At 42.6% G+C, this 288,358-nt stretch overlaps 3 protein-coding genes across 12 annotated transcripts; all 3 read left to right on the top strand.

Annotated features, from left to right (window-relative positions):
• The first annotated feature begins 160,681 nt into the window (after positions 1 to 160,681).
• Positions 160,682 to 223,434, top strand: TUT7 (terminal uridylyl transferase 7). 9 transcript variants are annotated; one of them, XR_006776733.2, is made up of 30 exons: positions 160,682 to 160,819; positions 161,996 to 162,546; positions 167,805 to 167,986; positions 168,296 to 168,412; positions 168,923 to 169,100; positions 170,682 to 170,770; positions 172,663 to 172,714; positions 173,452 to 173,521; positions 174,316 to 174,442; positions 175,929 to 176,048; positions 185,283 to 185,435; positions 188,285 to 188,465; positions 189,893 to 190,977; positions 191,773 to 191,923; positions 193,754 to 193,840; positions 194,474 to 194,574; positions 196,259 to 196,316; positions 200,755 to 200,858; positions 201,462 to 201,551; positions 201,957 to 202,070; positions 202,245 to 202,322; positions 202,944 to 203,121; positions 205,627 to 205,674; positions 205,758 to 205,849; positions 207,431 to 207,546; positions 208,668 to 208,993; positions 211,046 to 211,122; positions 211,498 to 211,561; positions 219,343 to 219,487; positions 222,395 to 223,434. XR_006776733.2 is itself a non-coding variant. In XM_045780931.2 (29 exons), the coding sequence occupies exons 2-29, from the start codon at positions 162,027 to 162,029 to the stop codon at positions 222,460 to 222,462; spliced, it is 4,626 nt and encodes a 1,541-aa protein (XP_045636887.2). In that variant the 5' UTR covers positions 160,682 to 160,819; positions 161,996 to 162,026; the 3' UTR covers positions 222,463 to 223,434. The 9 variants fall into 9 exon arrangements, 6 of the variants coding, with proteins under 6 accessions (XP_045636887.2, XP_045636892.2, XP_045636891.2 ...); XR_015722867.1 differs by lacking the exon at positions 211,046 to 211,122; XM_045780931.2 differs by lacking the exon at positions 219,343 to 219,487.
• Positions 223,435 to 227,470: 4,036 nt separating this feature from the next.
• Positions 227,471 to 239,712, top strand: ISCA1 (iron-sulfur cluster assembly 1). 2 transcript variants are annotated; one of them, XM_087858747.1, is made up of 4 exons: positions 227,471 to 227,672; positions 233,765 to 233,818; positions 236,558 to 236,663; positions 238,699 to 239,712. In XM_087858747.1, exons 1-4 carry the CDS (start codon positions 227,592 to 227,594, stop codon positions 238,881 to 238,883), a joined length of 426 nt encoding a protein of 141 aa, XP_087714873.1. In that variant the 5' UTR covers positions 227,471 to 227,591; the 3' UTR covers positions 238,884 to 239,712. The 2 variants fall into 2 exon arrangements, with proteins under 2 accessions (XP_087714873.1, XP_045636897.1); XM_045780941.2 differs by lacking the exon at positions 238,699 to 239,712 and adding an exon at positions 237,996 to 238,282 and having other exon boundaries at positions 227,484 to 227,672.
• C34H9orf153 (chromosome 34 C9orf153 homolog) lies at positions 238,699 to 271,296 on the top strand. The gene is made up of 4 exons (XM_045780937.2): positions 238,699 to 238,782; positions 265,806 to 265,897; positions 266,914 to 267,421; positions 269,835 to 271,296. Exons 2-4 carry the CDS (start codon positions 265,832 to 265,834, stop codon positions 270,071 to 270,073), a joined length of 813 nt encoding a protein of 270 aa, XP_045636893.2. The 5' UTR covers positions 238,699 to 238,782; positions 265,806 to 265,831; the 3' UTR covers positions 270,074 to 271,296.
• The last annotated feature ends 17,062 nt before the right edge of the window (positions 271,297 to 288,358 follow it).

The raw sequence follows: 288,358 nt of genomic DNA, 5'->3' as shown, positions 1-288,358 counted from the left end.
GATATAGGTACAAATTTCCAGCCCCCAGTTTGCAGCCCCTAGGGATCAGAATCCATTTCTAGTGTTAGTGCCATATCTCATATCTTTTAACATCCTGACTGCCACTCAACCCACCGCACCTGCAGTAGGGTTAGCCCGTCTTCTAAGAAGTCAAAAGGTTGACCAACGTCTTCCAAAGAACAAAGCAAATTCATGACCCGAGCTCTACTGATATTTTCTTAATGATTCCATCCATGTCTGTAAATGTTACAGACGTAGGGCAGGAATTCCATCTGCGTATAATTTGGAGTGTTTTGCCTGTTCCCTATGGTTACGCACGGAACATTGTGCGTGGTACGTAATCGACAAATGCATGGTGAATGCACGAACAAGGGACTGTTCGGGAGACATTCTCCAGTTAATTATGTTCATGGAAAAATTGAAGGAAATCATTGAAGAAAAATTTCTCTGACCTATTCTTTGGGTAATGTCTTTGACCAAGAGCTTTTCACCCAGCGACACCTGATGAGAGCAAGAGAAAGACGGGGGGAGGAGGACGTTGTCACCGCATATCTCTGCCCAGATGAATGACTAGAATTCCCCTACCCTGGCGCACCCCTCGTGTGGCAGGGGTACAGACCGCCATGGCCAGCACATGGGCCAAAGTGCTGTGATCAGGCTTCAGAGTTTGAGGGGATGAAATAAAGTGCAGTATCCACGCCAGCAGGGACATCGCAGACACGGAAGGGCCAGCCTACACCAGAGGCCACAGCACAGCCCTTCGAGAATTGCTGAGAGCACCTCAAGAAGGTTGGAAAGCATTTATAGATAAATGCTCAGGAAAAAATGTGGATTGTGCACACTCTGATAAGAAAGAGATGAGGAAAACAGCTTTAAAAAAAAAATGCAAACCAGGGCACCTGGGTGGTTCAGTCGTTAAGCGTCTGCCTTTGGCTCAAGGCCTGATCCTGGGATCGAGCCCCGTGTAGGGCTCCCTGCTCTGCTGGGAGCCTGCTTCTTCCTCTCCTACTCCCCCAGCTTGTGTTCCCTCTCTCTCTAGCTCTCTCTCTGTCAAATAAATAAATAAAATCTTTAAAAAAAAAATGCAGGGGCGCCTGGGTGGCACAGCGGCCTTCGGCTCAGGGCATGATTCCAGCGTTATGGGATCGAGCCCCACATCAGGCTCCTCCACTAGGAGCCTGCTTCTTCCTCTCCCACTCCCCCTGCTTGTGTTCCCTCTCTTGCTGGCTGTCTCTATCTCTGTCGAATAAATAAATAAAATCTTTTAAAAAAAATGCAAACCACTTAAAAATTGGACAAAGAACTCTCAGATCAGGTTCACTTGGAGAAGGTCATGTGCCAAGAGAAAAGAAGATGAATGAATGAGTGGCACCCGCCTCCAGGAGTAATGCCAGCAGAGCAAAAGCTCAAAATGAGGTTAGGACTGAGGGAAAGAAATGCTCAAAAATTATAAAAAGGGTATTTATTCATTTCCTATTGCTGGTATAACAAATTGCCGCAAACTGTCATTGCCAGTTATAATAAATTCCCATTTATTATCTTACAGTTCTGGGGGTCAGAACTCCAAAACCGGTTTGACTGGGCTAAACTCAAGGTGTGAGAGGACCTGCCTTCCCTCGGGAGGCTCTACGGGACGTTCCATTTCCTTGTCTGCTCCAGTTTCTAGAAGGGTCCTGCCCTCCTTGGCTCGTGGCCCCAAGTGGCTCTGTCCTCAGCTTGCATGGTTGCATCGCATTCTCCCCCTCTGATCATCTCATCTCCCTGTTATAAGAACACTTATGATGACATTGGGCCCATCCAGATCCGCCGAGAGAATCTCCCCTTCTCAGGATCCTTAACCTGAATCACATCTGCAAAGTCCTCTTTACCAGATTTCCAGGGATTGATGCGTGGACATCTTTGGGAACCATTATCCAGCCTAGCACAAGGATACTGCGAAACGAATATTTTGTGGAGGCAATGCCACGATGCTGAGCAGTGACAGAGGGAAGTGAACCACCTTGATTCCCTTACGGCCTCCAACTTCTCTGACAGGAGGATTGATCCCTGGGCGGATAAGTATGGGATTCGTGTTCCTTCTCTGACCCTCAGAAGCTAATACACCCTATTTCCCCCAAGTCTCCATGGCTCATTGAGCTTTCCTCTTTTAGAGCATTTAATCCCTCCACAAATATTTATCGAGCACTTACTATGTAGAAGCAATGTTCTAATCACCCAGGATATATTGGTGAGCAAAACAACTGAAGGTTCTTATCCTCAAAAAATTAGCACAGCAGTGGGGGAAGACACACAATAGCAGGAGGAGGAGAAGGAGAAGGAGAAGGAGAAGGAGAAGAAGAAGAAGAAGAAGAAGAAGAAGAAGAGGAAGAAGAAGAAGGAGAAGAAGAAGAAAAGGAAGAAGAAGAAGGAGAAGAAGAAGAAGAAAAGGAAGAAGAAGGAGGAGGAGGAGAAAGAGGAGAAGAAGGAGGGAGAAGAAGAAGGGGGGAAGGAAGGAAATGATATGGCATATTTGAAAGTGATTAAATCCTATTTTTAAAAAATGAAGCTGGGGAGGGGGTGGGGCGTGCTTATCAGGAGGTAGTTGGGTGCTAGGAGGCAAATCCGTGGTTAGGAGACGCTTAGCTGGGAATAGGGCATTTGAACAAAGGCTTGAAGGGTGACGGAGGGAAGCCACACCTCTCCTTAGATTCCGTAGGAACAGAAAGAGCAAATAAGGCAAAGGCCCAGCAGAGGAACTGCCCGAGGACTGGAGCAGGTGGGGGCTAGCTGGACTGCAGGACAATCAGCAAGGGCACAGCTGCAGGAGCCGAGGACAGATCCTGATGCGAGGGCCAGCCAAAGACACGTTGGCTTGTACAGGACTGTGAGCTCCGGAGAGCAGGGACCTTGTCCCATGGTCTCTGGTGTCCCTGGCACCCGCAGAGCATGAGCCTGCAGAGTTAGCGCTTGGGAACTGGGGCGTGCTCTTCTCTCTGCGACTAGTGGCCGGCTTCTCCTTCCCTTCTGCATCTAGGACAGAGGCCTGATGTCTGTCGCTATGTAGTGTGCAAACCACCCCGAGACCAAGAAGTAGGAGTTGCAGGTGCCTGGGCCGGAATCCTGTGTGCTCTGCTCCCACCGTCTGCCTACCTACCCGCTCAGCAGCTAACAGACTGCCCCCAGTTCGCTCCTAGCGTCCCCGGCCAACGCCATCCCACCTCTCCGTGCAAGGCCCTGGCAACCTTTTGTCCTTTCATCACCTGCTGGGAGCCCGAGCTCACCCGAAACGGGGAGAGACCCGCAGAATGTGGGGTGGGGCAGGAGGTGCGGGCCGGTCGGCGCGGTCTGGGCCGGGGAGCCGGAGGGGAGCCGGCGGGCAGGGGGAACAAAGGGTTAAGCGATTTGCATTACTGTATGCGTGCGGCTGGGCTCGGCGGCCCCGCGAGCTGCGCTTGGGTGGTCCCGTACAGTCGCGGGCAGCAACCTATTAGTGGTATCTCGGCGTGATTTATGCAGCTGTCAAGCTGCCTTCACCGCGACAAGTGAACTGCGGCCCCGCGCCGCGCTCCTTCCGCGACCATCAGTAAATGGGGCCAAAGAGAAAGGAAAACAGCCCAAGGTGCCACCCCTCGTCCTCTGGGTCCTCTAATGACGAGTCCCCTCTATAGAAAAACATCCAGCTGCCCCCAGGAGGGCGACTCACAGAGCCCCACTGTCTGGGGCGCCAGGCCGGCGGGGGGCAGGGGGACTTGGCAGGGAGCCACCCGCCACTAGCAGCGTGGCGCGGACAAGGGCCCCAGGGGCCACGGTGACCGTGCCAGGGGTGGACGTCGTCCTGCGGCCCGGGGATCACGGGCACGCCAGCATGCCCCCCACGAGGTCTTGCAGCCTCCCCACTCCTCCAGCCACCGCCACACCTCCTTTAACCTGCGGGCACAGGGGACGCCATCCATTCCCCCGTGAGCCCGCTCAGCCTCTGCCCTCCTCACCCCGCCCGCCAGCACAGGTGACCCTGGGTATGACCCTGGCTGTGCCCCGGCTACCAGACGCCAGCAACCCCCCCACGCCCACACCCACACCTATGCACACACCCCTTACACACACTCCTGCAAGCACACCCCCACCACACACACCTCTACATACACACACCCCTACACACACACTGCTACATACACACACCCCTGCATACACACCCCTACATACACACACCCCTGCATACACACCCCTACATACACACACACTTACATACGCACACCCCCACATACACACACCCCTACATACACACATATACACACACACTCTTACATACGCACACCCCTACATACACACACCCTTGCATACACACCCCTACATACACACACACTTACATACACCCACTAGATACACACACCACTACCACACACGCTCCTACTTACGCGCATATACACACACACCCCTACATACATGCATGTACACACATCCCTACATACACACACTCCTACACACACACCTACACTCACACACACAAACGCTTACATGCACACACACTCCTACGCACACACCTGTTATCCACAGAGGCCCTGGCCCCAAGGAGAGGGCTCTCTCTCTTATTCAGTGTTTGATTGACAGCGAGGTAGCCAAGGGCATGTGCAAAGCTTTAGAGGCCTGGGGAGTGTGTGTGTGTGTGTCTGTATGTGTGAGAGAGAGCACACAACAGCCGGACCGCACTTCTTAATAATGTCAGGGACTTTAATAGGCCTCTTTTCTCTCTGCTGCCAACTGGCATGTGGTGTATTGTGTTTGCGGGACAGCAGTGGAGGGCAGGTGCTCCGCACTGGATTTGATTCCCGGCCAGAACGTTTCAGAGGTGGGGGGTGGCGGGCGGGGATGAATTCCTGATCGCTGGTGACACACAGGGAGCGCGGAAGGAGCTGCGCGCTTGCCCTCCTGTCGGCCGGGAGCTGCTCTTCCTTCCCTCCCGTCTCCTTCAACACCTCGGCCTTCCCTTGACTCCGTAGGACCCGTGGCTGCAACAATGCGGGTCCCTGAAAAGGAAACTCTTAGCTGGACTCAGAAGGACACAGGTGGCATCGGCAGCTGCCTGTTCCCTGGGTCTCTGAACTTGGCAGAGCTCCTTGGACTTGGTCATTTAACAGTCCTGTCAACACAGGCGGGAAGGGACAATGGCATTTTTAATAGGCTTCCTGTTTGTTCAGAGAGGAAGCGGCTAATGCCTCACTTCAAAATGGTGTCTGGAGGTAAATGTGCCAACTGGCCCTCCAAGCACCTGATCCGCCCCCTCTTGCCCATTCAGCCGGAAGTGGGAAAGGTTGACAGTTAGCTCAGGGCATGGCAGCTCTCGTATTCCCCACTGCCAGGGGCCTCTCTCAAGCACCCTTGTGCCCTTCTGTGTTCCAGGACACCATTCTTCTGCTCTGGTCTGGGCATAAAAGGGAACAGCTGCGCTGGAAGTTGAGACTGGACCCGGCTTGGCCAACATTCCTTGGAGAATTCTTGGCCCTCTCCTCTGCGCCCCCACGTCCGGTTATTACAGGCAGTCCGTTGGTCCTTGTTACGACTTTCAAATCTAAAATCTGGAACTTCTGAGCCTTGTAATCGCCTCCCTCACGGAATCCCTCACACCACACTGCACGTTAAAGGGTTCACACAACACAAGGGGCCTTTCTGGGATTTTTGTTCTGGTTGGCTACCCAGAGACCCTAGACAGAGAAAGTCACAAAGAGGTGGAAATCATCCTTTTTCTTTCCAGGTGCTCTCAAGAAAGGAGGAGGCTGGTGATAGAAGTATAAACCATGACTGTTTGTCGGGTGCTTTTCCGACATATTCTGTCGGGAGGTGATGTCTGGAAATGACAGTGGATCAGGCCCACATTGATTTTTTTCTGCTAATGCTTTATATGTAGGGTCTTTTCAAACAAATTTATGTAAGAGTTGCTTTCTTTTCTAGAAAGTTGAAAGAAAGTGAAATTTCACACCAGGGTCACATGCTTTCTTCTGTGGGAGCTGTGAAGTCGGGTCACCATCTCCGTTGTTGCCACATGGCCTCAGCCCCACCTCGTTCCATCCGGGCCATTGCAATGATCCACTCTTTCTTCTTTCACCATGACTACCTTCCTTTAAATACAAGCAAGATCTCACTTTTTCCTCTTCTAAAATCTTCATTAGCAAACCCTCTGCCTAAGTCCCAAACTTGAAAGTGCCATTAAAAGCCCTTGACAACATGGATCTATCCAGTGTCTATTTCTGTACCCTCCCTGCAGAAAATACTGTGACACATGTTAATCTGTGTCTGCCGAGAAGTAGACATCATGATGGGATTAAAAATGCATAGATTCACATGGAACTTTACATCAAAAACTAGGGATGTACTGTATGGTGACTAACATAATAAAAATTATTATTAAAAAAACTTTGAAAATCTTAATAAAAAATGCATAGATTCAATTAGGGCTAACACCTGTGGAAGAGAAAATGAGGGAGTAGCTGGAGAAAGCTGGAAGGACTGTCAGAATATAATGAAAGTTTCACACACACACACACACACGATGAAGGAAATGTCAAGAATAGAATAGAATCTAAGAAAGTTGCACCAAGGCCATCGGAGAGTGATGTCAGCCCACACTGAGGCAAATTTAACCAACAAAGGAGTTCCATGGCTTCTAGGAATGGGCCGGTCTTTGCATCCTTGCCTCACTCAGCTACTGGCTCAGAACAGCCTATGGGAAATGCATTTGGCCTTGATGAAACCCAGCGTGGACTGGTTTGTGGACTGCTCAGAGAGCAGCAGCTGAGGTCCTTGGTCAACCCCTGAAACTGGAGGTCTTCAAGGGGCACTCCCATAGCTGCCACAAGATATGTCAGCCAAAGAAGGTAACCTATAGTTTCCAGAGCAAGCCATTTAATTCCATTCACCCATGCATTTTTCGTTCATGCCTTCCTCCTTGCCTGCCATGCTTTCTCTTCCATTCTACTGCCAAATGAAATTCTACTCATCCATCAAGGCTCGACTCAAGTGCCATCTTCTCCAAGAAGCCTTTATCTACACTGATGATACTTTGCCTGCCCTTCGATGATAGCACGCCTTTGGATTAGAACTAGTTGTCCGAACATCTCGTCCCTGGCCTTGAGGGTGGGAGCTGTTTCATTTCTCTTCATATGAGGTAGTCTGGCATCACAGCTCACATAGATTCATGCACTTATCCATTCACCAGGATTGATTGTTTCTTATTATGTGCTAGGCCCTGCTGGTCAGGCATTGTGCAAGACAGGGAAGGAACTTACTTTCCAGTCTGGGTGAGGGAAAAGCAGAATGACAATGTTGGGAGTCAAGCAATGAGCAAGAGTTGATACTACAAGACCCACAAAAGAAAGGGGACGAGAGGGCAGAGAGCTGGGGCAAGGTATCATGGAGGAGGTAATGTGTTTTTAAAAATGTACAGCAACAACATATGAGGCCTTGGGTTGCTGAAGTTGGGGAGCTGAAGTTGAGAACCCTACAAAAGTTAGAACCCTCAATGGGCTACAACCCCAAGTTGGGGATTAATAAATTTCAGTGGCCCCCATTGGTCCAGCAAAATTACCAGGAAGCTTCTATCTACAATGGTCCTGGATGGGCAAAAAAATTCTCTGTGCCTGTGTCTTATACGACTTTACAATTCTTATTTTAGCTATGCACGTGGTTTCTGAAATCCCAAGCCAAAGCCAAGAAATTAACAAAGAAATATAAAGCAAAAGCTCTTCTGAAACTAATTCTCCATTAATAATTACAAAATGCTTAAGAAAACAATCCGCCGTGAGTAAAAGTCAGTGGCTACAACAGATGATTAATTCATCAAGGGCTTGAGATAATAGAAAAACAATGTAATAGAAACTATAAAGTAAGTATGTTTAAAGTATAAAAGCATTTTCTTAAGTATTAGAAGTATAAGGAAAGAATTAGACTCCATGAAAAATGAACCGGCAGATTCGAAAAAGAATGAATCAAAACTTCTACAAATGGAAAACGTTTGCATTAAAATTAAGATGTGAATGGGCAGGTCGAACAAGAGATCACCCAAGATAGATTTGAACAAATGATCAATTATAGCCAGAAAAGTAATGAGGTAGAAAATATGAAACAGATTATGAAAACAAGGATGATAGAACGAAATGGTTCAACGTATGTCTAGTTGGAGTAGAAGCAATATTCAAAGAAGTAATGTCTGAGAATTTGGTCAAAGAGATGAAAGACATGAATGTTTGGATTTAATAAGTATGAATCCCATGCAGAATAAATAAAAATCAACTCACAACTAGACTAGCAACTTGAAACTGCAAAATAGGAATGTTAAGGAGAAATCCCTTAACGTAACCAGGGAGAAAGGAGAAATTACCTACAAAGAAACAAAATGTGACTAACGTAACTCAGTAGTTACAGTGGAAGCCAGAAGACAGTAGAACATTGTGAAAATCCAGAAGGGCAAAACATTCCACCTAAAATTCTATACTCAGATAAAATTCTATACTTCCTTCTGTAATCAACAGCACACAAATTAAAGACATTTCAGGCAAAAGAATGCTGACATAATTTGTAATTCACAGATTCCCACTCAAAAAGATTCGAAGGGATGTACTTCAATGAGGAGGATAGTTGCAGAACCAGAGGAAGAGTGCCAATACAAGACGTGAAGATCAGCTCATCAGCTGTTTAAAATTTAGGTAAATCTAGGGGCAAGTGGGTGGCTCAATCAGTTAAGTGTCCAACTCTTGATTTTGGCTCATGTCATGATCTCAGGGATCAGATGGGATTGAGCCCCATGTGGGGCTCCACACTGAGCGTGGAACCTGCTTGAGATTCTCTCTCTTCCTCTGCCCCTCCTCCCCCACACCCCCCCCAGACCCCAACCCCTGCATGCACACATGCGCTTTCCTCTCTCTCTCTGTCTCTCTCTCTCTCTCTCTCTCTATATATATATATATATATAATTTTAGGTAAATCTAAATAAACATTGGATATGAAATTAATAGTAATAATAATGAATAATTTAGGATAGCTTGAACCCAAATGGATTGAAAGTACTGGACAAAAATCGCATGCAAGCCATGGGACGATGTCCGGGAACAGAATTGTTCAAAAAGAGGATGAACACACTAGATCTTCTCAAGATCTTGTGAGGTCGAAGATGTATATTAAAAACCTAAGGGTGCTAAATGCAATATGATATTCTGGATTAGATATTGGAACAGAAACAGGACATGAGTGGAAATATTGGTAAAATTCAGATAAAATCTAGAGTTTAATTAACAGTAATGCCTCCCTGCTGCTTTGTTCTTTTAATTTTAACTAATGTACCATGGTTTATAAGATGTCAACAGGGAACCTGGGTACGAAGTATAAAAAAACTCTCTATTCTATACTTGTAACTTCTATGTGAATCTAAAATTATTCCAGAATAAAAATTTTATTAAAAAATTACAGACAAGGGGCGCCTGGGTGGCACAGTGGTTAAGCGCCTGCCTTCGGCTCAGGGCGTGATCCCGGCGTTATGGGATCGAGCCCCACATCAGGCTTTTCAGCTATGAGCCTGCTTCTTCCTCTCCCACTCCCCCTGCTTGTGTTCCCTCTCTCGCTGGCTGTCTCTATCTCTGTCAAATAAATAAATAAAATCTTAAAAAAAAAAATTACAGACAAAAAATGTTAAGGGTTAAGTTACCCACTAAAGACCAGAATGAGAAACTATAACCTCCCATCAGTAGAAGGTAGAGAGAAATATAAAGAAAACTTGGTAAATAGAAATAGGAGGTAGGCAAGAAGAAACAAGTAAGTATAAGAAAAGCATTATACATAGAAAGCAAAAAAAAAAAAAAAAAGGAAGAAAAGAACTGGAGGCTCCTGGGTGGCTCAGCCGTTAAGCGTCTGCCTTCGGCTCAGGACATGATCCCAGGGTCCTGGGATCGAGCCCCGCATCGGGCTCCCTGCTTAGCAGGAAGCCTGCTTCTCCCCCTCCCACTCCCCTCGCTTGTGTTCCCTCTTGCTATCTCTCTCTCTGTCAAATAAATAAATAAAATCTTTAAAAAAAATGAACTGGTAAAAATAAATTTAAATATCAGGTTGGGGACTAAATAAGATAAAAGCAGAAATTAATAAATTACAAAATAGAAAAGATAAGCTAATTAACAACATGAAGATCTAGTTCTTTAATCAGGAAGGAAGGAAGGAGAGAAGGAAGGGAGGAAGGGAGGTAGGAAGAAAGGAAGGAAATTGTTAGGTAAACAAGTATTTTTTTGAAGAGGTGAAAACAATTAGACAAAACTGGAAAATAACCACAGATGGAGAAGAAATCTGGAAAGTTGTGAGGGCATCGACTCAGTTCTACATAAATCAACTTTCTTTGAACACCTGGGTGATAGAGGCTTTCTCTGTCTTCCTCATTCTCTCTCTGGCCCTTCTCCCTGTGTGCCAAGGTCGACCTGAATGGACCACATCAAGCTCTCTGGCTTGCAGTCAGTTTTAGGTCCAACCAATGGAAACGCACAAGAGAAGACTTTTCCCCCCATTCCCTTCCTCCACCAAAGGACACAGCACATTGGTTTTACTCTAAGTTTTGGCAAAGGCAAATTGAAAAACCAAGAGGCGGGTCTGTGCATGGGATCACCAAGAGTCCCTGCAGGATAACAGGACAGACCTGGGGCCGGTGAAACCCACCTCGGTATGTTCTGGCTGTGTGGCCTTGGTCTAGTGAGTCCCTTCTATGTACCGAATCGGGTTGCTATAAGAGGAAGAGACACGCAAAGCAAGAGGGGTAATGTATGTGACTCATAGAGAGAATGTTTATAAAGGCTTGAGAGATAATGTGAGTAATGAGTACATATGATAATTTGGAACTTTCATGGGAATTCATTCTTACCACCTCGGTCATGTTGCTCTTATACCCTATCCTTTCTCCTTCCCGAGGGATTAAAGTGTGGAAAATGAAAAGGCATCAAAAATTGACAAGATCGGGGCGCCTGGGTGGCTCAGTCGATTAAGTGTCTGCCCTCGGCTCAGGTCATGATCCCAGGACCCCGGGATGGAGCCCCACATCGGGCTCCCTGCTTATCAGGGAGTCGGCTTCTCCCTCTCTACTCCCCCCCGCCCCCGCCCCGGTCTCATTCTCTGTTCTGTCTCTCACTCTCTCTCTCAAATAAATAAATATAATCTTTAAAAAAAAATTGACAAGACCATAAATAAGAGAAAAAAACAGGTGCCAGATTCTCTGGAAATTTCACTGTCACCATGATTGTGAGGCACCCATAGAAAGGCTATGAGCCATTGGTCCATTTGAAGCCAGCAAGGAGAGCCTAGAGCCCTGGTCCTCCATCTGTGTATCCATGGTTACACTCAAAAACTGAATGAAAATATGTTCAAGATCGGGGGATCAGCCTTGGTGCAAATTGATCCTTTCGCCACTTTGACATGGAGAATGAGGAATGAACAAACAGGTGAATGAATGAACACATAGGTGGATGTTTGGATGGATGAATGAATGAATGAATGAGTCAGTAAACAGTTGATACAGGACACTGGTAAAAGTCTCTGGAGAACAAACCCCCAAGGGCTCTGGGGGTGCTTTGTCAAGTAGGAAAGATGGCCGTCTGTAGGCCATCGTTTCCCTGTAGCTCTGGCACAGACCAGGAACGAGGGAGTTCTACTCATCATTCCTCTTCTCATTATTTTTGACTTTTTTCACATCATTTTTGCCATTTCTGGCAAAGTCCAGTATTTCCAACATGCCCCGGTTTGGTCAGCGGGTCCCTCACAAACAGAAATACAGAACGCAACAGGCAGAGGCCCCTCTACGTGGAACGAGCATTTGATTCTCCTGTTCTCTTACACAGTTGTTGGTTTTTTTGTGTTGTTGTTTTTCTGTTTAGGCTTTTAGGCGATTTCAGGCCTCACTCGAATCTTCACCAAGAAGAGGAAAAGTCAGGCACATGGGGAAGCTCAGCCTGTGTGCAGCTCTGGGGAAGGGACTGCCGTGACCTTGTTCGTCAATGCGGATGCCACGTCATGAGCCCGGCTCTTTCGCGTCACCCAACATTGCAGGCAGCACCCCGCACACCCAATCCTGCCTTGGGCCACCCATGGAGCACTGCGGAATCTCTTTTCTTGTCTAAGTCACAGACCCTAAAGATCTGAGGACACCAGGACCGTCCAGCTCCGAGGGATGGAGCTCAAAACTCACTTTCTCCTCTGAGGTGAACTTTCCTCGTAAAACCAAATGAAACCTCATAAAATAATTTCTTTCCATGACTCAAAAGTAGCATCGCCATAACACACACATAAATCTGGCAAACCCCCTTTGAATCACACCCCACGATATAAAAGGCAGTTATTTCTTTAAACCACCTCGTGTCTCTCCAATGTGTTTACAATGTGAGTCACTTCGTCCAGTGATATACGCAGTCATAAAATATCTGAGAAGGAAAAATAGAAGCTTCCTCCCATCTCCTGGGTGTTTCGCTCTGAAAAGCTTGCTTCCACCGAGCCGCCTCCTGTGTCCAGCGTGTGAGTGAGTTGGGGACACAGAGTCTAGATGCGAGGAGCATTTAACAGTTTAAACTATATTTAAAATGTTTTCCTCCTTGCCAGACCCTGATTTTCATCCTTTTTCTCTTAATTATGCCAGTCTACAAGTTAGTAAGAGAGAGAAATGACGCAGGGATCCTGTCATCTTTTAGGTATAAAACAAAAGAGTTTTGCTTATTTGTTTATTTTCACTTTTTTTTTTTTTTTGTTCTTCCATATTCTCCTGCAACATTTGGACCTGCCCAGGAGGGGCCTCATCTCTCACTAAGCAAAATGCTTTCCTACTTTACTATAGTCCTATATATATCCACATTATTTTTTAAGATTTTATTTACTTATTTGAGAGAGACAGAGAGAAAGCATGAGCAGGATAGGGGCAGAGGGAGAAGCAGGATCTCTGCTGAGCAGGGAGCCCAACGTGGGGCTTGAACCCAGGACCCCAGGATCATGATCCCAGCCAGAGGCAGACGCCCAGCGGACTGAGTTACCCAGGCGCCCGTATATATGGATTTTTAAAGGTAAGTTTTGAGGTGTATCTGGGTGGCTCAGTCAGTTAGGCTTCTGACTCTTGACCTCAGCTCAGGTCTTGATCTCAGGGTCATGAGTTCGGACCCTTTGTTGGGCTCCATGATAGGTGTGGAGCCTACTTAAAAACATAAAAAATTAAAAGATGAGCTTTGCAAAAAGTGAGCTGAAAGAACTTACAACTTTTGAGCTCACTGCTGCTTTAACAATGAAATGTAAACCACGGGGTAATGAAATGACTACAGTCCAGAAGAAGGAAGGCCTGACATGGCTGGGTCCATCCTTCTCCAGTCACACCTCCCTTTGTGCTCAGGAGACACCATTTGAGTCTGTGTTGACAGTATGAACCATAACCCCCAAAGAGCGAGACTTACCCACGTTCTGGAGCCTGAATTCTGTGTCACACACCTTCCCACAACTCGTGCAGTGATCTTTCCTTCCTCTGAGCATTGCTCTGGAACATTCGGCTGCCCAGCTCTGTAGCTCCCAAGTGTTTAAAAAAAAGACACCCACTAATCCCATTATTAATATTAGCATTAATCCCATTGGCATGGTGGAATCTTCTGAAGAATGGAAGATTCTGAAGGGTAGTTTTCTGCATGGGAGCTGTGATCAGGCGTGCTGGGGGCAAGAGGAGAAATCAGAGAGGCGTCCTCAATGGGGCGATTATCCTTCTAAGTTTACTTATTTATTTTTTTCCTCCTAAATTTAGAGAGGTGAGGGGAATGTTTCCCATTTGGGAAAGGCATAAGTTTTGGAGTTGGCCAGACCAGGATAAGAATCCTGGCTCTGACACTTATTAACTATCATCCCGTGCAAGTTACAAGCTTCTCTGAACATCACCTTCCTCCTCTGTGAAATGGAAATAATAGAACTAGTCCCCTTAGGGGGCTGAATGAAACAACTCACCTGTCTCACCTGTACTTCCGCAGGTCACGCTGTCTAGTACGTACCAGGTGTTCAATAACAAACATGAGTTTCCTTCCCCTTTCCTGGAACTTGCACCTTTTTTCCATCGGCTGCTTGAGGAGTTAACTTCACATTTGGACACTGCACTTTCTTTCCCACTATCATTCTGAACAAAACATATGTCCAACCTAGCATTAGTGTGTTTAAGGACTGGCGTCACTAACCCAAGGCCTCTTCCCAGGTGTTGGTGATAACAAAAGGCAACGTCATTTTTCTGGTCAAAAAACCCATCTAGGTTTGTTTTCCAGAGTCCATAGTCTCTCGTGGTGTCTCTGGGAAGCAAACTGAGGGCTTCAGAGGGGAGGGGGGTGGCGAGATGGGCTAGCCCGGTGATGGGTATTAAGGAGGGCACGTATTGCATGGGGCACTGGGTGTTAGACGCAAACAATGAATCATGGAACACTACGTCAAAAACTAATGATGTACTGTATGGTGACTAACATAACATAATAAAAAAATTTAAAAAAAAACCATCTTGGATGTCAGTTCAATGCATTGGGCATTTATTGACTCTGTGACGGTGCTGGGCACTGTGCTGGACACTTGGGAGGCAGAAATGCCTTGAAGACATTGTCATGAATGAAGTTCATATTCTGGGATAATATCAAGCATCCTCATTCCTTTCCTCACTGAACAAATCACGGCTGGTGTCTTCAGTACAGCCTTCGGAGAAATGTAAAGTTTTCAGAGAATTTGCCACCATAAAAGAAAAGAAAATCCTGTACTGGGCTGTTGGTTGGCAAGTGACGGGAGCAGGTGGGGAGAAACTGCAATGGATCCAACTCGCTTTTTATTCCCATCGACAACCTAAGTCTCTTGATGTGTTTAGGAAGATAAAATATATCCCATGCAGCTGGGCAAAAGTTATTAGCATAGAATTTTCCACCCTTTCCCCCCCTTCCTCTTGCAGAACCAAGGAAGGGAGAAGGGGAGGTGGAGGCAATAACGTGCATCGTACGTAAGGGAGAAAAGCCAATGAGAGAAGAGAAGGAAGGAAGGTGCTTTAAGTGGATTGCTTGTAAAAGGACCCCGTTCTGTGTGTTAACTTCTAAGGCAGATATGTCCAAATTTCATATATGTTTACATAGAATTGTATATTGAAGGGCTTTAAGAAATCTAACAGAACACGTGCTGAGGTTTGCCAGTTGACGATAAGTTGGCAAAAGTATGAGAACCCAGGAAAACGCCAACACTAGGGTTGAAAGGAGCGCTGTGGGGCTATCATCCACGGTACGGAGCAGAGAGGAAACACTTTATTTCTCCTTCGTTTGAGGCGGTGCTGATACAAACCAATCTCTGAAGAAGCAAGAAGGAAGAAAAGTGGGAGACTGGCTGCTGCCCGTCATATAATGGGTGCACCCCAGAGAGCTTGCCCTCAAATAGGACTCTTCCATACCAAGGCCTGGAGCTCCTGCTTGCTTTGAATTATGGAGAAGTAACAGTAAGAGTCTCTTGTGATCACCGGCTTTCTCTGCCCTGTACTCCCAGGGGCTTCTGCCTTAGATTTAGAGTCGAGAAGATTCTGGGGAGCACAACCAATTTGCTAAAATTCTTCCAGGGCCTCAGTAGGCCCTTTTCTTTCTTCTGCCCTTCAACAGAAGTCCTCTGAGATTTTCACTGAAGCCAGCGCCCTCCGAGAGGGAGTTTGACTAGAATGAACTGGCTGATTCAGATGCGTGATGACCAAGGGAGCTGACATTCTAAGGAAGCACTATGGTTGGATGCAGAGACCATCCTACGCACCAAGGCATTCCAGAACGTTCCTTGGGTGTTTTCAGACTTTTTAACTGCTACTCTTTCTTGTAGTTTTCTTGACTTTTACTCAAAAGACTGCATCAAGCTTTGTCCTTCCTTGCTTCTTTTGGGGGGAAAAAAAAGACTTAAGACTATTGACTATAACAAGACGATAGACTATAGACCCAAACAAGAGGGCGTGGTTTTTTGGCCTCTACAGACAGGGCAAGCATTCAGTCTTGTGTTGTCCCCATGATGTAGGGCTGGGCTATGGCAAGTTCACAGCTCTGCACTTACACTGATGGACACGAAAACATACTTTTCTTCTTCCTGTTTTTGATGTATTCCACCATTGATATACTCCGTGGGTCTGGCGTTATTTCACTTCTTCTTGCTAGGTGCCTTATTCTCCCTTACACAGACCTTGTCATCTATTCACATTGCTATGAACTGAATTTTGTGTCCCCATAAAATTCATATGTTGAAATCTAACCCCCAATGTGATGATATTAGGAGGTATGGTCTTTGGGAGGTGATTAGGTCATGAGGGTGGAGCCCTCAAAAATGAGATTAGTGCCCTTACAAAAGAGGCCTCGGCGAGCTCCCTAACCTCTTTCACTATGCTGGGCACGGTGAGAAGACACGTCTATCAACCACGAAGTGATCCTCGCCACACATGGAATCTGCTGGTGCTTTGATCGTGGACTTCCACCCCCCAGAACTATACGAAATAAGTTTCTGTCATTTAGAAATCATCCAGTCTGGGCTGTTCTGACAGAACAGCCCAAATGGACTAAGACATACATATGCATTATTGTCCCATGGGTGACACTGATGTGACACAGGCAAAGGACACAGCTTAGGACAGCCCCAGAACCACAGAGCAGGGACCTTCCACCAGGTTCCCCATCATCAGGGGAAGCTCCCAGATTTCGAGTCCCTAAGACACCATGCTATTGCCAAAACATCACTGGATACAGGTACGGACCCCCTGGGGCCATTGAAGAGACTTGCCTTCCCTGTTCTCAAGGGAAGGATTATGTTCTTCGGGCCGATACTGTATTGACATTGTTTTATTGGATGCTTACAACATCTGACAATCAGCAAAATTGACTTGACTGTCCAGACAGAAGGATGTTTGAGGGATGACTCATGCTTGAAGTGGCCAATTCATCCATGAATGTTTTTTATCTTCTGGTGATTTTCTATATAACTTCATATCTGTAGAAAATTGAATAGAAAGGACAATAGATTGAGGATGCCCTTAATCTAGAAAAGTGATTGATTGATAGGCAGGCATTAATAGGTCATAAAGTGTCTTAATACCTTCCATCCCCAGAAGCCACTGCCAACGTTAAAAAGTGTCCCCTCAGTGCAAAGTGTGTCTCATGGCTCGACTGGAATGTCGTAACGGTGCTGTTTATCATTATGGTGGCTTATAATGAACGGAAACATGTTTCTAAGTAAGTCTTCCTCTTGCACAATTTTTAAAAATTAATTTTGGGAATTCAGTGCCAGGTAAACAACTTGTCTTAAACATGTTTTTCATCCATCAAAATTATTTCACAATTCTACATTTTTCTAATGTTCCCTGTGAGAGGCAAGGAGGGGGCAATGTCTTCAAAAGGAGAAAAATAACCATTTTTCCCACACACTGGCCTCTTCTCCCAAACAGCAGGAGACCATCAGTTTCTGCTCGGGCTGTCGTGGTTCCACTCCTGCTCTCCACAGACCATTGTGACACGGCAAAAATGGCCACGATGACGCCTTGGAAAACAATCCCGTCTTTGTCACACCGTCCGTGTCAGTTCGCCTTCGATTGTCTAGGCAACTCACATACTGCTCATCGATTCTGTAAGGTTTATAATGTCCCTTTTCCTTTAGAAAACTATGTCTTGTCGAAAAAAAAAAAAAAAGCAAATCCAAAGACGTGCAAGATCCATGTCAGACACCTCATGACATTTAAGTGGAAGCGAAACTTGGCTGGATCCGTGCTTCTACCAACTTTTCACACTGTGGACCACTGAGACCATGAAGGCTCTGAGCCCCAGAGAGGATGTCAGAGGAGCCGGAGACTGGAATCCACGTCAGAGCTTTGTGGTTCCTCGGCAGCGGGCATTTACACAAACTCATGTGCGCACGTGGGATGAGCACGTGCGTGCTTGTGGGCACTCACGCGGTGAAGGCCGAAGGTTTCCAAAATTTTTAATTGATCCTACTTTAGCCTAAAGAAGTCTAATGTTCTCTTTGTATGACTATTTCGTAGACACTGACTGCTAATAAATGAATTCTTTCTCTTCATTCCAGGATAGGAGCTCTGGTTCAGTTATGGTGAGCGTTAGTATGATTAAACACGTACACACACATACGCACGCATCTAGATAATATTTAGAGCAAAACCAAATATTTACGTAATAAATCATTACCTGTCTGTGGCAAACAACTATTTTTCCATGACCGGAAGTAATAGGGCCAATTTGTCTTTCTGACTTTTGCTGACCCACTCCACGGAGGATTTCTTTTTCCTGAGCAAGGGCTTCCTCCATGACCTTGCTCTTGAAGGTGAAGCAGTTTGCAGCCAGCTCAAGAGAGAAGCAGCCCCCTGTTCCCTGCGTGCCTGCGCAAACCCCTCCTCCTGAGTCCCTAGAGCTTCCTTGCCGGTGTCTTGCTCTGCAATCACCTGTCCGTGGCCACCTGGCCTGGCTTCATGGAGAAGACAAGCAAGGCTGATGAATTGCGTGGTTATCACGGCTGTGGCCCAGGCCGGGGCAGCTCAGCACGCCTGCATATTGCAAAACATATGACAAACAGCCCTTTGAGTCAGCAGCAGTGGGCGTGGCCCAGGCCAGGCTGAGGGTCCCTCATGCGGGGCTGATCCTAATGTCCCAGGGCTGACCAGCTGTCAGTTACAGCACTGGTTTGACCCACTAAGGCCCAGGCAGGGGCCTCTTCCTTTTCTCCCACCATTGCCCGATCCTTTGCCTGACTCACGTGGTGTGTTCCCACCTCCCCGGAAAAGACCAGCAGAGGACCTGAACCCTTCTGGTCTCGCTGCAGGCACCTCCCCTTCCCTTAGCTTCCTCTTGCGGGTCTTCCTTTCCACCACCGTATTTTTGCTTTTGTCCCCGGGGCATGACTGCCATTGCCAGCAAAATGGGAACATGGAGATTCATGGATATCCAGTTTATATGAAAATAGTGAGCACAGGTCAGAAAGCATCTGAGAGGTTATCTCAATTGTCCACCAATTGTTAGCTAAATGCCTGCCTGAGGCAGCTTACAAGGCTACTTATTTCATGAATATGCATGTTTCCAGAGTGCGATTGAATGATTTCTCCAGATTCCTATAAAGAGAAAGTGGCAGAGCCGAGTCACAAACCCAAGTCCGATTCCAAATCCACTGTCTCTTTCATTAGACCGTGCTCTACTTTTCTTCTTTACTTTCTCGTTAAGGTGAAATTCATGTTAACGTAAAATTTGCCATTTTAAAGTGTAACATTCAGTGGCATTTAGTGTACGCACAGTGTTACGCAACCACGACATTTGTCAAGTTCCAAACATTTTCATCACCCCAAACCACTAGTGGCAACCACTAGCCTGTTTCCTGTCTCACTGGGTTACTTACGCTGGGTATTTTGCACAAACAGTATCAGAGCATAAGTGACTTTTGTGTACGGCTTCTTTCACTCAGCTTCGTTTGCCGAGGTGCACCTGTGACTTAGAAAGTATCAGTGCTTCCTGTATGTGATTCCTTCGTATGGTTGAAATATTCCACGGTGTGTCTAGACCACATCTTGTTTATCCATTCTTCCACTGATAGATGTGGACGCTTGGATTGTCTCCACCTTTTGGCTTTTGTGAATAATGCCGCAGACACGTATGTATGTGTTTGAGTCGCTATTTTCAATGCTTTGGGTACATACCTAGAAGTGGAATCACTGGGTTGTATGGTAATTCTATGTTTAATTTTCTGGGGAACCACCAAACTGTTTTCCACAGTGGCTGAACCATTTTACATTCCCATCAGCAATGAATGGGGGTTCCAATTTCTCCACATCCTCTCCAACAACTGTTATTTTCCTGTCTTTAAATTTTTTTGTTATTATAGTTATCCTAGTGGGTGTGAAGTGGTATCTGCTATGGTTTTAATGTGCATTTCCCTAGTAACTACTGACGTCGAGCATCTTTTTGTGCTTATTGGCCATATATGTATATTTATGCCATATGTGTATACCTCTCCCTTAAAGAAGTCTATACAAGGCCTTTACCTCTTTTAATTGGATTATTTGTCTTTTTTTCATTGAGTTGTAGGAGTTCTTCATATTCTGAATACTAGGCCCTTATCAAATGTACAATGTGGAAATGTTTTCTCTCATTCTCTAGTCTGTCTTTTCACTTTCTTGAGAATTCCTTTGATGTGCACGTTTTTAATTTTGAAGCACTCCGATTATCTATTTTTTCTTTTGTTGCTCATGCTTTTGGTGTCGTTGTACTTCTTTTTTTACCCAAAGTACCTAGATTACCACCAGACACTGAGTAGGACGTCAATAAACGTTTGTCACGGGGTTTCCTGTATCTATTTGGCATAACTGACTTCCCATCCAACTCAAACATTCTAGAGTTCTAAGGCTGCCTGCAATCATATTTCAGATATATCATAATTTCCCAAAACCAACAGATTGTGTCTCATTGCACTCTTAGAAAAGTCATAAAAATATACATTAGTCTTGGCATATGTCTTTTTTACATGTTTACAAGATACGTGTTTTTAATGGTATATACATGTTTTTTACATGTTTCATATGATATACATGTTTTCCTTTCTAAGAAAGAAATGGCAAGTTGCTGGTCCCTTGCTTAAGAATCTTCGATGTCTTTTTTGTTGTTCTTGGCTACTCAACAGCTCTGACCTTTCAGTACACTTTTCTCAGGCATAAATCATGAGAGGGGAGGGAGGAACCTGAACATTTAATTGTGTTATAACTGCTCTTGGACTGCTATGCCACCTCCAGCTTGTTATTCCCAAGGAAATGATACCATTTCAATCTTTCTGTGGTGATTTATGGCTATGCATTGCAGGAAAGCAATTTATGTGGCTAATAAATCCAAGATGAATTTCCCAAGTATACAATGGCGAGGACGGTCAGCCTTTGCTTTGTCCTTTGTTATTCTCCGTCTTCAAGAGGATGGCATGGGCAATTATCACTGCGGAGACCAAGCTCTCCCCTCCTTGGCACCTACTACTTCCCACCTTCGCCAGCCCCTAATCAAAGCTTCACAAGACTTTCTAGCACAATTCTTATGCTAATCACAGTGAAAGATCCTGTGGCTTCTCATCTAATGCCCAGGTTGGAATGGTCACATTCACATGGGCTCGTTCTTTAAAAAGGGATTTCTCAGTTATTTGTGCAAACTAATTCAAATAATATATTGATCCCTCTTCAGGGCAGGGAGATATACACATTGTGTACCTGCCAGCCCCTTTGCAAATAATGAGGGGAAAAAACTAGTCAGCCAGATCTGGAGAAAATATACAAAATAATTATAATGTAAAGCATTATACTTGAGATATGCAAAGCTGGATATAGAGAAAGATTTCACAAAATCCTTATTATTATTTCTTCAGGAAGTAGAGTCCCTCATATAAATACGGAATGTATTCTTAGACCTATATGAATCACATTTTAGTGACAGCAGAGGGACTTCTAATCTAAAACAACATACAAAAACTTAAAACATAGAAGAAGAAGAAGAAGAAGAAGAGGAAGAAAGAAAAGAAAACAAAAAACCCTTTGTACCTAAGTTTCCTCATCTATAAAATGGGGTTAATGCTAATATCTATTGCAGAGTTGTTGACAGGATTAAATAAGAGAATGTGTGTAACACATTTTTAAAAAATGACTAGCACATAACAAGTACTTCATAGATTTCAGCTACTTTTTTAAAAAGATATATTTATTTATTTATTTATTTTAGAGAGAAAGAGAGCATGAGTAGGGAGAAGGGGAAGGGTAGAGGGAGGGAGAGGCAGAGAAGCAGACTCCCCACTGAATGTGGTACCCAGTGTGGGGCTCTATGCAGGGCTCCATGTGGAGCTCAATGCGGAGCTCAGTCCCAGGACCCTGAGATCATGACCCGAGCTGAAACCAAGAGTTGGAGGCTTAACTGACTAAGCCAGCCCGGCACCCCAGATTTTGGTTACCATTTTTAATCCCTTATCTTAGTAATATGATAGAGGAGACAAAATGAAGACAAAAGGGGGCCCTTTTGAACTGTAGCTTGTTTTTCTTTCTTCTGCACCCATGTTTTTGTTGGGTGTTTTTTGTTCCTTCTCTAGACCGGCTTCATTCGTGTGTACGTGTGTGTGCGCACCAGCTCACGTGTGCGTGCACGCCATAACCATGGGAACGAGTAACATGATTCTGACAACTACATCCGATCGGAATGGCCAAATACTGGAGATACTAGAATTTATAGCCAATTCAATCAGCAACAACTAGGAAAACAATCTCCTTAAAATCAATCACATATGTTGTATTTCGTAATACTTCACCGTTGTCTCCAGCCCGGCACTTACCGCATGGTGCTGACCCACTTGCTGTGTCTTTCTCCATACCCAGATGGAGACAGAAAACCTGTCTTAGACTTCCTGGTATCTCAAACCCACACCACTATGCAAAATGGCTGAATGAACAACTGCTCCTGAAATAGGCCGCTGTTACTGACGTGGTAGAACTGTGAGCCATATTCCTTGGAGAAATCCCTTTATGCCTGGCAAGTACTTTTCCCTAGCTTCTCCCAGAATCGGACTCTCCAAATTAGAAATGGGATGGCACTGGAGTATTGGAAAAATTACTAATTTTTAGTAGAATAAGAGAGTCAGAATGAGCTTTAGAAGTCATCTAAACTGGTCAGCTCATTTTATAAGAGGAGAAAATAAGGCCCAGAGAAGTGAAGTGCTTTGCTTAAGGCCACACAGCTAGTTAGCCTCAGAGATGGAAACAGGAACCTATACTCTCACCGCACATTTGACTGAATGCTCTCAGTCCATTATAGGCTCTAATACACTTCCTTTATTTTTATAACTGGCTTTCTCATGACACAATCCCAATGTTTTTTTCCTCATCTGTAAAACTCTTCAAAGAACCAACTTAGCAAGTCACATTTACCAACTTGGCCTTTACATTGTGCATTCAACTAAGAAAAATTGAATGGTAACTCACAAGTGGGAGAGCATACTGGCCAATTATGCATTTTTTTAAAAAAAGCAGAAATAATCAAATCTGCTTCCATTTCAATGAAGGAATAGGAGCTGTAAGAATCCAGGCATCCTTGTGAATTTAGTGAAGTCAAAAAGAGAAATGATAGCAACAACCAAAATCTGAGACTTCAGGAAGTGTCTGGCCAACTATCAATCAGAGGGAAGAATTGCCCCTCGGAGGTAGGGGTGTCTGATTCAACCATTGAAAATACAGGACACCCAGATAACCTTGAACTCCAGATAAAAGACAGATAATTTTTCGTCCTAAATATTGCATGGAACATACCTGTACCAAAGAAATTATCCATTACTTACCTGGAATTCAAACTTAACCAGGCACCATGCATGTTACCTGGCAGTGTCATTTGAAGGGAAATCGGCACTTCACACAGTTGGGCTATGGTCCTGTCCTAATTCCCTGTGCCTAGAGACATGTTACTCTACTGAGAGAGTTCCAGGGAACAAACACATTGTCTCAGAAGGGAAAATCCCAGAGCAGTTAGGGAAGAATAGGATACCTGCTTGTCGACCCGATCAGTTCTCCCATCCCAGGTGGCCAATGGAGTGAGAGACGAGTCCTCCCATCCCTCCTCCTTTCCATTGTGGAAGCTCACTACAGATGAGGATCTGAATGGACTACAAATGAAATCCCATTTTAACCGGGATAGAACGTTTTCATTTAAATCAACCCTTGAAATAAACACACACACAAATACACACACACAAAGGCGCACGAACAGAATCCCACCCTCCCTTACCGCAAAAGGCCACTCTTATATTACAACTGGAGTGCTTTTCCATCAGTTTCCTGAAACTGGGATTTATACATGTGATTAAGGTACATCTATGTATATATATCTTAATCACAGCCTGGCACAAAAGACCACAAGTATTTTTAACCGTTTTCAATGACAGAAATCTGCATCCCCGCCTCACAGCTCACTTCCACGGAGCATTCCAGCACCACCTGCTTCTCTTTAAGCAGAGTTGCCCAAATTTCCCCCCTCCCCGAACTGAGTTCAATTTAATTATAGTCTTTGTTTTAACCCTCACTACTTGGTGATTAAGGCAACAACAATAACCAAAAGAACAACAACAAAAAAGCTGGCATAAAGTTTTGTTTCAAATAATTTGAGAAGTATCTTCATATAGTCTTTGTCCCTGTCATATTCCAACTGTAATGTTAAAGCCTCTCGAGAGAAAATATCCCTGTTATGACCACTTAGAAATAAGTTAATATTGTGCCTTCCCTTTGGAAACTTGAAAGGACCCTCAAAGGTCTCTAGATATTTTGTCAGAGTCTGACTCTTCTAGATTATGCATGAATTACATAAGAACCATCTAAAATTCCATGGCAAAGACAGTGGACAGGCCCGTATGTGTACGGCTGGTTAATGCTCATGGATTATTCATGAAGCGCCACCATTCCAAATGGGTCTAAAGGAAACAACAGGACAAAGGCCTCCGCAACCAGCTTGACTTGCTGGAAATCTGATCAAATGAAGTTAGTGGAGTCATCAGAACTAAGGCCCTCACGGATCTGATTTCTGATGTATTTCAGCTGAATCTCAGCAGCAAATAAGAAGCAGCAGTAATTGCTGATGCTATGGTGGTAGCAACTAAGGGAGATTCACTTCTTCCCAATCTACAGGTCTTGGGTAGTAAAGAACACTCAGTGACATGCCCTCAAAAATTCATGGATATGATCTTGACCACAGGGCCCTTAATGGGTAGCCAGCTCATTCTGTAGAAAAGACAAAGACTGGGAACAATGCAGTATACACACATCTGAGGATGGGTCCCAACAGAACCTTGAGGGTCTTCGTCAAGGGAAATGGCAAAGCGAACTGTCGAAGACAGTACACGGCCTCTGAGTCATTGCCTTATTTCCAATCCAAGCTGGGTTTTAGGGTTCTCTTTTTGTAAAATGGGGCTGAGATACACAGAAAGGGTGATGGCTTTTGTCAGGGGAAGGCATGGGTGTGGCACAGATCCTGGAGGCCATGAAGAATACAGAGGTTTGGATCAGTCCTTGAAAACCAACTCTCAAACTGGGGTCCAGTGTGGATGGAGCTAACACAGATGGTAATGGTTCTGCCTTCTCCTGGCTAGGAGCTAGGTAGAAAGTTGTCTTGAAAGGCAGGAGAGAGAATAAGACAAGATCAAGAGGGAAAGAGGGAGATCCTCACTGCAAAGTGGGAAGTGGTACAAAATCACAATGACCTATTTGTCACCAAGGGGTTACTGGCACATGGACGGAGCACCATGAATGACGGATGAGCTCAAGGGGGAGGTCCAAGATGGTGACAAAGCTGTTCCGTCCAAAATCATGCCCCTTCCTGGGGAAGCCCAGATCCAATCTCTGATCCATTCTAGCCCAAGTTGGGACCAGTCTGAAGGGGTACTCTAGGTTCTGGAGCTCCCATGGAGTCACCTGAGACTGCCACGTGTCTGTACTCTATCCACTTCTTTTTTTCTTTTTTTCTATGTAATTTCTTTTTTAATGATTTTTTATTATATTATGTTAGTCACCATACAGTACATCCCCGGTTGTACTCTATCCACTCCTGATTGCTTCTCCTCCCTTTTGGCATTCCCCTTCCCAAGGGCGCTCCTGAATATATACCCCATGAACGAAATTCCCTCACAGAATCTGCCTCCTGACCTGCGACACCATCTACATCTGGGACTTCCTTGACAACTTTCTACGGTAAACTTGCTAAATCTCCAGCTAAACCATTGGATTATGCTTGAACAATTCATTTCTCATGCCTGAAAAAGAATCCATAAGAAACTTGGATCAGCAATTTGTTGAGGCATTTGACTCAAGAATGTGTATTTCTTGGATACGAGAATTATTAACATTAGGGCAAACTGTTATCAAATAAAAAGAAGCAGCATAGAAAACCAGAGTAGGTCCATTTGGTAGGGCGAGGGGGAGCTCTACTCATCGTTTTCTGCTTTTTGTTTTTTCAGTTGTATGACTCATTGTGGCCATGGAGACCTGACTAATGGTGATCATTCTCAGACTTTTAAAATTAAAAGCCAGGATGAAGAATACTGTCCAAATACAGTTTGCTATAAATCACCCTTTATCTCCACTCGGAAAGGTCAGAGAAGGAGGAACCTATATTCTAAGAAAAGGGCAGAACCTCTTCCTCCTTTGCCCCCCACCTTTGTACTCTTTTGGAAGTACAAACCTGAGTGCTAACATCAGAGATGCCCTGAGTGCTGAGGAGCTCAGCCCCTCATTTGCTTGACTCCCTTACAGCAAGTTCCAGGCGGACCTTCCTCCACGGCTGACCACCAGCATAGCCATGGAAGAGGCAACGTTCTGTCTCTGAGCTTGAACCTTCTCTCAACCTATTAGCTGTTGGGCAGCACTTAGGCACAGGAGCCTGATTCTGAAGCAACAGGGACTCCTGAAGACCATCGCCCAGCAAGCCAAGCACCCCTGAAATGAGAACACATCTAGAAACTGAGGTGCTCCCTGTATTCTGACGCTGAAGTTGGCGTTGGTAGAAAACAGAGAGGCTAGGAGGGACTGAAACTTGGCACTTGTTCTTGGAATATTCGGGCATCTCTGGGCTGAGCCCGGTCACCACCTGTCACTTTTTGGAAGCAGCCCTTAGGACATGCTGTACTTCTGCGTTTGGTTTTAGGGATCATGTTTCTTAGATGGCTTGTCAACAAAGGTGGTCTTCTCGGCCAGCGCTCCCAGCAGGACCACTGTCAACTTGAGATGATGCCACCGAACAGTTGTGCGCACATCATGGCCCTCACTGCCAGGAGAGAGCGGGTGGAGGAGGACCATGGAAGAAGGTGATGGAACCCAGAAGGCAGAGCAGGAAATGCTAGATCAAATTTATTTTCCTCTCCAGCTGAAACAATGGTGTCCCCTAAACATCTAAGAGCCAGGCGTGGTGAAGCAAAGGTCAGTGGGGCCAGAGTGACCAAGAAGACCATCTACCAGGAAGGTTGCTGAGGAATAAGAGGGTCTTTGGCACAGACGCTCACATGTCCGATGCCAAGTCTGGGGTCTCCTTGGAAGGAGGTCATTCTGATCGAGAAAATCCTTTCTCTCTGCTTCCCCACTTTCGGCTATATAAGAATCACTAAGAATATTTGTTTAAAATGCTGATCATGGATCTTGTCCTAGAGTTTCTGATTTGATGAGTATGGAATGAGAGCCAAGATCATCTAGTTTATTGATATAATTATTTTTAAAACAAGCCCCAGGTGACTCAGAAGCATGGACCACAACTTGAGAAACAAAGCTCAGATCTAGAGGGAGATGTTTCCTTTATTAGTTTTGACACATGCTTCCCTGCCTGCAAGCCAGTCTGGATTATTTGCATAAAGGACTATCGTCAACTCTGGAAAAGTCAGTAGGATTTCAACATAGTCTTTCTAAAGGGAGTAGAATGGGAGGTAACAGTTATTAAGCTCTAACTACACATTAGAAACTGTGCTGACACTTTTGCCTACTATTAGTTTATTTCACTTTATAAGACGCATAACTAAAGAAGCACCTCGGTTTTATGAAGGGAGAAACTGAGGCTTGGAGAAGTTAAGCAAGTAGTTTTCCCCAAATCACCAAGCTAAGAGAGCAAGGATTTAAACTCAAGTATATCTGGCTCTGAAAACAAACTTGCCTGAGCACAAGAATCTTCCATGGCATTTGTTCAAAATCTGATTCTCAGTCCACTCCCCTTGAGATTCTGATTTCCCATCTTTGCAGCAGAACCCTGGGATCTGTATCTGCAGCAGTTACCCCTAGAAGGTTCTTTCTGTGAGAATTAGGAAAAGACTGTTGCTGCCCCCTCCCAAAGTGACATGTTTGTGGATCCCTTCTAGTGGAGGTAGGTGGCTCAAAAGAGCCACGTTCTCAGCCCCTGCCTTCAGGGCAAAAGTGTTGCTTTTGAAAACACCTAACAATTTCCTTCAAAACTCGTCTTGAAAAATAAATGTGTACTGTTCTTCAGATGTTTTCCTTCACCACATTGTTTCTTTTCTTAGAGAAAAACACTGGATGGGGATGAAGGGATTTCCAAAGCTATGCAATAACATTTGAGGGTGGGCAACATTTTTTGCATGACTCCCAGTAATAAAAAACAGCAAGCGGTTGAAGAAATAGCCACAGAATTAGAAGAGCCGCTGTGCTCCATACAGAGATTAATTAACTTGCTTGGGGAATGGGATTTCCACACTGTAAAGTCCCAACATTCTCTAGTTGTTCACAAACTTTAAAGTGCCTCAGAATCACGTGGGGCGGGGTGCCCAGGCGCCACCAAGCAGGTGCCCAGGCTCCACCCACTAGACAGTCCGGGGTTCGTGGATTCGTGATGGGGCTCAAGAATCTACATTTTTTTTTTGAAAGAGCACCTGCAGTTACTCTAATGTAAATGCCTACAAACCACAATTCAAAAAACTGCAATGATATATCAAGACCATCTTCAGTTACTTCTAGAAGTAGAGGATGGATGGATGGGAGGATGGATGGATGGACGGAAGATGGATGGATGGATGGGAGGATGGATGGGAGGATGGGAGGATGGATGGATGGATGGATGGATGGATGGATGGATGGATGGGAGGATGGGAGGATGGATGGATGGATGGATGGATGGGAGGATGGATGGATGGATGGATGGATGGATGGATGGATGGATGGAAGGATGGATGGATAGGAGGATGGATGGATGGATGGATGGATGGATGGATGGATGGATGGGAGGATGGATGGATGGATGGATGGATGGATGGATGGATGGAAGGATGGATGGATGGATGGATGGATAATAGATGAGTATCAGCCAACAAAAGCAGACCATAAGATTTAGTGGTAACACTGCTGTTTTATCATTACTTATTAGTAATCCTACAGATTAATATAAATAATTTAATAGTGTACTTAGGAACAGTGTTGAATATATAATAGCTATGACCGCATTCATCCAAATTTCTTACCAAGTGTGTCACACCATTAAGGTAATGGTGTCTCTCCCATTGGTTCCTTACAGAATAGTACTCCAAGAAACTGTCCTGAGATAGTAAACTGAAGTAAATCCTATTTTACTCTCAGTGTCCATGATAAAATTGGGCTGTGCTCCAACAGGAATAATAGAATCCTTGGAATATAATAAAATAAAAGGAGATAATACAACAAACTTTAATAATTTGAAACTTCTGGCATTTGGATGAAACAATAATATTTATCAATTTAACAGTAACCTTGTTTTCTGTTATTACATACTAAAAGTGAAAGTGGGGCCATTTTCTCCATAAAACATATGATGAAATAGGCATCACAAATCAAATCAGGAATGAAGGAAGCATTTAATCAATTTGATAACAATTGCTTAGCAATTGGGGGGGAAATCAATTTGGCTTGTGTTCTCAGACCATATACATAAATAATTCTAGATAGATAAGTGTTTGATGCTAGAGAAAATGCAAATAAAAACGGATTTGAGGTTTATCAAAGTAGCTATTCTAGTTATTCCACTAAAAGATGAGCTTCTTGAAAGTGGGGAATTTTTTGTGAACAGTGAATAATTTTGTTCACAGTTTATCCACAGTGCCTACAATGTGTCCAGCATCATGTTGGTGTCCAACAAATAATAGCTGAGGGGCGCCTGGGTGGCTCAGTCGGTTAAGCACCCGACTCCTGGTTTCGACTCAGGTCATGATCTCAGGGTTATAGGATCAGCCCTGCATCAGGCTCCACACTCAGCACGGAGTCTGCTTGAGATTCTCTCTCTCCTTTTCCCTCTGCCTCTTCTCCCTCTCACTCTCTCTCAAATACATAAACAAATAAATCTTAAAAAAAAAGAATTTTGTAAAAAACCTATCTGAATGAATCAATAAATCATTGGATTAAATGTCTGGAGGGGAGAAAGATTTTTATAATTTTAAAACAATAGAAAAATCAATACAATAGAAAACAACACAAAAAATTTTTTTAATCTACAGGTTTGACAGAGTGGAAATCTATAAAAGCCAGAAGACAAGTTAGTGGTATATTTGTAGTACATTTATAGGAAAGATAATGGTTTAATAACTTTTACTCCATAAAAAAATTCACCCACAAAAAAGTATACATGTATCAATTAAATATTGTCCCACACTATCTCATTCACTACTGGTAGGAGTGTAATTAGTATGACATTTCTAGAAGATAATCTGATAATATGTATAAAATGCATTATAAATGTGAATACTGTTCATTCCAGCCATTCGCCCTCTAGGGATTCATCTGAAAGTAAGTAGGTCTGCAAATATGTACAAGTAATGACACGAGAATGTATGTCACAATATGGTTTTTAACAGCTAAAATCGTTGGAGACAACCAAATGTTCATCAGTGGGGACACCAGGGCCAGACCTACAGTGGAACCCCATGGAACTTTTAAGGAATCATGCCTGCATTTTTCACTTGAGAAGCTATCAGTGTAAGTCAAACAATTCAGAGTAAACACAGCATGTTTGCATCACATGTGAATGTATGTAATGCCCCTGGATTGTACAGTCCAAAATGGCTAAAATGATAAATTTAATGTTATGCATATTTTACCACAATAAAAAAGCAACATGCTTGATTAAAACTAATTTTCATAAATGTTAAGAAAAATATTGATGTAAAACAATAATAATGTAATTATTATTATTAAGGAAAATATTTACTCTCTGAGTGGTAGAATTATGAGTGATTTTCGCTGCTCTATCCTTTGATGAAAGTCCGAATTTTTATAGGGCACGGGTATAATTTTGAATTATTTCATTTATTATTGGCAAAGATGATAAAGCAACCTCCATTTTGAAAATAGGTATGTCCAGTCTGCTGGACTGAAAATAAGCAGAGAAAAATTGTAGATAGTTCATAAAAAATAAATTCTAAGGAAGTTCACGGGGAAATGTTCAACAATAATCAGATTTATGCAAAGTTAAATAAACAGTCATTTTCAGGGCACTTGGGTGGCTCAGTTGGTTAAGCATCCAATCTTGATTTTGGCTCAGGTCATGATCTCCACGCCGGGCGTGGAGCCTGCTTGGGAGTCTCTCTCTCTCTCTCTTTCTAAAAATAAAATAAAATAAAATCTTTTTAAAAAAATAAAATAAATGTCATTTTCAACTGCCAATTAGGTTCTTTTTAAAAGACATACCCAATGCTGGTCACCTATGCCTTGAATTACTGGTGCCTTTATTATCATGCGTTTGAAAAATAATTGTCACTAAACATCTATCTGGTCCTTCCCATTTCCTTTACAGCATCAAGACCTAGGCTGTGCTCTCCTGCTGATGTCACTTAACTGCCTTCTCTTTCTTCTACCTCAACCCAGCATCCTGTGGCACCTTTGTTCCTGAGCCATGTCCCTTGCCTGAACTACCTCCCATTCCAGCACCAGTTTTCCTCTCTTTTGCTTCAAGCTTCCTGATGAAGGTGTGGACTATAGGTGAGGTTCGGTGGGGTGGCGTCTGGAGCCGACGACCAAGAAGAATTCTTGAGACGTCTTTGGTGCAAAATGGTGGTTTATTAAAGCAGGGGGACAGGATCCTGGTCAGAAAGAGCTGCTGCACTGGGTTGTGAGGGGTGGCTGATTATATACTATGGGGTTGGGGGAGGTAAGGAAAAAAGGAGGTTGAGAAAATACTTTCATATGTTAAAGAAGACTCACAGGATACCCGAGGCCTTGCCATTGTCAAGTTAAGGTGGTTTTTCCCTCCAGCAAGGCATTAACATTAAGGTGGTTGGGAACTTCCTGGAGGCTGCAGATTATAAGGACATTTAATTGTATCTACATTCCCTTCTGGAAGCTAGGTTGATAGAAATGCTTTGTTCTTGTAGACTGCTAAAACATTTGTAACCTGAGGGAGACTCAAGTCTTGCAGGATTGTGGTCTCTTAGGTTAACTCTTTCTTTTTCCTTTAGGGCAGCCAGGAGTGCCTGAGGAATGTCACATACATCCCATGGGGGGGGGGGGGTGCAAGGTGTCAGTTTCTGCTTTGTCCTCAACTTGCCTTCTGTTCTCTCACCACTTCCTTTTTCTATTTCCATCTTCTCCTCATTCCTCAACCTGGATGAACTATCCCTTCTATCACCCCTTTTGCTTCCCATGAAGCAAGACCGAATTAGCACATTCCAGGGGAAAGATCATGGTCATTCTGTATTTTCTTTTAGTGTATTGTTTTCTCCTAAATCAGAGTTTGCAACTCACGCATACTTCAGAACTAAGTTTGATATAAAAGCCCGAAACATAAGAATGTCTCAAGACCATCAGTCCTGTGACATAGGTCATTCTTCGATACCAGACGGACTTCATATGGTATCTCTTATCTTCAAGCTACTATTTTGTTTTGATTTCCGAATTAGCCTTCTTCACATGAATCCTTATGCATCTCAAGCTGTGATTGCTCCTTCGTCAGCACAGAAACATGCAAATTGCTCCTAACATCCCCAGACAGGTCACCTGGGGATGGAATTGAGGAAGGAAGCAAACTCATGTCCACGTCCTGTCTGAGGTCTGGCAGAGCCCAACAGGGCCCCATGGCCAACAGAGACCCTTGAGCCACTCTATCCCAACATGTCTAGTTTTTCTTGGCTGTACATATACCAGACACACAGGGAAATACAAGGACAATTAGTCAGTTAAGCAAGAGTGTGCCTTATTAATGTGTTCAAATTTTTAGTGCACTTGACACACACACAAATAGAAAATAATCTGGCTTATTCCTTTAATGCAAAAACCTCAAAAAACCCTTTTTTCTCAGTCCATTTTCTATCCTGGAAGCAAAAGCTTTAAGTGGAAAGAGATACCATGGTGAAACTCAGAGATCTGGGAGGCTTATTCGTACTCACGCATGTCTGAAAAGGAAACTGCCCCAGCCTCAGCTCTGCCTGTAATAACCCTCATGATCTGTAAAATGTGTTTTACAGAACCGTATTTTTGAGGACTGAAAACATTTCAATATGTGGTGTTATATTTTTGGCAGACGTTGAGAGCTGCAGGGCCAGATCAAAGAGCTGTATACACAATCCTCGCATCCGGCCAACAGGTTGACCTTAGCTCTCTAACAAACCCAAATTCTGTGGGGCAGCCAGGAGCTCTAAGGAAAACTGGTCAGACCAGTTTGGCTTTCTCAGAGGTATTAGAATCATTTGTTTTCAGTAAACCAATTCATCCACAAATACTTAGAGTCACTGCTTTGGGCCAATCCATGGCGTATAATAAATGGGCTATCCTTTCAGCCATGTTGGCAACCAATGACTCCAATTTTCCTTTTCCATGTTGAAAAATTTGGAGGCTGGTTTATAGTCAAAATCTTACAGATTATGAAAAAAATGAAGTCTGATGTCTTTTAAACCTATAATCTTTCAATCTTACTCTCAACAGCATTCGATACAAGCACTCTGGCTCTTGAAACCCTTGTTTCCCGGCCTTTATCCTACCGCACTGCTGGCTCCACCCCCATATCCTTGGCTGGCTCAATCTCCTGACCAGATTTCTAAACATGGGAGTTCCTGTGGGCTGCTCAGTCCCTTACTCCTCTTTCTTCATCACTCTCTCCCAAAAGGACCACCTCTATCCCTATGGCTTTAAATACCTTCCATGTGGGGACAACGGCCCATGTCTATCTTCGGCTCAAACCTCTCCTCTGACCTCCAGACTCAGACCCAGCAGCCTCTCACAGGCCATCTGGAGGCCTCGTAAACATCTAAAATGACATATCCCACATGAATTCCTGATTCTTTCACCTCCCCACCAAATCTGTTCTTCCCCAGGGCTCTCCAGCTCACAAAATGATACCACCACTTGCCAAGTTGTTCAAGCCAAACCTAAAAGTCATTGTTGATTTCTTCCCTTGACTCACTTCCTATATTCAAGCAATAACCTGTTGCTCCTACCTCAAAAATATGTCTTAACACCAGGGGTGGTGTTCAAAATATTGAACAACTGGTAGTAATGAGCATTCTGCTGACATTGCCATGGGTACTGGCTTCCCACTGGGTCCCCTGAGGGTGGCAGGTGGCACATTGCAGCCTCAGTGAGCTGGTGAAGCGGCCAGTGGATGCTAGAGTGGTCCTCATCGGAGTCCACCCAAGCCTTGCTGAATCAACTGTCAGGGCCATAAGGGAAGCACAGACAAGTGTGCAAGGGACACGCAGTGCGGATCTAGAGGCCCTCTGCTGGGTCCAGTTTTATCACTCAATTGCCAGATCATGGTCACGGGAGTGAATCTCAAATGCAGGGTGAGGCAGGCTGGAGTGTTGGGAGTAGGGGTTACTCAAGGGGCTGGGAACAGCAGCTTATTACCAATTTTATTAGTCAGTGTTCTCCAGAGAAACAAAACCAATAGGATGTGTGTATGTATAGTAAGAGATTAATTACTGGGAATTGTCTCCCACGGTTATGGAGGTTGGCAAGTCTCATGATCTGCACGGCAAGTCGGCAAGCCAAAGACCCAGAAAAACTGATGGTAAAGTTCCAGTCTGAAGGCCAGCAGACTCAAGATGGAAGAAGAGTTGATATTTCAATTTGAGTCTGAAGGCAGGGGAAAAAAAGCCAATGTCCCAGTTCGAAGGCCATCAGAGAGAAAGAATTCTTACTAAGGGGAGAGTCAGACTTTTTGCTCTATTCAGGTCTTCAACTGATTAGATGAGATCCACCCACATCAGGGTGGGCCATCTGCTTTACTCAGTCTAACAATTTAAATATTCATCTCATTCAAAAACACCCTCACAGACACACCTGGAATCATGTTTGACCAAACATCTGGGCACCACATGACTCAGTCAACTTGACACATAAAATTGGCCATCACACCAATTGAAATGAAAATTGCTCAATACTTAAATACTGGAATCCACCCACTTCTCTTGACCCCATGAGCATCAACAAGCCCAAGCCAACTCATCTCTGGCCTGAATCACTAAGATGCCCTCCTAACGCATCCCCCAATTCCATTCTAATACCCTCTGATCCCGATCTGGGTCTCCAAACTGGCTAAGAATGCATGGTCTGGAGTCACTCTCTCTGAGCACAGTGCCTGTCTTCCCACTCCCTACCAGAGTGCCCACCACAAGTGCTGGCCTCAGATCCCACCCTCACTCCTCCCCCACGTGCTCTGTAGCACGTGTCCTGACCCCAGGATTACATCTAGGGGGAGGAGAGGGAGAAATTTGCTTTGGATGCAGGATTTCTGGGACACCAAGAATCTCAGTCATCAAAAACCAGTATTTTGAAGCAACGTTTTAAAAATTCAAAAGTAATGGGAAAAAATCCGTAGTGAACAAAAGGTCATATTTTAAAAAAAAAGACAGGATGGGACAGAATCAGGATTAGGGTGAGGTGATCGAAATAAGTGCAGGGTCAGATCCTTTCCTAAAATGTGGACATTTTGCTCATCATGGACTTTTGCCCTAACTTTGATTTTGTAAAATATTGCACTAAAATCTTACTTCTCTTGATTATTGAGCTTTTGAGCACCCCTTTAAATTTTGCGTTCAAAATTTGCCTTGCAGGTGCCGTGGTAGAATCAAATCTGCAGTAGCTGGTCTCGCTTGCTTACCTTCCCTGCGGTGGGCAGCCAGCTCCTGTCCATAGAGCTCCATAGTTAATTGTGGCCTCCTCCCTTGGGATGGTAGTGTCTTCCTGCGACTCAAATCTCTGGATTGTCTCACTGTCCCCTAAATGGCTTCTTAGTTTTATTCCTTGGATAAAATCCATCTGGTCAGGACCTGGCCATCCCACTCCTAGGTCTTCACCCAAGAGAAGTGAAATATATTCTATACTAAGACCTGTACACCCAAGTTCCTAGCAGTTTCATTCATAATTGTCCCAAACTAGAAACAATCCAAACATCCATCAACAAGTGGTTAGTGTATACTCGTATAGTGGAATACAACTTGGCAATGCCAAACACGATCAACGTAAGAGCAGGGATGAATCTCAAAGTAATTATGCTTGGCTGAAAAAAAGTCAGACCCCCTCCCCCCCCCAGAAAGAGTATGTATTGTCTATATTGTACTTTTACATTATATATATTGTGTGTGTGTGTGTGTGTGTGTATTCCATTTATATGAAATTCTAGAAAAGATCAATCCCCTAATCTGGAGTGATAGTAGACCAGTTGTTACCTGGACTGGGGCTGGAGGTGGGGGGTTGATTGCAAAGGACTATGCAGGAGCTTCTTGGGGTGTTGGGAATGTTCTAGATCTTGATTGTGGTGACAGCTATCTTACTGTATACATTTGTCAAAAACTCATCAAAGTTACATTTAAAATAAGTTTATTTAAAAAAATAAAATAGGTTGATTTTATTATCTAGACATTATACTTCAATAAAGCTGATTTTCATAAACCTCAGTCCCCTCTTCTTTAAAATGAAGAAAAAATACACTTGTTTGTGATAATAAAGTGAGGCAACAGCTGTAAGAACTTAGAACAGTGCCTGGCATGTAATAGAAGCTCTATAAACGAGAGATAGTATTTTAACAACCATTGTAATCCTTTTACTCTATAAATTAGAAGCCAGTAATTTTTCTCCCTAAAAATCTATCATGTTTCCCATTTGAAGCACTGAAATCATATTTAAATTCTGAAAGAAAGGCCCCCAAAATTCCAGTTGACTTCTTAAATAATCCAGTGAGTAAACCCTACTTATTTCTTGTTTGTACTTTTCGTCTTTTTAACAACAATAATATGCAAATTGAAAGAAAAAGAAACCACTTTATTGAAGTAATTCTACTGTTGAAAAAACTCGTTGAATGTGTTAAAAAAAGAATCTATGGAAAACATACCCCTTCAAGTATCGAGACTGTTCTTAAAAGGGACAACGTATGAACAGGAAAAGACATTCTGGCTTGAAGTGGATGGTTATTACGCCACTTTCCATGAATGGCTTTTGAAATGGATTTCATCCCTTAAGAACTCAATTCTTTGACCTGGGTGTTACTGAATACCCTTCCAGCACGAGAGCAAGTGGAACCATCCATGCGGTGTTGAAGAAGGGATTAAAAGTTGACGACCTCCCACCCTTTTCTGTCAACGGACATTTTGAAAAGTTGTTAACCGAGAGATGCAAATGTAATCCTTAAGCGTGGATAAACAAAGTATGCCACAAAAAATGGTATTGTGTGCTTCAGCAAATCAAATCTGAAAGCAACTCTTAGAGTGTCAACTTTACGCAAACACGTTTTCAATATACTGACTCGTATGTTAATAAATGTTCACTGGACAAAAGAATGAAATAAGTTGGATGTGACCCCTGTCTAAGCTATGTTACAATGTCAATGGAACATAGACTGTAGCCATAAGCAATTTTATAAGCAAATTTTGTGAAACAAGAAACCATTTAGAAGAGTCAAATGAGGGGCGCCTGGGTGGCACAGTGGTTAAGCATCTGCCTTCGGCTCAGGGCGTGATCCTGGCGTTATGGGATCGAGCCCCACATCAGGCTCCTCGGCTATGAGCCTGCTTCTTCCTCTCCCACTCCCCCTGCTTGTGTTCCCTCTCTCGCTGGCTGCCTCTATCTCTGTCGAATAAATAAAAATAAAATCTTTAAAAAAAAAAAAAGAAGAGACAAATGATCAGAAAAGTGTAATTAAAGAAAGTATGTACTTTAAGTACTCACACTTTATTGCAGATAAACAACAGTTTTTCGTATCAGTATGTCCATGCAATGAACAAATTAATGAAAAATTAATCTCAATGTGCATATGCACAGATGGTTAGAAATAAATGAATTTAGCTTCGTGTCGGTATATTTATGCATTAATCTGGCAACCCTAACCCAGAGCCGATAAAAAAAATAAGATTCTTTCATGAACTTGTGTGACAGGGGCACACTCTCCACTGCAACTGAACCCAGGGGACTCAACATCTGAAGTACCTGACATTTTATCACACAAAGCCAGAAAATGAAGAAACTCAGAAGAATACAGCCAAGAATTAGAGGGAACCTGAATCCTGATGACTTCAAGTGAGGTCTTAATTGCAGCCCTAATCCCAGACTTGTCAATTACATGAATTAATACTTCCCCTTTTTTTTTACAATAAATCATGCATCCTGTCACTAACATCCCAATGGCTCCTCACGATGCAAGGCTCGGTTCCTGCTTCTGTGCTGGAGACGTGGGCACTCAATGTTTAATCCTTCCAGCGAACACTTTGGCTCACCCCGTCCGAGTCTGCTGCCTCTGCAGGTGCTCCTACACAGGACTCTGCCCTTAGTGGGGCTCACCTCCATCTTCCCTTCCCCACGTCCCTGGAGCCACTGTAAACGGTGGGCAACTGCCCCTCTATTGGCCCCAAATCCCCACCCAGACGCCATCTCCCCTTCTCTGGGAACACCTGGGTGGGGTGTGTCACAGGTCAGCAACTTTTGCTTTGAGTCAGGAAACCTAAAAATCATGAACCATTCCAGACACAGAAACCCAGAGCTTCCTGGAAGGGAAGAGGACAAAATTAGCTTTTCAACCCTCTGGAGTTCCCCCTGGCAGGAAGAAGGAGACAACTTGGCAAGTCATGCTGTCACAAATGTAAATGGAGGGAGGTCATACCTCCTGTCATTTCAACCCAGATTCTCTCTAAAACTGAATTGCTTTCCTCTAAACTAGAATAAGAATCAGCCCCATCCTTCCCAGCAAGGAATAGACCCTGATTCTCGGAGAAACTGAAGAGGCAACTACCACCAGTCCCAGAACTGCTTCTTGGCATTCCTAAAGAAACCCACACCTGCTGCTGTGGCCCCAGGAAAATATCAGGCTAAGCTCATCTCAGGCTTCCAGGGCTGGTGGAATTTCTAGAGGAAAGTTTTCAGGGGGCACCTGGGTGTCTTAGTTGGTTAAGCATCCAATTTTTGATTTCGGCTCAGGTCAGGATCTCAGGGTCCTGGGATCCAGCTCTGCTTTGAACTCTGCACTCAGCGGGGACCCTGCTTGAGAATCTCTCTCTCTCTCCCCCTCTGCCCCTCCCCCCGCTCATGCTTGCTCTAAATAAATAAATAAATAAATAAATAAATAAATAAATAAAATCTTTAAGAAAAGAAAAATAAAAGAAGCAAAGGGAGACTTGGGTCCCTCCTGAACCCTCTAGCTCCTTATTCTCCGCAGGTCTGTACTAGCCCCTTAGCCCTAAATCCTATCTCCCTGTCTCATCTCCTGCACATATCTGGGTAAGCAAAGATCCAGGACCTGGGGCCCAAGGCCAGTCACTCAGCCTTTTGTTTTGTCTGGTTTATTTACTTTGTCAAAATTAAACTTTTGGAGATACTTGTAGACTCACATGCAGTTATGAGAAATAAGACAGAGATCCTGTGTGCCCTTCACCCAGTTTCCCCCAATGGTTCCCCCAAAAGCTTACAAAACTATAGTACGATATCACAAGCAGGGTGTTTACATGGTGCGATCTACCCTTCCGAATCAGATTTCCCCAGTTTAGCTGTACGTGTGTGTGTGTGTGTGTGTGTGTGTGTGTGTGTGTGTGTCCAGCACCGCAGTTACAATACAGAACAGCTCCATCACAAGAATCCCTTGGGCTGCTCTTTTATAACCACACCCACCCCTCCCCCACCCCTAAATCTGGCAACCGCTAACCTGGTATCCACGTCTCTAATTTTGTCATATAATTTGTTATAAAAATGGAATCCTGTTGTGTATAGCTTTCGGGGATCAGCTTTTCTTCACTGAGCATAATTCCCTTGCAATTCATCCAAGGTTTTGTGTGGATCAATAGTCCTTTCCTTTTTATTGCTGCGGAGGATCCCATGCTGTGGAAGAGCCACAGTTTAGCCATTTAGCCACTGAAGGACATCCGTGGTGTTTCCACCGTGTACAAGTTTGTATGTGAACGTAAGCTTTCCTCTCTCTGGGATGAACACCCAGGAATGCAACGCTGAATTGCATGGTAGTCGCATGCTTAGCTCTGGAAGAAACTGCCAACTTGCTTTCCAGGGTAGCTGGACCATTTACATTCCCACACTCAGCTTTTGTAAGCCACCCTCTCTCCCTCGGGGCTGAAGTCCTCGAGCTTCAGGTCCAGGAACATATCACTTGCCTGGGAGTTCTATTTCCAGAGTTCTCAATCCTGCCCTTTGTACCTACTTGTTAATGAGGTTTTTAGACTGCTATTAGTGAGAGTCAAATAATATTATGGATTTATAACATTGTCGGATTATTAAGAGTGAACATAATCTTCCCAGGCTGTAGGCGTTGTTTTCTCTATTAGCCTTCCTGACTCTGTAGGAGCTAAAGGTTGCTTTTCTAGGCTCGCCCTCCAGGAGCTAGGAGGGGTAAGCCAGAATGGGGTGTCTGGGGGAATAAGAATGAGCCATGCTGCCCTGAGCTCTCCACTTTTCTATGAAGAGAGACCACTGGTAATGGGATGCCTGGGTAGCTCGGTAGGTTAAGCCTCCGACTTTCGATTTTGGCTCAGGTCATGATCTCATGAGTTCTGACATCAAGCCCCATGTCCAGCTCCGGGCTCAGCAGGGCGTCTGCTTGAGATTCTCTCTCTCCTCCTGCCCCTCCCCCCACTGTGCACACACGCATGCACGCGCGAGCACTCTCTCTCTCAAATAAATTGTGTATATATATATATATATATATATATATATATATATATATATATATATAAAAGACCACTGGAAATGACATCGGTGGCTTCAGTGGCTTTTTTTCTCTACACCAGTCATGGGGTTCTACATGCCACCGTTGTCTCTTCCTTTGCTGACTCAGATCATTTCAATATCTTCTTTGCAGCTATCCACCCAACTTGGCCCTACAACATGGCTGTATATGAGAATGAGGAACCTCTGGGGTCCTTGAGTTATGTGGAGTTCAGTGGTCAGACTAGGAATCAAAGGTGAGCCTCCAGTTCACTCAACCCTCAGTACAAGGGGGAGGGCCCATTTGTGGCCCATTCCCCATGAGTGTTTCTGGAGAAAATCTAAAGCATGAGGATCACAGGAAGAGCAAACCCTTCACACCAAGAACAAGATCCATCACATTGTGAACAAACATGGCTGGAAGAAGCCATCAAGATTACCTCCTCCAAATAGAGAAATACCTTGTCTAACAATATCCACGCAGATATCAACTTTGTGTTCAAAGATAAACCCATTCCCACTCCTACCAAGGTGGCACCCATGTACTCCACGTTGACTCCATCAGAGGCAAAGCCATGAGAGTGAGACAAGCCGTGTGGGGGCATGAAGAGGAGATCCACGATTAAATATGACAAACACTTCGTACTTTTTCCCACACACTGGTCCTTTCTTGTCATCATCATTCCCCTTTCCTTCTTTCTCAGTCATTCCACCATCCAGCTTGTCCTCACTCTCGCTCTCCTTTTTCCCCAGGCCAATGATGCCCCAGACACAACAGATGCTCTTCCTAGATTTTGCCCCAGCCTCCCTAGAGACCACAAAGCAATACCCCCAACACACCCTCACCCAAGACACACCCTGTTCTGTGTCCCCTGGACAAAGGCTATCTTTTCTAGAATAGGAGGAGGTAACTATTTTCAGAAAAATGTTCTTGTTCCAGAGCCCTTCAGTAGCTGGACTGCATTGTTCTGGGTGGGGGGTGGAGCAAGCTAGCCAGGCCAGGAAGGAATTTTCATATCCCTGTCTTAAAACCAGTTCTCATTCAGTTCCTAAAGAGTGGCCTGAGATCGACTTGGAGGTACTTAAAGATTTCTTGCCCAATCCTGAAAATATAATGTCCCCTTCACTCCAAGCACAGGTAGAATTTTTCCCTTTCCCTCCTCATCTGCTAGCATCCTCCTTTTGGAGGAAACAAGAGGAGAGAAAAGAAACCGCTTCACACACACATACACACACACACACACACACACACACACACACACACACACACACGCAGCCCTTCCTGTACCTTCCTTGATCTACAGTACCCAGCAGGAAAGAGTCAGTGTCACCGCACTCATGTTCACCCTACTGGGCCATTCATTCAGTTGCTTGCAGGCTCCACACATTGAGAGAGAAAGCAAGCCAGATCCCTGATGACCATCTTCATTTGGGGACATGGGGTAAATAAAGCCTAAGCAGCCTCCCTGACCGCTCCCCCCACCTTCACACCCATGCAGCTGAAAGTTCTCAAAATAGCTTGGAGTCACCTGTGGACAAACAAGATACGACTACTGCCCAGCCCTTCAGGAGCAAGGAAGGCAAATGAGAGCAGGTGCACAGGCCATGCAGCCTCACATCCTGCTCCTGAGGGCACAGGTGCAGTAGCCACGGGCCCAGCTCTTCCAGGGCCCTCAGTCTGCACAGCGAGTCCCAGGTGGCAAGTGTCCTCACCTCCAGTAGCTCCTCCCCCCAGACTCTCCCTTTGTCTTATTCAGTTTCTCTCATTCCCTAAAACACTGTGTCTTCTCTCATTTGATTTTGTAACCAAGCTGGGAGGATTTTTTGGCTCATAAATCAAAAGTGTAAACTTTCTTCAAAAAATTTTTTTAACCTTGTATTTTATAGCAGTTTAAGGTTCATAGCAGAATTGAGAGGAAGGTACAGAGATTTCCAATAGCTTCCCGCATGATCGACATCCCCCCACCAGAGTGGGACATTTGTTACAAGCGACAAACCCACACGGACACGTCATAATCACCCAAAGTCCATATTTACATTATGGACTCCCTCTGGTGCTGTACAACTAGGGGTTTGGACACATGTATAGTGACACATATCCACCATTATAAAATCATACAGAGTATTTTCACTGCCCTAAAAATTCTCCCCATTCTCTAGCTATTCATCCTTTCCTCCCCGACCCATAGAAACCACTGTTCCTTTTACTGTCTCCATAGTTCTATCTTTTTTTTTTTTTTAAGATTTTATTTATTTATGTGACAGAGAGACAGCCAGCGAGAGAGGATACACAACAGGGGAGAGGGAGAGGAAGAAGCAGGCTCCCAGCCGAGGAGCCTGATGTGGGACTCGATCCCGGAACACCAGGATCACGCCCTGAGCTGAAGGCAGACGCTTAACGACTGTGCTACCCAGGCGCCCCTCCATAGTTCTATCTTTTCCAGAACAACATAGAGTTGGAATTACAAAGCACATCCGTAGCCTTTCCAGACTAGCTCCTTTCCTTAGTAATATGCATTTAAGTTTCCTCTATGTCTTTTCATGCCTTGATAGTTCTTTTTTTGTTTTAAGTGTGAAATCATATTCCACTGTCTGGACATACCACAGTGTTTCTATCCATCCACCTACTGAAGGACACCTTGGTGGCTTCCAGGGTTTGGGGAATTATGAATAAAGCTGCCATAAATATCTGTGCGCAGGGTTTTTTGTAGACATAAGTTTATTTCAGTAAATGCCACGGAGCACGATTGCTGAATCTTACAGTGAGAATATGTTTGTTTCGTAAGAAACTGCCAAATTGCCTTCCAAAGTGACTGAAGCAATTTGCATTCCTGCCAGCAATGAATGAGAGTTCCTGTTGCTCCACATGCTCGCCAGCATTTGGTGTTGTCAGTGTTCTGAATTTTGGCCATTCTAACAGGTGTGTAGTGCTATCTCATTGTTGTTTTTAATTTGCTTTTCCCCGATGATCTAGGCTATGGAGCGTCTTCTCATATGTTTATTTGCCATCTGTATATCTTCTTGGGTGAGTTTTCTGTTAAGGTCTTTGGCCTATTTTTGAATCAGGTTATTAGTTTTCTTATTGTTGCATTTTAAGAGGATCTTTTTGTGTTCTTATTTGCCATCTGTTTATCTTCTTTGGAAAAATATCTATTCAAGTACTTTGCTCATTTTTTTTTTAATATTTATTTATTTATTTATTCGACAGAGAGGGAGACAGCCAGCGAGAGAGGGAACACAAGCAGGGGGAGTGGGAGAGGAAGAAGCAGGCTCACAGCGGAGGAGCCTGATGTGGGGCTCGATCCCATAACGCCAGGATCACGCCCTGAGCCGAAGGCAGACGCTCAACCACTGTGCCACCCAGGCGCCCCACTTTGCTCATTTTTTAATTGAGTTGTTTTTTGTTGTTGTTGCTGTTATTAAGTTATAGGATTTTTTTATATATGTTCTGGATATTGGGGTGCCTGGGTGGCTCAGTCTGTTAAGTGTCTGCCTTCAGCTCAGGTCACGATCCCAGGATCCTGGGGGTAAGCCCCACATTGGGTTCCCTGCTCAGCAGGGAGTTTGCTTCTCCCTCTCCCTCTGACCCTCCTCCTCGCTCATGCTCTTGCTCACACACACACACACACACACACACACACTGTCTCTCTGTCTCTCTTTCTGTCAAATGAATAAATAAAAAAATTTTATATATTCTGGGTATTAATCCCTCCCTTATCAGATATATAAGTTGCAAATATTTTCTCCCATTCTGTGGGTTGCCTTTTCACTCTGTTAATAATGTCTTTTGGTAAACAAAAGTTTTTAATCTTGATGAAGTCTGCTCTGTCAATTTTTTCTTTTATTAGTTGTTTTTGATTTCGTATCCAAGAAATCACTGCCAGATTCAATACCATGAAGTGTTTCCCCTGCATTTTCCTCCAAGGGTTTTATAGTTTTAGCTCTTACATTCGGGTCTGTGATCCATTTTGAGTTATCTTTTGTATATGGTGTGAGGAAAGGGTCCACCTTTGTTCTTTCACCTGTGGATATCCAGTCTTCCCAGTACTGTCTGTTGAGAAAACTCTCCTTTCCCCATTGAATAGTCTTGGCAATCTTGTCAAAAACCATTTTCCCAAATATGCAAGGGCTTATTTCTGGGCTTTCTATTCCATGGGTCTATATATTTGTCTATACTCCAGCACCACCCTGTTCTGATCACTGTACTTTTGTGGTAAGTTTTGAAATCCGGAAGTGTGGGATCTCCAACTTTGTTCTTCATTTTCAAGATTATTTTGACTATTCCATATGAATTTTAGGATAAGTTTTTTCTATTTTTGCAAAAAATGTCATTAGGATTTAATAGAGGTTACATTGATTCTGTAGATTGCTTTAGGTAGTATGGACATTATAACAATATTAAATCTTCCAATGTGGTGAGCACAGAACATCTCTCCATTTATTTGAGGCTTCTTTAATTTCTTTCAACAGTGTTTTATAGTTTTGTGTGTATTAACTTTCATATGCATGAAATCCTCCAGAAGGAAAAAGAAACTAATGATAATTGTTACCTGGCTAGAAGCAGAGCCTGGGAGCAGTGTGGATGGAAGCTTTTAAATACTTACTGTAACTTTGTATATTTTTCATGCTTCCACTTGTCAATCGGGGCCACAATCAAGGTGAGGTGAATATGGCATATTGGGCACAAAATTTAAAGAGGGGTTCATTCTCAGGTGCCAATGTTGTCCTTGCACAAACCTGAGAGCGAGTGCCTCCTGAAATGTTGTGCTCTAGGCCCCCTCCCTAGCTCCCAAGCTCTCAGGAGCATTTCCTAACTAATGATTTATATACAGTCTTCAACTCCAGCTCTGCTTCTGGAGAACCGGACCTGAGACATCCCCTAGTCTCTGCTAAAATGTCAAATCCTCAAAAGGAGAGACTTCCCTTGACTCTCCCTTTCTGAAGTAGGGGACCCCTAATGCCTCCCGTTCTTCTTTGTCACAAAATGTTGCTTATTTCCCTTATACAATTTACCTCAATATCTAATGCCTTGTTTATTTACGTTTTATTTGTCTAGCCTCAAGTTTGCATCCTGCATAAGGACTGAGACCACTGTCCTCGCCCCGTTTCTGGTATGTAGTCAGCACTCACAATATATCTGTTGAAGATGTGTGGAATTAATGGATTTATTCCCTGAAATGTCAAAATAAAGCTCAAGGAGGATGGGTTTTTTTGTAAAATTGAGACTCTAAATTTGAGTATCATCATGATAGTTTAATAAAGAAGAGGATGCATTTTTCAATATCTTTTTAAAGATACAGTTAAACACAGTACTAGCATGAAAAATATTATTCTTGAAGCTCATTCCTTCTTGTCAAATCCACATATCCCATCTGGCTCTGATTTAGTCAGATCTTTGCTGCTGTTTTTTATTTTCCTTTTCTTCTTCTTTTTTCTCTGAAACATTCATGCATGTTTCCATTATGTCATGTATTTTGCAACTATAGCTTAAATATCTTTTTTTTTTTTAATCTCTGGGCCAGCAAATCTGTTTTGCCTTAGATAAGCCTCAGACTTGTAACACAATGATATGATCAGTGCACCTAGGTACCTCCTTTTTGCTGTCTTACCCTTCATACAAAAAAAAAAATCTTTCTAGAAGTTTCCAGGACATGCAGATTTTTTTTTTCCCCAAAATATTTTGCAAATACTAAAGACGCCTCTTTTCCCTTAAGGGGCTGTGAATGTTTGCAGACATTGGAGAGTTCCACAATATTCCTCAATAGCAAGCAAGAACCAGAAATTTGAGAGAGGAATGAGGTATTGAGATCCCAGGACCCAGGAGACAATTGCACTTACAAAAAGACTCAGAGGATGAAGCTCTCAAGCAAAGCAACTGTTCCCAACACACAAAAATCTTTGTTAGTCTCCCAGCCAAGACGGTGTCCAATGGGACCTTCTGTGTATGAGCATCATTGTATAGATGTGTGCTTTCAGGGATGCAGACTTTGCTCAGATGTTCAAGGGTTTCCTCTAGAAAAGGAGTCAGAAAACTTCTCTTGAAAAGGGCCAGATAATAAATGCTTTAGGCTTTGTGAACCACATATGGTCTCTGTCACATCTTCTTTGGTTGTATATTTGGTTGTTTGTTGGGTTGGTTGGTTGGTTCATTGGTTGGTTGTTTGGTTAGTTGGTTTTATAACCCTTTAAAAATGTAAAAATTATTTCTAGCTCAAGGACTGTATGAAACAGACCACTGGCTGGATTTGACCCACTAGCCATAGTTTGCTGACCCCTGATCTAAAGGATGAGAGGGAAGAGAGGATATTATCAATGCTTCTCATGGATTCCTTTAGGGCTTCTTGTCTAAGCCTTATTATGTGCCTTCTCCCTACTAATCCTACTTACCCATTCACTGGTATGGGCCAGCCCCTGTCAGATACTTTAAATTCATTGCAGAATCTCAATGAACAATCCTCTGGTGTAAGTAGTATGTTATCCCCACTTTATAGATGGAAAAAGTGAGGTTTAAGGAAGTTAGGCAACCCTCCCAAATTCACACTGCTAATAAGTCACAGAGTCAGGAAACAAAATTAAGTCTGATTCCAAATCTCTTATTTACTCTTTCTACTGGAAACTGACAATAGCAGCTCTCCCTATCTATCCACTTCCAATCCATCCCACACATTCTATCCAATCTTCCTAAAATATCAGTTTGATCATGACACTTCCCTGCTCAGAATTCTTCAGTGGCTTCCTGTATTTACGCAATACAGTAAAAGGTCCTCCATCTAGCTCCTGATATGATCCCAACTTAAATTCTCAGCTTTATTCTCATGCCCCTGCGTTTATCCAGTCCTTCAGACCAGCACAATCATCCTACCCAATCTCCCATCAGACGGCATGGAGGCTTTCCATCACCATGTTTTTCCTCATGCTGTCCCCCACCAAGTATATCCTCTCTTCCCACTTCTCACCACTTACCCATCCTCTGCCCTCTCACAGGTTCAGCCCAACTGTACCTCCCTCAGGAAGCCTGCCATGGACATTTTCCTTCCAAGTGGGAGTTAATGGTGCTCCTCCTTGTAGAGCTGTGGCCCTTTGTTTGCACCTCTGTCTAGGAGTTAAATTTGGGGGCATGTGTAGAGGGGATCCATAGCCCTGAGGGTCCTCTTCTTCAAAGTCCCTCATCTGGGCTTGGATAGGCCCTGTCATTTGGGCACCTGTCCCCCACTAGGACCTTCTAGTCATCTTGAGAGCTTAGTGTCTCTAGGAACAGGCTTTTGTTTAAGTCTATTCTTTGTCTCAAGAGCCTAATTCCACTTTAGCTAGAGTTTCAATTAAATAGACTTTCCAATTGTTCACCACACAAGCCCAGTCTTGTCAAATGGAGAGCTGAGTTTGGCCAACTCTGAAACTTCCTACTCAGACCCCATCTTTGTTCGGGTCTTCAACTCTCTTGCTAACTCCGAGACTTGAATGCATGATTCTATCTACCTCTTTAAGGTATCTCATATTTGATGCACTATTTGCAAATATAATATCACATTCAATCTCGATAAAACCCCGGTGAAGCAAGTGGCGTACCTTCCTTTTACAGATGAATAAACTGAGAATGCAGAGAGCTGAAGCACTGGTCCCAGGGTTATAGTGTGTCCTTGTGGAGCACTGCATTGCCCCGGCACCCCTCAGGCATAATAAACAGAGGCTCCAGATTCCCAGCCTTTCCTGTCCAGAGGAATTGTATTCTGGCACATTTATGCAAATGTTAGAGCCAGAATCTCAGGGAGGGGTGGGGAGAGGCAGGGAAGAACGAGGTCAAGAAATATCTGAAGGCATTTCTCCCAGGAACCCCTGGCCAGTGTCTATGAGCCTAGCCCTTCTGTGGTATGAACGAAATTTTCCCTTACCCTAATAGTTTTAACATCACTGTACCCCGATCTCCTGTGGGGATTTGTAACACAAAAACTTCGTTTCTGAATCCGTTATACCAAATGCCTTTAGGGTAAAAAAAAAAAAGTGCATACGTGTGCACATGCGTACACACGCATGCAACAAAAGCACACACGTATTTCATAGCTCGTGGGAAAACCACACCAATTTATCCATCAAGTGCATGTAATTGTCACATGGTATCGATTACACGTATCAAGTAGAAAATTGAAAAAGATATGGCTTTAAAAAAACAAGTTTAGGGGCACCTGGGTAGCGCAGTCGTTAAGCATCTGCCTTCGGCTCAGGGCGTGATCCCGGCGTTCCGGGATCGAGTCCCACATCGGGCTCCTCCGCTGGGAGCCTGCTTCTTCCTCTCCCACTCCCCCTGCTTGTGTTCCCTCTCTCGCTGGCTGTCTCTCTGTCAAATAAATAAAATCTAAAAAAAAAAAAAAACAAGTTTAAACAAAAAAGAAAAAGGCAAGAAAGGTAGAACCTGAAAATGCTTAAATGCTCATTCAGACAGGAGATTAGGTCAGTCTCCAGACCCACCGGCAAGAAGTGAGCCAGGTCTGGGGCGAGGAGGATTGACGGGAATCGCCCAGTTCTCATAGTTTCCAGCTATGAATTTTCCTTCGGGCGATCATAAAGCGGCTTAGAATCTCTGACTGACTTGTTCTTAATCAAATTATCAAGTGGGTAAATTTTGTCTTGGGAAAATTTTCTCAGATCGTTTCTGATGTTCATTCATTCATTCATTCATTCAAGAAGCATGAGTTGGTTTCCGCTATGAGCCAGGCAGTGCGTTAAGGGCTATGAGAGAAAGACTGAGAGAGCTAATCCAGGAGAGAGATGGGACCTTGCCATACGTAACAGAAGCAACAGCAACCATTTGTTAAGTGCTCCCCATGTACCATTAATTATTCCATTAATAAGCACAAATATCCTATGAGTCCAGTTGTTATTATCTCTACCATGGAAGTCAGGAGTTCACCCAGCACCACGCTCGCTTCCCTCTGCCCCCGGGGCCCAGACTTCGCCTGCTAATGCTCGATCCCAGTGCTGTTTTGTACACACACAATGCGAGCCACGAGTGTAATTTAAAATTTTCTAGTAGTCACATTTGGAAAGACATAAGAAGAAACAGATGAAACTAATTTTAATTATGTATTTCATTTAACCGAATATATTGGAAAATACTGTCCTACCGACATGTAATAAGGACAAAAACTACTCATGAGATATTTTACAATTTTTTTCATCTTCAAAGCCCAGGGCATGTTTAACATTTACAGAACATCCCAGTTTGGACAGGTCACATCTCAAGGGCTCCGTGGCCACCTGAGGCTGACGGTGGCCATATTGGATGGTGCAACTCTACCCCTTTCTCGGGCGAGCGCGTTGGTACCCATAGCTGGCAGGGTAAGGCAAGTGTCAGCCTCTCAGTAGGCATAAGGAGCTGAGTACTCCGGCATGGTTGGAGACACCAGGAAACAAAGTCTTCATGGAGAAAGTGACATTTGAGCCAAACCTTGAAGACAAGGAGGGAGTGGATGAGAACAGGAGAGAGGTCATGCCAAGCTGGGTGAGCAACATGAGAGAGACTGGAAGAGGCAGGTGTAGACAGGAAGAACAACACCAGTTCACACTGCCCGGCACATAGGATCCTGGGAAGCAGCATTTTTGCACCTTCTTACCATGCCCTATGGCGAGAGATATTTCATACATATTTATCCACATACGTGTATACACACGTACACAGATATGCACGTACATCTACATATATTCACATATGTATGTACACACTCAGATATCTTCTAGTCTATTAAATTCCCTTCTATTATAATTTTGTGATGCTGGCTGTGATCCACCAGCTTGATTTCATGGCCACTCTGGCCTGGAACTCGCAAAGCCTACAGAGGAGGACATGCCCCACCCACATCTCCAGCGCCTATTTCCCCTCTTCTACTCACTCCTGCATTAGCTCAGTGCAAGTGAGTTGAGGGAACTGACCCACCCCTGGCTCCAGGACTAGGCACACAACTCCAGCGTAGCCCACCAGACCACCAGACCACTGCATCTGGTGGCCTGACTGATTGAGACAATCATATGGCCAAACAGAGCCAATTAGAGCTAATCCCACGATTTTGTCCTGCAATGATCAGGGCAAGGAAGAGCCTGTTATGCTACACTTCGGAGATGACAGGAGACCCTGGTTGCAGAGGGCCTGCTGAGAGGGAATCTAAACAAGAGGAAAAGCAGATGCAAAAGTGGAGAAGCCAAGTATTGTTTGAGTGTCTTGATCACACTGTGCCTGAAACCTCACCCCAAATCTACCATGGGAATTTTAAATTATATGAGCCAATAAATTTCCATTGTTTCCTTAATCCCAGTTAGGTTGAATTTTCTGTCACTTAAAACCTACAGAACCTAATTGATAAAATCCCCATACATGTCACTGCAGACACTCGGTGACTTTTTATTGCCTGCTTTGACAAAGCTCCAGGCATTTTTCTTCTGAGCCATTCCCTGTCCTTTACAATGTTCCTCCCCTCTTGTCTCCAGTTCTGAATCCTTTTCTTTACGGGTTTTTTTATCATAGCACAAGTGTCTTCACCTGGCTATTTCCCCCGGGCACATTTGCATTTTTTTTTTTTAATTTATTCATTTGACAGAAAGAGAGACAGCCAGCGAGACAGGGAACACAAGCAGGGGGAGTGGGAGAGGAAGAAGCAGGCTCCCAGCAGAGCAGGGAGCCCCATGCAGGGCTCCATCCCAGGACCCTGGGATCATGCCCTGAGCCCTGAGCCGAATGGAAGGCACTTAATGACTGAGTCACCCAGGCACCCCTCCCAGACACATTTGCATTTTTAATCTCACTTCTAAGTGTGATCTAAAAGGCTTGGAATTTCAGCAAGTCAGGGAGATATTGAAGAACAAGGATTCACCTGGTATCTGCTCTGAAAGAGTGTAAACCCAATTCCACATACAGGGCCTGGGTAGTTTTGTTTTGTTTTTAATTAATTTAAAAGTCCCACTTTTGGGGTGCCTGGCTGGCTCAGCTGGAAGAGCGTGAGACTCTTGGTCTCAGGGTCATGGGTTCAAGCCCCACTTTGGGGGTAGAGATTACTAAAATAAATAAATAAACTTATTAAAAATTTTTAAATAAATAAACAAAAGTCCCACTTTTGTTGTGGTTATTGTTGTTGCTAAGTGATGAGTTATTTCTTGAAACTCCAAGCTGCCTTCTGGGTCTGTGACTTTCCAGAACTCTGTACCTTAATTGGCAACTAAGCGCCCAAAGAGGTATCCCGTGAATCCTCGGTTACTTATAGGAAAATGTGAACCCTTCAAAAATAAGTGCCCTGCCAACATTTCTGAGCTGCGAAAGGTGGTGCCCAGAACTGTCAAATGTCAAAAATAATTACCAGGCAGAATGTTACTCACACATCTAGCAGTCATGATCAAAACTGATCCTTCCTGCCTTCATCTGTCTGGACAAAGTTACGGAGGAAAGCTGCCCAGCCCAGTGCCTCGAGGCCTCATAGATTTGGAAAGGGTGAGTCCCCAGCCTAATTCTGGAATATTCCCTTTAGCTGTTGGGGTAATTTTACGCACCCACTGCTCAGTTCCTGTTTTCATTTGTTTGTTTTTCTATACACACGTACAATTTTTCATAAGGGCACAGATTGATGGTGTACTTACCGGGATTCTTTAACTTTCCATTGTAAAATAAAATATAATACAGGTGCAGAAAAAGTATTCAAAGCAAATATAAATAGTAATGAATTATTATAACCATGCTAGTCAAGAAATAGAACTCTGCAGCCCCCTTAGAAATCCCTGTCATATGCTCCATCCCAGCCACTCCCCATCTCTGAAAGGTAATCACTATCAGGACTTCCGGCTAATCTTTACCTTGGGTTTCTTTATCGTCTTATCACCCAAGTGTGAAATCCTAGACACTGTAGCTTGGTCTTGCCCATATTTTTAAAAATCTGAAAAGTCTTCATTTCTTCTCCTCAGAGGTTCCCCCTCCATCTTTTTATTTTCCTTACAGATTATCTATCAAAGAACCCAGCTGGCTGTGTTTAAGGGGGAGAGGGGTTCCCAGTATCTACTATGTCCATTGCCCCCCATGCCTTCCTCCATCTGCCTCACGCAGAGCCCATGGCTTCCCTTGTCTGCTCCACACCAGCTAGCTTGAGCTAACAACCACTCCAGTGTTTCCCTCCGTGCCTGGAGATCATACGCAGGTGGTTTCTTTGAAAGGAGAGCCCGGGAAGCAGGAGTGAGGGAGCAGAGAGTGAGACAGGGCAGAGGAAAGATGATGTCATGGAGCTGGTTACCACTATGGGCACTGCAGAGGCACAGAAATCATAGGAAGGCCACAGGGACGTGACTTGAGGCACAAGGAGGCTTCCAGAACCTCTCCCTCTCCTTCCCAAAGATGTCTCCAACTTTCCTGCCTTTATAATGCAACTCTTGGCTTCCCCCCACTACACTTTAATCTGAGCCTAAAATCAGCCTACCATCTTTCAAAGCCCCGCCTTGAATAACACCTTTGGGAGGCAGCATATGGAGGAAGAACATGGACTTTGGGGGCCAACGTGCTGGCGAGACCTGGCTCAGCTCTTCCTGCTGCATCAGACACTCAGACGGCTCCTCCAGGGTCTCCGAGTGGCAAACCCCGTCCCAGAGCACAGACACTGGCAGTCTGGCTTGGCCAGAGCCTCTGCTAAAGACAAGAACTCCCCACCCCATCCCCGACCCCACACCAAAGGGCTTGATGAAGCAAACGGCCAGAATGTTCCAAAGCTCTGCTTCTGTAGAGACAAGAAAACACCTGCAGAAAAGAAAGCAACAGAGGGTCAGAAGTCACAAAACAGGCTTTGCTAAACAGATAAAGCTGGTCTTCTGCACAATCCTTTAGCCATGTCTTCTGTCCCCCAAACCACCCCCCACCCAATCAGTCTTCCCGAAACCCTCTCTGTAGTTGCTGTCACCCAGGTCAGAGGGAGATTGAATCACCCAATCAGAGCACCCACTAGGTCTGCACCAAAGTCAAATTGCTTCCAGAATCGACTAGAAGATGAAACTTTTTCCCTCCAGAGAAAAACAAAGCAGAGAGAAGGCGGGAAGTATTCCCCCACACGCATGAAAAGGGAAACGTCTGGATTTGACAACCTGGAGACAATTCAGGTATGCGCCACTGTGGTCAGCGGAACGTATAAATGTCATTTCCCATCTGCCTCTGAGGCTAAAATATCAAAACTGACACCACCTCATGGCTTGAGAGCCATTCCCTGCAAAATGACAACAAATAATTTTATCATAAACAAGTTAGCGCAAAAGTCCTCCCTTCTTAATTTAATTTCAGGAGAAAGGATGCTAATCCTTTAATTATGCAGCCCGTTGATCTGTCAAACTGACTTTCTCTGCTAAAAAGTATTTTGCTATCACAGAGCCTGCTGATAAGTATCTGCTCAAAGAATTATAGTGTTACAGAAAAATTCCCTTGTTAAAATAAAAGAAAAAAAGCAAAGAGGAGAAAATGTAATCCTTTTAAGAAAGCAAGTACTATACGGACCCGACTGTCAGCTGCCACCCCCCTCGTGCCTGCTGAAGGAGCTGCAGACCGAGGCCAAGGGAACAGGGTCTCCGTGCTAGCCAGCCTGCAGTGTATTTCCAAAAGGTGTAATTCTGAAAGGGTGCTTGAGGACTTGCTTGAACAAGAGCAACAAATAAAATCCCAGATCTAGCTGAGAAATCATCCGCTCAGAGACCTGAAGAAGGAGCGCCTCGGGGCGAGACTAACGTTGGGTGGAAGACCCGATATCAGCCCTGGAGAGGGGCAGCGGTGCTTCGGGGCAAGTGCAGGAAGGAGCTGGGCCAGGAGGCCCAGCTGGGCCAAGTGGGGGCTGTATGATGTTGCCCAAAGCTCAGACAGAACCTGATGAAAGTCATTTTCCCAAAACGGGAATAGCAACTTGTACGTCACAAGATTGCTGTTGGGATTAATGCGATAGGACATAGGAAAGCACTTCAGCAAGCCTAAAGCAAGCGTGTGATCGGAGCGGCATATTAGCTGGTTGCTGCAGTGGGTTGCATTTAGGGGCACGCAGAGACCAGCTGCCCGATTTCAGCCCACTTCCCACACTACCAGGCTGCCCCAAGTCCTATGGGAAATCCAAGCACAGCCAAATAATTTGACTCCAACAGTCTGCTTATAGTCAAATACATTCTAAAACTAAAAAAATAAAAAATAAAAAAAAATAAACTTCCAGTCACTTAATTTACAACAAAAGAGCCAAGACTATATACCATAGGGAAAGGACGGTCTCTTCAGTAAGTAGTGTTGGGAAAACTGGACTGCCACATACAAAAGAATGAAACTGAACCAATCTCTTACACCATACATAGAAATTACTCAAAATGGATTAAATCTTGTATGTAAAACCTAAAATCACAGAACTCCTGGAAGAAAACATAGGCTCCTTGACATAGGTTTCTTGACATTGGTCTTGGCATTGACTCTTTGGATCTGACACCAAAAGCAAAGACGACTAAAGCAAAAATAAAGAAATAGGAGTATATCGACCTAAAAAGCTTCTGCACAGCAAAGGGAATCCTCCACAGAATATAGGCAACCTCCTGAGTGAGAGAAAATGTTTGCAAATCATATATCTGATAAGGGGTCAATATCCAAAATACATAAGGAGCTCATACAACGGAATAGAAAAAACAAACCAAAAAATCTGACTTAAACATGGGCAGAGAATCTGAACAGACATTTTGCCAAAGAAGACGCACAAATGGATAACGGGTACATGAAAAGATGTGCAGCCCCACTCATCATCAGGGAAATGCAGGTCAAAACCACAATGAGATAGCACCTCGCACCTGTTAGCATGACTGTTGTCAAGAAGACAAGACATGGGGCACTTGGGTGGCTCAGTCGGTTAAGCGTCCGATTCTTGGTTTCGGCTCGGGTCATGATCCGAAGGTCATGAGATCGAGCCCCATGTCAGCTTCCATGCTCAGCATGGAGTCTTCTTGTCCCTCTCCCTCTGCTCCTCCCCCCGCTCAGGTGCTCGCACACACTCTCTCTCTCAAATAAATAAATAAAATCTTTAAAAATAAATATGTAAATAATAATAAAAATAATTAAAAGAAGACAAGGGGTGCCTGGGTGGCGCAGTCGTTAAGCATCTGCCTTCGGCTCAGGGCATGATCCTGGTGTTATGGGATCGAGCCCCACATCGGGCTCCTCTGCTATGAGCCTGCTTCTTCCTCTCCCCCTCCCCCTGCTTGTGTTCCCTCTCTCGCTGGCTGTCTGTCTCTGTTAAATAAATAAATAAAATCTTTAAAAAAAAAAAAGAGGACAAGACATAACAAGCATTGGTGAGGGTGTGGAGAAAAGGGAACCCTCGAGCACTGCCAGGTGGGAATGCAAACTGGTGCAGCCACTGTGGAAAGCAATATGGAGGTTCCTCAAAAATTTAAAAATGGAACTCTCATAAGATCCGACAATTCTACTTCTGTATATTTATTTATTATCCTCTCCCACTCCCCACCCCCACAAAAGGAAAACACTAATTTGAAAAAATATATGCAGTCCCATATTCACTGTAACATTATCTACAATAGCCAAGATACGGAAACAACCTAAATGTTCATCAATGGATGAATGAATAAAGAAATATGGCGTCTATACCTATATATGAATATTAGTCAGCCATAAAAAAGAAGGAAATCCTGCCACTTGTGACAACATCAATGGACCTTGAGGTCGTTATGCTAAGTGAAATAACTCAGATAAGGAAAGATAAATCCTGTATGATCTCACTTAGTTGGGGAATCTAAGAAAAACAAAACCCACACATACCCACACACAAAAACAAAAACAAGCTTGTAGATACAGAGAACAGACTGGCGGTTGTCAGAGGTGGAGGTGGGGGGTTGGCAAAATGTGTGAAGGGGCCAAAAGGTACAACCTTCCAGTTATACAATGAACAAGTCCTGGGAATATAATACACAGCATGGCAACTACAGTTCACAATATGCATTGCTATTTGAAAGTTGCTAAGAGAGTAGATCTTAGAAGTTCTCATCACAAGGAAAACGTCTGTAACAATGTTAACTAGACTTATTGTATCATTTTGCAATATACGCAAATATCAGGTCACTAAGTTGTGTACCTGAAACTAATAAAACATATGTGAATTATATCTCAATTTTTAAAAATTTGACAAAGAGCCAACTCCTCCCCCTACAAATTAACCCTTTCTAATACTAGAGCCAAGGAGACAGAAAGAGGCCAATGGGATAGAATAAGGGGTCCAGAAGAAAAGATGAAGTTGGCATTTCAAATCAGTGAGTAAAAGATAGTACTAGGAAACCTGGCTAGGCAGAAAAAAAACAAAAAACACTCAATTAATACATCATTTCTTGAATTAAATTGATTCTAAATGGGTTGAAGACCTAAGTTTAAAAACGAAACCCATAGAATGTACCAGAAAAGCATAACCACATATGCATTGAGGGTATCTAAGCATGATGAAAAAACAGACTCCAAAAAACAAACAAACAAACAAACAAAAACAAACAACAAACCAAACAAACTCCATAAAAGAAATATTGCTAAATTTGACTACCAACAAGAAATTCAGTGTGGCGACAAGGATGCCCACTCTCGCCACTATTATTCAACATAGTACTAGAAGTCCTTGCAACAGCAATCAGACGACAAAAAGGGATCAAAGGTATTCAAATCAGCAAAGAAGAAGTCAAAATGTCTCTCTTTGCAGATGACATGATACTCTATATGGAAAACCCAAAAGAAGCCACTCCCAAACTATTAGAAGTTATAGAGCAATTCAGTAACATGGCGGGATACAAAATCTATGCTCAGAAATCAGTTGCATTTCTGTACACGAATAACGAGACCGAAGAAAGAGAAATTAGGGAATCCATCCCATTTACAATAGCACCAAAAACCATACGTTACCTCGGAATTAACTTAACCAGAGACGTAAAGGACCTATATTCTAGAAACTATAAATCACTCTTGAAAGACATTGAGGAAGACATAAAAAGATGGAAAGATATTCCATGCTCATGGATCGGAAGAATTAACATAGTTAAAATGTCCATGCTACCCAGAGCAATCTACACTTTCAATGCTATCCCGATCAAAATACCGAGGACATTTTTCAAAGAACTGGAACAAATAGTCCTTAAATTTGTATGGAAACAGAAAAGGCCCTGAATCTCCAAGGAACTGTTGAAAAGGAAAAACAAAGCTGGGGGCATCACAATGCCGGATTTCGAGCTGTACTACAAAGCTGTGATCACAAAGACAGCATGGTACTGGCACAAAAACAGACACATAGACCAATGGAACAGAATAGAGAGCCCAGAAATGGACCCTCGGCTCTTTGGGCAACTAATCTTTGATAAAGCAAGAAAAAACATCCGGTGGGAAAAAGACAGTCTCTTCAATAAATGGTGCTGGGAAAATTGGACAGCTACATGCAAAAGAATGAAACTTGACCACTATCTCACACCATACACAAAAATAAACTCCAAATGGATAAAAGACCTCGATGTGAGACAGGAATCCATCAAAATTCTAGAGGAGAACATAGGCAGCAACCTCTACGACATCGGCCAAAGCAACCTTTTTCATGATACATCCCCAAAGGCAAGAGAAACAAAAGATAAAATGAATTTATGGGACTTCATCAAGATTAAAAGTTTCTGCACAGCCAAGGAAGCAGTCAGAAAAACTAAGAGGCAGCCCACGGAATGGGAGAATATGTTTGCAAATGACACTATAGATAAAGGACTGGTATCCAAGATCTACAAAGAACTTCTCAAACTCAATACATGAGAAACAAATAAACAAATCAAAAAATGGGCAGAAGATATGAACAGACACTTTTCCAATGAAGACATACAAATGGCTAACAGACACATGAAAAAATGTTCAAAACCATTAGCCATCAAGGAAATTCAAATCAAAACCACACTGAGATACCACCTTACGCCAGTTAGAATGGCAAAAATAGACAAGGCAAGAAACAACAATTGTTGGAGAGGATGTGGAGAAAGGGGATCCCTCCTACATTGTTGGTGGGAATGCAAGTTGGTACAGCCACTCTGGAAAACCGTGTGGAGGTCCCTTAAAAAGTTAAAAATTGAGCTACCCTATGATCCAGCCATTGCACTACTGGGTGTTTACCCCCAAGATACAGACATAGTAAAGAGAAGGGCCATATGCACCCCAATGTTCATAGCAGCAATGTCCACAATAGCTAAATCGTGGAAGGAGCCGAGATGCCCTGCAACAGATGACTGGATTAAGAAGTTGTGGTCCATATATACAATGGAATATTACTCAGCTATCAGAAAGAACGAGTTCTCAACATTTGCTACAACATGGACGGCACTGGAGGAGATAATGCTAAGTGAAATAAGTCAAGCAGAGAAAGACAATTATCATATGATTTCTCTCATCTATGGAACATAAGAACTAGGAAGATCGGTAGGGGAAGAAAGGGATAAAGAAAGGGGGGTAATCAGAAGGGGGAATGAAACATGAGAGACTATGGACTCTGAGAAACAAACTGAGGGCCACAGAGGGGAGGGGGGTGGGGGAATGGGATAGGCCGGTGGTGGGTGGTGGGGAGGGCACGTGTTGCATGGTGCACTGTGTGTTATACGCAACTAATGAATCATGGAGCTTTACATCGGAAACCGGGGATGTACTGTATGGTGACTAACATAATATAATAAAAAATCATTATAAAAAAAAAAAAAGAAATTCAGTGTGGGGATACAGATCTATTTTATATAGATAGGTATATGTATAGATACATAGACATTCTCCCAAAACAATAGAAACAATCAATGAAGATTTTTTTAAGTTGTAACATACTGTAACAGACAGAAAATTTGAATAAAGAACACTCTTCACAGTAAGAAAAACCTGGATGATCCAATAGGGAAAAAATGTACAAAGAGGCTAAAGATATTGTCCAAAGAAAAAGAAACCCAAAGAGGCAGTTCATACATGAAAGATCTCAAACTCACTCACAGTAATGAAATTCATATGAAAACAGACATACATTGCCACTTTTGCCTTCCTTATAACAAAAGGAAGTTTAATTATATGCGGCCTTTGTAAGGAGGGTGGGATGAGAGACCAAGGATAACCTTTATTGGAGAACATCATTTTGGAGGACCATTTGGGGATATCTATCAAAAATTTCAACGTGGGGCGCCTGGGTGGCACAGCGGTTAAGCATCTGCCTTCGGCTCAGGGCGTGATCCCGGCGTTATGGGATCGAGCCCCACATCAGGCTCCTCCGCTATGAGCCTGCTTCTTCCTCTCCCACTCCCCCTGCTTGTGTTCCCTCTCTCGCTGGCTGTCTCTGTCTGTGTCGAATAAATAAAATAAAATAAAATCTTTAAAAAAAAAATTTCAACGTGCATACCCAGCAATTATGTTTCCAGAAAAGTATCTTTCCCTCAGGTGTGTACAAATTACAAGCACAAAAACGCTGCAACCAGTGCAATGTTTGCTTGCAAGAAAGGGGAGCCCTAAGTGCCCATCATCAGGAGATCAGTCAAATAAGGTATGAAGTATTCATACGATGGAATAATAAAGCTGCTGTAAAAAGAATAACAGACAGCTAATTATACTGCTCTGAAGAAAAAGTCCATATTTTGTCAACCTACCAAAGTCTATTTTGCAGAATAGGATTCATTCAACTAACCCCAAAGTATCCACATGCATACATATTCTTACAGATACAGAGAAAAGTCTATAACGTTACACATAGGGCATGAGATTCAGATATTGCGAAGGGAAAAGCCTTCTAATTTGGTACTTCGTTCCAATGTATACGCCGTGTGAAATTTTTAACATGAGCTTATATTATTTTTATAATATGAAAAGGGAAAAACATACCGTCTTATTCTGCATACACAAACCCCAACAAGAATAAATGTAGAACGTTCTCAAAAACAAATTAGATATCTTTGTGTTCCATCCTGACTATGACACTCTCTTGAACAGCATGGGTTTGAAAGACATAGGTCCACGTATACGTGGATTTTTCTCAATAAATAGAGTACAGTACTGTAAATGTATTTCCTCTTTTTGATGACTTTCTTAATAACGCTGTCTTTTTTTCTAGCTTACTTTATCGTAAGAATACAGTCTATAATAATATCACAAACCAGAACGTGTTAATCGACTGTGTTCTCGGTAAGGCTTCCAGCCAAGAGGGGGCTATTAGTAGTTAAGTTTTTAATGGAGTCAAGAGTTACCCATGGGGGGCACCTGGGTGGCTCAGTTGGTTAAGCATCTGCCTTCGGCTCAGGTCATGATCCTAGGGTCCTGGGATCAAGCCCTGCATCGGGCTCCCTGCTCAGCAGGAAGCCTGCTTCTTCCTCTCCCTCCGCCCTTCCTCCCAGCTTGTGCTCTCTCTCACTCTGCTCTCTCTCTCTCATAAGTAAATGACATCTTAAAAAAAAAAAAAAAGGATTATCCGTGGATTTTGAACTGCACAAGGGGCCAGCTATATATAAATTTTTTACTCAGGGACCTGAAGAACATAAAAACCAGCTAGATACATTCTTGAAACCTCCAGAAATTTTTAAGCATAAATATATGCAGGCAGCCTGTAGTTTTCCTTAGGTATAAGTGCTTCCTAATTTTATTAATGTATTTATGAATACCTACCTCTACCTCACTGCAAGCAGAATTTGAGATTTATTGAAATGTGCGTAAATAATTCTATAAGATTAAAATAAGTGAGAAAACCCAAACAGAAGGAAGATCAGGGCAAGAAAATTAAATGAAGTTAGAAATAGCCTTAGTAGGGGGGAAACATATGGTCCAGCAGGCATCCTGGCATCTAACTAGGGTGGGTGTCCTAACATCTCTGCAAAGAGAGAAATACAAGTTCCTGACTTCACAGCATCCGTAAGACCGAGGCAAACCACTTACTTGTAAGGATTCCAGATATTCAGGCAGGTGAGGCCTGAGAGAAGTTTCTTTCATGAGTCTTTGTAAACATAAATTAATTAATTAATTAATTAATCCATGAGTCTTTGTAATAGATAAATAAATAAATAAACAAACAAATAAATAAATCACAGCTACATTAACGGGGTTCTCAAGAAAACCCTACAGAAACAAGTGTTCAGGGGCGCCTGGGTGGCACAGCGGTTGGGCGTCTGCCTTCGGCTCAGGGCGTGATCCCGGCGTTATGGGATCGAGCCCCACATCAGGTTCCTCCGCTGTGAGCCTGCTTCTTCCTTTCCCACTCCCCCTGCTTGTGTTCCCTCTCTCGCTGGCTGTCTCTGTCTCTGTCGAATAAATAAATAAAATCTTAAAAAAACAAAGAAAAAGAAAGAAAGAAACGAGTGTTCATAGAGCAGTATGTATTTCGGTTATGGAAAACGGCATGGGGGAAAGAAGATACTATCGCTCCTTCCTTTCTAGTATGGGACCTTCTTGGAAACGAGCAAAAAACAAAAACCAGACATTAATGCGCCTCCTTCATAATCCTGATACGCAATTTAGATCACGAAAGTCACAAAGAATGCTAATGACAAAACACTGTTTGCCAGCCCGCTACCCCCTAGCAGAGTGTCCGGTACAGAGCGAGCATTCGACGGAAGCGTCAAGATGTGATAACTCGGCCTTCACGCCGACGTTCTGGAACAACCCGCCCTTCTGCTGTTTTCCATGATGCTTTCATCAACGATACACTGGACGGCAAAACGGGAAAATACACAAGAGAAGCTTGGAATTTCTTTCAAAACATACTCCTTCCTTTCTCTGCTTGCCCTCGGAGTTGGGAGGTGGATACGGAGCCATTAAGAGATAAGTTTTCTGGCACGAGACCAGGAACAGTTCAAAAGGTGCTATTGTACAACTGTCAGCTCGCGGAACTGAGCGACACAACTCCTAAGAATGATATGGGAAACCTGTGATTTAGTCAGCGGCAGCCTCGTTCCCCGCAGTTCCTACACAGAGAGTTCTCCATCCATCAGGGTGTCAGGTGCATATTTCATAAAGCGGGGGTGGGGGGGGGTAACGCTTAGGGGTTAGGGCAAAAGTTGACAGCAGGAGCTGTGGTTTACCACAGCTCCCTGGTTGGAGACTTCGTGCTGGCGGTGGCTACACAGCCTCTCACCCTTAAAAATAAAAAAGTAGGGACTCCTGGGTGGGTCAGTCGGTTAAGCATCTGCCTTCGGCTCCCAGGGTCCTGGGATCGAGTCTGGCTCCCTGCTGAGCGGGGAGTCTGCTTCTCCCTCTGCCCCTCCCCCCCACTCGCGTGCACACGCTCTCTCTCAAATAAATAAATAAATAAAATCTTATTTTAAAAATTAAAAATTAAAAAGGAGATCCACCGGCCTTTTGGTGGAATCCCCAGAGGACTGACATAAACTGACTTGCTTGTCCTCTCTTCACTCTCTGCCACAAAACTCAGTCTATGACAGTCAGGTGTCTGCTGCAAAGAACAAGCTTTGCATTCGCGCATTAGCCCGGCTGCCCTTCCAGAATGCAGTGCGTGTGTTGGAACAGGAGGGGTGGCTGCAGGGGAGACGCAAGGCAAACCAGCAAGTACCCACGACTAACCCAACCTTCCCACCAGCTCTGGGAACACTGAAGTATTCAAGCAGCTCCTGTCTTGTCTTTGTGAAGCCATCCGACCCACAGCCTGGAAGACACACAGCCCCCCGGGGCTGCACGAGTTGAAAGGGGGTGCCACAGGCTCACCTATTCCTCATTTTCCTGCTTCTTTCCTTCCCAGCCAGACCGCACGGCCACGCTTTCTCTTTCCTTTGGATCTCCATCATCGGCCAAGCGTCCCGAATAAGGGGACGGTCACTCATAAAGGCTTACTGACCAAGACGGTCCAGTCTGAGCAGCCGATTGAACACATCAGAGGACGCCAGACAGCCCAACTGAAATAGAAATTGATCCTATTTTTAAAGACATCCGAAGAACAAAATCCCACGTTTGATTCTATCATCCAACCCAAAACCTTGGACTGAAAGGTCAAAGTCCCAAAATTCCATCACCAAATTAGGAAAGTATGCACATGAGGAAACCCAAAGGGGGCTGGAGAACGTAATAAGAATTAGCACCCTTTCTCCAGTAGATTAAAGCCGGCGTGGCTATTCCTTTATGGACAGACAGCGGCCAGTACCAAAGAGGCACTCTGAAAATAATCACACAGAGAATGAGGTGTCAGGGGAGGGGCTGAGACCAGGAGAGTGCAGGGGGCAGTCTCAGGGCTCTTGTACGAAACGGCGCCCTCCTCCCTTCACCAGAGACCTGAGAGAAATTCCCTTGCCAGGCCACCGTGGTGTCCCTGCCACCAAACAAATGACAGATGCCCCAAGAAAGTTCCTTCTGCAAACAGTATCTCTTGCTAGGCATAAACACCTCCTTTCAAAGCTTGAAATTTATTAGCACCCGAATGATGTTTATGACCCTGTGGCTTGTGATCCTGTCATGGATTCTATCAACCAGGGAGACTGGATTAGCTCATGGACCCAGGCATTTATGGCTCTGAATTGAGCCACTGTTCAAAGAACGCTGAGGACAGATGGAATTGATCTACCGGCAGGTGGATGAGTGTGGCTGGAGCGGGAAGGGTCCCGTGCTGGCTGAAAGAAGACCCAGGACCAAGGAGAGAACGCAAAATAATAGAACAGAAATTCCCACCACAGCCAGCCACCAGCCAGAAGCCAGAACTATGAGAAGTGAGCTACCCGGGCAGGAAAAGCAACCAAACGTTAAGGCAATATCACAGCCATCGAGAAAAAAACAGCAAGCTCTTTGCATTGAAATAAAATGCAAAGATGAATAAATATCAGTGGAATTCATTCCTCAAGGAATGTTCTGAGTTATCTATATACAAACACAAGAGGGAGGAATTTCTTACATTGTGGTTTGGTTTGGTTTTGATTTTTTTTAATTTTTAAAAACCTAGAGACGTACGCATTTTGAAAATGCAGTTTCGACATCCGCGGACTTTACCAGAACACTTCAAGAGAAAATCAGACGTTGGATAAACACTGAAGGTTACTCACTCGGTTAGGAGTTCAGGGAGAGAGAAAAAAAAAGCAGAGAACCCACTGAAACTTATTGACATTCTAAACCCCAGAACTATTAGTCACTCTGGTGTTTTGTCATCTTCGATAGTAGTTCCTAATTTTTGTTAACTGTGGTTCACTGTTACAGAACGACACAAGGTGAGAGTGGCAAAGAAGATATTTAAATTATAATCTTTGGTCTTTATCTTTGGGCCCTATCTCTGGATCAGGAGTCATTATTTTGGGGTTTCTAGAAAGCCCTTTCTAAGAGAGACTTCTAGTTTTTTTCCCGGGTGGCAAAACTCTGAAAGGTCAAACCAATCCTGACCAGCATTTCAGAGCATTAAGTCTCCTGAGAAAGTAGACTACACCCTTATTTACATATATTTGGATATTATTCAATAAATGGTAAGCAAAACACTGTGCTGTGTCTCAGGGCAAAAAAGATCAAGGGTCTGGTCCCTCCAGTTTTGGGGGAGCTTACTCCCTTATTAGGAGGCAAGACATTTGTCCAAATAACTAAAACCCACGCAAACACAGAAGGTACAACGGAGTCAATGTACTCACTGTGTATCTATTTCCTTATACACACTTATTGATGAGAAATGTACGCCTTGTGTGCGTGCACGCATGTGTGAGTATGTGTGTCTGTATGTACGTGCACCTTGTCTCAGAGTCTCCGTCAGTGGCATGTGTGCCCCTCAGTTAGCTTGCCCACGGGCTGTCCCCACTGTCGCAGATCGCAGGAAGCCAGTCGGGGGTTGCTCATCAATTCTTGAGCTATAATAATCTTTCCAAAAATTCTCTCGTTGTCTGATTCTTTTTTTTTTAAGATTTTACTTATTTACTTTTGAGAGAGAAAGCAAGGGGGAGGGGCAGAGGGGGACGGAGACGGACAAGTAGACTCCACGCTGAATGTGGAGCTTGATTCAGGGCTCGATCTCATGACCCTGAGATCATGACCTGAGCCGAAATCAAGTTGGGCTGCTCAACCAACCGATGGAGCCACCCAGGCGCCCCTCACTCTCTGATTCTTATCTTTCCCCAAACTTACCCCAGGCCTAACCAATAGGAAACGAATGAATGGTATTTACTAAAAGGTTTCCCTTTACACTTTCCCTTACATATGTTTTCACCTTCAGAATTCCAACGATATTAACAAGTCCTACATCTGAATGTTATAGGATGAGGACAAATATCAAGATAGGCCCAATTACTCATGTCCGGGTTGACTATCTATCACTCTATATCAGCCACACAACTTCTCAAGTCTGTTTTACAATTTTTTAAAGATTTTATTTATTGATTTGACACAGAGAGCACAAGCGGGGGTAGGGGGGGAAAGAGGCAGACTCCCCGCTGAGCAGGGAGCCTGATGTGGGGCTCTATCCCAGGACCCCAAGATCATGACCTGAGCCAAAGGCAGACACTTAACCAACTGAGCCACGCAGGTGCCCCAGCTTTACATTTTAAAACAGCATTCTGGGGGGAAAATCAACCATCATTATGACATGAGATACCCTTTTGAAATCTGGATTCTGTCAAAACTTTGGACAGTAATCTAAATAGTTAAGGAGAGGGATACCTGGTTGATTAAGCGTCCCACTCTTGATTTCCACTCGGTTCATGATCTCAGGGTTATGGGATCGAGCTCCCCCATTGAGCTCTCCTCTGATCAGGGAGTCTGCTTGAGATTCTCTCTCTCTCCCTCTGCCCATCTCCTCCACCCTCACACCCCTCTCTCTCTCTCTCTCTCTCTCTCTCTCTCTCTGGGGAAAAAAAAAAAAAGGTTAAATAGTTAAGGGGAAAGAATGTTGCCTTTATAAACTGGGTAATTGGCCAGATTACCAGCAGGTCCTTGCTGAATGGCCACCGGGTGCATATTCATATCGAAAGACATCCCCAGTCCTTGCCCTTAGACAACTAGTGAGCATATCTATGTGGAGTCACTGAATTACCTCCCTGTGTCCCCAGTTCCCTACCTCTCTGTCCTACTGGAGACCTGGTCTTGGTTTCTCAGGACGGTGCTGGTCTCTGCAGGGCAGGGGTCTTCCCCTGGAAGGACAAGAAGGCCACCCAAGGTAGGGGTGTGAGCAGAGCTGGTGAAGCCAAGGTCCTCTGGGGAGTTGGTTTGCCCACAGCAAAGTACTGAGCCTATTTGTGCCCACATTTCCCATTTGTAAAACAAGGTAGTTATAACCTCCCGACCTTATATGGCTTTTGGGAAGCTTCATTAGTGTTTGTAAATCACTTCAAAGACGGGAGTGATGGCTCATTGCTGCTGGCAGGTGAGAGATCTCTGGCCCAAGCCCTCTGTTGCCAGAGTGTCCCAGTAGCTTGGTTCATCTTAGATGAGGGAGAAAACGTAATGCCCTTCCCTTTCCCTCCTCCTACGAACATGGGATATCCAAATGGAAACCTAGCAGCCCTTTTGCCCTAAATTTCTGTGCTCTCAAGAGCTTTACACGTTTTCATCACAACTCAGAAAACATTAACATTTTTAGATGCAAGAACTTAAAATTAACATCTTTATAAAATTCCACAACTGCTATGGAATTATCATTGATAATTATCTTGTGCAACAACTTCTGCCCATGTTATGTGCAAAAGGGTATTTCTAAGAATTCAAAACCATATGCAGCCTCTCTTCTAATGTGTCTGACATCTAAACCAGTTAATCTTCTTTTAAAAGAGAAAAAATGCATTTAAAAGGAAAAAAAACACATTTTTAAGGTGCAGATAAAACACATACATACACATGTAGAATGAACTTTTCGATATATTCTTATATGTTTAAAAAATGCAGAAGTGGGGGGCAGCTGGCTGGCTCAGTTGGTAGAGCATGTGACTCTTGATCTCAGGCTCATGACTTCGAGCCCCACACTGGGCCTAGAGCCTACCTTCTTAAAAAAGAAATTTTTAGGGGCACCTGGGTGGCTCAGTCGTTAAGCATCTGCCTTCGGCTCAGGGCGTGATCCCGGTGTTCTGGGACCGAGCCCCACATCAGGCTCCTCCACTATGAGCCTGCTTCTTCTTCTCCCACTCCCCCTGCTTGTGCTCCCTCTCTCGCTGGCTGTCTCTATCTCTGTCAAATAAATAATAATAAAAAAAAGAAATTTTTAAAAAAGCAAATAGGTACACTTTTTTTAAAAACTTATTTGAGTATTAAAAATGTCCCACAAGAATCACATTTTAAGAATGGGCATTAATTTACTTTTATTGCTTTTTTCAAAAAAATCGTGAAAGTTTTTTAAATCAACTTTAAAAGTCATTTTGACTTAAATGGTTATCAGTAGGGTCCTCGCTACATAAATTACGGTAAATCCAGTGTATGGGCGTGGCAGGGATGAAATTTTAGATATGTTCCTAATTTTAAAAAAACAAAATATAGGGGCATCTGGGTGACTCAGTCGGTTAAGCCAGGTCTGCCGTCAGCTCAGGTCATGATCCCAGGGTCCTGGAATCGAGCTCCAAGTCGGGCTCTGAGCAGGGAGCCTGCTTCTCCCTCTCCCTCTGCCTGCTGCTCCCCCTGCTGTGCTCTCTCTCTCTGTGTCAAATAAATAAATAAAATCTTTAAATAAATAAATAAACAAACTACAGATTAGACCTTATCACAAGGTATCACTTGTGTTTAAAAACAGATAGATGATAGATAGATGATAGATAGATGATAGATGATAGATAGATAGATAGATAGATAGATAGATAGATAGATGATAGTTGGATGGATGGACAGACAGATGTGGAATGTGTGTGTGTGTGTGTGTGCATGTGCATATGTATACATAATAGGTGCTCTCTAGAAGAATACAGGAAAAATGGTAACAGTAGGTGCTTAAAAACCATTTATCAAAAAATAAATAAATTGACTTCACTCTGATATCTTGTCTATTCTAATTAAATAGGTTTCTTTAATGTGACACTTTTAAAAACCTTTACTAACTGCCCATTACAAATTCAATGAGGTAAGTTAGTGCACAGCATTTCCCAGTCCACTGCCGTCATGTACTTTGACTGAACAGCTATAACTGCCTCGTGATATTACGGCGAACGGGGGAAGAAGACAAATGTTGGGGGACATTAAGGCAGAAGGTAGAGGAGGCTTGTTTGTTCACTGTTCATCCTTTTCAGTGGTGAAAAGTCAGGATAACGAGAGGTTCTCAGTGTCCCACTTCTGAATCCCAAGGATCTCTTTTTTTTTTTTTTTAAAGATTTTATTTATTTATGTGACAGACAGCCAGCGAGAGAGGGAACACAAGCAGGGGGAGTGGGAGAGGAAGAAGCAGGCTCCCAGCGGAGGAGCCTGATGTGGGGCTCGATCCCAGTATGCCGGGATCACACCCTGAGCCGAAGGCAGACGCTTTAACGACTGCGCCCCCCAGGCGTCCCCCAAGGAACTCTTTAAAGCTCAGCAGTGTTTCAACCATCACAGTGATCCGAAAGAGTCTGGAATTCTAACACCGGCTGTCAGACAAACCCCAAGCCGTGGGAACACAAAATCTTTCATTAGTTTTCTGTCCAACGCTCTAAGCAGCTCCATGACTCTGCTTGGCGGAATACCCACTAGCAAATAACACGGCGCTCCTCCCTCCCCCTCCTGCTCTCCTCCCACTGGGCCATAACGTGTTTTTAAAGGATTGTTTTGGAAAGGCTGTTCCCAGGTTTGCCGTGTACTGGCCAGGGTTTAACCTCAAGTTTCTAGAACTCTGGGACTCTTCATGGAAGCCACAATGACAGTCCAACTGGAAGTCCGGAGTTCTGGGCAAGAAAACCACAAACTCTGTCTAGGCATTTGATCAGCCAGGTCCTGCCTTTGAAAGGTGACCCTCCGAGACCCAGGACAGGTTGGCATGTCCAATGCAGCCTAGCTCTTCTGGCTGAAACTCTCAGGAGCTACGACCCGTCTGGCCCAGAGCGAGCTCTGGATACACGCATACCCTCCTACAATTTTCATTTTCAGCTCACCAATAACTTATTCCACACTGAGTTAATGTCCACTGAGGCAGCCAACCAGATTCTCTTCAAACCAGTTCATAAACTGTTCTCAGCCCTTGATAACCCTTAGCTTGCCTCTGTGTTTTTCTTTTCTTCGAAAAAAAACAAAAACAAAATTTATCTAAAAATAACCCTTTTCCTTATTAAATATTTTTTCAAGTCACAAAAATAATAAAGAAATTTTTAAGTAGATATTTCTTTCAAATTTCCACAGGATGCACGAAGAAAAAGCTATCCAACACGTCCACGTGCGTCTTGCGTGACATCGTCCGGGCACATACACGTGTGTACAGCTGGGTGGAGGGATGGGTTCATTGGCAATTGCTGGGAGAGCTTTTGTTTTACAAACTAAGATAATCCTGTTCCCATCACTTCTGATACTTTCTTTTTTTCACTGTATAGCAATTGTCTCTACAAGTCAGTAGAGCAAGTTCTAACCCCTCATTCTTATTTCTTCTTTAGACATATGTGTATTCGCACATTAATCTTGCATAAATGGAATTATGTCATATCTGACAGAGATCTCTTAGCGCAGTCTTTTTTTTTCTTTTTCACTGCCCCCAGCTCCCTAACTTTAATTACTCAGTATCCTTAACGCTATTGTCTTTATTTTCCTCTATGCTCGTATCATCATAGACACACAGACATGTACACACACGTGGAATTTTGTTGGCCCATGTTTATTGTACAAGTGGGGCCATTTTATTCGGACTTCTCTGCATCCCTAATTTTCTTATTCTGCAATACCTCGTCAGCTGTGGTGGCTCTAATATGTTATTTTTTTTTTTAAGATTTTATTTATTTATTCGACAGAGATAGAGACAGCCAGCCAGAGAGGGAACACAAGCAGGGGGAGTGGGAGAGGAAGAAGCAGGCTCCCAGCGGAGGAGCCTGATGTGGGGCTCGATCCCATAACGCCGGGATCACGCCCTGAGCCGAAGGCAGACGCTTAACCGCTGTGCCACCCAGGCGCCCCTCTAATATGTTATTTTTAATACTTAAAAATATAACTTGGTAAAGTGATACCGATTAATTAGCTTTTCCCCTACAGCTCTTTATTTCTAGCTTGTATTTGTTTGTTTGTGATTTTGCTTTTTTCTTTACTAACCATGCTGCAATAAACAACCTTGTAAATATAACTTTCCATGTTGATGCTTTAATTTCCTTTTTTTTTTAGAGTGAGAGAGCGTGTGCACACGAGCAGGAGGAAGGGGCAGAGGGAGAGAAAGAATATTAAGCAGTCTCCACGCTCAGCACAGAGCCTCACTCAGGGCCCAATCTCATGAGCCTGAGATCATGACTTAAGCCAAAATCAAGAGTAGGATGTTAAACCAGTTGAGCCGCCCAAGCACCCCAATGCTTGAATTTCTACGGAATATAGTTACAAGAGCCGACTGCTAGCTTGGAAATTGTGTATTTTTAAATTTTAATACATTGTTTTAATGGCTAAATTCATTAGATGTTCCATGGTCTTTTCCATAAACACGGTGTTGATTCACCTTGCTACTAGCTGTGCATAATTATTCCAGTCTTTTAAATTTTGCCAGTGTTATGTCATTGTTATGTGCATCTGTATTTTCCTAATTATCAGTGGATTGGGGCATCTTTTCATAACTCTTTAATCACGTTGATTCACTCATCTATGAAGTGTCATTATTTGTACTGGGGGGTTGTCGTTTCCTATGTTGCCTCTTAAGTGAGACACATATGAGGTGAACAGGAGACAGGGGGATTTCACAGCCAAGGTCAAGAATAACCGCCAGGGGACGATCACTAATAACACTGTATTGTATATGTCAGAGCTGCCAAGAGAGTAGATCTTAAAAGTTCTCATCACAAGAAAAAATCGTAACTGTGTGTGGTGGTGAATGTTAACTAGTCTTATTGTGGTGATCATTTCACAGTATACATACATGTCGAATAATTATGTTGACCAACTGAAACTAAAATAATTGATACATGTCAATTATAGCTCAATAAAAGAAAAGAAGGAAAGAAAGAATAACTGGGAGGAAACCGTACAAGGAAAAGAGCTAAGAATTGAGAATTGCAGTCAATTTTGCCGAAAGGTCAGTGATAACTAGAAAGGAGCTCTACTTTGCATGTAGATCTGAGGGTAAGCATTAGGACGCTCTCTTTTTTCAGTGGGGGATCAAGCCTACTCTCCCAAGTTCTCAAGGGCTGAGTTGACCTAAACTGTGGAGGCAGTGTGGTGGGAGCAAAGAGGACAGAAAACAAAGTGGGGCGGGAAAGAGCAGTAGCATGTGGTCAGGGCCTGCCTTGGGCCAGTTACTGGAAGAGGCATTTTGTAGACATGTTCTCATTTATTCCTTGCAATGAACCTATGAGATGAGCTAAACCATCATCTCTATGGAGTCTCAGAGATACCAAGTAACTTGTCTTACATCGTTCAGTTGGTGAGGGGCGGACCTAGAAGTCTGGTGCAGGTCTGTCTCACTCCCACATCTGTGCTTTTCCCAAAGGGAAGATGCTAGTGGGAACCTGGACCACGTGTCATGTCGTGCACAGAAAAGTCGGGTAGATGGAAGGTTCCATCACCACCCTCCTGGGAAGCCTTGTTTGTAGCTTTGAGTTCTATAGATTATTAAGAACACCTTCATTCTTCTAGTCAACACCACCCTCATGTGGTCGGCGAACTCTAATTTGGCAATTCAGCTACACACAGAGTTTCTGGTCTTCCGTAATTATTAACTCTCTCTTGTGAGCATTATGCTGAGTGAGATAAATCAGACAGAGAGAGACAAATACCGTATGACACCACTTACACGTGGAATCGAAACTTGTAAAAACAAAGGATGGTGGTTGCTAGGGCCTGGGCGTGGGGTAACTAGGGAGATGTCGTTGAAGGGTATGAACTTATAATTAGTAGATCAATAAGTCCTGGAGATCGAATGTCCAGCAGAGCGATTATACCAACAATACTTTATGATAACCCTCAAAGCTGCTAAGAGACTAGATCTTGGGGTGCCTGGGTGGCGCAGTCGTTAAGCGTCTGCCTTCGGCTCAGGGCGTGATCCCAGCGTTATGGGATCGAGCCCCACATCAGGCTCCTCCGCTATGAGCCTGCTTCTTCCTCTCCCACTCCCCCTGCTTGTGTTCCCTCTCTCGCTGGCTGTCTCTCTCTCTGCCAAATAAATAAATAAAATTAAAAAAAAAAAAGAGAGACTAGATCTTAACTGTTCTCACCACAAAAACAAAACAAACAAAACAACCCTGATAATTATGTGATGGGATAGAGGCTCCAGCGTTTAGTTAACGCTAAGGTGGTAATCATATTGCAAAATATAAATGATCAAATCAACACGTACTCCTCAGATTTGCCTTGAACAATGTCATATGTCAATTATATCTCAACTTAAAAAAAAAAAAAGCTCTTTTGTGAATCAATCTTCTTTAGGGTTGGTGGTTTGAAAATCACCAAGATGAATAAACTAAAAACAAATATTCATAGTGCCACAAACTGACTACCTCAGTCTCTGAATAGCTGATGATTACAGCCAAACTTATCATTTGTCAATTAGCATTACACGATATGTTCTTGTCAGGAAAGAGAGCTATGTAAAAAAACAAACGTCAGGCATCTAGCCAAAGGACTGTCCTTTGGATAGATAGGACATTCAGATAGCAGTTTAGATATACCGTGTCTATTAAGAGGAATTCTAGGGAATTCTGGGAGGGGTTTCTGGGTAGAGATTGTTATTTTCTTCATTTGCTACTTAGCAATTACCCCACCAACCAGGTCCCATTGGTCTTGCCTCCTTGCTAAGTAATTCAGACTTTCCCCATCGCAGAAATCCACAAAAATCTCATTCTGGAATGAAATCAAATGGTGCAAAACTAATTCTCTATTTAGAGCTCCAGAAAATAACTTTAATATATAAATCATCTTGGATTTTTCCATGAAGTAATTGTGCAAAATAGAAAGTATGACTCATATCATGGAAGTTATCAGCAGTGGGCTAGAGACGGCACAAACAGCTCGTCCAGCTGTCTCCAAGGCTCTGAGGGGTGGACATCCAGTTGAAACATGCACATTGACTTCTCATTTTATTGTCAAGCCTTATTACGTAAGGGTGATTTGTGTTCCACACTAATTAACTAAGAGGTTTGGACATTAATCCACTGCCCAATAAGGAGCCCTTTGCAATGAGGTAGTTTTTGAAAAAGACCAGCTCTGGCTTTACTGCCATGGGATCTACCAGGGTCAGGAGATGTGCGTAACACGCTCTCGCAGGCCAGCTGGAGACATTCATACTTCACGCTCTTACCAGGGCTCTCTCTCCTCTGGTTCCATGTGTGTCTCGTGGGCACATCACTTAAGAGCAACCAGCGTCCGTTGAAGAAAGAGGGAAATATACCACGTGGAGAATTTCAGTGGAAAGGAAGCCGTACATATCGGATAAGAGTCCAGTATCCAGAATATATAAGGAGCCCTTCCACTCAATAAGAAGACAACTAACCCAATGACAAAGCCCATGAGATTTCTTTTTGAAATGATGAAAATGGTCTAAAATTGACTGTGATGCTGGTTGCATATATCTGTGAATGTGCTAAAAACTTTATGTTTTAACAAAGCTGTTTTTAAAGGAAATAAAAAGGAGTCTGTGAGTATGAGAAACACTCACTGGCTGCCACAGGCAGAAGTAAATGGCAGCGAGTTGTAGGGAGCATGAGGCCGGACGTGGAGAAGCCACGGTCCCACCCAACGGCAAGTCCATCCGAGGAGTGGCCTGAGATTCACACAGCTGGCGTGAGAGCGTCTGAACCTCTTCCCCCAAGGAGTCACTCAACAAATGTTCCTCGAGCATCTTCTATGTGCCAAGTTATGTTCTCAGAAATTGGGATATAGCCATGAGCAATTGTTTACAAGGAAGAGAGAAAAAGGTTAAGGATATTTACTGCAGCGTCGTCGTGCTCTCGAGAACTGGAAACGATCTGACGATCCATAGGAAAACGGACAAATAACCATGATGGAATTTTGCGCACGCATGCATTTATTTGAAATGATTATAAAAATCTGTCTCAATGGATGTGCTGTTATGTTGAAGCATCTGAGATTGCCAATTTGGAGGTCAAAATGGTCAAACATCGGCAACTTTGTATATTACTGTGTTAAAAATTACATTGCAGGGGCACCTGGGTGGCACAGCGGTTAAGCATCTGCCTTCGGCTCAGGGCGTGATCCCGGCGTTCTGGGATCGAGCCCCACATTAGGCTCCTCCGCTAGGAGCCTGCTTCTTCCTCTCCCACTCCCCCTGCTGTGTTCCCTCTCTCGCTGGCTGCCTCGGTCTCTGTTGAATCAATAAATAAAATCTTTAAAAAAAAAATACATTGCAGCTAGGTTCAATTGTAACAAGTGTGCCGCTCTGGTGGGGGATGTCCCTGAGGGGGGTGCTTATGCATGTGTGGAAGCAGGGAGTATATGGGTAATCTCCACTTTCTACCCAATTTTGTTGTCGACGTAAAACTGCTCTAAAAAACAAAATCTAGTAAATTGTAAAAAATAAAATATGCACGTTAATGTTTATAGTACTATGGGGGTCTATAGTTGCATAGTTTTTTACTAAGATAGGGAAAGTATAGAAGGAGAAATACCTGGCTGTCACTATCAATTACTTTAGGAGAGGAATGTGTGTGCACACCCGTGTGTATGCGAGTGTGTGCACACGTGTGTGTGTGTGTGTGTGTGTGTTGGGGGGGAATAATTATTAACTTTTTCTTTATATATCCTGTTGTTTCATTGGTGACAACAATTACATGTTCCTTTCCTAATTAATAAGCATAATTGAAAATTATAAATAAGAAGGAACACTACGGAGGTGCCTATGGAACTAAATCCATGATCCAGATTCATGAGCCCTTCTCTTCAAGTTTAATTTCACGTACGGCGTGCGGGGCAGACCGTCTAGACGTGAACACCCGCCATATGCTACGGAAGTTTTGTGGAAATGGGCATTAGCTGTGGATCTGGACCTGTCTCCATAGCTGCTCGCAAGGAAACACAATAAAAATAGTTCTGTAGCACTTGTGATAAGACTGCTGTACAAAGATTGATCACCTGACGTCATTAAATCAAGTGCCCTTTGTGTGGGTTTCTGAGGACAAAGAAGTCCCGAGGTATTTTATGTGCAACATGAAATATGAGATAAGAAATCAGCAGAGATAAGATTTCAGTACATGGGTGTGTGAGCTGGATTCCGCTTACCCTCCCTAACTCCTAAACCAAATCCCAAACACTTGTGTCAAGTCTGCAATAGACTTGAAGCAAAGAAACTATCTGTTTTTTGGGTTTTTTTAATGAATTTACTTTATGAATGCTCCTTCTCCTGGGGGCCCAAGAACGTGAGCGGTATCCAAACGTGAAAGGCAGGGTGGGATCGTGATGAAAGGCACGGTCTCCGCCTACGGAACGCCGGGTTCAAACCTCAGCTCTGCCACGTACTGACTTGGGCAACTCGTGTGTGACCAGTTTCCCTGTCTCGAAGCTGGGGGTGACAACGAAAAGCACCTCTGGGGTCTGTTAGGAAGATCGAATGTCCTGATACAAGCAAAATGCTTACAGTTGTGCCTGGCATTAAACCAGAGACATTTGTGCGCCTTACAAACGGCCCACAGCTTTGGCGTGTTGTCCCAGAACTGGGGATAACGTCCTGTCTTTTCTCAGTCACTCACACGCAGGGACTGATTGCCTCCTGCCTGCCAGGCACTGTGCTGGGCATTCAGAATACTAGATAAATGAATGAATGAATCTCACAACCTCGGTGCTGAATGGTTCACCACGCATGTCAAAATGTGCAGACAATAACCTTTTAATCACTCTCTCTTTTCAAAGCAGAGGTCAAACAAGCTGTTACAATTACTGAATTAGCGGTGATAGAAGACACAAACCAGGGCTGGGGCAACACGAGCTGGGTCCCCGAGGAGGAACGCCACTCGCGCGAGTGTGACGACGGGGCCGGACACCCCAACTCAGCACTATTCATGGTGTGGCTGTCATTGATTGAGGCTAGATCCCTAACTGGAACAAACGTTTGATCCTGTGACGTCATGAGTTTGGGGAGTTACCTCAATGCTTGGTCGAATTTAGAGCACTGTGCCTGCGTCCGTGCAAGTGCACACGGGCCCACAGGCCCCGGCCTGACCGAGCAAGAACCAGAAAACGGGTCTAACACAAAATACCGAACCGTGTGCCCCTCCTTCTCCGTCTTTCCCCATGGCTTGCATGAGACAAGAGGAGAATTCTTCAGTGCCTGGGGTGTGTGCTGTCTATGCCTTTGGATAGGTAAACAAAGGAAGAGATGACCACGGAAATGCCCACTGGCCCCTGGAAACGTACGTCATCGGGAGCATTTTTGTGGCTCACAGATTCCCCCAAATCAGTGAGGCCAAACATGCTAGCTTTTGAAGCTGTCTGTGGTTTTGAGGAGACTGGGCGACAGGGCAGCAAGCCCCATACAGCCAGATACTTAAGCGTACTCGAAAGCACTCCCGTTTATCCGCTCATTCATTTATTAACTCTGCTGTTTTAGCTCCTTCTGGGTGCCTGGCGCTAGGCGAAAAGCTGGGATCGCACAGATTCTTTTTTAAATTCAGAGCAAAAAAAAAAGGGGGGGATACGAACCTCAAAAGTTGATAAACTTTCCTTCAGAAAAGAAAACTTCCAGCAAAACAAATATACGATGTGTGTTGCTCTTACGTGGAGAACCTTCGGCCTCCTGCGTCATTATGTCCACTGACCACAGCTCAAGCGCTAATTTCTCAGGAGCCGGTGCAAAGCGGAAGGCTCGAGAAGCTAGTAATTAGGAAGTCATCTTTCCCACCATTGCTCCTGAAGGCACCAGTCAGAGTTATGCTTGGAAAGGTGACTTTGAAGTGAAACAGGAAACAGGATGGCCACTCCAGCTGAAGATAAAGAAACGATTCCTACCTGGAAACATTGCCGTGGCCAAGTGAGTCTTTCTGTAGTTCACAGCAAGGGACGGATTTAAGGAACACAATTCTGAGCAGAGGGCCCCCCCAAGCTGGTCCCTAGCTGCTCCCCTGGCAGCTGCCCCCATGAGTAAATCTCTTCTAAAGACACTTTTGGGGCGCCTGGGTGGCTCAGCCGTTAAGCGTCTGCCTTTGGCCCAGGGCGTGATCCCAGAGTCCTGGGATCGAGCCCCGCATCGGGCTCCCTGCTCCGCTGGGAGCCTGCTTCTTCCTCTCCCACTCCCCCTGCTTGTGTTCCCTCTCTCACTGGCTGTGTGTCTCTCTGTCAAATAAATAAATAAAATCTTTAAATAAATAAAATAAAATAAAGTAAAATAAAATAAAATAAAATAAAATAAAATAAAATAAAAGACACTCTTGTATGCCTCGGCCTCTCTCAGGGCCTCAGCACCATATTGTCACAGGACAAGTATGAAATCTTTCCAGCAGCAGGAATCTATTGACCAATGGACAAATCATACGTGCAGTAAAAATTCTGTGTGTCTGAACTCGGAAGCCACAGCAGAGGGGGTCATGCTCGCCACTCGGCTGCTGGTATAAGGCTTCTTCAGACAATCCTCTTATTAGTGAATTCCCACTCATTCGCTCCCCTCTCCCCCAAAAAGATTAATACGTAAATAACCGAGAGAGGAAAATAATGGCAGCCAGTTTTTAAAAATTCATTCACACGTTAACTCCACTGGAATTCAGTTTTTTTTTTCATTTCATTCAAAACATAGAGATTAAAATGACAGAGAAATCGTGTTTGTGTGAGGACTTAAGAGGATTCAGATCTACTCCTTGAGCTGCCCCAGAAAGATGAAACTGGGGGAATTGGGACCCAAAAGGAAAAGTAATTCACGCAGGTTATAGGATTTTGCCGGAGGCGGCAGGAGGGACTCTCTTTTTCAATGCAGGGTAATTTCATTTTTACAGTTGCCTTGTGAAAACAACTGATAATAAATAAAATGGCCTAAATCTGTCATCTACAAAGAGGAGTTCTCTATGGCTTATCTAGGACCCACCCAGCCCAGGCTCACACGCTTCCCAGACCACACTGGGCATTATCAGCAGCTCTAGGTAGCAGTTAAGAGCCTCGTCTGCCCTGCCCAGCCCAACAAGCTCCACAGGACCCCAGACGCAGGAGCAAGAGAAGACACTGCTCCTCCCCAGAGTTTTCCACTGACTCTAACAAAAATAGGGAAACCCTCCATCTTGATTCTCCCCCCTCCATCTTGATTCTCCCCACTCCATCTTAGGGTGCTAACAGGGTGCTTTTCAAGCCCTTGAACACAAGAGTCCATTTTCTCTAACTCCTTCCATCTCTGTGACCCTGATGGCAGGGAGAGGCGTCCCCCAGACTGGCCCGAGGGCTTCTCATCCGAAGGTCCAGGGCTGTTTGTAGATCTGTCTGTCTGTCTGGTAGGAGCCGCAGATGGCCCTTGTCCACACCCTCTGACCCAAGACTCCAAGGGGCGTGGAAGGAGGAGAGCTGTTGGTTTCCTCTTCCCAGACCTCCATGTCGGGCGCCCACCTATTTATAGGTGTGTGGTCAACCCCAAAGAAATAACAAGTGGTGTTCGTGGTTTTAGTCCTCTTATTCATAAAGGTTGGGAGCAAGCACTTGCAAAGGAATTTAACACGCTTGGGAAGAAGAGGCACACAACTGAGAACTGCACCAACCCCCCACCTCTACCTGTGCCCCGAACATGCCTTTTTAGGGAGCTCCATGGCTAGGGGATGCCATGGTGCAGGGTGACCACGGGATGGGATGCCTGACCTAATCCATTCATTGAACAAACATTTATTCTACATCTGCCATACGGCAGGTCTGCCGTGCTGGCTTTTCGAGTGCTCAGTTTTCTCACCAAATCATGCAAGCGTCTGATTCCCAAGTATGCAGCGATAACGGGGCCAGGGATGACACAAAGTTGTGTGGGTTGTGTACTGCACAAGGGCACCCAACGAAGGAGTTAAGTAGGAACTGAAATGCAGCCCGTGACCCTTTTGCGAAGCCAGGCACCCATGGGGCTGCATCTGCCCAAAGGGTGCCCCTTTCCCTACGGCACAAAAAAAGCATTTTCTAGTCAAACGGGGGTCCTGTGCAGGCGAGATGACGTGTGGTCAGGTATCAACAGGCCAGTGTAACCTACAACTAGCTCTATCAATGACAGATGATGTAAGAATGGATGAATTTCTTAATCTGCCATTGCCTCAGTCTGCCCATCTGTCAAATGGAGACAATAATGCTTCTCCATGTTTATGCCTTGTTTTAGGAGAAGACTCAGCTCGCTAGAAAGAAAGTCCTCAAAGGATGTAATGTTTATATTAAATATTAGACCTCATTTCCTTCCTTTGTCCCAAGGGAGGGGGCTTAGTAGCTATGGATCATTCTCTGACCAGAGAGGAAAATAAATCTACTTTGTAGCCCCTGCCGAGGAAAGTAATGGAAGCTCTTCTTCCACTAGTCCTGCAACGTTCATGAGAAAGACCCTGCTGGGCACCAGCTACAGCTAAACCCCTATTCGGGGCCCAACAGAAACTTCAGATCAATTCTTCCTCAAATGTCCTCCCAAACTTGATATGGAAACAAAGCTCAAAAACAAGGCTACTAACCAATTTTTGCAAAGAGATGGAAAACACCAGACTTTCCTCCCTTCCTTGAGGGCAGACTCTGTGCCTTTCTCATTCTTGAGTTTCTTGGGGCCTGAATTCAACAGTGTGATTGCTCGACCAATATTTGTCGCCCTGTGCCGAGTGGCCCAACATGTGCTTCCAAGTGCTTGATCCTGCCCTTCAGGGGAGAGATGTGGATTTAGATTAGGGTTAGCAGGGCCCTGACTCATGCATACTAAATCATCCCATTCGGTTGGACCTGCAGAAAAGGCTCGTCAATTCCCATCTCCGGGAACTTACTTTATCTAACCTAGATCTTGCATGTTCTTTCTCCAGCGTTAATGAAATCAGAGAACACAAGGATGAAGAAGTTCTTTTTCTTAAGACTTGATTTATTTAGAAAGAGAGCACAAAAGTGGGGGAAGGGGCAGAGGGAGAGAGGGAGGGAGCATCTCAAGCAGACTCCATGCTCAGCGGGGCTCGATCCCATGACCCTGAGATCATGACCTGAGCAGAAATCAAGAGTCGATGCTTAACAACTAAGCACCCCAGGCACCCCAAGAAGTTCTAATTTAACTATTTTAATATGATACTTCTGAGTTACAGATGAGTTTATCTTTCTAGGTTAAAAAAAAAAATCTAAAAATGTCAATGTCATTGGGTCATTCTACGACCTCTTGCACAAAACACGGTGCTTTTGGCCTGAACTTCTTTTTGTCTGATTCACAGTTCAACTGTAGACTTTATTTTCAGCCTTGAAAGCCAAAAAATGGCTTGTTTATTATCTCACTTCAAGGAAAGCTGGAGATTTTAGGAGACAGAAATCAACTTCTGGTCTTCAGCTTGAGATCTCCTTTTGGGGGACAGAAACTCATAATATGAAGTCAAGCTGCACTTCTGTTTTTCTCCTTCATTTCCCTCCAAGAGCTAAGGAAGGGGATTGCAGAGGGAGCTTCTCACAAACAACACTCACCCAGGCTTTAAATGTGTTTACTCTGGTTTCAATAGCATCAATTCCTAGTACACTCCAGAAATAATACTTTGCCACTTAGGGGCTTCACGATTCTCCTGGGCAGATGGTCCTTAGAAATGTCTTTACCGCCACCTTGTGGAATAGAGACAAACTTACAGCTATCCCCTCTTATTCGTGGGCGATAGGTTCCAGTGGAGTGGGGGGGATGACACACGCCTGAAACCACAAATAATCCTGAACCTGATATATGCTATGCTTTATTCCCAATACATACATACTTATGATCAAGTTTAATTTATAAAATAGGCACGGTAAGAGATTAACAATAACCAAGAATAAAGTGGAACGATTATAAAAGTTATGTGCATGTGGTCTTTCTCGCTCTCTCTTTCTCTCTCTCTAAATATCTTATTGTACTGTACTCACCCTTCTGGTGCTGATGTGAGATGATAAAATGCCAGCGCAATGGGATGAAGTAAGATGAATGACGTAGGCCTTGTGACGTAGGATTAGGCTACTTTGACCTTTTGATTATACCTTAGAAGGGGGACCTTCTGCTTCCAGACCCTGGCTGACCATGGGTCACTGAAACCATGCAAGTCGACACTGCAGATAAGGGGCGCCTGGGTGGTTCAGTGGGTTAAGCATCTGCCTTTGACTCAGGTCATGATCTCCAGGGTCCTGGGATTGAGTCCCACGTCAGGTTTCCTGGGCTCCCTGCTCTGCAGGAAGTCTGCTTCTCTCTCTCCTGCCTCTCACCCCTGATCGTGCTCTCTCTCTCAAACAAATAAATAAAATCTCAAAAAAAGAGAGAAGATAAGGGCTGGACTACCGTGTTTGTAAAAGCCCGTTCTGTTCCATTTTTTGTCACACTTGAATTTTTTTTCTCATTTTTGATCACTTTTTCTTTTCTGGGAAGGAGTCTCCGCTGCTCGTGTTCCAGGAGCATCTCGCACCTGGCAGGGAAAAACAACCCTGCTGTCTTCACGTCCTGTCACTCTCGGTCAAACGGAGCTATGACACACAGAGAGCGAAAACTTCCATTCCCTGGAAAGCTTTTAAGCTTCACAGACAGTGCCAGGAATTGAACCATAATCCTAAATAATTATATTTACAAGAAAGGGCCTGCCCATAATCTTCCCCAAAAATAATATTACTCACATATGTTTTGTATAGAAATCCACATACATTGGCTTAGCCATGTTTGCATTCTGATCTTAGACTAGAAAATTAGCCTGACCTAACAGAAGTGTTTAAAATTGCCTGCCCTACAATATATCACATCATTTGCTTTCGGTGCAAAGCGCGGTCTGGTTTATTTTCCATTGCATTTTCCTGTCGCAAAGACACTTCTGTAGCTGTGTAGATCTCTATAGATGGCTCCGAGGGAAGGGCGTAGAAGGAAGGCTAGCCCCGTGTTTGGATAAACACATCTATCTGTTTTACCTCAGACTGAACTCTCTCGTCATGGGAAAAGCTGAAGTCTGCTGAATACACACCAACATTTTTAAAAATCTTGACTAAATGCAATGTCTCTGTTTTTAAAAAATTATGTAACGTTTTCACTTGGAAGAAGCTGGTTTTGTATAATTCCTTTTAACAGCTACTATTTCCAGGACCCGAGTAGGTAATTCACACAACTGTAGCTTTGACTTCAACCACCACAACCATGAACTCTACAACATGGACATTGCCTCTGAACAGACAAAATCTAGGAAGCAGCTAGAACCATCTTGCAGCGAAGCTCCTTCTTTTGTGAAACCTACTTTCGTTTACTGGAAGGAAGACTTGACTGTAGTCAGGGCTGTGACTTTCCACAGCACAATTCCCTTGATGTGGTCTAAGAGAGTCTGGAGTTGAAAGTTCAGGAGAGGAGGGAGGGAAGGATGCGAGGCTCTCTCAGGAATGCTCAGGGATCTGGTAATACTGATACCTGAATATTTGGGAGGGGGGAAAGAAAGGTGTGACACAAGGCAGGGCCAGAAAGGGAGCCAAGCTGAGCCCTTTTGCCAGTGTTGGTCAAGAGCCCTGTTAAGTTCCGATCTCGAGTTTTCAGAGTAATGTCAAAGCTGGAAGGGGACATAACACATCCAAAATCCCAGGAATAGAAGAAAGAACACAAGGAAAATAAGGTTAAAGAGAATAGCAGGTTGAACAATAAAATGCTTTCTTAGTACTATGTGAACGGCTTTATTTTTTTATCTCTTGAAGTCCTCAAGAAGAGAAATGAAAGAGAATCCAAGGGGAAGTGGAAAAAAGATCCAGGAGCTCTTTCTGAGGAAAGAAGTGAAATCAGTCTCCAGATATTGGCTCTGAATGTGTGAGGAGCACTGGTACTGTTCCCCAAAGCAGTCAGCGATCCCAGGCTGGGGGGGTGGGCGGGATTGCACTTCCGGGCTCCCGGCTGGTAGGGTGGGGCCACGTGGCTTGTGTTGGTCAATGAGTAGACAGCAGAAATGACGTGTACCACTTCAGGGACAGAACACTGCACTGCGGATGGAAGACTCAGCGTTCTCTGCTCCCTGTGGCACGGTGGCCTGCAATTCAAGAGGGCCGCTGCTTAGCCATCCTTGGTCTCTGAGACAGTGCCACGAGCACAGCCGCTTGGTCCGACCATGTGATGTCGGTGAGCAGCAAACCTTCATGGTTCTGGCCACTAGAATCATGGGGATGGTTGTTACTGCAGCATATCAGAGGCCATCCTGACTGATACACACCTGCAGTAGGGAGGCAGGACACTTGTTTCTTTGAAGTGGACGGGAGAGCGTGACGTGGTCCTTATGTCCAGACAACGAGCACCTGAAGCTTGTAGAGGAAAGACAAGGAGGGCATTGGCCAGTGTGAGAAAACCTTACCTTTAAAAGAAGTTTTCTGCCTCCTCAAAGGAAGATTGGATTCACCTTCCAGGCAATTGTTACCTTATTTTAAGAAAAACCCCAAAATATGCCCTTTGGTTACATTAATACAAATCAACAACAGTCCCAATGGTCGTTAGGGGAGGACAAAAAAATACCCTCTAATTTAACTCAGCACTTTGAGGAGAGGAAGTTAAGCCTTGATTTGGAAATGTCGATTGCCACACAGAATTGAGTCAGAGTTGTGACTCAGAGGCTTTCTTGCTTTCCTGAGTAAGAGAAACTTAATACTTTCTCTCTGTCTCCCTCCAACATGGCTGGAGGGTGAAGGTGAAATGCAGCAGCTGAGAAAGACCTAAGGAGAGTCGGGGTCCCTGGGCTTGAGGAGAGGCACTGCTGGGAGTGCCACAAGTCACGTATGCTGCTGGTGGTCACGTCAGTTGTTCCTGGGCCTGAGAAGGACCTGACCTCTGTTTTGAAGGAAGTGTGAGGAAAACTCTGCACTTGAGATGCAGTGGTCGGGACATCAGCACCGTCACCCCCCTAACATTAGAGGAGCGGTAGTGACATCAGCCAGAGGAAGGAGGAAGGCCCACTGCCCTTCAGCCAAAGATGGCCATTGAGAGAGACACAGGGAGGGATGCCAAGAAGACTGGAGGAAAGGAGTAAGGAATTTGATCCCAACACACGTTAATACCGGTGTTGGTGCCGATGATCGCAAACACCAAGTAATACCTACTATGTGCAGGTTGCGGTCCTCAGCAAACATACACACACGTGTCACGTGATGACAGCTACACGAGAGACTCTCAGAAAGAAGTTGGGCCCACTGGGGTACGCGGTGCATTCAGATTTCTATATTTCTACAGCAGAGAGGGACCAGGGGAAAAGGGGTTAATGACCACATTTGTTCAGTAAAAGCTGGAAGTATGTAGACGTGCCACATCCAATTGTTTGGAAGGATGCTTCTTCCATAACACAATTAGCTAACACTTCGGAAGCACCTACTGTGTGCCAGACGCCATCGGTCATGCACTTGAATCCCCTACTCAGTGCCAGGCCTGTGAGGAGCACAGCAGACGACAGCGAACATGGCGGGTCGAGTCCTTGTCCTGATGGAGACAGAAAATAAACAGGAAAGCGAGTTAGTTCATTAGTTCGTTACGATGTATTATAACTATTGTAATTATGATATGTTATAACATATATTATGATATGCGTTATCACAGAAACCAACACCAGCAGAGGACGACAGGGGTGCCCTGGAGAGCGAGCTTCAAACCCAGCGTCTCTGAGGCCATGACTCTCCTGCTGACCCACAAGGGAAAAGAAAACCCCAAAGATGCTGGGGGTGCTCCTAGGCTCAGAGCCTTCTCCTGCAGGACAGCACTCAGGCCACGGAGGAATGAAGCCCTTCCAGGGCGGGGCTTAGGGAGGAAGGCCAGAGAGGATGACTTCGACTCTGACTTTAGCACCACCCGCGGGAAGCCTTTGAAGAGATTCAAGTAGGAAAGTAAAATGACCTCATTTACATTTTCAAAATGTAAGGGCCGCTAGAGGGAACTCACATTTCCTGAGCTTGCATTTTGTGCCCAACGATTCTAGGCCCTCTGGCTTGTCTAATTTACTCCTCACAACAAGCCCAGGAAGTAAGCTACCAGTCCCACTTTGCAAATGATGACTTGGTTTGCCCGAGATGATGCAGCCCGAGGGGCCCCTGCACGGTGTAGAGTTCGCTCAGTGAACTGGCCACCAGATTTCCTTCCCAGAGGGAGCTTAGGGCTGTGCTCCCAACAAGGGAGACTCCTGAGGGGCCCCTAGGAGCAAAGCAAGGCACCCGACATCCACAGGTGCACCTGGTATCATCTGCAGACAAAGTAGACAATATGCTGTGCTCGTTTCTTCAATGCTCATTGCTAGTAAAATACACATTCATGCAGGTGTCACTGAATTTACTGTATCCTCGTGCGCTTTGCATCTTCTCAAGCAACAGAGATCCAAAGAACGGGCACAAGCACGTGGGTCCATTAAAATGCCTGATGTTTAAAAGGCGTCCTCGTTCTACAATCACTGAGGAACCACTGGCTTTCTTATTTTTTTTTAAGATTTATTTACTTATTTTAGAGAGAGAGCATGCAGGGCAGGGGGGCAGAGGGAGAGGGAGAGACGGAATCTCCGGCAGATTCCCCGCTGAATGGGGAACCTGATGCAGGGCTCAGTCTTGCACCCCTGAGATCATGACCTGAGCCGAAATCAAGAGTCAGATGCTTAACTGACCGAGCCACCCAGGCGCCCCAGAACCACTGGTTTTAAACAACAGTTTCATGATCCCGTTCTGAGAAAGCTGGAACTCAGGGTGTGGCCAGGGTCCTGGCCACCAGGGTGGGGATGAGAACTCCTTCACAAAGCCACCTGCCACTCCTGTTTCACACATCACTGCAGTTCCATTACCTGGGTACATGCGAGTCACCCCACCTTTGAATATCCTGTCCTCGCACCGCGTAACGTCGACATACACATATATGCACAGTCCTACATACGGGTTCGTCCAAAAGGCAGATCTTGAGATGATCAGAAATGAGAAACTTGAAAGAGCACAGACAAGGTCACCCAGAGACAGACCTGCCCATGATAGGCCCATTTGATCGTTAAGGTACCACTTCAGTCTGATTCTTTTATTTCATGCAATTCAGGAGCAAACGCAAGGCTCTCCGTCCTAGCTCCAGCCAGCCCCGTGCACGTGAACGAAAGCAAGACGTTGGTTCACCACACTGCGTGAGTATGTTTAGAGCTTGGCACCAGCAAACTAAGGTTCTCTTTTCCCAGCCCTGTTTGCAAAATAGGTCAAGCCTCTACTGGACCCGGGGTGGAACGCGACCTCGCTAAAACTGCCAACCAGAGGAAGACGTAAGGATTTCAGACCTGAACAAGCTATTGACTTGCTGGTTTTCTTCAGCTACTGTTTGTTGCATTGAGTACTTCCCCGTAACAGGCACCACACTCCGTGTTCATTGTTATTGTCTTTATCCTACACAACAGCCTCTTTAAAGCATTGAGATGTTACTGTCCCTATTTTATGGATCAAGAAACTGAGGCCCACAGAAGTGAAGTGGACCGCCAAGGTAGCTAGCGAGCATCTTAGCCGAGATTTATGGCCAGGTCTATTTTTGAAGCCTATGTATGATTTTATTTTAATTTTTTTTTAAAGATTTTATGTATTTATTCGACAGAGATAGAGACAGCCAGCCAGAGAGGGAACACAAGCAGGGGGAGTGGGAGAGGAAGAACCAGCTCCTAGCAGAGGAGCCTGATGTGGGGCTCAATCCCAGAACGCCAGGATCACGCCCTGAGCCGAAGGCAGACGCTTAACCGCTGTGCCACCCAGGCGCCCCTATTTTAATTTTTTTAAGATTTTATTGATGTATTTGAGAGAGAAAGAGCATGCAAGAGAGAGCATGAGCAGGAGGGGAAGGGCAGAGGGAGAGGGAGAAGCAGACTCCCCACTGGGCAGGGAGCCCAATGTGGGGCTCAATGAGGGGCTTGAACCCAGAACCCTAAGATCATGACCTAAGTTGAAGGCAGACGCTTAACCGACTGAGCCACCCAGGCGCCCCTGAAGCCTACCTATTACTTTAATCACTCCATTCTACCTGACTCCTTCCCAGAAACGTCAGCCATGTGATTTAGAGCATTGTAGAATATTTTATGACCTTTTATAAAAATTGCTTATCTAGAAATGGTGACTAATAGTGTCATCTTCTAATAAAGGAACATAGTAAACATCACCTAAAGCTGAAATAGCTATCTTCATTTTACCGAATAAGTAGACATCTATAGTAATAAATGCACAATTATATGAATATTTGTCAAGTTTTTTACTTTCTCAAATTTCGCTCTTGAAACTTTCTAAAGTTAAGAAATTTGTGAAAGTATGTTAAAGCATGCTATTTTTCTCTTTTCTTATAAATTGTATTCAGATAATATCATGCATAAAGAAAATCGCATAGACCATAACACCTCAATGAATCTTTTTAAAAGCTATAAATGTATTATTTTTTTTAAGTAGGCTCCAAGCCCAGGGTGGAGCCCAACGAGGGGCTTGAACTCAAGACCGTGAGATCAAGACCTGAGCTGAGATCAAGAGTTGTACGCTTAACCGACGGAGCCACCCAGGCACCCCCTCAACGAATTTTCATAAAACGAAGCACCCAGATCATGAAACAGAACACAGCCAGCACCGCCAGGGCCCCCTCCTGCCCAGCCCGGTCACAGCTTTCCAAGACTAACTACCAGACTGACTTAATCCCATAGTTTCGTTTTGTCTCTCTTTAAATTCCGTATGACACAGTGCGCACTCTGCGACTAGAGCATTCCTTCGATACTGTGTGTCTGAAATTCATCCCTGTTGCTGCAAACAGTTGCAGTTCGGTTATTCTCATTGCTGTCTATCCTTACTGCTCTATTGTAGGAAAACAATTCATTCCTCCACTCCACTGCTGCATGGGACCTGCATTATGCCTTGCTTATCCGAAATTCAAATTTTGCTGTGTTTTCTGGCAGCCCTGATCCCGGCCAATGCTTAACCTTGTTGGTAAAAGTGCCTACTTTATTTAAAAAACAAGAACAGGGCCACCTGCCTGGCTCAGCCAGTATAGCCCGTGACTCCATCTCAGAGTCATGAGTTCAAGCCCCATGTGGGGTGTAGAGCCTACTTAATTTTTTAAAAAATTAAAAATAAACCGACTAAAACCATTTGTTAGTAGAAGTTGCATCTACTTAAATAAAATCTACTTAAATAAAAGATTTAACAGTGTTTCAGTTCATCTGAATAACGAGAACAGGAAACTGGTTTATTCAAGAGTATCTCCTCCGGGAAAGTTAAAAAAAAAAAAAAAAGTCCACTTTATGTAATGAAGTACATCTTTCAGCTATCTACATTTATTAAATCAACTGAAACAAAGCCAAGTCTTCACTTCACTTTGGACACGTACACAGCTTCAATTGTGTTAATAGTTTGCTTCCAAACACAGAAGTTGTTGTCATAGCAAAGCTTATTATTTGTATGAAGCTTTTTTATTCTCCAAAGCATATTACAAATTACAAATTCGTGAAGTTTCACGACAGCCCTCCACCCCACCCCAGGGCAGAAGGGAATTACTATCCTCATTTTAAACTCAGAATCCCAAAGTCTAGATATGAACCGCTGATCACAGAGTACATTTCAAACCCAAAAGCAAAGATCTTGGCTCCATGCTCCAAACACCAAGCTTATGTCAAAAGGGATAATCCATCTACTGAAAACTACTGCCACTCTGTTTTTCCAACTAAAAATGGGAAAGAAAGTGGTATGGGGAGGGGATGGTCAGGGAAGGCTGAACTTCTAACAAGTGCTTATTTTCATTCAATATAAGCTTCACCAGCAAAGTTTCAGCCTCAGTAAAGTTCCGATTTGTTTTTTGACTCTTTCTTTTTTTTTTAAGATTTATTTATTTATTTTAGAGAGAGAGCTTGAGCAGGAGAAGGTGCAGAGGGAGAGGGTGGGCAGAGGGAAAGAATCTCAAGCAAACTCTGAGCCAACTGCAAAGCCCCATCCTGGGCTCCAAACAGGGCTCAATGTGGGGTTCGATCTCACAACTCTGCGATCATGACCTGAGCAAAAACCAAGAGCTGGATGCTTAACCAACTGAATCACCCAGGTGCCCCTTGTTTTTTGATTCTAAAAATGGGTACTTATCAAAAATACAAGGCTCAGACAAGCGATATCCACAGAAAGCCAGAAAAATATAAATTCATGAAAATGTAGTGGGGTCCAGAGGAAATGCTAAGATTAAATTGCAAATGATTATTTGCAAGGATATTCTGAAGCAGAGTTCTGCTGTTATCTTCCAATGCGATTACCGAACAAGTCCCGAAAATTACTGACCAAGCACAATAAAGCTGGTCTAAATTTCTCTCTTGACTTTTCCAGCCACAAAAATCTTGGCATTGGGGAACATTTGTCCTAAAATGACTATTGTTCAATCCAGATCCTGATTGGAAGTGAGACTCTGAGGTTCTGTTGGGAACAGCTGGGATATTTTGGGGGAAAACATTCTGATCTAATTCTATATTTGTCTTCAGATATTAACCAATGATTTATGGAACTTTCCTTGACAACTAATATTTAAAGAAATAGAAATTGGGTATTTTCCAGAGCAATTTTCCCTCTGAATTATTCCTTTAGTTCCTCCAGAAAGATCTCCCTCAACTTGCTTACACTAAAGATCTTTGTCCCCAGTTCTACACTTTTTTTCTGTTGAATAAAGGAAAACGGCCATTTAAAACAGAAAAAAACGTAATTATAACCATGATCGGTGGCTCTGTACTGAAAAATAAAACTGTGGGACCTAGAAGACACACAACTGGTGGTAATAAAAGATCGAGTTTAGTTCACAAGTAGGAAAAGTTAAACAAAACACATTGTTTAAATGGAATGAGCCAAAGATATATCATGAGAGCAGAACTCCTTAATGGGTAAGGAAGAAACATTGGCAGAAAGCCGAAAATTAAAGAGCGAGAGATTTCTTTAATGACTGTCTTTACACAATGGTCAACGGCAATCCTACATGGACACATTAAAATAAATTTATCTTGTTAAGTAGAGTTGTTTAGCTGAAAAAGGGATTCTTAAGAAGTCAATTCATGACATGCCTTCAAGCCCATGAAAAGCTTGAAAGGTTCTTCTTTACCCCACAAAACTGGTCATCCTCCCATGACCCCCCCCCCCCATCTTCCTCCTCTTAGTGTATAACCGCCCATTTCCACATGTCACAAGCCTAGGAATCATTGTTAATTCTGTCTTCATTCCCCTCTTTATTTAATCCATTACCAAACTCTATCCTTTCTCTCTCTAAGTTGTACTATAAATCCATCCACCCTTCCCCATCCTGACCCACACCACCCCTGCTCCAGCCCCTAGGGATGGCCTCAGGGCAGCCCCCAGTGCTCTTTCCGCTTCCATGCCTGCCCAGCAGCTGTCTCTGCTCCGGGCAGCAGACAGGGTACCTTTTAAATTCTTGTTACTGGATCATATTGCTTCCTGACCATTTTTTTAATTAAAAAACAAAACAAAAACTCTTTCATCAAACTTCTTAGTACAGCCCACGAGGAATTGCAACTAGCGTCATCTTGGCACATAGGAAGTGTTCAAGACACATCTGTAGGGGGCGCCTGAGTGGCTCAGTCTGTTAAGAGTCTGACTCTTGGTTTCAGCTCAGGTCAGGGTCTCAGCGTTGTGAGGTCAAACCCCACGTCAGGCTCTGAACTGGGCATGGGGTAGGCTTGAGATTCCCTCTCTCCCTCTCCCTCTGCTTCCTACCCTTGCTCATGTGAGCATTCTCTCTCTCTCTCTGTCTCTCTCAAATAAATAAATAAAATATTTAAATATATATGTACATTTGCTGAATAAATACAATAAAGAAAGATACTTAAGGGAGCCTCCCAAGGAAAGAAGGAGCCCCAGCAAAGTCCTTGCAAAGGAGGGGTGGGGAGGCAGAAAGATGATCTATAAAGGGAATGTTCTAAGCAGGTCAGGGCTCCACAACAAGCCATGTATTGCTAAGTCTTTGTGATCGACTTCCAGAGAGGTTCCTGGATGACGCATCTGCTTGCTCTCCCCCCCACACACACTTCCCAATCCACCTTCTGGTTCCATCTCTTCCAGGCAGCCGCTGAGGAATGCGGAGTCTCCTGTGGGTGTCATCAGTCAGTTCTCCAGGGACAGGGGTCTCCCCCTGCCGACTGGCATCGTACATGGGGGGACAGTGATGGCGGGGCAGTTCAGGCTGCCAACACTGTCGAGGCATGAACCTTCGCTGGGTCGCGAATGACTGAGGTAGGACCAAGTGGGTCTCAAAATTAGCAGAAGCTGGACCCAGAACACTTATAAAGAAGAATCATAGGAGAATGCACCAATGAAGAAGAGAGTCCAGAAACTATCCAGAAGACATTTCCTTGGCTACACACACCTTCCCTAATCCACACCGAGACAGAATTAGACGATAACCTAGGACCATATCACCTACTATTTGCTATCTGTTCTTCAATAACGCACAAATTATCTTACAGACCCCTCAAAACATCCAAATATTCAACAGACGTACATATTCTGGACGTATGGAAACCCTCTACCCAAGGAAAAAGAGAAAGGGAAAAAAAAAAAACCCAAGTACTTAATGAAACATCTTTATCCGTGAAACTATAAGGGCAAATGGTTTAACCCACTGCAAAATTCATTGCCAAACCCAAGACAAACACTCATGTCTGAGGATTTCAATGCAAATACCCTCATTTGATTTTTAGACAGAACCCCATGACGACAGGATCCCTGCACCTTTGGAAAATGCTAACTCTTCCTAATTGATCTCTTTCACTTAAGGTAGAGAATTAGCACGGTTTTAAATCTTCCACTTGGACTGTCACGGTCTTTATTCAAGGATTTAAGCCTAAGCTATTAACTCAGGCTTCAGAACACCAGTCTGAAAGATGGGAAACAGAAACATGCTTTCTATATTAACATATCTCAACTAGAGAAGAGGAAAACATATCAAGTGTGATTCCCACCCTAGTTAGCCTTTTATTACTGAGCCTTACTGCACCTTAAACTATAATCACCTCAAAAAAATGAATGCTAGTGTTATGTTTCTCTGCTTTATTTCCTTCAAATAAATAATTATATGGATCAACTATTTCAGAAGACCTGTAACATCAAGTTACTTTTTCTTTATGCAACGTGTGAATATCATCCAAATTTTAAGTGACCTTATTAATCATATTATTAAATTGGAGGGTTTTGAGGGAGAGGCTTGAATAGGAAATGTTTCGTCCTTTGAAAAAGATGACAGTTTGTTTAATATCAAGCCAGGCTTGATATTAATAAACTCACTTTCCAAACTATTAACAAGGAATAGTATGACTATTTCACATACGCACAGCTCATTAAACCGGTTGATTAAACAGAGCAACTTCATTCCCATCCCACATGAAAGTAGCAAAAGGTTGCCCAAAAGATAAAAATTCATCTCGCTTATTTTTATCTTCCTCATCTTTTCCCTTTGAAGTCTGCACACACCTTCCTGTCACATTGTTCTCCAGTTGCTCCCTAAGGAAGTTCCACTTCTCCCTCACACATGAGAGGAAAAAGTAACTTTTCACTTTATTGTAACTAAAAGTTGCATGTACTTTACAACTTACAAAACCCTGCTTATCTGAGTTTGCCCTCATTTAAGATAGTTGTTGATGAAGGTCAAGAACAATTGAATACTGGCAATTTCCTAATATATTTCACTGGGTCCTTACTAGCACCTGTGAGGAAGATATGATTATTCCTGTTTCACTATTTAACCTGAGGTTCAGAAAAGTTAAGACATTGGCACAAAACATACAGGAAGTACATGCCCCATATTTTAGGACCCAGGTCTACCGATTCCAAATTATTTTTCCCACTAAAATGTGTTAAATGCAACACATAGCTCAGGGCTCTTGAAGTGTCTTGTGCAGAATGTCCAGTTTCTTAAACAATCTCTTTTCCCTGCACCGCCGGAGGTATTCTAAGAAGATTCAAGCCCAAGAACCACTAAGATTCCCTTTTTTTTAAGTTTTGGGAAACAAGAATGAGGGAAGGGGAAAGAGAAGCAAAAGGAACACGAAGGTTCCTATTGTGATCTTGATCGGCTGGGCCGTCAATCCCGCCCTTATGGGTGGAATCAACACGTGGAACTCCGTGCATTCCCTGACGTCTGCTTTCCCTTCAAAGTGTTTCCCTTTTCAAAAATGAATTATTGTAGAACCGATGTAAAGACACGGTCGGTTCTTCAAAGGAAAAACAAACAAACAAACAAACACAGCATCATCTAATTCATAGCCTGGATCAAGCCACTGTGATCTTCATTCAAAACAAATTCTCATCGATCTTGACCCACACACGCCGCTGGTCCCAGCAACACACCAATGGCTTCAGAGCCAGCTCGCTCTCCCAAGAATTGAGACTCACGGAGTAACAAGCACATAAAAATGGAACCTTCAGGAATAGAACATCATAGATCTGAATCAATCTGCCACTCTCCTCAAACGTCATCCAAACCCTCAGCCCCTTCTCCATCCCATCTGCTGTGATGGACATCTCCAGAAAGAGGAGGAAAAGCTCAGATGCGTCTTGTTTATCCTAACAAAAGACATCCTTGACTAACATGTCATTGCATGAATAACATAATGTATTCCATTAAGAGATTCCCTGTTCTGAAGACATTTAAAAAGTAACTTAACCTTTCACATCTGGACAGCACATCTCGGAAATGCAATGTGGGGAGAATGTTCCCCAGGAGATGGAAACAAATTTATGATCCCCCACGTTATAGGTGAATAAGGCACAACAGGGAAGAGGGGAAGAGCTGAATCTCTTTGTAAACTAAATTGGAAAAATATGTTCTATAGCGGGAAGGGGGGAGGAGGAGAATAGTAGAGACACATGTACTCACAAAACCTTGAACTTCCCAGGGTTGTTAAAGTGATAGACTCAATGTACAGAGAGGGCAGATAGGTCTGCAAAGGAATCGTGTGAGCACAACGAGTTTTATTTCCAATTTTCATTTTTAAAGACGTGCTTGGTCTAATTTTCTTTCAGACCTGTCTAAACTTTGCGCCTGGAGCCTGGAGAGGAGTACCCAATGTTTATGGCTGGCTAACGTGACTCGGGTGCTCGTATCCACGGAGGATGTTGTCCTGTTTCTTATTTAAGGCACTTGTAATTAATGTGAACTGTCTCTTCTCAGACATGGAAGAACTGGATTCTAAAATTCTCTCCTTTCCTTCCTGTCCCCTCCCCACCCTTTCAGGAGAAATGGGAAACATTTTTCCTGTCATCATAACCTTCTGGATGTTTGAATTGCGTTTTCTGATGAATCTGTTGTTAAGGTTCACGCAGTTGGAGCTCTGGGGTATCGGCACGGCAGGAAGTGATTTTCTAAGATTCATCCCCAGAGAACAAAGATTGGAACACAATAGTGATTTTGTTAATAATATGAAAAGAGATTTTCTACATATAAATCACATCAGCATATGTTTCTAGGTTCAATGTCCATAAGGTTCCAATTTAGACTAGAAAGAAAAAAAACCACACTCAACAATCTCATAGTGTAGATTTGATATGGAACGAGTGAATTTTGGTCAACAAAACCATTCACCTCTAGGGGAAAAAAACCCAGGGCAATAAGTGGACTAAACCCAAACTATTCTTAGGGCAAATGGTGAAAATATTTTCAAAGAAAACTCTTGAAAAAATAACATAAGAATTCTCCTATAAAACACCAGTCTTAGACTCATGCTAACTTGTAATGAGTTTAACATTTAATAATACAGGGGCGCCTGAGTGGCTCAGTTCTTAAGCGTCTGCCTGTGGCCCAGGGCGTGATCGCCAGGTCCTGGGATCGAGCCCCGCATCAGGCTCCCTGCTCTGCTGGGAGTCTGCTTCTTCCTCTCCCGCTCCCCCTGCTTATGTTCCCTCTCTCACTGGCTGTGTCTCTCTCTGTCAAATAAATAAATAAAACCTTTTTTAAAATGTAATAATACATTTCTAGATAGTTGTTTTACCAAAATTTCCCAGGCCAAATGTCCACAGATAATGCTTTCCTTGCTTTTCAATCAAAGAAGGGAGAAAAGGGGGGGAAAAAAAAGTCTGGTAGCTAGACTTCTTCGAATTGTTTCTGAAAAAAATTTAAGCAGCTCTGAAGTGACGAGAGCTGAACATGCATCGGGAGCCTAGTAAGTGTCCGAGACCAACAGGGCCCCTCCTGCACCTAAGAAATTCACAGTCTAGCAGGAGAAAATGGTACATCAACACTCAGAGTGCAACGTGTTAGTGCTAGCTCCAGGGCCAAACACTCCACCAACAAGTCCGTTCTTACTGTCCTCACTCCCGGGGATAAGGAGATTTGATAATAGCTTCTCTATGCACAAGAAACCCTATCATAGCATTTCATGCACATTCCACTAAGCCTAGCCTCAACAATTCAGATAGATATAATTCTATTTCACTGATAAGAAATACTAAGCCTCACCTTATACACTGTTGGTAGGAATGTAAACTGCTATAGCCACTATAGAGAAGAGTATGGAGTTTCCCCAAAAAATTAAAAATTGAACTACCAGGGCCTCTGGATGGCTCAGTCAGTTAAGCACTCAACTCTTGGTTTTGGCTCAGGTCATGATCTTGGGGTCCTGGGATCAAGCCCTGAGACAGGGTCCCCACTCAGCAGAGCGTCCACTTGTCTCCCTCTCCTTCTGTCCCTCTCTCTCTTAAATAAATACATATTTAATAATAATAATAATAAAACTGAACTACCATATGATCCAGAAATCCCACTTCTGTGTATTTATCCAAAAGAAATGAAATCACTATCTTGAAGCGAAATCTGCACCCCATGTTCATTGCAGCATTGTTCACACAAGCCAAGACTTGGAGACAGCCTAAGTGTCCATCCACAGATGAATGGATAAAAAAGACGTGGTATATACACAATGGAATATTATTCAGTCATTAAAAAGAAGGAAATCTGCCTTTTCTAACATGGATGGGCCTTGAGGGCATTGTTCAAAATAGAATAAGTCAGAGAAAGACAAATACTGTTAGATCCTACTTGTACGTGAAATCTAAAACAGTCAAATTCACAGAAGCAAAGAGTAGAATCAGGGGCTTGAAGGTGGGGGAGATGTTAATCAAAGCTTAAAGTTATAAGACGAAAAAGCTCCAGGGATCTAACGTACAGCCTAGTGACTCCAGTTCACAATACCATGCTATATACTTGAAAGTTACTAAGAAAGTAGACCTTAGGGGCGCCTGGGTGGCGCAGTCCTTAAGCATCTGCCTTCAGCTCAGGGCGTGATCCCGGCGTTCTGGGATCGAGCCCCACATCAGACTCCTCTGCTAGGAGCCTGCTTCTTCCTCTCCCACTCCCCCTGCTTGTGTTCCCTCTCTCGCTGGCTGTCTCTCTCTGTCAAATAAATAAATAAAATCTTAAAAAAAAAAAAAAAAGAAAGTAGACCTTAAATGTTCTCACCATTTAAAAAAAAATGATAATTATGTGAGGTGATAGAGGTGCTAACGAACCTTATTGTGGCAATCATTTCACAATATATACGTGTATCAAATCACCACGTTGTACACCTAAACTTACACAACGTTACATGTCCGCTATATCTCAATAAAGCTGGGGGAAAATAAAAGCTGCTTTGCAGTGCAAAAGCAGCCAGAGATAAAAGTGAATCAACATGTGTCGTTGTGTTCCAAGAAAACTTTATGGATACTGAAAAAAGAACTGAAGTTTAGAATGTCCAGATCTTTCCTGTTCAATAAAACTGTATAAAGTTCCAGTTGCCGGGTGAATAAGATCTGCCATACAACATTGTTCCTGTAATTCACAGTACTGGACTGTGCACTTAAAAATTTATTAAGAGGGTACGTATGATGCTTAGTATTTTTACCACAATAAAAAAATCAAGAAAAAAGATAAAAAGAAAAAGAGAGATCTTTAGGGCGATGGGGGGCAAATACGATGGAAATGGAACACAGTGCCCCACGTCTTGAAGATGGTGAATGGAGACAACAAAAAGCAAACTACAATGTGAATACACAAAAGTCAACACATTTCCTGTATACCAGCATTGAACCACCAGAATGGAAATTTTTTGAAATGCCATTTACAATCGCACCCAAAAATGGAATATTTAGTAATGAATCTGGCAAAATATGTACAAATCTATGTCCAGAAAACTATGAGAGAGTGTAGAAAAAAAATTTTTTTAATCTAAATAAATGGAGAGATATTCTTTTTTAAAAAATGGGGGAGGGCATCCTGGGTGGCTCAGTCAGTTAAGCATCCAACTCTTGATTTGGGCTCAGGTCATGGTCTCAGGGTCGTGAGATCGAGCCCTGCCTTGGGATCTGAGCTCAGTGGACAGTCTGCTTGAGATTCTCCATTTCCCTCTGCCCCTCTCCCCACTCGCAATCTCTCTCTCACACTCTCTCTCTCAAATAAATAAATAAATTTTTTTTAAGTGGGGGAAGCATCTTAAATCAGTTGTCTAAAATCACATAGTCATTAGGCGGGAAAGCCAATACGTGGAGTTCTTTTGCGTCTTCATTCCTGCTGACTTGACTAAGTTTTGTGCTAAAGTCTTTTTGTAGATTTAACCCACCTTCACAAGCCCTTCAGCAAATTAATATTCCTGCGCAAGGGAAACTCCTTACTGCATTCTCAAGATGATTAGCTTTCAGAAAATTGTAACTCTAATTCAACCATGGCATGAGTCATAATACATTATACGGTTCAGGACTCAAGGCTCCATTTTCATGTGAGCGTTAGAAGAAAAGAACTTCCAAATATTTTCAAGCACCTTTTTACCTTATTCTAGAGTAGCTCCTTCATGAATCCCAAGATTCTGAAACTCCATAAAGCCATCTGTACTCCCATAAAACTATCCTTGCAGAGAACCATCGGTGTTTGTAGCAGAAATTTAGTAGTTTTGGTTACGTGTCTAACTAGTTGAATTCGGTGTTCAACTAGTTATACTATTAATTCACAGGTTCTGGTGAGGCAAGGTTTTCCTCAATGGGTTCACCCATTGAAGGTGACTCAATTCCACTCAATTCTACACTAAGCCAAACATTCAGACAAGATGGAGCTGACCACGTCAGCCTTGGCCTCCAGTCACAGAAAACATGGAGTCCATCGGAGTCCATCTGATTAGGAGACCTCATCTCCCCTGCCCAGGACTCCTGGGCACTTGTGATGTCTTGAAGTCTTCCTTCCAACCGATCTCGACAGTGGCTACACATAGATTCAACTTCTATCTTGACTAGTTTCTTAAGGGGCATTCACAGATGGGTCATCCATTGCTTTTAAATCCCATAAAACATTCTGAGTTTGAATGCAGAGGAAAGCCACCATTTTTAAAACAATTACACCAAGTGATATTCTTACCTTGCACTAAAGGGGACAACATACACACCTGCAGCAGATCCCCCAAATATGTGCTCCCCAGCTGTGCTTATTTTTAGGACAATATGTTCCTTTTTCACGTCTTGAATATGGCCAAGTTATAGCCTACCTTATTTTGACTATTAGAGATATTAGTAAACAACAGAAGAAGAATTTTGATGGATTCTCATCCCATAAAATTTGTAAGGGAAACCTTTCCCTCCTATTAGGACAATGAGTATTAATTCAATGTTTCAATGATTAGATATTATCTTCCAGTATATCTTTCCTAAAGAAAAATACATTTCTCAACCCTCACTCTCCTGTCCCTCTCTGCTAATATTAGAACAGTCAGAGGTTTAGTGTTTAATTTTACAATTGAGTTTTTGATTGTGTGGGGATGGGAGGATGTAAGGATGATTCTAGTTCAGAAGCTCGTTTGTCCATTGATGGAAATGGGGATTACAGGAGGAGATTCTGGGAAGATGAGAATCAGAAGCACAAGAGAAAGATCTAGACTAGAGTCATAGATTTGGGAGTTATTGCACAGAAGACGTACTGAAGTGGGCTCTAGAATTTTTACTCCCTACACACACACACACACAAAAAAACAAAGGCCTATCCTCGCCCGTGCAGGCAAAGCAAAGATCACATTCTGATCAGCATGTCGGACACATTTGCAAAACGCCCAACTCTTAGTTCACATATCTCCGCCCCACATGGAATAAAGGCAAATGCACGTAGTTGTGCTCCTTCAGTTGTGTTCACCGAAGACTAAGCCATGGCTGGGCACATCTGAGAACAGAGGCCATGCACGTGAGGGACAAAGCTGCAGGTTAGTCGCTGCTAGGTCCATTCCAGGATAACAAGCCAGGTAAGAGAGGGAGATTGTTCAGGAAGAAGGTGTGTGCCTGTCACTCGGATTCCCTGTCAGTCGTCAGAGACATGTTACCCACACATCCTCAATTCAAATGGGTTTACTGAAAGGAAAGAAACACCCACAGATATCTCCATGGGGCTTTGAGAACACAGACGGAGCAACATTGGGCAATGGCTTCCTCAGAATGACCTCTGTGCAGAGCTGAGTGCCATGAACGAGAGCCATCGGCAGTCTTGGCATGAACTTTGCCAAGCCTCACCGTTGCCAGGCAACTCCATTGACGGTGGTATCTTAACAGGTGAGGACATCAGGATTGATATGCTCAACACAGACCCTAGAGCCTCAGAACCAGGTCTCAGGGTCATCCGAGAAAACAGACAATATGGCGGTCCTCTATGGACCGCATTCGGGAAGGCAGGAAATGGCAGAAGCCACGTAGCACCCAAGAAGCACATGTGAGGTGCCTCCATGTTGACTCCCCGCGCTATGTAGGAAAATTCTGAGAATCTAGAGTTTCCAGAGTTTACAGAGGCAGAGCTTCCTTTGTGACTTATTTTCACCTTCAGAAATACAAGTTATACTGAAAAACAGGGCGAAAGAAAGAAAGAAAGAAAGAAAGAAAGAAAGAAAGAAAGAAAGAAAAAAATAAACAGATTATATAACTCCCACCATCTGCGCATGCATGGAAAAGTATCTATATTCAATCACCCCTCATAATGCAGAAGTTTCTGATTTTTTTTTCTGGGAAAATATAAAAAGTTACATCACCAGTCCCTTTCTACCTAAACCCTGGCATTGAAATGCTACAGCAATTGCTCTTCTCTTAATGTCTCTGTCGTCATACGGGCCTCTTTTGCTTCAAGACACAAAGAAGCTGGTTGGCCCGTGCTGTTATTCACACTGATCAGAGAAGCGAATTTCCTTGGAATTCTCCAAGACACAATGGAAGGCACTGTTCTTACAGCTAATTGGGGGGACCTGGATGGTGCCCAGGTTTGAATCACACAGACGTAATTATTCCTTTCCCTTCGCAGATAACTTTAGAAAAGCAGTCCCTTACATTGGTGAACTTTTCCCTCTGCAGCATAAGAAATGCAGGAATGGGGGCGCCTGGGTGGCACAGCGGTTAAGCGTCTGCCTTCGGCTCAGGGCGTGATCCTGGCGTTATGGGATCGAGCCCCACATCAGGCTCCTCCACTAGGAGCCTGCTTCTTCCTCTCCCACTCCCCCTGCTTGTGTTCCCTCTCTCGCTGGCTGTCTCTATCTCTGTCGAATAAATAAATAAAATCTTTAAAAAAAAAAAAAAAAAAAAGAAATGCAGGAATGTAGCCCAGCCTGCCTTGCCTGGAGAGAGATCTGTTCCCCCAAACGGAGTGCATTTGTTTAAGCCCCCTTCCAGAAAAACAAGTTGAAAGTTTAGCTCAAGATTTGCTTTTGGGGAAGGGAGGGATGGGATTTTATCAGATTACTGGGAAAGTAACGTGAGTATCTGCCAAAGAATCATATTGCCTTCTTTTTCTTTTAACAACAACAAAAAAAGTTTAAACTCATGCTGATTTTGCAGCGGGAAGCCTGCCCATGTGACAAATGAGTCAAGATGAAATGCGGTGGTTTGGCATTCCTGGAAAGTTAATTCTCAGGTTTTGAAAAATCTGGGGAAAACAAGAAATCTTATTGTTAAAGGAGAGTCAGTTAGCATAGAGGCAGCAACTCGATTGCAAGAAAAGCTCATTTGCAAACAGGAGAGGACATTTTCAAATGTAAAGTTTGCCTAGAAAACAGCCATTTATTTTTTTTATTCTCAAAATAATTTTATTTTATTTATTTATTTTTAATAATAATTTTGTATTATGTTATGTTAGTCACCATACAGTACATCCTTAGTTTTTGATGTAGTGTTCCATGATTCATTTAAAACAGTGACAGGGAGATAATCTAAAACACAGAGAGAAAGAGGAAGCACAAAAATGAAGACCTGATGGGCAAGAAGGTGGAAACTATGTCCAAGGAGCTCAAAGTCCTATACAGTTTTTATGGGGTGCCTGGGTGGCGCAGTCGTTAAGCGTCTGCCTTCAGCTCAGGGCATGATCCCAGCATTCTGGGATCAAGCCCCACATCAGGCTTCTCCGCTAGGAGCCTGGCTTCTTCCTCTCCCACTCCCCCTGCTTGTGTTCCCTCTCTCGCTGGCTGTCTCACTCTGTCAAATAAATAAATAAAAATCTTTAAAAAAATAAAACAAAAAACCCAAAGTCCTATACAGTTTTTAGCCTTTGCTTCATTTTACCCAAATGTCGGGAAGAGGAGATCCCGGTGCCTCTGGCTGACATTTCAAACAGAACCCAGACACCAGACCAGAGTTCAAAACCTAAAGATAAGCACCTGAAGCAAGAGAGAATCGGAAAAGAGAAAGCCAGGTCAAGAACACAAAAGGTAAGATCCAGGTCAGCAAACCAAGACCAGGTGCACTCAAAGTCAGAGGGAAGAACTGAAAATTGCCAAGTTCAAGCTCACTGACTAAAGGAGGGCAAGGCTAAAGAGGCCAAGAAGTGCCTTAACACCAGGCTTTTCAGACTTTTCCAAGGAAACTAATGATAGAGTAGATTCATACCCTTAAAGATATTGAAGAAACAGGTGCTAGGACAGCATTTGTAAATATCATGTATCTTAAAAATCAATGAAAAATTTGCATGCTGCCTCATACGATAGCTTTGTTCTTTTCAATATAAAGTTAATATAAGATCACTGCTCAGAAGGACACAGCATAGGCAAAAGCACCTGGAGAACCCTACCCTGTGCACCAGGGAGAACAAAAGCCATGATTGAGAAGCACAGGGCTCAACCATTAACCTTGGCTGCACTTCCCCGTAACACTGGACCCTTACCCTTCCTAGGATCCAGAATTAAGCTCCGTATCACTCCACAGCCATCAAGGTAGCCAGGGACCACAAACTCAAATGGCAAAGGGTGCCAAGTAGCAAACACAATTGTCTGAGCTACTTGTCTCCAAGCCAAGTGTAATGTCTGTCAATTACAAAATCTTTTCAAAATGCCATGAAGTCAAATAAAAAGGTCAAACAAAGGAAGATGTGGAGCCCTATGCGGCCCAAAGGCCACAGTGCACCAATCAGAAGCAGCCCACTCCGCTGTCCCATAGTAAGAACTTAACTAACGGGGGCGCCTGGGTGGCTCAGTCATTGAGCGTCTGCCTTCGGCTCAGGGTGTGATCCCGGCGTTCTGGGATTGAGCCCCACATCAGGCTCTTCCGCTGGGAGCCTGCTTCTTCCTCTCCCACTCCCCCTGCTTCTGCTCCCTCTCTCGCTGCCTGTCTCTCTCTCTCTCTCTGTCAAATAAATAAAATCTTTAAAAAAAAAAAAAAGAACTTAACTAATGTTTGAGCAAAGAAGGATGTAGAATCTAAGAGCTGCATGGCCTATTTTTTTTTTAAAAGAGAAGAAACCAAGCCCAAGAAAGAAGAAAAGCAAACAAGTAATAATTATAACTCACATTGTAGCATAGCAACACTCTGTTTTGCAAATACTTCATTTTAACAAAGGACAGAGGTAGGCTGGATATGGATTGGGCTTTTTGTGTGAGTTACCCAGAAAGCAGTAACCTAGACAAAGGTCAAAGAGCAAAAACTTTATTGGGGGAAGGGGGTGGGAATGGAGAGTTACTGTTTAATGGGTGTAGGGCTCCGACGAACAAAATGAAGTATTCTAGAGATGGACGGCGGTGACGGTAGCCTAACGTGAATGTACCTGATACCACTGAACTGTACACTTAAAAAGGGTTTAAAATGTGGTAAACACATACACACAATGGAATATATTCAGCCATAAAAAAGGATACCCAGGCATTTGTGACCACATGAATGGACATCGAAGGCGTTACGCTAAGTGAAATAAGTCAGACAGAAGAAGACAATGTGATCTCACTTATATGTGGAATCTAAAAAAATACAAGAACAACAACTCATAGATACAGAGAAAAGATACAAACTTCCAGTTATAAAATAAGTACATCCTGGAGATACAATGTACAGCATGGTGACTACAGCCAATAATACTGTTTTACGTATTTGAAAGTTACTAAAACAGTGCGTCTTAAAGAAAAGGGTGACCACGTGCAGTAATGGATATTAACGAGACTTACTGCGCTGATCATTTCACAATATATACAAATGTCGAATCATTAGGTTGAACACCTGAAACTGATAGACTGTTATACGTCAATTATGTCTCAATAGAAAAATGCTCACGATGGTAAATTTTATGTTACACGTATTTTACCACAATTTAAACAACAACAACAACAACAAACCTTATTTGGGAGTACAATTCCAGGCAACAGGAGTGAGGGAAAGGGGGAGCAAAATCAGACAGGAGGGAGAGCCAGAACAGAGGCCTTGAGGACTTGGCCACCGATTACAGGGAACCGGCTGCTGGATCCGCGGGACTGTCCTGGGAATTTTATGGAATGTGGCTCAAGACCATCCATTAGGGAGCAAGGGAAAAGCAATTATCTCTGGGCTCCACCCTGAACTGGACACAGGTTTGCCCCACGGATGTGTCTCTCCACCACGTCTGGGGTCTGCGTCAGTGGGAGCCCAGTGGTTTCACAGTCAGAGGTGAAGCGCTATTGAGTTGTATTGTACCGGTGCCTAGAGTAAGAGACAGATGAGGCCTTGGGAACCTGAAATGGTGTTCAACACACAGATAAACCCTAACAACAAAAGGAGGCAAAAATATTCTAAGTAATGCGCTAAGGCAATACTACATAATGCTCCAATTCTGAGATTATCGTTAAATTCAATATGTCCCTTGGGGCACCTGGCGGCTGAGTCAGTTAAGCATCCAGTTCTTGATTTCGGCTCAGGTCATGATCTCAGGGTTGTGAGATCAAGCCCTGCATTGGGTTTCACGCTCAGCACGGAATCTGCTCGAGATCCTCTCCCTCCACCCCTCCCCCCATTAGCTCACGCTCGAGGGCTCTCTGTCTCTCTTAAATAAATTAAATTAAGTTAATAAAATCTTTAAATTCAATGTGTCCAACTTCTGATCATTTGCTTACCATCTTCTACCATACCTACAGACCATCTCCATAATTGTTCGATAATTGCTTTAAATTCATTCCTTCTTTTGACTTAAATTTTTAGCAGTTCATTAACATATAATCTACATAGAGTAAAATTCATTCTTTTAAGGTGTGCAGTTCAGTAGTTTTGATAAACATACTTGTGTAAACACCACCACAATCAAGAAATATATTTCTTTTTTTTTTAAGATTTTATTTATTTATTTGACAGAGAGAGAGAGACAGCCAGCGAGAGAGGGAACACAAGCAGGGGGAGTGGGAGAGAAAGAAGCAGGCTCCCAGTGTAGGAGCCTGATGTGGGGCTCGATCCCACAACGCCAGGATCACGCCCTGAGCCGAAGGCAGACGCCTAACGACTGAGCCACCCAGGCGCCCCAAGAAATATATTTCTATCATCCAAAAAATTTTCCTTATGCCCCTTTGTACTCCATGTCCACCCCCTGGCAATCATAGATGTCATTACTGTCCCTATAAATCTGCCTCTTCCAGACTATCTTTTTAAAAAAGTATCAGGAGCGCCTGGGTGGCTCAGGCAATTGAGCATCTATCTTCAGCTCAGGTCATGATCTCAGGGTCCTGGGATCGAGCCCCATGTCAAGCTCCCTGCTCAGCAGGGAGTCTGCTTCTCCTTCTCCCTTTGCCCCTCCCCCTGCTTGTGCTCCCTCTCTCTCTCCAATAAATAAATAAAATCCTTAAAAAACTAAAGTAAAAAATAAATTTAAAAAAAGAATCACATAGTATGTGATCTTTTTCGCTTATATTTGTTTTTTAAAAAGGAACCCTAATCTCACTATTATAAAGCATGAACATGATGTGGTAGTCATATCATAATACATATCAAAGCACATATAAAGTTATAAAAATTAAAATATACCACCTCAACTATATCTTCGACCATACTTTGTAAAACACCAAGTAGATTTGGCTGGGCAGGGCTGGAGTGAATGTAAACTCACATGAGACGGGCAGGGGGTGAGAAAAGCATAAGCAAGGCTTCTTGCTGCTGGTGGCAGAGGTGGAATGGAGCCCACTGCACAGACATAGGGTGTTTGAGCAGGTGAGGGGACAATGGAAGCAAAGGACCCATGAAGCATTGACCCCCGGCATTCCAGGCAAGTGTTCCTTGATGGAGAGGCAGGGTTTATGGGCTGTTTACAGTCTCTGGATGGACACTGGCCAAAATAAAGCAGGACTCTGAATTCAGAGCTTCTGGAACACTAGGCTGATGTCCAAGAGAAGGACTCAAACTCAGGGAATTCAAACTAACCTTCTTTACACTGATGGTTTTTCACATTTTTCTTCCTAGCCCCACCATTTGGTTTGCCTAATTCTTCATCCATTGGTAATTGCAGGAGATAGAAAACCGAACAGCCAAAATGACCCAGCCTTGAGGGGCACCTGGGTGGCTCAGTCGGTTAAGTCTCTGCCTCTCAGTTTTGGCTCTGGTCATGATCTCGTGGTCGTGGATCAAGCCCCATGTCGGGCTAAATGCTAGCACTAGTTTGCTTCAGATTCTGTCTCTTCCCCCTTCCCTCCGCCTCTGCACACCCAGCTCGCTCTCATTCTCTCTCTAAAATAAATAAAATCTTTAATAAAAAAAAGAACACAATATAGTTAAAAAGCCATGATAAAGGCAAAATGTGGTATTTTCCTTCTTGTGCTCAATAGAGAAGCATCCACTCTGGCAACTGCGTTCAGCTGATTGTCTTCTGGACCTGCGGAAGGTCTCCCTTCGTGAGGTGGAGAATGTGGACAGAAACCTGAGCAGGAGATAAGGGGGAGTTGCAATTGGACCACTTCTAAATATCACTTCGAAATTCTCATTTTAAGAGCAAATAAATACCAGGTAGAGTAACTGAAATTATTTATTTATAACATACTTAAAATCCGATGCCTGCTGTAAGAAGGCAGCTTGAAGCTGACATGTTCCCGAAGCTCCCTTTCGAGGGTAGTATAACAACTTGAGCCGACATGGCAGATCTGAACTGCCATTCACTCTTTTTTTTTTAAGATTTTATTCATTTATTTATTTGAGAGAGAGAGAGTGAAAGAGAGAGAGAAAGAGAGAGAGATCACAAGCAGAGGGGAAGGGTAGAGGGAGAAGCAGACTCCCTGCTGAGCAGGGAGCCCAATGCGGGACTCAATCCCAGGACCCTGGGTGCCCCTGCCATTAACTCTTAAGAAGAAACTCTGCCATTCTTTATTAAAAAGTGAAATGTGGGGGCACCTGGGGGGCTCAGTCAGTTAAGCGTCTGCCTTTGGCTCAGGTCATGATCCCAGGGTCTTGGGATCCAGCCCCACGTGAGGCTCCCTACTCAGCGGAGAGCCTGCTTCTCCCTCTCCCTCTGCCTGCCACTCTGCCTACTCGTGCTCTCTCTCTATCTCTCTGTCAAATAAATAAATAAAAATCTTAACAAGCAATCTTAGCCATAAGCAGTCTGATGACCATGACTTTGGACCAAAGTACTCCAGACACCTGAGAGGGAGTTTCTGCATCCAACCAGGCCCTAATTCCTTCCTGCTGAGTAGAACATGAAAGATAACGTGAATGTATAACTACATGACTTGACCAAAGGAGCAGCGACAAAGACAGGTCAGCATCCCCAGGAGCTCCCCGGAGCCTGCAGCCTCAAACAACTCCTTTTCGCAAATCGAATTCCTCCCCTTCGTGACCTCCTTCTGCAAAGAACAAATCCTCCCCAACTTCTCCCAAGAACTTCCTTCGAGGTGGGGCTAACTAGACCACATGGGACTCTGCCTTTAATTACTGCTTATGATATTTGCATGTGGTTTCAAAGGCAATTGGGGACAGAAAAAGCACAGACAGATCTTTAACTGGACGAGGTCAGATGTCAGCCAGGTAAATGACAGAGCTCTGCCACTTTCTTTCCTATCTTGCTTATGATTAAATTTTAATAGAATAATGGCATACCCTTTGTTAGAATTCCCTACTCTAATTTATATAAGATGTCAACTGCCCTTATTCCATCTTTGTAAGGTGACGGACATCCTCTTATTCAGACCCAATTGCTGTATCCAGAAGCCCAGTTCTGACTGCAGATGACAATTCAGAGCTAGGTCAAGGTGTCCCGCTGGTCCTAGTGCTCCCCACTTGGTGATGCTTCCACCATCGCCTCACAGAACTGCCTGGATTCATTGTTCAAGAGCACCACACCGACGCCTAGGTGTGGTAGAACTCCCATACCCCCAAAGGGCTCAAATTATAATCACACATCCCTGGTCGCTGGGTTTCATCTTGCCCTAATTCTACCTCAAGACCAAGCCCGGTAAAATGTTCAGTCCCAAACAATTCAGGACATGCCTCAGGGGATCCAGGGAACATCCCAGAGCTCTGTCCCCCTCTCTCCTATGTAGACTGACATTAGTTACCTAAAACGTGCGTGTTGAAAAGCCCCCCTGAACCCCTAGACCTGGGTGATAGAAACCACAGGAAGAGCTAACACCACCCAACACGTAACTATTATGAAAGGGGGCTTGGGATAAATGCAATGGCCCCTCTTAGATTCCATTTACTCATTAAAATGAGCTTTTCCATCAGATAAGCAAGTCCTACGTTCTTTATTTTTTAATTTTTTTAAGATTTTATTATTTATTTGGTTGGGGAGGCAGAGGGAGAGGGCCAAGCAGACCCCCACTGAGCAGAGAGCCCAATGCGGGACTCGATCCCAGGACCCTGAGATCATGACCTGAGCCGAAGTCAGACGCTGTACTGACTGAGCCACCCAGGTGCCCCCCTTCTGTTAAGGTCTGCATTCCTAACTCATTCTACCGCCCTAGCACCACACACTGGAAAGTAGTTGCTAATCTAAGAACAAGACGCTGACTTGAGTTCTTGCTTCAACTTTCCACGGACAGCAAATGTGTGGAGCTGTTTCTACACTGGGAGGGGGGTCATGTTGGCTTTGATTCCTGCCTCGCACTCTGTGCCATTCCCCAAGAGAACGTGTGATTATTCACAACCGACAAACAAATTTGGGCATATATGAAATCCTTGTGTGGTTCATACTTTCCTCTCCTCTGCAAATGGGAGCTGTCAAAAACAAATTAAGTAATTACACAGTGTTGCTGCAGCTGTGTGTACCCTTCATTACACTATATGACTGTGGTTAAGGGATGGCTCTCTCCTGCCTAGTTTTTAAAATATTTATAATGGAAGGTGGCTTGTCAGGGCATGTTCCACTGTTGCCAGAAAAAACAAAAAGTGAAAGAAAATGACGTTGATGGCATGGCACAGCTGTGTGTGTGTGCGTGTGTGTGTGTGTGTGTGTGTGTGTGTACGGTACACACTCTGCTGTGCTGTAAGTTATTCTCTTTACCTGGCTTTTTAACTAATTTTAAAAAAAGAGGCTATAAAAATAGAAAAGAGATTGTCAATCTACGAATGACTCAATAAATAATATCTCCTTAGTTCAAGCAATTGGATTTACTGAGCACAATTTATCATCTCTTTTAAAAATTAGCAATCTCCATTCACTGAAAAACACTATATTAATAAATAACAAGTATCCATCCAAGAAAATAGCATCTTTAAGACCTAATGATCCCGCAAGGTGAGTGTCTGGTTACCTACTGGTGTTTGATACATGTACGGAAGAAAAGAATAAAAAGGAAAAAGGAACAAAAAATGGTTGATCGTTGCAGAATGTGTGCTTGAAAATTCTACATTAGCCTTTGGGTGCTGATATCCTCAGAAACGTTAATTTCGACATTCCTAGTAAGGATGAGGGAAGAAAAATTATTTCGAAGTTTGTGCCTATTTTCTTAGGGAATGTCCTCCAACTTGAAAAGGCTAATTTTCAATGAATTGGGTTCTCATAACTGTAAGAATACACGTTTAATGGAAATACGTATATATGATATCGTATATAATATATTAACATCATGTTAAATTTTTAAGATAATACAGCTTATTTAGAAACATAAACTCAGGATGTCAGAGCTTCAACTGGAAGCAATGAAAAGGACAAAGACTTGAAGGACAACAAAGAAACACAAAGATAAACCAAGAAAAGGGCCAGAACCAAATGAATGTTTAAAAAAAAAAAATCTCCAAGGTAAACAGGACTTTCAAGAGCATGAATTTCTATGCTGTCCTCGAGGAATCACCTTCTCATTAGAAGCATTTAGGAGAAAATGTAGCAGAGCCAGCAACAACAAAATTAACACATAGCCACGCTAGAAAGAAAGAGAAAATCCCCACGTGCCAGATAAACAGAGAAGTCAAAGCCAGAGCAGAGAGGTCACCCAAGAGCAGTTCAAACATCAATCACAGACCCTAGAGGTTCAGGGCTAAGTTCAAATGACTCTTTTTTTGTTTGTTTTTAGTTTTGTTTTGTTTTTATTTTTGAGTAATCTCTACACCCAACATGGGGCTCAAACTTACAACCCCAAGATCAAGAGCCATACGCTCAACTGATGAACCAGCTGGGTGCCCCATCTACTGCTTCTCTGAGGACAGGAGATAGAATGTCTGTGAGGTGGGGTGGGGGCGGGGTGGGGGATGTGTGGCCGGCTGTCCCCCGGTGACGACGCATGGAGCCTCGAGGTACTACTCCTCTATGAAACACTAAAATAACTCCTCCCACGTGACTATGAAAGCAGTGAGAAGGCTTGCCCCCTCTCCAGGGCCTTGGGTTGAAAATAAATCACTTGTGAGAAATCAAAACTCCAGGTACCCCTTATACCTACGTGTAGGGTTCACCTGTGTAACCCCCACACCATTCAGGCACCACGAACCATGCAGTTGATATAAAAATGGTTCTGAAAGACTCTTAGCGTCCTAGAAAACGTGAAACCACTCTCTGGGGGATGCTTTATTAAAAACAGGGGCTTGGGGCTTACTGGGTTAAGCGTCTGCCTTTGGCTCAGGTCATGATCCTGGGGTCCTGGGATCCAGCCCTGCATTGAGCTCATGGCTCAGCTGGGAGTCTGTTTCTCCCTCTCCCTCTGCCTCTCTGCCTGATTGTGCTCTCTCTCTCTTTTATTTTAAATAAAATAAAAATAAATAAAAACAGGGGCTTAAGAAACTCTCATAGGGTCAGAGGTGAGGGTCAGGGAGCCACCATAGCTGAAAATCATTTTAAACCCAATGAGAAATGAAAACACTGTGAGGGAGATTTGGAAAATGCAATCAACAGGAAAATTAGCCCTCCCAAAATGTGGATTATATAGAGTGTGAAGGAGACTACAAACAAGTTTATTTAAAATTAATAGAGAAACAACAAAGGAATGAAAACCATAAGGTAAAGTCAAGAGATAAAGAAAAAGAACAGGCCAATTTGAAAAGAAGACAGCGAGAACCTCTAGAAAAGGACAAAGTCATTAAAGTTAAAAACATATAAAAATATCCACATTCGGATATGTTACAGAAAACCCTCAACAACAAAGGAATGAGAAACTAAAGACAAATTATCCATAAATAAGTGCCAGTTAGATGACAGTAATTTCTCATCATCTCATCAAATGATTCTAGAAGGCAGTGAGATATCCTTAAGAACAAGGGAAAATGGGGGACGCCTAGGTGGTTCAGTCTGTTAAGCATCTGACTTCAGCTCGGGTCATGATCTCAGGGTCCTGGGATTGAGCCCTGCATCGAGTTCCCAGTTCAGTGGGGAGTCTGCTTCTCCCTCAGCCCCTCCGCCCCTACCCCCTGCTTGTGCTCTCTCTCTCTCAAATGAATAAATCAAAATCTTAGAAACAAAAATTGAGGGAAAATGATCATTTGTGTAAAGCATATGTACAGCTAAATTATACAACAGCAATGGCAAAAGGAAAACATTTTAGATAGACGGATTTAAAAAATTATCACCCACAATTCCTCCCTGAAATGACTATTAAGGTGAACCATATGAACTCTATCCTATCTGGCTATTTTTTACCCCCCCCAAAAAATTTATTAGGATTCAAAGTAAATCTAGAAGGTGTATGTGCTTCAGGAAGAAGAAAAGTGAATCGAGAAGGAAGAGAGAAGATGGAAGGGGCAATGATGAGCAATTACTTGTAAATCTCAGTCAATCTTGACTAATAAATAAAAACACTATTCTAAGAATATTAAGGAGCACCTGGTGGCTCAGTCAGTTAAGCGTCTGCCTTCGGCTCAGGTCATGACCTCTGGGTGCTGGGATTGAGCCCCGCATGGGGCTCCCTTCTCAGCGGGGAGTCTGCTTCTCTCTCCCCGCCCCCGTCTGCCCCCCCACTCATTCTCTCTCCCAAATAAATTTTAAAAACCTTAAAAAAAATAAAAATATTAAAATAACCAGGGGAATTTGGAACGGGAGGAAAGAGCTAATATGTATCCGGGGGTATGAGGACAGACCTATTAATTACTATGAAATATTAAGTCATGTATCGATGTTAAAATTTTAAGATTGCCGACTAAAAAAAAAACAGAAATAAAATATAAAACTTCCAAATCAGTGGTTGGAATAGGGGGTGGGAATAAAGAAAACTCAGTCTTTCCAAGAGGAGTTAGGAAAGAAGAAAACGAAAGAAAAAAAAGCATGATAAATGGAAACACGAAATAAGACGATAAAAATAAGCCCAACAAACTCATAATCAAAGTGGCTATAAACGCAACAAATATGCCCGTTTAAGAGCAGATTCTCAGATAGGATTTCAAAGAACAGATGCAAAAAGTACAGCTATATGCTCTTTTCTTTTTTATATATATGCTGTTTTCTATAAAGTGAATCTATAATGGTTCAAAAAGGTCAAAAGTAAACTAATGACAAGGATGAAAGAGGATGTACCAGGCAAATACAAAGAAGGGGTGTGGGGAAGAAGGGCAGGGGGAAAGAAGGGGGGTAGGGAAAGAGGAAGAAGATAAAGGGGAAGGATGGGGGTAGGAGGAAGGCAGGAAGAAGCCAGTATAACAATTAGAGAAAGAGACTTTAAGACCAAAAAAAAAAAAAAATCATCATTACAGATTAAGAGGGTCATTATTTAACGATAAAGGGAACAATACACCAGGAAAATATACTTGCTTTAAATTTGTATGCACCTAACCCTGGAACCACAAAAATATATTAAATAAATAGTTCTGAGGAAATATTGACTGAAATTCAGACTACATTTGATTTCTTCTCTGTTTACTAGAATATCTTCCACTATTAGTTCCGAACTACTAACTTGTCTGTTGAAAAAAATTTGGTAACTATTGTGTCCCAAACTAGGAATTAATGTTGCAGAGAAAAAGTCCCCGTCCTCTTGGAGCTAAGATTCCAGTGGGTAGAACGCATTTATTTCAAAATAAATTTTGAAAACACGTGGCTTGCATGGAAGAAATTACACTGAAATCTAAAATAATGTGCAGGACTCAAATGACTTATTCAGTCAGATTGCTCAATGCCTAAATGGCCCTCTGATAATAAATGAGACAGTTAAGAGATTTGTTCGTGTTTTAAGGCTCTGCTTTGTTCAGTGGGCTTTGTGTATCTTTTCATATACTTGCGTCTCACATTTTTTTAATAAATTGCACTTTTTTCTTTTTTTTTTTTTCTTTTTTATTTTTTTAGAGACAGAGAAGAGGGGGAGAGGGAGAATCTTAAGCAGGCTCCATGCCCAGCACAGAGCCCTGAGATCATGACCCAAGTCGAAACCAAGAGTTGGACACTCAACCGACTAAGCCACCCCAGGGGCCCCTTGTTTCCCACTTTTATTGAACATAATTTTAGAGTTGACACCCCACAGGATACAATAATAAATGACAGTAAGGATTATTTAATTTTAAATATACGAAGTCTTAATAAGATGTTACTGCCAAAGTGCACATGTGGCCAATTAATAGTCGTTATAAAAATAATGATTTCATAACCATTGGCTTGTTCCATGAGAAATATACTGAAAATCCACCACAGTTTCATGATTTGGAACTATAAAGAGCAGCACAGCAATGTACTCACTTTTTCATCATTTGTTTTATTCTTCTAATGTAAAAAGCATAGATTCGCTAACAGTTCTTCTTTGGCATATGTGTCTCTGTTGAGTCATATATTAAAATGACATAAGGGTGCAAATACTTAAATCTTCATGAAGCATATTTCTTTTCATTAACTGCCAAAGTATATGTTTAATATCCCAAAAGAACAGATTACGACAAAATTTTTTTAGATATGGTCAAAATATAGTTGGCACAAGCTAGCGTAAGAAATAGAGCCAAGTGGCAGGTGATATTTAATTCACATCCTGAAATATTTACATAAACTATTCAGTATTGATGATGATAAGACTGTACTTACAATTTCTGATATATATTTCTGCTATAAATGATATTTAGTTTTAGCCAATATAAACATAATTCTAACAATTAGAACGAAAAACGTTCTGAGATGACATCTGGTCCCCCAAAAAAGTCAACTTGATACAAAAAGGTTTCCATATGCTTAAACAGCTTACCTCAAATAGAAATAAAAGTTTCAAATTCACCTGATATTTTGGAGACCATTTTGTGGTATGGGTGATGGTACGTTGTGTCCGGACTAGTACATCTGAACGAATGGTCATTGCTAAAAGTTTATGGTTTCCTCATCAATAGAGAGGGTCAAGTAACTGTGAGGTACACCCACCAATCCTATGTCCCCTGAAGTTCAATATTTGATCGGAAAAGGCTCTCCTCAGGTTTAATTTCCTGATGATCATGGCCTTGAAATGACTCCCATTGCTTTGCTCGTTTCATCTAACCAAATTCTCCCAGAATCTCCATGCATGTGTCGTTCAACTTGCCAACAACTCTGAGGGGGAGCGAAATGCCAACCCTGACCTTACCTGTTTGCTGTGCCTTCCTAGAGCCCTTGAGTTGCCACAGTCTGCAGGGAGTGTCTTGCTGGAGAAACGGGAAGTAGAACCCAGGGTCTGCCAGTGGGAAGAATGTGCCAGAAGATCCCTGCTTAAAGCTGAGGCCCCACAGGGCCCGGAGAGGGTATAACAGAACCAAGTCGCCCCACAGGAAGAGGACCTCATGTAAACTTGCTTCTCCCAGCCTCCCATGCTACAGGAAAGGGAAAGAAGAAATCTCCCCCTGAGGATTCATACCCACTAAGGTGGCCCTTGCTAAGGTTTCCAGACCAATTCCTAGGGCTTAGATAGTCCAAAGGCTACTAAGCAGAGACCTTAGTTTAAAGTACTCGAGTGGAGCCTGGGTGGCTCAGCCGTTAAGCGTCTGCCTTCAGCTCAGGGTGTGACTCCAGAGTGCTGGGATGGAGCCCCACATGGGGCTCCTCCGCTGGGAGCCTGCTTCTTCCTCTCCCACTCCCCCTGCTTGTGTTCCCTCTCTCGCTGGCTGTCTCTCTCTCTGTCAAATAAATAAATAAAATCTTTAAAAAATAAAAAAATATATATAAAGTAGTTGAAGAAGGAATCATTAGAATCAAGAGACAACGTTTAAAGAGATAATGAGTGGGGCACCTGGATGGTTCCGTGGGTTGAGCAGGGGACTCTCGGTTTCAGCGGGGTTGGCGCTCTCGGGATCCTGGGATCAAGCCCCTGCAGAGGGCTCCACGCTCTGCGTGGGGTTGCTTAAGATTCTCTTCTCCCTCTGCCCCTCCCCCCTAAAATAAATAAGTAAAGTCTTTTTTCAAAAATAATACTAATATAGAGATACTGAGAGGTTTTTCCGAATTGCTGAAAGATACCAGTCCTCAGATCATGACGCTTAATGAAACCCGAACATATAGGAGGCACGTCATAGTGAAACTGAAGAACATCAGAGATGAAAAGCATTTTTAACAAAACAGCCAGAGAGAGAAGAGAGACTATCTACAGAGAAATGGCCGTAAGCCCGACAGCCGACGTCTTGATATCCATCCACGGGAGGCCCCACGACGACGCACCGAATGACAAAACCAGCAAGCTGGAGCTCCAGGTCCAGCAAATACTCTTTCCAAGCAACGGCAGAGCCCAGGTGGTGAGCATGTGGGTGTTGACTTTAATTCTTTGAGCTTTGAGAGAAGTGCTCTTGACCTCTACTCCCTTTCTTACTCTTTCCCCCCACACACAAACACAGTGAACCAATGCCGCAGGGGCCCCGGGACCCCGGGTTGCCCGCCGAGCTGCGCGGGACCCCCACCTTCTCTCATGCCAGGGACCGCGAGGTCAAGCCGGGACATCAGTCCCGCGAGGGGGTGCAGGTGGGAAGTGCTGGCTCTGTAGCCACCTTACCACAGTGGCCAGGACCTCTGAGTGCCAGCCGGCCTGCCACCGAGAAGCCCCCCCCCCCCCGGGGAGGCCCCCAGGCCTGCCCGCAGGCACTGCCCGGATCAGGTGAGGCTGTCTGGAAAAATTTCCCGCAGTTGCGTGGCTTCAGGACACTCCCATAGTCATGGGACCGCAGATCCTCCCGGGACTGGTCGAATGCGATGCTTAATACAGTGCACGGGGAGCGCATCAGGCATGTAGGGAGCGCATCAGGGGTGTAGGGAGCGCATCAGGGGTGTAGGGAGCGCATCAGGGGTGTAGGCCGCGACAGGGCCGTGTGTGCGTGGCCGCGTGGCCACTGCGCCCTGGGGCCCTGGTGCACCACCAAGGCCCGGAGAGGTGGCCGCGGGACTACCACAACCTCCCCCACAGGCTCTCTGGGCAAATACAAGATTCAGGCAATTGATGCCACCAGCTCCTGTATCACCAGCGTTGTCTTTGGTCACAGGAGCGCTTACAGCATGTTGGAAAAGTAAGGCTATGAGCGTGTCATTAAATCAAGGCCCAGTGCTTGGAGAGACTTGGTAAACTTGAAAATGTATGAAAAAGCTTGTTGGAAATGGAAACAATTTCATGTGGGAATATCGCAGACAAGGACATCATTGCTTTACATCGCTTAAGAAACCTCAAGTATTTGTTGTTAAGTGATCTTCCTGGAATAAGAGAAAAAGAAAACCTTCTCCAAGCCTTTAAGACAACACTGCCTTCTCTGGAACCAAAATTGGACTTGAAATAAAATAATAATATTCAATAAGTGTCTTGTTTCAATATAGTCATTTGAAAAAAATTCTTTCAGCTTTGCTATATGTTTGGAAATCTTCATAATAAATTACTGGAAGACTGCTTTTCTTTTCTTTTTTTAAGATTTTATTTATTTATTTGAGAAATAGAGAGATTTATTTATTTATTTGAGAGATAGAGAGAGAGATTTATTTATTTATTTGAGAGATAGAGCAAGAGTGCCCAAGCAGGGGGAGCAGCAGGGGGAGAGGGAGAAGCAGGCTCCCCGCTGAGCAGGTAGCCTCACGTGGGGCTCCATCCAAGGACCCTGAGATCATGACCTGAGCACAAGGCAGACGCTTAACCAACTGAGCCACCCAGTTGCCCCTGGAAGACTGCTTTTCAAGAGAGAAGTGCAATAAGGAGATTTTTAGATTAACTAAAACATTGTAAGGACCGTACTGCAGGCAAGGGGATTGTCTAAGATAGAAAGAATTTTCTGTAAAAAAAAAAAAAATGGTGAGCAAAGATACTGGAGTAGTAAATAGGTAAGTAAATCTAAACAAATTCACTGTGTAAAACAATAGTATCTAGTTCGTGACAGAGAACATTCTGGAGATAAAATACAACTGCAATAGTGTTCAAGGGAAGGGAGTGAACAGAGTTTAAGCATCCTAAGGTCCTTCTATTTTATGAGAGAACAGTAAGAGACTTAGAGATAGAACAGCACCTCCAAACAAAAATAGAATCAGAAAAAAATTTAAAGACAAGCAAACCAAACTAAATCCAAAGGATGTCAAGAAAGAAGAAATTTTTATTTATTTATTTTTTTAAAGTTCATCTATTTTTTAGTGATCTCTACGCCCAGCACAGGGCTTGAACTCACAACCCCCAAATCAAGAGTCACACTCTCTTCCAACTGAGCCATCCAGGTGCCCCTAGAAAGAAGAATTTTTTTAAAAGGAAAGGGAGGAGGACAAGGAAAACTGAGACGAAAAGAAAGTCTATAATAAAGCTATATGAACTAAGCAAGATCCATGAAAGCAAAACTCAATTAAAAAAAAAAAAAGCAGAATCCGGGTTATGCAGTTTGTAAGTGATGCATAAGTAAAATCAAAATAAAACTTATAATTAAAAAATGGGAAAATATATACTGAGTATATGCCAACAAAACAAAAGCTAAAGTAGCTATACGAACATCAGACAAAATGGTCACTAAGGCAGTAAAGGTTCTCTTGCTGAGAGTAAACGATGAATTGAACTTCATTCCCCAAACTTTGAAACTCCCAGGTCAACAGTAACAGCTCTTCACACATGGTAACCTCGTTTTCAACGCTCACTCTCCATTACCCCTTAGATTTCTGTCTCCATTTCCCGCCCACGGAAGCCACACCTGGAATCCTCTCAAACTCTGATCCTGCATTCTGAATTCTCTCCGTTTTTCCATCTCTAACCACAATAGCCTTACCCTCTGGCTTCCTCCCTTCCTCCAAACCCTCCAAACTCAACTTTCTCATCTCATCTTGGCGACGGGGTGTCAGAGGGACCTGTTCCCTTCTTGACCTCTGACCCAACTGCAAAATCAGAACAAAGCAGGTGGCAGAGTTTGGTCCTCTATAAAGAACAAAGCGGCCTTTCCCAAATTCTTACATTGAAGATCTGTTCTGAATACAGTGGTCAAAGACATATGACGTGATTTTGTCTCTGTAACTCTTTTACGAATGGCCAACAGTTTGTCTATCTCACAATGCTGTTCACGGGATAGGCAATTACCTGAACATTGGACTGGACTTCTCGCTCCAACCACACTGACCTGAAACAAACAAAGGGCAGATTCTGACCTGTTAGAACAAAGAAAAGAAGAAGAAGCCTAAAGAGATGGTAGGAAAGAGCCAGAGAAAACAAGAAAAAAACAGAACTCACTGACTTTTTAACCCACACTGACCCTGGAGATGTTAACGTATTATTGGAGTGGGACGTTTACTAAAACGTGTCAGAGCAAAGGAGGAAATCCATCGAATCCCAAATAGCACAAATCCCTTTCTGTTTTATTCCAAAGGTGGAGGGCAGAATTACTGATTTATACTGAATTTCTTTTTTATTTTTCTCTAACACACTTTAGCTGAGTGAAAAAGGCCGTGACTCTTACCTAGAAGATCGGGGATCCTAGGTCAAAAGAGCTTTTTTTCAACCACAGGTGTTAATTAGCATTCTAGCTGGAAAGAGAAGGCATAAACAAGAAAAATGCTAAATGAAAAGGAGAGGCTTACTGGCTCAAGAAATACAAGAGACGTCACTAGAGCGAGAGTGAGTGTCAAAGGAATTGTATCCAAGAGAAAGGTCAAACAAGGTGGGGTGATAATATTACTGAAGCCTTCACTTCAGTGCCAAAAGATAAACGAAAGCAAAGAAACCAGCCCCCACTTAAGCCTATCTGAGCTGTTAAGCAGAAACACAAGGAGAATCTGATGAAGAAAGGATGGGCAAAATGTCGCACAAAACCAACAGTGACAGAAGCGGGTGGAGGTGGCCACGAGGAGGCTGCCCGTAACCTTGTTGCTAAGGAGGAATCACGCTGTGGGAGTGAGTCGGGTGAGGTGGGAGAGAACGGGAAGGGTCCTGTCTCCGCTAAGTCAGCTTGGAGATAGCGCAGGGCGGCCACTGGAGACTCCTGGAGGCAAGCTGGCGAGTCAGGGAGGAGGAATGCATCCCGGCTCCCACTCCGCAGCCGCATCAAAGGCTCCAAGGATTAGAAGAACAGCCCAACCCATTGCGCAAGCCGTCCTGGAGACCCAGAATCTAATCCAGTTGATGAGTTTATCCAAGCCAGTTTTTTGTGGAGTTGGTACCAAAAAAATCTTAAATGACTTTTTGCCTGGGAAGCAAAACAGAAGAACTGTCTTTATACAGCACCCTCATCAACAGTAACCAGTGGTAATAAAGCAATTCTATAACTCTGATTCCTTAGCATAAAGTTATGATTGCCAAAAACCCAAATTATAGTCCCAGGCTCCCTTCTCTCTCGATAAAATGAAGTCTTGGTTATCTAGACTATTTGATTTTCCAACCCAGAAATGCAAAGGTAGATACACGGCTCCCTCTACTGGCTTTGTCCCTGCAGTTAAAGATGAACTGAACTTCACAACTCAATCTTCTAGCTAGAATTCCTCTCTCCAAAGACCAAGAAACAGAAGGATGCTGCAAGTGTCTTAGACCTTAACCAAAGGCTTACAGAACCTTTAGCAAACATCTCATTAAAGAGTTAGCAGAAACAGGTTTAAACCCTTAAAAATAATTTCTGTTCATTTATTTTTGCTGATATTTGCTGAAACTATCGAAATTTTCCGATGATTTTCTTAACTCTGCCCTGGAGAGTTAAAGACTAGAAAGGGAATTTAAGAAAGGAAAATAGTAATAAAGCTATTTAAATGTTTTGAAGTAACCTTCCCATGTATTTCCTATTCTCTCCTATCAATACACACAGAGCCTTTTCCATCCCATTGTTCCATCCCTGAAATGTGCAAACACACTTAGGGTCCTTATATTTATTTTCTCTGAACTTCCAGAAAAGAATATTGATGTATAGAGTTTTTTAAAGTGTAAGTGAAAAACCCTGGCATATTCCCTGGATCTTGAAAACTAATGGGAATAATGGCAGTGGTCTATACCAGCAATTGAACACCCCTTACAAGAGCCAACTGTTACTCAGATGGCTTAATGGATCTGTTTCCTTCTCATCGATTACCAAGCAAATGGTCCAAAGTTGACATTCTAGAGTGTATCTTCTCTCTTCCAAGGTCTTGATTGTACACTTAACCTATTTTTTCAACCAAATTCCCACATTAGTTCATCTGATAAATATTTCCTGAGCACCTACAATCTGTCAGGCAGTGTCCTAGGTGCCGTGGATATGCAGTGAACAGATGGTGTCAGCCCATTTCACTGAAAAGGCAGACAGCTTAGTGAGTTACCAGTCATTCTCCTTGCATCTCAATGAGTTTGTTGATGTCCACACACACTAGGTCAAATTCCAACTCCACAAAATCTCCTCTGACCAACTTGGGCCATGGGTCTCACACCAACTCTGATTTTCTGAAATATTCTATCTTTAAGCCACTACATATTTCCCATCTAAACATGTGTTGTTCATGTCTGTTAACTGCCTTGAATTGGTATTTAAAGATTTCACTACCATCTGACTGTTCGCAGATGTCTGTATTTTCTCTTCAACTAAATTAAAAGTTCTTTGAAGAATCAAGTGGCCTGATATAGAATTATAGAAGAAGTCTTAAAAGGTATAAAAGTAAGTCATATTTAACAACTCACCTTTCTTGAAAAGAATATTACACTAAATTCAGTCTATCAGCAAAGTTTTTCATACTGCAGAAATTGAGTTGGTTATTAATCCTAACTAGATTGTTTCATATTAAGATGTTAATTGTAATCCCCAGGGCAACTTCTAAGAAAATAACAAAAAATAGAGTAAAAGAAACAAGATTAAGAGAATTTAAGTGGTATCTATTTAACACAAAAGAAGGCAGTGATGGAGAAATAGAGGAACAAAAAGGACACAAGCATATAGGAAACAAATTATAAAATGACAGGCATAGATTCTACCTTATCAGTAGTTGTATTAAATGTAAATGGATTAAATGTTCTGAACAAAAGGGCAGATCTTGGGCAGAATAGATTTTTAAAATGATCCAACTCTATGATGTCTACATGACATACACTTTCAATTCAAAAACACAAATAGAAATTGACAAGGCAAGAAACAACAATTGCTGGAGAGGGTGTGGAGAAAGGGGATCCCTCCTACATTGTTGGTGGGAATGCAAGTTGGTACAGCCACTCTGGAAAACAGTGTGGAGGTCCCTTAAAAAGTTAAAAATTGAGCTACCCTATGACCCAGCCATTGCACTACTGGGTATTTACCCCAGAGATACAGACGTAGTGAAGAGAAGGGCCATATGCACCCCAATGTTCATAGCAGCATTGTCCACAATAGCCAAATTGTGGAAAGAACCGAGATGCCCTTCAACAGATGACTGGATTAAGAAGTTGTGGTCCATATATACAATGGAATATTACTCAGCTATCAGAAAGAATGAGTTCTCAACATTTGCTGCAACATGGACGACACTAGAGGAGATAATGCTAAGTGAAATAAGTCAAGCAGAGAAAGACAATTATCATGATTTCTCTCATCTATGGAACATAAGAACTAGGAAGATTGGTAGGGGAAGAAAGGGATAAAGAAAGGGGGGTAATCAGAAGGGGAAATGAAGCATGAGAGGCTATGGACTCTGGGAAACAAACTGAGGGCTTCGGGGGGGTGGGGGAATGGGATGGACTGGTGATGGGTAATGAGGAGGGCATGTGTTGCATGGTGCACTGGGTGTTATATGCAACTAATGAAGCATCAAGCTTTACATCGGAAACCAGGGATGTACTGTATGGTGACTAACATAATATAATAAAAAATAAATAAATAAATAAATAAATAAATAAATAAATAAATACACAAATAGGTTAAAAGTTTTAAAAATGTAAAATAATATACCATGCAAACAGTAACCAAAAGAGCTGGAGTCCCATATTAATATCAGATAAAACTGACTATAAGGCAAAGAAGATTTTATGGTTATAAAAGGGTCAATTCATCAGGAAGACATAACAATTATAAACATATATGCTTCTAATAACAGAGTCCCAAAATACATGAAGCAAAAATTTACAGAATTGAGAAAATTGATAATTCAGCAATAATAATTGTAGATTTCAATGACCCCCTTTCAATAATGGATAGAATTATTAGACAAAAGATCAAAAAGGAGATAAAAGACTTGAAAAACACTGTAAATGAATTAGACCTAACAAACATTGATAGACTGCTCCATCCAAGAGCAGCACAGAAAGCTAGGAATAAAAGGGAAGATCTTCATCAACCTGATGAAGGCTATCTACTAAAATCCCACATCTAACATCAGACTTAATGAAGAAAGACTGAATACTTTTCCCCTATGATTGAAAGCAAAACAAGAATGTCTGCTCTAGTGACATCTAGTCATTTTACTGGGGGTTCTAGCCAGAGAGATTAGTGAAGAGAAAAAAAATAATAAAGGCATCCAGATTGGAAAGGACGTAAAACTATCTCTATTCACAGGTGACATGATCTTACATATAGAAAATCCTAAATCATCCTTTAACAAAAATATTGAAATAATAATTGAATCAGCACATTTGCAGAATAAAAGATCAATTTGAAAAAAATCAATTGTATTTCTATACACCATCTATGAACAATGCAAAAATGAAATTTTAAAAAATTCAATGTATAATAACATCAAAAAGAATAAAATACTTGAGAATTAATTTAATAAAAATAAAATTATACAATGAAAGCTACAAAGCATCATTTAAAAAACTTAAAGAAGACCTAAATTAATTGAAACACATCCTATTTTTGTGGATTGGAAGACTTAATATTGTCAAGATGGCAATCCTCCCCAAACAGATCTCCAGACTCAACATAATCTTTTTTTTTACAATCCCAGCTACCTTGTTTTGCAGACATTGACAACTTGATGATACTAAAACTCATAAGGAAATGCAAAGGACCCAGAACAGCCAAAATAATCTTGAGAAAGAATAAAGATGAAGAGCTTACACTTTTCAATTTCAAAACTTCCTACAAAGCCACAGCAATCAAAACACTATGGTATTGGCATAAAGCTAAATATATAGATCAATGGAATAAATAAACCCATACATCTGGTTTATAAATTAGAAATAAACCATATATCTATGGCCAATTGATTTTTTATAAAAGTGCCAAGACCATCCATTGGGGAAAGAATAGTCTCTTTAGCATCCTGGACACCTGGATATTCATGTGCAAAAGGGTAAAATTGGACCCCCTACCACACAACATACAAAAATCAACTAAAAAAATCAATGACCTAAAGAGCTAAACCCATAAAACTCTTAGAAGAAAATCTAAGAGTAACTCTTCATGACCTCAGATTTGGCAACAGATTCTTGGGTATGACACCAAGAACGTGAACAAAAGAAAAGATGTATAAATTGGACTTCACCAAATTAAAATCTTTTGTGCATCAAGAACATTAACAAGAAACTGAAAGACAACCTTTCAGAACAGGATAAAATATTTGTAAATCATATATCAAATAAAAGTCTAGAATGTGGAATAAAGTAACTCCTACGACTCAACAATAAAAGAACAAGCAACCCCAGTTAAAAATGGGCAAAGGGCTTGAACAGGCAATCCCCCAAAGGAGGTATACGAATGGCCAACATGCACATGAGAAGATGCTGACATCATTAGGCAATGAGGAAATGCAAATTGAAACCACAATGAGATACCACTTCACCCCCACTAGGATAGCTATAATCAGAAAGATAGGTAATAACAAGCTTTGGCAATGATGTGGAGAAATTGGGACCGTCATCCATTGCTAGTGGGTAAGTAACATGGTGCAGCCACTTTGAAAAACTGCCAAAGCAGTTCTTCAAAAAGGTAAACATGGAGTTGCCATGTGACCCAGCAATTCCACTTCTAGGTATGTACTTAAGAAAAATCAAAACGTATGTCTACACAAAAACTATATGCGAATGTTTATAGGAGCATATAGAAGTAGAAACAATCCAAAAGTCCATCAACAGATAAATGAATCAACACAAGGTGGTCTATCCATACAATGAAATATGTTTGGGGCCATAAGAAGGAATGAACTATTGATCCATGCCACAACATGGAGGAACCTTGAGAACAGTATGCTAAGTGAAAGAAGCCAGACATGAGAGGTCACACGTTGTATGATGACATTTCTGTCATTTCTTTTCTTTTGGCAGAAACTGACAAAGTTCCAACTTGGTTCTTTTTCAATATTTTTTTTGTGTGGCTGTTTTGGGGTCCTTTGCATTTCCATATGAATTTTAGGATCATCAGCTTGTCCATTCTGCAAACTGAATAGGTTTCATAGAAATGAACTCAGTTTTGCTAATAGGCAAATCTGTAGAGACAGAAAGTAGATTAGTGGTTATCAGGGACTCAGAGAATTGTCAGAGGGGAGTAGAAAATGACTGCTAATGGGCATAAGATTTCCTGTTGGGGTGGTGAAAATATTCTCAAATTAGATATTGGTAATGGTTGTACAACTCTGTGAATGTGCTTAAAACCACTAAATTGTAGACTTTAAATGGGTGAATTTTATGGTATATGAATTATATTTCAATAAAGCTGTCATTTTTAACATCCCATTCTGGAAAATTGGGATGGTATAGTTGTATTTATTTTTTTTTTAGCTCACATGATCTATAGTAATATGCCTTGAATGTAGAGGTACCAAAAATATATATATTTAAATGAGTGCATATAATAATGTGTTGTTCACAAATTGCCGCAAATATTAGTTGAAGTTTTTCAAGTGGGTCAAACTCCTTGAGGCAAAGCCGATGTCTTACACGTCGTGAACATTCAACACAGGTAGACATGGCATCGTGATTACATTGAACCTGGCAGCCATCACATCCACGGTGGGTAGAAATGCTCCGTACATTCATGACCTGTGACATGACATGATTATTCACGAGTTAGCACTCCCTGTGCAGTGGTTAAAAGAAAGAACTCCGAAGTCAGCCTATCTAGGGGTAAATCCAATTCCTGTGACTTAATAATATGATCCTGGAGGAATGACTTAACCTCTGTGAGCCTTGGTTTCCTCATCTGTAAGGACAGGATTAATAATCGTAACCACCTTTGAGGGCTGTGTGAGGCTTAGATGAGGCATGATGCGTAAAGCACCTCCACGGCCTGTAAAAAGTGCTTATTATCCACTCATTGAACTGCTTGACATTCAATACACCCTGATTTTAATTTTCTGCCCGCAAAGGACAGAAGTAGAAGAGAGCCCTGTAAGCAAAGCAATACAATAAAGTGCTCTGTACTCTGAAAGACATCCAAAAAGCCCAAGAGGGATCCCCAAGAGCTGAGAGACACTGCATGTATGTGGGATGGGGCAGGGGTACAGTGTATCAGGAAAAGTTTTATGCAAGAAGTACCACTACAATAGTGTTTATGTAATTTTTTTAAAAAAAGAAATTCATTCCCCAGAGTTGAGGGAAATAAGACATTCCAAGTGGAGGGAGAGATAAGGGGAAAGAAAGCATCATTTGTTCAGGGAGCTGTGATCAGCTCAGCACAATAGGAACCCACCCGAGGTGAGGCATAGAAAAGTCTAGAGAAGCAAGAGCCAAATCACAGAGAGCCTTGTTTTCCCCTTTCACTGAGGCAGACTGAATCACCTGGCACATGGGAATCTTCCTCCCCACTCCAAGAAAAGCATTTTCTTTGTTTGGTTTTGTTTCCAATGGCCATAGGGCAAAACAGATGAAGGACTGAAACTTTGAGACCTCTTGAGTATTTCCAAAGTATCCTAGTAATTTGAATGCTGACAAGGCCAATAATTCATTGATCAGCCATCACTGAGCACCCAGAGGCTACAAGAAAGTTATTAGGAGTGACCAGCGTCCTTAATAAATGCAATTGCACTTTGCATGAGCCCAGTTTCCCTGGCGTGCTCCCAGCATGCACTATTCTCACACTGGGCACCAGAAGGGCTAAAACAAGATGGCAGCTCCCAGAGGAGTGCCCTCAATTACCCACAAGCATCTGGGCATAAGCTCTCATCATAGGTGATTATGGCCATGGGTTAATCTAGTGGTTCCTCCTAATTAATAGCCTGGAGTATTGAAGCAGCCAGAAGTGACCACAACACTCTGAGTTTTTGGAAAAGCCCAGCTGGCTGAGTGTCAGCCTTCCGTTAGACCAAACCTTGGTGTGTTGTTTAACCACATCACCCTTTCCTGGAATCCAGCCCTTTGGCTGACACTCTTCTGTGGAGACAGAGTGTCCCTCTTGCGGCTTAGAAATACCATTTAGGCTTTTCTTCTGCCTCAGCATTCCCATTTCTCATTCTTTCAGCTTCTTCCAATCCATTCTTCTCTTCTCTTGGGCATATGCTCAGTCTTTCCTCACTCATTTCTTCAGATTATTTTCTCCCAAGTTGTTTTATTTTTTTCTTCTCCTTCAAAGACCTGATGTCCATTTCTTTTCCCTGCTCCTTGATTTCTCAATTTCTCTCTCTCCCCCTCTGCCCTCCTCCCTCTTCTCCCACTCCCTGTCTTTTACTTTTTAATTGGCCTCAGATGAAAACAAAAAGATTAATCATATTGTGTGTTTCATGACTTGCTCAGGAGGTTCTTTTGTTTGGTTCATGGTTTTTTTCCAATTACTTGTTTTTATGTACTAAGCACCAATGAATCTACCAATCATTGAAACAAAAAGGGGATCACAACAATATCCTCCAGGGAGCCATCTTGTAGCCTGCTCCCCTACCCGCTGGCTTTCCCACCCCGGGGTAGCTACCATGCAGAATTTCGGGCATCATTCCTTCCTTTCTTTTTACACTGATTAATTGTATCTATGTGTACTGTAAAAAAAATTTTTTTTTACTCTAGTTTTTTAAGTTCATGAAAAGATTTGTGCTTTTTCTTTGTTTTGGCTTTATTTTACAGACTTTATAAAATCTTGAAATAAGTTCAAACTTACAGAAATGTTTCAAGGATGGTATACAAATTTCATATAGCCTTACTGATATATAGATTGTGTGTGTGTGTGTGTGTGTGTGTGTGTGCGTGTATGTGTAATTCTCCATCCCTGTATAGGGAGAGAGTTATAATTTTCCAAATAATTTGAAAATAGGTTTCATATGTCTTGCCTCTTTACCCCCTTAATACATCACTGTATATTTCCTAAGAACAAGGAATTCTCTTACATAACCCAAATGAGGAACGTCAACATTAATACCATACTTGTATCTTATCAACAGTCCATTTTCAAGTTTTGTCCATTGTCCCAATTTTTTCAAGTATGGAGTCTGGTCCAGGATCACATCTTGTGTTCAATTATTGTGTCTCTTTCGTCATCTTGAATCTGAAAATTTCTTCGGCTTTTCTGTGCTCTTCATGACATTAACGTTTCTCTGGGATTTTATTAATGTCCCTCAATTTGGATTCTTCTGATGTTCCCTTTTGATTGTATTCAGGTTATTCATTATTGGCAAAGATGCCACTGAAGTGACACCATGTGTCATGTCCTTCTTAGTAAATCACAGCCAGAGACCCTCATTGATGGTATTTGTAACCCTTGGTTACCTTGCTGCCTGGCATCTCCAGACTGTATGTTTACATATGTTTAGGGGAAATTATTCTTTCACTTAATAGATACAATTGCTAAGATACAATGTTACACTGCTAAGATTTGTCCATATTGTTGCATGTGACTCCACCCTCTCTCTGTCCCCCACCCTCCTACAGGCACATACGCACCCACCTACACACGTGCTCACACGCACACACACACACACACACACATTTTCTTCCCGTCTTTCATTTTGCGGCCACATTCTTACGCAGAATCAGTTTGGAAGTATACAACTCCTAGAGGAACTACGTAACTTTCTTTTGTTCAGTTACTTGTAGACTAAATCTCCAGAGATTGGCATAAGGGGCCCAAAAATATGTGTCATTATGAAAATAGGTGGCTTGGCAAAGATGCAGAAACCAAAGAACCAAAAAAGAATCCTTCGAAGAAAGGGGAGGGGGGATCCTTCACTTTCACTCATTCAACCAACCAAACTATTGACATTTATTAACTGAGTAACTATTACGTCCCCAGCCCCACACCCCACTAGGTGAGGGCATATGAAGTATAAAAGCACAAGGGGCTTAGAAGCCCAGTGCTCCCCTCTATCAGCAGTGCACCTGTGGACACCTCTCTCATGCTTCAAGGCACACCACAGATGTCACCTCCTTAAGCTACCCGTTCCTGCACCTACCCTAAGTACCTAATTGAGTACCCGCTATTTTTCAAGCACAATGTTACGTGCTTTCCTCACAGTAGCTCTGAAAGGTAGGGATTACCCTCCTCCTCATTTCTCCAATGAGTAGACTAAGACTCAGAGTTCTCAATACTTGGAAACAGTCGCACAGCTGTTTCAGGGCAGAGTCAAACTATGTGCCCAAACAGGACTTCGAGGTTGATTTGTCTTCTCACCATTCCACAAGGAGTCCTAAGAGAGTCGGTGTTTTTTCTCTAAGACTCTGAGAACGTCTTGCTTATAGCTCCAGTACCATGGTTATTACTCTGTATCACAGTTACCACCACGTGCCTCCCACGTGATGGATTTTGAGCTGCTCAAGCCTGAGAATAAAGTCGTGCTTATTTTTGAGTCCCCAGAACTCAACAGAGTAACTGCAAATACAGTCTTCATTAGTCACAGAGTCCATATTTGAGAATTCGCTGACATTCGTTTGTCATCCCAATGTCAGTATTAGGGGCACTTTCGTAGTCATGAGCATGCGCAGAGGATGAAAACTTGGAGTGACCGCCCACGCACATTCCAGCTGAGGTCCAAAGGCACTGCCATGTCTTCTGGTTTCAGCTCTCAGATTGTAAACACGTGTCTTTCTCATGGTCTATATAGTGCCTTTTTCTTTCTCTTTCTTTCTTTCTTCCTTTCTTTTTTTACAATTTTGTACTTTTTGTTGGTGATTTCACTGCTTAAAATGGCCGACAAGCATAGAGCTGAAGCACTGTCCAGTATTCCCAAGCGCGAGAAGGCTGGGATGTGTCTTCCAGAGGAAATATGTGTGTTAGCTAAGCTTTCTTCAGGCATGAGTTATAGTGCTGCTGGCTGTGAGTACACTCTTAATAAGTCAACAGTATGTATCAAATAAGGTGTCCTTACACAAAAACATATGTAAAACTAGTTATGTATTGATTGGTTTACAAAAACATTGTGACCAGAGACTGGTAGGAACCTAACCCTGTATTCTCCCCTAGAAGCAATGGTTCAGTACTGCTAATTCACTGTTCGTGGTGACTTTGTAGAACGTAATGACCGTGACTAATAAGAAGCAATTGTAATAGGTCATAAATAACTGTATTTAAAATAAGGAAGGAAAGGGGCGCCTGGGTGGCACAGCGGTTAAGCGTCTGCCTTCTGCTCAGGGCGTGATCCTGGCGTTATGGGATCGAGCCCCACATCAGGCTCCTCCGCTATGAGCCCGCTTCTTCCTCTCCCACTCCCCCTGCTTGTGTTCCCTCTCTCGCTGGCTCTCTCTCTGTCAGATAAATAAAATCTTTAAAAAAATAAAATAAGGAAGGAAAGAAGACATCTGTTGGTGAAATGACATGCTTCATGAACCCACATGAAACCAAAATGATATATAGAGAGATATAGTAAAGAAGTGTCAGCAGTGTAGCATAGGCAGAAAATTGATGATTATTATTATTACTATTATATAATAAGGAGAACACACGAAAGGGAAGGGGAAAAATGTACATTTCCTTCTGAATGGGAAGAAAATGTTCTGCGAAAATTTCTTTCCAAAAGAATGAATATTTATTACACAAATTCAAGCATTTCTGGCTGCCCTGAATTTAACACTCCATAGTTCATAGCTTTTCCCTTGGTATCTCATTGAGCACATGAAAAATCTGTAGGTTTTATGTCTGCAAAAATACAATGGCACCCCATTTTTTAAACATGAAAATTTTCAAGAGCTCACTCTAACTCTTCCAAATTCTTTATAATTAAATGTTGTCTTACTAAATAACACCGCAGGATTGGGTCCACTTTTAAAGAAAAGTGCACTGTAATATTTATCTCCAAGCTCTTCACAAAGCCAGGAAGAGGAATTCGTTTGACCTTTATACTGACTTTATGGATCAGATTCTGTGCTGTGGCATGATGGGAAAGGGCCTGACCTGCCAGTTTCTTATCCATATGGTCGTGGTAAAAGCAGACATAACATTATGGCTCAAACAGAACAAAGATGAGCTTACAAAGTACATGGTATAAATAATTCCAAAGCTTTGGGACACAGATCTCGTTTTTCAAGACACAAATCTCATGTAACCATAATCATGATTGGTGGTGGGGAATTTTAAAAACAGAGTCTTCCCTAAGCCCTCCAGACTTAGTGATACCACAGCTAAATCAGGTGATCCCAACACATGATTCACATCCCACAAAAAATGAAATGTTTACAAAAATAAGACTCCCAAAGGACAAAGTAGCCTTTTCTCAAATCCATTCAAATTTTTAAGCCAATCTTCCTATGTTTTGTTTGACATAACTACCATGTTTCCTATTCCTATTCTAAACTAAGAAGTCCATACACACACGGGGCTCTGACAGTTGCCTTACTACACGTAGGGCGGGAACCAAGTCTATTAGTAGAGTGAGCTATACATACATGTATTTTTTATCATAGAAATTCTAAACCACACACAAAAACGGGGGGGGGGGGGGCGCGCCTGGGTGGCTCAGTCGTTAAGCGTCTGCCTTCGGCCCAGGGCGTGATCCCGGCGTCCTGGGATCGAGCCCCATGTCAGGCTCCTCTGCTGGGAGCCTGCTTCTTCCTCTCCCACTCCCCCTGCTTGTGTTCCCTCTCTCGCTGGCTGTGTCTCTCTCCGTCAAATAAACAAATAAAATCTAAAAAAACAAAACAAAACAAAACGGTAGGAGGAATAGCATAACCAACTCCCGTGTTCATGGGTTGTCCCATGCACCACGCAACTGTATTCTTAAATACGAAGAAAAGATTATAGAACGTTCTACCTTGTTCTGCCTACACCTGCAGCAAACAATAACAGCACCACCAACACTGAACGCTTTGCAGAATATGAGCTGTTTGACTTGCAAACACATTGAATTTCAACCTGAAATGCCCAGTGGAGTGGCTGCATAGAGTCGTTTTCCAAATCCCTTGTATAATAAAAATTGATGAGTATAAAAATCTGATTTCCAAACAGAAATTGTTTATTTTTATAAAATTATGCATTTTCATGTTGTAATATTGGTAAATACAATCACATAAATGAACATGGGGATGTATCGTAAAATTAACATTTTATGATATCGTGAAATAATTCTTCATTTCTTTGGTGTGATAATAGTATTATGATTAAGTAGGAATATTTCTTTATTTTTAGGAAACTCATAATAAGGCGTTTAAGGGAGAAATGTTGTAATGTCTGTAACTTGCTTCCAAATGGTTCAGCTATTGTATCTGGGTGTGGGGGGGGGGGTGTAGATGTGGAGTTGACCAACTTTTTCTGTAAAGGACCAGATAATAAATGTTTTAGGCTTTGCAAACCAAGAAACAAAATCAAGGACATTTTGTAGATAACTATGTAGCCAGTTAAAGTGTTGCTACTTAAAAAAAAAATTTTTTTTATTTATTCATTTGAGAAAGAGAGAGAGAGCACGAAGGTGGGGGGGGGAGGGAGAGAGACAGAGAAAGATGCAGACTCCCCGCTGAGCAGGGAGCCTGAGGACAATGTGGGGCTTGGTCCCAGGACCCTGAGACGCGTAACCAACTAAGCCACCCAGGTGCCCCCAAAATATTGCTACTTAAAAGCATAAAAACCTTTAACTCAGGGCTGTACAAAACAGGTGATGAGTCAGATTTGACCATGGCCATAGCTTGCCGAGTCAATGTAACAGAGAGATACATAGATGAAAGAGGATAGATAGATGATAGATGATAGATGATAGATAGATAGATAGATAGATAGATAGATAGATAGATAGATAGATGATAGATAGATGATAGATAGATAGATGATAGATAGATAGATAGATAGATAGATAGATAGATAGATGATAGATAGATGATAGATAGATAGATAGATAGATAGATAGATAGATAGATGATAGATAGATAGATATTAGGGCAAATGTAGGAAAAGATGAACAGTCGTTGAATCTTAGTAGAGAGTACATGGATGTTCATTGTATTAGTCTTTCGAGTTTCCTTTATGTTTGAGTATTTTCATGATAAAAAGTTGGGGAAAACACAAATACATAAAAATATAATGAAAATGAATACCAGCCATCATGCAAACACCTAGAGATCAACACCATCAGTATCTTCGTCAAACTGCTTTTATTTTTAATTCCTGGAGTGTGTAGAGTATGGGTTTTTCCCAAAGATATTGGGATCCTACCCATATGAAGTTTTATAGCCTGACTTTTTATTCCACATTTTTTCATAAGCATTTTCACATGTCATCATATTAATGGACTCATTAATATCCTATTGAACAAGTTTTTTTTTTTAAGATTTTTTTAATTTATTTATCCGACAGAGAGAGACAGCCAGCGAGAGAGGGAACACAAGCAGGGGGAGTGGGAGAGGAAGAAGCAGGCTCATAGCGGAGGAGCCTGATGTGGGGCTCGATCCCAGAACGCCGGGATCACGCCCTGAGCCGAAGGCAGACGCTTAACCGCTGTGTCACCCAGGTGCCCCCCTACTGAACAAGTTTTTAAATGTCTTAATTATTTTCCAATTTTTGAACATTTAATTCATTCCTAACTCTTCACCCAACAAGTAAGAAATATTTCTTAATGTGGTTTTGATCTATTAATGTATTTCCTCCTTGAGAAAAGACTTTCCGTAATCATGAGCATAAATAAGGCAATGTTACTGTGCATGTGTGTTTCTTTCATGGGGGAGAGCAAGACGAGATGATAAAAACTGATGGTTAACATCGTTGGGAAAAAAATCCATCTCTTCAAAGTCCTTGTAAATTAGTCACCTTAAGAGGATAATTTGGGGGGGGGGGGCGGCGCCTGGCTGGCCCAGTTGGCAGAACACACGACTCTCAATCTCAGAGTCATGAGTTTGAGCCCCACGTTGGGAGTGGAGTCTACTTAAAAAAAAAAAAAAAAAGAATGAGAAAGGATAAATTGAGTAAGATGAATAAGAAAAATAAATTTTTTTTATTTTGGTAAAATATACATAACATGAACTTTACCATTTTAACCATTTTTAAGCACACAATTCAACTGGCGTAAGTCCACTCAGCCTTGTGCAACCATCACCATCACCCATCTCCAGAACTTTCTCATCTTCCCAAACTGAAACTGTCCCCTTTAAGCAATGACCCCCCATACTCCCTCCCTCCAGCCGGGTCAACCTCAATTCTACTCTCTGTCTCTATGTACTTGTCTATTCTAGGTACGTCATTGTGAGCGGAATTATATTTGCCCTTTTGTGTTTTGCTTATTTCATTAGTATAATGTTTTTGAGGTTCATCCACGTTGTAGCCTGTGTCAGAATTTCACACCGTTTTAAGGCTCAGTATCATTCCCCTGTATGTATATACCACACTAAGTTTATCCATTCTCTGTCAGTGAACATTTGAGCTGTTCCATCTACTGTGAATAGTCTTGCTAATGAACATGGGTGTAGAATTATCTGTTTCCATATCTGCTTTCAGTTATTTTGGGTGTGTACCCAGAAGCAGAATGACTGGATCATACAGCAAGTGTATGTTTGTCTAACTTTGTAAGGAACCACCAAACTGCTTTTCAGACAACAATATTTGATAATATGGGGCGCTTGGGTGGCTCAGTCGTTAAGCATCTGCCTTCAGCTCAGGTGATGATCCCAGCATTCTGGGATCGAGCCCCGCATTGGGCTCCCTGTTCAGCAGGAAGCCTGCTTCTCCCTCTCCCTCTCCCTCTGCTTGTGTTCCCTCTCTCACTGTCTCTCTCTGTCAAATAAATAAAATCTTTTTTAAAAAATTTGATAATAGACATTGGGCATTATAGATTATTTTTCTTCTCACGGTTTCTTTGCTGACTTGCTGGTCCACAAGGCCAATCTTGATCTGGCCCTGGTACCTGTCACCCTCATCCCCTACCTAGTCCTTGTCCCTCACTTTATGCAAGACACACTGGCTGCTTGTTGACCTCTGACTCCTCGGGCACACTCCCTCTGCCCGGAACAAGTTCTGCAGTTACACACGGGGTCCATGCCTCACTTCCTCCCGTGTCTCCTCCAGGGTCACCTCCTTGGAGAGGCCAGCCTACCCCGAGCACCCTATCCACAGTAACCGTGCCCTGTCACTCTCTATCCTAACTTCCTACTGCCCATCGGCGCTCAACCCAGAGAATGTTCACTTGCCTTTGCGTCTCTCCAGTTGGATGTAGGGAATCTGTCTGCAATAGTCACTGCTGTCACCCCGTGTTGGACCCTTAGTAGCTGTTCAATAAATGTGTGTTGTTCAGACTGGGGCCCATGAATGAATACTTGAGGCTTGGCCTTGATTTGCCAGACAGAGATCTTATCTAAGACTTCTTAAATCCACATATTTGGTATATTTGCCGGAGTTTTGATTACGCTGCATGGTAATTCCTCCCGCATATCTATCGTGTGAGTTAGGCCATACACTTTGTGATAACTTTTTTTACTTTCTGGTTTTTATTTTGAAAACTTTTAAAGCTGTGCACGAGTTACAAAGAGTAATATAGTGACTACCACATTCCTTCCACGGAGGGTCACCGATTGCCAACAGTTCCACACATTTGCTTTACCACTCCCCCGTATCTTTATTATTTTTATTGTCATTCTGAGAATCTTGGTCACTCCCCCGTATCTTTATTATTTTTATTGTCATTCTGAGAATCTTGGTGACATGACTCTTAAATTTCTTACTCAAACATTTGAAAACCACTACAGAGCTGGCTTCCTTAGGGTTTCCAATTTTCACCTTAAATGTCCTCTGAGGGACGCCTGGGTGGCTCAGTCAGGTAAGCGTCTGCCTTCAGCTCAGGTCATGATCCCAGGGTCTTGGGGTCAATTTCCACATCGGGGTCCCTGCTCAGCGGGGAGCCTGCTTCTCCCTCTGCCTGCCCCTCCCCTGCTCGTGCTCTGTCTTGCTCTCTGACAAATAAATAATTAAGATATTTTTTTAAAAAAATTTAAAAATAAATAAATGTCATCTGAGATCTAACTGATCTTGGGTGACAAGAAAAAGATGCAAGAAGTACATATATACAAACCCAGGACATATTTTTATTTTTATTTTTTTTAAGGTTTTATTTATTTATGTGACAGAGAGACAGCCAGCGAGAGAGGGAACACAAGCAGGGGGAGTAGGAGAGGAAGAAGCAGGCTCCCAGAGGAGGAGCCCGATGTGGGACTCGATCCCAGAACGCCGGGATCACGCCCTGAGCCGAAGGCAGACGCTTAACGACTGCGCTACCCAGGCGCCCCCCAGGACATATTTTTAAAGACAAGTTCTTCACCTTGCCAACCAAAAGTTACATCATGAATTAGGAGCTAGATTTCATCAGTCTCTAATGCTTTACTTACCCCGTGAAGACACAACATGGATTCTGCCCCCAGATACATTTTACCGAAAGGGGCATGTGACACGCTGGAGTGTCACTTCACACCTGGGTCCTGCGGGGCTCTGACAGAGGATGCACGGACTCCAACCTCATCCCAGCGCTGGGAGGAAATAAATTCACGAAGCCCCTTTGGACATCTTTCCCTTTAACTCTACTGCCATCTAGTGGGTAGAAAAGAGAATGCCGGGCTCCGTGAAAAAGAGAAGGTGGATGGATCCTATTTGTTTACTTCTCTGGATTCAAAGCCTGTCTTACTGCAGAATAAACTGTTTTATTGCAAAATAAACTACCGTGGTCTTTTTGCTTTGCTTTGGATTAAGAACAGCTTCTAAGAAAAAAATATACTTTAAAAATTAGACGGTATTTCACACTATCCTGAAAAGAAGCTGAGCAACAAAGGCTTGCTTTTCCTGGTGAAAACCTCTGGCCCAATTGGCCTCGTGAATGATTCCTACATCTTCCCTTCTCACTCCAAGCACATACTCAGGTCTTCAGTATGGCATTTTCCTTCTTTCTGGTGGGATAGGGAGGAGAAAAGAGGCTCACCCGAGCCTGCTCCCCCACCCTTTCTCTAGACTCATGGCCTCCTTCCCCAGGGACCACTGGCTTACTGGTTATGCTTGGTGTCTGGCCCGCTGGGATGGAAGCCTCAGGAGGCTGGAGGTTTTTACTGCCCTGCACCCCTATTCTGTTCACCGATGTATCCCAAGTGTCTGGAGAATGTCTGAGGCACACATGACACACATTTGATAACCGTTCATTGAATAAATGAAGGAATGGCTGAGGTCACTCAAGAAATGGATGTAAAGATGAATTTGCAGCATCTGTGTTGTTCGGTGACTGTGATACCTTTTCTCTGGGCAGACCACATTTCCATTCGCAGGCCACAGCCTGGTTTTGAATATATACTTCTCGCTATAGACCAAACGTTTGTGTCCCCCCAAAATTCATATATTGAAACCTCACGTCCAATGTGGTGAATGGCATTAGGAAGGCAAGGCCCTTGGGAGAGGCTTAGGTCATGAGAGGGGAGCCCCAGGAATGGGATTAGTGCTCCTGGAAAAGAGGCCTGACAGAGCTGCCTCATCCCTTCCTCCATGTGAGGACACAGTAAGAAATCCGTGACCCGGAACAGGGCCCTCACCCCAGCATGCTGTTCCCCCGACCTCAGACTTCCAGCCTCAAGGACTACAAAAAACAAATTTCTCTTGTGTTTCAGCCGCCCAGTCTGTGATATGTTGTTACAGTGGCCCGAAGGAAGAAAACACTTCCCTTCGGAGGAGACAAACACTTCTTACAAGTCACTGACTATTTCCACTTAAATCAACATGGCCGCTGAGAGTTAAATTCTGACATCAAAAACAGGGTTATCGATAGGAGCTGTGTCATGCTGGAATCAAATCACTTTTTTTTTTAAACCATAAAGCATATGTTCACTGTGCTGGAACTTAAAATTTAATTTAATTTAAGAGAAAAGAAAAGAAAAAAGCAAACTAGAGAAGACAGAGATGCTTACTTTAGGCTAAATCTTAGAAAGAATGTCCTGGAAACTCCTCTCCTCTCTCCTCTCTAGGGTAACACTCAGTTACCCTAATTGAAAGCATTACAGAAAGCTCAACTCACTTCTCAAAAATCAACAAGAAAGAACTTTTTCAAGTATCTCATGGACTGGTCTGCTCGCTCTGGACTAAGGCTGATTTAGAAATCTGGCCCCTAGACACACTTGTAAAAGGATGGGGTTCTCCAGGAGCTCACGCAAATCTGTCTCGGCAGCCTGACACGATCATTGCTTTCAGATCGCACAGCACAATCTTGCAAGAGCTCACACCTTCGTTATCGAAATGTGTCCTCCCAGGATGTCAATGGTGTAGATGGGACCAGGTGCTATCTTTGCACTGTTCTGTGGCTTTTTTTTTTTTTAAGATTTTATTTCTTTATTTGACAGAGACAGCCAGCGAGAGAGGGAACACAAGCAGGGGGAGTGGGAGAGGAAGAAGCAGGCTCCCAGCGGAGGAGCCTGATGTGGGGCTCGATCCCAGAACGCCAGGATCACGCCCTGAGCCGAAGGCAGATGTTTTGTGGCTTTTAAGTAGAGAAACTGAATTCATCTTATTTCCCCCCTCCATGTCAGCCTCCCAAGGTCATGGACATGACTGCCACTCCAGCACAGGGCCAGGGGACTCTCCCACTTTCCACCAGACCATTCTGCGTCCTGGAGAGAACTTCATGCCTCTGTAAATCGTAGCGGGTGCATGCAGCAGGAGCCCTAGATCTCAGCTGGGGGCTTCCAAATGCTTTGGTGGAAACAGCTTGTGGCAAGGAACACAGCTGGGTCATCATCTGTGTGACCATGGGCAAGTTAAGTAACCTCTCTGGGCTTTAGATTCCTTGTTGGTAAAGTGATCGTGTAGGTCTGTGTGGTCTTTAACGTAGTGGATTCCAGATGATGAGTCCATGGGTCAGAAGGGAAAAAAATCTTTTTAATTTTAAGGATTAACATGGAATTTAATTTTAATCATTGACGAGGATTAACTCTTTATTATATGAAATAAATTCAAGATACCAACAACTATAACCACCTACCCATCCCTCCTCTCATCCTGGCTCCAACCAGAATTGACACAGAGATTCACATGAAGACCCAAAAAACAACTTTATTAGGGGGTCGGTCAGGTGCCAAATGCCCCACAGAGTAATAGGGAATCTCATAAAACTGAATAAGGGAGCGCCAGCTGGCATCTCCCAATGAGCTGGATTTGACAACCACACCTGATGCCAGTCATACACAGAGCAGCTGATCAGGGTGGTGCCTCTTCTAGCTGGATGAGGCTGGGCCTCTGCTCTCTACCCCCAGCGCTGTGCCTGCTTCAGGGGGCTGTGAAGTGGGCCGCTCAGCTATTGCCCCCGAACGCTCTAAAACAGGTCGGAACAGAATAGTAAGATACTGCAAGGCCATGCACACTGTCGGCCACGATTCATTGCCGTCTCTAGTTCCCATCTCAAATGGTGTTCCACTCGCTGTTCAACATCACTCACCAGAGATCTTACAATGAATGCCAGTCAAAAGTCTAAGTACCCCAAATAATGCAAAGCCAGGAACACTAAAAAAAAAAAAACCAAATTTTAACACAAACTCATATCAACGATTACTTTTCCAGCGAGAAGCTGAATTCCAAACACGAAATCCTTTGACTTTGGAGGATTGAAGCCTGAAGACATTAAGTTTCAACATTTCTCTCACTCAGATTTGCAGGGAGCAGGAATTTTCTCCTCAAGTACATAATCCTGAGATCAAAACTGTCTCCTTCACGAGTGTTACAGACAGAAGATCATGGATCTTGGTGGAATAAAAGGTACTTTCAGGAGCAAGCCAGAAGGACCTCTAACCAGACACAGGCCTCTTCCAGTGCTCCTGAGACAGGAGCCATTGAGAAGGTTCTAGTGATTGGCAGGCACTCCTGTATCTCCCTGTCGATTGCTATAACTCTGTTTCTCAGCCAAGATAAAGAATTTATCCTACACCTTCCACTCTGCAGCTGTGTGCTCCGGAAGATGCTAGGACCGTCCACGCATTTTTAGGCCATTCCCAGAACTGTTGGTGCAACGAGTACCAGTTGCCACATTGAGGGTTTGGTTCAAGTTCCTGTAGACAGTGATGAGTTAAACACGTATAATCGATGCTAGTCATCCTTAAAAAGGAAGGAAATTCTGACACAGGTTATAACATGGATCAGCCTTGAGATGTTATGCTAAGTGAAAGAAGCTAGTCACACACACAAAAATAAATAAATAAATAAATAAATAAATAAATAAATAAATAAATAAATAAATACTGTACGATTCCATTTATATGATGGTACCCGGAAGACTGAAATTCATGGAGACTGAAATTCGTGGTGGTTGCCAGGAGCCGAAAGAAAGATGAGGAGTTACTGTTCCGTAGGTACAGAGTTTCAGTGTGGGAAGATGAAAAAGTTGTAGAAATGGACGGTGGGGAGCAGAGCCCAACAATGTAAATGTAACTTAATATCACTGAACTGTACACTTAAAAATACAATGACGATCGTCAGTTTTGTGTTACGTATATTTTACCACAAGTTTTGAATATTTTCATAAAAAACATCCCCCTTAACTGGATTATAGAGCTAAGAACACTGGTCTACGATTCTCTCCAACCCTTAGTTATCCAGCAATGGCAGATACAATCAAACCACCAGGATATCTGGAGGTTCTTTTAGTAAATTCCATAGCCTACCCAGTCCTCCTGCACTCCCCACTTTGGTCCAGGGAAGAAAGCTCTTCCTTCAACACGTCCATCTCTAGGTCAAGCTGGGAAGAGAGCTTCCACTCCATGTTCTTGCAATTTAAAAAGTAAAGAAGCACCGAATCCGACTGGTGAGAGCTGACATTCACAAGCATGGTCAATTTGGTGGGCAAGTCCCAGGTAAGAGTTCACAGCACCTGTCCTTCTCTTTGTGTGGTTAAGCCAACTATGCCTGGCCCACTCTAGCAATCCAGAGCAATCTACAATCTCTCTGTTCCACCTCCTCTGCCTGGGACCATCTATGAGGCAATCAGCCTTGTGGAATGGGCCTGGATGAACTCAGCTGTGGGGGAAGGAGGAGGGGGCTGCCCTCTGGACTGGGCTTCGACTATCCTCTCCCTTTGCCTGCCCTGAGACCAAAGTGACACTTTGATCTTCATCTAGGTCTCAGCGTCTTGAACCTCCTAACCTCCACTCATCTTACGTTTTCACCTGGGACCCGAAAGAAAGAAAGAAAGAAAGAAAGAAAGAAAGAAAGAAAGAAAGAAAGAAAGAAAGAAAGAAAAAGAGAGGAAGGAAGAAAGAAAAAGAGAGGAAGGAAGAAGGAAAGAAGGGAGGGAGAAAGGAAGGGAGGGAGGGAGGAAGGGAAGAATGAAGGAGGGGAGAGGGAGGGAGGGAAAGAAAAGTAAAGGAAGGAAAGGAAGGAAGGAAGGGGAAGAAAGAGAAAGAAAGAAAGGAAGAAAAGATTAACAAGAGAAAAACAAAGCATGCAACACACATGACTTGGGAGAAATATAAACAAAGAGCATCTCAAAGCAGTGGCTTAGAACTCCAGCTTATGCAGCATCTTCGACCAAGAACAATAAATTTCTAGAAAAATGACAGGACAAAGAAAAGTAGTTTCAGACTCCCAAGGATGGCAAACTGTGGAAGGGTAAATACATGGGAGGAAACTAATGAAGTAAGGTTTGTTTGCAGATGCCTTCAGTGTCTTTGGTCTGATAAGATTCTATCTCCAGCAGAAGGAGAATTTATACCCTGCCTTTAGGCAGAGAAAGGGGAGCCTTTTCTGTGTTTGCTCTCTCTTAATTGCTTTCAGCTCAAAATATTTTTTGTCAAAGAGGCATATTTTGGAGTGACATATTCTGGTTTCCTTCACAGAAAAGGAAGCAGCAAAGAAATGGTAGAGGATAAAAGATGTCATTCCCCCAAAATTATCATCAAATGTCTTTTCAGGACAGGAATTTTTTTTTTTTTTTTAAGATTTATTTATTGGGTGCCTGGGTGGCTCAGTCTGTTAAGTGTCTGCCTTCGGCTTAGGTCAGGATCCTGGAATCTTAGGATCGAGTCCTGCATCTGGCTCCTTGCTCAGCAGGGAGTCTGCTTCTCCCTCTGGCCCTCCTCCCTCTCATACTTTCTCTCTCTCACTCTCTCTCTCAAATAAATAAAGTCTTTTAAAAAAAAAAGATTTATTTATCTATTTGACAGAGAAAGCACAGAAGTGCAGGGGTGGGGGCAGAGGGAGGGAGAGAGAATCCTCAAGCAGACACCCCACTGAGCAGGGAGCCCAACCTGGGGCTCAATCCCAGGAGCCTGAGATCATGACCTGAGCCGAAGTCAGATGTTACCCAGGCACCCCAAGACAGGCATTCTTTTTAAACATTTCCTTTCAAATTAAATATATTTCACTTTATACAAACTCAGTTTCTTATTTCTTTTTCATTTTGTCCAAACTGATAAAATTTTCCTAATTGTCAGGGCGCCTGGGTGGCTCAGTCGGTTGAGCCTTGGACTCTTGATTTCCACCCAAGCCATGATCTCACGGTCATGAGATCGAGCCCTGCTGAAGCCCTGCTATGAGCCTCTGCAGGGCTCCGAGCTCCAGGGGCAGAATCTGCTTGAGATTCTCTCTCTCCCTCTGCCCCTCCCCCCAATTCACACCTTCGCATGTGCGCACACGCTCTTTCTCTAAAATAAGTAAAATCTTAAAAAAAAAAAAAATTCCTAATTGTCCCCTGTCCACAAACCTCTACTTGAGGAACATCTGAGGAGTATTCCTCTGAAGTACTTTTTCGCTCCGAAACTCCGTGATATTAATACTGCTGCTTGTGCTTCCACCACCCTCCCCAAATCCCAGGAACTGAAGGGGTAATGCAGCTGACATGGAAACCAGGATTTAGTGCCTAATAGAATTCCTTGTACAGATAAATACTTGACAAGTAAAAATAATCATAATAAGGTCCTTTCTCCTGTGCCAGCAACACCCATGAACTTGTCTGACCTGAAGTTCCTTCTGCTTATCTGCATCCAGCTTCTGCCTGGGCTGGGACGCTCACTGCAGATAGGCAAAAATACCAGGACTGGCACAGCCCTAAGGCACATTGCACCAAAAACGCTTTTGCATAGGGACCCAGTTTATTTTTACTTCATGAAGCTGCATGCAAATTCAGCTTTCTCTGGTTTATCTCCTTGGAGTTAGTATTTATTTATTAAAGTGAAATGATCATGTCTTCCTCATTTATACACACCAGGACTAAAGTTAAAAGGTGCATTAACCTGTCTCCACTTCACGATGTTCTCCAGGTATCTGGGTTCATCAGAACTTATATATATTTCCCTAAGAATTATTAGCGAGGGAAAAAGAGAACTGTGTCCCCACCCCCACATCAAAAGCCGTTCTCTCTTTGCAAGCAACCAGTGCGCTTTTCAGCTGACACGTCCTAGATTGTTCTAAAAAGAGCAGCAGCATCAGAAACTATAAGAACAGATGATTCAAAGAGTCCCCGTGAACTGCCTCAGCCAGCTCATCATTATAAATGCAGGGCTAGGTAGGCGGAACATCTGTATTCTGAGTCACTCTATTTTTCTAGAAGGGACAATGTCACTAGCCCTCCTGCTGCATAAACCTTTGTGGTCTGCAAGCAGACTCCAGAGCTGGTTCACAGCGAGCTCGATCTTGAGACCGCAATGGACCCTCTCCCTGCTCTCATACAAATTCAACATGATTTTTTTTAAAGATTTATTTATTTATTTATTTGACAGAGAGAGAGAGAGTACACGAGTGCACAAGCAGGAGGAATGGCAGAGGGAGAAGTAGGCTCCCCACCAAGCAGGGAGCCTGATGCAGGGCTCCACCCCAGGACCCTGGGATCATGACCTAAGATGAAGGCAGATGCTTAACGCACTGAGCCGCCCAGATGCCCCTATATTTTTTTTTTATTTTTTTAAAGATTTTATTTATTTATTTGACAGAGATAGAGACAGCCAGCGAGAGAGGGAACATAAGCAAGGGAAGTGGGAGAGGAAGAAGCAGGCTCATAGCAGAGGAGCCTGATGTGGGGCTCGATCCCACAACGCCGGGATCACGCCCTGAGCCGAAGGCAGACGCTTAACTGCTGTGCCACCCAGGCGCCCCAAACCCCTATATTTTTTTTAAGTAATCTCTATGCCCAGTGTGGGGCTGGAACTCATGACCCTGAGATCAAGAGTCACATGCTCTATCAACTGAGCCAGTCAAGTGCCCCTAAGTTTATAAATAAATAAATAAATAAATAAATAAATAAATAAATAAATAAATAAATTTTAAGCAGGCTCCAAACCCAGTGCGGAGCCCAACATGGGGCTTGAACTCACGATCCTGAGATCAAGACCTGATGTGTGGGATGCTTAACTGACTGAGCCACCCAGATGCCCCCCTACATCTATATTTTGAGTAATGACTATGCAAAAATCAATGTGTGTTTTGTGTGTGTGTGTATGTGTGTGTGTGTGTGTGTTGGGGGCAGAAGGAATTAAACAACCTTAAAATCCTATAAGGTTTTGACACTGGTTCTCTAATGGCTGGAATGATGCAAATTTAGGAACGCTGCCTTTTGTGGGAATAAGTCCTAGGAAAAAGCAAAACGGGAATTGGCTTTTTTACCAGAAAACCAATTATTCCAAAAGAGAGTTCATTGAGGCTTTTTGGTTTGTGAGTAACAAAAAAAGATGCTGGTAAAAGAAAAAAAAAGTAAGTAAGACATTGATAAGAGAGAATGAGAACTAACAGCAGTTCAGGCAGAGCCAAGTTCACCAATGTGTTTTTAGGAGTTACTGCCTCCTCTTGTGTGACTCCTGCGGGGAAATCACACTGCTTATACAGAGACATGTCAACATATCTGTTGACTTTGCAAAACACTGATTTCCCCACATCAGCGTCCCTCCCCTCCAGCCGTGGTAAACAGCCTGACATTCAGGCTCACTGGCTTTGGTATGAGTCAGAGGTTCAAATCCTGGCTCTGCTCTGCCTACCTGTGTGTCTTAGGACAAGCTTCCTAACCTCCCAAGTTGCACTGATCTGTCTCGGACGGCAGTCGTCAGGGTACAATGAGATGGTCAGGTTCTCACCACAGAAGAGCTCCCGGCAAGCAAGCCTCGGATGACTGCAAGGGTGGCGGTTTATTGTTGTATATTTATCTAAATAAAGGTTCACGCTTACGGACACCTAGTCCAGAATAAAACGAAAACTCTCCAAGGTAGGCACTAAAACCTCAACCTCTAAAGTGACAGCAGCGTCGCATGAAATGCTTGTACAAGACAGCTGGGGGTAAAGGGGTGCGATGAAATCCGACGGAAGAAGCCAGGGTGGCAGACACACCACTTCGAAAACTTAGACACACTCAAGGGTCTGCCAAAGGAAGACGGCACGTCACGATCAGGGCTCCTAGAACTGGCTGCGGGTCCTAACTAGCGATTCCAGAAATTAAAAGGACCTGTCCTGAATCTGGTTTTGCCCAGGCCTCAGAGGAACTCTTGATTGTGTCATCTTTTCTACTGTTCTATCTGAGGGTAGAAATAGGAAGAGAAGGGGTAGCTGGAATGTATGGAGGGCCAATGACAGGACTGTGGCAGGAAGGATGTGTCTCAGGAAGGGAGAGGAAGTTGACTCATTATTCTCACTTCCTCTCAACTTCCCTTCCACCAATCTCTCCCCGAATGGCCAGGGCTCGGGCCCTGGACATCCTTCAAACTTGACCAGAACTGATCTCACTCTAACACAACATCACAAAACGGTATTGTTTTATTGTTACTTACTTTCAGTACTTGGTCCACATCCTGCATGAGATCCGTGTTTGTTGGGGGAAAAGCCCAGGTCAGGCCACCTGTGGAGGAGGAATACCTATAGGGTCATGGATGTTGGCCAGATCCACGGCTTCTGCAAAACCACCCTGCTGGGGGAGGGGAGGTATCTGTGACAGTCCAGAAGTGGAAGAGGGAGAAGAGTTAGGAGGGAATAGAAAGTTGGGAGAAAGAGGGGCACCTGGGTGGCACAGTCGTTAAGCGTCTGCCTTCGGCTCAGGGCGTGATCCCAGCGTTCTGGGATCGAGCCCCACATCAGGCTCTTCCGCTGGGAGCCTGCTTCTTCCTCTCCCACTCTCCCTGCTTGTGTTCCCTCTCTCCCTGGCTGTCTCTGTCACATAAATAAATAAAATCTTAAAAAAAAAAAAAAAAGAAAAGAAAGTTGGGAGAAAGAGAGAAGAAGAGTCAGGGAAATGATGGGAAGTGATGGAGCACACACTCCATGAAGGCTTAGGAGTGGGTTCTGAGTTCATGTAGAGTTTGTATCAGAGTTAATAGACAACAGCAGAAATAGGAGCTAGAAAAAAATGTGATTAAACATACATACACCGACTAAAGGCTCAAAGTGTCCTGAGCATATATGCAAAGGTAAAAGAAAAGACCTAGAGAAGATGAGAAGGTATGCAAGTGGTCTGCCAAGCCAAGGGAGCTCCCTGTGCACGTGCTTGCGGGCAACCGTGCACACCATCACTCATCCATCAATATCGGTGGAACTCTGCCCGTGTGCCGGGCACCGTCTGGGCTGTGAGCAAAGCCAGAGGTCTTGCTCTCCCGGTGCGTGCACACTAAAGCGTGAGACAGACGTTGATCATGTCATTGTAGAAACATCTACAAAATTGCAACTGGGAGGGGTGCTACGAAGAAGGGCTACACGGTACTGTAGTGAATAACAGAAAGATTAACCCAGTCAGGGAGATGTGAGAAGCTTCCCTGAATAAGCAACGCCTGACCTGAGCACTGAGTGTTGAGAAGATGTTAAGTGGGTGAAGAAGGGAAACAAAGGCAGCTCGGGAAGAAGAAAGTGTGTAAGGCCCTGGGGTGGCACGTTTGGGGACTGAGAGGAGGCAAGGCCAAGAGCCTGGGAAGAATAGGCAGGGGTGCCGGGCACTGAAAGGCAGGCAAGAACCAGGCCCCCGGGGACTGAGGACCATGGGATGGAGTCAGTCTTTATCTCAAAAACAGTGGGAAGTCATTGAAAGGAAATTGACAGAAACCCCCAAGAAAGTCTGAAAATGGCAAAAGAGACCCGTTTATACGTTATCCCCACTTTCTTTGGCATCTCCATTGACTATCAGTCTGGCTTAGCCTAAGCAACTGAACATGCCCAAAATCAGAAAAGAAAACATTTAACATTGTTAACTTAGTAATTTCTCTTAAATAACCAGTAGCTGTTAAATGCATTTTCCAGGGTGCCTGGGTGGCTCAGTCAGTTAAGAGTCTGCCTTCAGCTCAAGTCATAATCCCAGGGTCCTGGAATTGAGGCCCCCAGTGGCCTCCCTGCTCAGCAGGGAGCCTGCTTCTCCCTCTCCCCCGGCCTGCTGCTCCCCCTGCTTATGTGCTCCCTCTCTCTCTGTGTCAAATAAATAAATAAATAAATAAATAAATAAATAAATAAATAAATAAATTTTTAAATTAAGGGAAAAAATGCATTTTCCATCAACGTAAAAGAAAGACTCCCAATTCTGAACCACCACCGAAACACAAATGCCCAATATGTAAATTCATAATTCAATATCTAGTTATTCAAAGAGCACTGGATTAGAAGTCAAACAGCCTGAGTTCTAATTCTGACTCAGCCATTTATTAGTCACATGGCCTTGGGTAAGTCCCCAGACTTCTCTCCATCTCAGTTCCCTCATCTGTAAAACGGGATAATTACTGTTGCCCAACACACTCTACAGGATCAAAGCGAGGGCCTTTTGTAATAGAGCTGTATACCTAATAAAGAGATTATTATTACCTTTCTCCAAATAACATAGCAAAATGCACAACTTATTCCACTCAGATAATTTTTTTAACTTGACACATCAAACTGTTTTGCAATATTGTTACAAAATAATGCTTTATCTTGAAAGTCATTATAAAACTACTTCTGGGGCACCTGAGTGGCTCAGTGGGTTAAGTGTCCCACTCTTGATCTCGGCTCAGGTCTCAATCTCAAGGTCATGAGTTTAAGCCCCACGCTGGGCTCCCTTATGTACTTAAAACCACCAAAAAAGAGACTCTTTGAGGAGAAACATTTTGTTTCCCTTTATCGTAATACAAATGAAAAATTCAAGTCAAGTATTCAAACTTTTATACCTACTTTAAAATAGAAAGGACATATAAAAAGGTGTTCAGGGGTGCCTGGGTGGCGCAGTCATTAAGCGTCTGCCTTCGGCTCAGGGCGTGATCCCGGCGTTATGGGATCGAACTCCACATCGGGATCCTCCGCTGGGAGCCTGCTTCTTCCTCTCCCACTCCCCTGCTGTGTTCCCCTCTCTCGCTGGCTGTCTTTCTGTCACATAAATAAATAAAATCTTTAAAAAAAAAAAAAAAGATGTTCAACTCATAAAAAAAGAAGTGATGTTAAACATATATGAGATGTTATTTCTTTTTGTTAAGATTTTATTTATTTATTTGTCCGAGAGAGAGAGAGAGAGAGAGAGAGAGAGAGAGAAAGAGAGAGCACAAGCGGGGGAGTGGCAGAGGGAGAGGAAGAAGGAGGCTCCCTGATGAGCGAAGAGCCCGACATAGGACTTGATCCCAGGACCCTGGGTTCATGACCCAAGCTGAAGGCAGATGCTTAACCAACTGAGCCACCCAGGCATCACTGAGATGCTGTTTCTTACTCTTCATATTCACAAAAATATAAACTGTTGCCAGACAGTCTGTTGGGCATGTTTTGGGCAAATAGGCACTCTCATTTGCTACTGATGGGTACAAAATGGTACAGTTCTCATGAAGGGGAATTGAGTAATATGTAGCAAAACTACATACGCATTTACCCTTCGGCAGATCTAGGAATTTCCCCTGACAATACATCGCCAACTATACAAGAAAACACATGCACAAGGTTATTTATTACAACATTATTTGTTTTTTTTTAAGATTTTATTTATTTATTTGACAGAGAGAGAGACAGCCAGCGAGAGAGGGAACACAAGCAGGGGGAGTGGGAGAGGAAGAAGCAGGCTCATAGCGGAGGAGCCTGATGCGGGGCTCGATCCCATAACGCCGGGATCACGCCCTGAGCCGAAGGCAGACGCTTAACCGCTGTGCCACCCAGGCGCCCCTATTACAACATTATTTGTAATTGCAAAATACTGGGAACACCATAAAGGAGTGTGATTGAATCAACTATTTTGCACTTAGTGGAGTACTATACAGCTGGAAATTTTTTTAAAAATTTATGCAATGGCATAAATTAATTTTTGGAATATATTATTGAGTGGGAAAAAAAGAAGGTGCTAAAGATTATTTGTAGTATGCTACATTTTATATGATAAAGGTAAAATATATTTGCTCATTTATTTTTAGAAAAAAGAAAGACGCGGGGCGCCTGGGTGGCACAGCGGTTAAGCGTCTGCCTTCGGCTCAGGGCGTGATCCCGGCGTTATGGGATCGAGCCCCACATCAGGCTCTTCCGCCATGAGCCTGCTTCTTCCTCTCCCACTCCCCCTGCTTGTGTTCCCTCTCTCGCTGGCTGTCTCTCTCTCTGTCAAATAAATAAATAAATAAAATCTTTAAAAAAAAAAAAAAGAAAAGAAAAAAGAAAGACGGGCACCTGTCTGGCTCAGCTGGTTAAGCGTCTGCCTTTGGCTCAGGTCATGATCCTGAAGTCTGAGGATAGATTCCCGCATCAGGCTCCGTGCTCAGTAGGGAGCCTGCGTTCCCCTTGCCCTCTGCCCCTCCCCCTACTTGTTCTCTGTCTCTCACTCTCTCTCTCAAATAAATAAATAAAATCTTTAAAAGAAAGACAGAAAAGATAAACAAGAAACAAATGAATTTGATTACCTATGGTGTTGGGGGAATGAGATAGAACAGGAAAAGAGGATGTTGCTGAATATAACTTTTTATATAGTTTTGGATTTTGAACGAGGTTAACGTTTTACATATTCAAAAAATAGAAGTAAATAGGGGCACCTGGGTGGCTCAGTCGTTAAGCGTCTGCCTTTGGCTCAGGGCATGATCCTGGCGTTCTGGGATCGAGTCCCACATTGGGCTCCTCTGCTGGGAGCCTGCTTCTTCCTCTCCCACTCCCCCTGCTTGTGTGCCCTCTCTCGCTGGCTGTCTCTCTCTCTCTGTCAAATAAATAAAATCTTTTAATAAATAAATAAATAAATATAAAAAAATAAAAGTAAATCAACAAGAATGGGGGTGGGGGAGAAGGTTAAGTAGGAGAACCTGAAAGTGAAAGAAATGAATGTACTTGATTATAACCAAGTCGATAACACCATTATGAAGAAAAATAACGGATCCAAAAAGCTTTTGAACATAAGAACAAGGTGTTCTGACTGTACACTTTCAGTGGGATGTATATTTTAAGGACAAAAGAAATTTCGAACTTTACTTGGTAGGTTGTTTGGGTCGTGATATTGGTGAGGTAATTCAGAAATTGCTTTGTGTATATTGCAGGATTGAGCAAATCAGTAAATATATTGATATTTTAAGAAAGGAGTTCGGGGCCCCTGGGTGGCTCAGTCAGTTGGGCATCTTGCCTTTGGCTCAGGTTGTGATCCCAGGGGCCTGGGCTCAAGCCCCACATCGGGCTCTCTGCTCAGCCAGGAGCCTGCTTCTCCTCTTCCTCTGCCTCTGCTGCTCCCCCTGCTTGTGCTCTCTCTCATGAGCTCGCTCTCTCTCTCTCAAATGAACAGATGAAATCTTTCCAAAAAGAAAAAGAATAGAAAGCAGGAGTTCACTGTAGGAGAGCAAAGATACCAATATGGAATTGAGGAGGGAAGGGAAGAATCCTACACCATTGGCTTGGGTATCAATTCAAAGTGTCATTATGAACTCACGATTTTTGAAAAGTGTTCCCTGGTTCTGTCCATTGAGAAGACCTAAAAGCAATTTCACCCCAGAGTGACAAGGAACTACAGGTCTTGCTATCTGAACACCATTGCCCAAACCCTCTGGGAAAATGCCTAATTTCAAGGTGAGCCCAGATATCTTATTGTGCTAGAGATTAAGAAAGTGCTCAGAACTGAGGAAGATATATTGAAGAGATACAAGAACCAGTGTAAGGTGCTGTCACTTGCCAGATATAGGACAATTTGAGCGTTAAAATGGATAATGACAGGAATGGATTATAACACGCTGGAAAGCAGTGCCTGGATGGCTCAGTCAGTTAAGCGTCTGTCTTTGGCTCAGGTCATGATCCCAGGGTCCTGGGATCGAGCCCTGCCTTGGGCTCCTTACTTAGCGGGGGGGGCACTCCCCTTTCTTGTGCTTCCTCGCTCTCCGTCAAATAAATAAAATCTTTAAAAATAATAATAAATAATAAAAATTTTAGGAAGGGAGGAAGGGAGAAAGGAAAGAAGAAAGAAAGGAAGGAATAAAGAAAGAAAAGAAAGAACACTACCACTACAGAGACATGAAAATAAACTCAACATGCAATTCTTGCTCAAATCAGGAATAAAAAAAGTAAAACAGAGTTAAATGACAAGTGTCTCATTATTGGGATGGTTGCAGAAATTAAAATATGAACTTCATGTTAGAAAATGGTATCGTGTCAAAATTAATGTCCTGAGTGTGAGAATTGCATTGTGGTTACAGAGGAAAATATCCTAGTTTTTGAAAGATCCATGCTGAGGGTTTGGGAGCTCAGGTGTCCGGACGTCTGCAGCTAACTCTCAAATGGTCCAGCCAAACACACACATGCACACAAAGGGAGGAAAAGTGGGAAGGAGAGAAAGAATGTGGAAAAATGTTAAAAATGATAAGTTATATGGACAGCAAATGGCTGTTCGTTGTACGTTTCTGGCAAATTTTCTGTCAGTTTGACATTTTTCAAAATACAACATGATGGGGAGCTTTTCATACGGTCACTCCCAGAAGACAGCATAATTGGAAAATCTGAGAACGAGTGAACATTCACCAGCTGAATGAATCCAAGAGTGCAAGCCCCAGCAGAGAACTCAGGGACATCGGGATATAGATGAATTTAGCAACAACAAAATTATTTAATCAATAATTAAATACAGGATGCCCGGTTAAATTTGAATTTCAGATAAACAGCCAATAATTTTTTAGTATAAATATGCCCCAAATATTGCCTGGGTCACACCATATTGTGTGGGCAGCCCCACCCGGAGAGGCACTTTGACCTGTTCCATGCCGGGATAAAGCATGCCAGGTTTAGGAACCCCAGGATGGTTCAAGGTTAGGACCATATTATATTTGTTGTACTACTTCTCTTTAATCAAACTCGGCTCTTCTTTAATGAAGACTACTCCTCGAGTCATATTTTCTCCTTAAGTATTGTTGGTACGACCCTCATTTAAACTCAGTTTTCTCTCACTGCATTTCATTTTTTTTAATGTTTTTTATTTTATTATGTTAGTCACCATACAGTACATCCCTGGTTTCTGATGTAAAGTTCGATGATTCGTTAGCTGCGTAAAACACCCAGTGCACCATGCAATACGTGCCCTCCTTAATACCCATCACCAGTCTATCCCATTCCCCCATCCCCCTCCCCTCTGAAGCCCTCAGTTTGTTTCTCATAGTCCATAGTCTCTCATGCTTCATTCCCCCTTCTGATTACCCCCCTTTCTTTATCCCTTTCTTCCCCTACCGATCTTCCTAGTTCTTATGTTCCATAGATGAGAGAAACCATATGATAATTGTCTTTCTCTGATTGACTTATTTCACTTAGCATTATCTCCTCCAGTGCCGTCCATGTTGCAGCAAATGTTGAGAATTCGTTCTTTCTGATAGCTGAGTAATATTCCATTGTATATATGGACCACTGCATTTCAAAGTTTTCTCCCTGTTCCCCCCAGCTTTGACTCCTAAATACTTCACTCTGCCCATCCCTTGCACTACCATTTTTCCTTCTCAACGTCCACCTCTTTGGCACATGTGTGGATAGCTCCAAAGCAACAGATGATGGTTAGTAGGAATTGTTTCCGGGAATTTGAGTCACCATGTAACCCCACCTAATGCCATTAGTTAAGTACCTTGACCTAAGCTGGTTAGGGACCCTCCCGTCCCAAGGCAATGCCTGGATGTCTTTTCCTGCATTTTTGGTACATTTGGCCTCCATGAGACCAGAGTAGCTCGGAGAAAAGATTTACATATTACACTTTTTTAAATTCAGTGAAGCCCCTCCTCTTTTGGTCTTCCTTGTCAGTATCTCTTATTTTTCTTAGTGTCTAAAGATTAGTCAGCCTCAGTTTTTAATCCTGGGTATTTTCTTTTCTCTCCCTTAGGTCTAGTGCTTACCAAAGTTCAACCATGCATATATCATCTTTATGATCTTGGACATCTCTGGATAATTGTGAGTAATTTTCTTCAAATGGATTTGATCATTTTAATGTCTATTTTTAAAAGAAAATTTTACTTGACAACTCTAAATGGAAATTTAGTATGTCCAATAGAAGAGAAGTCTAAAAAGTAAAAAACCCAAAATACGTAAAATTTAATTTTTAACTTGTATTTCAAATAATCAATAAAACCAAGTCATTCAAAATTTATAGACTTATAAAAATGCACATCCTCAGAATAAGTTACAGAGAGGAATTGAACCGCTCGTGGTGAGACAGGAATAGCGGATATTTGGCTTCATGTTCCTTGTCTCTGGCTTACAGTTAGGGCTCAGGAAGGAAGACAAGTTGCCCAAGATCGAAGCAAAGTAGAAGTGGAACTGGATGGAGAGCCAGAGGCCGGTGAGTCCCAGTTTCAGAGCGTGATCTCAGAATGGGAGCATTCAGAAAGGAACAGTGGTTCTCTGGGGCGTGAAGTCTTCATCAGAGGACAGGAGCTTGGAGCATGGTAAGGTTAAAATAACAAAAACTTTGGAGTCAGAAAGACTCTGGTCAGGTCTTGACTAGCCGAGGCTACTAAAGCCGTGTTGCCATCCGCCCCTCCCCCCATTATTTCACCCTTTAAGCCTCTGGGGGTTTTTTGTTTTCTGTTTCTTTGAGAGAGAATGAGAGAAAGAGCCCTCGGGTATGAGCAGGGAGCCACAGAGGGAGAGAGAATCTTAAACAGGCTCCACACCCAGCACACAGCCTGACCCAGGGCTTGGTCTCATGACCCTGAAATCATGACCCGAGGCAAAATTAAGAGTTGGACACTCAACCAACTGAGCCTCTGTTTTATAACATAACACGATTTGTAGAATTCCGAGAAGACAATCGGACTCATGTACTGAGTGCTCAGCCCAATGCTTATTCCATCAATAGAAGTTTCTTCCTTATGCCACAGACCCCCCCCCCACCAGCAACTACGTCTGCTTTTTAAAGAGAGACGGTTTTGTCTGGGTTTGGTTTTCTCTGAATAATCCAGCCCTGATTTCTCTCCATCACTGCCCTGTGGCCAGTGCCAGAAGAAGGGATCCCATCTGTGCAGAGTGGATTGGCAAGGAGAGAGGCAGCAACTTCCTGGCATCTTCCAGGGGGGCTGGGTCTTGAAAACCAAAGATGGCCTAGTGATGAGTTCTGATGGGCTCAGACAGTCCCAGCTTTGGGTGTCCAAGGGAAGGCTGCAGGCTCCGGGGTTTAGCCTGTGGGCCCAGACATATTCTCAGGCTCCGGATCAAGTGAATGTTCAGAGGCCTTTTGGGAAGTTTGAACCCAGGAAAGCCCTGGGGGTGGGAGGCCTATGGGAAACCTAGAGAAGTCTAGAGTGAAGCATTTGATGCGTATGGAGATGAGAGGTTCTTTCTCCACTGTGACAGTGGGAGATGGAGTGGGATCTAAGAAACAGACCTGAGTTCGGTTCCCATGGGGAAAAGAGAAGGCTGTGACTTGGAAGTGGGGGGAGGAGGGAAAGATAGGGTGGCTGGTCTCCATGGCAACAGGAAGGGGAAGCAGAACTTTCTATCACTCGGAAGGTGAGATTACTTGAGGGAAAAGTTTAAAGCATGTGACCCATCCCCAGCTTGGAACCAGAAGGAAGTAGACCACCCAAGAGAGACCCGGGATGATTTCAGGAGTATGAACGTTAACAGCAGGGCACAGCCTGGCCGAGGAGGCTGCAATTGGCACTTCGGGCATACTTGAGATCTTTTGTGTCCTTGAAAAGTATCCAGGTGTTTCTGGATTCTTCTTGGTGCCGAGCAAGACAGATGGCAAAGTAGCCTAGAGATTGCCAGAACTGGGGTGGGGGCGGGGAGGGGATCTAGTGGAGCGTCCTTGCTGAAAATCACCTGGGAGTTGCAGCTGGAACTCAAGAGGGACACACAAAGCCATCAAGCACAGGGCAAGTCCAAGTCAGCGACAGCGAACCGCTGGAGTGGACTGGGCTGAGAGAACCAACCAGGAGTGCCTGAGTCGAGACTCAGCATGAGATGTCCAGCGACAAGGCAAAGAAGTGAGATTTCAAAGACACCAGAGAAGCCAACAGGTCCACTCACAGAGCCTGTGAGTGTGTATCCAGGGGGCACTTCTTTCCAGTCCTAGGATTACAGAGCATCACATCCCCAGATGGCATCCGAGGAGGGTGGAGAAGGAAATCTGAACGAGGGGGCACATAGCCAAGAGACCCAATCATCAAAGATATGATTTAAAACCGAATACTGAGACATGTTTAGTTTATTGGCAAGTTGAACTTTTTTCTTTCATAGTTCCCAGGAGAGTAGATCCCCAGAGTAAGATTAGATTAATTTCCTGGGGGGTGGGGGGGAAGCAGTACATTCAAAGTCCAGCCTTAAATTTTCAATTTCAGGACATTTGTCACCATCACCATATTTTTTAACACTTCAAGATCTAGGACTATGTTTTCTCTCACTCATCAGGCACGTATCAGGCCCTCGACATTGCTTGAAAAAATGAAATGAATTTTCATTTTCCAAAATGAAATTTCAATTTTCCAAAAATTCTGGAAAAACAAGGTCTAGGTTTTAGTTAGAGTTCACTGGCTTCCTGATTTTCCTGAGATCTGAAAGCATACACTGGAAATAAACTTCTTTTACTTTATGCAACACATCTTAGGTTGTAAATATAAGGTCCTGGAGTAATTTCAACTAAGACTCTTTGGCAGGCAGAAGCGGGAGATTCTGTTAAGCCCTTGGCAATTCCTCAAGCCACAGAAATTAGAAAAGTCCAGTCTAAGCTGGACTTAGAGGAAGGTCTTCGAAAAGACTACACAAGGAGAGCCCCCAAAGACCCCCTGAATGTTGTCCTAATTCTCCTCTGTTCTCTGCCTTCCATGGAGCAGAGGAAGGAGTCTGTCTCTTCTGATATTCTAAAAAGGTTGATATCTGACTGGAAGCTCTTCTCTGATCAAACGTCAAAATTCTAAACACTTTTAATTTTCCCGTTCACACCGTAACTTTCACGGAAAGCCAAAATTTGTTGCAAAGTCTGGAGGTGAATTTGTTTAAGAGAGGTGACATAAACATTGTTGGCTGCCATCCAGTCTCACCTTTCTCCTTCCTAACAGGACCCAGATTTTATCCATTACCCCATCCTCCCTTAAGCACTGGAGCGCCCCGGAGTAAGTTGACCCCACCCCCTCACTCCAAGGGTAAGCCTGAGGCTCTACAATGTGATTCTCAACTGAAAGTGACATTGCACCCCAGGAATGTCCGGCAATGCCGGGGGATATATTGGATTGTCACAACAAGGGGGAAGTCATCTACTAGACAGAGGCCAAGGGTATTGCAAAACATTCTGCCATACGCAGGACAGTCTTCCACAACAGAGAACTACCCAACCCAAACGCCAATGGTCCACTAGGAGAGAAACCCTTCCAAAGGGTTATGGCATCCCCCTTCCTAGGGATTGATTTAAGTGTGCAAGTTTCTTGGAAGATCGGTCCTGGCTTCTGGAGGCCCCCTTCTCTCCTGCTGGATATGGTGGTGGACAGATGTGAAGTCAGGAGCCCCCAGTGCCATTGTGACCCTCTGGGTTTTGCCTTCCTGTGTATGTGAAGATAAGGTCCATATACACAGGAGGGCACAACCACTCAACAAAGCTGACGTTTGAAGCTTACGCCAACACTGAACTCCCAGTTTTGTGAGCCGATAAATATCCTTGTTGTGTAAGCCAGGTTTGAGAGAAGACATCAACCACCTCCATTCTGACCTCGGTCTGTATTTCCTAAGTAAATTCTTTCCAGTTTATCTCGTAACTCGGGCAAAGGACCCTGCAGGGCAAAGCATCCCATGATGGAAACCAAAGCTCCCCCCTCAAGCAATAACGAGGGCCCTGAGCCAGCAAGACCTGTGTGATTGACCCCAAGACAACAATCTACCTGACCTTTCCTGCCCACCTGCACGTACCCACCCACCTTTGTCCCACACTCTCCTTATATAAACCTAGAAGCATTTTCAGTACTTTGGAGACAGTCTTTGAGACACTAGTCTGCTTTCTTCCCAGCCCTGGCCTCACTGAAATAAATTCCTTTCCTGTTTCACCACCACTCATCTCTCTGCCTGCGGATTTGGTCGGTGGCCAGTGGCTGAACCTGCTTGGGACCCTGGGGCCAGGAGCTCTCACTCCCCTGTGCCCCAGTTATAGTTTAAATTAGGTTTTACACCAAACTCAAAGCCGCATGCATCCTAACTGATTCAAGAAGAAGTCTAACATAATTTTCTGAGAAATTTGGAAAAAAAAGAAAAGAAAGAAAAGAGAAAGAAAAAAAGCCATTATGAGGATTTTTAAGACTTTAGGCAGACTGTGAGGGAGGGGTAGAATATTTTAAATTTTCTGAGTTCATTGTCAATCCCGCTGTAATATTAGACCTTGGTAAGAGAACTAATAATCCTGGAGAAGAGAGAGGAATCAAATGTTCATGAAGAAGCATTGGTGTAGAGCCTGGCTGGTCCTGTATCTTTCATTCATTCCACAAATAGTTCTAGAAAGTCTGCTATGAGTTAGGCAATGGTCTAGGCTCTAGAGGACATACTGCTAAATAGAAGAGTCAAGTCTTTGCCTTTGTCGAACTTATATTCTAGCAGAGGGAGACAGACAAGAAACAGATAACCATGATAAATAATTAAAGGACAAGGCAGGTGACAGGGTGTATGTAGTGCTACGAGCAAAAGCAATAATGGAGCACCTGGGTAGCTCACTTGGGTAAGCATCTGACTTTTTTCTTTTTTTAAGACTTTATTTATTTATTTTGAGAGAGAAGAGAGCACAAGCAGGGTGAACTGGAGGCAGAGGGAGAAGCAGGCTCCCCGCTGAGCAAAGAGCCTGATGCAGGACTTGATCCCAAGACCCTAGGATCCTGACTTGAGCTGAAGGCAAACACTTAACTGCTTAACTGACTGAGCTACCCAGGCATCCTCTTTTTTTTTTTTAAGGTATCTGACTCTTGAAATCAGCTCAGGTCTTGATCTCAGGGTGATGAGTTCAAGCCCCACACTGGACATGAAGCCCACCTAAAAAAAAAATAAATAAATAAGCAATAGATGAGGTGAGGGGAGTTAGGACGGTAGGGGAAAGGGTGGTGAATAGCAACTTAAATAGGCAGTCGGAGGGGGCCTCACTGAGAAGTGACCTTTGAGAGAAGTTACTAAGGAGATGAGGGTGTGAGCAATACAGACACCAGAGACACGAAAAGCATTCTAGACTGAGGGAACAGCCAGTGCAAAGTCCTGAGGCAAGTACTGTCCTGGTGTGATGAAGGAATTGCAAGAAGGTAGAGTGGCTAGGGTGGAGTGAACGAAGGGCAAGAGGAATTAGCGGTGAGATCAGAAGTAAAGGGAAGGGCTTTGTAGTAATTGTATGGACTTTGGCTTTTACTTCCACAGAAATAGGGAGCCACCGAGGAATCTTGAGGGGGAAATCATAACCTGACTCAGATTTTAACATGGCTTGCCTGGCTATCGTGTATAGATAAAGGAGGACACAAGTGAAAGCTGATGATCGCAGCAATACATGAAGCAATGGTGTTAACTAGCAGGTTGGAAGTGATGGAGATGGTGAGACAACCTTGGATTCCAGACATATTTGAAGGAGCCAACACAATTCCCTTAACAAAATAGATAAAACACACTAGGAAAAAAAATGGGCTGACAAAGCTGTGAATAAAATTCCTCAGCTTCTGACTCCATGGCCCTACAAAGAACAAGAACAGTGGCAATGGGTATGTTAAAGGTTGACTTGTCAAGAAGTATCACAATGTCAAAGTATAGTTGAAGATAGAAGATACAATGTAATTAATGCACGGCGCAGGGTTAATGTCCTCGGAAGCAGACAGAGCCCAAATTTCTGCTTCATGTTGTTAGAAATATGTCTAGACCATGAAATAATCATCACAAATGTTCTGAGAAACTCAGCATTCCCCCCGGTGACATCCAAAGAAAAATCAAACCCAACTTTTACAACTGGATTTTAAGAATGAATTTAAATTCCCATTGTAGTATGATACAGACAAAAAGAGCTGTATTATCTGTCAATATCTTTTGATTTAGTATTGCATCTCATTTGAGAGGGCCTCATTTACCCTCAACATGAATCTTAAAGGCAAATTTAGAATGGAAGTTAGGCGTTGGGGAACACATTGAAGAAAGTGCAAATAAAAAATATTTTAAACTCAGAAAGATGTATCCTCCACTGATCCTGTAGGATTCTGACTTGAGGCATACTTCCTCAACCAGTTCTTTTGTATAAGAATTACTCAGCTGGGTGTGGTGACGCTACTGTCCCATAGTAAATGTATTCACGTACCACCCCACTCCCTTTGGAGCCTATTAAAGGCCATTGTCTGCCTGTCGGACGGATTATTGGCTTGATTCGCATGTCTGTTCAGAACCAAAGCATATAGATAAGGCATTCTACAAAAGTTGTACCAACGTGTTTTAAATCACCTTTAGTATAGGTAGTTAATGATGGACTCGGCCTCATTAAAGTGTGGTTTCCAGCAGTGCCATTTACTTTACAGTAAATGCTACTTCCTCATCTTTAAAACGGGTATAATGATATTTTCCTAGAGGATTTGTTGTGAGGATTAGAGTTAATAATTGTAAAGCTCTCTGAACCGTGCCTGGCAATACCCAGTGCGTATGTGTCCATTATTAAGGACCAATGCTCCACGGCATCCCATGGATTTAAATTTAATGCTCTTAAAAAGCAGAGAAACCAAAACTGTCACACTTTCCCAACGCTCTCTGATTTTATTAGCTGTTCGAGGCTTCCGACGCATTTAGAACATGACAGCAAGGAAGGTAACACAGTCAAAAGAAGAAAGGGAACGCCGCGTTGTTTGTTCGCGAGTTCCATATGTGCCTTCGTCGTTCAAAAATTCGAATATGACTCTCCCGGATCACCCTTTGCGATGACACATATTCTTTGAAAACACGGTTTTGTTTCCTTAAGTAAAACGAATCCGTAGACAACCTAAGAAAAAAAGCAGAGCGTCTCTCTTGACCACACAGATCTGGGTGAACAGCGGATGCTTACACACTGACATTTCTAAAGGGTAGGCAATTAAGACCTCGCTGAGTCGTTAAATCACTCGGACTTGTCAGAAAAAAACAGCAAGAGCGCCACGAGGCCTCAGACTCAGACGCAACCAAGAGCATCCAGGGGCAAAGCCGAGCCGCCGGGCGTCCGAGTCGACCGAGCTCCGCGCCTCCCGCGGAGAACTAGAGGCTTGTTGCCCGCGCCTCCGCGGTGCTTTCAAGGCCTAGGAGAGACCGGCGGCCTCGCTGCGGCCGGGCCGGGCGAAGAGAGGAGGGGCGGAGCGGGAGTTCCCCAGCTCGACCGGGCTCCGGAGCCCCGGAGGGCGCGCGCCACTGCCGCGGCGGAAGGAGGAGGGGCGGGGCGGGGGCGGGGGCGGGGCGGAGGCGGGGCGGGGCGGCGGGCGGCCCTGCGGGCGCGGCGCGCGTTTCCGGCGTGCGCGGCGGATCGCTCGGGCGGGGGCACCGCCGGCTTCTAATCGCGCACAATGAGACAGCGCTGAGCGCCGGAAGTGGGGCCGAAGGAAAACACGGAGAGGGAGCCCGGCCGGGACAGGAAGAGGCGGGGGACCGCGGCGGAGGTGGTGAGTGCTCCGGGGCGCCTTCTCCCCGCGTCCCTCCCCGACGAGCCTCCGGGGTGGGTCTCCGGTGGGACCCCTGGTCTCCGGAGTAGAGGGCGGGCCCGGCCCGGGAGAAGCGTTGGCTCCATCCCCCGCCGGCCTCCTTGCCCCAGTTGCGAGCACCTGGGAGCCCCCAGGCCGGCGGGGACTGAGCTGTCGGATTCGAGTCCGCATCTTCACTTTGTGTCAGACCCTGCCGGCGCCGGAGAAGAAGGGACTTGGGTGGAGGCACTCGGCCCCGGCCTCCTGGCCGGCCAGGGGGACCCCGGAACCCCATCGAGGAGGCAGGTCACTTCCTGCTTCCTGGTCCCCGAGGTGGCTTCGTGGCCAGGAGTGCGGGGACGCCTCCTCTTTCTCTGCCTCCTGCCTTGAAGGGTGGAAACTGAGGCAGATTGGGGGTGGGGCAATAGACGGGGGTCGAAGAGGGAGAAATGCTGTCCGTGACAAAACCAAACTTGTTTGGGGTTAGAGAATGAGGACTGGGGAGGTTAGCTGGAGTTGTCTCTTAGTCAGAAACCTAGCCCCTTTGACGAGGGGAGCCTTGATGGGGAGCGAGCCCCTCCCCAGCCCAAGCGACCGAAGACCGAAGCCCGTCGTTCTGAATAGTGGTGGTGAGGGGAGCGGAGGCCCTTCCCTGGAGGACGGAGAAGGGACAGAAAAGTGGCGATGAGCTACGTTCACAGAAAGTTTCGGTTACTTTGTATAACACTTAAAAGTAATTGCCAACTTTTTTTTTTTTTTTTTAAATACTGTTTCCGGATTTTTCTAACAACATAGGCTTGGGAATGAGGGTTTGGTTTGGTTTTGTGGAGAAGTGCTTTTGTTTTGTAGGTAAGGACAACCGACTTGATATGAGTAACATTTTTTAATACTGCAGTTCTCGAGACTGTAGGGAGCTTCCCTTAGTTACAGATGTAATCTTCGTGTTAAATAGTAAGTACTAATTTTCGTGAAGATATTACAGGATTCAAGCCTCCCAACTTCTAGTGTAATGTGCTCATTATTAGAATGTGATGGAAATTAGGAAAAAAAGAGTTCGTATAGGCTTTTGAACATCTGTGCAATAAACGTGTGGTGTTTCATATGCTTGGTATGATATCTTGTTGTAGTTTGATGATTTCCCAAAATGCCTTCTTTCAGGTGCAGAGTAAGAAAATTGAAGTCAAAGACCATGGGAGATGCACCAAAACCTTACTTTGTGAAACGTGCTAAAGACCGAGGGACTATAGATGATGAGGATTTCAGAAGGGGTCACCCCCAGCAAGATTATTTAATAATGGATGATTATGCTAAAGGCCATAGCAGTAAAATGGAAAAAGGCCTTCCAAAAAAAAAAATAACACCAGGGAACTATGGGAATACCCCCAGAAAAGGACCATATGCTGTTTCCAGCAATCCCTATGCATTTAAAAACCCAATTTACAGTCAACCCGCTTGGATAAATGACAACCACAAAGATCAGAGTAAGAGATGGCTCTCAGATGAACTTGCTGGTAATTCAGACAGTCGGAGGGAATTTAAACCTGGACCTAGAATTCCTGTTATAAACCGACCAAGAAAAGACTCCTTTCAAGAAAGTGAGGATGGATATAGGTGGCAAGATGGAAGAGGCTGCAGAACTGTAAGACGACTACTTCATAAAGACTTGACAAGCCTAGAAACAATGTCAGAAATGGAAGCGGGAAGCCCTGGTAATGTGTTCCAACTTGTCAAGTTACAACCCCAAAGTCACAATGTCTTTTTCATCCAGATTACGTTTATTATTTTCAGCAATGCAGTTCTGATTTTTCATAGTTCCTGCTTATTTAATGTGAATACTTTAAAATTGTAATCATGGTAATTGGGCAACTTCAACACAGTGCATGTACCGGTCACTTTAAAAGTTCACTTTGCTATGAGGCTCATTTTACTTCAGTAAACGTATTTCCCATGGGTGCCTTTTACAGAAGAGGGTGACTCTATCACCCTGAGGACTCTGTCATACTTTCTGGGTGGTGTATATGCATTTTCTAAATTGTGTATTGTAATTTTGTATTTGAATAGCGAATGTGTCCGTAATATAAATGACAGAATATAAAGCTAAAAAAAAAAATTGTATTCAACATAAGTACACAATACAGACTATGTTTCCTGTCACAGAGGGTTATATGTCTTTTGGATGGAGCAGCAGTCTCCAGAGGAGAGTAGTCCAAGATTTTTTTTTTCTTCCAAAAGTGACCATGGCAAACAGGCTGGGACACATTAAGTTTTGAAAGTCAGAAATACAGATAAAAATTTTGCCTGTTAGTTTCTGTAGTACCAAAACCCATTTCTGAGTGCCCTCTGTTCTTGATAATAATTGCCTCAGAGTGATTATACATTTTTCTAAAAGATGAATAGTAGATTTTGTCCATGTAGCAATGATTTCTATAAACAGGAAAATTATCTAATGAACAGTAAATGCTGAAATGAAATAAACTCATAAATATGAAGGAAAAGTAAAACAGTATTTAATCTGAAAATGTAAATTATGCTTGGAAAAAATGGGTTGTTAAATATATTGGCTGTAAGCCTTTTTTTAAGATTTTATTTATTTATTTGAGAGAGTGTGAGAGCGAGAAAGAGAGCATGCACGAGCACACTCTCAGGGAGAGGAAGAGGCCGAAGCAGGCTCCCTGCTGAGCAAGAAGCTGTATGCAGGACCCCATCCCAGGACCCTGGGATCCTGACCTGAGCCGGAGGCAGACGCTTCCTAACTGACTGAGCCACCCAGGTGCCCGGCTGTAAGCCTTTTTTTAGTGACCACATAGAATGGGTGGCAAATTGGCCGGCACTTTAAAATTTTTTTCAACTAAATGCGTCTGGGCAATGTTGGCACTCTCTTAGGTATCCAGAAGCCCTTTTCTTACGTGTTATCTCACAGTGGCCAGTTTACATTTATGCATGTTACTGCTAAGGCATTTGAACTTGTGATCTGGACTTTTAGTGTAACACTTAACAGAGAAAACATCATTTGTTATCTTTAGGGGGTCTTATGATAGTATTTTTTTTTTTAAAGAATATTTTAAATTTATTTATGAGACAGAGACAGCCATCGAGAGAGAGAACACAAGCAGGGGGAGTGGGAGAGGAAGAAGCAGGCTCACATCAGAGGAGCCTGATGTGGGGCTTGATCCCATAACACCGGGATCACGCCCTGAGCCGAAGGCGGACGCTTAACCGCTGTGCCACCCAGGCACCCCAGGGGGTCTTATGATAGTATTAAATGGGAGAAAAGGTGCTGTTTTGTATCTCTTAAGGTGGGAAAAGCAAGAGAATATGCCTTGTATCAAATAGCAGAAATAGAATGAGGTGTTAAAGGAATCCCAGGAGAGAGAAAATCTTGGCTGCGTAAATCTTTAAGCTAGAAAGAAATTGAAGGAATTGTCTGATCTAGTGCTTTTGTCGTGATACATCAGGGTACAATCATAGTTTTTCCAAGCAAGCAGCTGTGGCCTGGGAGGTTAAATTTCTTTTAGCGGGGTGGTGGATGAGGAAGTGGAACTGAGGCTCAGTGCTGTGCTGCTTTGGCCATTAACTCAGCCTCACTGGACCTTGAATCTGACAGAGGGAAACCAAAGGCATATTGATAATTTCTTGGCTTTTGATTGGTGTTTTTCTTTCTAAAAGTCTGTGTATAGATAAGTATTTCTGTATTACTGTATTCAGGTAGAACATGGTCATCTTAACGCAGTTACCAGTAGTCTTTTAAAAGAAAAAGTTGGTCTCGAGTAGCATTATGAAAACAAAGATTTATAGAATAAAAGTTTGCAACCAGACAGACATTAGTAGGGACTGTTAACAGACTAAAAACTTCTTGTATATGTATTCTTGTTTAGTCTGAAAAGCAACTAAAAAAGTTACTTTTAAGTGGTTTTGAACAGGAAGTACATACATTTTTACTGTCCTTTTAATTGAAGACAATCCCCAAACCCCCGTGTTCTCTCTATATGAAAACTAGGTGTGTGCTTTCACAATTGCTAGATGAAGGACTGTTCAGCTTCTAGCCCTTGGATATCTTCATAAGGGAAATATTAAGCTTTGGTATAAAATGACTTACTGTAGAGAGAAATTCAATTTGAGGTATAAACTTTGCACTGTATTCAGGATCCTAAAAAGGACCTCATTAAAGGGACTGAAACTTTCCTTGAATCAGAATTCTGTCTTATTAAGGAAGGGTCTCATTAAATGATATGAGAAGACAGTAAAAATTATCTTAGAGTTGCTTTGTTTTTTAATACTTATTTTCTATTTTTCAGTTCTACGTTACCGCCCTGTACTTCATCCCTCAAATATCCTAGATTGCCAATTTAATGTATTTGGGACAATGCCATTAGTGATCTTAGCTGGAAAATATCCACTCATATACACATGTCCTTTGTGAATGGAATAATGGGCCATATGCAAATAAAACATGGGAGACTTGGAATACTGTATATAGAGAATTCATGTTACAAGACACCTGCGATGAGCCAGGTAGTCTTCCTCTACGTAATTGTGGGAACTTTTTAGCAATACCCTGCTTTGTCTTTCAAGATTCCCTTCAGTGAGATTTTATTTGACTGTTCTTATCATGCAGTCCTGTGAAACTCAGTTCAGAAGGTGATACTGTCTTGTCGGTTATGGTCTAGTCTAGATGTGAATGGATGTGCTACAAGGGGGTATTTCAGTAAGTTCTTTCCGGTGCTTATAGTGTTAGATAAAAGGCTGATTTTCAGAATTCCAGCCATGCTTTAATCTTTATTTTAAATCCCATTACTTTCACTTAGTCATTAGTCCCTGAACAAGTTATTTCCTTGGTCCAGCATTTCCCCATCTGTACAATGGGGATATAATATCAGCATCCATGACAGGATCACTACAGGGATTAAATGAGGCAATGCACATAAAGGGCTTGCATTGCATCTGTCGCATAAAAAATACTCAGTAATGACAGCTGCCGTCATCCTCGTCATCATCATCAGACAGAATTTCTGCAACCATCCACTCCTCTGTATAAAAACAATAAGGAGTGGGACACCTGGCTGGCTCAGTTGGAGCTGTAACCCTTGATATCAGGGTTGTGAGTTTGAGCCCCACTTTGGGTGTAGAGATTACCTAAAAATAAAATCTTTAAAAAGAAAAAACTTAATCGTGCTCTTTGGAGGGAAATTGTCATTCTGGAAGATGACAGCAAGTATAGTTACATAAAAAGTCTTTGTGATTCAAGAGAGGAGGAGTTAAAAAAAAGGATTTGGTTCCATATCAATTACTGTTTTATGAACTAATGTGGACTTTTCTAATGGGTATTGCACATATTGGTGTAAATCTCTAATGAGTGTTTGCCAAAGTAAGAAACTTGTTATGAACACTGAAATCAGATGTAATTAGTTAGAGTAGAGCTTGTAAAGATACGCAAATTAAATGAGAACAGACACACCTCTAAGTTAAAAGAAGTGGTTATCTCAGAAATTGATGCAGACCGAGAGCACAGTCCTTAAAAGATGGTGGTAATTTAATTGGGAGCAGGGGAGTGTTAAAAAGCAAGTATTAACAGTAGACTGGTTTTTCTCTGCAAATGACTACTTAACCTTTTAGTATTTTATTTGTTTGGTCCAGTCTGATGGCTTTTTATAAAAACAACAACTATTTGTCCCAATACTTTAATTTCTTTCAATTGCCGTTTATTATATTATAGAAGCAATTTATAGCATTTCGTTATATATTCATCTTACAGTACTTTGAGCACAGTGCTGCTACTTTTCCTTTAGAGCTGTTGGCAACAGCTTTTTGCAAATTAGAGATCCTGTACCTTCCTTTTCTGACTCAGAAGCTTTTTCAGCCAACTGATTTCGTTGTAACTGCTGTACAAGAAATGAGTTCCACTGAAAACTTGATATAGGAATAGGAGTTGCCTCATGCAGGCTTTTTGGTAGGTTTATATTTTAGCCATTTAAACATTATTCAAACCATTTATCACAATTTTAATTGGGGAAATGAGTTCTATTTTAATCATGTGTAATATGGATAGATTTATTTTCAGAGCTTGATAGATGTTATCAAAGCTATTTAAAAAAATTTTTATAGATCAATCCCACAGTCCTCTTCAGTTTCACAGGTAGAAAAGTTGTACATTTAGAAAAGGGAACAGATTCACTTATTAGTTATAAAGATTGTAGAACTAACAGTAGAGTTTAAATGAGTTAGTCTATACTTGTAGAAAACTTTTATTTTAACCAATGGCCTTTTTTCTTTGAAATGTGCTTAGCGTGCAGGCTGTCCAAAGAAGCTAAAATGAAAGTAAAGATAAGATAGGAACTGGTTGTCCCCAGTAAATAAAATTTTGGCCTGGACTTCTTATATCCGTATAGGGAGAGGGCCCAGTTACATGAAAGCTAAATTTACAAGTAAATGATGGATTTTCATTCCACGTAAGAATGTAGTTGATTTCTGAGTTCTTTGGAGATCATATCGTCCGTTTTTGCTCTGTTGAGATTGTTCACTTACAAAAAATGAGAACAAATGTGGATAGTTTTCGTTAGAATAACAGGTATACTAGAATATATTCCATATATTTATATTGTATATTATAACATATTAGGTGTATTAGAATTACAGGTACACTTGCCTTCAGAGAATAATTTTTACTGCTGCTAAGTATGTTCAGAGTATGCTTGGAAGAAATGATAAAATCACATCGTAGGGTTGAAGCAAATTCTTTTCCAGTATTCCCAAAAGAGGATTCCTTTGGGTTGCTGTATCCAGATGAGGTGGTCAATGAGTATTCACACATTTTATCCATGGAAGAGCTTTCCTTTTGCTGTGTTCAGATGTCATTCAAATAATCACATTCTTTAGTTAATAAATATGTATGAATAAATATGTATGGTCTGCTTTTTTGTCAGAGTGGTATTACTCAATATTGCCAATAATATTTTCCCCCTAACTTAAGAAAACAAGAAGCAGAGGTCCAGACCTCGGAAGCCACGTAGGACTAGAAATGAGGAAAATGAGCAGGACGGAGACTTGGAAGGCCCCGTGATTGACGAGTCTGTGCTTTCAACGAAAGAGCTCCTGGGCTTACAGCAGGCAGAGGAGCGATTAAAAAGAGACTTCATTGACAGGCTTAAAAGGGTAACGTCTTTTATTTGTTACTTAAAATCCTTGTCTTGGTTTAAACCATGCTAGTAATTGGAACATGTGCTTTGATAAGTTGGGTATCCTACTACAGTTATTAGCATTTAAGCACTGTGAGTTCAAAGTGGTACTCGATTTGATTTAATAAAATCACTTCCAAAAAATGACTATAGGATAGTGGTAAAGAATGACAATAATATATTAACAGTTTTTAAAGTGATGGGGAAGTCATTTCTGGCTAACTTTTGTTTGCCTACGTTTTGGAAGATACGTATATATGTCTCTCTAAATCTCTTCAAATTATAGCGACCAAGAAACTACCCTACAGCTAAGTACACCTGCAAACTTTGTGATGTTTTAATTGAATCCATTGCATTTGCCCATAAGCATATCAAAGAGAAGAGGCACAAGAAAAATGTTAAGGTAAGTTTAATGTGACCCAAACAGATATGTTTAATTGTCAGTTGTTTTTACTTGTCATCTTTGCGACTTTCCTCTCTTTAAGGCTATGATATTAATAACTTCACTACTTATATTACCGAATTTATTTTAGCCAAAATACTTCACATTGGTCAGATATGTTTTGCTGGGCAGTCTTGTGAATTTCATTAAGAACAGTATCAGGATGAGTGAAGTCATTGATGGGACCTCGGTATATGCCCTTATGCCAGTAATAATAAAGCAAATAATTTGTCATTGCTGCTTTTAATGTTATTTCCCTGCACTTTTTCCTTATTTTTGCCTGCCTTCTATTATCACTTTATGTGCATAAAGAAGTATATGTGTTTGATGAGCTGAAGACTAACACAGCTAAGGTGAGAGGGAGAGCTAAGAAAAATATTCCAGAATATTCTACAGGGTGTTGTCTCAGTGAATGGTAGAAGGTAAAAAAACTGTGTGAGTCATTTTTAATCTCAATATTGATCTTAAAAGGAGAAGCAAGAGGAAGAGTTGCTCACTACGTTACCCCCGCCTACACCCTCCCAGATAAATGCAATTGGTATTGCCATTGACAAAGTGGTACAGGAGTTTGGCTTACACAATGAGAACTTGGAACAGAGACTAGAAATTAAACGTATCATGGAAAATGTGTTCCAACACAAGTTACCAGGTATTTTCTAGATTTGTTTTTCTAATATTTAGCTACCTAAAAGTGCCTCATGCATTTTTCCAACCCGTAGTAATTTTCATCTAATAGAAATTGAGTTACCATGTCCTGAAGCTCTTAATTTTTTGTGTGTTTTTGTTCTTTTTGGCTTTCCCCCAAGGTAAGAGAGACTGTTACGTGCGCTGTCATTAAACCTGTCTTCGTTATGAATTTCATTGTACACGTGTACTTTAAGTTAAATGCTCTAGATTTTGAGGGCACTGTGGGACTCTTGTGTATCTACCCGTTTACCTTCCTACCTATTCAAATTGACGCAACATTTTGAGTTAAAATAAAAAGTATATTCAAGTCATTCTCAGGTTTTGTGTGTCTGAAAAAGGTTCTGTTTAACCACTTTTAAAAAGAATTGCAACATCTAAAATGAGCTCTGAACCTGTTTTGTAATAGATTTTGTGTACTGTTGATTAATTTTCCAGGTTATGTCTATGGAGCCACAGAAAACTGTTTTTTAGAAAGCTCCACAAGTGATTCTAACCCACAGTTAGGATTGGAATCACCATTCAAAGTTTTATCACCATATGGCCCATAGAACTGTTTGTCCTACTGAAAGAGCATTCATATAGCATATCATTCATACTTGTGTATACTTTCATAAAAATAAAGGGCAAGAATCTGTTCGTTTCATTATATCTGTATCTCATTCTTTGTGTTATAGACAAGTACCTAGAAAGGCATTTGTAATGTCAATGATTTTTGCTGTAGATTTCCATTATAAAATTTAATGTACTTTGTCATGGAAAACGGTTAAAATTCAAAGAAATCACTTGACTTAATAAACCTGAAAAACCCCACAAAATCCCCTGATGGGAAGGAGATAATTTTTTGGCATAGTAGTAGTAAAACATTGGGGGGGGGAAATGCCATAAATAAATATAGGCAGCACACACACACACATGCATGCATGCATGTGCACATGTCTTCCTCTGAAGAGTGAATTGCTTGTTGCCTAGCATTTTAAGTTGATATTGTAATTATTTTTCAAAAGTTTTCCTAAAGAGAGTATATCCTGTTAAGGGCTTTTTTATTCATAGTCATACTGAAAAGTAACTTTATGTTGAAGGTCATTTTTATGATTATTTCATTGAAACATGATCTTTACAGTAAATTACACCTGCGTGTGTTTTCTACAAGGTGAAATGTTTGCATTAACTCTTTAGTATTCTAGCAGGTTTATGACTATAAGACAAAGTTAGGCATCCATTTTTACTTTCACTTTGTAAAAATCCTTGCAAATAGTATTTTCTGCACAAAATATAATTAAAAATTTTTTTAAACATGTTCTACAGTTGTCATGAAAGAGTAGCTATTAAGCTAAACTAGACAATATAGGCTTCCCTGTTGAATAAAATGAAATGAAGACAAGAGCAAAGAGTTAACTATTCCTTTTTGTTTATTTATACCAGACTTGAATACTGTCTTACTTTCATGTGTAGTTTCAATTGATGGTTCCGTTTCTGAAATAGCAGTGTTTTGTTATGACGTTCAAGAAATTTCACTTTATTTATGACTTAATTTTTTTTTCAGATTGTTCTCTGAGATTATATGGGTCATCCTGTAGCAGATTGGGTTTCAAAAATTCAGATGTAAATATCGACATTCAATTTCCAGCCATTGTAAGTACAAAATAAAATGTTGGAATTTTCACAGAGTGGTATGGAAATTCTTTTTTTCAAATGCGAGCTATATAAGAGTATATTTAGATACTTGAAGATAACATAAGTGGCAGCTTTTTCCACTAAAATTTCCAGTTCCGTGCTCTTCTGCCGACCTTCAATTTTAGAGCATTTCTTTTAATACTGTACAGATTTTTGTAGTTTTTACTCTACAGATCTTTTATATTTACTTCAAATGCTGGTTTTCTAACTATGTGACTTTAATGGGGCTTTTTAGATTCTGTTAACTTGAGAAGATTAAATTATCTTGGTAAAGTCAACTTTCCAACGTCAGAGAGGGATTTCAGATTTTTTTTTTTTAAAGATTTTATTTATTTGACAGAGAGAGACAGCGAGAGAGGGAACACAAGCAGGGGGAGTGTGAGAGGGAGAAGCAGGCTTCCTGCCAAGCAGGGAGCCCACTGGGGGACTCTTGCCCAGGACCCTGGGATCATGACCTGAGCCGAAGGCAGACGCTTAATGGCTGAGCCACCCAGACGCCCCGGATTTCAGATTTTAAACAGTGTGGACATGGAAACATTTGTGACCTGAAAGCTCTATTCACTCCTCAGTTTCCACTTTTGTACACCTACTTTGTTAAAATAATTATGCTTTTGAAGAACCACGCCTAGCCTGGATTTCTGGTTTAAATGTGATTGAAAAAGATGTAAATGAGTCAGTTTTGAATCTGGAAGGCACTCTAGTTGATCATCTGTTCATCCGCTGGCGGGTCCCCAGGCCAGTGTGCAGATGGTTTATGCCCATTTACCTGGGTTGCTAGTTAAAAATAATAAAGAAGATTCCTGGGCATCACCCCAAGATGTTCTGTCGTACAGCCATCCCTGACTGCTACAGCGGCGTGGTCAGCTGACCAATAGATTTTACTCATCTTTTAACCTTCAATTTTAATTAGTAATTTACCAGCATAGCAGTTATTTTGCTGTGGTCATTCATTGAGCAAATACTCACTGAATCCGTGTTGTGTGCCAGGCACTATCCTAGATCCCAGAGAACAAAACAGGTAGGATTCCTCCCTCGTGGAAGTCATACCTAGTGGAGGAGATAAGTAATTACATATATATATGATTAATTATAGTGAGAGCTATGCAGGGAAACAAGGTTCTGTGACAGAAAAGAGCAGGGGATGTGTAGCTGCAGCGGTCAGGAAGGCCCCGATGACATTGACTCTAGGCTCTAAACAATGAAAAGGAATGAGGAAGTGAAAAGATGAGTGTTTCAGGCAGAGGGAGCAGTGTTTGTAAACACCCTAAATCCCTACGGAGCTTGGCCTAGTCAAGGAGCTGACGGATGATTGTATAGCCATGGTGGAGGGACCAAGAGAAAGAATCAGCCTTAAGTTTAGGACAGAGGACCCAACATGTAGGATCTGTGGGCCTTGGTAAAGAGTTTCACTGTGACCTAAGGGCAGTAGGAAGCTATTGAGAGTTTTAAGGAGGGGCACGACTAGGTCTGATTTACGATGTTAAATGGTTGTGGTTCCTACGGGGAGCAAGGACTGGAAAGTGGAGACCAGCAAGCAATCTATTGAAGTAGTCTTATAGAGGGAGAGGTGACATGAACGGTTTCGCGTCTTGGAGATTTGTGGAGAGGTTGATTACCTCAGGAATTCGTTAACCAGGAGTTAACTGTAACAGGTCACTTGCCCTCATTTGGTGTTCATCTCTGTCTCTGACTGATGTGTGCACATGGCATAAAGATTGATTTATTTGCTGGGGTAGCAGTGTGCTTTCTAATTTGGAAAGGAGCTTGGATAACTTCAGATAACAGTGTATTATCTCAGTGAAACAACAGTACTTATGGATTAGTGATGTATTCATTGATTTGTTTCCTAGATGTCTCAGCCGGATGTTCTCTTACTTGTTCAAGAATGTTTAAAGAACAGCGGTAAGGCCAAATTCTTTCCACGTTTTGCTCTTCATTTTCTTTCTTTTGTCTATAGTTTGGATATATCTTATTTGTCAGATGTTGAAAATAGGAAGTCATGTGTCTTTTAATTATTTCTATGGGTAATATCCAAGCAGAAAACCATTCTGTGGTTTAAATTAATACCTTACAGACGATAAATAGGTATGACCCAACCCTGATTAATAAATCACCAGATGTTTGCTTCTGGTTAGGGTTATCAGTTGTCCAAAGTAGTGTCCAGCTTAGGACTTGATGACTTTTTACGCTTTCCATAGGCCTCATTAAACCGTCTCACCCCATGAATTAGTCTTTCCCATCCTTCTTGTTTGGTTTGAATGAAACATTCAACATTTCTTCCTACTTCAGTCAAAATGTATTTTGAGCCCAGATATTTTAGTAGCTTTTGCAGCAGTTTTGTTCTTGAATATATCCTATCCACAATTCTAATTACCTTATCCCCATAACACTTAAATATTCTGATTCCCTACTGTAGTCATTTCTAATCAAACGTGAGTTGCAAAATAAGGGTTTTAAATTAAAGTGATTACTTGATTGTTGTACATAATACTGTTTCCCTTTTCAAGTCATCTCGGAGCTTTATTTCATAATCCTCTTTCAAAGGCCGAACAGATTAAGTCACATCTTGTACTTCATCTAGTTGGGCTTTTAAACAGAGATTTAATTAACCTACTTAATATTTTTTCTTCTTTCCTCAGACTCATTTATTGATGTTGATGCAGACTTCCACGCTAGGGTGCCAGTGGTGGTATGCAGAGAAAAGCAAAGGTCTCCGTTTCTTTAAGCTGTTTCTATATTAAATAGAAATTTGCCAGGAGCTCATGTACTTTATTACATCTTCATGTCCAATTTCTAGAATAACAAGCTCCTTATGTGGTTAATTTCACAGGCTCACTGTTAGCATTCTCTCTATACTTTTGGCATTTGATGCAAGAGGAGAAGGTGTTTTATTTTTAAAAGAATAAAATTATTTGAAAGGAAACAGCAGAGGAAGGAAGCATTTTGACCCACTTTATTTTAGTCAAAAACAACTTTATCGAAGGGTTACTTGCTGAAGCCACCTTACTTTGCCATCCTTTTTAGCAGCGTTTTTAGCAGTGCTGAATAACAATTAGTGTGACTTCCCCCATGTGTCTCTTCCTCCATCTGGAAGCATTACCATCACCACAGTACATGGGTGGTTTGTAGGCTGTAATGATTCTTCATTAGGCAGATTCCTCCAACTCTTGGGAAAACACTCTTTTACTTTTACAAAGATGAATTCCTACTCCCATTTGAACCATTTTACAGTATTTTCCTAATTTTCATTTCCCCCCAGAAATAGTTTTAATGTATGAAAATACAGAGTTTTAGTTCTGAAAAATAAAGTTCGCTCAGAGAATAGCTGCCCTATCTTTTTCTTAATGCAATGACCTACAATGACCCATAGAGATTTTGTTTTTTATTTCATTTTGAACATATTTATTATTAGTGCAAATTAGTTATTGTCAGTGTAAATGATAGCTGAGTAATGCTTTTTATCTTTCTCTTTTTCTTTCCCATCCCCACCCTTACCCCCCCAGCGGTCTTCTTTGTAAAGTGAGTGCAGGAAATGAAAATGCTTGTTTGACAACAAACCATTTAACTGCCCTTGGAAAACTTGAAAACAAGCTGGTTCCTTTGGTGATTGCCTTTAGGTACTGGGCAAAGGTAAGTTTGAGTTCTTTAAATGCGTGAGCACGTCCTATGTATGCATAAACAGTATGCTTTGATTTTTGCATGGTTAATCTTAAATGTTTGGATGCATTATTTATAGACATGAAGAGAGTAGGCATCTGAGTATTGGAACAGAAATTTTAATGTCTACAGAAAGGAAAATTTAGTGTTTCTATTTCACTATAACAGTATTGCTGAAAAGATCAAAATGACTTATAGTGCTTATTAAAAATCAGATTTGTGGGTCAAATGTAGGATATAGCCCAAGAATTTGCATTCTAACTAGTTTCCCAGTGTGCTTCCTAGGCAGGAATGTTTGAGAGATACCATTTCCAATCATATACCCAGAGACTCCAAAAAAATGGAAGCCACTCTCTGCTGGTGCTTGCATTTCTATGTTTTATTTTTATTTATTTATTTATTTATTTTTTTAAAGATTTTATTTATTTATTTGACAGAGAGAGCCAGTGAGAGAGGGAACACAAGCAGGGGGAGTGGGAGAGGAAGAAGCAGGCTCCTAGTAGAGGAGCCTGACGTGGGGCTCGATCCCAGAACGCCAGGATCATGCCCTGAGCCGAAGGCAGACGCTTAACCGCTGTGCCACCCAGGCGCCCCTCTATGTTTTAAATATGATATCTCGATATCTATTAGAGCATTTAGTATTTCCTTAAAACCTAAGGTCCCATCGCGATTATAAAATTGAGATTCGGTGTAGGTACTTTATAGAGGACAGCTAGTGCTTTACTGGTTACGATATGGCAGTAACAGGGGCACCTGGGTGGCTCAGTCGGTTAAGTGGCTGCCTTCAGCTCAGGGCATGATCCCAGGGTTCTGGGATCAAGCCCTGCATCGGGAGTCCTAGCTCTCTGCCTGCTGTTCCCCCTGCCTGTGCGCTCTCTCTCTCTGACAAATAAATAAATAAAATCTTAAAAAAAAAAAAGGTGGCAGTAACAATATATAGTTCCTATTGCTGCGGTCCAGGATAAGCAGAGGATTGCACTGGTCTTAACCAGGTGAATTGATAATTACAATATGCTATCCTTTGAAAGCTGCTTCCTGCTTCATCACTAAGTGGGCTATGCTTTTTAAATTGTTATTCCTGTTGGTGCTAATGAGTTTGACTACATTCTCTCCCCAACCACCTTTCTGAGCAAAGCATGAATTTTCAAGGCAGTAGGTTCAGATGAGGGGACCAATAAACTAAGCAGAGCCAGTTGGCTTGCACTTGGGATTGAGCCATCATTTTGATTTCACTAACAAGCATTTTAACCAAGTTGAGTGGATTTGCCGTGGATGTCAAAAAAAGAAATAACAAATATTAGATTAAAAATTTGACATTGAGGTTGCCACTCAACATCACAATATGTGGTTGCTCCAAGTTTAAGGAAGTTTTACTTTTTGTCACTGTGGTGTTTTAGGTTTAGACCAAATGATAGGTTGGTACAAAAGAATGCTTATCCTTTTTTTGTCTCATTTGTAGCTTTGCAGTATAGATCGCCCTGAAGAAGGAGGTTTGCCGCCTTATGTGTTTGCCCTGATGGCCATTTTCTTTCTTCAACAGAGGAAGGAACCTCTTCTGCCTGTTTATCTAGGATCATGGGTATAAAACTTTTTTTGCTTATATATCTGATACTGATTTTATTACAGGGCCACAATTGCTTACGCATAATTTCAGGATCTAGAAACTTAACCAGAATGGACATGAATTTATTTATCCTACTAGTATGAATATTCATTCCTCTCCCTGCTGAAATATTAGTGTATTTGACTGCAAGATGCTGGTGTGTACTCTGCTGGGGATAGGACTGCTTTTCTAAACTGAAAAAGCACTTAATTTGTGAAACAGAGGATCCTGAGAGTTTTAACAAGACAGTGTGAACCTGAATTAAATTTATCATTTGGTACGTACTTCCTTTGGCTATAACTAGATATTTAAATTTACAAGTCACCTCCAGACAGAATATACGAAGCCTTTGGTTGCTGTAACTTCCTTTCTGTTTCTAGTCTTTTAGCTCTCTGCATTCCCCATTCCCTGTGAAACAAAAGAAAATAGAAGTGTCGAGATTGCTAGTTACACTGCAAGATGCAGAACATTGTCATCACCTCTTGAATAATACTTTGGTGTTTAAGATGAGTTAGAATTCAGTAATGTGACCACTCTTTTTCTGCATAAATTAAAGTTGATTTATTCATTTAGTAGGATTGAAGAACTCTCCGTCCCAAAGTCAAAATAAATACCCTTCTCATCGTTTTAGAAACCTCACTTTTAAATCCTAGGTGTTTATCTTGATAAAAATCTTATGTGTATACTTACCGTATAAAAAGTCTCACTTCGTAAAAAGCTTATTTTGGCACATGTGGTATCGTAACCACCTTTCTTACCGTACACAGGATTCTCATCATTTAAGGAGAATTTATTCTACAGCAGTAGCTTAACTATGGGTACATATAAAAAATATATGATTATAGGGAAAATTTTTTTCTTTGTACTTAATATATTGTGAGTATTGAGCAAGGACCTTTATCTGCTGGGTCCTAGGAACAAAGACAAAAGCAGAATGAGCCCTTTGTAAACTCTGTCCTGGCAGAAGGATCACAGTCCGCTGTGCGTCCCAGTGGCCCGAAGGGCACTCTCTTTGTACTTGTGGTACTAAAATGAAAGAATGCAGGGCCCCAGTAGGTGTCTGCTAGATAGCTCTCCTGGTGGAGAGAAGAGAGAATGGAGTCAACCCTTGGCTGATAAATAACCCTTTCCATCAGACCCAAAAGGGACCTGTGAAGGTCTTTGAGGTTTTCCTTTCACTTTAATCCAGTAGAGACAGGAGTTTAGGATGGAACCAAACCACTTAGATTCCTCTTTCTGAGAGGGCCTTTAGAATACATTGTATGTGTTCCCATACTCACTATTATCTTAGTGAGATCTACCTTTTCTGGTGACCTGGTCACCTCTGAGTAGTCATCTGTCACTGATGTGAGGATGCAGGAAAAAGGATGTTTCTATTCTGGTGATGTGATTCTCCTCAGGATTCACTTAAGAGTACAGTAGTATGAATGCCCTATTCCGTGGCCAGTGTATTCTAGACAGTGGTACTTGACATTCTCTAAAGTGACATTGAATTTGCTTTTGATTATACCACTTGTTCATTTAAGATTTAAGGACAGAAGCAGGTATGTGGTGGCCAAAAATGGATTGAATTCTGTGATCAAATAAGGCACACTCTACTGCCTGAACCAAAATGATCAATGCTAGAAGCTTCTGCTAGAGTCATAGAAATATAAAGCAAGTGCAGGAAAAGAAATTAAACAGTACGTTATTGGTGCCAGAAATTTTACATTGTTATTTCTGTAGAAAATGCATTGAGGATTTCAAAATTATGTTTATAAAAGTTTCTAAACTGTTAATTCCTTCAAAATCTTTAAAGCACTGTGTATGTTTGTCATTTACTTGGCCCTGAAGGGAATACACAGATGAATAAGATGAAATTCCCAGTCAAGAAGTTGAGGATATCATGCCTCTGTACCCTCATCTCTCTCTTCAGAGATTTTTGGGCCATTCCCTCCCAACCTGTGCTGACCTCTTCCATGTCAGATGCTGTCCTCTCCGACCTTTTACTCCTGTGTATTGTTACTAGACTTTGATTTGACTAAAAGTTAGTCATGGCGAGTTGTGACTGATGAATAGGTGTAACCCTGTCTTCTCAGCATCTTTTATCCCCTACAACAATATTTTACTAGTCTCCTAGTAGTTATTCTTTGGAATCTGCCTTATCTTGGATTATATAGATTTAGCTTTTAGCGGTTATTTACCCACGAAGGATGCCAGGTAGTGTAGTGCAAAGAAGAGTAGTCTAAAGTTTGCTAGCCCTACGATTCCTGCAGATTTTGTCACTTACGCATATCCTTATGACCTTCAGCAAGTTATTTATTTTCTCTGAGCCCTGGAGTCCTCATCTGAACAATTCTGAAATGAGATCATGAATGTAAAGCTCCTGAACCACGGCAGGAGAACAAATGTAGTTCTTTCCCCCTCCCCTCAGTGGAAAGTCAAGTTCTACTTATGATATGGAGGCACAACCTCCTGACCAGGTGATCCTTATAACAGCTATAAATTCTCAACTAAACACACAAAAAAAAAAACAACGTGAAGGCTCTGGAGACTGCACAAGCACAAGCAGACTTTGGAGAGAAGTCAGAATTTGGAGCAAGTGGCCAACACATAGCGAGTTTCTGTTCTTCTGTGGCTTTACCCTAAAGGCACACACTTCTCATAGCAAAACCAGCCCTCTTTCTGGCCAGAGGAACTAGGGCCACCGGATAAAGGGGGGAAACCCGGAAGGGACAGATACTGAGAATTGGAACCCTTAATTCTGTGTGTAAACTCAGCATGTCTCTGACTAACTCCTGAACCAGTCCAGTCTGTCCTGTAAGCAGCTTGGAAATCATCACTCTGTCTTCACAAAAAGGAAAAACACTGAACAAACTGAAAATCAACAACTCTTCTTACATCCTGCAGAGAATTGAGGTCACAGAGAAAGCCACTGCCCCCAGAATGAGAGAGACAGGCAAATACAGCAAATTATAACTTGTTAGAGCAGAAGCCCAGGAACAGAGCCAGTACCAGGGTAGGAGGGCTTAGACTGTGGTTCTGGAGGCTCAGTCTGAACAAGCCTGCGAATGAAAAATAGCAGGGGCTCCAGTCCTAGGGAACCTTCCAATGATTTCACAGGTTCTACCCCAGGAACCCCCACCAGGTTCTCAGGGTGAAGATCCAAGAAAAATCCCCTCATGCTTTTGGCAGGGTGAGAAAAAGTCGCCATTTTGAAGTATGCCCAGAGTGTACTATTCTCCTAAACAAAAGCCTGCCTTCAAGGGAAACTCTTTTACCAGAGCCTAACCAACCTGGGGAAGAGAAAAAATACCCAACTCCATCCCCTTTCCTGAGACTTCCTGTCTTACCTTAGGTGGGGAGGATTGAAAGCGCTTTGTCAAGGTCACAGTCCAGGGCCACAGGCTCACTAGAAGACTGAGACCTGATCATAGAACTATACAATGCTTCCCTTCCCCTAGACTTTACCACGTTGTTAGGGCTCCTGCATAAAATGGGATTACAATGGAAAGACCTCATTTCAGAAGAAATCTCTTGGGAAACCCAAAAACAACTGGGAAGACAAAAACAAGGACACCAGAGAAAGCTTTAGCCTCTTGACATCTACAGCTACAACAATCAGTAAACATAGCCTAACTCCTAGCAAAATAAAACCTCACGCTAAAGGCCTTTCTACGTCAGTTCCTTTTACCAAGTTGATGTATATCCAGCTTGCTTTTTTTTAAAGATTTTATTTATTTATTGACCAGAGAGCGTGTGCACGCAAGCAGGCAGAGCTATAGGCAGAGAAAGAGGGAGAAGTGGGCTCACCACTGAGCAGGGAGCCTGATGCGGGGCTCAATCCCGGGACCCTGAGATCATGACCTGAGCCGAAGGTAGACACTTAACCGACTGAGCCACCCAGGCACCCCTATATCCTGCTTTCAACAAGAAAATTACAAGTCATACTAAAAGGCAAAAGAACGTAGTTTAAAGAGACTCAGCAAGTATTGTAATTATCAGACCAAGAAATGAAAGCAACTAAGATTAATATGCTACGGGCTCGAACAGAAAAAATGGACAACACAGAAGGACAGATGGGTAGTACAAGTTGAGAGACGGAAGCTCTAAGAAAATCAAAAGGAAATACTAGAAATAAAGTCTGTAACAGAAATGAAGAATGCCTTTGATGGATTCATCAGTAGACTGGACACAGATGGGGAAAAGAATCGTGCTTTCTGCAATAGAAACTTCCCAAACTAAAAAGCAAGGAGGAAAAAAAAAAGAATGAAAAAAGAAAATGGAACAGAATATCTAAGAACTGCAGGACAGTTACTAAGAGTTGTATGTATTATGGGAGTATCAGAGGAAGAAAAAGAAAGGAACAGAAGAAATAATTTGGAATAATGACAGAATTTTCCAAAATTAATGACACACCTTCAAAACACACATGTGAAGCAGACTAAAAACAGGCTTGAGGCTAAGGCTTAAAAAAATGAACTGAGATCAGAATTGCCATCCACCAGAGACAGACAGTCTGCAGTTCGTGTAGCCAAGTTAATTACCCACAAAAGTATCATCATGTTTTGGGGTAACATAAAGAATGCAGAACTTTCGCAGTACAGTATGGTATCACAATATCCAGAATGCAATAAAAAATTACTCAGTATATGAAGAGCAAGGAAAATGGGACCCACTCTCAAGGGAAAAGGGAAAAGAGATCCAGTTGCCAAACCCAAGATGACCCAGATGTAGGAACTCTCAAAGACTTTAAAACAGTTATAGTATGCTCCATGAGATAAATGAAACATACTTGCAATAAATGAAGGGATAGGAAGTATCAGCTAGAGAAATAAAAATGTAGAGAAGCAAGTAAAAATTTTAGAAGTGAAAAATATATTATTTTTAAATAAAAAGTTTACTGGATGACATAGCAGAATGGAGGTGACATAGGAGTCAGTGAAGGTGAAAACATGAATAGAAATTAATCTGAAGAAGAAAAAAATGTTTGAAAAAAATAACCTCAGGGACTTAGGGACAATTAAAAAAAAAAAAAAGTAACCTATGGGTAATTTGAGTCCTAGAAGGAGAGGAATAAGAGGATGGGACAGGAAAATAAAGGAGCCAGAAACTTCCCAGATTTGATAAAAAGGCAAATTTATAGATGGTAAGGTGAAGAAACCTCAAACAGAATAAATTCCACGAGAAGCATGGAGAACACATGATAGTCAAAACCAAAAATAAAGAGCAAAACTTAAAAGCAGCCAGAGAAACACCTTACATAAATGAACAATGATTGGAATGGTGACCAACTACTCATCAGAAACCAGTGATTAATCATTTCACAATGTGTGTGTATATCAGATCATCAGATTATATACCTTAAATATATACAATATACCAGTTTTTATCAATTATATTAATAAAGCTGGGGGGGAATTAAAGTCAAACTAAAGTTCTACAATACCAGATGAGATCAATTTTAAAAGAGGAAATGTTACCTGAAGACAAAAAGGGTCATTTCATTATGATAGGGTCAATTCATCAGAAAGACAAAACAATCTTAAATGTTTGTGTCTATTAAGAGAGCACCAAAAACATGAACCGAAAATTGACAAAATCTATCCCACCATCAGAATAAGAGTTTTTAACACGCCCTTGGCAGTTGACATCTGTATTAGCTAAACAAATCATGAGTGAAGATTTAAGGAATTTGATAGACGCTATTGACAATAGCCTGGATCTAGCTGGTATTTGTGGAACATTACACACAACAACTGCAGAATGCACTTTTGTTTTCAAGTGCATGTTGTACTTTCACCAAGATAGACCATATGTGCTTGTTTAAAAAGAAGTTTCAATGCGTTTTAAGAGATTGAAATCATATATTCTTTGACAACAATGGAATTAAATTAGAAATCAGTAATGGGTAATACATATGAGAAAATCATATATATTTGAAAACTAAACAGTGTACTTACAAATAATCTATGGGTCAAAGAAGAAATCACACAGGAAATTAGAAATATTTTGGGCTAAATTTTAATAAAAACACAGCACATCCAAATTTGTGAGATGCAGCTAAAATAGTGTTCACAGGGAAATTTATAGGTTTGAATGCTTAAATTTAAAAGAAGAAGGGTCTAATGTCAGTGACCTAAATCTTCACCACAAGAAGCCAGAAATGAACCACGTAAACTCAAAGTAAGTTCTTATTTTTTAAAGATTTTATTTATTTATTTTGGAGAGAGAGTGCAAGCATAAGCAGAGGGGAAGGGAGAAGGACAGGCAACTCAGGCTGAGTAGGAGCCTGAGGCAGGACTCAATCTTACAACCCCGAGATCATGACCTGAGCTGAAATCAAGAGTCAGATGCTCAACTGACTGAGCCCAACCCGAAGTAAGTTCTTGAAGAAAGGAAATAATAAAGATAAGGACAAAATCAATAAAGAGAAAATAGACTAGCAATAGAGAAAATTAACAAGGCCAACTGATCAGTAATATTGATAAGCCCCTGATAGATTCATGAGAAGAGAACACAGTATCAGGAATGAAGATCTCTCCAGAGCTTATAGACATAAATGGATAAAAAGAGAGTATTATAAACAACTTTATACCAAAAAAATTAGAAAGCTTGGATCAAGGAGACCTATCCTTATAAGACTAAATACAAAAAGAGCATTCAAGAAAAAAATAACCTGAGTAGCCCTTTATTCACTGAAGAGATTGAATATGTAATTAAAGACCTTCCTATGAAGAAAACTCCAGGCCCAAATGACTTTACGGGTGAATTCTTTCAAACATTTAAGGAAGAAATATGCCAACTACATAAGTTCTTTCAGAAGATAGAAGAGGAGAAAAAAAAACAGCATTACCCTGATATCAAAACCAAAAGACACACAAAAGAAAACTATTATATGCCAGTATCTCTCATGAACATGGATACTGAAACTCTTGGCAAAATATTAACAGATCCACTCAAATATACAAAAATAATAAAGGAAAAAAGCCATGTGATCATCAATAGATGCAGGAAAAAAAACACTTGAGAAAATTCTACATTTATGATTAAAAAACAAAAACAAAACCTCTCTACAAATTAGGAACAGAAGGGAACTTTCTCAGCCTGAACATGGGCATTTGTGAAAAACACCCGTAGATAATATCCTACTTAATGTTGGAATCCGGACATTTTACCTGTACCATTGTGGACAAAAAAGGGTGTGTGTCCCCCTTCTGCCCCCACCACATACATTATTTCTACCCAACAATTGAAGAAAGTGCTGGTCATTACAATAAGGAAAGAAAATAAAAAGTCATAAAAACCTGAAAAGAAGTAGAAGTTTCTCTATTGCGGGTAACATGATGGTTTACATGGAAAATCCTCAGAAAACTACAAAACTACTCCTAGAGCTAAGTGGTAAATTTAGTATGAGCATAGAATAGAATGATAATATACAAAAAAAAAATTGTATTTTTATATATTAGCAACATTTAAAAATGGCTTTGAAAAATTCCATTAACAATGCCGCTTGAATACATACACTAATTAAGAATAAATGTAACAAAAGATGTGTAAGACTTCTAACTTGAAAACTAGAACATTGCTGTGAAAATTAAATAAAAACATACATAAATGTAGAGACATGAAATCTGTGGATTGGAAGCATTAATATTGTTTTCAACAAAAGTGCCTAAGCATTTCATTGGGGGAAAGTCTTCTCAACAGTTGATCCTGGAAAAACTAGATACTTACTTCCCAGCATACCCCAAAATTAACTCAAAGTAGATCAAAGACTTAAATGTAGAAGTTAAAATTATTGGGGCGCCTGGGTGGCACAGCGGTTAAGCATCTGCCTTCGGCTAGGGCGTGATCCCGGCGTTATGGGATCAAGCCCCACATCAGGCTCCTCCGCTATGAGCCTGCTTCTTCCTCTCCCACTTCCCCTGCTTGTGTTCCCTCTCTCGCTAGCTGTCTCTCTGTCGAATAAATAAATAAAATCTTGTAAAAAATAAAATAAAATAAAATTATTAAATCCCCTAGGCATCTGGGTGGCTCAGTCGGTTAAGCATCTGCCTTCAGCTCAGGTCATGATCCCAGGGTCCTGGGATTGAGCCCCTTGTCGGGATCCCTGCTCGGTAGAGAGTCTCCCACTCTTACAACCTCTTCCTCTCCCTCAACTCATGCTCTCTTTTGCTCACTCGCTCTCTCAGATAAATAAAATAACCAAATTCCCAGAAGAAAACAGGAAAAAAAAAAATCTTTGCAGCCTGAAGGTGGGCAAGGATTTCTTAGGTAGAGCCCTAAAAGCACCAGCCAGCCAGGGAGTGTGCTCCAGGGTTGTTAGGGGAGGAGCCCTTGAAGCAGAGGGAGTAGCCCTCCCAACTGGGAGGATGTATCAAGAAGGTGGGACAGAAAAGTGGCAAAGGGACAGATTACCTAAGTTCTTTCTAAGCCCTGGAAAGGACTGAATTTTATCCTAAGAAGGAAACCATTGTAAGCAGGGGAAATGACATGATGGCTTATGTTTTAGAAGGATTACTCCGTGTACTAAAACAAAAAAGTAGTCCCATTTGATGTGGAAATACATTTGAGAAATGGAATACCGCATTCACACCCCACACCATGACTCATTATGCACATTAGCCAGTTTAAAGGCTGTGATCAAGCCCACTGCGCAATAAAGAAACCTGTTCAACTTTGTTCCACGTTTCTTAGACCTTGGGAGCCCAGACTGTGTTCTTCAGCAATTGACATCTCGGCAACATCAATAGAAACAGTTTCTTACATCGAGCATTCACTGTGTGCCACACGCTGTGTCAGTGGTTTGTGTCCATTATGTCCTGTCACAACTACCTCATGGAGGCAGTTCTAGTGTAGCCTGTTTTTACAGACACCTGAGACCAGGAGGAAGGACTGACTGAAGGTCTCGCAACTCCACGAGGGAGCCGAGGTTAGGGCCTGTGCAATTCGAGTCCAGAACCCATGGCTTTGGGCCGAGGCCATGTTACCTTCTCTTAGACTGTTTACTAAAGAATTATTTCACAAAATCACCATTTCTTTTGCAAGTTAAAACCTTATTCTTTACTTTAAAAAATATTTTTAAATTAACAGATGTCTCAGTCCATAAACTGATCCCTTTTCTCTCTTCAATGAGCTATGTTTCCATTTCTTCCAGGATTGATACACTCTAGTTGATGTAAAATCCTTTCTACCTCGTAATAATAGTATATGTCTCATTTTTCCTAGATTGAAGGATTCTCATTGAACAAACTAGGGAACTTCAACCTTAAAGATGTTCAGAAAGATGCCGTGGTGTGGGAGTACACCGACAACGCTGCCGGGGATTCAGACGCAGCAAAAGAAGACACACCAAAAGAAGTGCCTGTTAAAAGGGGACAGGTCTGTTCTCTCTCATTTTTAATTTTGCCATTTATATTAGATTTCATCATTAATTGTGGAGTCTGTGAGTTAATCAGTCCTCCTCTCATCTGTCAACTGTTAACTCTTTCATGGATGTTTCATTCCATATTTTGTGCAGTCCTTCAAATAGACAAGTAATGAGAAAAGGTAAAATTCAGATCACTGAATCCACAGTAAATAAGTATTCGGTATAATGTATTGCAGTGTCCTTCATCCGTACCATTAGGGGTAGGCAGGGAAATTTATGCACAAGGAAAGAATTGCCATTGAAATGTCAAACAAAACTCTGAGCAATGTAATTATACTAGAAATAAGAATAGGAATCCGCCCCAAATTGATGTATGGGCCCTGACCCCACGACCTTCCCCATAACTCTCTGGGATGAAGTGGGAACAGTACCCACAAAGGACTTCTGAGACTAGGATTCTAGTCCTCGCTGTACTCAAGTCCTGTCGCTCCTTGGGTCTGTGCCTAAAATGGGGAGATGGTGGTGAATCATAGATTCTCCAGTTGTGTTTTCTCGAATCCTTGAGCGCTGGAGAGAGAAGGGAGGTGGTGCCTTGAGCAGGGCTCAAGCCCTGCTGCCCCCAAAACACCACCACTCTGTTCGGTTTTCTCCTTGGGGTTCCAGGAGTGGGGAAGAGTACAGGCTGTGGAACCAGAGTCTGTGAATTCATATCCCAGCTCTCCCTCTTCCTGGCCATGTGTCCTTGGGCAAGTGACGTCATCTGCCTGGGCCCCAGTTTCCTCGCCTAAAAATGGAGATAACATTGGTACCCTCTCATAGGGTCGTTGACTTCTAGAATGCTTAACTCAGTGCCAGGCAGGTGGTAAGCAACTCGTTAAGTGTTAGTTGCCCTTTTTTTGTGCTTTTTGTTTTTGAGAAAGAAAGCTTCCCCTACTTTAAAAGAATAAAAAACAATAACAAAAAACAGCTTAAGTACCACTAGTATAGTTATGTCCAAAGTCTCATAAGTTCCATGTTGTGCTATTATCAAGTCTTCTCAGTGAGATGCTTCAGGGCCCTTAGTGATGCTGAAGAAGGCTTATGGGTGGAGAGGTGAAATTTAACGAGGCTTTCAATTTCTGGGGGTTTTCTTTGTGTCCTCAGCTACTGTGTTTGGGACCTAGACAACTTCCGTTTTCAGGCAGTTCTGCTTTGTAAATCTACCCGATGATTTTGTCGTACTTGACAGAATATTTATGGTCAGGATTTAGTGGGTAATAAAATACTATACCGCTTGTTTTGAAGCTCAGTATAATAAAGTGCAATGGGAAACAGATTTGTATACCTGAGAAAGGAAAAGCTGTTGCTGTAAGCCCAAGTAAATACTTGATGTTTACATTTTTGTGCTATTTGGAGAGATTAGTCATGCTACCACTTCAGAAATGAAGACCTAGGCAGGGTCGAGATTGATGGCGTGGCGCCGTGAGAGAGCACTATACCGGGATGGAGACACTTTGTTCTCGTTCTGCCACTTACAAGCAGTGGGACCTTTGACAAATCACGTCAACTCTTTGGGCTTCAGTTTTCTCTTGTAACTTATGGGAGTTGAACTTGATTACCTCTTAAGAGCATCTTACAGTTGTGACATTATGTTTCAATGATAAATGGATTTCTTGTATTTAAAAGACAATATCTAAGTGAAAGAATACAGAGAGCAACCAAATCTGCCGGATGCTTTCCCTTGTTTCTCATTTAATCCTCATAACTATCCTGTGTTATAGGTGGTACCATCCCTACTCTGCAGATAATGATAGCGACCATTTTTTGAACATGTATGCCAGGCACTGTGCTAAGCTCTTTACAGACATTCTCTCACTCAGTCCTCCCAACAACCCTCTGAGGTGGGTACTGTAATCCCCATTGTTCAGTTGAGGAAACTGAGCCTTAGACAGCTAGAGCTTGGCCAGGATCATATGTGGCTAGTATGTAGCAGAGTTGGATTTCAAGCCCCAGAGTGTCCCATTGCAAAGCCAGTTCTATTAGCCACTATGCCATCATGCCAACTGAGAGTGAAGAGGTTAAGTCCAAGAGCAGTTAAGAGCTGCGAAGTGGCAGAGTCAGTATTTGGACTCTTGTTTCTACTGTAGGTCCTGTGTGCCTTCCAGTATATTCCATCACAGTACGTTCCAGCTTGTCAAGAGTCAGTGAATGTAAAACTGGCATCAATTTCTGATATCAAGAGTTACTTGACTTTGGGGCACCTCGCTGGCTCAGTTGGAACGGCATGAGACTCTTGATCTCAGGGTCATGAGTTCAAGCCCCACATTGGGCATAGAGATTACTTAAATAAATAAAACTTAAAAAAAAAAAAGAGTTGACTTTAAAACAGTTGTCCCTGGCAGATTCAGTGAGCTTATATAGCTTCTCAGAGCAAATGGAAGGAGTGTTTTGCCTTTTGCTCTCTGCCTATAGCTGCTGCCCATTTTTGTGTGTGTAAGTGTAAAGGTGCCCTCCAGCGGCAGCACCAGGGAGAGCTCTGTGCTGAGAGTAGCAATCCGGGCACATTTCTGTCCTCCTGTCATTAAGGCCTCAAAATAAGGAATGCCACCTGGTTACCTAAAATTGCCTGTTTGATCCTATGATGATGGTTAGATTTTAACATGCTCTCATCCCAGGAGTGCAGGATAGGAATGCCATTCTATATATATAGATATAGATATTCTGAAATATAGCCTAGATGTGATTTACCTAGATGAATTGTCAAATTCCTGTCTTTGCTAAGGTTTTTCAGGTTTTTTGTAATTTGCTTGAATGAGCTCCAGTTTTTCAGATTGTACTGACATCTGAACTAACCTGTGTGTTTTCTCTTTGCTGTTAATAGGTATCTTTAATATTTGATTTCAAGCACCTGCCATCAGTACCAGTTGGGCAGCTTTGGGTGGAAATGCTTCGATTCTATGCTTTAGAATTTAATTTGGCTGATTTAGTGATCAGTATTCGCGTCAAAGAATCTGTATCTCGGGAGTCAAAGGATTGGCCCAAAAAGCGCATTGCCATTGAAGGTATCTCAGAATGTTTATCTTTAATTCCCTTTCTTTTTAAGGTTCCAGTCTGACTGCGTGCTTTTTACTTCATTCTCCTTTCAGCCTCCATGCATAACGTAGGCCTGACCCCAAAAGTGAAATAGTTAGAATCTTGCATGTGTTACTGTGGTCGTTCCAAGGAACCAAACTGTTTGTTCATCCTGGGTTTTTTAAGCACTGCAGTAAAATGTCTTAGTTAAAAAACAGCTACACAGTGGCTGGTCAGGTCCTTGCTTTCTTTGTAAATTGCTTAACAACTTAAACGCTTACAGAGTTGTCCCCCCCACCATGATGTGTGAATCCCCCTTTCCTCTTTATTGTTCTCGTTGCTGGATTTTTAGGTTCAGTCCTTTCCTGGATTGTTGTTTTCATTTAGTTTTACGAAGGTGAGAAAATACTTTTTCTCATGAAAAATAATTCTTCATTGGATTCCGCTTCATAGAGAGAGGGGCTGGTTATTTTTGGAATATCTACAGTAGCATTTGGAACTGATTCATGAAAACGCTTTTTGTAGTGAAGGCTCATTTAACTAAAACCATTGTATGAAAGACTCGCTGATGTGCCCTGTAGACTACATTAAATGGACTAGCTCTTCTCAGCAAAGTCAGGAGGTTGAAACCCCTCTAGAAATCTTAATTCTCCTCCTTCAAATAATTTAAAGAACCTCCTAAATGGAATTCTTGTATTTTTGCTTGATTTTTTTCAAGCTTTATATTGCATAAGAGGAGTTTTTTGGTTTTGGGGTTTTTTTTTTTTTTTTTGGTTTTTTTTTTTTTTTTTTTTTTTTGCATTTTGCATAAATTCTGTGTGCAGTCATGGGGAATCTCACATTTTTAAACCCTCCCCTGCAGTTTCTCTGGCTCAGCTCTTCTGGCCAATTGCCTAACCTGCTGGAGTTCTAGGGGAGGAGAAAAGATTGAGAGAAGTGGTGTCTCCTCCTGGTGCCTCCCTCTCGCCCCTGAATTCAGTCCAGCCAGTTCAGTGATGGGGCTTCCCAGGGCAGAAGAGTGGAGGTAAGCTCTACACCCCGCAGGGCCTGGCTGAGTGGGGAAGCAGAGCACTCAGCAGAGCCTGGTGGGAAGCCCTCCCTTCCCCAGGGCACAAGAGCCACACTGATGATACCTTTTTTATCTCCACAGTCACGGAACTAAAGAGGGAAGGGGTATTGGTTCAGAACAGAATGGGTTCTCTTCATAGAGCAGATGTTTTAAGAAAACATTTCTTTTTGTTCTTAAACTACATCTTTCTTATTCCCCAGCCCCAATTTTTAAAAAAGCATACAAGAGTCACGCTAAATTTAGTATTGTTTGTTTGTTGTCTGTTTTTATCTACAGCAGGCTAATTTTAAAATGTGAACTAGAAATGTATGAAGTGGTGGATTTTTCTTTCTTTTTCTTTCGTTACAGATCCCTACTCTGTTAAAAGAAATGTGGCAAGGACTCTAAATAATCAACCCGTGTTTGAATATATACTTCATTGTTTAAGGACAACATATAAGTATTTTGCTCTTCCACACAAAATTACAAAATCCAGCCTTCCAAAGCCTCTGAGTACTGTCACCTGTCTTTCCGAACATTCTAAAGAAGTAGCCAAGCATGACCTGGGTGCACAAACAAAAGATGATAAACAAAGCTCAGTTTTGGGTCAAGGGCCAGGTGCTGCCAGTTTGACTGCAGACACCTGCACGGTCCAGCCACTGACTCTCAAAGAGACTGCTGAAAGCTTTGGAAGCCCCCCAGCGGAGGAAATGGGAAATGCGCATGTCAGTGTCCACCTGGAAAACCCAGACTGTATCAAGGCACGGGCCAGTTGTGATGACCATGAGGATGTTAAAGAACACCATCCAGAAGCAGGAAGTGAAACTGGGAGAGAGGGCAAGCATCCTTTAACTGCCGATGATCAAGGTTTAAGGAGTAGCAGACATGGAGAGCCTGTCATCTGTGGCAGCACACAAAACAATGAGACAGAGAGCACTTTGGATTTAGAAGGCTTCCGAAATCCTGCAGCCAAAGAGTGTGATGGATTCACTACTTCAGAGGACAAGGCTGATGCCGACGAAGAAGGCGTAGAAGGTACTGATGATCTCGAAGATGCTCTGAGCCACTTTGCCCCTTCAAGACAGGGTGGTACCTCAGGAATCATTCATTCCGATGAAGAGGAGGAGGAGGAAGAGGAAGAGGATGACGATGAAGAACCCAGGCTGTCCGTTACCCGAAGGGAAGATGAGGACGACTTGGCTAATGAAGATGAGTTAGAAAATACATACACGGGATCAGGGGACGAGGATGCCCTGTCTGAGGAGGAGGATGAATTAGGCGAGTCTGCTAAGTATAAAGACTTGAAGGAAGGTGGAAAACCTGCGGATGGGGCTCTGTTGATGGAATTTAGTAAGATCTGTCTTAAAGAAGAAAGTGCATGCGAGGAAAGCTCAGCTGTGGATCAGTCTGATTTCTTCTATGAATTTAGTAAACTCACCTTCACCAAAGGCAAGGTAATCAGTGCCACTCCCAGAACTAAGAGATATTAAACAGTTTTAATGCATGTGATTTTAATTTTTGTGTACTAGAACAGAGCTCTCCCCTGTCTGGGTGGTAGTGAAGCGTTGGTCTTACACTCCAGTACGACCGCTCGATCTCCTACCCTCCTCAGACCCGTGCGAATTTGTATTGGAGAAATGGAATGCTCTTGGTAGTGGAAATTACTACCTTTTTCTCCCGAATATCCCATAAGATGACCCCATCTCAAATAGTTTGGAGTGGCTACACATTTTTTTTTAAATTTTTATTATGTTAGTCACCATACAGTACATCATTAGTTTTTGATGTAGTGTTCCATGATTCATTGTTTGTGTATAACAGCCAGTGCGCCATGCAATACGTGCCCTCCTTACTACCCGTCACTGGCCTATCCCAATCCCCCACCCCCCTCCCCTCTGAAACCCTCAGTTTATTTTTATTTCTTTGGAAAATAAGAGTAGACTGTGGACTTTTTTTTTTTTTTTTTTAAGATTTTATTTATTTATTCGACAGAGAGAGACAGCCAGCGAGAGAGGGAACACAGGGGGAGTGGGAGAGGAAGAAGCAGGCTCATAGCGGAGCAGGGAGCCCGATGCAGGGCTCAATCCCAGGACCCTGGGATCACGCCCTGGGCCAAAGGCAGACGCTTAACGACTGAGCCACCCAGGCGCCCCTAGACTGTGGACTTCTTAAAAAATGATTCAGGACCCCTTTATTTGGCAAACAGAGTTGTATATTATGTCTTGTTTTGCTTTGCCACCTTCCTGCAGTCTCCTACGGTCGTGTGCAGCTTATGCAAGCGAGAAGGTCATCTCAAGAAGGACTGTCCCGAAGACTTCAAAAGAATTCAGCTGGAACCTTTGCCACCACTGACACCCAAATTTTCAAATATCTTGGATCAAGTTTGCATCCAATGTTATAGTAAGTTATTAACATTTCTTTTCATTTGTCAAAATATTGCATTGACATTTGCTCAAGAGTCCTCTGAGTCACTGACCTGTTAGCTCCGTCACTGGGACCGAGTCTGTTCCATTCTCCACTGTGTCCACAGAGCTCTATGTGATGCCTCTTCTAGTTGAGACACACAGTAAACAATTGTTGAAGGAAAGACAGGGAGGGAGGGAGTATCTTTTAAGTCTAACTGTTGGAGTACTAACATTCCCAACTGATGTTCCTTGAACTGATTTCCTAAGTGTAATTAATAGAATTTCGTGGCAAGAAGTACTCCCAAGTAGGGAATGAGTGTGCCGGCTGCTCCCTGCCAGAGAGATTTGCAGGGCGTGTTAGCATAATAATGGCCTCTGAGAAATGTTAACGGTAAAGAGCCTATTTAACTCTGTATCCCAGCATTTCCAAAATTTGAGCATAAAGTACCTTAATTGACGCTAATGAATAGCCCCCTAACAGCCCGTTGAAGAATACCAGTTTGGGGAAGCAGTGGTATACGTAGGGTTAAGGTTTAAGGAAAAACATTGAAAGGAGAGGCAGGCAGGGTTTAGATGAACTTGATGCATCACAGTGCTGCCTCCTGAGGAGTCTGTGCCAGAGGCACTTACTTGTTACCCAGTGATTGAGTCGCTTTTAAACCTTTTTCGAGGTTATAAGTATGAAAGGAAACTAGATTCCCCTTAGAAAATAATATATATGTGCGTGCTCACAAACTTCTGCGTTCACACTCTGGGGGTGTTCCTTGGGGGCCACCTTTATAGAACCCTGGGGTTTCTGAAACCTCGAAGCAGAACTGCTGTTCAGATTTGTTTCTATTTCAGTAGCAGCTCCTGGGAACAGACTTTTTTCTTTCTTTTTTTTTTTTAATTATTTTTTATTTGGGGGGGATAATACATTAGTACTTTTTTATTTTTTCCTTTTTTAATTTAAATTCAATTAATATATAATGTATTATTAGTTTCAGAGGTAGAGGTCAGTGATTCATTAGTTGCATGTAATACTCAGTGCTCGTTACAACACGTGCTCTCCTTAATGCCCATCACCCAGTTACCCCATCCCTCCATCCCCCTCCCCTCCAGCAACCCTCAGTTTGTTTCCTATGATTAAGAGCCTCTTATGGTTTGTCTCCCTCTCTGATTTTATCTTGCTTGATTTTTCCCTCCCTTTCCCTATGACCCTGTTTTGTTTCTTAAATTCTACATATGAGTGAGATCATATGATACTTGTCTTTTTCTGATTGACTTATTTCGCTTAGCCTAATAGCTTCTAATTCCATCCATGTCATTGCAAATGGCAAGATTTCAATTTTTTGGTGGCTGAGTAGTATTCCAGTGTGTGTGTGTGTGTGTGTGTGTGTGTGTGTGACACAATATCTTCTTTATCCATTTATCTATTGATGGACATCTGGGCTCTTTCCAGAGTTTGGCTATTGTGGACATTGCTGCTATAAACATTGGGGTGCAGGTGCCCCTTTGGATCACTACATTTATATGTTTGGGGTAAATGCCGAGTAGTGCAACTGCTGGGTCATAGGGTAGCTCTATTTTCAACGTTTTGAGGACCCTCCATACTGTTTTCCAGAGTGGCTGCACCACCTTGCATTCCCACCAGCAGTGTAAGAGGGTGGGGACAGACTCTTTTCAAAGAAAAACATCCTCTATTTTATATTACTAATGCTATCTACCAAGAATACACGTGAAATTTAGTTTTCTTTTTAACTTGCTAGATTTTTAGAAAAAAATGATTTTTTTCCCCATAGAATGTGAACAGTCTTTGTTTCTAAATGTGTTTTATTTTAAACAGAGGATTTTTCTCCAACTGTTTTAGAAGATCAAGCTCGCGAACACATTCGGCAAAACCTAGAAAGTTTCATAAGACAGGAGTTTCCAGGTAAATAACTTTTTACCTTTAAGAAAAGAAAGGTAGTGTGACCTTCCTTCAGAATGAGTACAGGTGTTACAAGCACATTAACTGCAAGAATGAGAAAGTAATTTTGTGGTGATGGTGGGGACAAGGATTTACTCTGTGATATGCCGAGGTTGGTCTTTGGTCTGCCTGATCCTACTTTACCAACAGAGAAGACAGGAGCAGTGTGGGATTTCTGTTAGCAGATGCCACGAGTGAAATTTCATTTTGTGTTACTTTTAAAGTCAAAGTTCACATCTCTAAAAAGTGAATATTTAGAAAGCAGTAAAACTACGTTATTAAGTATATTGATGTGATCCACGTTTTCCTTGAAATACCCTTGCATTTAAGAATAAAGTTTGGCACTTGGTAATCTTTCACACCATATGCAGATTGTATTTATTTAAAGTAAATTTTGAAAAAAAAATAAAAGTAAAGTAAACTTTGAGAGAAAAATAGTTCGTAGTAAATGACTGGTTAATAAAAGAACATAATTATAATGAGGTTCATATAGGATAGTTAACAACAGGGTATTTTTCATTCATGAGAGGGGCATTTTGATCAGAAAATTAAATGTACTCAGGTAATTAGTTATTACTTTTCATATATCCCTAACAGGAACTAAATTGAGCTTGTTTGGCTCCTCCAAAAATGGATTTGGGTTCAAACAGAGTGACCTTGACGTCTGCATGACAATTAATGGACTTGAAACTGCAGAGGTACAGTGACCACATAAAACTTGAATTTGCCGTGGCAGTGATTTGACAGTCTTGACTGACAGTACAGCTTGGTATTTTCCACATTTATCAGGACATGCCATGTGGCACAGTCTGTCTGGTCAAATACTTCAGAGGCTTAGAGGTGAATGTGAGGAGGTACCAGGGCTTGTATTTTCAACCGTAGTACAAAGCGGATTTGAGAGTGGCCTGTGGGAACACTACAAAGCCAAACCAGCCCTTCCGGTGTCCCATTGGCCACCACCCAGTGGTCCACCCGCCAGTAGGTGGACTTTGAGGCACAAACTCACATAAGGCTTTTGAAAAAGTGTTTTAAGAGGCAGGCAGTGTGGTTTTCTGAGACTTTCTTAGCAGGCAGGCAAATATGGTACCACGATAAGAGCGCTAAACGTGCAGTTCAGAGACCCAGATTCAAGACAAGCTTGGTTTCATATGCCCCTAAACATGTGGTCTTGGTTGATAATCTATAAAAGGAAAGAGTACCTTCTGTTCCTCTTGCCTCAGGAGATTGTCGTGCACATCAGCTTGGATCCTGCATGTCAGGAGTCAGCAGACTATGGCCCACGGGCTAAATCCAGCCTACTGTCTGTTTTGTCAATACAGAGCACGGTCACATCCCTCCATTCGTGAAGTGTTTATGGCTTCTGCGTTCCCTCAATAATGACAGAGTTGAGTAGTTACAACAGGGTCATACGGTTTGCAGAGCAGAAAAGGTTTGCTGGCCCCTGACAAATATGACGCCATTATAAAGTATAAAATACTGCGTAAAGGTATAAAGTCTGAAAAGTACGAAGTCCCTTTTCTTTTTGTATTTTTAACAACAGCCCAAACGCTGTAGAGCCAAATGAGTGATGCTGCTGTCACTCAGGAGCTTTTTATGTCTTTCCTTGCTTTCAAGTCTTTGTCTTTTGATGATGTACCTGATTTGGGAAAATAGCCAAAAGTTATCTACCTTAAGTTTGGTGAGTGAAGAGGATGAGCAAGGTTAGGGTCAAATACATGGAATTACCTTACTATGCATCATCGATATTGAATTTTTACATGGCTTAGATATGAGCTTTATGGGTATTTCTGTAGGAAAATTTCAAATACATTCTGGGATGTGTATAGCCATCAAAAGGGTTTATGTTGTAAAAGGTGAGCCCAGTGTTTTTAAGTATGGTTTATTTGAAACATTCGTATTTTCTGTATGACTTTCATTTGTGCATTATACACAGTCCTATGGAGAGATCGTCTGAGCTTAATCACTTTCCACAGCAGTTCATCAGCTCTTAAGTGAAATATAATGAAAGTCCACCCAGAATGAATAATGGGGCACAAAAGCTCCCTCTTATTTATTCTGGCACAGAGGGCGCTTCTGAATAACAGAGTTACAGAGAGGGGACAAATGGAGGTCCTCATTTGGACAGTGGTTCAGACTTTTCTGGGGCATCTGATTTCAGCCTCTGTTGTACCTCCAAAAAATTAGTAACTGGGGTCTGTGGGAGTTTTTGTATCCTTAGGCTATTTCCTATGAATACTGACCAAGGCTTGCCTAAAAGGGAAAAATGTATATGGAATGAGTTGAAATTAATGTCATTATTTCTGAAGGTAATGGAAACTGTCTGTAACCAGGTTAGGAACCTGTCTTCCCTTTTTGATTCAGTATGTGCAATTTTTGTTGCAGGGGTTGGACTGTGTAAGAACTATTGAAGAATTGGCAAGAGTCCTCAAAAAACATTCAGGTACCTCTGCAAACTTTGTCTAAAAATGTTTTTGTCTTTTTTATTAGTGTTTTGCATTCTTAAAATTTATCAATGCCAATGAAACAGTATAATGGCGTATCTATAGCACATTTGCAGTATTGGTGTCCTTTAAAAATTTTGTGTGATGAAGCGTGAAAGACTGAGGAATCGGTAATCATTTGTGTGCTTATTGATGCCTAACTTTGTTTTATTTCAAAACAAAGCATATAGCGTACAGGCAAGAAATTCTGGAAACCCATTTTGCCATATTGACATTGTATCAGTCAGAGTGTTGCTGGCAGCGGTGTGAAGCATAGTGGAAAGCACTGGGGGGTTATGGACTGACTGTATTTGTAGCTGTGCTGCTTGACCATTTATGCAAACCTGGACAAGTCATTTAACTTTACTTGACCTGTTTTTCTCTCACCAGTAAATTCAGAAAACTGAACTGGGTCACCTCTAAATATTTATAGCTGTAAAATGAACAGATGCTGTAAATCGTGCCCAGTGCTGACATGCCATTAACATATTCTTTGGGTGTCAGCGACGGCTATGGATAGTATTAACAGTGACAATCTTCTTTTAACATGTGGTTCAGCACATTTCTGTGCTAGGAGCTGGGAATGAAGGTGAACACGATATGGTCTGTGACCCCACAAAACTAAAAATCCATGGTCTGTCCATGAGGTGATTTCTTTTATCTCAGTCAAGAGTAGACTTAAAGTTATGTATAGATACACACGAACATATACGCCTTGCGTGCTTCCCCCTTCTTTTTTTTTTATACTTTTTTATTTCCAGCAGTTTAAGTAAAAAGGATACCATGTTACTTAAGTAGCAAGAAAAACCATGTTAATTTCAGTTTATTCCCTCTGAAAGTTAACTTAGAATATCAGTATTTTTTTTTAATGTGCATTGATATTTTTTTTGGTCACTGAAATACACATTCCCCTCACTTGGGAATTTTATCTCTAAAGATCATGAGCTTTTTAAATATTTTGAAGATTATGCAGAGAAACTAAATTGCTAAGTTGCCACAATTATTAATTATTTAGTACTGAGCTAGATTTTGACTTTTTGTTTTGAAATCATTTAAAACTTAGAGGAAAGCAGCAAACATTGTATAAGGAACTTTGTGTATCCTTCATTCAGATCCACCAGCCGTTAGCATTTTTCACTACATTCGATTTATCATTCGCTTTCTTGCTCACAATTGTTTCTGTAGCATTTGAGATTAAACTGTAGACACTTTCCTTTCCCCTAAATACAGCAGTGTATCTATCTTAAGAATGAACCATGTTAAAAACAAGTCATCTTTAGGGGCGCCTGGGTGGCACAGCGGTTAAGCGTCTGCCTTCGGCTCAGGGCGTGATCCCGGCGTTCTGGGATCAAGCCCCGCATCAGGCTCCTCCACTGGGAGCCTACTTCTTCCTCTCCCACTCCCCCTGCTGTGTTCCTTCTCTCGCTGGCTGTCTCTATCTCTGTCAAATAAATAAATAAAATCTTTAAAAAAAAAAACAAAACAAGTCATCTTTAGACTGAAACGACTTATACACACAGATAATAGTAATAGAACACAGATTGCATGGAACAAGAATTTTTGATAATAGCTAAAGGGCTATGACTGAAACCTAATATCTTTAAAGTGGTCCCCAGCTGTCTTATTTGGTGCGTACTATGTGCTCGGCACTGTACTGAGCACTTTGGGATGGTGGAAAAATAAAAATAAGTCTATACAAGTCTGTTCCTTGGACAACTTGTAGATTTTAAAAAAGGAAAGGCAATCGCACAGACCATGTAACAATGTAAGGTAGTATTCATTTTGCAGAACGAGTCAGAAGCTATTATAAGTATTCATTAAGTTCTGAGGAGAGACTCTGGGAAAGAGTTGCACAGGGGAGATTAATGCAAGAGATGGGTTTATTCTGATCTCAGGTGATGATGAATATGATTTGAGAAGGATCTTCTCCCAGAAGAGAAGTCCTTCCTAAGAGTGCATGCATGTGAACATGGAAGTTACTGTAGTGTGTCTGGGAGGACGGTGGGAAGATCAGTACATTTGGAGAGGGGTTTCAAGTGGAGTCCATTACTAGATAAGGTAAAGTCTGCAGGTATTTGGAAAGCATTGAAGCTTCTTCCAAGAGAGGAGCAACCCAATAAAAACAAAACTTAAGCTTTCTCGGCAGCTGGTAGAGTCTTTCAGAGAAGGTATGAATCTAAGTGAATTCAGGGCAGAAGGACCTTAACCAGTGCTAATTAGCCTAAAAGGAAAAAGATAGGAACGATTCCCAAGAGGACGTTTCCTAGATTCGGTACCTATAAGTAGGAAATAAGGGGTCAGACTGACGTTTGGGTACTTGCGAAATGGGAATGTAGAGGACACCACGTGGAGGTATGTAGTTTGCCATGAAGGTATACTCAAGAGTTATAAGTCCAGCAAGCAGTTAGAAATATGGAGTTGTCAGTCAGGATTGAAGAACAAAAGAAAACAATTTTGCATTGAAATCCTCGAAGAGAGAGAGACCAAGAATAAAACAGAATTCTAAGGGATCATTTGAGAGAGGTTAAGGCCTTAATTTCTGTGGGTAGAAACTAAGAAAGGACACTGAAAAAGGAGCCATTGGAATGACAAGAACCAGGACAATGTGCTGTGAATAAACCGTAGAGGACAGGCTGGTAATGGGCAACAGTGTCAAATTCTGGAATGGGAAGGAGATGGAGTGTAAGGCGAGCTAACTTATTAGATGCAGTATAGCGGTGTAGTTGGTGAGGGTTCTGGAATCGGATTCTCTGGTTTTAAATCTTGGCTCCCGCTTGTTGGCTGGGTGTTCCCAGAAAGACAACCTCGTTATAAGTGCTTGGTTCCTCATCTACAAAGTAGAATAACAATAGCATTTAAGGTTAAGAAAGGGGGTACATTAAAGTACAGGATCTAGCATATGCCAGGTATTCAGCAAATAGGAACTTCCTTGTCCCTCCTTCTCCCCATCTGTAAAAGTTAGACCTCCTCTGTCTCCCACACAGATGTTTTTTTCTGAAATTTCTTCTCTCATCCCATACTTTTCTCCTGAGCTCTGGGTCGTGCCACTTACCTCTTTGAGAAGAAACTCCAGCTCCATCTCAGAATGAACGCCTCTTTCTCTCTACTGCCTTCCGTCTGCAACCTCCACTACCTGTCCTTCCTTCTGAATCCACTTTCTCTGTCATTGACACTGACATCCTTGGAATCACCAAAATGAGTGAAGCGATAACTAATTCATCCTAGAATAGGTTCAGTAGAAATTGGACTTAGTCACACCTACATGCAAATTTCAGCTCTGCAACTTACTAGCTCCATATTCCTAAGCAAATTACTATCTCTGGGGCTCTGTCCTCTGTTGGGTGAGGGTGAACATTCTTAGGAGGTGATGTTTGTGAAGGATTCTGGGTGCGCAGGAGCTCTTACTTCTTACTGTTACAGTGCCCCTTCTCCCTTATCCCCCTGCCACCTCTGCTTGGTCTCCCCACTGCCACTGCTTCCCTAGCCCATCCAGTATACATACTCCTAGCATGTCTTGCTGCTTCTCTTCATCCCCCTGCCACCAAGATAGGTGAGGTCACCCTGTCCCTCTGGCTGGTGTCTCCAGTCTGTCCATTGCCAGGGTCGTTGTCCAGATGTGGTCAGTGATTCTCTCCAACTTACACAGTTCATTGGTGTCTCTTCGCCTCTAAGGATAATTCTTAGCAGGATATATATGTTCTGTATTAGGCTCTTCCTGCTTTCTGCCCCACCTCCTATCACCCATTACTCCTTTCCCTCAAGTCTACTCTATAGTCTTCACAGTTCCACAGAAGTTCTCGAACATGCCATTCTGCTTTAGGCGTCTGCTCTTTTCCCTGTGTACTTTTCCTTGCCTGCTAAATCCCCTTAGTCACCTCTATCTTTACTTGTTGCTCTCCTTTTTCAAAGCCTAATTCAGGCAGTTTCCTCCTCTCCTATCAAAGTTGATTCCTTTCTTTTACTGTCTTAACTTCTAGCTCTGAGATAAGTAATTTTTGTTTTGAGGATTCAAATGATTGCCCCAAAGGCTTGTCTCTGTATTAGATATAATCAGGTGGAGAGAATAGGGAGGGTCCACATAGCCGAGACTCTGTAGTAGTTTCTTCTGTTCTGGTGTTTATCGGACTGACAGCCCTATACACATGCATAGGATCCAGTGAGTTCTAGAGGGCACTGGCCGCCTTGTTCATCCTTGTACTTCAGATATCAGTGTGTTTAACTAATATAAACTTTGCGAGAAAAGTCTTCCCAGATGTTGAATAACAGAATTGAGTAGTTCTAGTGACTGCAGTGAAACAGGCCCAGGTTAGGTTTACCTCGTTTTATGTTGGAACATTAACAAGAGTAGCTTATGGCCCAGCTGCCGTGTTTAACAATACTATCTTATTCCCAACCTAGGCCTGAGAAACATCTTGCCTATTACAACAGCAAAGGTGCCAATTGTAAAGTTCTTCCATTTGAGAAGTGGTCTGGAAGTGGACATCAGTTTGTATAACACACTGGTAAGATTTTCTCTAGCCTTTTTCTTTAGGGAGGTCGAGGGGAACGAATGTCTCTTAATTGACAAAATCTCAAGTAGAATTAAGCCATTTATTTTATCTTATTCATTCTTTTAATCACTACTTAGGAGTGCTTGCTGTGTGCCTGGCAGTGTTCTGAGACTGGGGATATAACAGAGAGTTGTTAGTATTTATAGGTGCTTTTAGTTTGGCTTGAATTTTAATTTTGGAGTGTCTGTCTGTGGTCTCTTACTTGGTTTGCTTTGCGGCTTCACTGGACCCTAGGAGCATTCAGTTTAAATAATGCCACGGTGAGGTGGGAGACTCTTAACATCTACTTAGACGGAATTATCTTAATAGTCCTTATTTCTAGGAATATTCAGACGAAAGACAGTTAACATAGTGTTTGTAACTAAGTCGTAAGCTCAGATGTCATTTATGATTCTTATTATCTAGTAAGTTAGTGAAGCTCAGTTTTGGGGAAAAAATATTAGTTTCAGCCTAAATGTCTTCAACCTAAAGTGAATTACAGTGTAAACCTTTTCCGAATATTCCAGCCTAAAACTTTTTCTTCTAATTGATTGCTTATAATTTTCCTTTTAACAGGCTCTTCATAACACAAGGCTCTTATCTGCTTATTCAGCCATTGATCCCAGAGTGAAATATTTATGCTATACCATGAAAGTATTTACAAAGGTGAGTATGCTTCCTATTGGGATGTATCAGGAAATTTCACTGTGTCTTCAAACCTAGTTAAAAACACAAGTCTGTGTTTTTTAAAGAACCGTGGCCATGTTAAATGCTTCCTTTAACTACTTTGGGAAGCCTGCCATGGCAAGCTAAAATTTTGTCATCTTAAATTTTACATATGATAATCTGATCTTGCTTGTGGCTGGTGGTTGGGGTTTTTCTTTTATTTGTTTTTGACATCCTTTTGTTGGTCTTGTTTGGTTTCGTTGGCATATTTTAGCATTTGAAAATGTAATTTCTATATTAATGCCCTATAGAAGCACCTTCATTTTAGTGATAATAGGATAGCTGCAAATTGAGCAGAAAACATTGGCAGATCTTTTCTTTGTTCCTCGTCTTCCTTCCCTCTAGATGTGTGATATTGGTGACGCATCTAGAGGCAGCTTATCGTCATATGCATACACGCTTATGGTGCTATATTTTCTCCAGCAGAGGAATCCACCAGTCATTCCGGTCCTTCAAGAGGTATTAGTAAAAGAAATTGTGTTTCTCATCTGTAAAGCTGGGTTGCCTTTGAGCCCTCTTCCTTCTCTAATATTCTGTGGTTCTGTAGTTAAATATTTAACTATTTTCCTACAAGTTTTTGTATCAATGCATTAAATTTGTAATCCATACTAATAGTTTAAAAATTAATTTCAGATATACAAAGGTGAAAAGAAACCTGAAATATTTGTTGATGGCTGGAATATTTATTTTTTTGATCAAATAGATGAACTGGTACGTATTTTAAGAGTAAAGATTTTTTTACATCCTTGACTAAAAGTTAGCTGTACTATGCTGTGGTGTAGTGGTCAACAACTATATTATCATTTGTTGTATTTATTTATATTATGATAGTAAAAAACTAGCATATACAGATGTTTCCTTTGAAGTTGAAAACATTTTTATTAAGCCAGGTGAGTTTCCAGGGACTGTATCTGGGATTTCTTTAATGCCTGTCAATTCCAAATGGTTATGTAACTTTGTTCCAAGTGAACAACTATTTGCCAAGTGGTTTTCAGAGTTTGGAAAGACTTTCTTTGAGTTCAAAGATCTAATAACCCAGACATCATCAAGGCTCTTAATATTTATTTCCAGATTCTTCCACAAACGTGCATTTCTGGGGTTTGACATTTAAAACCCTGAGCTCTCCCTATCTCTAAGTCACAGCGTAGAGATTAATAAACTCAAATACATGGTATTTTAAGATGCAAAAGAAAAGTTAAGTAATTATGTTTTTATGTATTTAAGTTCCAGTTAATTAAAATAAGTCCAAACTTACTCCCTAAGATACAAATGAAGATAGATCTTAACACTTTACTATAGAGCATGATATCTCTTGTTCCCTTCTATTTCTAGCCCACCTATTGGCCAGAATATGGGAAAAATACAGAATCTGTTGGGCAGCTATGGTTGGGACTTCTTCGATTCTACACAGAGGAGTTTGATTTTAAAGAACATGTTATTAGCATCAGGAGAAAAAGTCTGCTTACAACTTTTAAGAAACAGTGGACCTCAAAATACATTGTTATTGAAGGTACAAATAAAATAAAACTTAAAATGGAATAGAATATGGAGTTTGAACGGTGAGGGCATTGTTCTTCCTCCCTGCAGAGCTCTTCTAGAACGGCAGGGAGCCACTGGTTGGGATGGGCACCACAGCCTTCCTGTTACTGTCCACATTAGCACACTTGTCTCTTTCCAGCATAAAGATTTATTTTTAAGTGACCCATGTCCTCCTGTGGGGCCTCTCACCAATTCAGAAATCTTTTGACCAGGACACATCTTTGACTTTTGTTGAACACGTACTGGAGAATACGTTTGCAGTAGAGATAAGGCAGCTTCAAAAGAGTGGGACTTTTAACACCTTCCAAATTGAGGATTTGAAGAAGGGGCACTAAGAATGAATTTTCAAGATCCTTACTTGCTCTTTATTCATGAAGGTGTTTACTGATAAGTAATTATATATAAATTTTGACATTTCTTTTGCCCACGCTGAAGCGTGTTCTTCCATTGAGTGCAAAGACCCATGGGCCATATATGTTTGTAGTTGATTGTTTATTTGCAGTTTGTGGGATTTTAATTTTAGGGACAAAGTGGAATTTAAATGCTTAAAACTGAACTGAGAAATGGCTTAAGAATTATTTTGTTGATTTTAATCTTTTAAATTTTTTAAAAATATACTAATTAGTTAAATACTTTGTGTCACCCTAAGTTATGTTTCCGTCATTACTTCTGCCTGTTGGCAGTATTGAAATACTGTGAACATTTATAAAATCAAATTCAGATCACTACGGCTTTAGATAGGGTTTTAACTTTTTAGGATCTCGTATGTCAAAAACATAGAACTTTATCTTAAACCTTTCCATTGTCACAGTGGATTCTTATGGTCTCCAGTTGTTCATATTTTGTTTTTAGTTTTTGAAGTCTCGTTATCTTTTACTTCTGATTTTTACATTACTTTCAGATGAACCATTAGTAATAAGCTAAGTGAGAAAGAAGACTTTTAACCGGCTGTTCTAGAACGGAGGAATTTCTGGGGTGGTTGCGGCAGCAGTGTTTGTAACTGTCCAATAGCTTAATATCGTAGTGTCTCTGCTGCATTAAGCAAACAACCAGAAATACTTCCACATACACACACGTGAAAGTCGCCGGAAGAAAGCATGATCAAACCTACTAGGAAGGTAGTCTTCTGATGGCAGGATAGTTATTAGTGCAGGACAAACTGAGTGAAGGCTCCTATACTCCAGTAACCTGTTCGTGAGTCTGAATCCCGAGTGGTGTGCCCCAGTTATTGTCCATTTAAAAGCATAACAGACAGCCAGCAGGATGCCTCTTTTTACTTATGTACTCCCTTTGTATGTACTGTACACAAGCATTCTTCTTCTTTCTTGATCCCCTAGAAGGGTTTTGGGAGTTTTTTCCTTTGCTTTTCTTCAATGTTTTTAGGCATATATTGGAAATAAATATCTACACATAATATTCAAAGTATGAATTATTATGTATGTATATTAAATCATGTATAAAATAATATTTTAATTTAGAAATAGTACTTTACCTCCATTTATTTCATGAACAAGTTTTATTCAGATCTCAAACCTTTGGCATCAGCATCTTTTCTTTCATCATTCCTACCACTTCTGGGTCATCTAATAAATAATATTCCAGAACACAACATATATACACCTAGCTAAGACTTTGAGATGCAGACCTTTAACATCATGTGGGAGTCCTTTATGAAACTTTCACTAAAAACTGAGGCCAAGTAGCCATTGGCCTGCCACTGACACAGGTGCGTGTGTCTTTTTTTGTCTTCTAAGCATGTTTTATGATCTCCAGGATGACCAAAGTGATCCTTGAAACACCTGTTAGTTAGTAGGGACATCCAGTACCAAAATGTTCTAAATATATTTGTGACCTCTTTATGCTTCCCAGACTAGCACCATTAGACTAATGTGTCCTCTCCAAACAGTATTCTGTTGTTCAAAATGAACCAACTCCTCATAATAGGAAGGAGTCTACACAGATTCAAATATAAAGCAACACCCTCTCTTCTGATGGACACTTTGGAGAAAACAGTTATATTTAGGAATCTATTTTACTCCACTGTATTACACATTTGAAACACAGAGTTAATCCTTGAACAAGAGGTTGAACTGCACAGGTCCACGTACATGTGAATTTTTTTCAATAAATACAGTATAATAAATGTATTTGCTCTTATGATTTTCTTAACATTAGCTTTATTGTAAAAATGCAGTATATAATACATATACAAAATACATATTAATCACTTATGTTACAGGTAAGGCTTCTGGTCAATAGTAGGCTGTTAATAGTTAAGTTTTGGGGGACTCAAAGATCTGCATGGATTTTTGACTGTGGGGGGGGTTGGTGCTTCTATCTGCTACATTGTTCAAGGGGCAACTGTACTTTTATTAATGATAAAGTATGTAACACTTCCTTCTTCTTATATACTCAATGAATAGTGGCATTTCCTGTTTCATTATCTTTTTTGTTCTCATTAATTTTCTTTACTTAGATCCCTTTGATTTGAATCATAATCTTGGAGCTGGATTATCAAGGAAAAGTAAGTTGCTTTGTTTATAAATGTTAATGTGATCCCGATTCCTTTTAATCCATCTAATTGAGCACTTACTTTTTTCTTCTTAGTGACAAATTTTATAATGAAAGCATTTATTAATGGTAGAAGAGTATTTGGTATTCCAGTCAAAGGATTTCCGAAGGACTGCCCCTCAAAAATGGTAAGTGTCCGTTAGAAATACCAAAAATAGCAAAAAAAAAAAAAAACCAAAAAAAAAAAAAGGTGCTTTATTAATTTGTACATATCATACCAGTAACACATACTCTGAAAGTCTGGTGAATCTATCCAAGATAAACAATTGCAATATAAAGTAATTCCTAAAAAACTTTTTTTTAGGGGCTCCTGGGTGGCTCAATCATTAAGCGTCTACCTTCAGCTCAGGGCGTAATCCCAGCATTCTGGGATCGAGCCCCGCAGTAGGCTTCTCCGCTATGAGCCTGCTTCTTCCTCTCCCACTCCCCCTGCTTGTGTTACCTCTCTCGTTGGCTGTCTCTCTGTCAAATAAATAAATAAAATCTTTAAAAAAAAAAAAAAAAACCTTTTTTTAAACATCCCGGTTCTGAGGCCATTTTTATCAGGAGAAAAGGGCAAAAGAGCCAGAAGTGGAGTTTGGGTTGGAAGATGAGTCATTGTGGTGCTGCTGCTGTGCCTTCGTAATGCATTGCTGTTCCACCGGCATTCAGCTCCGTGCCAGCCTCTGCCAAGTCCAGCTTGCACATAGCTAAGGGTCCTCCACCCTCCTCATATAAAGTCTAGATTTTTCAGTCGGCTTGCAGAGTAGTACATCTCTTAATGGGACTCAGAGCGAGACTGCGCTCACTGTGCTAGCAAGCTCACTGGTGTCGTATAACCTGATACTCAAAATCTGTATGGAACAGGACTCATTTAAAAACAAAACAAAATTGCACTATAAATACTCCCTTCAGTGACAGAAAAGGGGATTAGGAACCAGGGGGTTTTTGGTTTTATTTTTTTCCTATATTAATTTTCTTAATCAAGACTTTTTAAATGAACCTTAAGTGTATGGGTGTGTATTCAGCATTGGATCACTTCTCTGCATCTAGTTTTTGCTGGATATGCTATGGCTGTCTTCTACACCAAAGCTTCTGAAACTCGTTCCAACAAATCACCTTGGGAGATTTTGTTAAAAGACAGATTCTGATTCAGGAGATCGGGGTGGGGACCAAGACTTGAATTTCTTACAGGCTCCCAGGTGACGCTGATACCTCTGGTCCTCACCTTAATTTCACTGGCAAGGAGTCCAGATGCTCTTTCCTTTCTTCTGATATTTTTCTCTAGAAGCCACAACAAACAAAGAACAATACATAGCTTCTGTCTTTTCTCTGTATAATCTGTGTAATGCAAATCCTATTCCTCAGTTTATTGGGTTTTAGCCTTTACATTTTATGAGGAAGCGAAGCCTTTGTACGTGACCTCAGCCTCCCCCAAGTCCTGGGGAAGCTGACTCATAGGTATGTGTGATGTTGTTGCGTACAAGTGCCCGGGGAAAACAGGCTCCCTTTGTGGTTAGGGTCAAACCATGGTCTGCATGATGAAAAGGAATAAACCAACATGACTTTAGGTAAAACTGTCCTGAAGTAAACCTCTTAATGGTCTTAGATTTTGGAATTTAACAATATTGTAATCATGAAAAAGAAGATCTCTGATTGATAGCTGGTTAGTTTCTGTGTTTTGATCTCACATTAATAGTTCATATTTTTCTCTATTTATGTTCTGCTAGGAATACTTTTTTGATCCAGAAGTGCTGACTGAAGGAGAGCTGGCCCCAAATGATAGATGTTGCCGAATTTGTGGGAAAATTGGACACTTCATGAAGGACTGTCCTATGAGGAGAAAGTAAGTCACTGTTCGAAAGGGGTGGTTTCCTTTTTACTTTCTTATTGTACCATTTTTTAAATGAGGTTCTATTGTAACAGAAAATAAACTTGTATTAAATCCAGCAGTTCTCAGATAAATGATTTTTCACAATGCAAATGAAGTGATTTAAAACATGCATTTAAGGGCAGATGACCAGACGTCCCCCGGGTGTACAGATAACAGTGTTCCAGGCCTGGTCCCCTTTCCTCATTTTGGTCACTGCCACAGTCACTACTCAGCCCTTTGGTCACCAGCCTCTCCAACAGGGATGGAAGAAGAAACAAGGAAAGTAAAATGGGCTCTTCAGGATGTCAGTTACTCTTCCAGTGCACAGTCACGGGGCTGTACCAGACAGCTATAGTTTATTGCCAGATAGGACCCTTCACTTGTACGCAGTTTAACCCTTAATGACTGCCGTGGTGACCCACTCACTTTGGTCACCATGCTTGCTTCTGGTGATGTTTGCGGGAGGCGGGGCTGGGGTGGGGGGAGCAGTGTTGGTTGCTTGCTTGGGACATACTGTTGTTTTGGATGGTGTGGTGGTCCTAACTGGACAATAATACTCTCACTTAAAAACATGCTCTTAAAATAAGGCACCATCTGGAATGTGAAGCTCTTATTTAGTACTTTGGTTTTGTGTTCAAATAATGGTCACTGATCATGTGGAGCAAGAAAGAAACGTTGTTAACATTTTAAGAATATAAATCTCCTTAACAACCCTTGTTCCCTTGTGAACTGAGAGTTCCACTTCTCAAATTTCTAGTGCCTAGTAAAGAATGGGCCACAGAGTTGCAAGAAATCACCCCAAGGATCATTGGAGTTTCATTACATCCATATCACAGTAGGTACCGGACCAAGGAGTTCCACTAACTGCCAACACTGCTTTTATGGCACTAGAGTAGTTGTGAAAATCAAAAAGAAAAACTGTACCATCGCCCTGACGTTGCTTCTTGAAAGAGGAGACGGAATTAAATTTGTTAAATTCTTGTTTTTCCCTTTGATACGTTCTATCTCTGGTTATCTCCCAAACCTGGAGCGCCCTTAATATCTTGTCAGGTTTCTGCTTCGATTTTTCCTACCAGTGTTATATCATCTTCTAGAGTGAGGCGACGGCGTGATCAAGAAGATACCCTGAACCAAAGATACCCTGAGAACAAAGAGAAGAGAAGCAAAGAGGACAAAGAAATTCAGAACAAGTACACAGAGAGGGAGGTGTCAACAAAAGAAGATAAGCCCATGCAGTGCACACCTCAGAAAGCCAAGCCAGTGAGGGCAGCTGTCGACGTGGGCAGAGAGAAAATTCTCAGGCCACCGGTGGAGAAATGGAAGAGACAGGATGACAAAGACTTAAGAGAAAAACGTTGTTTTATTTGTGGAAGAGAAGGGCACATTAAAAAGGAATGCCCCCAATTTAAAGGCTCTCCAGGTATGGATACCAGTCATACCTCGATGTTTGCACTCAGATCTCAAGGGAAATCTCTTTTTTAGAGTTTAGAGTTCTTTACTGTTTTAGTTATATTTATTTCTTTAACAAATTGACTTACTGAAAAAGATTTTAAGAAAGTGAACCCACCCCCTTTAATTCAGACCCTCTTATATGTCTTAAACTTACTCCCAGTTTCATCGAGAGGCTTATAGAAGTCATTTGGTTGACTTTTCTAAGATTATCAATGAATGGAAAACCCACTCATCCCCAGTGCCTATAAAATGTAGCCTATGTGACCAGAAAATAAGCTGTCACTTGAGCTTCACTTCTCGGTATGTGCACTTTTGAAACTGAAGCACTGGCCACGGGGAAGGCATAGCTAAATTATCTCAGGACACCAAGCTGTGTATAGTGAGCCACTTGTACTTCTATTTAAATATGTACATGCACCTGCCTAGACAAGGGACCAGAAGGAACTCTGTGACACAGTTATGGTGGTTCTAACTGCAGAAGAGAATTATGGGGTACATAAGAGTACATTAATAGTTTCCGATGAAGAAAAATACATTATCAGTCCATAGTTGAATATCATCCGTACATCCCGTCCCCCGGAGCTGTTGGGCCTGCATTGACCCTTTCTATCAAATGGGTGAAGTGTCCGCTGTGGGCACCTTTCTAACAGACTGTTAAGCGTGAAGGTACCTTCTGTGTGTGTAGTAAGTTAGGACTTACAAAGCAGTTTATACGCTTTCATGTTGTTTCTCAGAACAAACCTGTGAGAGTGGACGGACTTTGATGGGCATAGAAAAGAAACCCGGGGAAGTCATTTTTTAGATTAAAGTAGGAACCTCGCCTGTTCCTGTCCTCAACTGTGTATGTGTATGGATGGTGTAAGAGCATCAGCACTGATGACAAGTCCCTTAAAACTCTCTGCCGTTCATCGTTCCTGGAATACTAGTACCTCTCTTCCATTTTATTATATCATAGCAGCAATATAGTGTCTCTTTTTTTAAAGACAAAATTTTTAGAGCACTTACTCTTATTTTTTTTTTTAAAAAAAAGGAGCTTTATATGGAATGAAGTATATTTTTTAATTATTTAATTATTGGTTTTAAAATAGGACTTCAGTGTTTATGGAAGATACAGTTTGCCCTACTTCTAAGGGACTCGGACAAATGTAAATTCAAACTTTTTTTACCCTAACATGGGACATAGACCAGATCTTTTATGATTATAAGAGGAATATATATTTAAGAGAAATTAAAATAATAGCCAGAGCTAACATTCACGGAGTGCTTACTATGAGTCAGGCACTATATTTTAAGTACTTTACGTGGGCAGTCTCATCTAATTTTCTCCCCAGCCCCATGAGATGGTGTATTGATAATCCCAGTTGACAGATGAGGAAACTGGAAATAGTATAGATCAGATATAATGAAGTTTCACCAAAGTAATTTTTGTAGACCCTTCCGAAGAACTGGCGGTCTGTGTATACTAGTAGCACGAAGCACGTTATCATGGCATTCCTCTTCGGCACAGCACAGCGGTGAAGGGAGGCCCCTGCATTCCCCCAGCTTCGATGGATTTCTTCCTCCTAGCTGGTAGCAAGGTTTCAGTTGTCTACAAGTGAAGCTCTCAAAACAGAGCAGTGCTTCTGGAAGGCTGCAGGGGCAGCAGCAAATCAAGGAGAGCCAGTGGGATCTTGGGGCAGAAGGCTGGGTATTATCAAACCTAAGGAAAAGCACTAGAATCTTGGATTCCTCAGAGTGCAGTATTTACACATTAAATCAAGTAGTCACTGTATTCTAAAAGTACAATAGGAAAGGAAGAGTGGGGCTAGAGTATGGGGCGTTTCCTCCAGTACTCAGTTGCTTCTTCCTATCAAAAAATTATGCTGCCCCCTCTCATTTCTTCAAATATGTTATTATTTTGTCCACACAATATACTGAGTGGAGCTTCTGTCCTACCCACAGAAAATTGTTCTGTGGAAGTTTGAAAACAGGGCTACTGCTTTCATTTTGAAGTGAGAACAAAATGCCGATTTTTCCTCAGGTATCTCTAAATCAGATTGTGTATTCGGATCCCCTTCTTCACCTAGCCCCTTGAGACCAGCTGGCACATTTGCTCAGGTAAACCTGGCTCATGCCTGAGCAAGAAGCCCTTGGGTCATCTCTCTGTTCAGCGAACACTTACTGAGTGCTAGCAGCTCTGCGCCAGGCCCTCAGCGAGGTGCTGGGCAGCCCGGGCCTGCCCTCCTTCCTAGGCTAACCCGCCTGGCTCCTCCCTCTGCCCTCAGTGCGGCCTGTGGTGAGGCTTGCTATGCTCCCGGATGGCAGGGCGTGCTTTCAGGATTCCTGAGTCTCTGTCTTGCTTTTCAATTAACTTGCAAAGTTCTGCCTTCCACGTGCCTAATTTTGGCCCTCCTTGGATGTGGGTACAGTTTTAAGGCTGTTTTCAAATGCTATTCCTTTCGATTTTGTAAACCAGTCTATTTCATTTTTTAGGCAGTGCTTTTACATGAAGACAAAAAGAAACAAAAAACAACTATATTTTTGAGTCCCCAGTCAGGTATGTGGGTTTTAAAAAAACAAATGTGTATTATTTTATTTACTGCATAGTTTACCACATGCCTTTCGAGATGATTCCTTTGAGTAAGGGGTTTTAACAGGGACTGGACATCAGAAACACTCAGGGAACTTTTAAAAATACAGCTGCCCTGCCCCCACCTTTACTTCCTAAATCTGATTCTTCCGTGGTTAGGCTTGGGCCTGCATATCTTGTAAGTGTTCTAAGGTGATTCCTATACCATCTACCATCCCTGAGTAGGAACCATAGTCTTTAATTATTTGTTCCTCTTTCACACCTTTTCTTTCTGCTTTGAAATTGCCACTGTCTTGTCAGCAGTGTATTCTCCTCATGAGACTATTTGCCATGCACCGAAGTAAGGAAAGAAAGTCATTGTTGGCCTAAACTCCACTCTCTGTCTCTTCCTTCAACAAGTACTTACTAAGCCACCACTGCCCCCGGCCAGCCCCAAGTGCGGGGTATGAGCCTACACGCTGGCGATACAGCACTGAACCAGCAAAGCCCCTGCTCTCATTCACTCTACATTCTTGTCAGAAGAGATACGTAAGCATTTCTGATGGCACCATGTGCTGAGAAATACAAAGCAGGAAAAGGGAATCATTTAAGTACTTCATTTAAGTAACATTTATGCAAAGAAATCAAGGAAGGGACAAGTCAGGGGAAGTTGGAGTTAGACCGTTAACGACAGAACTAAAAACCACTATTGTCCCCCTGGCATCACTGAGTGGCAAGAGCAGGGAGGAGGGGTGGTAGGAGGTGAGGTCAGGGTGGATGGCTGTGGATCATGAGGCGCCTTGAGCACTGGCCAGGTTGGATTTCTTTCTGTGTGAGATGGACGGCTGTTGAAGGGTTTGGAGCAAAGGAGGTATACTCTGAATTCTGTGGCAGAAGGTTCCTTACGGTTGCTGTGAGGAGGTGAGGGTGGCAACAGACCCATGAGGAGGCTCCTGCTAGAGCTCGGGGGAGGAATGGTGCCGGCTTACACTCGGGCGGGAGCAGTGGGAAACGGGAGGACTGGTCACGGTACCAACGTGGGTTGTCACCGGGTTGGATGACGACATAGCACAAAAAATGAACCCGAGATGACACTACAGTTTTAGGCCTGAGCAACTGGAAGAATGGAAGTGGAATTTCCTGTACTGAGAAAGACCAAGGAAGAGCAGATTTCAGGAGGAAAGAGAGTCCAGTTGTAGCCTTGTCGGTTGAAGAGACTGCTAGATGTCCGGGTAGAGATGCCGGGAAGCTAGCGCGATGTAGGAGCTAGGTGTTCAGAGCAGAGGTCCAGGCTGAAGATTGAGATTTGAGTATTTTCAGTTTAAAGATAGTGTTTGTGGCCTGGGTAGGAATGGGACCACCTCGAAAGTAATGCAGAAAGAAAAGAGAAGAACATTTAAAGACTCAAAATAAATAAAGAAGACAGACAGAAGATGGTCAGTGAGGAAGCAGAGTGGTGAGAGAGCTGGCCATGGGGACAAGGGGCCTCAGAGAGGGCTTGACCATTCGTGGGAATCGCCGCTGCAAAGTCGGGTGTGGTGTAGACTGCACTGTAAGCGTTGCATTTGGCAGTGCTCAAGTCACTAGTGACTCTGAAAAGAGCTGTCCCTCTGGAGTGGAGGGGACAGAAACCTGACTGCAGGGCTTTCGGGCGAGAAGTGCTAGAAGAGGAATTGTGGGCAACCGAACCTCACACCATCCCCATCTGGCCCACAGGCCTGTGGACAGAAGTTCAGAGCGAGGCGAAACCGGGAGGTTCTGCCCTTCTCTGGTGTTGCAAGAACGCTTTTGAGTCAGGAAAGGGAAGGGAAACTTGAGAGGGAAAAGGAAAAACAAAGTGAGGAACTTTTTCAGCTTTTTTTAGTAAGAAGGGATGAAACTCTAAACTCAATAACAAGTATTCTGAGTTCTGGCCTGCAGACACCCTTAGTAACTTTGCTTAGTTCGTCTCTCTCTCTCTTATCTTATTCAATAAAGTAGGGTTAAAGAAGGGAAATTATATAAGCAAATAGAGCATGTGTAGTCTTTTTAACTTGATTGTACAGTTTATGAGGAAAGTTTCTGCAATTTTAAAACTTCATTGATACAACCTGACATTTTTGTATGTAGTGTAAAGCAAACCCACATATTTTAGGATCAGCTTGTACATGTTGTCTGTTATTGCTGATGTGCAAACACTGTTTGTTTTTAGCTCAGAGAGATGCTGTGTTGGTTAGAGTGTGAAGAGACCAGCTGTCTCTGCCATCAGTTACTGAGAAATAGCACTCCCAGCCCCTGGGCAGCCTTGTAGGCCCCGCGGTAGAGAGAGCGCTCCCTGCCTTCACCAGCCCCGTCGGACATAAGCCAGGGCACAGTGATCTCACCCTGGGAAAGCTCCGAAAGCTCCCAGCAAGGAATGTTTGGTTGTCTCTACTCCGAATGATGTTAACAAGAGAAAAATAAATGGAATTGTTCAATTATTTAGCACTTCCGTTTCTGTCAGTATGGAGATGAAGTCTCTCAAGTATATACATTAATCTGAATAGGAATAGGCGTTTATTTTGATGCTATGTGAATTCCAGGGATTTTTTTTAACGATTGGTGAAAACATTTAAAGTGGCACCAGATCTCTTAACAATTACGATTTAAGAGGCATGGGCATTAGGATGGTATAGAGTGAGGTCAGATGATTCAAAGAGAATGAACCAGAAATCTTCAGAGAAGTACCACCCTTACCTAGAGAGGGAACCGTGGCCATAAGGGTAAAGACGCAGGAGGCTCTATGAGAAAATGCAGGAGCAGCTGTTTCCTGGGAAGATGTCATTGTTCTCAGTAGAATGCATGGACTGGATGGATGTAAAAACAAGAAAAGGTCTAGTGAGAAAACCCCCCAAATCCAATAGAAGTGAAATGGGACAGGGGCCCTGTCGTGAGACGATTTGATTGCCAGCGAGAGCGACCATGAAAGACAGAGGAGGAGGCTGACCCGCCGCCTCTGAAAGCCCAGTACAGGAAACAGACTCTCCAGCACAGTGTCTTCCCTTAGACCCTCCGAGCGGTTGAGGGTCACACAGTTACCGTATGTAAACAAGCCAAGAGAGTGTTGTTTTTACAAGCTACAGCCTTGAACAGATTTTTCCAGAACATTAGGCAGAGGAAAAGTACCGATCCTTGCTGAGTCGAGATGTTCCTTTTACCAAGGGTAGGGCGTGGAAGAACATGGCCTCTGCCGTCAGGTTCAGGATGCGATTTCTAGCTCTGTGATCTTGCAAAACCTGCTTAGACGCCGCTTGACTCAGTTTCCTCATCTGTTACAAAGGGATAATAATACCTGGCTTGTAGGGATGTTGAGAAATCCAGGTAAAAGCACTTAGAACGGCACGTGCACGTCGCAGCAGAGCAGGGGTTTGTAGGCGTGGTGACGCATTGATATTCCTGCACGGCGTCCGTCGGCGCGGCTCCTGCTAAAGGCTTTACACGTCTTGAAAGGAGAAATTTATTACAATTTTCTGAAATTTTTTTTGTAAGTGGGGGAAGAATACAGATGTTGGGCATCTGGACATACACCTGGAAATGGCATTACCAATTGACAATAGATTTCTGTAATTGTCTTCTGCGTCAAAGACTGACCTATTTATAAATATTTTCAACAACTGTAAAACTTAAAGCTTGAATTTACTACAGAAGAAAAATTATTACAATAAACATACCTACTTTATACCAGAAAAAAAAAAAAAAGAAAACATTTATGGGTGGTTAAAATCAGATCTTAAACTCCTCAATCAACAACTGTTAAGACTTGTCAGATTTATCCACAATAAATTTACCAAAATTGTCTATATTATAAATCTGAAATATGTCTCAACTGAGGTAGTATTAAATTTCCCCAGAGCTCTTTTCCACGGTACTAAATACTGTGACATACGGGTGGTTTCCTGTTGGTAGGACAGCCCCTGCTCTCTCCCAATAGCTATATTGACCTCAGGCAAGAGACCTGCTTTCTCTGAGCTCCAGATGTCTCTTCTAGAGAAAGACGGTAGCCCCATTTATCTCATCAGACCCTGAGATTAAAGCATCCAGCCCATAATAAGCCAGGTTCTCTTTCTTGGTATCTCCTACTCCATTCCTTTCTACTGGGCTGCATATAGTCCTTAACTTCCAAATGGGAGAGTAGTGAATAGAAGATTCCATGAACTTCCTTGTTCTTCATTGTGACTCCTTTCCCCCTCATACACAGAGCTGACACAGTGCCTTAGATGTTCAGTGAGTTTTACTCACTAGTGGTATATTCATTTTGAAAGAATAAAGAAGACCAAGTGGGAGGATGGTCAAGAATAAGGTCTTTCAAGTCAGACATACTTGAGTTTGAAATACAGCCCAACTATCTGCTGGCTTTTCAACCTCTGTCAAGTTACCGAACCTCTCTGTGCCTCTGTGTCCTTATCAATAAATTGGGGCTGACACCTCACAGGAGAATTATAAGGATTAATTTCCTATACATAAAGCCCTTTTCACAGCATCTGGCTCATATTGTCCCTCAGCAAATTATCACCGCCTTGTTACTGGTGTCAACAGTCTCCTGCCTCAATGTTACTTCCCTCCTCTAACTAATGGGACAAATATATCATGGAAATTCGTAACAAAACAGGAGTATGTGGAGGGTGTAGACCATAGTCAACTGGTTTTCATGCATCAATTTAAGTACTCTGGTTTACATAATAACAATTGATTCAGAATGAGAATCTCAAAAAAAACCATGTCTGTCTTTTCGTTTATTCCATTTTAATCTCACAGTTTGAAATCCTAAAACCTGGAGATGTTGTAAGAGATTGATGGTATCTTTACCCCGCCCCGCCCCCCGTGATGATATATATATACTATTACAGTTTTTTTCCTTGACCAGAATTTAAAAGCCTAACAAATTTTAAAAGAAAAAAAAAAGATCTTTATAATAGTAAATTTAAAATAACAGAAATAGGGGTGCCTGGTTGGCTCAGTTGGTAGAATATGCAACTCTCGATCTCAGGGTTGTGAGTTCAAGCCCCATATTGGGTGTAGAGATTACTTAAAATCTTTAGTGAAATAAAATAGCAGAAGTACCTTTTTAAACAATATGGGGAGACCTTGTTATCAGTGAGTACAGATCATTCTTTTTGATACCCTTCTTGATATTACTGTATATGAACATACCATTATTTATTTAATCATTCCTTATTAATGGACTAGCTACTTTCAAATATTTGGTATATCAGTGTCCTCTAAAACCTTTTTTGCTCTCATGTTCTTCCCCCAAAATGTAGAAAGCCCATATATCTTGTATATTTTTAAGTTGATATCTAAATTCATCAAAATTGCAAAGCATATAATTCCTGAGGGTATTTTTTTAAATAAATGTTGATATTTTAAAATAAAACTTATTAGCCTTAACCATATCAAATGAAATTAATATATCACTGCTTTTTCATACATGCTACCATTCATTTACAGCTCCTTAACAGGCAGAAATTTTACATCATCTTACTTTCCTCCTTGAGTTCCTTTGGTTTACTTCCATCTTAAGGTGGTATATTTTTATCATATATATTTCAAACATTTTAGGGGCGCCTGGCTGGCTTAGTGGGTAGAACATGCGACTCTTGATCTCAGGGTTGTAAGTTCAAGCCCCACTTTGGGTATAGAGATTCCTTAAAAATAAAATCTTAAAAAAAGAAAAAAGATTCAAATTCAAGCATTTTATTGATCAGCCTGTCTTTCTTATCTGCAACAAAAATATTTATGTAAATTGGATTTTTTAAGCTTTTTATCAAAATGTAAAAATTTTTCTAAATTTGTTTTTGCATTAGAATATATAATTGAGCAAAACAGATGTTACAATTTTTCATTAAAAATTAGTGGAAAAGATTTTTCTTTTTATGTTTACATACTGAAAATGACTGCCATTTAATGAAATAGATGGGATTTTCCCCTTGCAATCACATATTTTTGGATCAATAGTACAGGAATGAAACAGTGTTCCTTATCATTTTTTTTTTAAGATTTTATTTATTTATTTGACAGAGAGACAGCCAGCGAGAGAGGGAACGCAGGCAGGAGGGGAGTGGGACAGGAAGAAGCAGGCTCCCAGTGGATGAGCCTGATGTGGGGCTCGATCCCAGGACTCTGGGATCACACCCTGAGCCAAAGGCAGACGCTTAAGGACTGAGCCACCCAGGCGCCCCTCCTTATCATTTCTATCCCAAATCTTTTTTGTTTTTATAGTTGGTAAACATCAAGAAACCCCCGTAGTCTTTATGATAGCATATTAAAAACAATAGATATCCTTACTTTGGGAATGGAAGATGTATTACAACAGTGTTACTCACTGTTTGCCATTCCTTTTTAAACTAAATGACCAAAAATCACATAGTAACGTATCATCAGGAATTATTTGTGATGAACACCAGCTATCAGTGTAATTTTACGAAAGCTAAAATTTGGGGATTTTTCTTAGATACCAGCATTTCGTTTGTCTCCCTGCCTCCTCAGGTCTTTTCCCAGAGCCATATACCACATTAAGATTTGGATGAGTAGGAAACATGCCTCTCTTTTATAAAATAGGAGAAGGACTGTGATAGGAAGACTGGTGTGCCTCCTGAGAACCAGCCCAAAACCTTGGCCACAGAGGCATTCTCAGAAAGAATCCAGGTAGCCATGAGGCACCACAGTCAAGTCCCTTAAAGCTCCCAGCCCACTCACCGTGTTCAGTTGGCTCAGGAATACATGTCCCCAAGTTTGAAGACCGCTGTTAGGTCAAACACAATCAGGCATATTTGCCTAGTTATTTCCTCAGGATAAATTCCTAGTCAGTAGAATAATAGGTTAAAAAGTACGCACCTTGTGACAATGATCCCGGCAATGCCAAAAGGGGATTGCAGACCACCTCAGAGAGTCCGTGACTGCCCGTTTCCCAAACCCTCACTTCATGGGAGTAGTCTTTTGCCCATCGGCTTGTATTCTCCGTTGAAGTCTCCTGTTTTTTTCATATGTTTTCATCTGTATTTCTTCATGTTTCTATCTTTGTTTTTTTTTTTTTTTTTAGATTTTTTTTTTAATTTATTTATTCAACAGAGATAGAGACAGCCAGCGAGAGAGGGAACACAAGCAGGGGGAGTGGGAGAGGAAGAAGCAGGCTCATAGCGGAGGAGCCTGATGTGGGGCTCGATCCCGCAACGCCGGGATCATGCCCTGAGCCGAAGGCAGACGCTTAACCGCTGTGCCACCCAGGCGCCCCCTATCTTTGTATTTTTAAATTAGGGTAGTCATCTTTGTTTTTAGCTCTTTCTACGTAGAAATCCATTCGTGCTTTGTCAAATGTGTTCTGTCCTCCATCGCCACCACTCCAGTTTACTATTCTTTCAGCCTCATGTATGATTTGTTTTGCCACATAGGCAGTTTGTTGCTTGTCTGCTTTAGTATTTCCATCTAGCTAACTTTTAGGTGATTTCAAGTCGTGCTTACAGAGTTTTATAAATGCCATGTTCTTCCCCCAGATTACATAGAAGTTCATCCATGTTTTATTTCTAGTGGGTTTACTTTTTTACATGCACCTTTTTACATGAAATTTCTTCAGGTATGATGAAATTTATTTCTTTACATGGGGGATGTAGTAATAAGACTATTAGTACCATTCTTAGAAAAAAGTGGTTTCCTGACATGTTGGGAAAAATATAAAGATACAGATATAACTCATCTACTAGAGTACTGACCTTATTTTTTTTCTCATTTTCTTCTCAATCTTTTTCCAATAAAAGATCATTAAGATGGTCGAAGTCCCCTTTGACTGCCATTCCAGACCCATTCCATCCTTCGTGTCCCCTCCAGCCCGGAGGCATCTGTTATTATGAGTTCAGATGTTCTTCCAGTTCTTTTTTTAAACTCACATATGTACCCTTTGACGTATGTATCCTTGGTGAATTTTTTAATTTAAATGATGTATTATACTGTATAATAAGAATGTTCTACACCCTGCTTTTTCATATCTATTTAATGAAGTGATTTTGAAATTTATATATATTGCTATATAGAGATTTAATTTTCTTTTCAGTATTCCATCTGTGAATACAGAATATATTATCCATTACTTAGCACATGAGCATTTAAATTGCATTTGTTTTTTTGCTATTATAAACAGTGCTGTAGTGAACATTCTTGTCTGACTCTCCTTGAGCAAGTATGAGAGATTCTATAGTTTGTGTATCTAGAAGTGAAACTATTAAGTCATAGCATATGTGCATTTTCAACTCAGATTATTATCAAGTTATTGGTTGAAATAATTGCCACTCCCACCAGTAGTGTTTATTTTTGCAAATTTGATGGGTGAAAAATACCTTGGTATTATTCTAATGTAAATTTTCTTGACTCTGGTGATGCTGTTATATGTTTATTAGCCAGTTGGAGTTACTCTTCTATGAATTCCCTGTTCATATTATTTGCCCATTTTATATATTTGTTGACTAGTTGGGAGTTCTGTAAAATCCCTATTCCTATCGTTTTGTCTGTTTTCCTGTTGCATTATCATCATTTCCTTATTAATTTGTAAGTATTCTTCATTTATTCTGAATACTATTCCTTTCTTATATACATTCCAGATACCTTCCTCTAGTATATCTTGTCTTCCAACTTGTGTTTGTCGCCCCTCCGAAGTTTTAAATTTTGAGATAATCAGTGATGGATTGTCCATGGTTAGTTTTTATGGTCACGTAGCTCAGTGATTTTAGGGTCATCTCTAAGAAATTCTTCCCTGAGTTCATAAAGATGTCCATCTATAGTTTCTTCTAATAGCTTTAAAACTTTATTTTTTTCTGTTTAGATCTTTAGCCCATCTGGACTGTGTGTAAAGTACGAGGTGTAGTGATCTAAACTTTTTATCCCTGGAATGATGAGTCTGTCCTCAATACTTTGGGCAGCTCAGAATATCAAAGATTTGTTGCCTGGAGACCAGTCGAGGCTCTAGGGTGTCAGGAGAGTGCTTTGCTGTTTCCTGACAGCACTCATTTCTCACTGTGAATTGACTTTCTAGATGCTCTGCTTTGAAAGGTTTGCTTCCTTATTCTAGAAAATAAGTTTCTATTTGTATACTTAATATGTTTCCTTTAGTAAACGTAGACAGTTAAGCAAAATGAATAAAACAAAAGCTTTATTCTGGAGCATAACTACTATTTAGGTTTGGGAAATAAAGTCTTCCCATCTTTTCACATCAGTGTACTACTAATGGCTAACATTTACTGAGTACTTTCCCATGTGCCAGCTACTGTTCAGTTGCTTTACCTACATCAGTTTATTTAATCTTCAGAATAACTCCAAGGGGGTAGGTGTAGTAGCTCACATTTTACAGATAAGGAAAAGGAAGCACCAAACATTTGATTGATGGGATTTTTCATTTGTTTTTAATTTTTAGTGGTTTTTTAAGTAGGCTCCACGGTGGGCATGGAACCCAGCGCAGGGCTGAACTCACAACCCTGAGATCAAGACCTAAACCAAAATCAAGAGTCAGACGCCTAACCAACTGAGCCACCCAGGCGCCCCTTTAATTTTTAGTTTTTATGGAAATACTATTCATGTGGTTTTATAACCTACTTTTTACATTATTAATTATCCTTCTATGCAAATCTAGTATTCTGTTGTGTCCATTATATACTTAGTCATTTGTATCACAAGTTTTGGACATTTAAGTTATTTGCATACTTCAGTTATTACAAGATTTCTGTGAATATTCATTTAGCGAAATTCCAACCCTCCTCTCTGTCCTGATCTTCCTTCAATTTGGTGATCAAAAATTGTTTTAATTTGCATTTCTTTGATTACTCATTGATACTAAGTGTTTTTTATATATACTCATATGCTTTTTGTTTTCCTCTTCCATATATCGCTTTTTATTTCCCCAGCTGTATGTTGGTGTTCATCTTTTCCCTGTTACTTGCTCTAGTACTAAGCATTGCAAGCCTTTCTCATAGGTGAAGGTGGCGTGCTTAGGAAACTTCCCCACCCCAAAATTATATAAATATTCACTACTTTTTATACTTTGACACTCTTTTAATTCTGTAATTCATTTGGAATTGGGTGGAGAGGAAGGGTACGTTGTAGGAAAGAAAACTAACTCACCCCTCCCTCCCAAAATGACTTACTTGACACAGTTACTGAACAATCCATACTTTACCTCATTGGTTAGAAGTGCAGCCTTTGTTATGTACTACTTTCTGAAGCGTCATCACTTAAGAATTTCTCAGTTTTCTTGTTTCATTGATCTATTTGTTTACACTCCAGAACAAAACTTATTAACTCTTCTGTAGTATGGTTTTAATTAGTAATCCACATTTCTGTCCTTTCCATGTAAATATAATAAATTTCCTTTTTTCTTTTCTGTCAATGAGTTATTGCTAGAATGTCACCATTCACGGGTTCATATCTGCAAAATAATGATGCAAGATACTTATTTCTAACCAAAGAATTTGTTGCAATCTATTCTGTGTGGAGACACCGATACATGCAAAGCAGAGGTTTCGAAAAGTCCACCTGGCCCTCTGCACCAACATGGAAACCGTGAACATGCCAGTGTATTAGAATGATGTCACTCTAGCAACCTCTGCCTGCCTTTGGAAGGAATTTTGACTCGGTTTGTGTTTAATAGATCATGTTCCTTACATACCTTTTTTATATCTAGCCTTGCTTACTCAATTCAAAATAAGTGACCAATACCATTGTGAAAAGTTTCTGTAAATAATAAGAAGTAGTAATTTTATGGCTTTTGTGATAAAGTGAGGCTTGTTTTATTTATGTTGGGTTTTGTTTTTTCCCCCCCTCTAGGTAGCCTTTCCAGTAAATATATGACTCAGGGAAAAGCCTCAGCGAAGAGGACCCAGCAGGAATCATGAGGGAAGGAAAAAATGCAGCACTCTAAATGGCCACTCAGGCGTTCCCATTCACTTTGAAATTAGGTTCATTTCACAGGACACAGCAGCATAGATCAGGCTTCAACTTAACATTTAAGGGAAATGTCTGATTTTTTTTTAACTTAATGAAATTGTTAATGAGGGAAAAAAAATTTAATACAGTCTCACATACCACAAATCCCCATAGATGTAAGGATTTTAAGAGAAAGCCATGATGTATGTATTTAAGCCAGGTTTTATTTTTTTTTTAAGCCAGGTTTAAAAAAAAAAAAAGTGTAAGTAGGCCAGTATTCAGTGAATACAATTTCATGGTTTTTAATTCTTTCAAAGCACACTAAAAGTGGTGTGCTGATAAACCCTGAGTAAATTAACCCTTTTTTTCACCTACAAATCCCTTTTTTGTTTTGAAGAGGGGAAATTATATTTATTGTTTACTGAATCCTTGTGTGAAAGCATTCAAATATATGTGAACCGCTACTACTGTATTTACAATTTACAAACCTTATTTTATTGGTATTTGTGGAAGTGACAGCACGAACATGAGTACCTATTTATGCGAGCCTTCCGTGGGTCGGCAGCGCCACCGAGGGGCTCTGGGGGTTTTTCCCTAATTTTAAGTAAGTTGACATAGAAATACTATGCTCATAAAAATGAAGTAAGGAAAACCAGTAGTCCTGTTTGCTGCTAAAAACATTTTCAAAGGAAAAAATGACAGAAGAGCTTTTTACTTTTTATGATACTCATAAATTAGGGTGGAGAACTTTTAAAAATCCCTGAGGATTAAAGAGGCCATCTCAGCCAATCACAAGTTTGGTTGGTGTCATTTTGAGTCTGACTGGAGCCCTCCTGGAACTGTTTCTCTAACTCCACAAGCCCTCCAGAAGTAGTATGTGGTCAGAACTATGCCTCGGCTTATTTATCATTTTGAAATAAAATCAGAATTTCAACCTGTAATTTTATCCACATTACTTTCTAGCAAGAGTCCTAAATTTCATGAGGAAACCAGATGAAGGAGTGAGGGCAGTACAGCTCTGCTGCTCTTTATCCTGTGCTCCCTCTACTTGTGCTCAAGCGATCTGCTGCTGTTCTTTGACCCCACTGTGTGCCAAGCCCTGGGAATGCCCACAGGAGAGGCACAGGCTTGGTGGGATGAAGACAGAGAAGGATGGGATGGGTGTTTGCTGGGCAAGCGTTGCCACGTAGGAGAGGGCTCAGAAAATAACACGTGTGAGCCCTTCTTTTCACCTACTTGAAGACATACTGCAGTTTAAGAAGAATTCTATCAAAATCACCTACAGAATTTGGGAAGTTGTGGTAGAAAGGATTAGTGTTCATTCCTTACTCAGTTTGAATGAACCCAAACTCCTGAATTAACCGCATGAATTATGTACCCTGGGGCAGAAGCTGCTCTTCTTCTGATTTCTCTCGCTTCCAGCATGAAAATGAGCTTGACTGGGCACACAATTCTTGTCACATTTTCTTTGGAAAGCCTGTTAATGCTGTCTTCTGGCATGATAGCAGAAATTGGAGGCCAGCCTAATTTTTGTTCCCTTGTAGGTTTTTTTTGTGCTTGGATACTTGAGCGTTTACTTACCCCTGCAAGTTTTGTGTCAGTGACTTTTGTCTAAAACAAAAGCGAATCCCATGTATCTCCCTAGCCCAGTTTGGTTTTTTGGTTGTTGGTTTTCTCAGCTTGGGAGAGTATGTTCCTAATTTTTTTTTTTTCTCAAAAACACTTTTGTCTTTTTTCAGTATTTCTCTATCATCTTTTTCCTTCATCTTAGAAAAACTCAAATTTAATCTCCACATGACTGGCTGGATTTTTGATGTCATTTTGCTGTTTTCTGTCTCACATGAATTTTGTCATTTCACTTCTAATCATCCTCAATGTACTTCAACCAACTTCCCTTTTCCTCTCATTCGATTCTTATTATCTTCCTTTTCATGAAAACCATGTTTCCTTATATCCTTTTAAGAATGTTTAAAAGCTTCCTACATTTTATTCTAATTCCTGGGGGAGATTTCATTCCCTCACACTGATCCATGGGACCGTGACCGGTATTTGCCAGACCTGGAGAATGGATGACCCTTGACTTGGGCCCTGGTCACAGCCCCCTCTCAGCGCCCCAGCCAGGGGACCAGTGCATCTGCTCCCTGCTGAGGCCAGCTCCCAGGGCGTAGTTATCGTTCAAATGCAGCTGGCCTGTCCCTCTGCAAGCTCCACAAATGCTCCACTAGCATGATTTCCTTTCCTCTTTCTCCCAGGAACAAACAAGAAAATGAAGTCTATTCTCACAGCCCCAGTCTACACTTTCTAATCCCTTGCTCAGTGTGTACGGTATCAACAATATGCATACTTAGAGATGTTACTAAAACGTTCTGACATAACTTCAGTTTATTTTCATTTTCAAATGTGTTTCAGAAATGGTTCTATCTAAAAAAAAAAAAATCTTTCCTGAGTAGAAAAAAAAAGTCCTGGGTAGATAGGTCAATAGGGTTCATAGTGTTAAGGCAAAAAAACAAAAAACAAACAAAAAACTGAGAACAGAATTCAACAAACTTCCATAAAACAGTAAAGATGTGCTCAGTACTTTTTTCTTTGGAAGCAGGTGTGTTTGGACAACAGCAGTCGAGAATTTAGCACACTTCCCTGGGTGGAATTCTAGACTTAATGAAGGTCTCTGGCTCTGCCAGTTTTCCAGCTGAGAGGGTGGCAGTCCCCCTAACCTCATGGCAGTTCAGTTTCCATTGCCTATAAAATGGAAGTCACACCTGCCCTTTCACAGAGTAATGAGGATCAAGTGAGGTCTTAACGAGGAAAAACGCTTTTTTAAATGTCTAAAACCCTGGAACTAAGGCCCAAAGTACAACGTTGAACATTTCCCTATTTTAAGTTTTTAACCTATTGGTGGAAATCTAAATGTGGTTACAGCTTAACAACTCCCTCAACCATTACCACGCCCACCTCATGACACTGCAGGACAGCTGCTGCCCTGAGATAAGGGAGCCCACATATTTCTTATGTAGTCATGAAAACCTTCTAATGCCAATTTATCTCAGGGACCTGCACCAGTCTCAAATAACATTAGGTATGCCTGACCCACTAACAAGTACATTATATGACCTACCACTAACATGCAAAATAGCCAACCAAGTTAAAAACTGAGTAGTATTAAATAGATGAAAGAATTAAACAAAATGGTGGATCCTGAATCAGAAAATGTAGGACTAGATTTTTTAAACGCACTTTTTTTCTAACACACTATACTAGAAAGCCAGAGTTTGTGCATCATTTTTAAACTAGCCGTCCCAGTGCTCCTGCCCTACTCAGCCTAAAATTGTGAGGCTACCATGAGACAGTGTGCCCAAGGCTGCTGTTGAAATCTATGAAGTGCTACACAACAACATAACAATATTCCAACAATTAAGAATGACACATGGCATCTTTTTTTTTTTTACATTTTATTAACATACTTTATTTCTTAGAGCAGTTTCAGATTCACAACAAAATTGAATGGAAAGTGCAGAGTTTCAATATACTCCTTGTCCCCATACAAGCCCAAATCCTCCACTACCCACATCCCGCACCAGGGTGGGGTATTTGTTACAACTGATGAACCTATGTGGACACAACATTATCCCCAAAGTCCACTGTTTACATTAGGATTCATTCTTGGTGTGATATGTTCTATGGGTTTGGACAAATGTATATCCACCATTGTAATATCAGTTTCACAATATATGACCTCTTTAAATATCCATGAACAACTAGCAACGTTTATTGAGTTGTTACTACTTAGCTAGGTGCCATACATTCGTCTAGGGGCCTTTCATTCGATCTTCACAGTGTCTGTAGAAGGAAGGGCATGAGAAGTGAAACACCTTGTGCCAAATCACGCAGCTAATCAGATGAAGTCAAGACAAACCCCCCATACTACCATCCCCTAATCTCACTGTTTCTTTTGTGTTAAGCCAGGTTTAGAGGCAAAAATAACCATTCTCTTATTGTATTTCACTAGTAGGGAGACCAAACTACTAAGGAAATTTTGAACTCTCCGATCCTGTAGGTTTTAGGGGATGAAAGATAAACCGGGCTCTAAAACACACTTCACTGATTAGTTCTTTCCACACTGAAACACTAAGCAAGAGTCTATCCTCCCTAGAACCACCCCACCGTACCTCCTTTTCCCTTTACCTCTAGCACCGCCACGAGAAAAGCCACCTATCCTTTGGTTCTCCTCCTCCCGACTGCTAACCCTGCTGCACTTCTGTCCTCCCAGGATCTCTCATTCTTTCCTGGACTCTCCATTTACCAGGCTCCTATATATGCCTGGTATAATGCCTGGTGCTTAGGTGTATTTGAATTAACAGGCAGAATTAAAAGGCAGAAGCCCCTGAGCAGCCAAGACAAGGTCTGACAAACAACCGGATTGAACCGGTGTTCAATCAAGATTATTCGATGGTTCTCGCGGAGTGTTGACAGGGCTGCCCAATCACATATCCTCGGATTGGGCTGGGTTCCAAAGTCAGCACCTAAAAGCGAAAGTCGCATTAGCACCATCCTCCAATACCCCTTACAATACAGCATGCGTCGAGGGCGGGACGAGTAGGGGTGCGTTTGGGTGGTTTATTCCCCGACTCCGCGGTAAGTCTATGCTCTCAAGAACTGCCTAGCTCGACCAGAAGGGAAGACAAATGTATGTACCTGGGCCTGGGAACTTTCTGCTTTGGAAAGCACCAGCTCCGGCGCTCAGCTTTCCTAAGCACCTTTCCCAGAGACAGGTCGTGGAGCGACACGCCTCCAGAGTCCACAAGTCAGCAGTCACTCCACGTGCCCAAACCCCACTCCCCACGACACGCCGAGGTAGTCCTCGCGGAAACGACCTTGCGCCACCCCACCCCCACGCCCCAGGCCCGAGCGCGGCGCCCCGCCCTCCGCTCGTCACTCACGCGGCCCGCCCAATGGCGGCGGTGGGGGCGGGCCCGCGCGGGGCGGGGCCTGGGGCGCCGTGCGCCGGAGCCTGTGGCGTCAATGCGGCCGCCGTGTCCATGGAGAGAGGCTGAGGTGGCCGAGCTCCGGCCCGAGGCACCGGGGCTCCGGGACCGCGACGATGTCGGCTTCTTTAGTCCGGGCCACTGTCCGGGCTGTGAGCAAGAGGAAGCTGCAGCCCACCCGGGCCGCCCTCACCCTGGTGAGTGGCCGGAGCGCGCGGTCGGACGGATGACACTGGTTCACCTCCGCCCTCGTGAGGAGGTCACGGCGGCAGGGCGCCGGGCCCGCTCTGTGGCCGCCGCGTCGCGCCCTGCCCTCCTCGTCCGGGCTGGGGAGATAAACAAGCCCGGGCGGGGCTGCTCCGCGGGAGCCGGGCGCCCCGGGAACTACGTTTCCCAGCAGGCCGTGGGCGGCTGCATGCGGGGGAGGGGGGTAGTGGGGGGCGGCGGGGGCGGCCCGCTGCGAGCCCGGGGGCGCGACTGTGCTTGGGTCGCGGGCCTTTCAGAGCTCGGCGTGCGGGAAGCTGGGGGAGGGAACCGGGACCCCTGCCCTCGAGGTGCGCGAGGAGGGCGGAAGCTCGCCGGGGAACGACGGAGCGAGCGCGGCCTCAACAAAGCCCACCGCTCACTGAGATCAAGGCTGTAACGCACAAAGGGTTCCTTCCTGGGGTCGGGTAGGGGAAGCTTTTTGAAACACCCTCTGCTCCTCCAGCGTGCCTCGGCCGTGGTCGGCTCGCACAAAGGACAAAGAAGGATAAAAATTTCTGCCCTGAGTGAGCGTTGGGCGTTTTCTGGGTGAAAGGTCGAACAGACTGGGAGGGCACCAGAGAGTCCATACCGCAGATGCTCACCGCGGGGTTTACCACGCAGACGGGATCCGGGTTGCACTGTGCAGTTGTTTTGGGTTTTTTTGTTTTTTTAACTGAAGGAAAACTCACATAACATAAAATTAACCACTTTAAAATGTACCATTCAGTGGCGTTTAGTATATTCACAATGTTGTGCAACCATCACCTCTATCTAGTTCTAAAACATCTCACCCCAAGAAAACTCAGTATCCGTTAGCCACTTCTGTTTGCCATTTTGAAAGAGTTGGATTTCATAGGAAAGCTTACGAATCAGTCCCATTTCACTCTTGGTTAAGGAGAAGCCTTGGTGCAAGCATTCAGCACCTAGAGAGTAGGAAGTAGAGTGAGTCACGGATTCCATTCAAGCTAATGGTATAAAAAAGCCTGTTGTCAGAAAATCAGTTGTAGCAAAATAGAAGAAAGTTGTGATCAGGTGGGAGAATTCATTTTTATAATGGATCAGTGTTTTCAGCCTGTGCAGAGGTTATCCTGATTATTCTGTATTACTGTTTTCTGTACCACCAAGCCTGTGTTCGTGTCTGGAAGATAACATCATCAGATCTTGGAATTCTCCAAGGTCTTGAAATCCCAAGAACTAAAGGACATGAGTCATACTTTGTGTCTTTCAGTCTCAATTTAAAAATATTCAGAACTGAAAAGAATTCTACCACTGGTAATGGTAGAGCCAGAAAGAGGAGGTACAGAGATGCTTTTTTGCCTTTTGTTTGTCCATCATTTAGCATATTACCTGCTTTTTCAAAATCTCTGAGTCATTCCCTTCCTCTCCATTCATTGTCATTCAGCTGACATTTAAGACCTCCTGTGTTTCAGGACAAGAAATGAATTGAGTTACACAGCCCCCACCCTCCAGGGACACAGTTGTGGGCCAGGCCTTTGCCACCCCTAGAATTACTAGGGATAATAACACAGCTCGCATTCTCAGACCTGCTCTCCATACACTTGCTCCTGCTTCATGACCTGTTAGCAGGCTAATTCTGCTAACAGAATTGTGTCAGTTCTTTATCTTGTCAATTCTTAGTTCACAAGTGCTCCATGTTGCCTTTGATCAAGTGTTCTGATCAACTTGACAAAGTCCATTGTCTGAATTTAGCCTGTTTAACTGTCTAGCTAACTTCAGAAGTTCCTTTCCCTGTAGCCTTAGCTGGTCCCAAAGAAAAAGCAGGTCCTCGATGCTTTTTCACCCACGGCCTGCATAGCAGGCTTGCAGTCAGTCATTTTAATCCTGGCATCTGTTCCCTAGTCTCAGGACACTGTGGCATGCGTGAATTGCTGTCTGTTCTTAGTTTTTGAGCGTTTTTGCAAACATTGTAAATCCCAGCATCATTCTTCATGCTCAGAGAGAAGTTAATTCATTATGTGCAATGAGTGCTTTCAGACTTAACTTTCTAGTGGCACCTAGTTGAGAAGGACTAGGAAACAATATGTTACTTGAGCCCCAATAAGGAGCTGTTAATTCATTGAAGGACAAGTACCAGAAGTCCTTTGGAACAGTGACCAAGCAGTAATTTGTATATTTAGGCAGTTTAAGAAGTTTCTCCAGGAAACAATTGGAAGTAGCCTAAACATGTAACAATGAGACGTTAGTTAAATAAGAGTAGATCCAGTTGGTGAACTATTATGTAGTCACTGTAAATAATGATTTTTTTTTTAAGTTTGGGAGTCATAACTCTTCATTCTTTAACATACTATCTCTGTGTCAGTCATTTAATCTGTAATACTTAAATCACAGAATCGTAAGAATAAGGTGATGCATATAAACCATTAAACGCCTGGAAGGTACTCAGTAAATGGTTAATATGTTTATTACTATGTATTGCACGAGAAACATGTTAAACTGTTTAAAATGTAGGCTACAAAATATACACATACAGAGATGAATAGGAAAGGACAAAAGGGAAAACACCACAATGCCACCTATAGCTGTTAAAGAATGAGTTAAAATAAAATACTGTTCATTGGCTGCTTTTTATCTACCATCTTTTAAACACTAAAACACCACATTTATAATGAAATTAAAATAGGTTGTAGTTGTTGGGACATGTTTAGTGTACATAATCATGGAGTTAGCTTTGGTTTTAATTTTGTTTTCTTGAACGGCAAAATATTAAAATTGGGGAAATACTTAAGGAAATACAGTGTTGAGGATGAAAAGCTTCTGATACAAAAACGGACTAAAAATCTTAAGTGCCTTTTGTCTTGTTCTGAGATCTACCTGTGAGTAGATTAAAAACCATCATTATATTTCATTTAGTTTCAGGAATATTAAACTTTAATTCATTGGCCAAATCTCAGGTGAATAAGTCATTAATTATATATACATTTCTTAGAAAAGTATAGGTGTCTTAGTTGTTTCGGGGGTGTGCATGGAAATTGGAAGGCTTCCGGGCCTGCAGCACGTTGTTTAGTTGTGAATTTTTCGGACTATTTGTCAGATTGAGTGTACTATTGTAGAGTTGCCAGAGCCTGCAAATAGATGTAGAGCCCAGTAGGCTCCTCAGCTTCTGCCTGGTCCTGAGATACAGAAAGTATTTTTGTATTTTTTGTAGCTAGCATTTTCTTTTCAAGTGTCACGTGTTCCGTTTTAGTCATTCTGAATTGTTCTGAAAATCAAATCCCTCACTTAGAAAATTATAAGATCTGTATCTTTCCCCTTAAATAAGTACTCAGCTGGGTTTCCATCATTAATAACACTCCTCCCAATGGAGTATGTTTGGTTTTGGCCCAAGACAGGAAAATTAAGAAAGACTCCTTTTGGTTCCTATAATGACAGTTCGCAGGCACACAGGCTGCTTTTCCCTTAACAGTATAGAGGTGTGGAGTCAACCACTTTGGGATAGGTGGACCATTCCGTGAATTGTTTTTATTTACTGTGTGTGTAAGTGTTTTCTACTAAGAATTGGGAAAAGAAGAAAACAACATTATTTTGTAAAATCAAATTCGGTAATTTAATAATCACAAGGTAAAAACACATGGGGCTGTTGACAGAGTAGTGTGTACACCCTGTCGTCTTTGTTTTGGTCATGCAGCAGTGAACCCTCCTCACCTTTGACTCCCCAGCATTACAGGGCAAGTTGTACTTGCAGTAAATACTTTCCCATGGTTGTGCCTTTTTTTTTTTTTAACTTATCGGAAATCCTCTGCTCTTTGACAGTAATTAGATTAATTTCTTCAGGACTCAATGTGGGAAATAAGATCATGAGAATAACAGAAGCTAATTTTTACTGACAATTGTTTAGAAGGGTAAATGAGCATTTTTTAAACTTTTTTTTTCAGAAATATTCCTGTAACTATTTGCCGTTAATATGCTGAGATCTCAAAAGAAAAAAAAAAAACGTAATTCTGCTCTTCTCCTCCTTCTTCCCATGGCATACTGTTCCCTGTTGTCCACTGTTGTCCCACTGGTTGGCTCCTGTTCTGTTAGAATCGTGGGAAAAGGCCTTTATAAACCACCTACTGGTGGTGATTTCTTTTTTTAACCTTTTTTTTTTTTCCCAGTTACACACAATAAGGATATATGTACACATCCGCCATATATTAATAATTGAAGTCAGGGTTTCACTAAACATTCATCTTTATTAAGTGTAATACACTGTTTTCTTTTCTAGTTTTTTTTTTTTTTAAGATTTTTATTTATTTATTTATTTGACAGAGAGAGAGAGAGAGCCAGCGAGAGAGGGAACACAAGCAGGGGGAGTGGGAGAGGAAGAAGCAGGCTCCCAGTGGAGGAGCCCGATGCGGGGCTCAATCCCAGAACGTCGGGATCACGTCCTGAGCCGAAGGCAGACGCCTAACGACTGAGCCACCCAGGCGCCCCTCTAGTTTGTTTTTTAAAAAATTAACTAGTGGCAGCCTTCTAAATTGGTTTCATGGCCTTTCTAAATTGGGTCCACACTCTGTTTCAACATCCTCATCTGGCCAAGCCCCCACCAGATAGGCCAGAAGAGCACACTTTGAAGCCATCCTCTCGGTCTGCTGCTTTAGCACAGGCTTGGGTTTTGGCTACAGTTACTTCCGAGTCATAGGTCATAATGTCCACTCTGGGATTCCACAAACCAATAAAATGCCAATAAAAAAAACTGGAGGACCAGCACAGCATTGCCAGCTAAGGAGCTAATAAAACAAAGTAGGAAGGACATGATCTCTTCATTAATACACTCATCATTGTAAAGTATCAGGTTTATATTGAGCTCTTTGTGCCTGGCACCGTTCTGAATGTAGTTCATGAGTTCATGTATTTAATCCTCACAAGAATCCCGAGGAGGAGGGTCTGTTCTCCCGGTTTAAGCCAAGTAACAGGCTTGGACCCAGCTAGGAAGTAGGGCAGGAATGCCCTGGAACAGACTCCGTCCCCTGACAGCGCGGTGAAAAAGCAGATAGGATCCAAGAGTAGAAATTCAGTAGCTGTTGGAAAATTGCACTTCCCAAGAAAGTGGGATTGGTGATGCTGACCCATACACATACCCTGCGTTGTGGCATTTTCCTCATTTTGAGGACAAATGGGCTAGGTAATTAAACAGCATTGCTCCTGAAAAATTCCTCCCTGTGCTTGTTTCTGTAGTTGACTGGCTTAGTTCTGTTCATCCTGAGATGAATGTTGTTTTAAGCCTCATTTAGTAGCTGTGTGAACATGTGGGGGGACTGGCATGAGAGGCACCCTCAAGTTGATGCTGCTACGTTGTTTCCTCCATGCATTTTGATGGATTTGAAATAGATTTGGGGTAAGCCCAAAAAAAAACAAAAACAATAGAGTTAATAATCAAAAGGAAAAATGCCTGAAGGTTGGCTCCCCCAGCGAGTACTTGATTGATTCATTGGCTGTTGGGTGCCTTCTTTGTGTCTGGAATTGTACTTGTTGCCGAGCATAGAGTAGGAGCACAAAACAGATGCTGCCTAGAAAACTCAGATTTGTGGTGTAAGTAGAGAGAACCAGAGAACTTAGGACAGGGAGCTGATCGTGACTGGGGGGAATAAGATTCAAAGAATCTTGGGGCGCCTGGGTGGCACAGCGGTTAAGCATCTGCCTTCGGCTCAGGGCGTGATCCCGGCGTTCTGGGATGGAGCCCCACATCAGGCTCCTCCGCTATGAGCCTGCTTCTTCCTCTCCCACTCCCCCTGCTGTGTTCCCTCTCTCGATGGCTGTCTCTCTCTCTGTCAAATAAATAAATAAAATCTTAAAAAAAAAAAAAAAAGATTCAAAGAATCTTGCTAGAAGGTATTTAAAAAAAATGTTTTATGTTGAGGAGAGTTCATGTATTTGTATATAAAAGCCACAAGGTACTCCGACAAGAATGGAATATAAATTTGTCAGATGAATTTGCTAAAGATAGATTTGAGTCGTCTTAAAGACTAGGAAACGTGAACTCCAAGGCTTTAAAGAAAGCAGGTTTTGTAGCTAAAAACTTAATAACTTGTTCTTTTTTCAGACACCTTCAGCAGTAAACAAGATAAAACAGCTTCTTAAAGATAAGCCTGAACACGTAAGTAAAACCAATCAGATGAATAGTCAGTAAATAATTGAAGTTATATTTTCACAATGAATTTATCTTGTGATAAACTATGTTTTCGTTGGTTGGGGGTTTTTATTTAGGAGGTAAAAATGCACTCACGATTTTTAGAGATTCAAATAAAATATAACGGGGTATTCAGTGAAAAAGACCTCATTTTGTGACCCCAGACTCTGGGTTGTCTTCCATCCTTTTAAGAGGCTACCTCTGAAGTGTCCTAAGTGAGACAGTCTGTATGTTTTTATCTGCCTGCACTGGGGTTTCTCAGCCTCCGCACTATTGATGTTTTGGACCGGATAATTCTTTGTTGGGGGCGGACTGCACGATGTTTAGTAGTAGCGCTGGCCTCTGCGCACGAGATTCCGCTGGCACCGCCCCACTCCTCAGTTGTGACAACCAGTAATAATTCCCCGAGGGGAACTGCTGGCCTAGGTCATGCTTGTTATGTTTGTGTATCTCTTTCCGTACTTAGAGAAAAGCATTCCATACATGCTGTGGTTATGCTTTGCTTTTTGCCCCTAATAATACAGCTTGAAGTTCTTTACAGACATTACAGAAAGACCCACCTCATCCTTTTTTATAACTGCATATGTTAGTGTATTTCATTGAACAGGTTTTCTTTATTTAGCCAGTCCCCCATATTAAAGGTCTTTGGGGTTGTTTATATCTAGTGCTGACACAAATATCATTCAGCAAGTATTTGGTGTTTGTAGTGTGCCGGGCCCATGGTTCTAGAAGACCGGGCCTGTAAGCCTGGTTTAGTGCACTGATGTAGGCTGTCCTCCTAGACCGCAGAATTCTTGGGGAGGGGTGTGTACATCAACGTCATCACATTGCCTGTGGAATATTGTAAATTATAGCCAAGTACTAAACTATTAATATGTAGTAGTTAGACTATGGAGTGGTTTCTAGGTTCTGTTGTACGACCTACATTACAATGTGATGAAGTTCTGGCACATTGCTCCTAAGAATTATTAAATGCTAAAAGATATCGGTATGCCAACTCCGTTTGGATAGACTAATGAAAAGAGTATATACGCATCGACCAAATGAAACACTGGTTTAGCTGAGCGTAGCTGTGAGGGATGACAACGACATGCAAAGGATGGAGCAAACACTTCATTGGGTGTCATTGCTGGCACAAGCAGTCCCTTTTCCAAATTCCAAGTACCTAAAGCTGTATTTGCCTGTATTCTGTAAGTATCTGTGTTCATTCCTAGTAGTTGGACTTGCTCCTTGCTTGAGTCTTCCCGTTTATAGAGATGAAAGCTAAGTCAAGTCAGTACTTAGGACATGTGCTCCAAAATTTCAGCTAGACACTTTATTATTGATCATGCCGAATACGTGAAACGCCCTTACACGTTCTCTCAGCTCGCACTCTGAGAGTGAATAAAACCACAGTTCTGTCTCCTTGTTTTTAAGGACAGAAGAGAACTACTGTCAGAATGCTTCAGCTCGTCAAAACTCCCAGGCAGCTTAGCATTCTAACTCCCACTCTCACCAGATGTCTTCCCACTCCTGTGGTTGCTTTTCTGAAGCAAGTACACGTAGCTGCTTTTAAGAAAATCAGGATCTGCTTGGTGAAATCATACTTTTTATGATGATACTTTTACTGTATACTTCAAAAAACCAGATAGGACCCAAGAGTAGAAGTTCGGTAGATATTGTTAGAAAATAGACATCGGTATTTTAAAAGTTCAGTTTCTGGTAACTTCCTAAACTTCTTAAGGTCTGTGTTGGCTGCAGTCTTTTGATTTGTGGTCCTCGAGAATGTTTGCACAGTTCTGCCTTAGAATTAAGACCCTGTGTAGAGGCAGTATGATTGCCAGGGGAAGGCCTGTGTTGACCTCAGTGAACCTAACCATAGGGAAACTTCCTGAGACCATCTCATGCGATGAGGTGGAGCACAAATGTTTTTGAAGAAGTGAGAATTTGTAAGGAGTCATCTCTGCCATCAGATACTTTTCTTTTTCCTTAAAAAAAAAAAAAAGTGATTATTCACATTTAGAATTAAAACTCTTCCTTTAAGGGACACCTGGCTGGCTCAGTTGGTAGAACATGTAAGTCTTGATCTCAGGGTTGTGAGTTCAAGCACCCCAATGAGCAGAACTTACTTTAAAAAACAAAAACCTCTTCCTTTAAAAATGTGATGCCCAACCTAAATGGCTAATAGCAAGGGTTAAGTAGTTAACATGCATTGGTATAGTAGACTACTGCTAAGGCATTATATGCGAATGATAATTGTGAAAGTTATTCACGTGGAAAGATGATGTCTTAAGTGACGAAAGCAAATCAGAGAATTAAGATTTATTCCTGCTCTAATAAAGCTTGTGTTTAGATTATAAGTATATATGACGAGGACTGGAAGAAAAAAGGAAAAAAAATATGTTTTCTGTAGAGTGGTGATGACTATGGTTTTGGGGGAGTTTTTCCCCCTTTGTATTGTTTTGGGATTTTTGCATATAATTGTTTTTATTGTTTTAGGATCCACACTAGTGTTGCAGTGCCATTTGTTAAATAGCTAAATTTTTTAAGTGCTTGTTCCCCCTTCCACTTACACTTCCTAAAGGGACATTTTATAGCAAGAAATCTAATCTGCTATTTCTCTTTAAGCTTATGAAGAAAGCAAATAATGTCAAATAGCCAGGGTTTTTATGAATGTTTAATACATACTACTTTAAAACTAAGTTTATATTTACACTGCTTTTTCAGGTAGGTCTGAAAGTTGGTGTCCGAACCAGGGGTTGTAATGGCCTTTCTTATACTCTAGAATATACAAAGACAAAAGGAGATTCTGATGAAGAAGTTGTTCAAGATGGTGAGTTTTAAGCATATATAGTGCTCGCTATGAGGTAGGGTGGTTTGACAGACTTTCATATATCAAGTGATTTATACACAGCAGCTGAGTGAGAATGGTACCATATTGTTGCCCGTATTGCAGATGAAGAGACTGAGGCATGGAGAGGTGAAATAGCTTGCCTACGGTCACTCGTCACTCGGCTAGTTCAGTGGCCTGGTGAAAAGTTGAACCTAGTCAGGTTCCCTCCAGAGGCTGTGCTCTTCTCATTTGTTTGTTTGTTTCAATTACAAAAGATAATCATTGTGTGCAGAAAGGTTTTAAAATGCTAAAACTTCAGACCAAACCATCCATTTTTGTGGGAAGCAGCAGTTTGACGTCTATACCAAATAAGTAATGTCATCTCATGCTTTCGAGGAATCTGTATTTTAAATTTTTATTAAAAATGTCAGTGTTTTAATTCTCTCTTGCCCCCTGCCCCTACCCAATAATCTGATAAAACCTATTTAAAACAGAATAATGCCACAGCCTTGGGGGAAGTTCAGCGTGCAGGGGTATTTCAGTGGTGGCTCTGCGTCAGAGCTGTGCTCTTAGCTGGCTTGCAGGTTCCTACTGTTCATCCCATTAAACTGAAATTACTGATCGATAATGACACGTTTGTTAATATGTTGTTTTTTAAATCACTACATAAAATACCTTAAGTATTAAATTTTTTCAGAAGATGAGCTCTAACAATTACATACAGTTTATAGTTGAGTAAGCACTCAGTTTCTTATAAGGAAGGAAGCTTTCTTAAACCGATTATATTTACGAAGATACCAGCCTCTCCCTGCATAATTCCAGGGAGTTACATTACTGCCAGTTTTCCGGCCCATGAGCAGAAGAACAAAATAGCCTCACAGGCCTTATGACCCCAGCCCGGGGTATCACAGTCCTGTATGTGTCTCGGCTTGCCAGTGTGTCATGTGTATGGATGTCAGTGCAGGCTTTTCACATATTATTGACTCTCTTTATAGAAGTCTCACTGAGAATACACATTTCCTTCATGTTGCAAATTAGAAAAACGCGTGCAGTATAGTGAAAAGCGAATTCTGGTTTTACATGGAATTGTGGAATACGCTTCCCTACCAGTGTCTAGCCTAGTAGCATTGTGTTTGACATAGATGATTGAGTGGAAAAGAAGGGAGACAGGGAACTGAGCACTAATCTCTTAGAGGAAATAATGAGACAGATTCAGAAGCTCCCTGTCTGACTTTGTCAGTGGTTACTATTTAAAAAGTTCACTTGTGCTTTGAATCAGCAGGTTCCATAGACCCGCAGGCTTTATGTGACACGTGTTTTCTTCTCCCCAAGGAGTCAGAGTGTTCATCGAAAAGAAAGCACAGCTAACACTTTTAGGAACAGAAATGGACTATGTTGAAGATAAATTATCCAGTGAGTTTGTTTTCAATAACCCAAACATCAAAGGAACGTGTGGCTGTGGAGAAAGCTTTAATATTTGACTACTCTGGCTGTAAGCTCCAGGAAAACTCATGGAAGTCCTAGGGCTTACTGAAGAAACCATGTGACTGTCACGTGCTTAAAGTTTATAATGTATGACTGCCTTACGAGGAAAATAAAATGATGCGTTTGAAAGTGAAGCCAGTGTGTTAGATTCCAGGAGCAGCGATATTTGTATTCTTTTTAGAGGGCAGAAAATGAGAAGCCATTGCTCTCTTTGGGTCATTTTCCTGATTTGTAAAGAAAAAAAAAATCCTACCCTGCACTTAATTGTCTTGCATCCTTTCTGTTAGAACCAGTTTCATGAAAGCTGCCTGCCCGGGAGGATTTCAGAAAACGTATTTTTAATACACGTGCACTCCATAGTTTGCTGTTGAGAGTGGCGCGAACGTGCATTTCCCGACCAGATTGATGGCTCGGAAAATTCAAAGGCAGAAGATCCTGACTGCGGGCTTGACGTGGAAGCGCACTGGTTTTTTACCCAAACTTGGCACGGCATTCCTACGTTTTTGTCCGCAGTTTCGTTATCAGATGCCTCATTTCCTTTCCTCTTTAGCAGCACCAGCCAGTAGAGGAAAGTATCGAACAAAGATGTCCTTGAACTGCAGTGCAGAACAGTTCTGCGCGACGGCGTCCAAAGGTAAGAAATACCTCACCCACTACTTTGAGTCCATTTCTTTTGCCGCCCAAAACGTCCCTTCAGAGGTGGCATCTCAAGCTGGCTTAGATCCTTTTGGTTGAAAGGTGTCCTAAAAGCCATCCAGCCCACTCCCTCGATTCTGTGCCTGGGGAAGCGACCCCCAGGGAAGCTGCAGGACGTTCGTCCACCCTCACACTGTGGGCCGCGTCGCGGCAGAGCTGGGACGACTCTCGCTCCCCTTCCGGGTCGGGGACATCAGCTCTGCAGTCTGAGGCGGTCAGGGAAGATCAGTGTGTGGTCTGGCTTATCTGGTTGGCGTTTTGATAAGATTTCTTTGTAATTTGATGAAGATCCTATTGAGTTTATTTTGAGTGAGAATCTTATTTTAAAACCCACTTATGTGAATTACCATCTTGTTTCTTTAGAACTTTGAAACAGTGGTTTATGCGAGCAGAGAAGACATTTGTAGCAACCCGGAAATGTCCTTTCCGAATATAATAGTCATTTTGAAGCAGAACATGAGGGTCTTTTCTTACAATTCCTAATACGTGTACACTTTCTGGATCTCAAGTTCAATGACACATTCTTAACCTAACATTTTCATCACCAACTTTTCTCTGACAGCGTTCTGTCATTTGGTTACTGATTTTCCTGGGTTTGACATACTAAGTGTTCTATGAGATGACACATATGCTTTTTTTGAGAGCTGATTTTCATGAATTGAAGTAGTTGTCCCCTTTACGTCCGTTGTATTTACTGAAGTACCCAGCACAAAATGCACCACCACCTAGAGCCGGAGCTGCATGTAAATGCTCGTGAGTCCATATTGTTAATGTAATTGTCAATCCACTTATAATCTGTGCAATACTGAACGTATGTAGAGACTGAGTTGTCAATAAAAAAGAACATGGCCTCTTTGTGATCATAAAATTGCCTTTTCTTTACAAGGAAGAAGGGTTTGGGAGTAGCTAGTCCAGCGACTAGTGAATAATGGCTGTCTTTCTTGAAGTCTCGTCGCTAACAGGAATTTTCTGCACCGGATTCTGTTGCATCATCTTCTTACTGCCTCGTTCTCCATGCAGCCCTTTGACAGAGCCATTTTGGATCGCCCTTGGCCCCAGAGACCTCAGCATTCCCTTTCTTCTTCAGCCTTGTCTTCTCCCTGCTTCGCTTCCTCCACCTTCTCGCACAGATTCCTTCTTACGTTCTCGTGTCATAATCCCTACCTGGAAGGCTGTTTCCAGATCTGTCATCCAGGCTTTATGTTTACCTTCAAAAAGCTTCTTAACAGTTCACCTCAGGCATATTTGTAAGCACCTGCTCTCCGCCTGCCCTGAGGTTTCACAGTTGACTGGAGACCGTCCCCAACCTCAGAGATCTTAGAGTTGGCAAATGAGACACCAATGAAGAGAATACTGTAAGTGTTGTCATAGATAAAATTTATTGCGTACTGGCTGCATGCCAGGAGCTGTTTGAGTAGTTTCACAATAATCCAGTGAAGTACGTCTGACTCCTGTCATTTCGTAGATGAGAAATTAAAGCATAACATGAGTAAAATGGTTGACCTAAGTAACACAGTCAGTGGCCGGGTCAGAGCGACCGTCCACACCATCTGGCACCAGGCTGTGCTCGTAGCAGTTGGGCCGTGCTCCGTGTTCTAGAACCAAGATGGGCGCACTTTCTAAGAAGTTATCTTAGAGGTTGTGACACTTAGGCCAAGTTTTAAAAGCCCTAAGAGATTAGGGGAAGAGGGAAGAGAATGGACAAAACTAAAGAGGATTGAAAACGTGCAGGAAGCTAAGCACTCCGAAGAATGTGAGGGATAGAAGGGGCAAATAGGACAGAGAACGTTGGGGCTTTCCCTGGCTTCTGTACAGGCAGGGAGCCCCTCTGAGCCTTTACAAGGGGGCTGTCAAAACCTCTGCCTTCAGAAGTGTCCAGCTGGCTGCCCTGTGGAGTGTGGAGAAAGCTGGTCGGGGAGGAGGACAGGAGGAGGTACTGCAGAAGCCCAAGCAGGACCTGAGGGAGAGACCGGCGTGAGGCTTTGGAGGTGCCGTCGGCAAGACGCCGTGAAACAGACCGAGCTCAGCAGGGCCGTGGTGTTGTGGTCCTTGGCTAATCACACGAGCGACACTTCACTGGTGGTTGTGTTTTTTTAGTCTCTTGCACAATATTGAAAGGTTTTTGAAGACAGGAGCTTCATTTAACACCAGTGTTCATTTAACACCAGGCATGTTGTCATTATTTTTGACAAAAAGACTGTCCAACATCCATGTCCTGTTTCCTCATTTAGCCAAGCTCCACTTGAAACCCTGGGCGTCCTCTGAGAGGTCACTTCATAGTGCCCCCATGTGACACGGAGGACGTCAGCTGCTGTGGTGGGAGCTTCATGGGTGGTTTTTAGTTAGAAGAGCACTAAACTGTCCTAGGAAGGATTTCAGGAGACGGAGTCTGCGGTGCGCCTGTGCTACCTGCAGTCTCTGCCCTCTGCCTCTGTCCTACAAGAACGATTGTCTCTTTGGCAAAGAGGGAAGTAGGGAGGCGGTTGGAAAAAATTCATCAGGAAATACCTTTAAAAAACAGCCTTTCTTGTCTTGTTTTGATGCCTGAGAGACCAGGAAATGCAAAAGTCTGTGATGTTAAGCTGCTTGGTCATTCCCAGGCCATCGACCAGCTGTGAGACCCGTGGAGCCTGCAGAGCTCTTCACAGGTGTCCAGTTAGTGCCTCGGCACAGACGTGACCTGGGCCACGAGAGCACATCAACTCAAGGGTGAATACACACGTAACCAGCCTGATGCTGGGGTTCAGTTCAGCAGTTGCTGAGATGCCAGCACGCAAAGCTGTAGGTCTGGGAGGAGAGACACATGGATTTGAGTCATGGGCTCTGTCATTTTGTAGCCTTTTGACCTGGCACGGGTTAATTTCTCTGAGCCTGGTGCCCCTTCTGGAGAACAGTCTCAGGATTTGGGGAAATCTGATGAGCTAACTGCACATAAACAGCATCCGCCGTAGAGTTGACACGCGGTGCGTTGTAGTTCTAGTCCCTTATACCCGTGGTTATCAGTCAAAGCGAGAGTTTCGGAAGAGCGTTTCCATACAGTTAGGGAGTTACTACCCTGTATTAAAATCTGAGGGAGATTTCCTTATTTCTTTACATGACCACAACAACTTGTTTGAAAAGAACTACAAATATAATCATGCAGAGAAATTGTATTATTTTGTAGCTGATTATCTGTTAAGAGAATTCCCATGTCGGGGGCCTAAGTGGCACAGTTGGGTAAGTGTCTGCCTTCAGCTCACCTCATGATCCCGGGGTCCAGGGATCGAGCCCCAAGTCGGGCTCCCTGCTAAGTGGGAAGCCTGCTTCTCCCTCTGCCTCTGCTGCTCCCCCTGCTTGTGCATGCTCCCCTGCCCCCTTAAATAAAATCTTAAAAAAAAAAAAAAAATTCCCATGTAAAGGGATGCTGAGGGGGGTGGGGTCCACACCAGACTTAAGATGGAGAGCCAGGCTGGGGGTCTACGTACCCTCTCTCTCTGCAATGTGGAACCCATGTTGGGGGTTGAGTCACAGTGGCATGTGTGATGTCAACTGCCTCCCTTGCTGTCCACCAAAACCTTCAGTAAAGGCTAGGGTTCTCATGAATGGCATAGAACGTAGCCTTCCCCGTGGCAAGGGCTCTCCCAGTGATAGTCCCCCAACGTAAAACTCCCCTGTCTTTGGTAGCCCTAGTGGATTGCATCATGGATTTACTTCCCTGAACGAGTAACTCCCAACTGTTCACTATCAAGTACACATTTAGGGGCGCCTGGCTGGCTCAGTCAGAAGAGCATGCGACACTTGATCTCAGGGTCGTGAGTTCGAGCCCCATGTTGAGTGTAGAGATTACTAAAAGAATAAACTTCACGTATTTACTGTTCTCCATAGAGTCCAGGTCTTCAAGCAGTCCTCAAGCTTCAAAATGTAAATAAATCTGAGGATCTTGTTAATAGTGCAGACCTGATCCCAAAGGTCTAGGGGGACCTGGGGTTCTGCACGTTGAGCCAAGTTCCAGGTAAAGGCCATTGTGGTGCTTTGCAGACCACCTTCGAGCAGCAAGGTTTTACACTATCTCCAGAAGTACCTGGTGGTATTAAGTGGTAATTTGCACCTGTATTTTTTTTTTTTTTTAACCAACTACCCACCATGGTGTTCAGGGATTCTGATCAGCATGAGATGTGGCTAGTGGATTGCCACCCTTGAGGTGACAGGACCTCCCGGACTGCTTACCTCCCAGTTTTAACTCTAAGCACTGTCTGATTCCTTTCAGTATTGTGAAATACTAAATGTCTTGAGGATGTCCAGCTGCATTTCCACTTAGTAGCTTCCTTGGTGGCTGGATCCCCAGCTCAGTCCCCACTCCGTTACCCAGCACAACCAGGCGACCTGGAGAGCCCCTAGTCCTTTTGACCCTAATACTCTGGAACCAGAGTCTTCTCAGACCAAGTTTGACATCTCAGGAAGGGGAAATCTTGCACGGCCCTTCTGTTCTCTGAGCAGCCACATAAGGTGGCACAGGGCCTTGCCTTTCCTCAGGAGATGTGTTTTGTGGTAAAATGCACATAACCAAATTTACCATTTAAACCACTTTCAAGGGTGCAGTTCAGTGGCCCTAAGTACCTTCACGTTGCTGCACAGTCGTCACCATCCATCTCTAGAACTTTCTCACCTTCCCAAACTGAAACTCTGTACCGATTAAACACTAGCTGTTCGTTCCTCCCCGCTGCCAGTGCCTGGTAACCACCATTCTGCTTCCTGTCTCTGGACTTGTCCACTCTAGGCACCTCAGCCCTGCAGTCATACAGCATTTGTCCTTTTGTGTCTGGTCAGGGCATACATTTTTAATCTTACCAGCAGGAGACCTGGCCTAAACAGTTACTGTTGCTCTTTAACCCGCACTGATGGAGTCCTCAGTTATTCGGCTGTGAGACTTTCCGTTGGTGATGTGTCTGCTGATGGTTATTTATGAACAATTGAGGGCAGTTTAAGAAAAGCATCAAACAGGATAAAAAGCATCAAAAGACTGTGCACTCGACTGACCCAGACGAAATACTTCATGAGGACTCTGGGGAGCAACATCAGGCAAAACGAAGTGAAATATATAGCACGACCCTCACTCATGTCAGGGAACAAAGCCTAGCGACGTCATTCGGTGCTACAGCAGATCCTCTCTTCCTCATTTTCTTTTCAGTGCAGCCCCAATCCACTTCCGGCTGGACCATGTGGGCAGACGTAGGAAGCAGTCTGTCTCCGAGTAACTGCCTCGATTTCTCTTCTGCATCTTGTCCATATCTATAGAAGGAAAAACTTGACAACTCAGCTACTTAATGTTCACCTTTTAGAATAAAATGCCCATCCTCCCCATTCCACCCATTACCCTCATGCAGGAAGGTAATCCCCTGACCCTTTGTGTCATGCAGCTGTTTATGTGACCTTGAGGAGGTCCATATGTCACAATGCACACTCACCAACACTTAGCATTGGCATTGCCAGATGCCAGGGTAGCCCGGGAGGTACCAGATGAATGAGACCCAGCCCTGCTCCCAGACACGCAGGTTCGTGAACAAGATGGCCACATAAACAATTATAAAGCAAATGGTAAGTGCTGCGACTGACCCACTCCTAGGGCAATGAGAGAAGGGAGAGGAAAATTCGGCCAGCTTTGGGCGTGGCTAGGAGAGGAAGGGTGAAGTGGGAGGCGGAGAGAGACAGGAGAGGCTGACACTGAGAGATGAGGTGGTAGCTGGGTTCATGTCTACAGATCAGGGTTGGGAAACTGACCTCCTTCCAGCAGGTCACAGGAAGCTGGACCCAGCTGGTCATGACAGCCTCACCAGTCCCCCTTCCCTTGGGGACTTCACTTAGCAGCCTTGCCCTCTTTCTAGATTTCTGTGCCTTCTTTCCCCACCATGTTCCCTCTGACCCATAGCCCTGACTTGGCTCTACTCTCACTACGCCCGTCCCCACATCCAGCCCTGAGAGCGTATGGCTTCAGTAGAGATGGAGATCAAAAAATGGTAGAGAGCTTCCTTTCCCGGTTCCAGAACCAGCATATGCAGACAAGCTGTTTCCCTTGGGCCCAAACTGAATGGTGGAAATAAATGAATGCATCAAACTGGCTTCCATGCAAAGCTGCCAGGTGTCACATCCTCCCCCTGCCCAAGCAGGCCTGGCAGCCCAATGCCACCGAGCAGATATCGTTCGCTGGGGGCCGTCCACAGAGCTCAGAGGACAGTCAGCATTGGTCCATGGCAATTCCTTTGGACGGAATTGCACTGTTCGAATCCATCTCACCACCTCCTACCCCAGCTGCTACCCACCCAGGGTTTTTTCTTCCTTCTTCCCTTCCATACATGGCTACCTTACATTTCAGGTGCTAGGGGCACCCATAAGCACACCGTGGTGGTGTGGACGCCAGACAAAACTAAGGCTGGTGACCCAGCAAGAGCTTCTGGACTGGCCTCGGATCCTGCTCGGTACATGAATGAGCCAGTTCCCCGGAGAACAGGTGGGGAAGTAAGCCCCAGTGCGGCTGTGCAACCTGTCTCTGGTATCAGAGGAAGTGGAGTAGAAATGGCTGTAGGTGTGGAGGTGGGTGGGCACGGTTGGCATTGCCCACGGGAATCCCCAAGGACATCTGTTCCTCCTCTAGGTTGCTGAGCAGAACAGTGCCCCTCTTCTCTGGTTCCTGTCTGTGGGAATCTGGCTCCTTTTGGGATTCTGTCCTATAGGTCAAGTGCTGCCGCCCCCACCAGGCAAACCAGCATCAAGCAGAGACGCTCCCTGGAGCCTACATCAGGTACTGATGCCCGTTGTTAAAAACACTGGCATCCTCCGCTGTCCTCTCCTGAGGCCCCTGAGCTGCCCCCATGTCCCCCGCCGTGAGAGCCTGTGACACGGCAAACTGAACCGCCCATGTCACCGCAAGATGTTCCTTACCGCTCTCGTTCTCCGAGGCTCAGGGAGGATGGCGGCTGGCTCATTCGGAGAGGGCTCCAAGGAATGCCCCTGTGCGCCCGCAGATCTGTGCTGGCTTGTTTTAGGCTGACTTTCTGTGTGTTCAGGCTGGCTTACCCCCACGGCTCCAGCCACTCCGTCAGCAGGTGTTTATGGAGCCCTTGCTATCATGGTGCCTTGTGTTTTGGGGGACACAAAGATGTCCCCCTCAGAGGTGACCCTGCAGGAAGAGGGGAGGTGGGAGGAGGAGAAAGGGCGTAGGAGCAGCAGCTGATGAAGCCGCTAGCCCTTAGGAGAACAAGTCCCGGGAGCCAGGCCTCCTTACAGGCCCTCCGCAGGAGTTAGCGCTCGGAATCCTCCCGCAGCTCTGGGGAGCCGACACCATACTTCCCGGCCCGTTCTACGCGTGTGTACCCTAGTGCTGAGCTCAAGGCTAGCCAGAAAGGCCTTGATTCTCTTAGCCACCGTGCTCAGCTGGGGAAGGTAAGACCAGTACAACTAAACAAGATGGAGAACAAATGCCACAGAGGAGACCCAGAGCCACTGTCAAGGAGGCTCGGAGGAGCAGGGGAGGACTACACGAGGGAAGAGAGGTGGGCTGCTGCTGAGAGGAGAAGGGCCCTGGGGCCTCCGTCCAGGGAGAACGGATAAACAGGCACAGACATGGCAGAGTGAGGGCCGTGGGTGCCACGTGCGTGGGTGCCACGTGCGTGGGCGCTGTCAGAAGATCCACCCGCGGGAGTAGAGCTGCTGGACTGGGGAGTGGTGGGGACACGGGTGCTTATGGCTGCTGGCTGGGCCGGAAAGGCCCGATTGCCAGGTGAATGCGCTTGCATGCTGCGGGCCGCTGAGGGTTCTAAGCAAGAGTGAGTCTGGATCAGAATTCTCTTTTAGGAATGGCTGACCCACAGTGGCTTACAGAAAATAAGACGTTGGAACGCAGGCTTTCTAGGGCACGGAAACTGTTCTGTGTGATGTGTGATGGCGGATTCGTGTCCTGATACGTGCGCCAGAACTCACAGGATGTACAACACGAAGTCAACCCCAGTGTAGACTAAGGACTTGAGTTAATAGTAATATCGGTCCAGGGTGCCTGGGAGGTTCGGTCAGTTAAGCATCCGACTTGATTTCAGCTCGGGTCGTGATCTCGGGGTTGTGAGATGGAGCCCCGCATTGGCCTCCAAGCTCAGCAGGGAGTCTGCTTGAGAGTCTCTCTCCCTCTCCCTCTACCCTCCCCCTGCTCTCGCTCACTTACTCTCTCTAATAAATAAATCTTTTAAAAAATAATAATATTCTGGGTGGCTCAGTCATTAAGTATCTGCCTTCGGCTCAGGGTGTGATCCTGGCGTTATGGGATCGAGCCCCACATCAGGCTCCTCCATTGGAAGCCTGCTTCTTCCTCTCCCACGTCCCCTCGTGTTCCCTCTCTCGCTGGCTGTCTCTCTCTGTCAAATAAATAAATAAAAAATCTTAAAAAAAATAATAATAATATTGGTCCATCAGTTACCATAAATGCATCACACTAAATCGGGGTGTTAATAGGGGAAGCTGTGTTTATGATGGTGGGGAAATGTGAATACTTTTCAAATAATTTTCTGTAAACCTGAAGCTGTTCTTTAAAGAAACAAAGTCTGTTAATTATTCAGAAGGGTTTTTTTTTAAAGATTTATTTATGAAGGGAGAACCACAGGGAGAGGGACAAGCAGGCTCCGTGCTCAGTGCCAAGCCTGATGTGGGACTTGATCTCATGATCCTGAAATCATGACCTGAGCCAAAACCAAGAGTCAGATGCTTAACAGACTGAGCTGCCCAGGCACCCCTCAAAAGTCTTTTTTTAAGAGCTTTTTAAAAAATTTTAATTCCAGTATAGTTAACATACAGCGTTATATTAGTTTCAGGTGTACGATATAGTGATTCAATAGAAAAGATGTCTTTTATTAGCAAAATAATCAGATGGTCCCATTCCTAAGAAACTCAGGTTTTCAAAAATTGCATTTTGAAAGCAATTATTTCAAAGGAAGGATTGAGAGTTTCATTCATTTTTCCTACCAACATTTAAATAATAAAGGTCATTTTTTTTTTAATTTTATTTAAGTAATCCCTATACCCAACGTGGGGCTTGAACTCACAACCCTGAGATCAAGAGTCATACGCTGTTCCCACTGAGCCTACCAGTGGCCCCTGTAAAGGTCATCGTGAATAGTTGGCTGTGTACAGCCATGAAATCCCCACATCAGAAAGCACTCTGGCCTTTGCGTCTGTATCTGCTCAAGACTGAGAAGCTCTCTGAGCACATCAGGCATGCGCAGCAGGGTCGTGCATGCGGGCTTCCACGGTGCACACCCCGAGCCAATGTTCTCACCTTATGCCCCTGCCATGTGTTGGTAAACAAGGCCACTCCACCGGCACCTGCAGGCAGATTCCAGGCTGAGGAATCCGGGGAAGTCCTCCAGGAAAGCCCAGTAGGCATTTTGATGAGAAAATCATGCAAGAGCTAACAAAGTCCAGATGAATCCTTGGGTCCCTGTGGGCTCTCACCTGCTTCCCAAGGGCTCCTCTTCTCACTTAGACCAGCATCCCCAAAGTGTGGAACCCTGTAATCTCTTCAGTGGGCCACAGGCATCTGGAGGTTTCAGAGGAAAAAGCAATGACACAGTAGCAGTCACATGTCTTGAACTGGAGATGTAAGATCGTCGTGACTTCAAAAAACCTTGTTTTGTTCTCCACAACCATTCCATATTTAAATGTTGAGCATTTTCCATAAGGAGAGCATTAACCAGATTGTCTTAAGGACGTTCAGTTGACAGAGTTCATCCTGGCTTCCCAGTCAATTGGGTATCAAGTTTGCAATATATTTTTTAAGATTTTATTTATTTATTTGAGAGAGAGCATAAGCAGGGGGAGCAGCAGAGAGGCAGGGAGCCCAATGTGGGGCTCGATCCCAGGACCAGAGATCATGACCTGAGCTGAAGGCAGACACTTAACTGACTGAGCCACCCAGGCACCCCTCAAATTTGCAATCTTTATTATTGCTATTGAGTTATATTTTATTCCATTTCACTGTTTAAAAAAGGGCCCCAAAAGTGTTCACTGAAGCATAAAATAGTGATGGAAACAGTATTTTATATCCTACAGATCAGAAAAATCTTTCAAGTACCTAAGGTAACTGTGAGTCCAGAATGATGTAGAACATCAGGGTTTATTGGGTCAAGCAAATCTGCAGGTAGGATATTCCACAGAGTAGTTGAACATTAAATAGGAGATGCGTCTGGATCTTGGCGTCATGAGTTCGAGCCCCACGGTGGGTGTAGAGCTTTCTTAGAAACTGAATAGGGGGTGCCACAGTGAATATCTGCTTGCCCGGGTCTTCCCCAGCAAAGTTACAAAACCTGGTCAGAGGGTACCACCAAAGCTTTTGAGTTCTTCAACAGTAAAACGTGGTGACGATAAGACACTTTTCCAGGAGAAGTACAAAAAATTGCTTTCCAGGACAAGATGACTCATTGCTGAACACAGAGTAAAGACAAAAATGTATTCAAAAGCTTTACCTACTGAAGCAGATAGGTACATGTTCCACTATAAACCTGTCTACATTGGGGCGCCTGGGTGGCGCAGTCGTTAAACATCTGCCTTCGGCTCAGGGCGTGATCCCGGTGTTCTGGGATCAAGCCCCACATCAGGCTCCTCCGCTGGGAGCCTGCTTCTTCCTCTCCCCCTCCCCCTGCTTGTGTTCCCTCTCTCGCTGGCTGTCTCTATCTCTGTCAAATAAATAAATAAAATCTTTAAAAAAAAAAAAAACCTGTCTACAGAGTTACTCACGTACGTTATGCTCCATGAGAAACGAAATGAGCTAGTGGCCAAATAGTTTCATCAAAGATCTTATTTTTTAGAGATTTTTAAAAATTTTTTTAATTAATTATTTTTTAAATTAATTTATTTGAGAGAGGGAGAGAATGTGTATGGGGGGAGGGGCAGAGGGAGAAGGAGAGAATCTCAAGCAGACAGTTGAGCACAGAGCCCGACGCAGGGCTCGATCTCACGACCCTGAAATCATGATCTGGGCCAAAACCAAAAGTCAGATGCTTAACCAACAGAGCCACCCAGACGCCCCTTTAGATTTTTAAAATTTCATTTTGTCAGTTTATTTATTTAGGTAATCTCCATACCCAACATGGGGCTCAAACTCACAACCCCGAGAGCAAGCGTCACATGCTCTTCCCACTGAGCCAGCCAGGCACCCAGCAAAGATCCTATTGTACAACGATTAATAATCTACAACATGACAAAAGCGTTTCCAGATGCAGACATGAGCTGGTCTACAGCTGTTGATGTATGTGCCGTATGTAAACGTGAGGAAGGAAGCCATAATGATGCTTTGTTCTGTGTCCCTGAACCTGCAGGGAAAAGCCATTGAAAGGGTGGGTTGTAGACAGAAATAGATGCCCAGGTGTCCTACTGCAGGAGCTGTGGAGGGAGCAGTGGAGGAGGGCTATTGCTCCAGAAATGAAGGACCTGTCTCCGCCCACCCACATACCATCTCACTCCCAGGGAACTACTTCTTGGTCATGATGCTGTTTGGACAGATACTGTGAACACGGCACACAATGAAGTTATGGTCACCGCATGTCCACCCTGCCCTCTAAAGAAATGGGGACAGAGGGCGACCACTGATGAACGTTAAGATGATGGATTGAAACCTCCAGGGGTGCCTGGGTGGCTGCCTTCAGCTCATGATCCCAGGGTTCTGGGATCGAGCCCCACGTCAGGCTCACTGATCAGTGGGAAGCCTGCTTCTCCCTCTCCTTCTGCCCCTGCTCATGTGTGCTCTCTCTCGTGTGCTCTCTCTCTCAAATAAATAAATAAAATCCAAAAAAGGAACGAAATTTCATGCCTCGACTTTAGATTAAAACTGCAATACAAGGATGTCTGTAAAAAACACAGGGGCGCCTGGGTGGCACAGTTGTTAAGCATCTGCCTTTGGCTCAGAGCGTGATCCCGGAGTCCTGGGATCGAGCCCCACGTCAGGCTCCTCCGCTGGGAGCCTGCTTCTTCCTCTCCCACTCCCCCTGCTTGTGTTCCCTCTCTTGCTGGCTGTCTCTCTCTCTCTCTGTCAAATAAATAAATAAAATCTTAAAAAAAAAAAAAAAGACATCACACAAAGATCAGATCTGGAGAGATGCTAACATCAGTAACATTTTGGAAATCGGAAGGTAGATGGATGAAATGTTACTAATGGGTTGGCAAACTGGAGAAAACGGAGAACAGATGGTCCTATTATGCCCCCAAATTCTCAAAAGACTCCACTGCAGGTGATACCAGCTCTTCTTGGAACTAAGGCAATGGGAAAGTGGGCCAAGAGGATGGCTATTGAGCACTGTATGCGAAGGTGGACCCCCAGATCCCCTCCCCCACTTCACGCTTCTGCCTGTAACCCAAAGAATTTCTCTGTGGAGAGGCTAACACGGGGTCTGCAGATGGTAGAGCCAGGACCTACAGAGGGTGTTAGTATCATACCGGAGAACAACCAGCAGTCACCCAAACAAAACAAGGAATTCTGCGAACGTGTGTATAGTAAGTGCCCGATACAGGGACCCCCAGCCCTACCCCTCTGCATTTATCCTGTCACTGGGAGATTCTTCACACCCTCCAGACCAGAATGGGGAATCTTACCAGCTCAGGAACGGCCTAAAGATGCTCACATTCCAGGATCCTCCCCCAAACGGTCCACCCAAAGCCTAAAGCCCCTTGAGTGTATGTAGAGTTTCCCGCCAGCTTTTTAGCACCCCTTTTGTATTCGTCAGCCGGCAACCACAGCTCACCAGACATCTGAGGACTGCCCCTATCATGGAAGTTAGGGGCCAACACAGGAAAGAGAGAGACAGAAGGATTGTGTTGGGAGAAGACAGATCGTGCTCTCTTTCTCTCTCTCAAATAAATACATAAATCTTAAAAAAACAAAGAAGACCAACCGTGGCGTCTTCAGCGGATGAGATGCTGCGTCATGAAGCAAGAAAGGACATGGAAAGAAATAGAACAAAAGCAGCTCTTACCAATCCGTGCACAGTCACAAACAGAAGGTTTGGAAGATAAAGCATTCTTCAACTCAACAAATAGATAAAAGACAGCCAGATAAAAAGCCAGAGAGAAAAGATGAACAGCGGGTATTTACTGCACCCCAAAGGGAAGTTCTGTGTTGACCCACACCTGAGATTTGGAGGTTGGCCACTGTGAACAGAAACTACAGAAAGTACAAAAATGAAGTGTCGCCCTCCCTTTCCTGGCCACCTGCTCTGGGCCACCCTGTAGTCCTCCCGCCTGATGCCCCAGCAGGGGTGGACTTCGTGTTGGCGACCAGTTCTCAGTCATGGCGTGGCTTCTGACCCCCCCACAAGAGACCCTTGAAACTCAGGGAAGCGGAGGTCCGATGATGAGGCCCCGGGCATCTGTTCTCCACTGGCGCCTGCATCTGACTGGGCCAGCAGTGGTTCCTCGCTCACAGTTGCTCTTCCATTTTAAAAAGATTGTTTTCCATCATGCAAGATAAAAAGTTCTGGACAACAGTGGAAATATACTTAACTAAACTACCAAACTCTCCACTTGGAAATGGTTATGATGGTAAGTTTTCTCTTATGTGTATTTTGCTGCAATTAAAATTTTGTAAAGAGGGAAGCAAATAGCAAGAGAAACCTGTAGGAAGACCTACATATGTGAGAAAACTGGCTGGAGAAGAAAGAAAAGAAAAAGAAAGAATGCTAAACACAAAATTCAGGAGGGGTGGTTATCTCTGGGTGTGGGGAGGGAAGGCAATGGCACTGGGGCGGTACGGAGGGCTTCAGGCTCTTCCCAGCATTCTATCTCCTAGGCTGGGTTTGGGCACATGAATTCCATGATCACTCACTCCTATTTAAATGCAGACATGCTCCAGGGGCACCTGGGTCGCACAGCCAGTTAAGCATCCGACTCTTGATTTCAGCTCAGGTCATAATCTCAGGGTCCTGGGATCAAGCCCCCCCCTCCCCGGCCCCCCGAGTGGGGCTCTGCACTCAACAGGGTGTCCGCTGGAGATTCTCTCTCTTCCTCACCCTCTGCCCACCCTCCTTTCTCTCTAAAATAAATAAATCTTTTAAAAATAAATGCTGACATGCTTCACTATTATATTTTCTATTCTGATCTACTCTCTATTAAAGAAAAAGAGCTCGTTTAGACTATGTAGGCACTGACTGTTATTATATATCTGCTGCTCTATCCAGTGCCTGCCTCTGATCATTGCTAAATCGGTGTTATTTTATAGATCGGCGTTCCCAAAAACAGCAGAATGCAAATCACTTGTGTGATTTTAAGTTTTCTAGTAGCCACATTTGGAAAGCAAAAGAAATAGGCAAAAATAATTTTAACCTATTTCGTTTAACCTAGTGTATCTGAAATAGCATAATTTCAGCATATAACCAACATACAAATCCTTAATGAGATATTTTGCTTATTTCATACCACAGCACATCTCCATGTGGACTAGTCACATACCAAGTGCTCCATGGCCACACATAGCTAGTGGCTACCATATTGGACAGAGCAGACCGAGAAAAACTCTCAAACAATAATTACTTTTTAAAATTATTTATTTATTTATTTGAGAGAGAGAGAGAGTTGCGCATGAGTTGGGGGGTGGGGAGAAGAGGGAGAAGCAGATACCCCGCTGAGCAGTGAGCTGGATGATGCCTGGGATCATGACCTGATCCAAAGGCAGCCGCTTAACCTACTGAGCCACCCAGGGGCCCTCAAACAGCAATTAAATGCAGCCTGTGCTACCATAATGCATATGATTTAGGTGAATGAACAACAGCCGTTCAATGACATCGTCAGGCTGAACGACATCAACAGCCATGTCCAAGTTCACACAAGCACAGGCCGTGAGAATAGTCTTGACAGCCCCCAGGCCACCATCAACTGGGAGACCCCCATTGACTGTAACCCACATCCTGCTTTTCCGAGATGTTAAAGTGTGAAGTTGATACAACACAGTAGTTACCATGCAAGGCGTGTGGTGTAAGGACTGGTTATTAGTACGAAGACCTACGGATGATGTAGGGAGTTGGGGCTGGGTGCATTTGAGAAAGTGAACCTGGAACTTGAATGCTCGATTCAGGAGAAGAGACTTGGCTGAAGGTGGGTTTTGCGACCTTTGTCAGGCTACTGGAGTATCGTGAAGGGTCAGAGAGGCTTGGGGAGCCCGGACAGCATGTCCCCACGAGGAGGCCTGCACAGACACTCTCAGGGAACTCCCAACACTTAACTGCTGCCACCCCCTGCTCTGCCCTGTGCACATTTCCCCTGTGAGGTGCCTGAGATGGAGAGCTGGTGTTTGCAAAACCAAATGTTCCTTCTGTAAGACCACTTCATGGCTCCCCTCATGGGTGTTTTCTTTGCTGTTTTGTTGTAGTAGTAAGTTTATACTTAACAACGAACTCCTTTATTGTCATCTTATTGGGTTCAAGAAGGAGAGAGAAAATTCTATGTGCCCAGTTTTATATCAAAAAAAATTCTTGGGGCACCTGGGTGGCTCAGTCAGTTGGGCATCCAACTCTCGGTTTCAGCTCAGGTCATGATCTCAGGGTCGTAAAATCAAGCCCCAGGTCAGGCTCTATGCTGGGTGTGGAGCCTGCTTCAGATTCTCCCTCTCCCTCTGCCCTGAACCCCCCCACCCCCCGTTTGTGCACACACTCCCTTTCTCTCCCTAAAACACACACACACACACACACACACACACACACACACACACACAAACGCTTGAGAGCTAAGAACTGTTGCAAATATTGTTTCAAGTACCCTCAAAGGGCCTATCCTGTGACAGCACGTGAGTAACTCTGTAGACACAAGAAGACATCAAGTTATCTTTCTTTCCCTTATGTGCCACTTTCTCCTCAAACCAGGAAGTCAGCCATGTCCTAAGGGAATTGTTTTGACTTTACAAAAGGAATATACGCTTACCTTATAAAACACTTCAAGCAAAATCCACACTATTGATAAAGAATGGAGAGCAAATCTCCCCTCCATCCCCTTCCTATTACCTCTCTTCTGTTGAAATCGGTGCATGTCCTTCTAGATGATTTGCCACAAATTGACAACTGTGTTCATATAACCGCTTTAAATACAAAAAATATTTGTCTGCTACTTTAAATACATATTTGGCTTTATTTTTATACATCTGGAATCATTGTACAATTACCACTAACATTTACAGAACATATTTTAGCTATGTTTCTCCAAACGGCAGCCAGAGCACTCTTACAAATGTAAGTCAGAGCCTGCAGTGGCTCCCCGGTGCCCTCTGAGGAAAGCCAAAGTCCATGTCTGCCTCAAGGCCCCAGGGGATCATGGTGTCAAGGCCCTCCTCCCTCGTTGCTGCTCTTCCTCCAGTCAGCCAAGCACATGGTCCTTACCCTGGCTGGCCTCTGCCTGGAAGACTTTCCCCCCAGTTCTTCTCAGGGCTCTCACCTCCTACAAGTCTCTCTCAGATGTCACCTTCCTGATGAGGTCCACCCAGACCACTCTATTTAAAGGTACATCCAGTCCCCCAGCACTCCCAGTCCCCCTTGATCCTGTTATATTTTACTTCCGTTAGAGCACTCTGATTTTCAAACTTACTAATTCATTTATTAGCTATAATGATTTTCTGTGTGCCCCCCCTTGCTGGCATGTAAACGCCTCAAGAAATGTTTGTTTTGCTTGTCAGTGTATCTATCCCCAGGGCCGAAGCTGTGCCTGCGTAAGAACAGGTGTTCAGTGAAGTATTTGTAAACGTTTCAAATTTTTTTCCTTATTATTTGTCCTTCGTTTGCCTTCGTATTCCGAAGGCCTAGTCCAGTACCCGACACATTATGAACACTAAGTGTTGTTGGATTAATGCTGTTTTACAGCCAAAAACTCAGTCAAGGAAGGAAGGAGATCGAGAAGAAAGAAGTAGGAAATAGTGGACGAAAGCTTCCAGTGAGCGCCCCCTGGTGGCAGAACGGCGCCGTTAGGCTCCCTGGGCAAAAAAGAACAGATTTGTGTGAACAAGATAAAGTAATACCTTTATTTTTTATTTTTTTAAGATTTTATTTGTTTATTTCTTAATTAGAAAGAGAGGGCGTGTGCATATGAGCAGGGGTGGGGGGGTGCAAAGATCCTGACCTGAGCCGAAATCAAGCGTTGGTTGCTCAACCAACTGAGCCACCCAGGTGCCCCAGAATTTTATTTTTAAGTAATCTCTGCACCCAACCTGGGGTTTGAACTCACAATCCCGAGATCAAGAGTCACATGCTCCACCCACTGAGCCAGCCAGGCGCCCCTAAAGTAATACCTTTAAACCCACACCTTTGCATGGCCCTTATAAAGGGATTGCGTATGAATTATTTCTGCTAGTATGTCCTTGAGGACTGGGATGGAAAGTACATCCTTGGAGACTTCTTGCTCCAAGTATTCGATAGTGACAAGTATTTAAATGCCTATTTAGACAATTAAAAAAAAAAAGCAAACACCTGTTTTTCAAGGAAATCCAAGTTCCTCCCCCCACTACTGAAGCAGATAGTAAAAACAAATAAAAAACCAACAGTAATAATCCTTACAATACACGTTATTAGGTGGGTATTGTTGTTCCTAATATAGTCCCTCTATTCATACTAAGTAGGGAAACAAGTCCTATCTCCATGAACTGATAGCTCCCCTGTAGGCTGCGGAGGACGAACCATACTACTGTAGTGAGACCCTGTGTCAGCCTTGTCTTGTAGTTTCTCTATTCTGACGCTTTCCCATCCGAGGCCTTGCTGGCCCCTGCAAGAACTGGCCCTCCCTGGGTTAACCAATTCCTTGAGCCAGTAAACCACCTGTCTGTGAGTGCGCCTTTCCGATGCAAACCAACCCATCCCAACCCCCAGCCACCTCCTCCATCAGGCTTTCACCCTCTGAGCCACTACCCACCTGCCCTATGACCCAGACCAGGTGTCAGACACCAGGGGAGAGCCCCCAGGGCCCAGAGCCTGCTGAAACTATCCAAACTCGTTTCTGAACCTGCTGGTCCTGTCCCACCAGTTCCTTCCGGCAGAAACCAGCAGGGGCGCTGGCTCACATTTCCCACCCCCACCTGCCTCCGGATGGACCCTGGTGCTTCCCGGTGCGGTCCCCCAGGCATGGCAAGCTCCCTCTTGGGAACTGTGAGTAACTCTTTTCAATGGCGGTCGTCTCCTTGTCTGTTGGCCTTAGCCTCAGATTTTCCAGTAATACACTCTACAGTTGACCCTTGAACACCATGAGTTTGAATTGTGTGGATCCCCTTATATGCAGATTTTTAAAAACGTTCTTACTTAAATTCAATTTAGTTAACATATAGTGTATTATTAGTTTCAGGGTAGAGTTTAGTGATTCATCAGTTGCATATAATATCCAGTGCTCATTACATCAAGTGCCCTCCTTAGTGCCCATCACCTCTCCCCTCCAGCAACCCTCAGTTTGTTTCCTATAGTTCAGCGTCTCCTATGGTTTGCCTTCCTCTCAATTTTCATCTTATTTTATTTTTCCTTTCCTTCCGCTGTGTTCATCTGTTTTGTTCCTTAAATTCCACCTGTGAGTGAAATCATACGGTATGTGTCTTTCTCTGACTTACTTCACGTAGCATAGTACCCTCCAGTTCCATCCATGTCGTTGCAAATGCGGATTTTTTAAAATAGAAATACAGTACAGTGCTGTGAATGTATTTTTCTCTTCCTTATGATTTTCTTCTCTCTAGCTTATTTTATTATAAGAATACAGTCTATAATAGATGGAACATATAAAATCTGTGTTAATCAACTGTTAGTTTTTGATAAGGCTTTCGGTCAACAGTAAGCTCTTAGTAGTTAAGTTTTTCAAGGAGTCACAGGTTACACACGGATTTTCCACCATGTGGTGAGTCGGCACCCCTAATCCTTGCGTTGTTCAAGGATCAACTGTATTTTAAAATAAGCCCTCATGGATGGCCCAAGGCTGAGAGGAGTCCTGACTGTTAGAATCTGTCCCCACAGCAGCAGAGCCACTGTGGTCTCCCTTCCACAACCAAAACAAAGCCATAGCTGCTACCCGGAAATAAATGGGGCTCCCCCACCTGGAGAAGAAGGGATAGATACCCCCAGGCAGGTCAGCTCCACGCAAAACCTGGAGCAAGGAGTCTCAATTTTCTCATGGTATCTTTCCCATCCCCAAATAGGAGGGCGGGGGATGGGGGGGGTCTCGCTGCCAGGGCTGGGGGAGAGCACATTGAATTATAGGGTTGAAGCAGAAATTAGAACATATTCTTACAAATAAAGTAAGGGAACAACCATAATGGCCAGAGGCATACTGGATGAGTTGGTGGACTTTTCATGAGAAATCGTTAGTGAAAGAACAAGATGCAGAATGTGTTCTCAGTTCTGTAAACAATTACCATGAATCTTATATGCATGAGTGTGCATATACAGCAATATAGGTATATGAGCACGGAGAAACATAAACTTAATTATACAGGATACCTGATGAAGGGGGTAATGAGAGAAGGTAGTGGAAAGGGGAAGGGGCAATAAAGAAAAGCAAATAAAAACACACTGAAAAATGCATGTGTGACGAGATCATATTTATGGACAATAGCATAATCCCTAAAAATCTAGGTTCTTGGGGGCACCTGGCTGGCTCAGTGGGTAGAGCATGCAACTCTTGATCTCAGAGTCACGAGTTTGAGACCCACGTTGGGGGGTAGAGTTTACTTAAAAAAATAATTAAAAAAAATTTTTTTTAATATTCTGAAGTTCTGAATTAGAACTGCATGGTTAAATCCCAGATTTACTACTTCTAACCCTGTTATGTTGGGCAAAGTGCTCTTCCTCCCTATACCGCAACTTCCTGATCTGTAAAATGGAGATTATAATTGTATTTATGTCAAAGAGCTGTTGAGAGGATTATATGGAATAATTCATTCAAGTTCTTAGGACCATGTCTGGCACACAGAGTAAGTGTTCGCCAAACACTTAGCTAGTATTCCTGGCCATTACTAATGGTCAGTACCTCAGTTTGTATGCCCTGGTGCTTCTGTTAGCTCTAGGACACAGCTCAGAGCACTGACCTACTCCATCATCACATATGCTGAGCCCAAATGCTGCTGTAAATTACAACCACCCAGGTTCCCTTCTACAGGCGCCATGCAGACCCCTGCCCATCTGTTCACACAGTTCTTCTTCAAGCAGGTCACAGTATAATTGACCCATTTGGGGAGTTCTGTCTTTTCATTTGTTTCCTTTTTAAAAACAGCTTTATTGGGGGTATAATTTATTTACAATAAAATGTATTCCTTTGAGTACACAAGTCAGTGGCTTTTAATACATTTACAGAGTTGTTCAGCCATCACGGATCTGATTTAAGAACTTTTCTTTGCATTTATTTAGAAAGATTTTATTTATTTATTTGAGAGGGAGATAACAAGAGAAAGAGAGAGAGAGAGAGAGAGTGCACGAGCCGCTTGAAGGGCAGAGGGAGAAGCAGACTCCCCACTGAGAGGGGAGCCTGCTCAGGGGCTCCATCCCAGGACCCAAGGATCCTGACCTGAGAGCAAGGCAGACTTAACCGGCTAAGCTGGTTATCAGATCCCCTATCAGGTTCATTTTAAAAACAATGAGATCCTTTGGAACCATCACTTTAGTCTTTCTTTTTATCGGGGATTGCGTTGCTCTTTTTGTTGGTAATCCATTTATGCCTGCAGCTTTCTACTTCGCCTTTGGTTTTATCCTGGGGTTCTCCTAGAGCTTTTCTAGGCCACAGATGACTAACAAAGGGTTTATGTCTGGCTCCAGGGATTTTTTTGTCCATCCGGAGCAGAATCGGAATGACATACAAGGAATGCACCCATCCTCCCAGGCTGGAGTTTCTGAAGCGCGAGCGCAGAGCCGGCGCACAGCGCCCAGGGCGGGCCAGCAGGGAGCGGGTGGGGCTCGCTCAGCGGGGCGCCACTGTCCCCAGGCCACAGCCCACCCCCGCCCCCGCCCCGAACCCCCAGCAGAAAGCCCGGGCCCACCAGGAGAACTTTTCTATGGTCCCCAAAAGAAACCTGGTGTCGGTTTGCATTCACTCCCAGCTCCCACCTGCAGCCCTAGGTAATCACGGATCGTTTCTTTGCTTTTGAATTAGAGCCCTGTCCCTTCAGCTGTCGGCTGAGCTGTCGGGGACACCAGGAGCTATCTCCCCTGGATCCCCTGCCCTAACTCTTCTGCCAGACATTATGAGCAGTCCCCCATGATGTGCATTTTCCACGGATAACTGCCTCTAGCCATTTCTTTATTTTTCCCAAAACTGACCTTCAAATGTTCTTTTAATTGCAAAATAAATGCTTATTGTAAAATGCATAGAGCACAAAGAATCCTAAGAAGGAATACAAATTATCCAAAATCAATCCTACACATGGATAGAGCTACTGTTAAGATTTTTAGGTGAATGGGAGCCTGGGTGGCTCAGTCCGTTAAGCATCTGACTCTTGATTTCCGCTGGGGGAGTTGGGTCAAGATTCTCTCTCCCTCTTCCTCTGCGCCCCCCCCTCCCCGCCCTGCGTGCTCTCTCTCTGCTTCTAAAATAAATCTTAAAAATTTTTTCTTAAAGATTTTTAGGTGAACCATATATGATTTTTTAATGAAACAGGGTCATATCACCAATATCCTTTTTAGAATCTTTTTGCTTAATAACTTTCCTGTTATTAAATATTTCTATGTAACAATGATTTTTCCGAATTTGTTAGGTTATGAGCTCAGCATTGGACGTTTAGGTTGTTTCCCATTTGTCTTCTATTCTATATAACACTCTATTGAATGTGTTGAAAATACATTTATACACACCTCTCTGTTGTCTGTTACATCACTTCTGTCATCCAACTGAGAATGCTTCCATTTTTTATTGTAATAATTCATGAAAGACAAATTTTCAAATGGGAACAGTAAAAGTTACACTCTAACCCAAACTCCTGGGGACTACCTCTGTTGGGATATATCCTTGGAGATTTTACAATGAATATATGAGCTCCTATAATATATACATATATATATCATATTGTGCATATGGTTCTACTATTCACGTGTTCGTTTAATGAGGAACAAAGTTTTATTAGTTTCAGGTGTCCCAATATAGCGATTCAGCAATCCTATACGTTACTCAGTGCTTATCATGATAAGTATACCCTTGATCCCATCACCTATTTCCCCCTTCCCCCACCCCACCTCCTGTCTGATAACCATCAGTTTGTTCTTTATAATTAAGAGTCTATTTCTTGGTTCGTCTCTCTCCCTTTTCCCCCCCCTTTGCTCGTTTGTTTTGTTTCTTACATTCCCCATGAGTGAAATCATATGGTCTTTGTCTTTTCCTTACTGACCCATTTCACTTTGCATCATAGTCTCTAGTTCCAGCCATGTTGTTGCAAATGACCAGATTTCATTCTTTGCTGTGTGTAAAGAATATTCCATTGTGTATACATACACCGCATCTTTATCCGTTCATCAGTTGATGAACGCTTGGGCTGCTTCCACGTCTTGGCTATTGTAAATACTGCTGCTGTAAACGTAAGGGTGCGTGTATCCCTTTGAATTCGTATTTTTGTATTTGGGGGTAAATACCTAGTAGTGTGATTGCTGGATCATAGGGTAGCTCTATTTTTAACGTTATGAAGAACCTCCATACTGTTTTCCAGAGTGGCCGCACCAGTTTGCATTCGCACAACAGTGCAAGAGGGTTCCTTTTTCTCCACATCCTTGTCAACACCTGTTGTTTCTTGTGTTGTTGATTTTAGCCATTCCGACAGGTGTGAGGTGATATTGTAGTTTTGATTTGTGTTTCCCTGGTGATCAGTGATGATGAGTATCTTTCCATGTGTCTGTTGGCCATCTGCATGTCTTCCTTGGAGAAATGTCCGTGAATGTCTTCTGCTCATTTTTAAATTGGATTATTTGTTTTTTGGGTGTTGAGTTGCATAATTCTTTGTATATTTTGGATACTAATATAAAACTAATATAAAGATATTTATGGTTTTAGTCCATATTTAGGTCTTTAATCCATTTTGAGTTTATTTTTGTGTATGGTGTAAGAAATTGGTCCAGTTTCATTCTTTTGTATATTGCTGTCCTGTTTTCCCAACACTATTTGTTGAAGAGACTGTCTTTTTCCCATTGGATATTCTTTCCTGCTTTGTTGAAGATTATTCCCACCAACATGTGGTGGTTCCAATTTCTCTAAATCCTTGCCAACACTTGTTATTATCTGTCTTTTTTTAAAAAAAGATTTTATTTATTTGACAGAGAGAGAGACAGTGAGAGAGGGAACACAAGCAGAGGGAGTGGAAGAGGGAGAAACAGGGAGCAGGGAGCCTGATGCAGGGCTCAATCCCAGGACCCTGGGATCATGACCTGAGCCGAAGGCAGACATTTAACGAATGAGCCACTCAGTCGACCCATTATTATCTTTCTTTATTATAGCCATCCTAGTGGGAGTGAAAGATATCTTATTGTGGTTTAAGTTTGCATTTTCCTGGTGGTTCATGATGTTGAGTATCTCTTCACATGTTTATCAGTCATGTGTATATCTTCTTTGCAGAAATCTCTATTCAAATCTGTTGCCCATTTTTAAATCAAGTTATTTGTCTCTGTGTTGTGGAGTTGTGTTCTTTGTACATTCTGGACACAAGTCACTTGTCAGATGCATGATTTACAAGCATTTTCTCCCGTTCTGTGAGTTGTCTTTTCAGTTTTGTCAGGGTATCTTTGGAAGCCCAGAAATTTTAATTGATGAAGTTCCAATTTATCTATTGTATTATTCTTTTGCTTGTACATTCGGTGTTGTATCCAAGAAACCACTGCCTAACCCAAGATCCTGAAAATTTACTCCCATGTTTTTACAGGAGTTTTATATTTTTTAAAAGATTTTATTTATTTATTTATTTGAGAGAGAGAGAGAGAGAGAGTGAGTGTGAGTAGAGGGAGGGACAGAGGGAGAAGGAGGCTCCTCGTTGAGCAGGGACCCCAATGTGGGACTGATCCCAGAACCCTGGGATTATGACCTGAGCCAAAGGCAGATGCTTAACTGACTGAGCCACCCAGGTTCCCCCTTATAAGAATTTTATAGTTTTACCCCTTACGTTCAGGTCCATGATCCATTTTTTTTTTTTTTTAAGATTTTATTTATTTATTCGACAGAGATAGAGACAGCCAGCGAGAGAGGGAACACAAGCAGGGGGAGTGGGAGAGGAAGAAGCAGGCTCATAGCGGAGGAGCCTGATGTGGGGCTCGATCCCATAACGCCGGGATCACGCCCTGAGCCGAAGGCAGACGCTTAACCGCTATGCCACCCAGGCGCCCCAGGTCCATGATCCATTTTATGTTAATTTCAATGCATGGATTGAGGTAGGGGTCCAACTTCATTCTGGGTGGCTCAGTAGATTAAGCATCTGACTCTTGATCTCAGGGTCATGAGATTGAGCCCCCACATGGGGCTCTGTGCTGGTCATAGAGCCTACTTTTACAAAAAAATAAATGAATAAGAGTTGAGATGGATGAAAATGAGGACTGTAAAAACTGCATTAGAATTGATGTTTAAGAAGTCAATATTGCCTTCAAGAATTCAATTTTGGGGGGTGTCTGATGGGCTCAGGCAGAAGAGCATGTGACTCTTGATCTCAGGGTCGTGAGTTTGAGCCCCATGTTGGGTGTAGAGATTACTAAAAAAAAAAAAAAAATTATTCCTGGTGATTGTCAGACAATGACTTGTCTGGCTCCAGCCAAGGGCATTAAGTGAAAAAGTCAGCGTTAGAGTGGATAAGAGCATCTTTGGCTAGTGATGTATTATAAGATTCTGATTCCTGACCCTTCGACAAGAGGGAGGTGTCCTCCATAGTAATTCTGCAAAGAGAATCACCAGGAATCTAACCTTCCTAGTGTCCCACTCCCTGTTGTCAATCTCATTGTAATGAAATGAGTACAAATTTGTCAGATACTGCTTTGAATATATGCCCATAGGGTTGCAGGATTGGCCACTGAAGTTGGAAATCCTTTATCTGCATCAGTAATTCTGATTAAAGTTCAGCATATGTGTATAGCAGGGGCTTAAAAGTCAAGCCCTCTTTAGGGGGTGGAGAAGGGAGAAAAATGTATTGTCCATTGGTCCTGGGAAAAGGCAGCCCTCTCATGGTGGGTGGCACCACTGGAAGACAGAGGTAATGGCTGCCCAGGGGACAAGGAGAGGTTTTAGATGAAGCAAGTTAGAGAAATATTTTCCTTTTCAAGAACTAACAAAAGGAAAGTACAGTAAAAAAAAAAAAAAAAAAGGAGAACACAATCAAGTCTTATTTTAACTGGTCAGTGGTAGACATATCTATGAAGCCACTGTGAAAACGTAGGAAAGGGGGTCGTCATGCTGCATTATATTGCTTTTTTTGGGTCATATATATTGATATAGTGTACTCACTAGTGACTGTAATATATTTGAATATAAGTGTATCCAAGTAATAGGTAGATGATAGATAGATAGATAGATAGATAGATAGATAGATAGATATCCCAGAATGAATATATATTAGTTTTTTTCCTTCTTCCCAAGCAAAATAGAAAAACCCGGAATGAATATAAATATATTCATATACAAATGCATTCATTCTGGGTTTTTCTGTTTTGCTTGGTAAAGAAGAAGAACCTAATTGATTTTCTTCATCCCGAACACCAAGAGTATCGTTGGTTGATCTCTGATACTCATCCCAATTATTGCGGTTACCAGTCTGGATACAGTGGTACCCAGGAAGATATTTTCCCTCATACATTCCCTTATCTCCAACAGAGGATTCACTGGAATAAATTAAACCGAGAATGTGAAGTATTGTGGGGTTTATCTGCTATTTATTGCTATGTAACAGTCCACTCAAACCTTAGTGTCTTGAAACACCTATAATTCATTATTTGCCATAATTGGGAGTTAGCTGGTTGGTTGTTGTCCTCCACTTGGGATCGTCTGGAGTTGCTCAGGCAGGTGATTCAAGATGTCCTCACGTACATGTCTAGTGGTTGGCACTGACTCTTAGCTCCCCATGGGGTTCCCAGAAGGGTTGCTGGCCCTCTTTGCGTGGTGGCTTGGGATTCCAAGAGTGTGAAGAGAAGCTGCAAAGCTTACTGCCTGGGCTCTGGCACTCCCACTCATGCTGCCGGTCAAAGACAAGCCTAAAGCCAGCCCAGGGTCACAGGTGGGAGCAGACAGGGGCACCTGCGTGGCTCAGTCAGTTGAGCACCCAACTCTTAATTTTGGCTCAGGTCATGGTCTCAGGGTGGTGGGATCAAGCCCCACCTCAGGCTCCACACTCAGTGCGGGGTCTGCTTGAGATTCTGTCTCCCTGTCCCTGTGCCCCTCCCCCCACTTGCTCTCTCACTCTCTAAATAAATAAAATCTTTTTTGAAAATGTGGGAGCCTCCTGAACTGCCACTTACTGATGAGACCAGTTGTAAAGATTCTGTGGACATCTCTGACTCCTCGCAAAGGGATTAAACACAATTCCATCTGTAAAATGCTTCCTGGCACATTTGGCTCAAAGCAAATTAGTTCAAAATGCTCATCGTTGTTATTGTTTTATTAGCCTTTTCCTCCTAAATTAAAAGCACTTTTCCTGGGTAAGGAATAAGGGAGTTTTTCTTTAGATGAACTGGAAGTTATCGAAATAGGTAAGACAAAAAAAAAATATGTAAGACAAAAATATGAAACAACCATATAGGATTCTTTGAATTAATATTAAATGCCTGAGCATATATGCCATATACGAATTTGAGGTGTTCCAGGGAAAATATTTGGTTGGCATATGAGTAATTTGATAGACCTACGGTCAGAAGAAAACAAAAGAAAACTTAAAATAGTATACAATTTTAGAAGTGTCCCGCTTACAAAGTTCTGGGGACGTGAAGAGTATTACCCATCCCCCACCCCCTGCCTGGGACTTTGCTGGATTGTTGATCTTTCACTTCTTCTCTTCTATTGCTTTCTCAGGAATTAGAGAATAAAGTCCCCTCATAATGTTTCTCGGTAGTGACCCCAATCCCGATGAAGACGGGACAGTGGCAGAGTCTCCCGGATGTTCGGTACGTGCTCACGCTTCTGTAATACTCTACGCGGGAAACTTGACCTTCAAAAATTGTGACAGTTTGCACTACCAAATCCCCGGTGGCGTAGTTGGGGGGCCCCAGGGAATATGAACATTCCACTTCCCTGACTCACGCTCTTTTGTCACAGTGAAATGCAACACTTCCACGGGCAGGTAAGTTCGAGAGCTAAGTTGTTTTCAAGGTAATGGCAGTCATTGGAAAAGGCCATTCACCCACCTTAGTCCACTTGGCATTTGTTGCTCTTGCCCAGAACGGCCTAGGATAGAAGGGAACTGCATTGGGCTAATGATCCCAATTTGGGCTCTCACCTTGACCTTTCTGGCCTTCCAATTGAATGGCCTAAGAAGATTCTTAGGAATAATGGAATTTGTAGGCAAGATGGTCTAGAAAATGAGATTTTCTTCCTTCAGGATAGGATTTTAGATAAGGAAGGTACCCTGAGGAAATCTTTATTTTCTTCTCTGCCAACAGCTCTTCCCCAAAACTCCGCAAATGTAACTATTTGCTTTGGTAAAATACCCTAGTGAATAAGGACTATTCTAGCTTCCTTTGCACTGCATTCCTGAACATTCTGAGCCCTTTGGACACCAGGATGCAGCCTTGATACCTGCATTATCTGGCTCTCTTTCTTTCTTAAAAGAAATGTAACCTTACTCAAAACAAAGGTTGCAAGCCTCCACAGCTCTCTTTCTCGCTCCATGGCAGTTCATCGTACTTAACATTGGAAAGATCTTACAGACTTTAGGGTCCAAGTCTAATGGGCCCATTTCATGGTTTAACTGATGTGTCTACGTAATACCCCTTTCTGGGGAGGGCTGTGAGATTCGACATTGCCACTACTAACTTGGGTTCGCTAGGCAGAGGTATCGTCCAAAGACAGATGCTTCTGTTTTCATTGTTACTTGGTATCCTTTCTGTTCCATGGTGCGCGGGTCTACCAGGCAATTAGATTTTCATCCAGTCTCATGACTTCCCACCTTTTTCCCCCACAGCTGCCAGAATTGTATGCTTTTGCTAAGGATTTTAATAAAGAGAGCAAGAAATCAAATCTCCTAAAAACTCACAGTATTTCACCTAGTGAAGCTCGGAAAATGCTTAGTCAAAACCTGAATGCCATGTCGCTCACCAGTGGAACTGATGGTGTGAGGGAAGAAGACCTCCAGCCTGTTTTCGCGTGCAAGCTGGTGAGAAAAGAAGAGGAGAAACCAGACTCTATGACCGAACTGCTGTACCGAAGCTTGTTGACCAGCTCTCTCTCTCCGGTGGAGAGACTCACCAGATCCCAGCAGAGGCTCCTTCAGTGTGGGATTCCTCCACCCGCACACACTTTTCCCTATGAGATTCTCATCGATCACTCCAAATCTTTGTCACCGTTCCCCGTCCCCGTAGACGAGAAGACTCACAGTGCCAACCTATTACACATGCTGGGCATTTCCAGAATCAGGCCAGAAAATTTCATCTTTGAAGACAAAATTGCTAAGTACTTCTTAGTTGATCCAGGTAATCTAAACAGATGAGGCTATGTGGGGGAAAATTCATGGAAATCTTACTGCCAAGTTTACCGAGGTTACAAGAGCCGAAATAGTCCAGCAGTGACCCATGGGAATCTTGCAGTCCTGGGGCTCATGGCTGATGTGCTTGCTGCCTACAGTGCCAACATGAGGTAGAGAACAGAGACTCGAATGTTCCAGGGTCCAATCTCAGGTCCAGTCTCGCAATGGAGTATTATGGATGTGGTACTTAAAGTAACCTTTATAAAATTAGTTAGACTTGGACACTAAGTCAGCTGTAACTACTATGAGCTTAGCCAAATATTTACTGAATAATGGCTTCTTTTTCTTTTTTTTTTTTTTTTAAGATTTTATTTATTTATTCGACAGAGATAGAGACAGCCAACGAGAGAGGGAACACAAGCAGGGGGAGTGGGAGAGGAAGAAGCAGGCTCACAGCGGAGGAGCCTGATGTGGGGCTCGATCCCACAACGCCAGGATCACGCCCTGAGCCGAAGGCAGACGCTTAACCGCTGTGCCACCCAGGCGCCCCTATTTTTCTTAAGTATCTTGGCTTTAGTGCAGTTGAGAGGGGTGTTTTTAGATATTTTTTCAGGAATTTTTACCCTTTCTTTATTGATACATTGCTACAAACAACAAGAGGAAACTCCTCCCTTCAGTTCTGACACTTTAAGAGGAAGCTGTTCCTTAAGAAACAAAGATTATTCAGAGAAAGTTAAAAATATATAATATATATGATGGTGAGTTTCAATGAGAAGGAGGTGTCTTGTAAGATCTTCATTTTCCTTAATTTGAGGGAGGTAATAATTTGTCTTTCTATGTAGCTGTAAAAAAATAGATTAAGTCAGTGAAGTAAAATATTTGAACCTTTCTGAAGTAGGTTCTTGACTCATATTTGAAGTAGGTTCTTGACTCAATATTTGCATAGCAAATATTTTGACAGCACCCTTTTTATACTAAAAGTAGTGGGAGAGACAGAGGGACAAATTCAAAGGCATGGATTGGTTACTCTGCTCACATTTGGTCTAAAATGCTGGACCAGTCTTTGCTGTAACTCCCCACACTGATATCTTAACAGAGTCTAATGCAGGTTTAAAATCCTGATAGAGGGGCGCCTGGGTGGCACAGCGGTTAAGCACCTGCCTTCGGCTTAGGGCGTGATCCCGGCGATCTGGGATCGAGCCCCACATCAGGCTCCTCCACTATGAGCCTGCTTCTTCCTCTCCCACTCCCCCTGCTTGTGTTCCCTCTCTTGCTGGCTGTCTCGATCTCTGTCAAATAAATAAATAAAATCTTTAAAAAAAATTTTTAAAAAAATAAAATCCTGATAGAGTTATACTTTGTGTGTTATGGAGCCCAGGCAGAAGTAGAAATCAAGGCAAATGTAGGAATGGTCTACATAATCCACAGAAGTGCATTAGGTAAATCTGGGACCAGAGAGGAAAAAGCATGGAAAGTATTAGGAATCAGTAAGTACTGCCAAAGAGCCTATTGAAAAAGTACTGAGGGCTTTGGATATCTGATAGGATGTTTATGGTTTTGCAACCCACAAGAGCTAAATTGTCCTTTCTTCCCAACGCATGGCTTGTCTCCTGGCTACCTAACTTCTAGAGGTCTCTCTTGTGGCCTTCCAGATTCTGTTGGAGTTTCTTCTCTGTCTTCATGACCTCATTTCCTCAAATCCTATAGGCAGAATTTCAAGTACACATCCTGTCTATTCAAGGAATATGTGTGAAGCCAGGTAGGCACCCATATGAAAAATATCCAGTAATTTCTTAGGTTTAATTGGTATTGCAACACTTCATCTTTTACGCTCCTCATTGCCCAGTATTACTATCATGTTGTCAGCCAGCCAGTCCCTAAAGCCTGACTTTCCATGGTTCATTGGCTTCTTAAAGGGATTGTGATAACTAGTGATGCCCCAAGTTGGTAGGTCCTGAAAGAGTAGCTAGTCTCTGCCCTTTATATCCAGGACTTTCACCAGCATCTTGGAAGAAATGACACTCGCAACCTATGTACTTCTGACTAGTCTTTGTCCTTGTTTTAAGCCCTCATTAAGATCCTTTTAGCCTCCCTCTTGATCTTGGTGCTCTGTAGATCTCTGCATTTGTCCATTATTGGTATCCAGGCACTGAATGGGAGCCCCTCCACCTGCTACGGCCCTGCAGTGTCCACTCCAGCCCCGTTAGCCAGGCCCACCCAGTTTCCCATTTGGAGACGACTTTAGACCACATGAACACCATAGGTGCCCCCTTCATTTATAAAGCTCTAGAAACAGCTTTCTACCAGAAGGGGGGACACTCAAGTTCATCAAAGGTTCATTCTGTCCATGAAGCATCTCTGAATAACTGAAGATTAAATAACGCCTTCATGTAATTCTTTGAAAATATGATTCTTTGCAGAAAAACAATTCATGGATCTGAGGGATCTGGAATGGAGGTACTACAAGGGGCTTGTGTCGTGGAAGCACAGTACTTCCGATTCATTCATAGACATAAATTACAACAGTGAGAAGAGATTTGTGGAGAGCCAGGAGATGCCTGGCGTCATTTACCCCCCTGTAGTTCGTAAGTCTTTAGTCATTTACCCTCAAGTTGATTATCCAAAAAAAAAAAAAAAATGCAGCTCCTTCTTAAATTAAATATGTAGTTTATTAAAATGTTTTGGATGTGGATTTTGTTTTTGAGAGCATTGAACTTATATGTGAAAAGTAAAGAAGCAGATGGAACATAGGAACTGAGTCTATACAATATTCATGTAAAGTCCAAAATTAAACCCTTAATATAGAGAACAAGCTTCAGCTTGATCTGCTCATATAAGACCAGGTTTGGACCTGTGAAGCCCATCTGGACGAGGGGTGAGGCAGGTCTAGATCACGTGAAAAGTAAGGGCACCTGTGAAGGAGAACTACTAAGCTCTTAAGAATAGCCCTTTAAAATGTTCTACACATGAAGAAGTGTATTATCATTAAAAAAAAAAAAGTTGGCAAATTCAACAAATCAAAGAACTAATCCCTGAGGATCTAGAGATCAATCCGAGAACTTAAAAATAATATGTTAACTGCTTAAAGACATGAGGAAGGAAGTGGCATTTATAAAACGAGAATAGGGAGATTTGAAAAAAAACCAAATCGGAAATCTTGAAAGTGAAACATATAGTTACTGAAAGTAAAAAGAATAATCATCATAACCCTCAGTAAATTATCTTAATGGTATACCGATGTATCTTAAGAGAGAGGATTAACGACTTGAAAAAGCGCCAAGAGAGAAGTTTCCAGATCATGGCACAGTAAGACAAAAGGAGTAAATTCTGGAAGAAGGATCGTGGAGGGTAGCATGAGACGTTTAGAAGTATATCCAGTGGAAGTTGCAGAAGAAAAGAGGGTGAACAGTGATATTTGAAAATGAAATGACTGATAGTTTTCAAGAAATGAAGTGAATGAAAACTTGAATGGAAAAACCTCACTGAATGATTGGCAAGAAAATAAAAATAACTCTCTCCCCAGAAGCACCGTAGCAGAACTGCACCACAGTAAGCGAGGAAGGAAAACACAGCCTACGAAAGAGAGAACAACGGATTGCACACACACAGGTGGCGGATTGACAGGGCAGCTTCCGTTAACAATACATGTCAGAAGGTGATGGTGTCACCTACTCAAAATGCTGAAGCGTGAAATTCACCACCCAGCCAGATGTTCCTCAAAGAGCAGGGTTAAAAGAAATACGTTTTAAAAAAATGTAAAAGCCGAAACTGTTTACCACCCACAATCTCTTACTGAACAAACCACGAGCAAAGTACGTACTCTAGCAAGAACCCAGGGGGAGTGCAAGAAATAATGGTGAGCAAATAAATGACACTAATATATGTGTGTGATTGTGTAGTTACTAAAATATATTTCTGGAATCAAGTTGCTGGTATTTTATTTAGAAAGTCGGCTTCCATCTGGGGCGCCTGGCTTAGTCGGAGGAGCGAGCAACCCTTGATTTCAGGGTTGTAAGTTCGTGCCCCACGCTGGAGGTAGAGATTATTTAAAACTAAAATCTTTTAAACACATTTTTTAAAAGAGGGGCGCCTGGGTGGCTCAGCCGGTTGAGCATCTGCCTTGGCTCGGGTCACGATCCCAGGGATCTGGGCTCACACACTGCCTCGGGCTCCCTGCTCATAGGGGAGTCTGCTTCCCCCTCTCTTCTCCTCCATGCTCTCTGTTGCTATCTTTATCTCTCTCTCTCTGATAAATAAATAAAAGATTAAAATAAAATTAAATTAAAATAAGATAAAAGAAAAAAAATTAAAAAAGAAAATTTGCTTCCATTTAAGTTATTATTCTGTAGTTTCCTTTTTTGGCATTATTTTTTAAAATCAGACTTTGCCCTCAGCATAGTGATATCTTCAGTGGTGAAACTGTCTAGAAATGGGCATGTGGGGGGTTTCTAGGGTGCTCATAATATTGTTTTTTTTCATCTGTGTGCCCAAGGGTGTTGAGCATACAAAAATTCCCCCAGCTCCCAGGGAGGAATGGCAGAGGGCGAGGGAGAAGCAGGCTCCCTCCTGAGCAGGGAGCCTGATGTGGGGCTCGATCCCAGGCCCCTGGGATCATGACCTGAGCCGAAGGCAGATGCTTAACCAGCTGAGCCACCCAGGTGCCCCTTTAATAAGCTTTTTTAGAAATTATAATATCACACAGATAATCACAAGTTGGATAAATTATAGCAAACTGAACATACCCATGGAACCAGCCCAGGTCGTGAACTGGAACACGGTCTACAAGCCTCTGTCCTAATCATGACAACATCCCTCCCCTCCGGAGGTGACCAGTAGTACCGTAGATTCATTTTGCCTATTTTTGCACTCTTTTATACAAATGTAAACACACATTCGAACATGTATACAACAGATTCTCTTGTATCTGGCTTCTTTCAGCGTTATGTTTGTAAAATGCATCTATGATTTGAATGTAGTTACCTGTCATTTTCATTGCTGTTCAGTATTCAGTTGTATGACTGTAGCCTGACTGATTTATCCAGTCTGCTGTTGATGAATATTTGGGTAATTTGCAGTTTAGGGTTATTACATATAAGGCTTTGCAATACCACCGGCCGGTTAGCAAGGTCTGGTTGCTAGGAAAGACTTACAGGACCCAAAGTCTGAATGCTTATAAGTCTCCAGTTTATTGCAGGAGAAGGATTTATTATGGCAAAGCATTAACATAAGGGTATGCATCACAGATGACAGCAAGGGGTCCAGAGGGACCAAACCCAGGCTCAAATTGTCCTCTGTCTCTAAGGACCATACTGGACACGCTCCTTTTCTCTATTCAGTAATCAGTGTGTGCATGGAACACTTTAGAATCAGGGAGCATGAATTGAAGGCCCAATTACTTTTTACATTTTGTTGGTCAAGGAGGCATTTTCCTGCTGCATAACCAGCAACTGATAGTCTCATGGAACCAGGTGAGAATCGTCAATATCACTCTTATCAGTAAACCACTTTGATAAGGTGGTACGAACCACCCCCAGACTTCTATGGTTACAAAGCCACACTATAAATCAGTAGGTTTCATGCTTTGGCCAGAGGTCGTTGTGACGTGGGACCTTTAGCAAAAGAGCTCGGGCTAATTCTAGGCCTGCTGGAATTAACCCGCACAGCACTGTTGCTATAAAGTCATGTCCTGTCTTTTGATACACGGGCACACATGTCTCTTGGGTGGAATTGCTAGATGACAGAGTCTGAAGATATTCAACTTTGGCTGGTAAGGCCAAACATTTTTCCAGAATTGGTGGGACCAATTTACAGTTCTACCAGCAGAGTATATGGAGCTCACTGCTTTCTAAGACTGTACTGTTGTCCCTTTAAGTTTTAGTCATTCTGGTAGGTGTACTGATATTTCATTGTATTTTTATTAGAATATCCCTGCTTACTTGTGAGGTGAACCCCTTTTCATGTGCTTACTGGTCAGTTTTTTGCTATCGTGTTCCCCTTTTTTTCCTAACTGATTTGGCAGAAATCTTCATTCTGTATGAATTCTTTCGTATATGTATTTCAGATACCTTCCCCAATTCCCTACTTTGCCTTCTAATTTTCTTAGTAGTGTCTTTTGACAAACAAATTCCTAATTCTAATGGAGTCTAGTTTATCAATCTCTTCCTCTGTGGCTAAAGGTTTGAGGATTCTGTTTAAGAATTCTTTAGTTATGGGGCGCCTGGGTGGCGCAGTCGTTAAGCGTCTGCCTTCGGCTCAGGGAGTGATCCCAGCATTGTGGGATCGAGCCCCACATCAGGCTCCTCCGCTGGGAGCCTGCTTCTTCCTCTCCCACTCCCCCTGCTTGTGTTCCCTCTCTCGCTGGCTGTCTCTCTCTGTCAAATAAATAAATAAAATCTTAAAAAAAAAAAAAAAGAATTCTTTAGTTATCCCAAGATTGTGATCTTGTGATCTCTCTACTTATGCTGTCAAATCTTTACTGTTTTATATTTCATATTTAGATCTACAATCCACCTGGACTGATTTTCATACATGGTAAGGAAAGAGGGCAAGATTCATTATTTCCCCATTTGGGTATCCAAAAAATTTGTGGGATGCAACTCAAAGATGTGCTTACAAGGAAAATTATAAACCTAAATGCATATGTTAGAAAAGAAGAAAAGCCAAGAATCAATTATTTAACGTTTATCTTAAGAATTTAGAAAGAGAAAATAGGTTCCAATTTCCAATGTGATATCATCTTTGAATTCTTTAAGATTGTTTAAAAGTGTGTTGTGTTTAAATAACTCGAACTTGCTAAGTATATGGATATTTTCCACTATCCTTTTGTTATTGATTTTGTTATTTTGTTATTGATTTCTAGCCTAATTCCACTGTGGTCAGAGAACATATTTTGTGTGATTCTGTGCTACGAAATATGCTTTAGGGGCCAGCATACAGTTAATTTTGGTAAATTTTTTGTGTGTACTTGAAAGGAATTTATATCCCTCAATAATTGGGCATAGATTTTTATTTGTATCAATTATGTCAAATTTGTTAGTCATGTCATTCCAATGTTCAGTAGATCAACTGATTTTTGTCAGTTACCGAGAGAAAGTGTGTACTAACGTCTGCCGCTGTGATTCAAAGGGGCTTTGCTTTTATTTTCAGTTCTATTAATTTTTCCTTCATCTATAAGACTGTTATTCAAAGCATGCAATTTAGAAATATATCTTCTGGATGAATAATACTTTTATGATTAAGAGGGAAGCATCCTCTTTCCCTCTTAATGATGCTTCTTATATATTTTTTAAAAGATTTCATTTATTTGAGAGACAGCGAGAGAGAGAGAGAGAGAGAGAGAGAGAGAGAGCGAACACAAGCAGGGGGGAGGAGCAGAGGAGAGGGAGAAGCAGACTCCCCGCTGAGCAGGGAGCCCGACTCAAGACTGGATCCCAAGACTCTGGGATCATGACCTGAACTGAAGACAGATGCTTAACCTACTGAGCCACCCAGGTGCCCTGATATACCAACTTTCTATTAATGTCTAGATGATGTATCTTTTCCCATCTTCTTCTATTTAACCTTTTTGTATTCTCATACCTATGTCTCTTATAAGCAGCCTACCACTGGAATTTTTTATCCTGGCTGACAATCTTTGGCTTTTCATTGAAGTATTTATTCCATTCACATTTAATTTAATCATTTAGTGTATCAATATCTAACATCTTACTATTTGCTCTCTGTTTTTCTTACCTGGATTGTATTACTCTTTCTTGACTTTCTTGTCTACTTTTGGGTTGATTGAATACTTTTATTATTCCCCCCGTTTGCTTTTTTTTTTTTTTTAAAGATTTTATTTATTTATGTGACAGAGAGACAGCCAGCGAGAGAGGGAACACAGCAGGGGGAGTGGGAGAGGAAGAAGCAGGCTCATAGCGGAAGAGCCTGATGTGGGGCTCGATCCCAGAACGCCGGGATCACGCCCTGAGCTGAAGGCAGACTCTTAACGACTGCGCTACCCAGGCGCCCCCCCATTTGCTTTTTAATTATACATTATCTTCCTACACTTGTAGTGGATACCCTAAATATTACAGCAAACATCCTCAACTTCTTAAAAACCAATGTGTGTTAGTTGTTTCACCCCATTTCAAGCATGCTTATCCCCATTCCAATGTATATACTATTGTTTTCATGTATTTTAATTCTGTATAGAGAGACCCACCCCCTAACATTTTTATTACTCAGAGAATGAGTACAAATGGAGGCCCATACACAGTATATCTAAATAGTTTAAAGTATAAATCGAGCTACCAAATTATTAAATAAAATATATGCTATTTTCTACATTTACCAACAATCCTTCATGACAATTTGGAAGGCCAAATTCAAATTTGTAATTCTAAAGTCACATTTAGAGCTCTTCCATGCCGGAATATTATGACCTGGGAGAGCTAGCCACCGGTTCTTGCTCCAGTCATCCTTCCACTCATCCCACCCAATTTTTTAAGATAGGCAAAGGATTTGAGCAGACTCTTTGCCAAAGATAAAAAAAGAAAATACATCAGATGTTATGAGAATTTGCTAAAATTTGGTTACTACTGCAGGCCTTGTGGTCAACCTGGATTGAAATCCAATTAAAGTGGCCTTTAAGCAAGCCACTTAAGTTCTCTGTATCCCAGTATCTTCACATGTGAAATAATTAAAGGCTGTTCTGAGGCTTGAATGATTAAATATATATCAAATGCTTAGAATCTGACTCATGGTAAACATATAAGAAATGTGAGCTTTGCCTTAGTGTGTACCTTTGCTCTGTTACTATTACTAGTATTAACAATAGTTCTAGTAGTAGTTGTTGTACTGAGAAATTTCCTCTTCGTTTTGGCTTCTATAATATTTGAGACCAAATTTCAGGATGATCTATAGCCATTGTGCAGGATTAATTTTCCTTCTTTTGGGGTTACCGTTATTGCTGGATTTATTTTCACCAATATTTTTCCTAGTTCCCTAGACTATTGGTTTTTTTCCTAGTCCGTGTCATATGAGTTAGGATTGTGTTTGGTTACAAGTAAGAGAATGCCCGGATGCCAACACCTAAAAGACACAAAGTCGTGTTCATTGCATCCAACAAGATGTGCAGAAGTCTGCAGAACTGGGCGGTGCTGTAGGTCCATGACATCATCATCAGTCTCTCAGACTCCTGCCTGTCTCTTATCTCAATTCTTACTTGTGGTTTTCAATCAAATGGTTTCAAGATGGCTGCTACACCCATGGGCATTGCAGGAAGACTGGGGAAGAATGAAAAGCCGTCTTTGACAAGCTTCCGCTTTTATTCTGGAAGGGAAGCTCTTCCCATCAGAATTCTAGATACACACTATTAACAGACTCATGTAATGTGACCATCCCTAGATGCAAGGGACTCTGGGGAATTAAGGGATTTTCATTGGCTACAAAGAAACCCCAAACAAAACTGTAGTTAGGGAAGAAACAGGGATGGATGGTAACAGGGTAGGTACCTGGCAGTGTCAACAATGAGGGGTATAAGTGAACGTCCATAAAACCCTCATCTTCTGATGCCTTTATACTCAGTGAGCTTATGTTATGCTTAGTGCCCCTCAGACCCTGTCATCCAGCCACACTCCCTTCTTTTGGTTCTTTCAACTGCGAAGTTTGTTTCTGCTCTGGGACATTGGCATTGAGCTCTCTCCTGCCTGGAGTGTGTCCCCTTGGATCTCACATGACTGCTTTCCCCTTATCTGTCATATCCCAGATTCTAACGCTTTGCCTCAGAGAACATTCCCTGGCCAGCTAGTCTAAACAGGCCACCCCATCCATCTCTCACACATGACCTTATTTTAATTATTTGCTTAGTATTTATATGATTGTATAATCCTACAACTATATCATTCTGAAAATTATATATGATTTTTTTTACTACATCATTATTAAAATTGTATATGATTTTTTTTTCCTTGTCCACTAATAGTGGTCCACCTTTCCTACTAGGAATCCTGTCCTTCTGCTTGTTGTTGTATTTCCAGTGCCTAAAACATTTCTTAACATTTAATAAACACTCATAGTTATTTAAGGAGTGCATGAATAAATGAATAAAATAATCCCCGATATCTACCGAATGAATGAGAAACATCCCTATGGAACTTTCTCTCTTCCCTTCACGACGCAACACATTTTCTCTCCCCATAATCATTTCCCCAGAAATTTGTCAGAGAAGATAACATTTCTGCAGCTTTTGAAGTGCCCCCAGACAGTCCAAATGTGGCTACTAACCCCAGAGTGGCAGATACCATGACATGTGCCAAATTATTTTCCAAAGTAAAAATTTTATTTTTTTAATTAATTTTTATTTATTTATTTTTGGGATTTGGCCAAGTCAATGTAATTCAGTATTTATTTTCTTTCTTTCTTTTTTTTATTATAATAATTTTTTTTTCCAAAGTAAAAATTTTAGAATCGATCCCTGAGTAATCTGTAGGTTGCACTATTGAAAATGAAGCCCATGAAAATCCTATTCAGGCAGGGAATAGATGAGTTTTCTTGGCTCTGGATCTTAAAGATAAAATCATCTCTCTCCCCAGGCTCTCAGTTATATTGTCATTGCTGCCACTTGAACTTCTCCCACTTGTAATAAATTGCCTCCAAATTTAATGCATCATGAAATTGAGAGCCTGTTGTGCCAATTTGGTTTCTAATTTCCCTGTAATTTGTATCTGTTTCTAGAATGGTAATAAAATCAACCTAAATCATATTTTAAAAAATAAAATTAGGGCCTGCAGAAAAACACACGATGTTTCGTTAAAAGAGTAGGTAACGTAATCAGGATTCTGAAATCATCAAAATATAATCATCTGCAAAATTACTGTGGGAAAATTAATGCTTGAATGATACAATCATATGATGAAAATAAGCACAATAATTCTGAATTAATGTAGCTCTCTATTAAGAAATGATCATTAAGGGGGAAATGGGCCAATTAAAAATGAACTGCTGGGGTCTCTTACCAGGTCCAGAAACAAAACCAATAATCGAATTACTGTCAGGTCTGAAAATAGAAATAGACATTGTGATCTTGAGAAAGGGAATTATTTTTCAAGTCATTAGAGGCATAGGGTGATAATAAACCAGATCTTTTGGTGACACTAATCAAAGCATTTGGGATACACATGAATAGAAGGAAGAAAGGAAAACAACCAATCACTCTGAGCTAAGCCTTGGGCTTTTGAAACCCTGAACCGCCCTGTACTTTGGGGTTTAGATTTAGGATATAATGTTTATTAGATTCCCTCTTCCCAACCCAAATAATACCTAGGCACTTACCTACTGATTGATTGGTTTATAGATTTTATTTTTAAGTAATCTCTCCACCCAGCATGGGGCTTGAACTCACAACCTAAGGTCCAAGAGTCACAGACTCCACCGACCGAGCCAGTCAGGTGCCCCCTACCTAGGCACTTATTTAGTCCCAGCTGACAACATGCCTTTTTTTTCCTTTTTTTTTAAGCAGGCTCCACGCCCAGCATGGAGCCCAACACAGGGCTTGAACTTAGGACCCCGAAATCATGACCCAAGCAGAAATCAAGAGTCGGACGCTTAACGGACTGAGCCACCCAGGTACCCCAGCGTGCCCTTTTTTGATGTACTTTTGTGGTCTCTGAGCTGTAGAGAGGATGATGATGATTTGTTCGGAGTTTTACCATTTATAAAGCATAATCTCAATTTCTTATCTCACTTAAGATATGGTATTGAGACAGCTTTGTTATTTATTCAAACAAATACACCAAGAGATGAACACGGTATTTTCTTCACTTCTATTTTCCACGCACTGTAGCTAAGAGAGCACCACCATCACCACCAAATGACTCTCCCCAGAGCAAAAAAAAAAAAGAATGAAAAGTAAAAGGAAAAAGTCTACGCTAGGTTCAATTTTTTACTTCAATGAGCGGAGAAGCATCTGACGATTTCACATGACAAAGAAAGGAAGAAGTTTAAGTCTACAATACCAAATATTCCATGAAAGGAAAAACGTCTATTTTCATAAAAAAAGAAAAATTCTATGGTCTGAAGCCCTGGAAGTAAAAGTGTACCTTAACACAGCTTTCTGGAGGGCAAGTCAGTGTAAGTGTGGAAGCCTCTATGCACGTGCTCCGAAGATCTCTCTCCGACAGTATGAAATGCACACGTAAGTGCAGGAAATTGGTGAAATACACACATTACGTGGAGAAATACACAGCAGTAGAAAAGAATGTGTTGGGGGCGCCTGGGTGGCTCAGTCGATTAAGCATCTGCCTTCAGCTCAGGTCATGATCCTGGGGTCCTGGGATCGAGTCCCACAGTGGGCTCCCTGCCGGAGCCTACTTCTCCCTCTGCCTCTGCTGCTCCCCTTGCTTATACTCTCTCTCTTGCTCTCTCTCTCACAGATAAATTAATGAACTCTTAAAAAAAAAAAAAGAATATGAAAGATCTCCGTGTGCTGATACGTTATGATTTCTCAGAGATACCGTGAATTGAAAAAAGCAAAGTGCAAAAGAGCACATGTGGTAAGCTACCTTCTGTTTAAGGAGGAAAAAAGAAAACACAACACGGATGTGCTTATCTTGAAAAAGGAAACATAGGGGGTTAACCAGGAAACTATGAAGTGGATTGATTGCCTTCACAGGGTGAGGAGGTGAGGATTCGAGGGATAGGGAAGAGAATGACCTTACTGTAGGAAAAGGCATCTAGTTTTTTTTTTTTTTTTAAGATTTTATTTCTTTATTTGACAGCCAGCGAGAGAGGGAACACAAGCAGGGGGAGTGGGAGAAGAAGAAGCAGGCTCCCAGCAGAGGAGCCGGATGTGGGGCTCGATCCCAGAACGCCAGGATCACGCCCTGAGCTGAAGGCAGACGCTTAACGACTGAGCCACCCAGGCGCCCCAAAAGGCATCTAGTTCTGAGTTTGGGAAACATTATGTGAGTAACCGTGTGAGCACAAAGAACAGAAGGCTCTGAGTCATTGTCTTACCCCCAGCGAGCGCAGCATCTGACTGTAATGTTTGATGGATGAATAGAATTTGGACTTAGACCTCCTGACATCCAACTTGCTGTCCTGACTCTTCAGAACTGGAAAGGACCTTACAGAGGATGGTCCAACCTTCCTCTCGTAACAGATGAGAAACCAAAACCCAGCAGGGTGAACAAAGTCAAGTGTCAGAACTGCCACTTCTGCAACCGAGGTCGGCACATTATTTTTTTCCTGAAAGCACGTTGCCTCTAACTTGAGTTGAACAAAATGTGCTTCATTGTACCTGGATACATTTTTACTTATTACATTTTTCAATCTCTTATTGAACAATAACTGATTGAACATTATTGTTCTTTCCTTCTTTTTTACTTTCCCTCCTTTCTTTTTCGCTTTCATCCTCACGTTCACTTTGACCTTGAAAGGATTTTCGACTGAACACTCCTATAAGAGAGGCATTCTAATGGATGCCGGGATGCCATGTGCATCAGGGCACCTGGGTGGCTCAGTCGGTTAGGCATCTGACTCTTGATCTCAGCTCAGGTCTTGAGCTCAGGGTGGTGAGTTTAAGCCCCGCATCGGGCTCCATGCTGGGGGTGGCGCCTACTTAAAAAAAAAAAAAGTGCACATGGGACGGGTTCCCTGCCCTCAGCGGGGGACGGCTGGACACAAACAGTCACAGCCCAGTATAAATGTCATCACTGAAGTCCTCTTGATTTGGATGGATCATGAAAAGCTTTCCAGAGGCAGAGATGGTTAAGCGTCATCACAAAAAAGTAAATGGGAGCTTTCCAAGTTATTTGGGGCCCCAGGAAGGAGGGTGTCCCCAGAAGAGGCACAGCACGTATGACAGAACAGAGGCAGTCACTTCAGTCCTTGCACTGATGTTTGCTATGCTCTTTAGACTTAGAATATATATCTCCTTCTAACGTAATCAGTTCATCAGTTTTAATACCACATCTCACATTCTGCTTATGCCTTTTATTGATGCCCGTTCAAAACAGAGTCATTGATTTGGCTCCTCCTAGGTTGAATCCCGTGCATTCCACAAACTGGCTACAAGGTTTTAAATACTCAGCGCATGGCCGGGGAACCCGCGCTGCCTCTCACTCCGCAAAGCTACATCGATGAGCACACGCTGGGCCCCAGGCTCGGTGCTGCTGCAGAATCACAGATGACAACACAGGGGATGCGGGGGGGCTGGCCTGGGGAAGACGGAGATCGCATCACTCATCCACTAGGAAAAGCCCCGAAGTAGACTAATTTCAGCCGTTGCTGTCTTGGTGTAACTACTCCCAAATCCTTGAGGGGAGGAGCCAGGTGTGACAGTGCCTGGAAGTCACTCTTGACTCTCCTCCTCACACCTCCCCCGTATCTATCACCCGGTCCTGTCCATTTTACCCCATACGTGTTTTTCAAATCCATCCATTTCTCTCCATCTTTATCAGCACCTCCATATTGTGAGCGACCATTATCTCTCCTGTGGATTACGGAACTGGTCTCCTTGCATCATTGCTAATCCCTCTGTAATCCTCTCTAATCTATTGTCCACATGTCAGCCAGAGTAATGTTCGCAAAATGCAAGCTGAATCGTGTTCAACTCTCACATTTGCCTGAAATCGCTCTGTGTCTTCCAGCTGTTCTTGGTACCGAGACGTGGTCTGTCTCTTCCCATCCCCAGCGGGAGCAGAGCCGATGAGTCAAGCCTTTAGGACTCTGTGTCTCTGTTCTCAGCGAGGTGGGGAAGGACAACCCATGTCATTTGATGCCTCAAATTCTTAGTCTGCCCCAAATTAATTCCTCACATATCATTCATTCGCTTAGCATCTACAGATCTTTCCATATTGGCAAATAGAGAGCTATTTCTTTTTTCTTAATGACCACATGATATTTCATTGGGTTGATGCTCCCTAATTTATTTAACCAGTCCCAGTCCCACTAACGATGTGTCCAAGGCTATAGGTAAACACTCTCGTACATGTATCTCCAGGTACTGTTCTCTTTTAAAATTATTTTTAGCTCTTCCTACAATATTCTTCCTCTTCTTCGATCTTCCATATAAACTGCAAATCAGTTTTTGAAGCTCCCTAAAAAATTTTCTTGGAATTTTGCTCAGAACTGCAAAAGAAATATATAGGTTGTATGTAAAGAATGAACAATGAAGATATGGAATATGATTCTTCACAGTCTGGCAAACGTGATTCTATGTGACTAATAATTTTGCACAAGAAGCCAAAAAAGAAATACCAAATTAGGAGCATAATTCAAAAAAGATAAGAAAAGGGGCACCTGGGTGGCTCAGTCGGTTGAGCATCAGACTCTTGGTTTCAGCTCAGGTCGTGATCTCAGGGTCGTGAGACAGAGCCCCACTTTGGGCTCCTCACTCATCGCAGAGTCAGCTTGAGATTCTCTCTCTCTCTCTCTTTCCCTCTCCCTTTGCCCCTCCCCCTGTGCTCACTTGCTCTCTTTCTAAACATAAATAAATAAAATCTTTAAGAAAGAAAGAAAAGAGGGGCGCCTGGGTGGCGCAGTTGTTAAGTGTCTGCCTTCGGCTCAGGGCGTGATCCCAGCGTTATGGGATCGAGCCCCACATCAGGCTCCTCCACTATGAGCCTGCTTCTTCCTCTCCCACTCCCCCTGCTTGTGTTCCCTCTCTCGCTGGCTGTCTCTGTCAAATAAATAAAATCTTTAAAAAAAAAAAAAAAAGAAAAGAAAATGTAGTTTTATTGAATTGGGAGCCCATTCAATTAGTTAGTTATTAGAAAGCTATCTCCTGAGCAGCTCCTGTGGGACGGGCACTGGCCCATAAGCAGGGATGTAGACAATGTCTCTCTATTCTGGTGTGTGGACACAGCAATAAACATATAAACATGCACATAGACCCATATGCAAAGATTCCAGGTGGTGAGGGTCACTCTTTAAGGGCATGAAGAGCAAGAGATGGGAACTAGGCACTGCTTTTGGTTGGGTGACCAGGGAGGCCTTACCCTGGGAAGACACATTCAAACTGAGCCCTGAATGACGAGGATCCAGTTCTGCAAAGACTCAAGGGGAGAGCATTTCGGGCAGAGCAAACAGCCTGTGCGAAAGGCCCAGGGCAGGCATGATGTGGGCAGACCAGAGGAGCCAAGAGACTGCGTGCAGTTGCCGACGTGAAGCACGGTGCAAGGGAGACAAGCAGGCCAAGTGAAGTTAGAAAGCAGAGAAAGACAAATACTGCACGATCTCACTTATATGTAGAATTGAGACACGAACAAAAAACAACAACAAAAACCAAGCTCGGATACAAAGAACAGCTTGGTGGTTGCCAGAGGTGGGGGTAGGGGGTAGGGGAAATGGGTGCAGGGAGTCGAAAGGTACAAACTTCCAGGTATACAATAAGTAAGTTTGGGGATGGAATGTACAGCACGGTGACTATGGTTAATAATGCTGTCTTCCAGGGGTCCCTGGTTGGCTCAGTCGATAGAGTGCGGAATTCTCGACCTCAGGGTCACGAGATCAGTAGGCCCCACGGAGCCTACTTAGAATGAAGCCTGAGAGACTATGGACTCTGAGAAACAAACTGAGGGCTTCAGAGGGGAGGGGGGTGGGGGAATGGGATAGGCCGGTGATGGGTAGTAAGGAGGGCACGTATTGCATGGTGCACTGGGTGTTATAGGCAACTAATGAATCATCGAACTTTACATTAAAAACCAGGGATGTACTGTATGGTGACTAACATAATATAATAAATATTATAATAAAAAAATTTAAAAAAATAAAAAATAAAAAATAAATTTAAAAAAATCATAAATATTTGTTATTATAAACCCTAGAGTTTGGGGGTGGGTTGTTACGCAACATTATTGCCTCTGTGAACCCTTCTAGGCCTCCCCCCCATCCACACGCATTAACACTCCCTCCTCTGAGCCACTGTCTCACCTCCCACACACAGACAAGGACACACAGCCGCTAGATGGGGCAACGGCACGTGTATCCGTCTGCTCCGCTAGCTAATCACTTCTTACGAGCACAGTGAAAACTGTGGCTTAATAAACATTTTTTTTTCTTTTATGAGATTTTTTATTCTTTTATATAGAGACAGAGTGCGCCCATGTGAGTGGGGGGAGGGGCAGAGGGAGAGGGCGAGAGAATCTCAAGCCGACTAAGCTTTTCTTGAGCTAAAATGAATCCAAAAATGCTCCTTGAATGTTGCATTACATTGCAGCATTCTCTTCTGAACTCTCTGCCCTCTCTCTTTCTGCCCAAAATCAGGGCATAAAATTTCCGTTTGGAACAGTTCCCCCCCCCCCCCCCCCGGGTTCTGTACCAGCAAGAGGACATGACTCTTGTCACTGGAGACAGCACTGACTCGAGTCTGCATAACAGATCTTACTAAATAGCCTTTCTCTTCCATTAGGTTTACCCTTGCACAATTTACCACTCCTAGAAGCCAAAATCTTTTTCTTTGTCTTGTCACTTCGGCAAAATTTATTGTCCTTTGTTCAAATGGTTTAAAAGCCCCCAGGCCTCGCCACGTGTGAGGGTTTTCATTTCTTTTCTGTGAGGCTCCCCACGTGCATATGAAATAAATCTTTTCTCCTATTAGTGTAGCTTTGTCAGTTTAATTTGCAGGGCCCAGTCATTAAATCTAAGAGGGTAGGAGAAAAGAGATCTTTTTCTTTCCCTACAGAATCCAATACACCTTTAAGGAAAATCTTCCAAAACTCACTGCTGAATCCAGTACCACAACTGATACAATCTGGTGACGATCATTAATTTCACACTATTGTTTTGTAATTTCTCTAACCAGTAATTCACAAGCACCTGAAATACCTAAATCAGAGAAGGAGTCATAAAGTGTTGGGGCGCCTGGGTGGCTCAGTTGGTTAAGTGTCTGCCTTCAGCTGGGGTCATGATCCCAGGGTCCTGGGATCGAGTCCCCTATTGGGCTCCCTGCTCAGCCGGGATGGGGGGGCTACTTTTTCCTCTCCCTCTGCCTGCTGCTCCCCCTGTTTATGGTCTGTCTGTCTCTCTGTCAAATAGATAAATAAAACCTTAAAAAGAAAAAAACTTTTAAAAAAGGAGTCATAATATGTGCGGTAAAGCAAAACTCACAAGTTACTAGCAGCGGGCAAAGTCCAACTGAATAATAACCGAAAGCAAAAAAATGTAAGTTCATTGAGGCTTTGTCTAAAGTGCTTCGCTATTTAGAGGAAGAAAAGACCTATATTTGGGGGGGGAGGGGAGTCCACATAAAATAAAGGCTTAAATTCTTTTTTTTCCCAGGCGTGAGCATCTGAGGAGTAGAGAGCGAGCAGTAGGGCCAGAGGAGGGAAGACTTCCGTCTCCTCCCACATGCACGCAAATGCTATTTTTATTCAAACCAGTGGTAGATGTAAAGCATCTGTTCTCAAACTTTAGCATCAGGATCACCTGGAGGGCTTGTTAAAACACGATTTGCTGGCCTACCCCCCCCCCCCCCCCCCCCCCCCCGCCCCGGAGCTTCCGATCTGGTAGTTCCGGGGGGAGGTCTGAGCGTTTGCACTTCTAACTAGGCTCTGGCGCCGTTGCTGCTGCTGGCGCCATCCCGGGACTTTGAGAACTGTTGGTATAGAGGAAAGGGTTGTGTGACGATAGTCACCTCCCCAGGGAGCTCCATGGCCAGGGCACTGACCCCTCTCACGGGTCCTTCTGCTTCTCCCTTCATAGAAGCCTCTGGTCTTTTTAGTCCACCGATGGTTGGCACCCTGGGCAGGGGGCAGAAAGGAAAACTACAAGCCAAAATGCTCGGAAGCAAGGACCACCCCTTGCGCTCATTCAAGTTGCCCTGAAAGCAAAGCCTGAGGCAAAGACTTGGAAGCAGTGGCTTATCTGGAGGTGACCCCAGGATGCAGGACGGAGGGCACAGGGAGAGAGGACGCTCCAACAGAATGGTGTGCTATTCAGGTCCCTCAATTCTCCTGGGATCTCTAGGAAGCTGAACGCCTTCCAGAATTGCCTACCAGAAAGATGGGAGACTGAGCCTTAACCACCTGCTAGACCCATTGTTGAGGGTTGGCTCCGGACGTTAACTCTCCTGCACTTCCAAGCCAAGCCTGCTTCTGTGGCCCGTGAGAAGGGCCTGGGGCAGAAAGCAAGGTGATTGATTGAGTGGTGACACTGGTGAGACGGAGCTCTGAGGACCTGTCCAGCACAGCCACGCGGGAAGTCAGAAGGGGACCTGCGGGGCACGAAGCAGACGCCAGAGATATCTGGCACCTGGCTGCGGGCTCGGGAGTGCGAGTCGGCCGGGAAGACCCGGATGCAGGCAGGTCCTGCCGACTCTCCTGGTAAGCCATGAAAAGGGGCTCTCGTTGCACGCCCAGGTTCAGAGCAGCACTATTTATAATAACCAAGGGTGCAAGCAAGCCCTTTTAAATACAGAGAACAAACTGGTGTTTGCCAGAGGGAAAACGGGTGACGGGATGGGTGACCTAGTTGAAGGGGATTAAGAGGTACAAGCTTCCGGTATAAAATAAGCAAGTCGTGGAAGTGAAAAGTACAAGATAGGGAATATGGTCAATAATATTATAATAACATCATATGGTGACTACCCTTAGCACGACGAGCATTGTATAATGTAAACAATTAGCAAGTCCCGTGTTGCACACCTGAAACTAATATAACATTGAATGCCAATTATAGTTCAATTCAACACTGAAAATTATGAATTTGGAATATCACATAATTGCTTATTTGTTTTAGTCCATATTACCTACGTGGAAAAGTCCCAGGATGGCCATGCCAACTATAATTTCTGTAGTTTTGAAATATTTGTAGCAGTTTTTCCATAATTTCTTTAATCTACACTCCTTCGTGGTTGACCATAGACTCAGCAAGATGTATGTGTGATGTGTGTGGGAGAAGAATGCCCACAGGGAGGACCTTTGAGCAGGGAGTGGAGAGCTGGGGACCGCGCTTCTCTCCTCTCTGGATGGGTGTCCACCGCAGCCTTCCTGTGTGTGCTTCTCAGGAGCCAGTCGTGTAAGAGGGAGCAACCAGGCACAGTGAACACTCCAGACAGGTGTCCCTCCAGCCCTGCGCACTCTGTTCCTCTGTGGTTTGCTGGGATAAACCTGGGGTCCATAAACCTTTGCCTCAGGCTATGCTTTCTTGGAAACCCAAGCCATAATTTTCACCAAAGAAGCATGTGCATTCTGAAAAGCAGTTGTATTTTACGCTGCCATTTCCCCAGGAGCCTGTCACCAAACCTTATCCCTGTCCAGCAGATAAGTGTAAATAATCTTATCAACTGGCATTTCTTTTGTGATGAAAGTAGTGGAGCACATTTTCTTGTTTATTGGCTATGTTTAAATCTTATCTTTTCTGCTTTTTTATCTTCCAAATTTTTATTTAAATTCTAGTTAGTTAACATATAGTGTAATATTGATTTGGGGAGTAGAATTTAGTGATTCATCACTTACATATAACACCTGTGCTCATCATAACAAGTGCCCTCCTTGATACCCTTCACCCGTCCAGTCCATCCCCACTCACCTCCCTCCATCAACCCTCCGTTTGTTCTCATCACTAAGAGTCTCCTATGGTTTGCATCCCCCTTCCCCCCCCTTTTTTTCTGGCCCTACTGCTTCCCCCCCACCCCCGTGTTCTCCTCTATATATAATATATAAAATGGAATATATATATAATGGAATGTATATATATGGAATATATATAATATATAATGGAATGTATAATATATATGGAATATATATATCCCACCTCTTCTTTATCCATTCATCAATTGATGGACACTTGGGCTCTTTCCATAATTTGGCTATTGTTGATAGTGCTGCTGTAAACATTGGGGTGCATGTGCCCCTTCGAATCTCTACTTCTGTATCCTTTAGATAAATACCTAGTAGTGCAATTGCTGGGTCGTAGGGTAGGTTTGTTTTTCACTTTTTGAGGAACCTCCTTACTATTTCCCAGA

The sequence above is a fragment of the Ursus americanus genome, chromosome 34, assembly GCF_024610735.1.
Source record: "Ursus americanus isolate L20-20 chromosome 34, mUrsAme1.1.p, whole genome shotgun sequence".
Lineage (NCBI taxonomy): Eukaryota > Metazoa > Chordata > Mammalia > Carnivora > Ursidae > Ursus > Ursus americanus.
Note: the sequence above shows the minus strand (reverse complement) of the source record. Positions and strands in the feature narration are given on the sequence as shown.

Coding starts and splice junctions, on each gene's coding strand:
- TUT7 (XM_045780931.2), top strand. CDS start 162,027: ATGGGAGATGCACCAAAACCTTACTTTGTGAAACGTGCTAAAGACCGA. Junction 190,978..191,772: donor TCACCTTCACCAAAGGCAAG/GTAATCAGTGCC, acceptor ACCTTCCTGCAG/TCTCCTACGGTCGTGTGCAG. Junction 205,850..207,430: donor AGGACTGCCCCTCAAAAATG/GTAAGTGTCCGT, acceptor ATGTTCTGCTAG/GAATACTTTTTTGATCCAGA.
- ISCA1 (XM_087858747.1), top strand. CDS start 227,592: ATGTCGGCTTCTTTAGTCCGGGCCACTGTCCGGGCTGTGAGCAAGAGG. Junction 227,673..233,764: donor CCCGGGCCGCCCTCACCCTG/GTGAGTGGCCGG, acceptor TTCTTTTTTCAG/ACACCTTCAGCAGTAAACAA. Junction 236,664..238,698: donor TGAAGAAGTTGTTCAAGATG/GTGAGTTTTAAG, acceptor TTTCCTCTTTAG/CAGCACCAGCCAGTAGAGGA.
- C34H9orf153 (XM_045780937.2), top strand. CDS start 265,832: ATGTTTCTCGGTAGTGACCCCAATCCCGATGAAGACGGGACAGTGGCA. Junction 265,898..266,913: donor CAGAGTCTCCCGGATGTTCG/GTACGTGCTCAC, acceptor TTTCCCCCACAG/CTGCCAGAATTGTATGCTTT. Junction 267,422..269,834: donor GTACTTCTTAGTTGATCCAG/GTAATCTAAACA, acceptor GATTCTTTGCAG/AAAAACAATTCATGGATCTG.